Raw genomic sequence first — 214,796 nt, 5'->3', positions numbered from 1 at the left:
TTTTAACTCATATTTTTCATGTCTTTTACAAGGCACAGAAAAATAAGGTGTGTTCATCTTTGAGTAAATAGTAGTAAACAGTTTCAAATGCTGTTTTTGATGTTAATTAAGGCACACACTTAGACTAGTCCATTTGATTTGAAAATTGGATTTTATTTGTGCTTTTTGTTAATTAGTGGCTTTTAAAAGATCAGTAATAGGGGCAGAAACTAGTGGGTTGAAAGGTGAACAGAAGATAAGTAGTACTTACTTTTTCAAGGAGCTTGACTGAAAAGGAGACAGTGGTAGTCGAAGATACTGCTGTTTTTAAAAAGATAAAAATGATTTCAGCACTTTGAAAATAAAAAGTTAAGAATGATCAATGAATCAAGGATCATCAACAAAGAGGCAAGAGGAGGTAAAATTAAGCACAAAAGTATTAACTGATACGTGGCATTTTGAGGAACTTCAGGTGTTGAATATAACTAAAGCACCAAATGCGTGTGGACAGCAGTGATGATAAAGCTGGAAACATGCTGGCAGGCCAATATGTGATGAACCCTTTAGGTGGTGGACAAAGACTATGAGCAAGCCACTTAGGCAAACATCTGAATAATTTAAAAATCAAAGGCAAACACATAGGACTGTTTCATTAAGATCACTCGCATTCTGGCAGGTTATGGTGACTGGAAACCTGATGGTTCCTGGTTGGAAAAAAGATAATTTTGAATTAGGACATGTCACATTTGAGATGCAGTTGACACACCCAAGATACATAATATATTGTCTTTCAAAATTCAGAAACCCAGTAAACCGTGCTCTTTCTACCCCGCCACTCTATCTCCTACTGGTTTTGGCAGGGGGCAGGGTACTTTATTTGGCTCAGTTTAATGATCTATTGCAGGGGCTATTTTAGAGTTGTAATTATCTATATATTCTCCAGTTATATTTGTATACTTTTTATTTTGCAAATTCAAATACCAACACTATTTTGAATCTGGCTTAGCTAGATATAAGAAGTGTACATTTCTATTATGTTAATATTGTATGAGTTTTAGTGGTTAGTGTTTGTGATTCACCTCTCATACAGTGGTATATTAATTACTTCCAAACTTAACCAACATTAGCATAAGAATTTTAATTCTAATTTGAGAATTTCAGTTCTACTTTGATGCTGTATTTTATTTTTATTTTTGAGACACGGACTTGCTCTGTTGCCCAGGCTGGAGTGCAGTGGCACAATCACAGCTCACTATGGCCATGACCTCCTAGGCCAAAAAATCCTCCCGCCTTAACCTCCCTGGTACTTGGACAGCAGGCATTCACCACCATGCCTGGCTTTTTTTTTTTTTTTTTTTCAGAGCTGGTGTCTCACTTTGTTGCCCAGGCTAGTCTTCAGCTGGGCTCAAGTAATCCTCATACTTCAGTCTCCGAGAGTGCTGGGATCACAGGTGTGGCCCAGCCTTGCCCAGCCCCTGACACTATATTTTTATAACACCATTCCAATCAATTAAACATTGAATTTTCAAATCAGGAGTATATTAGGAAAAAATGTTTTTATTCAGAGACATAACATTTTTCCCTATAAAGGCTTTCATGAATATGAAGTGTACTGAGAAGTGTACTGAGTTTTTTTTTATTTTTATTTTTTATTTTTTATTTTTTTTTATTTTTATTTTTTTTTTTTTGAGACGGAGTTTCACTCTTGTTACCCAGGCCGGAGTGCAATGGCGCGATCTCGGCTCACCACAACCTCCGCCTCCTGGGTTCAGGCAATTCTCCTGCCTCAGCCTCCTGAGTAGCTGGTATTACAGGCACGCACCACCATGCCCAGCTAATTTTTTGTATTTTTAGTAGAGACGGGGTTTCACCATGTTGGCCAGGATGGTCTTGATCTCTTGACCTTGTGATCCACCCGCCTCGGCCTCCCAAAGTGCTGGTATTACAGGCTTGAGCCACCGCGCCCGGCCTTTTTTTTATTTTTGAGACAAATTTCGCTCTGTCACCAGGCTGGAGTGCAGTGGTATGATCTTGACTCACTTCAATCTCCGCCTCAGGTTCAAGTGATTCCCCTGCCTCAGCCTCCCGCCTAGCTGGGACTACAGGTGCACACCACCATGCCCCGCTAATTTTTTATTATTTTTTTAATTTTTGTATTTTAGTAGAGACAGGGTTTCACCATGTTGGCCAAGATAGTCTCAATCTCCTGACCTTGTGATCCGGCTGCCTTGGCCAGGTTTACCTCTTTTCTTTCAATTCCATGCTCAATTTTAGCCTGGCAAATGAGCTCAATGAAAAAAAAATTGTAACCAAAATATATCTGCATTTAAACAAGTACATGCTTAGGAAAGAAAATGTCTAATACTCTTACAAAATTGTTCTTTTGCATCCATGCACCTCTCAAATACATATAATCTAGTCAACTGGGGAGGCAAAATATATATATACATATGTGTGTGTATATATACATGTGCAGTCTACTTTGTTAAATTAATCAGGAGGCCATTGGCCTGAGGTTATCTCCATAATTTGAATTTCTATTTAAATAACTGCAACTTAGTATATAACAAACTGAATATTAATTTAAGAGTATAATAAACAACTGAGTCTCAGCCAATCATAAACAGCTGAGTTTCTGCTAATCACAGGCTACCAACTGATCAGACCATGTCCAAATAAGGCAAACTCAGAGCTGTAACCAATCAATTTATTTCTGTACAATAGTACCTTGGTATTTCCAGGGGATTGATTCCAGAACCCCTACAGTTACCAAAATCTTCGGATGTTCAAGGTCTTTATATAAAATGGTGTATCGCTGGGTGTGGTAGCTCATGCCTGTAATCCTGGCACTTTGGAAGGCTAAAGCAAGCAGATCACTTGAGGTCAGTAGCTGAGACGAGTGAAAGGGGAGAGTTGCCTGATTCCCCTTGCTGGAGGCAGGATGTGAGACTGGGATGCGACTCCCTTGAGTAAGGGGGAACATGCAGATGGGCAGGTGCAGAGGCCGGGGCCAGTGCTTTGGCTCCAGCTCCAGGATAGTGTCTAGAGGTGGGTGACTGCAACCCCAGTGTTATGAAGCTCTTTCAGCTTTGCCATCCACAGACGGCTTGAGGAGTGTTAATCAGCTCAGTGGACCCTCTGCCTTATCCAAAGGGCAGAGGGCCAGTGTGACAGCTTTCTGTATCCTGGGAGCTTGCCCAGCGTCCTGGAAGAAACGGATCACATGCGGGCTTGAAGGATGGGTGCAAAGTTTTGTTGAGTGGTAGAGGCTGCTCTCAGCAAGATGGATGCAGAGCCAGAAAGGGGGATGGGGTGGGAAGATGCTCTTTCCCTGGAGTCGGGCTCCTCCAGCCACCCCCATCCAAATTCCCGTTGCGTCCAGAAGTCCCTCCTCTTCTCTCTTTCTTTTCCACATTGTTCCACTGTCGGTCTCTTTGTCTCCCCGCCTGCTAATCTTCTCTGGAGCTTGAGGTTCCAGAGGTTATATGGGGACAAGATAGGAGGCGTGATGGGCCAACAGGCAACTTTTTGGTGGCGAAAACAGAAATGCCTGTTCTTATTTAGGGCTGCGTGGGTATGGGCTTAAAGGAGGGATTTTTGCCGGGGAACCACCCTCTTCTGCCCAGTATTCCCATCTCCTGCTCCTATCACCAGCCTGGCCAACAAGGAAAAACCCCATTTCTATTAAAAATACACACACACACACACACACACACACACACACACACACAAATAGCTGGGTGTGGTGGCAGGTGCCTATTGTCCCAGCTACTAGAGAGGCTGAAGCAGGAGAATCACTTGAACCTGGGAGGCAGAGGTTTCAGTGAGCCGAGATCCCGCCACTGCACTCCGGCCTGGGCAACACAGCAAGACCCCATTTCAAAAAAAAAAAAAAAAAATGACCAGGTACCATAGCTTGCACCTGTAATCCCAGCTCTTTGGGAGGCTGAGGGAGGGGGAACACCGGAGGTCAGGAGTTTGAAACCAACCTGGCCAACATGGTGAAATCCTGTCTCTATGAAAAATACAAAAATTAGCCGGGCATGGTGGCCTGTGCCTGTAATCCCAGCTACTCAGGAGGCTGAGGCAGGAAAATTGCTTGAGCCCAGCAGGCAGAGGTTGCAGTGAGCTGAGATTGCGCCACTGCACTCTAGCTTGGGCAGCAGAGTGAGCCTCCATCCCCCGCCCCTCCTAAAAAAATGTAACCAAGGAGGTAAAAGATATGTACACTGGAAACTATAAAACATTGGTGAACTGAAGATAAGTAAACAAAAGATATTCTGTGCTTATGGATCTGAAGAATTAATATTGTTAAAATGTCCATACTATCCAAAGCAATTAATAGACGCAATGTAATCTCTATGAAAGTACCAATTATATTTTTCACAGATATAGAAAAAAATTCTAAAAATTTTTAATAAAATATATATTTTTTCTTTCGAGACAGAGCCTCCCTCTGTCGCCCAGGCTGGAGTACAGTGGTGCGATCTTGACTCACTGCAACTTCTGCCTCCCGGGTTCATGTGATGATGCCTCAAGCTCCCGAGTAGCTGGGATTACTGGCATGCGCCACTATGCCCGGCTAATTTTATGTTTTTAGTAGAGACAGGGTTTTGCCTTGTTGCCCAGGCTGGTTTCAAACTCCCAAACTCAGGGAATCCAACCGCCTCGACCTCCCAAAGTACTGAGATTTCAGGCGTGAGCCACCGCGCCTGGCCAATTATATTTTTTAATAAATACAAATTTTATTTTTATTTTAAAAACTAAAAAGTAAAATAAAAAATAAAATGGTGTAGTATTTGCATAACACCTATGCACAATCCTCCTACTTTAAATCATCTCTAGATTACTTATAATACCTAATACAATGTATGTGCTATATAAATAGTTGTTAGACTGTATTTTTTATTTGTATAATCTTATTTATTGGTTTTTTTTTGTTGTTGTTGTTTTTTTGAGACTAAGTCTCACTCTGTCACCCAGGCTGGAGTGCAGTGGCGCGATCTTGGGTCACCGCAACCTCTGCCTCCCGGGTAGCCAGGACTACAGGCACCCACTACCACGCCAGGCTAATTTTTTGTATTTTTAGTAGAGGTGGGGTTTCAAGATGTTAGCCAGGATGGTCTCAATCTCCTGACCTCATGATCCTCCCGCTTCAGCCTCCCAAAGTGTTGGGATTACAGGCGTGAGCCACCGTGTCTGGCCTCTTTATTGATATACTTGTTGGGTTTTTTTTTTTTAAAAATATTTTTTGGCTGGGCATGGTGGCTCACAGCTGTAATCCCAGCACTTTGGGAGGCCGAGGGGGCGGATCACTTGAGGTTGGGAGTTTGAGACCAGCCTGGTCAACATTGTGAAACTCCATCTCTACTAAAAATATAAAACTTAGGCGGGCGTGGTGGTGCGTGCCTGTAATCCCAGCTGCCCAGGAAGCTGAGGCAGGATAATCTCTTGAACCCAGGAGACAGAGTGAGCCGAGAATGTGCCACTGCACTCCAGCCTGGGTGACAGAGTGAGATATCGCAAAAAAAAAAATTATACATATATATATATATACTTTAATCCATAGTTAGTTGAATCTCCGGATGCAGAAGCCACAAATATAGAGGGCCAACTGTACTTCCCATTTCTGTCTATAAATATTCACTGCCCAGTTGCAGATTGGAGCTCTCTGAACCATTTTGGCTTCTGAGTACTGCCCAATTCATGAATCATTCTTTGTTCAAATAAGCTGTGCTAAATTTAAATTGTCCAAAATTGTTCTTTTGACAACTTTTAAGTTAAGAAAGTAAATACAATATCTTTCTAAGTTTTCTTAGAGTAAGTTATGGAGAACAACACTTAAATTCAAGAAATCAGAAAATAACAAATTGGATCAAATAGAAGAAACGAATTACTGTAGGATTTAGTGGAACTTAATTAGAAATCAGAAAAAGTAGAACAGATAAATGTAAGAGCTGGTTCTTTTTTTTTCTTTTTCTTGTGGAGACAGAGGTCTCACTATGTTGACCAGGCTGCTCTCAAGTTCCTGGCCTCCTGCCTTGGCCTCTCAGAGTGCTGGGATTACAGGGGTGAGCCATTTGCACCCAGCCTAAGAGCTGATTTTTTTTTTTTTTTTTTTTTTTTTGAGACGGAGTCTTGCTCTGTTGCCCAAACTGAATTGCAGTGACTCACTGCAACCTCTGCCTCTTGAGTTCAAGTGATTCTCCTGCTTCAGCCTCCTAGGAAGCTGAGATTACAGGCATGCACCACCACGCCTGGCTAATTTTTGTATTTTTAGTAGAGATGAGGGTTCACCATGTTGGTCAGGCTGGTCTCAAACTCCTGACCTCATGATCTGCCCACCTTGGCCTCCCGAAGTGTTGGGATTACAGGCGTGAGCCACCGTGCCTGGCCAAGAACTGATTATTAAAACAATTCATACACTAGCTTAATGGAGAGAAAAACCTAAGTACACAGTATTAGAGATGACATTATAGAAATTAAGAAAGTAAGTATTTGCTATAACTACATACAAATATAGTTGAAAACGTGGATGAAATGGATGACTTCTAGGGAAATATGAATTATCAAAATGGAGTAAAGAGAAAATCTATACAGACTATTAACTTTGGAAGAAACTGAGAAAGTGTTCAAGACGTAACCCTCGGAATAATGCTAACTGGTGTAACTAAGTTATTTTAGAGTATGGAGATGGAAGAAAAGCCTACAGATGCAATTTAATATGAGCAACACAATCTGACTAAAGATGGCATAAAAGAGAAATTTATAGAATGACATCACTTATGTTAACAAATGCAAAATTCCTAAAAGATGAAGCAATATATTAAAATAACAATACATGGCCGGGCGCGGTGGCTCAAGCCTGTAATCCCAGCACTTTGGGAGGCCGAGGCGGGTGGATCATGAGGTCGAGAGATCGAGACCAACCTGGTCAACATGGTGAAACCCCGTCTCTACTAAAAATACAAAAAATTAGCTGGGCATGGTGGTGCGTACCTGTAATCCCAGCTACTCAGGAGGCTGAGGCAGGAGAATTGCCTGAACCCAGGAGGCGGAGGTTGCAGTGAGCCGAGATCGCGCCATTGCACTCCAGCCTGGGTAACAAGAGCGAAACTCCGTCTCAAAAAACAAACAAACAAAAAAAAAAAAAACCAAAAAACAATACATGACAGTTTAAGAAATGCTAAGTGATTTTATGGGAAAACTAGTCATATAGTACACCCATATTAATAGATAAAATAAGAAAAATATCTCAATAGATGACAAAATTTAACTTAACAAAATTAAAAGAGTACTATAAGAAAATACGAGTGATATTTTCATATAATCTTTCAGTGAGAAAGCACATAAAACCCAGAAAAACACATGGAACTCAAATCGTAAAACAGAAGTTTGAAATTTGGCTATTTAAAATTTAGAACTAAGATATGCCTAAAATATCATAAACAGAATGAAAAGACAAAAGATAAATTGAGAAATTTTGCTCTATAACAAAAATTAAAATGCATGCAGTCAGAAAAAAAGAAAAGATTTTAAACCGGACTCATAATTAAAGAAGCATTAGAAAAAGAGCCATACAAGAAAAACTTTTGGGCCAGGCACAGTGGCTCACACCTGTAATCCAAGCACTTTGAGAGGCCAAGGCGGCAAATTTTTTGAGCCCAGGAATTCAAGGTCAGCCTGGGCAACATGGCAAAACCCCGTATCTATTAGAGAAAAAAGAAAAACCTTTTTGAAAATAAAAATAGATTAAATAAATGATAAATTTGATAAGTGGGGATATTATAAGTAAATAAGTAAATATATACTAGCTGATTTTTTTTCCTTAGGAATTACAAATGAAAACAAGTTGGATGCTTTGCTGACAATATAAGAAATTATTTGAGATAATCACAGACTCACCACCAATTGAAATGAAGTAGAAAAACAATTCCAAGTACTATTATACTATACAAGTTTAAATTATTGGTCAAGTCAGGTAACTTGCTTAGAATTCAGTTTCACTTCTAATTTTCAATCTCAAGCTAAAATTCTGTGCAGATTACATTAAAATTCAATCCAAGAACTGTGTGTGGGATGATTGTGCTTTTCATAGTAAATGAGATAACATCTAAAAATTACCAAAAAGGAAAGGAAAACACGTTGGGGTGTCATATGTGGCACAAATGACTGAGTCCATTTAAATTACCACAAGGATTTATTTGCAGCACATCAGCGTCATGCAGCTATTACTGCCATCACAGATTTCACACCCTTATCTGCTGCTTTTTAATTTCCTTAGAAGTAGGAAAGAAATCATAAGATCATTGTTTATTCTCCCAAAAGTTTTTTCTTTAAAAAATTATTATTCATCTTAAAATTCAAACGTAATATTGACATCTTCTAGGCCTGACACGGTGGCTCACACCTGTAATTCCAGCACTTTGGGAGGCCAAGACAGAAGGATCACTTAAGGCCAGGAGTTCAAGACTAGCCTGGGTGACATGGTAAAACTCAGTCTCCACTAAAAATACAAAAGTTAGCCAGCTGTGGTTGCACATGCCTGTAATTCCAGCTACTCGGTAGGCTGAGGCACAAGAATCACTTGAACATGGGAGGCAGAGGTTGTGGTGAGCCAAGATTGTACCATTGCACTCCAGCCTGGGCAACAGAGTGAGACTCTGTCTCAAAACAAAACAAAACAAAACAAAAACAAAAAAACAAAAAAACCTTTCCTTAGAAATGACAATTCAATCAATAGATTCTAAAGTTAGTAATACTTCTAAGTGAAGAAAATATTACATATATAAGAATTTTTAGAAGAAAAAAGGAGTTTTCCTAAGTACTTTTTTTGGAAAGATATAACTGGTTACCTGAGTCATCCATGGGAGTGATGTTTCATTTATCTGTGAAAATAATTTCATTTTCATAGAGATTTCATGTTTCAGTTCCCTTTATTTTTGTTAGCAATAATATAATTACATTTTCATTAATTTTGATTGCCATAGTGAAAAGTTGAAGTGTGTATCGTTTCTTTGAGTAATTTACATACTAAAAACCTTATAAGAAAAAAGGCTGGGATTGGTGGCTCATGCCTGTAATTCCAGCACTTTTGGAGGCCAAGCAGGCAGATGACTTGTGGTCAGGAGTTCAAGACCAGCTTGGGCAAAATGGTGAAACCCAGTCTCTACTAAAAATACAAAAATTAGCCAGGTGTGGTGGCACACTCCTGTAGTCCCAGCTACTCTGAAAACTGAGGCAGGAGAATCATTTGAACCTGGAAGGTGGAGGTTGCAGTGAGCCAAGATCGCACCACTGCACTCCAGCCTGGGCAGCAGAATGAGACTCTGTCTCAAAAAAATAAAAATTAAACAAAAAAGTAGGAAAGCAAATTAGAAATATTTTCAAAAAAAGAGAAAGACTTATATTCTTAATATATAAGTATCTCATATATCAATCAGAAGAATGCCAACAGCCTAATGGAAAAACTAGGCAAAAAATAAAGACAAAGTTAACAAAAGAGGAAATAGAGATGGCCAGTAAAAATACAACAAATGATAAAATAGTTTATATACTAGTTAAAAAGAAGTACAAAACAAAATATGTTCATCTATTTAATTAATAAGAAACAAAATTATAAAACCTAATGTTGGATGGAGTGCAGTAAGACTGGCATTGAATTCATATATTATTAATGTAATAAATACATTGTAAATTGGTACAAACTTTCAGGAAAGCACTTTGGCAATAGGAATAAGAGCTTTAAAAATAAATCATGATTGTTAACTCGGTAATCTCATTTTTAGAAATTTAATGAATGATCTGAAATTGTTAAGATTTATACATATATATATATAAAACATTCTAAAGGTTATGAATATGGAAATTATTAAATATTACTTTATTTTGATATGCTAGTATATTAAGCTACTTTGATAAATATTATGTTTAATAAGAATATTTGATGGTATGGAAATGCTTACAATCAAGTGAAGAAGTTTGATACTAATGTATATATGTAGTATAATCTATGATGAAGACTGCTGTTATAGTCTTATGTTTCAACTTGGCTAAGCTAAAATACCCAAAGATTTAATCAAACACTAATCTAGGTGTTGCTGTGAAGGAATTTTGTAGATGTGTTCAACCTAGACAGTCATTTGACTTTCAGTAGAGATTACCCTCAAAATAAATAAATAAATAAATAAATAAAATTTAAAAAAAAGATTACCCTCAAGGATATAGGTGGGCCTCATCCAATCAGTTGAAGGCCTTAAGAGCAAAAACTTAGGTTTCCTGGATATGAAGAAAATCTGCCTGACTTTACAGCCTGCTGGCCTGCTCTACAAACTTCAGAATTGCCAGCACTCACAACTGTGGTAGACAATTCATTAAACTTTTTTTTTTTTTTTTTTTTTTTGAGACTAGGTCTCACTCTGTTGCCCAGGATGGAGTGCAATGGCGTGATCATGGGTCACTGCGGACTTGACCACTCTGGGCTCAAGTGATCTCCTACCTCAGCCTCCTGAGTAGCTGAGACTACAGGCCCACATCACCACATCTGGCTAATTTTTGTATTTTTTTGTAGAGACCAGATTTCACCATGTTGCCCAGGCTGGTCTCAAACTCCTGGGCTCAAGTGATCTTCCCACCTCAGCCTCCCAAAGTTCTGGGATTACAGGCATGAGCCACTAAGCCTGGCCTAAATTACTTTCTTTCCCTTTCTTTCTTCTTTCTCCCTTTCTTTTTCTTCTCTCTCTCTCTTTCTCTCTTTCTTTCTTTTTGAGACAGGGTCTTGCTCTGTCCTTCAGGCTGGAGTACAGTGGTGCAATCTTGGCTCACTGCAATGTCTGTCTCCTGCATTCAAGTGATCTCTTGCCTCAGCCTCCAGAGAAGGTGGGATTACAGGTGTATACCACCATGCCCAGTTAATTTTTGTATTGTTAGTAGCAATAGAGTCTCACCATCTGGGCCAGGCTTGTCTCAAATTCCTGCCCTCAAGTGATGTGGCTGCCTCAGCCTCCGAAAGTGCATGAGCCACTGTGCCTTGCCCTGGCCTAAATATCTTAGTATGTATGAGGAGAAGTGTTGAGTAAAATTTCATTAAAGACATCTTTCCTCTATCGAGCTGCCTGGAGCACAGACATGATAGCTGGAGCTCTCTCAGTGTTCATGAGGGTGATGGCCAGACCCCAGGAATGGCAGAGTGGAAAGCTGGCAGGAGCCTACGTCCCTGTATACCTCATGGAACTACTATACTAACTCTAGATACCCATGTCTGGACTTCTATTACATGAGAGAATAGAACTTTGTGTGTTTAAACTATTGTAGATTTGGGTTTTCTCTTACATGTAGCCAAACCTTGTCCTATTTGATAAAGTATATATGAATATATTACTATCAAGAGTTAGTTCTGGGTTTGGGGAGTTTATCTTGTTATGCTATTCTTTATAAGATTTTTTTTAGCAATAAACATGTAGTAATTACTCATAATAAAAACAATAAAAATTACTTAAAACAGTGGGGATTATTTCTCCTAACAACTTTTATTGTAATTGTAAATATTGTAACTGAAACATAAAGGGTGGATCTCTTTGTGTCTTCAAAAGGCACATAACTTTTACAATTAACATTACATTTTGTAGCACACCAAGCAAGTTAAGTGGATTTATTATTATTATTATTTATAGACAGAGTCTTTCTCTGTTGCCCAGGCTGGAATGTAGTGGTGCTACCATAGTTCACTGCAGCCTCCACCTCCTGGGCTCAAGCCATCACCCTGCCTCAGCTTCACAAGTAGCTAGGACTACAGGCATGTGTCTCTGCATGTGGCTAAAAATGGGTTTAGACTAAAGAATTAGCTAGAAAAAAGACCCATTAGTTTTAGTTTTTATTTTCATCGAAGTTATATATAAATATAGTTTAGAGAATCAGGTCATGCTCAGTGGCTTACACCTGCAATCCCAGCACTTTTGGAGGCTCAGGCAGGGGATCACTTGAGGTCAGGACTTCAAGACCAGCCTGGGCAACATGGTGAAATCCCATCTCTGCAAAAATACAAAAATTAGCTGGGTGCGGTAGTACATATCTGTAATCCGTGCTACTCAGGAGGCTGATGTATGAGAATCACTTGAAACTGGGAGGCAGAGGTTGCAGTGAACCAAGATTGCACCACCGTACTCCAGCCTGGGTGACAGAGCAAGACTCTGTCTCAAAAAATTAATTAATTAATTAATTAAAAGAATCAAACCATTCTGCAAGTGTTGGTGAAAAAGCAGACAAAAATCAGTCTCCTGTCTGGCTCCATCCATCCCCAAATCCAACTTTCTGCAACAACCACTTTCAAGCCTCCCAGCTATTTCTTCTTTGTTGCCATTTCTCTAAATAACACGAACTTCCTATGACAGAATCTGTCACAACTTGCTTTTCAGTTTCGGGCTTTATGTATTGATTGTCATCTCACTTTGGAAGATGAAAATTTGGTTTTCATTTCCTCACCTCCATAACCCAGCATACTTGTATCATAATTTTAGTTATTCCAGAATTCAGAATTTACATTACTATAATTATGAAAACTGCTAAGCCAATAAATAACAATGATTACTTTTTCTTCCTTTCCTCTCTATGGAGTTAATAACTGTTCTTTTTGCTTGTCTTCTTAGCTTTCTATGTAACCATGATTTATTCACACCTAAACTCTTCCTCAGTTATCTAAATATTGTTCCAGTATGTTCATACCAGGTATGCATTTCGATTTCTCTTACTGGAATTCTCTCTTCTGGAGCCTCCTAACCTGTTCCAATCTGAATAGTTTATTCTTCAGGAGTACTGCGATGCTGTCTTCCTGGATCTCCCTCACTTTCAACATGACCTTCTTCCTAAGTAAGCTCCCTGTTTCCTGTCTCACATCTTTCTCTTCGCTTTTTATCTTATTTGATGAAGTACTTCCTGCAAATGCATTCTGAGGAGTGTATGGGTGGTACAATTCTTGAGAACTTTGGGGCGGTATAATTCTTGAGAACTTGAAACTCAAAAAAGGCTGAGTATGCTGGCTTATGCCTATAATCCCGGCACCTTGGGAGTCCACAACAGGAGGATCACTTGAGCCCAGGAGTTCAACACCAGCCTGGGCAATACAGTAAGACCTTTCTCTACAAAAAAAAAAAAAAAAAAAAAAAAAAAAAATTAAAAAGAGAAATTCAGAAAACCTATTTAATCCATACACATATAGGATGGCTTAACCATGTATAAAATTCTTGTCTTTGTAAGTAGTCTGGAAAATGTTAGCATTTTCTCTTTGTCCTTAATGTTGTAAGGTAGTATAATCATGTGCCTTAATGTGGGTATATTTTCATCCATTGTGCTAAGCACATGATGGGCCTTGTTAGTCTGGAAATTCACGTCCTTCAGTTCTAGAAAATTTTCTTAAATTATTCTTTTGAGGATTTCTTCCCCCTCTATTTCTTCTGATCTGTCTTTTTGAAACTCCTGTTATTTAGGTACAGGACCGCTAATACCTGTTATCTCCTTTTAGTCTCTTTGTACCTTACTCCTTGGGACATTTCCTCAAATTTACCTCTCAGCCCTTCTATTCAGGTTCTCATTTTCATTATTGCTATTGTATTTTTAATTTTAAGAATTGTTGCTTTCATTCCTTGAAAATTTCCTTCTTGAGAGTATCTTGTTCTTATTCCTTGGATGCAATATTTTACTTAGCTATCTGAAGACAGAGTTTTGTTTTGTTTTGTTTTTAAGTTTTAAACTTTATGCACAGTTTTCCCTCCAACTTTCTTTTTTCTATATGTTTATTTCAATCTATTTTAAATTAGAGGCATTCCTTGGCTGTTTGCTCATATTTGAGGGACTCAGTCTATTAAAATTCAGCTTGGATTAAGTTCTCAGTCACATCTGCCTAAACTGCAGCTATTTCAAGCTGAAGGGAAAATGTATGACCGTAATCAAGATGAGAAGTCTATCAACCATGGTTCCTCAGTTTCACCTCGCCAAAGAATCCTTCTAGTGTTAAAACTCAAATTTCTGAAACTATGGGACAGATTTTTTCTATTCTCTATTACTCACACCAGAGCAGAACACACATTAGGGCAAAATGAAACTTTACAATTACAATGAGTTTTTAAAAAATATATTCACATCTTTTGATTCAGAGAAATCATATTGAAGAAAAACCTTACAAATGTAATGGGTGTAGCAAAGCCTTAAGTTTGTGTTCAAGCCTTCTAGTCATCACAGAATTCATATTTAAGAGAAACCTTATAGATGCAGTAAGTGTGGCAAATCCTTCATCAAGAGTTAAAGCCTTAGTTGACATCAGAAAGACCATTCTAAAGGGAAATCATATAACTGTAACTTATGTGGGAGAGGCTTTTTCCAGGCCTGAGAACTACCAGACATCAGACTAACCAGGCATCGAAATACACATCTTTGATTAAACCACACAAATGTAAAGTACATGCTAAAGCTTTGACACAGGGATCAAAACTATGGATTATGAGAGGATTTATACTGGAGATAAACCTCACAATTGTAATGAATGTATAAGGCTTTGGGTCAAACATTTATGATTTTGGCATCATGAGAGGATTTATATTGGAGAGAAATCACAAATACGGTACAGGCAGAAAAATCTGTACTGAAAGGTATCTTCTCAGGATTTACGAAAAATTCACACTGGAAAGAACACTTACAAATGTAATTACACGATAAAGCAATTCTCACAATGTACTCTATATCAGAACTAAGTCTCCAGCTCTCCAAGCTTAACCTTAGATTTTACATACTGCAGAATAACTTACAAGTGAAAAATAAGTTAAAACATGTAACATGATAGATATCAAAGGCGGAAAGATGTTTAAAATTGGCCAATTACCTTCAAGTTATAAAATGTCTTATTCATTTCTTTGAGGTTTCTTGAAAAGGCTACTTTACTATCTATAGTTTTCCATCTGAACTTTGAAATCTGTTGATATTATGCCTTCCTTATAGGCCTTTCATGGTATCTCTGGGAAATAATCAATAGGATAAGAGGTGATGTCATTCGGTAATGTTTATTTCAATCCATGTTCCAGGAAGAGCAGGGAAACTGCCTTTTGAAATTAAATATTGTTTGAATTTGTATTTGTGAGCAGCAGAGAATAATGTAAAGCTGTGTTAGTCATCATGCTGATTGCGTTCTGGGATGCTTCTCCAGACAGAGGTCCACTGTGGGATATGGAGTGCTTTACCAACTAACTGTGAAATAGAGCAGGCCAGGACCTTAGGAGGCTGGGATTCTTATGGGAGGAGACTAATAGATTACTATGGATTGATTATGGCAGAAATAATGCAGGGGAAATGGTGACCCTTTCTCCATTGAATGATGATAGCTGTTGTATAGTAAAGATTGACCAAAAAAAAAAACTCTTGAAATTGAAGACAGAACAGTTATCAGAAAGGAGGCTTTAATCAAAAGAATCAGCACTTTGGGAGGCTGAGGCGGGTGGATCACAAGATCAAGAGATCGAGACCATCCTGGTCAACAAGGTGAAACCCCGTCTCTACTAAAAATACAAAAAATTAGCTGGGCATGGTGGCACGTGCCTGTAATCCCAGCTACTCAGGAGGCTGAGGCAGGATAATTGCCTGAACTCAGGAGGCGGAGGTTGCGGTGAGCCGAGATCGCGCCATTGCACTCCAGGCTGGGTAACAAGAACGAAACTCCGTCTCAAAAAAAAAAAAAAAAAAAAAAAAAAAAAAGAATTAAAATAGCATGTCTTGAATAGGAATCACATTTAACTGCTGGTGTTACGTTTTGCTTCTGTTTTATTCAGAATGTATCATAGTTCTCATGTTTTAATTAATAAAATTGATCTTTTTTCATAACTATGAATGAATTATATTCCTTTTACTAACAAAATTTTATCTGACCCCAGTAGGATACTTCATAATAGACACTAACAATGCACTATTAGGCTCTTAAGAGTGAAGAATCTATTTACCAGAACAATTTTTTTTCTATTGTAGAATCAAACAACATACAATTTTGGGAACACATAATCATACTTTGCCCGGGAGTTGTTCTCTCTTCACTTTGCCTTAATAGGTATGATGAAAATCCCATAGACGTGAACTTTCAGACTGACACCCTAAAACATGTATCACAGTTGATGAATAGGTACTATATTATTATATTTCTACATACCTTTTTCTTTTATGCTGTATGAGACCCATGGTGTGCACCTTGATTTACAAAAAGAATCTAGGGCCTCCATAGATCCCACTGGACCACTATAGTTCCCACTGGCAAAAATGATGGAGCCATGCCAAAGGCTCATGCTTTAACACCCACTTAGAAAGGCTGAGCCAGAGCTAGCTGGTGGTGTCAGGATTCAAAATAACAATTGAGGCAGGAATTATGATTGCAGGAATGGCATGAGCCTTTGACAGGGCTACTTAGGCTGGGAAGCAGAGCAAGTGCTTAGGCCAAGGGGACGGGGGATCAAAAGGATATGAAGAGGTGCATAAATAAGTGCAGTATACTTGAACTTAGCTTTGTGGCCCTGTTTATACTTTAGGTTTTTGTCTTCAATTAATTCATTTTAGTGGTCACTGCCAGTTCTTTCTTTCTCTTAGTTACAGAAAAACCGCTTTGAATAATTATCTCCTGTAGTTTAGTGTGGTGGCACAGAAGTCCAAGACTGACGGGATGTTTTAGTTCTTTCTAGGTAACATATTTTATTTCCTTCTTGGATGTTTGTAAGTCATCCTCCATAGCCTTGTAATTTAAAAACATTGTCAGGCCATGTCTAGATGTAGGCCTTTGTCATTTATTTTGCCAGAAACATGGTTATTCCTTTCTACTGCATCTATGGGCTTTTTTTGCTCATCAAGAAAGTGTTCTTCCCATCATATATTTAATTTTCTTTCGTTTGTTTTGGTTTCTTCTTCATGAGCACCAATTATCTTTTTTCTCTCTTTTTTTTTAATCTTAATCTCAACCATCTACCTCTGATCTTTCTCACATTGTTCTGGAATGCCCAAATAGTCCTCATTACTGATTCAGTATTCTCCTAGAATCAAGTTTTTATTGCCAATATAGATTTCAATTCTATAGTTGCATTCTTGTATTATTTCAATTCTTCCTTATTTCATTGATAACATTGTATCAGCTTTCCATTTTAACCTTTCTTCTTGCACTTTATAGATGCATGTTTGTAGAACATGCATAGCTTTTTGAGCTCTACTGCAGATGCACATAGTCTCTTGAAATTTTTTTTGGTTTTGCAGTAGATGATTTTTATACTTTTCCTTTGGTCCTTTATGTGGTTATTTCCCTTCCCTTGTTCTGAGAATTTTTTTTCACAGGCTCTGTGTTGGTTTTTGCCGTTGGTGTTCTTTTACTTACCTTTCCAGAAATAAGAGTCTTCAAACTTAGTATTTATCAAGAGATAAAATATGTATATTTCTCTGGGTCCTGCTACCTATCCACTTGCATATATGCCAGTTCTCATTTCAATTTTCATGCCTACTAGGCATTTATCTATTGTGGTTTCCCTCTACTGGTTTTTCCCACCCCACTGTCTGATTATTTGTTACTCTAAAATGATGGAACACACAAAAAACTACAGTTCCCCTGTTGCACTGTTCTTAGGTTAATCCTCTCTCTGCCCCTAACTATGGTGCTATATGCTGGGGCACTACATTTCTCAGTGTGTAGTCTGCTCTTTACTTCCTGCTCAGCTGTTTTCTTGGAGCTCTTCTCTCTATGGCTGTAGAACAATAGAGAGGGATCATGGAGGTAGAGGGAAGAAGAGAAGAGGTGATTTGCACATCTCTGGCTGACTCAAAACCTCAGTGCAAGCCAGGTAAAGTAATAACCACGAAGTTCCTAGCTTGTATAGACTCCTGATCTGAGGCAGGTGGCAAATAGGTAATTATGTACCTTTATCCTTTATCTCAGCTCATTGCAACCTCTGCCTCCTGGGTTCAAGCAGTTCTCGTGCTCAGCCTGTTACGTAGCTAGGACTACAGGCATGAACTCCCAGCTAATTTTTTAATATTTTTAGTAGAGACAGGGTTTCACCATGTTGACTAGGCTGGTCTCGAACTCCTGACCTCAGGTGATCCACCCACCTTTTCCTCCCAAAGTGCTGGGATTACAGGCATATGCCACTGCACCTGGCCTATTTTATTTGTATTATTATTATTATTATTTTGAGACAGAGTCTTGCTCTGTCATCAAGGCTGGAGTGCAGTGGTACAATCTTGACTCACTGCAACTTCTGCCTCCTGGGTTCAAGTGATTCTCCTGCCTCAGCCACCCAAATATCTGGGATTACAGGCACGTACCACCACACCCAGCTAATTTTCATATTTTTAGTAGAGATAGGGTTTTACCATGCTGGTCAGGCTGGTGTCAAACTCCTGTTCTCAAGTGATCCACTCACCTTGGCCTTCCAAAAAGCTGGGACAGGTACTAGGCACCATGCCTGGCCAAACCAGCTACTTAAAAAATAACTTATGGTTTAATTGAACTGAGACTGTTGTTTTCAAAATAATACATTGTTTAAATCCAACCATTTAAAAATAAGAGTTTATACATATAGTCAGGATCTAAGGATATAGTATTTGTCCATTTCCCATATCAAAGAAAACTGGTGAAGGGCTAGATTTGAAAAACAGTCACTTCTCTTTCACCAGATTTCCTCTACAATTCCGTTAGTCTCTCTGTCTCTGTCTGTCTGTCTGTCTGTCTCTCCCTCTCTCTCTTTCTTTCTCTCTCTCTCTCTGTGTGTGTGTTTCCTTTTGACAGGTTACAACATGAAGGTCAAAACCATCAAGGATGAAGCAGAAAACAAAAAGAATATGTAGTGGAGTTTCGAAAGAAAATTCTTGTCAATGTTTGCAATTGACTAAAAGGAAAAAACATTGAAGTTCATTCATTATCACAGATCCAAGCATTCAAACTAGTTAGATTAGAGGGCTTATTGCTGCTTGTGAAACAGAGCCATCTCACATAGAAAACTGAGCTATTCTTTGCACAGTCTTGTAACAGCTTGTCATTTTGCAACTAATGTGGAAATATGGTATTGCAAGGTTTATGAAATATATATATTTTTCATTGATTCTGTGCTTTCAAGTTGAGGTATACATTTTCAATCCAAGAATCAATAATTTATGGAATTAATTTTTCTTTTTTTTTTTTTTTTTAGAAAGAGAAAAAGAATAATAAGAAAAAGAATAAAGAAGAGGAAGAAAGAGAAAGAGGAAGAGGGAGAGAGAATGGGGGTATTGCTTTGTTGCCCGGGCTAGAATGCAGTCTAACTATGGGTATGCCTATAATTGTCCTTAATAATGGAGACATGAAAGAAAATGAGGGAAGGGAGTAACAAACAAGGAGCCAACCAACATTTCGTTTAAACTTCTAAGTTGATATGATGTGGTACTGATAAGAGTGTACATTTTGTGTAAAGTGGAGAGCTCTATAAATGTTAATTACGTTTACTTGTTCCAGATCTGAGTTCAAGTCCTGGATATCGTTGTTAATTTTCTGTCTCATTGATCTGTCTAATATTAATGTTGAAGTCTCCCACTATTATTGTGTGGGAGTCTAAGTCTCTTTATAAGTCTTGTATGTCTGGGTATTCCTGTATTGGGTGCGTATATATTTAGGACCTTTAACTCTTCTTGTTGTTGCATTGATTCTTTTATCATTATATAATGTCCTTCTTTGCTTCTTTTGATCTTTGTTGCTTTAAATACTATTTTATCAGAGGCAAAAATTGTAACTTCTGCTTTTTATTTATTTATTTTTGCTCTCTGGTTGGTTGGTAAGTCTCTCTCCATCCTTTGTTTTGAGTCTTTGTGTATCCTTGAATGTGAGATGGGTCTGGATGCTGCATACAGTTTTAGTTTTTTGTCCAAATTGGCTGTCTGTCTTTGAATTGGGGAATTTAGTCAATTTCAATTTAGAATTAATAATGATATATGTGAGTCTAATACTGCCATTTGCCCATTAGTTGATGTAAATTCTTCATTATATTGATGTTCTTTACTTTTTGGTATTTTTTAGAAAGGCTGATACTGTTTGTTCCTTTCTATGTGTAGTGGTTCTTTCAGAAGCTCTTGTAAAGCGGGCCTGGTGGTGATGAATTCTCTGAGTGCTTGCTTGTTCACAAAAAACTTTATTTTTCCTTCACTTATGAAGCGTAGTTTGGCTGGATGTGAAATTCTTGGTTGCAAGTTCTTTTCTTTAAGGATGTTGAATATTGGTCCCCACTCTCTTCTGGCTTGTAGGGTTTCTGCTGAGAGATCTGCTGGGAGTCTGATAGGCTTCCCTTGGTGGGTAACCTGACCTTTCTCTCTGGCTGCCCTTAGTATTTTCTCCTTCATTTCAACCCTGGTGAATCTGACGATTACGTGCCTTGGAGTTGCTATTCTTGAGGAATATCTTTGTGGTGTTCTCTGTATTACCTGGAGTTGAATATTATCCTGCCTTACTAAGTTGGGAAAATTTTCCTGAATAATATCCTGAAGCATATTTTCCAGCTTGGATTCATTCTCTTCGTCACATTCAGGTACACCTATCAAGCGTAGATTAGGTCTTTTCACATAGTCCCATATTTCTTGGAGACTTTGCTCATTCCTTTTTATCCTTTTTTCTCTAATCTTGTCTTCTAGTTTTATTTCATTGAGTTGGTCTTCGACCTCTGATATCCTTTCTTCTGCTTGATCAATTCGGCTGTTAAAACTTGTGCATACTTCACGTAGTTCTCGTATTGTGTTTTTCAGCTCCATCAATTCACTTATTTTCCTCTCTAAATTTTGTATTCTTGTTGACATTTCGTCAAACCTTTTTTCAAAGTTCTTAGTTTCTTTAGATTGTGTTAGAACAAGTTCTTTTAATTCACAGAAGTTTCTCATTATCCACGTTTTGAAGCCTGCTTCTGTAATTGGAACACACTCGTTCTCCATCAAGCCTTGTTTCGTTGCTGATGAGGAACTGGGATCCCCTGCTGAGGGAGAGGCGTTCTGATCTTGGGTATTCTCAGCCTTTTTTGACTGTTTTCTTCCCTTCGTTGTAGATTTATCCATCTGTGGTCTTTATAATTACCGTCTTTGTAATTGGGTTTCTGAGTGGACGTCCAACTTATTGATTCTCAGCGCCGAAATCTGAGCAACCCACTGCACCGACCAAATCAGCGGCGTTAAGATTGATGGTGCTTTTCTGACTCTGCACCAAGAACCGACGCTCTGAGGCGCCGGCAAAACCGCCTCGCCGGTCACAAGAGTCGCGCTGGCGACCCGTTGGGCTCCTCCACTGGGAATCTCCTGTGCGTGAGCAACAAGAATTTATGTGAAGGTGTGGCGTCCTCTCGTTCTTTGTGTTTTCACTGGGAGCTACAATCCCGAGCTGCTAGTGATCAGCCATCTTGGATCTCTCTCCTAATTTTTCATTATAACTTTCTTGCAGCTGTTGAATTAGGAATGTTCTGACTCTTAGCAGGAATGTAAATAGAACATATTTCTGTTTAGGAATTCTAGGGAGTAGTGAATCAGGGAGTTGGGCTGTTACAGAGTTGCCAAATACATTTGTATCTGGGCCTGAATCACATAGGCACCTTTAAAAGCACAACTCAAACACTCTTATTTGTTCTAGTAACAAATGAATGGTAGTAATAATACATGAGCTACCAAATGAAAACTTCTTAGCAAACTTAGCTGTTAAACTTTCATTTCTAGCAAATGCTTCTCAGACAAACTAATTAATTTGGATCCAGAAGACCAAAGCTTGAAATGAATTAGTTCAAGCCTAAAAGTGTAAGGTTAAGAATTTTAACCAAAATAGAAGCCCCCATTGGTACTATGTATCTTATGGCTGATAATGTTCAATGAAGTCTGATATGTTATTACTAAGACATAAGCCTGAAGGGGCTTTATATATGAGAGCGAATGACATTTCAATGTTTGTCTATATTTATTAGTGCTTAATAGGTACTAGACACTGTTGTGTAATAGGTGTTAGAGATTTATTAATGAACTAAACAGACAAAAATCTCTGCTCTTGTGGACTTCACATTGTAGTGAGAAGAGAAAGGCCAGGAACAATAGAAAACAAATACATAAATTAGATAGTACATTAGAAGGTGAGAAACACTATGAAAAAAGAATGGAAGAGGCTACGCAACATTGTGAGACCTCATCTCTACAAAAGATACAAAAATCAGCATGCACCTATAGTCTCGGCTACTCAGGAGACTGAGGTAGAAGGATCATCTGAACATGAGTGGCTCAAGGACACTACTGCACTTCAGCCTGGGTGACAGAGTGAGACCCTGTCTCAAAAACAAAAAGCATAGAGGAGACTAGGAGGAATAAAGAGTGGTTCCAATTTTATTTTTTAATTAATTTTATTATTTCATTTTATTTACTCATTTATTTTTGAGACAGAGTTTCACTCTGTTGCCTAGGCTGGAGTGCAGTGGCATGATCTCAGCTCACTGTAACCTTTGCCTCCTGAGTTCAATCAATTCTCCTGTCTCAGCCTCCCAAGTAGCTGGGATTACACGTATGGACCACCATGCTTGACTAATTTTTGCATTTTTAGTAGAGATGGGGTTTCACCATGTTGAGCAGGCTGGTCTTGAACTCCTGGCCTCAAGTGATCCACTCTCCTCAGCCTCCTAAAATGCTGGGATTACAGGCATGAACCACTGTGCCCGGCATTAGGAATGGTTCCAATTTTAAATCAGAAAATCAGGGTGGGCTTTAATTGAAAGATGATAGTTGAGCTAAGATTTGAAGGAGGATAGTTACCAAAATCTTGGGGAGACAGCAAGTCAAACAGAAAAGCTGGTGCAAAAGCCCTGAGGCAGGTGCATGCCTGACAGGTAAGAGAAGCAGGGAGGGGGCCAGTGGGCCTGGAACAGAGGATGCAAGTGGGAGAGACAGCAGTAGATGAGGCCAGATGGGTAATGGGTTGATATGGTTTGGCTGTGTTCCCACCCAAATCTCATCTTGAATTGTAATTAAGGGCCGAACAGGTGGAGATATTTGAATCACGGGGGTGGTTTCTCCCATGCTGTTCTCGTGATAGTGAGTTCTCACGAGATGTAATGATTTTATAAGGGGCTTCCCCCTTGGCACTCACTCCTTCCTGCCGCTGTGTGAAGAAGGTGTCTGCTTCTCTTTTGGCTTCTACCATGACTGTAAGTTTTCTGAAGCCTCCCAAGCCATGTGGAACTGTGAGTCAATTAAACCTTTTTCCTTTATAAGTCACTTTGTCTTGGGTATTGCTTCACAGCAGTGTGAGAATGGACCAATACATGGGGGAACTGGATATCATGTAGGCTATCAGAAGGATTTTAGTTTTAATTCTGAGAGATTTGAGAGCCATTAGATGGTTTTTGTTTGTTTGTTTTATTATTTCTTTTTGAGAGCCTTTATACAGTTTTAAGCAAAGGAAAGACAATCTGACTTCTTTTTCAGAGGATTACCCTGGTTGCTATGTTGAAAAAGGACTCTAGGGGCAAGGTGAAAACAGGGAAACCTGTTAGTCTAGTGCAATAATCCAGGTGAAAGTTGATGGTGGCTCAAACCAGAAAGGTGGTCAGACGCTCTGGATGTATTTTTATAGTGCAGCCAACAAGACTTCCTGATGGATGAAAAGGGTATGTAAGAGAGTCAAACTATTTAAATAAAATGTTTGTAATCCTTAATTGAGATAGGAAAGACTATAGATGGTACAGCCTTGGAAGGGGAAATTAGAAGTTCAGTTTTGGACATGTGAAATTTGAGATGTCTATTACTGGAAATATTAAACAGCAATTGGTTATGCCAATTTGGAGTTCAGGGGAAAGGTCAGGGCTGTAGATAGATATTTGGAATTGGTCAGCATATGGAAGATACCTAACACTGTGAGTTAAGAAGGACACCAAGGTAATAAATATACCCAGAGAAGAAAAGAGGTCCAAAAACAGAGCTTGTGGTACTCCAAGATTAAAAGGTTGGGTTTTGAGGAAGAAACACTAAGCATGCTGATAAGTGACCAGTGAGGTTAGAGGGAAACCATGGAAAGTTTTTCCAGGAGGAGGAAATGATCAACTGTAACAAATACTGCTGATTGGCCAAGTAAAATTAATATTGACGAATGTTTGCTGGATTTAGCAATGACTTTGACATGAGCAATTTCTGTGGTATGGTGGAAATAAAAAGTCTGATTGTAATAAATGTGATAAAGAATGGGGGGAAAAGGCATTAGTAACAGAAATTATACACAATCCTTTTGAGTTTTTCTGTAAAGAGAGCAGAGAAATGGATTGTTAGCTGTAGTGGAAGGGGAGATCAAGAGATTTTAAGATGGGAGAAATAATGGCATATTTATTTGCTATTGAGAATATCCAGTGGGGAGGAGAAAAATTGAAGATTTTAAGAATTGGTGGAACTATAGTCTTTTTTTTTTTTTTTTTTAGACAGAGCCTTGCTCTGTCACCCAGGCTGGAGTGCAGTGGTGCGATCCCGGCTCACTGCAACCTCTGCCTCCTGGGTTCAAGCAATGCTGCCTCAGCCTCCCGAGTAGCTAGTACTATAGGTGCACACCACCATGCTCGGCTAATTTTTTTGTATTTTTAGTAGAGTCACCCACCTCGGCCTCCCAAAGTGCTGGGATTACAGGTATGTGCCAATGTGCCTGGCCACTGGGGCTATATTCTTAGGTAAGCAAGAAAAGTTGGACTCTAGTGTCCATTTGAGGGCTGGCCTTACATAGTATCATACATAGTTCACCTACTATAGCTAGAAGGAAAGCAGAATCTGTGCATATAGATGCTGGTAGATGGGTAGGTGGACATCTGTGAAACTTCTGGATGCTTTTATTTATCTCACTTAAAAAGTATTTAATATTAAATACTGTTAAAATTAAATCATATTTATGAAATATTAGTAAGTAATTTCAGCTGAAAGTGAAGATAAGGAATAAATGCCAGAGATTTGAAGAGAGAAGAAATTGTCTTAGTCCATTACAGCCACTATAACAAAATTATTTAGACTGGGTAATTTATAAATAGTAGAGGCCAGGCGAGGTGGCTTATACCTGTAATCCCAGCACTTTGGGAGGCAGAGGTGGGTAGATCATGAGGTCAGGAGTTTAAAACCAGCCCGGCCAATATGGTGAAACCCCATCTTTACTAAAAATACAAAAATTAGTCGGGTGTTGTATTAAGATAGTGTTAACTTTTTAATACTATCACTTAATACTGCATAAGGGTTAAGTTTCAACATACGAATTTGGAGGGACACAAACAAACCATGGCAGAATATATTCAGCAGTGGTCGGATTGTGGAAGAATGAATGGACTGGGCACATACAGTTCAATTGCCAGGTAACATTAGAGCCTGTAGTCCCAGCTACTTGGGAGGTTGAGGCAGAAAAATCGCTTGAACCCAGGAGGTGGAGGTTGCAGTGAGCCAAGATCATGCCACTGCACTCCAGCCTGGGCAACAGAATGAGACTCTGTCTCAAAAAAAAAAAAAAAAAAAAAAAAAAAAAAAAGAAAGAAATGTGTTGCTCACAGCTTTGGAGACAGGGGAGTTCAAGATCAAGGAGCATCTAGTGAGAGTCCATTCCTCATAGATGGCACCTTCTAGTTGTGTCCTCACATAGTGGAAGAAGGAACAAGCTTCCTCAGGCTTCTTTTATTAAGGGCACTAATCCCATTAATGAGGATGGAGCCCTCATGAGTTAATCAGTGCACAAAGGCTTTACTTCTTAATACTATTCACTTAATACTATATATAAGGGTTAAGTTTCAACATAGGGATTTTGGAGGGACACAAACAAATCACAGCAAAAGGTATTAAACTGTGGTCTAGGAGAGTGGAAGAATGAATGGACTGGGCAGATACAGTTCAATTGCTAGGTAACAGTAGAGCCCATTTCAATAATAATAACAGCAGGTAAACATATTAAGTTCTTATGTCCTAAGCAGTATTCTAAAATATATCAACTTATGAGCTGGCAGTTACTCTTAGGATGAGAAAACTGAGATGTTGTCACTTGCTTGCATCCACATAGGTAAGTAAGTGGTGGAGGCAGGTTATGAAGCCAGGCTGCTTGATTACAGAGGGTAGGCTCTTTCTGCCACACTACCAAGTATTTGTGAGTGAATGAATGAATGAAGGATAAATTAAAGGAAGGAAGAGCAAACAATCAATGATATCTCTGTAGTCTGTGGCTAAGTCATTTTTGCCACTCATATGTCCTAAATGGTGTGTCCCAGATCTTATAAAGGGGTCCGTGTGTGGAAGAGGAGCTATAGAGGTACAATGTTGCCTAAACATCCAGTAAATTTAGGCTGGAATTTTGGCTGTTTTCTCACAAGGTATGTTACCCTAGCTAAGTAACTCAATCTTTCTGGGCCACAGTTTCCTTATCTTTAAAATGAGAAAAACATATGCCTCATAGCATTTGTAAAGAAAATTAATAGAATCATGAGCCAGGCACAGCAGCCCATACCTGTAATCTTAGCACTTTGGGAGGCTGAGGCAGAAGGATCACTTGAGCCCAGGAGTTCAAGGCTGCAGTGAGCTGTGATTGCACCACTGTACTCAAGCCTGGGCAACAGAGGGAGACCTTCTGTAAAAAAGCAAAAACAAAAACAAAAATCATATATGTAAACATGTAAACTGCCTGGCACACAGTAAGATCTCAAGAAAATTAGTTTTCCTCTTCCTCCAGTGAGTTGCCCAGGACTTCAGTCCCCTCCCCAGAACAGGCCCTACTTTGCACTTGCTAGTTTCACTCCCAGCACTGGTGTATCTGCTCTCAACCCAGTAAAGTCTTCTAGTTGTATCACAGGAGGAGAGGGAACCGTCTCTTGTATCGTACCCTTTGAAACCCTGTGTCACTTAATCTTGGCTGTCTACCCTAACCCTTTGTTGTTAGACTTCCCTTAGATGTGAGGACCTTCCAGAAAGGGTCCTACGGCAACACCAAACCTCCCCTGCCCACATCAGCGCTAAACAATTCCTGGAATTCCCTAACCCAGGTATGGCTGCTGCTGAGTCTTGTCTCTTCTCATCTGTCCTGTCCTGCCATAACAAACTGTCCAAATGAGGCAGCAAGAGTGCACCTAATTTTAATATCAGTTATACAAAATGCCAAACATACAATATGCTTATCTCAGGGAAAAACTAACAGCACATCACAAGTGTGCTCCGAAGGATTTTTCCTGGAGCACCTTTTTTTTTCCAGGAATACCTGTTTTACAAAGTAAGGCTTACCGTTTTGTATCCTAACCATTAGGCTTGAGACAAGTAGTGGTCTTCATTGTCTTTTTACGTTTTTATGATTGTGACACTTAATAAATCGCTGAGCTTCAATTTGGTCTGAGAACAATCGAGGCCTAAAAAGCAAGTACACAGGCCCCTTACGTCCTTTTGATGGCTGCTCATAAAATCTACCTTTTTCATAATTTGGATAAACTGAAGGCTGCTTTGATTTTATGTTGCAAATAACAGTAACTCAGGAATCAAGCCTGAATTTTAGGAAACTGTGAAAAAATCAACTCCGGACAACACCCAAAAAAAAAAAAAAAAAAAAAAAAAATCTTGCCTTTTCTTAACCACTTCCGGTTTCCTGCAAACCCGGCTCTAAGGAACCAAAGGCTCCGAAAAGGTTCACGGGGTCTGCGGCTGCGCAGTGGCCCAGCAGCGGCTGCGCAGTGGCCCAGCAGCGGCTGCGCAGTGGCCCAGCAGCGGCTGCGCAGTGGCCCAGCAGCGGCTGCGCAGTGGCCCAGCAGCGGCTGCGCAGTGGCCCAGCAGCTGTAGATCCCGCCACAAGCAGCCTGGGCCGCGCGCTGGTCAGGTGGCGTCTTTGACTGCTGCAGAACGTTCTGGAAGTTTGGGAAACCCTGAGCCGTCTCTGAGGACTTGGTGAGCAGCTGGGTTTGCAGCGCTGGCGATGAGGCCGCCGCAGACCTGTTTCTTCACGTTTTTTCTTCGTTCTTCCGCGGGCGTGGTGCTCCCTGAGACTTGCTGAGCTGAGCTTTTTACCTCAGGGCTTTGGCGGGCGAGGGGAGATCCCGCCCACCCTGCTTTCCGCTTGAGAATCCGGCATGGAAATGGCTCCTTGGGGTTTCCCCTGTCCGAGGCCCTGTCACCCAGCAGCAAGTGTAAATTTTATGTGCTTTAGGCTTTGTTGGTCACTCCAAAAAGTGAAGAATGGAAGAGACCTTGGAGATGCCTGTAGGCCGCGCCTCACTGGACGCGTGAGGAGACTGAGCAGGGAAGGTGACTTGCTGGAGATGGTCGGGCCGCGTGAAATGGACTGAAATTCACACACACTCTGGGGTTTGGAAAAAACAAACAAAATCGTAGCAACAGAAGCCCAGGGTACCAGGGCCTTGGAACTGGTTAAGAGGCCGATGGGTCCAAGCTTTTTGTTTTTATTTTTTATTTAACTCTTATTTTCGGCTCAGGGGTCTGTGTGCAGGTGTGTTACGTAGGTAAACTCGTGTCAGGGTGTGTGTGGTCCAGATTCTGCCGCCCTCCAGGTGCCCATTAGTGATTGTTCCTGCCCCACTCTCCAGCCTCCTGGGGACCCCACGCCTGCCGCTCCCCTCTGTCCTTGTGCGCTCAGCTTTCAGCTCCCACTTAGAAGCTTTTTGTTTTCAGGTGATGACGCAGCCCAACCAGAGGTGACGTGATTTGCCCGAAGTCACACAGTCCCAGCTTGGCAGCCAGTCCAGGAGCTTTCCCCCAGAAATCCTGAGACACTGCCCCTGCCCCAAGTTTCTGATTGATTTCTCACCTTTAACTGGGACTTGGGACACTACCGACCCCAACTCCTTTCTCACCTATTTATGTACGTGATTACTTCTCTTACCTTTAGTTTAAATTGTTTTTAAAACCTATGTATAAAGGTGAGAAGATTTAAACGAATATTTACATTTTGCTAGATTTAAATGAAGATTTACATATTAGATTTAAATGAATATGGATTACTGATAGACTCACACATACATAGCCACATGGTAACCATTAACTATTCCAAAAAGTTCTTGTAACCCTTCCATATATGTATTAATAGCTATGCGGGTGTATTAGCAAGTAAACTGTCATAAGCTAGACAGGCAATTGTGTGTCTGTAGAGAGAGGTTATAGAAGTTGAAGCCTGGCCGGGCGCGGTGGCTCAAGCCTGTAATCCCAGCACTTTGGGAGGCCGAGGCGGGTGGATCACAAGGTCAAGAGATCGAGACCATCTTGGTCAACATGGTGAAACCCCGTCTCTACTAAAAATACAAAAAAAATAGCTGGGCATGGTGGCGCGTGCCTGTAATCCCAGCTACTCAGGAGGCTGAGGCAGGAGAATTGCCTGAACCCAGGAGGCGGAGGTTGCGGTGAGCCGAGATCGCGCCATTGCACTCCAGCCTGGGTAACAAGAGCGAAACTCCGTCTCAAAAAAAAAAAAAAAAAAAAAAAAAAAAAGTTGAAGCCTTTCCCCCAGTCAACTCACCATTTACTCATACACAGATGTTTTTTGAGTGACTGCTTATTCAGGTGCTGAATAAGGTAAAACAGAATGTGTCCTGGCTCTCATGGAGCTAGTTAACTTGTCATTCATTCATTCATGCACTAAATGACGAAATTATAGAGCAGCTGGTTTCAAATCAGCAAGAAGAATTTTCTGATTACTAAAGTTGTTGAAAAGAAGGAAATCACCTTGGGAGATACTAACTTATCACTGAAAGTGATTTTCTTTTTTTATTATACTTTAAGTTCTGGGGCACATGTGCAGAACATGCAGGTTTGTTACATAGGTATACACGTGCCATGGTGGTTTGCTGCATCCATCACCCCATCATCTACATTGAGTATTTCTCCTAATGCTATTCCACCCGTATACCCCTACACCCCAACAGGTCCTGTTGCGTGATGTTCCCCTCCCTGTGTCCATGTGTTCTCATTGCTCAACACCCACTTATGAGTGAGTGGTGTTTGATTTTCTGTTCTTGTGTCAGTTTGCTGAGAATGATGGCTTCCAGCTTTATCCATATCCCTGAAAAGGACATGAACTTGTCCTTTTTTATGGCTGCATACTATTCCATGGTGTATATGTGCCACATTTTCTTTATCCAGTCTATCATTGATGGGCATTTGGGTTGGTTCCAAGTCTTTGCTGTTGTGAACGGTGCCACAGTAAACATATGTGTGCATGTTTGTCTAATAACAGAATGATTTATAATCCTTTGGGTATATACCCAGCAATCAAATGGTGTTTCTATGTCTAGATCCTTGAGGAATCAACACACTGTCTTTGGCAATGGTTGAACTAATTTACACTCCAACAGTGTAAAAGCATTCCTATTTCTCCACATCCTCTCCAGGATCTGTTGTCTCCTGATTTTTTAATGATTGCCATTCTAACTGGTGTATCTCAATGTGGCTTTGATTTGCATTTCTCTAATGACAAGTAGTGATGAGCTTTTTTTCATGTTCGTTGGCTGCATAAACGTCTTCTTTTAAGAAGTGTCTGTTCATATCCTTCACCCACTGTTTGATGGGGTTTTACTGTGCTGGCCAGGCTCATCTCAAATTCCTGGCCTCAAGTGATCTACCTGCCTCAGCCTCCCAAAGTGCTGGGATTATGAGTGTGAGCCAATGCACCTATCCTGAAAGTGACTTTCATTTGGATTAGTTGGTTTCTCAATTTTGCTTTGAACTGCTTGTGTATTAGTAACATGGAGAATATAAACTTGGTTGACATCAAGAAATTTATGATTTAGTAAGGAAAATGAAATGCATTTATAAACAATTATATTGGACAAAATATGGTTAAGTGATAAATAAAGGTATAAGGCAGATTCTGAATAAGGAAAAGTCTTATTTAGTTTGAGGAGATCAGGGATGGTTTCTGGAGGAGGCAGAATTCTAATGGGCCTTTAAGAAGTAGGACTTTTAAAATAGACTTCAATTTTTAGAACCATTTTAGATTTACAGAACAATTGAGAAAATAGTGCAGAGTATTCCCACATACCCTAATCCAATTTCCCCCATTGTTAACATCTTACACCCATTGCCCCCATTATTAACATCTTAGTATGGTACATTTGTTACAATTAATGAAACAGTGTTGCTACATTAGAATTAGCTGAAGTCTGCAGTTTATTCAGATTCGCTTAGTTTTTACCTTAGTCTTTCTTTCTGTTCCAGGATCCTGGTGAAGATACTACATTATGTTAAGTTGTAATGTTTGCTTAGGTTCCTCTTGGCTGTAACAGTCCTTGAGACTTACTTAATCTTGGTGATCTTGAGGGCTTTGAGGATTACGGGTCTGATAATTTGTCGATGCCATATTAATGGAATTTGATGTTTTTCTCATGATAGGACTGGGCTATAGGTTATTGAAAGGAAGACTACATCATATCAAAAGTATATACTATCAACAGGATTTGTTACTATTGATGTAGACTTTGACCACTTAGCTGAAGTAGTGTTTGTCAGGCTTCTCTATGTGGATACTTCCCCCTCCACTTTCCATACTGTATGTACTCTTTGGAAGGAAGTCATATGTGCAGCCACACCTAAGGAAGGGAGAGTTATATTCCCTGCCCCCACTTATTATTATTTTTAGAGAAGGGCCTTGTTGTGTTGCCCAGGCTAGAGTGCAGTGGGTATTCACAGGTGCAAAGATAATGCACTACAGCCTCAAACTCTTGGTCTTACGCAATCTCCTGCTTCAGCCTCCTGAGTAGCTGGGATTACACGTGCATGCCACTGTGCCCAGGTCTATGCTTCTGTTCTTGAGGTTGGAGTATATATACATAAATTATTTGGAATTATTCTGCACAGATTTGTCTCTTCTCCATTTATTGGTTTGTTCAAACATTTATTTATATCCGTAGAGACTCATGAATATTCATTTTATACTTTGGATTATAATGCTATTTTATTTATTTTGTTGTTCAAAAATTGTTCCAGCTTTAGCCATTGGGAGCTCTTTCAGTTGGTTCCTCTGCTTTTATGACATACGCCTATCAATGCCATCTGTGTGGGGTTTTTTTGTTTTTGTTTTTAAGTACTTTCTTACTTTTTGGCACTATAAAATTATCTTGGTCATCTTGTATGTTTCCTGTCCCAGTCCTAGAATTAGCCATTTCTCCAAGGAGCCCTGGTTTCTTTTTTGGAGAATGCTATTTAGAAACCAAAATCTGGGTGCTAGGTTTACTTGTTGCTAGCACCCAGGTGCTAGGGTGTCATTTGTTTCAGGCCCTTCCAGCTAAGAGTAATCACAGAGTGTAATTACACAAACTGAGATAGTGTAGCCTACTACTCATCTAGGCTATGTGGTATTGCCTGTTGCTCCTGGGCTACAAACCTGTGTAGCATGTTACTGTACTGAATACAACCTGTGTATCTAAACATATCTAAATGTAAAAAAAGTAAAGATACAGTATTATAATTTTGTGGCACCACCAGTCATATATGAAGTCCATTGTTGACTGAACCGTCAATATGCAGCATATGACTATATCTATAAGATATTTCTATGTATATTCATCTGTATATATCGTAAGTTAACAATGAGTTCATACTGTGACCTCCAAATCTAGTCTATGAACTATTCTAGTCTTGAGAGGCAGGATTAAAAAGAAAAAAGTATGAAGAGTAAAATTTTTTTTTCCTAGACAGAGTCTCTCACTGTTGCCTAGGCTGTAGTGCAGTGGCACGATCTCGGCTCACTGCAATTTCTGCCTCCTGGTTTCAAGCAATTCTCCTGCCTCAGCCTCCCTGGTAGCTGGGACTACAGGCATGCGCCACCACACCCAGCTAATTTTTTTGTATTTTGAGTAGAGATGGAATTTCACCAAATTGGCCAGGATGGTCTTGATCTTCTGACCTTGTGATCTGCCCACCTGGGCCTCGGATTACAAGTGTGAGCCACTGCACCCAGCTCCAAAGAATAAAGTTTTTAAAAATGCTGTCATAAGCATTCTTGTATAAGTCTCTTAGTAGAGATCCCATGCATTTCTGTTGAGTATACATTTAGGAGTTACAGGTTATGAATATCTTCAACTTTAGCAGATAATGTCTATCAAGAACTGTGAAAAGTCTGAGATTTTTTGTCTTACTTGAAAGCTAACAAGCTAGTTTGTTACTGTTTTATAGATGCTGGCAGAATATATAAGATGCCTCAGACAGAGACAAGGGATATTTTTAATTCATGACAAAAGCATGAATTAATTAAATCATGGCTTGGATTTTAAAAATGTGGTACATACACATCATGGAATGCTATGCAGTCATAAAAAGAAAGAAATCGTGTCCTTTACAGCAACATGGATGCAGCTGGAGGCCATTATCCTAAGTGAATTAGTGCATGAACAGAAAACCAAATACCACATGTTCTCACTTAGAAGTAAGAGGTAACCATTCAGTACATATGGACTTAACAATAGACAATGAGAATTACTAGCAGGGAGAGAGAGGAAGGAGGATAAGGGCTGAAAAACTACCTGTTGGGTACTGTGCTCATTACCTGGTGACTAGATCATTTATACCCCAAATCTCAACATCACACAATATATCTATGAAACAAACCTGCACGTGTATCCCCTGAAGCTAAAATAAAAGTCAAAAAATTTTACCACTGAAACAAGATGCTGTAAGAGCAAAGGTGGTTTTTTTTTTTTTTTTTTTTTTTTTTTTGAGACGGAGTTTCGCTCTTGTTACCCAGGCTGGAGTGCAATGGCGCGATCTCGGCTCACCGCAACCTCCGCCTCCTGGGTTCAGGCAATTCTCCTGCCTCAGCCTCCTGAGTAGCTGGGATTACAGGCACGTGCCACCACGCCCAACTAGTTTTTTATATTTTTAGTAGAGACGGGGTTTCACCATGTTGACCAGGATGGTCTCGATCTCTTGACCTCGTGATCCACCCGCCTCGGCCTCCCAAAGTGCTGGGATTACAGGCTTGAGCCACCGCGCCCGGCAAGGTGGTATTTTTTAAGCTTTATATTAGTGCAGATTATTTTATCTAAAACTTGAAGATATTTTTCCTTTCGAAATTGGAATGTGGTAACTTCTGGGACCTTTTTAAGTGAATATCAAAGTGTTTCAAAAAGATTATTTTTCATTCTGCATAGCAAGGGATTAGTTTTGCTTTCTTTGCTTGATTTCAACTGCCTACCCTGGCATTACTTTTAGTTTCCATAGCAGCAATAGTAAGCAATTGGCATTGGAGTAGCTAGATTTACTGCAGATACCAGAATCCCATCATAGGAAATATTTTAAGTAGCCCTGGTGTTGGACTCCTGTACTTCTCTTCTGACACAACAGAATTTGCTAATTTTAAAATGACACACTCATCATTATTAAATATTTTCAGAGCTATTTAAAAACCTGTAAGACGGGGCCGGGCGCGGTGGCTCAAGCCTGTAATCCCAGCACTTTGGGAGGCCGAGGTGGGTGGATCACGAGGTCGAGAGATCGAGACCAACCTGGTCAACATGGTGAAACCCCATCTCTACTAAAAATACAAAAAATTAGCTGGGCATGGTGGCGCATGCCTGTAATCCCAGCTACTCAGGAGGCTGAGGCAGGAGAATTGCCTGAACCCAGGAGGCGGAGGTTGCGGTGAGCCGAGATCGCGCCATTGCACTCCAGCCTGGGTAACAAGAGCGAAACTCCATCTCAAAAAAAAAAAAAAAAAAAAAAAAACCTGTAAGACGGCTTGGTGTTGTGGCTCACACTTATAATCCCAGCAGTTTGGGAGTCTGAGGCAGGCAGATCACCTCAGGTAAGGAGTGACCATCCTGACCCACATGGTAAAACCATATCTCTACTAAAAAAAAAAAAAAAATCAGCCAGGTGTGGTGGTGCATGCCTGTGGTCCCAGCTACTGGGAGGCTGAGGCACAAGAATTGCTTGAACCTGGGAGGTAGAGGCTGCAGTGAGCCAAGATCATGCCATCGTACTCCAGCCATAGTAACAGAGTAAGACTCTTGTCTCAAAAAATAAATAAAAATAAAACCTGTATGAGTCAGGCGTGTATGTGTGTCTATATTGTATAATTTATATGCAATAAATTACACTGTATGCTGTGATGTTTTGACACATGTATACACCTGTAAAACCATTACTACAATCAATATAATGAATATACCCATCCCAAAAGTTTCCTCTTGCCCTTTTTGTAATCCCACTTTTTTTCCCCCCATTATCCCTTGTTCTGGTTTTTTTTTTTTTTGGTCACTATAATTAGTTTGTACTTTTTATATAAAAGAAACTATACAATACGTACAGTGCTTTTGGGGGTGGCAGTTGGCATCTTCAACATAATTCTTTTTAGGTTGGCTCAGGTTGTTACATGTATCAGTAGTTCATTCCTTTTTGTTGCTGAGTAATATGCCATTGTATGGATATATTACAATGTCCATTCACCTGTTGAGGACCATTTAGATTGTTTGTAGTTTTTGGCTACCACAAATACATCATTCATGTGTAAATCCTTATATAGATGTATGCTGTTTTCTTTGGTAAATTAAGAGTAAAATGGCTGGATCTCATGGTAAGTGTATGATTAACTTTTTCAGAAAATGTCACACTATTTTCCAAGTGATCGTACTGTATACTTTCCAATTAGTAGTGTACGAGAGTTCTAGTTCCTCACATCCTTACCAACACTTGATATTGTTAAGTTTGTTAAATTTTAGCCATTATGATAGGTATGTAATGGTATCTTGTAGTTTTAATTTGTATTTTCCTAATAAATAATAATGTTGAATATCTTTTTATGCCCTTATTTGCCACTTACGTATTTTCTTTGATGAAGTATCTGCTTAAATCTTTTGCCTATTTTTTAATTGGGTTGTTTGGCTTTTTTACTATTGAGCCTTGAGTGTCTGTCACCCAGACTGAAGTGCAGTGGCGTGATCTCAGCTCACTGCAACCTCTGCCTTTGGGCTCAAGTGATTCCCTGGCCTCAGCCTCCTGACCCGAGTAGCTGTGACTACAGGTGCGTGCCACCAAACCCGCCTAATTTTTGTATTTTTAGTAGAGATGGGGTTTCACCATGTTGGCCAGGCTGGTCTCAAACTCTTAGCCTCAAGTATTCCACCCACCTGAGCCTCCCAAAGTGCCTAGATTACAGGCATGAGCCACCATGACCAGCCTAAGCCTTGAGAGTCTTTAAAAATATATTTGAGATACAAGTCATTTACCATATATTTGCTTTGCAAATACTTTCTTTCAGTCTCTAGCTTGTCTTTTTATTCCCCTTAAGAGTGTCTTTTTAAACATATTAATAAATTTAGGTGGTACATGTGCAGTTTTGATACAAAAGCATCTTTGGAAAGAGAGAAGTTTTAACTTAGATGAAGTCCAACTTATCAATTTGTTTTCTTTTATGGATTATGTTTTTGGTGTCATACTAAAAATTATTTAACTCAAGGTCACAATTATTTTGTTCTGTTTTTTTTTCTAGAAGATTCATAGTTTTATGTTTTACATGTAGGTCTGTGATTCATTGAGTTAAAATTTGGATATGGTATATGGGATGGATCCAAGTTCATTTTTTAAAACATATTGATATCAAATCATTCCAACATTGTCTGTTATAAAGACTTAGTCTAGCTCAATGTTTATCAATGTTGTTGATCTTTTCAAAGAACCGACTGTAGGCCGAGCACAGTGGCTTATGCCTGTAATGCCACCACTTTGGAAGGCCGAAGGGGGTGGATCACCTGAGGTCAGGAGTTTGAGACCAGCTTGGCCAACATGGAGAAACCCCGTCTCTACTAAAAATACAAAAAAATTAGATGGGCATTGTGGCAGTCACCTGTAATCTTAGCTACTGGGGAGGCTGAGGCAAGAGAATTGCCTGAACCCGGGGAATCGGAGGTTGCAGTGAGCCGATATTGCACCATTGCACTCCAGCCTGGGTGACAAAGTGGGACTCTGTCTCAAAAAAAAACCTGTTTATTAATTTTCTTTATTATATTCTTATTCCATTGATTTCTGCTTTAATCTCTTTACTTCCTCTTTTCCCATTGCTTTGAGTTTAATTTGTTCCGTTTTTTTTGAGGTGGAGTCTCACTCTGTCACCAGGCTGGAGTGCGGTGGCACAGTCTCGACTCACTGCAACCTCTGCCTCCCAGGTTCAAGCGGTTCTCCTTCCTCAGCCTCCGGAGTAGCTGGGCTGACAGGTGTGCACCACCATGCCCAGCTAATTTTTGTATTTTTAGTAGAGACGGGGTTTCACCATGTTGGCCAGGATAGTCTGGATTTGTTGACCTCGTGAGCTACCCGCCTCGGCCTCCCAAAGTGCAGGGATTACAGGTGTGAGCCACCGCGCCTGGTCTGTTCTTCTTTTAATATAAGATGGAATAAAGTATTAATTTGATGTCTGTCTTCTTTTCTAGTTTAGTTTTTTGTTTTTTTGTTTTTTTCTTTTTTTTTGAGACGGAGTTTCGCTCTTGCTATCCAGGCTGGAGTGCAATGGCGCGATCTCGGCTCACCGCAACCTCCGCCTCCTGGGTTCAGGCAATTCTCCTGCCTCAGCCTCCTGAGTAGCTGGGATTACAGACACCTCCCACCATGCCCAGCTAATGTTTTGTATTTTTAGTAGAGACGGGGTTTCACCATGTTGACCAGGATGGTCTCGATCTCTTGACCTTGTGATCCACCCGCCTCGGCCTCCCAAAGTGCTGGGATTACAGGCTTGAGCCACCGTGCCCGGCTTTTTTTTTTTTTTTTAAGACAAGGTCTCACTCTGTCACCCAGGCTGGCTGGCTAGTATGCAGTGGAACAATCAACTCAACCTCCCCAGGCTCAAGTGATCCTCCCTCCTCAGCCTTCCGAGTAGCTAGGACTAGAGTTGTGTGCCATCATACCAAGCTAATTTGTGTATTTTTTGTGGAGATGGGGTTTTGCCCTGTTGCCCAGGCAAACTCCTGGGCTCCAGCAATCCACTGGCCTTGGCCTCCCAAAGTGTTGGGATTATAGGGGTAAGCCACTGAACCCAGCCTAATTTTGCTTTTTAAAGCTATATGTTTCCCTCTAACTACATTTAGCTCCTCCTTTAATTTTAGCTACATTTCATATATTTGTATATGTTGTTTGTTTTCACTCACTTCAAAATATTGCCTAACATCTATTATGATTTATTCTTTGATCTATGGGTTACTTAGAAGTGTGTGTTTGATTTCCAAGTATTTGTGGCTTTCCCAAAATTTTTTTCTTTATTTATATTAATTTCTATTGTGGTTTGTATGACCTTTTTTTCATGTATTTTGGAGTTCTGTTAGATGAATACACATTTATAATATATAAGCAATGTATATATCAGGAATATACCTTTTCATCATTATAATATATCCCTTTGTCTCAATTGATATTTATCCTAAAGTCTATTTTTGTTTTATCAATATGGCCACTCCACCAGTTCTCTTATGGTTACTGTTGCCATAATTTATCTTTTTCCATTCTATTACTTTCAACCTGTTTGCATCCTTGAATCTAATGACAACATATAGTTGAATTTTCCTTTGATTGTAACATCTTATTCGTTCACATTTTAATGTAGTTAGTCAGTATGACTGCTATTTAAAAAATTTAAAAATTGCCGGGCGTGGTGGCTCAAGCCTGTAATCCCAGCACTTTGGGAGGCCGAGGCGGGTGGATCACGAGGTCAAGAGATCGAGACCATCCTGGTCAACATGGTGAAACCCCGTCTCTACTAAAAATACAAAAAACTAGCTGGGTGTGGTGGCGCGTGCCTGTAATCCCAGCTACTCAGGAGGCTGAGGCAGGAGAATTGCCTGAACCCAGGAGGCGGAGGTTGCAGTGAGCCGAGATCGTGCCATTGCACTCCAGCCTGGGTAACAAGAGCGAAACTCCGTCTCAAACAAAACAAAACAAAACAAAAATTTAAAAATTGAGATATAAATCGCATGACATTAAATACATTTTAAAATGTACAAGTCAGTGATTTTTAGTACATCCACTATAAGGTACAATCATCACTACTATTAAGTTTGTGACTTTGGTATTTAGTTTCTAGATGTCTTGTGTCTTTTTTGTTCTTCTGTTCCTTCTTTACTACCTTTTTTGTGTTATATGAATATTTTGTAGTATACCACTTTAATTCCTCTGACTTAAAAAATTTTTTTGTTATTTTCTTAGTGCTTTCTCTGGATACTATAATATGCATCTTAATTTATTATTTCAGATTAACACTAACTTAATTCTGGAAAAACAGAGAAACTGCACCAGTGTAGCTCCATTTCCTCCAGATAACATACTCACATGCACACACACACACACACACACACACTGTACACACACACTGTACACACACACTTGACCCAATAATATAGTTATAATTACTGCGTTATGTATTCATCTTTCAGAGAAATTAAGAGGAGAACTGAGGAAGATATTCAGTCTTACATTTGCACATCTATTTACCACTTACAGTGCTCTTCATTCTTAACGTGGATGCAAGTTAACGTATGGTAGCAACTTTCTTTTGGTTAATGGTTGTGTGGTATATCTTTTCCCATCCTTTTACTTTCACCCTTTTTATATCCTAGTAGTTAGAGTGTTTTTTATTGTAAGCAGCATATGGTTTTTCCCTTGTCATTTGGGGAAATCTTTTCTTTTAGAATTTCGTCTTATATGTAGATACTGATGTATTTGGGTTTAATATGCTATGTCACTATGCTTTCTATTTACCCCTTAAGGTAGATATATGTTCTTTTTTCTCTCTTGTCTGCTTTGGACTTCTGAAGTGTTTTTGTTTGTTTGCTTGCTTTAAATCTGTTTTTCTCTATTGCCTTGTTGAGTTTTTTAAACCATAATTTGGTGATTAACTCAGAAATTACAAAATACATGACTGACGTATTGAGATCCAGTATAAGTGAGTACTTCTACCACTTCAAGGACCTGCACCTTAGGTACAGTTACCATCATTTCTCCTTTTTTTGCTATTGTTGTTGTATATTTTAATCATTATCTGTTTTAAACTTCGTTATATATTATTGTTCTTTTTTATAGTCATTCTTGATTTAGAGTTACCCACATATTTACATTTTTCCTTTCTATTAGTCTTCATTTATTCTGGCATCTTTGTGCTTCCATGTGGGATTATTTGCTTTGTGCCTGAAGAACTTCTCTTGGTATCTCCTTTAAGTGTGGGTCTACTGACAATGAATTATCTGCTTTTATTTTTGTCATAAAATTTTTTTTTATTTTTCCCTCATTTTCAAAACATAATCATCCCATCTATGAAATGCCATGTTGGCAATTTTCTTTCGGTACTTAAAAGTTGTTATTCAGTTGCCTCCTAGCTACAGTGTTTCTGTTGAGAAGTCAGTTTTCAGTTTATTGTTGCCCTTTAAAAATATTACACATTTTTTCACTGGCTCCTTTGAAGATTTTTTTCTTCTGGTCTTTCGTTTTACTTTGTTAATCTGTTGTTTAATCTGTTCAGAATTTATTATTGTTCTTGAACCTATGACTTGATGTCTTCGGTCAATTTTGGAAAATTGACATGGCCACTCTATTTTTATATATTGGTCCTGCTCCATTCTCTTTTCTCTTTCTTGGATTTCAGTTATCTCTGTGTTAGACTATTTCACAAGCCTCATAATGCCTTGTATGTGTATTAGGCTTTTCTCAGTGTTCCTTTTCCTTAACCTACCTCAGTCTGGATATTTTCCTCTGACCTACATTCCACACTTGTGTTTAATCTGCTCTTTAACCTCTCCATTGAGTTGTTTCCAATTTTGAAATTTTTTCATTTCTAGAATTTCCATTTTATTTACTTTTATGGTTTTAAATTTTCTACTAAAATTCTCTAATTGTCATATACTGCTTTGAACAAATTAATCAGTTGTAGTCTGGGTATGACAATGCCAATATTTCAGTCTCCCCTTGGTCTCTTCATTACAGTCAGCCTTTTCCCTTGGTTTTCAATCATTCTTAACTCTTTGTATGCCTGAGTGTTTTTTTTTTTAATTGTGTGCTGCATGTTATGATTGCAAAATTATAAAGCTAATTTGTAATCTGAGGCCCTGGATAGTATTTTCCTCCATAGGGGATTTAGCATTGCTTCTGGCAGACAGTTTTTCTAGATACAGTTGTGACTCTCCAGAAGTGTTGATTGAAAAGACAGAAACAACTGGTTCAGAAGCCCTTACCGGCCTCTAGAGAAATCTCAGAACACTCAGCCCTGACACATTAATACCCTGCACCAATCAGAGACTGCTGGCCACACAGACTCACCAAGCCACAGACTTGTCTTCCACAAGCACATTCTTACCTCAACTACAAAGTGACCAAGCCACATATACTAAGGGTTGAAATCAAATGTATGTACAGGGTATTAAACAAATACCAAGGGGAACAGTTAACTTGAATACAAGGTCAAAATCAGCAACGAGTTTATCATCCAGTGCTGATATCAGTTACAAGCTTCAAGGACAATTTCTTTTTGAAAGTTTATTCCAGTTTTGTGAGACAAGCATGAGCTGTATGCATTTGCCAAGGGCAAATTTACTCTTCTGAATTAACCCATGCGGCAAATGCTATGCATCTGCTCAAAGTCCATTTAGAAGCATTTGCCATGAATGATGGAGGGCCTGACTGGTCGTACTTCTGCTTGCTAATCCACATCTGCTGGAAGGTGGACAGTGACATGATGGAGCCGCCAATCCATACCAAGTACTTTTGCTCTGGAGGTGCAATGATCTTGATCTTTATAGTGCTATGTACCAGGATGGTGATCTCCTTCTGCAGCCTGTTGGCGATGCCTGAGTACATAGTGGTGCTGCTGGACAGCACCGTGTTGGAATACAGGTCTTTGCAGATGTCCATGTCACACTTCATGATGGAGTTAAGTGTGGTCTTGTGGGTGCCACAAGATTCCATGCCCAGGAAGGAAGGCTAGCAAAGCACCTCTGGACACTGGAACCACTCGTTGCCAATGGTGATGACCTGGCTATTGTACAGCTTGTAGCTTTTCTCCAGCTTTCTGTCATCAGCTGTAGCTGTTCTATGTACCATCTTATTTCTGTAAGCTATACCCTTGCCCTCTTTCTGGACCTGATCCGGAAGTTTGGCTAACTTTTCTTGATTTGTGCTGGTGGTTAATCTGAAGCAGGGAAAGTCCTCCAACTGCAGCCCGCAGCAAAGGCAAGATGGCTGCCCAGGAAGATGTCTTTTTTTTTTTTTTTTTAAATTATTAGTGCCTTGCGTTGGAGGAAGATTTCTTAAATAAGAAACAAAACCCACTAACAATAAATGAAAAGATTGATTAGTTTGACTACATTGGAAATAATAATTTGTGTGTATCAAGAATTACCCTAAAGAAGGAGGAAAAAAAGACAAGTCACAAACGGGAAAGTACATGTAGCCGACAAAGGACTGATATCTGTCATATATAAAGAAATTCTACAAATGAATAAGAAAAAGAAAAAGCTAATAGGAAAATTGGCAAAAGACGTAAGTGGAAACATGGCTTTAGGGTTTTCAGTCTAAATGAAATTAGAAAAGTAGCAAATTTAGAGCACAGTGAGATTCCATTTTATGCTACTAAGTTTATGGTAATTTTCTTTTGTCTCACCTCAAATACGCATACTATGTATGTTTAACACACTGAAATTAAATGCAGTTTTATTTTACTATATACCTGGTTGCCATTGTATGGTACATTGTTGTTCTTCAGAATATTCTTCCTTCTGTTAGTGCAGTGGTTCTTAAAGTGTGGTCCCAAGACCAGCATCATCAGTATCACCTGTGTACTTCGTAGAACTGCATACATTGGCCAGGTGCAGTGGCTCACACTTGCAATCCTAACAATTTGGGAGGTTGAGGTGAGAGGGTCACTTGAAGCCAGGAGTTCAAGACTGTTGGCCAACATAGGGAGACCCCCATCTCCACAACAAGTTAAAAAAAAAAAAAATAGCCAGGCAAGGTAGTATGTACCTGAGTCCTAGCTGCTTGAGAAGCTCAGGCAGGAGGATTGCTTGAGCCTAGGAGTTTAAGGCTAGGATCACACCACAATACTCCAGCCTGTAGATGAAAGAGTGAGACCCTGTCTTAAAAGAAAAAGATGCCAATATTCAGGTCTCACCTCACATATTACTTATGTGAGATAAAGTATTTCCCTCCATAGTAGAAGGCAGATTTGCTTACAAAAGACTGAAGTTTCCAAAGCTCTGGGTTTCTTTCCTATAATGCAACCCACTGTGTGTGCAGATGTCATCTGGCCTTTGTCCCATCACCCTGTGGGAATTGGGCTTGAGGAACTGGTGCAAGAAAATGATAATACTGTGGTTATACTGCTGTTGCTCTGAGTAAAAACTGTCCTTTATCTATGAGTCTGTCTTTTGTTTGTATATGTGAAACCCTGGCAGTTTAACTTTTTAGCCTGCAGGAAGGATAAAAACCTCAGACCTTGCATGTTCTTGATGCAAGTCCTCTTTCTTTAAAGTTTGTCTGATGAAATGGGAATTATTGCTTTTAACACTTGTTAATAGGAAGCATAGTACTGAATAAGCTAAACGTATAACAAGACAGATACTTTTTCTGTTGTCAAATTTTGATGTTCAGATAATCTTTAAAATGTCTCCAATACCCTGGTTTTATTTCCATCTTTAATTTACTCATTGATCAGACATTTCTTTTTATTCTTTTTGTTCTTGTTTTTCTCAGATTGTTGTACCATTAGAAGCTAGGTTGATCCACAGACAGACAGATGGCTGAAAGTGGAAAAGAAAAAATAAAATGGACAACCACCATTATTGTTAGCTCATCTCTTAAGGTAAAGGGGCATTTGTGCCACTGATCTTTAACTTCAAAAATTAAAAGCAGCTTTCATGTAGAACAATATTTTAAAAGAGCCTTAGCTTGATTATCTACAGTTAGTCGTGGGGAGCAGAAAGTGCATAAACTAAACGTATTTTAAAAATAAATTAATAGACTTTTTGCATTCATTTTCAACATCCTACTTCCCTAATTCTTTGAAGGTTGGAGATTTTCTAAAGTTCTTTTTTTTTCTTTCTGTAAGCACTCTAATGGAGATACTAAGGAATTCCAGAAACAGTAAAGATATGCAAATATATATTAGTTAAGGTTTTTTGAGAGCTAAACAACCAGAAACTGATATCCTAGCCTTGGCAGCATTGAAAGGAGACCGTCTTCTTAACAGTTTGGAGAGGAAAAGATGGAAAGTTGAATGCCTGAGGGTAGGTGGTCAGCTCACAAGACTTCTCCATTGCCCTGATACTTATGGACAGCAGCTAATATCTGGAATGAAGGGGCAAGAAAAGATTGTTCCATAGTAAGGTGTAGGGAGGCAAGAATAAGACTTAAAGTAAGATGTTTCTGTCAAACCTGTCGTCTCACTGCTGCCTGAAGCTGCACTTTGCCCGGTTGGCTTCAGTCATTTAAATCCATAACATACTAGTATGTTGTTAGGTTTCTGGAATTCATGTTTCTCTTTTGTTTCTATAACTTTTCCAGGCTGATTTTGAGAGAAGGAGCCAGTAACCCATCCTGATTTACCCAAAGCAACTACTTCTAGTTCATTTATTCATTATGTTTAATTGTCTTGCTTTGTGGTTTCTATTTGTCCCACCTTTTTTATGTTGCTTTTTTTTCTCCTTTCTTGCCTCTTTTTGTGTTGATTGATTATTTATTTACTTATTTACTTGAGAGTGTCTTGCTCTGTCACCCTGGCTTCAGGGCCATGATATGATTATAGCTCATTGTAACCTCAACATCCTGAGCTCAAGCATCCACTCACACCAGCCTATTGAGCAGCTGAGACTACAAGTCCATGTTACCAGGCCTGGCTAATTTTTCTTTTTTTCTTTTCTTTTCTTTTTTTTTTTTTTTTTTTTTTTTTTTTTTGTAGAGACAGGGTCTTGTTATGCTGCCCAGACTGGTCTTGAATTTCTGGCCTCAAGTGACCCTCCTCCTTTGGCCTCCTAAAGTGCTGGGATTACAAGCATGAGCCATCATGCCCAGCAGATTGGTTATTTTTTGTCTCATTTCTTTGTGTTTCTCTACTAGCGTTGGAAGTTATATGCTCTATTTCTACCTTTTAGTAGTTATCCTAGAAATTTTAACATATATCCTTGGCCCTTAAACAACATGGATTTGAACTGCACAGGTTCACTTATATGTGGGTGTTTTTCCAACCAAAGCTGATAGAAAATACAGTATTCATCAGATGTGAAAACTGTTATGAGGAGGGCCAATGTTTTCTGTATATGAGCTCTATGGGGTTATTTTGGGACTTGAATATGCACAAGTTTGGATATACACAGGGGTAGAGGGCTTCTGGAACCAATCCCAGCTGTGTATACTGAGTAACAACTGCACTATACATTTAGTGCCACAAAGCCAAAGTAAGTAATCATCTTTAGCTTGCTCTTAAACAACAAAAGAATCTTTGAACACTTTAATTCCAAGCTGTCAGATATTTCAATTTTGTGGGGGTTTTTATTTTTTATTTTTTAAATTTCTTTTATTTTTTTTTTGTTTTTTGTTTTGTCTTTTTCATTTCAATTTTGTGTTTTTAATTCCACATAACATCTGACCAGGCGCAGTGGCTCATCCCTGTAATCCTAGCACTTTGAGAGGCCAAGGCAGGCAGATCACCTGAGGTCAGGAGTTCCAGACCAGTCTGGCCAACATGGCAAAACCCCATCTCTACTAAAAATACAAAAATTAGCCAGGCATTGTGGCATACACGTGTAATCCCAGCTACTTGGGAGGCTGGGCATGAGAATTGTTTGAACCCAGGAGGCGGAGATTGTGAGCAGAGATCATACCACTGCACTCCAACCTAGGCAACAGAGCGAGACTCTGTCTCAAAAAAAAAAAAAAAAAAAAAAAAATTAACAATCTGTTTGGATTTACTTATGTCTTTGTTATTTTCTATGTTCTTCTTTCTTTCCTAAGGCTCAGACATTCCATTTTGGATCACTTTCTTTTTATCTGAAGAATACAACAGTCTCACAAATGGGTATCTGCATGAATGAAAATAAATAATTATATTAAAAAGATATTTGTGGCTGGGCGCAGTGGCTCATGCCTGTAATCCCAGCACTTTGGGAAGCTAAGGCAGTGGATCATGAGGTCAGAAGTTCAAGACCAGCCTGGCCAAGATGGTGAAACCCATCTCTACTAAAAAAAAAAATAAAAATAAAAAAATTAGCTAGGTGCAGTGGTGGGTATGGTGGCAGGTGCCTGTAATCCCAGCTACTTGGAAGGCTGAGGCAGGAGCATCACTTCAATCAGGGGGCAGAGGTTGCAGTGAGCAGAGATTGTGCCACTGCACTCCAGCCTGGGCAACAGAGTAAGCCTCTATTGCAAAAAAAAAAAAAAAAAGATACTTGTATTATTTGTATGTTTATTGCAGCACTATTCACAATAGCAAAGTTATGGAATCAACCTCTATAAATGGATGATTGGATAAAGAAAATATGGTATATATCCACAGTGGAATACTATTTAACCATAAAAAATAAAATCATGTCTTTTGCAGCAACATGGATGGAACTGGAAGTCATTATGTTAAGTAAAATAATTCAGAAACAGACAAAGACCACATATTTTCACTTATAAGTGGGAACTAAATAATATGTATACATGGTCAGAGTATGAATTGATAGACGTTGGCGACTTGGAATGGTGAGTCAGGTGGTGGGCAGGGGTGAATAATGAGAAATTACTTAATGGGTACAATGTATGTTATTTGGGTGATGGATACTCTAAAAGCCCAGACTTCACCACTATTCAATATATCCATGTATCAAAATTGCACTTGTATCCCTTAAATTTATACAAATTAAAAAAAAAATTTAGAGATTACTTCAGTGAGGATCTGCCAGAAGCAAATCTAAGTTTTAATAGTATCAAATTCTAAATTTTCCCTTCGATCTTAAAAAATGATTGAAAAGTCAATTTAATTGAGGTGTAACTTGCATACAATAAAATGCACACATTTAAAATAAACATTTTGGTGCATTTTGACAAACGTGTATACCTGTGTAACCATTACTGCAGTCAAAATATAGCACAATTTTATTGCCTCCAAAACTTCCTTCATCTCCTTTTGTAGTTAGCACCTCAGGCAATCAGTGAGCTGAATTTTAATCACTGTAGATTAATTTTACCTGTTCAGGAATGGTGTAAATGGAATTACACAATTTGTACTCTTTTGGGCCTGGCTTCTTTCACTGAGCACAGTGCTTTTGTGATTCATCCATATTGCTACATGTAACAATAATTGTACCATTTTATAGTTAATTATAGTAGTAGTTTGTTTTATGAATATATGCCAATTTATCCATTCATTGGTAGATGGATATTTGGGTTGTTTACAGTTTTTGGCTATTATGAATTAAGCTGCTCTGACCATTCATGTATAAGCCTCTGTGCAGACATGTTTTTATTTCTCTTCTGATAACCTAGGAATGTAATTGCTGGGTTATATGGTGATCCTATGCGTATCTTTATAGGAAACTGCCAAACTGTGTTCTAAAGTTCACTGGAAGTGAACACTGAATTCACTTAGCTGTGTAACTAAAATTAAAATAAATGTAGAGATTATGGCTTTATATTTCCATCAACAATATATGAGAGTTCTCGTTGCTCCAAATTGAAAGTTGGTCTTCATTGGATTTATAGCTGTTTTCTCCCAACATATTGAAAATCTCATTTAACTAAATTCTAACCCATTATTGCTCATTTTTGCTGTTGTTAAGAGACAGTCACTTTGTCAGTATTTACATATAACCTACAAACATCCTCCTTTATACTTTAATAATCTTAGATTGCTTATAATATCTAATACAATGTAAATGCTATGTAAATAGTTATACTGTATTGTTTTTATTTGTATATTTTGTATTGTTTGTTTTCTAATGTTTTTGACATGCAGTTGGTTGAATCCACAGATGCAGAATCCAGATTACAGAGGGCTGACTATACACAGACACAAATAGATAAGCCTAACACAGTTGAATATATTGTTGCTATTATTATTTTGCATTAAGAATAAGAAAAATAAAAGGTTTTGTTTGACTTTCACTTATTCCGTCTTTGATGCTCTTCCTTTTTTTATGTAGATCCAAGTTTCTGACTTTCATTCTTTTTCTGAAGACTTTTCAAAATTTCTTGCAAGGCAGGTCTACTCAGTTTTTGCAAGGCAGTACCCCACAATTTTTGTTTATGTGAGAAAGTCTTTCTCCTTTACATTGGAAGGCTAACTTCTTGGGATACAGAATTCTAGGCTGTTGGTTTTCCTCCTCAACTACTTAAATATTTCACTCCACTTTCTTCTTGGTTGCATGGTTTCTGAGAAAGATGTAATGTTCATCTTTGCTTCTCTTACAGGCAAGGTGATTCCCTTCTCTGCCCGCCCCGCCTCCTCCCCTCTCCCCACCCCCTGCAACTTTGGCTTCTTTCAAAATATTTTCTTGATCTTGTATTTTTTGCAGTTTTAGTATGATATGCCTAGGTATCATTTTTTGTTTGTTTGTTTGGTTTTTGGCATTTATTATGCTTGTTCTCTTAGCTTCCTCCATCTATGGTTATTGTCTGACAACTTGGGGGAAATTCTCAGTCACTATTGCCTTGAATATTTCTTCTGTTTCTCTCTTCTCTTTCTGGTATTCCAAATATGCATATGTTACACCTTTTGTGGTTGTCTTACAGTTCTTAGATATTCAGTTCTGTTTTAGCTTTTGTTGTTATTTTTTCAGTCTTTGTTCTCTTTGCTTTTCAGTTGTGGAGGTTTCTATTGATATATCTTCAAGCTCAGATTATTTCCTCAGCTGTGTCTAGTCTACTACTGAGCCCATCAAAGGCATTATTTCTGTTAGTGTGTTTTTCCAAATTGTTTGGATCTCTTTTGTTTGTTTGTTTGTTTGTTTGTTTTAATCAGTAAGACATCAAGTCATGTTTCTTTTTCTTTTGTAATTTTAAAAAATATTTTCTCATACCCAGAAACATTTTCTGTTTCTTATTAATTACCTAGATCGTTGACGTTTTTGCTGCTAATGTGAAATATGAGCCCTCAAATTTTCAATTGCTGTAAAATAATATTTATTATGTTAATATTTATCTAAGCTTAATTGATAGCTTTTTTCACTTAAACAGAAATAAGTGTATAGGTTTTCAAATGCATTTTTTTTTGTTATTTGATAAGAAGAACCTAAATTACCAATCCTTGCATTTCTTCATATATAATGACTTAACTAGTTGTTCAGTGTAGATTTTTTAATTTATAAATTTATTTATTTATTTATTTATTTATTTATTTTGAGACGGAGTTTCATTCACACCCAGGCTGGAGTGCAATGGCGCGATCTCGGCTCACCGCAACCTCCGCCTCCTGGGCTCAGGCAATTCTCCTGCCTCAGCCTCCTGAGTGGCTGGGATTACAGGCACGTGCCACCATGCCCAGCTAATTTTTTTGTATTTTTAGTAGAGACGGGGTTTCACCATGTTGACCAGGATGGTCTCGATCTCTCGACCTTGTGATCCACCCGCCTCGGCCTCCCAAAGTGCTGGGATTACAGGCTTGAGCCACCACGCCCGGCCCAATTTATAAATTTATTTTTAAAAAATCTGGTTTGCTGGCCAGGTGTCTCAGTGGTTCAATCCTGTACTCCTAGCACTGTGGGAGGCCCAGGAGTTCAAGTTCTGGGCAACATGGCAAAACCCCGTCTCTACAAAAAAATACAAAAATTAGCTGGGCATGATGGCATGCACTGTAGTCCTAGGCTGAAGTGGGAGGATCACTTTAGTTCAAGAAGTAGAGGCTGCAGTGAGCTGTAATTACGCCACTACACTCCAGTGTGGGCAAGAGAGTGAGACCCTGTCTCAAAAAAAAAAAAAAAAAGGTTTGATATTTTATTATTGCATCATTATTTACTAAATACTGGTTTGTGATTTTTTCTTTTTATTCTATGGTTTTCTTTTACATTCTTTTTTTCCTTCAGTTTTTGTGCCTATGTACTTTATATAGTTTGGAAATTATTTGCACTTTACACGGTATAAAGGAGCTTTTCAAGTTGTGTGTTCTGGTCATCTTTTAAGAAATGTAGAAAAACAGTGGTTTTATTGGTTTTTACTGTGTTTCATTTTATACTTTGTTGTGAGTCTATTTTCATAAATGCTGTATTTCGCTTTATACTTTGTTGTGAGTCTGTTTTCATAAATTGTATTTATAGAGATTATATATATAAATTAAATTTATTTCATAAATTATATTTACCTATTTTAACAGAGGCTTTTAAATGTATTAAATTGATCTTTATGAAATTGACATTTCTGTGCTGAAAAGTTTCATATTGTCATTCTTTAAATTTTCTGATAAATTATCAGTTGTTAAGTGCCTTTTTTCATTTCTGTTTTTGCTACATTTCTTTCTTATGAGTGATGTCCTAGACATAATACTAGTTTTTGATTTTTTTTTTTTTTTTTTTTTTTTGAGATGGGATTTTGCTCTGTCACCTAGGCTGGAGTGCAGTGGCACAATCTCTGCTCACTGCAACCTCCACATCCCTGGTTCAAGCAATTCTCCTGCCTCAGCCTCCCAAGTAGATGGGATTAGAGGTGTCTGCCACCATGCCCAGTTAATTTTTGTGTTTTTAGTAGAGATGGGGTTTCACCATGTTCACCAGGCTGGTCTCAAACTCCGACCTCAGGTGATCTGTCCCCTGCAACAGCTTCCCAAAGTCCTGGAATTACAGACATGAGCCACCGCACCTGCCCTTTGTAATACTAGTTTTAAAAATTATTAATAGATATTATATATGTAGGAAGGAGTATTACATAGATTTTATTTGGGATGTTGGTATAAACAAAGTTAAACAAGTGGTTTTTTGTTTTTGTTTGGTTTTCTTTTTACTGCACTATTATTCAGAGACTTCAATATACTCAAATACATTGTGAAACCCTCAATGAGATATGAAAGAGATGAAATAATATTCAGCATTTTCCAATCTTATTTCAGGAGCATCTTTTAATATCTCATAGGACTAATATTCTATGAAATGTATTTTGAAAAATCTATACTTAGCTTTCTGGTCATTTTGATGAATCAACTCTTCAACTTACCTATTGTTTTCTTAATTCAATACTTTCTAATTTTACTTTCATTATTTTTTATTAGCATTCCATTCTTTCAGTTAGCTCCTACTGATAGGATATTATTGAAATTTATTAGCACGTTATACATGGGTGCTCATAATCTACCAGCAATTATTCCTAACATTGTACCCAAATTAACTGACTTTTGTATACCTTACACACCCACCATATAAGAACCGTACTTTTAGGTTTGAGTGACTTTACCTATGTTTTTTGTTTTTTGGGCTTTTGTAGTTTTTAATGTATACTGAAATTATCAGAAGCATAGAAAAGTTTGAAAGAGTATGCTACAAACTGTCTAAAACCTATGACAGGATTATGAAGGACTTTGGTTTTCTAAATTGTACATTTTTGTTCTACTTGCATTTTTAAAATTATTATACTTTAAGTTCTGGGCTCCATGTGCAGAATATGCAGGTTTGTTACATAGGTATATATGTGCCATGGTGGTTTGCTGCATCCATCACCTCGTTATATACATTAGGTATTTATCCTTATACTATCCCTCCGCTAGTTCCCCATCCCCTAATAGGTCCCACTGTGTGATGTTCCCCTGCGTTCTCATTGCTCAACACCCACTTAAGAATGAGAACTTGTGGTGGTTGGTTGTCTGTTCTTGTGCCAATTTGCTGAGAATGATGATTACCAGCTTCATGTCCCTGCAAAGAACTCATCCTTTGGACAGGAACTCATCCTTTTTTGTGGCTGCATAGTATTCTATGGTGTATATATGCCACATTTTCTTTATCCAGTCTGTTATTGATGAGTATTTGGGTTGGTTCAAAGTCTTTGCTATTGTGAACAGTGTCACAATAAACGTAGGTGGGCATTTGTCTTTATAATAGAATAATTTATAACCCTTTGGATATATACCCATTAATGGAATTGCTGGGTCAACTGGTATTTCTATTTCTAGATCCTTGAGGAATTGCTACACTGTCTTCCACAATGGTTGAAATTTATACTCCCACCAACAGTGTAAAAGCATTCCTGTTTCTCCACATCCTCTCCAACATCTATTATCTCCTGATTTTTTAATGATTGCCATTCTAACTGGTATGAGATGGTATCTCACTGTGGTTTTGATTTGCATTTCTCTAATGACAAGTGATGACGAGCTTTTTTTCATATGTTTGTTGGCTGCATACATGTCTTTTTTGGAGAAATGTCTGTTCAAATTCTTTGCCCACTTTTTGATGAGGTTTTTTTTTTCTTGTACATTTAAGTTATTTGTAGAGTCTGGATATTAGCCCTTTGTCGGTTGGATAGATTACAACAATTTTTTCCAATTCTGTTGGTTGCTGGTTCACTCTAATTATAGTTTATTTTGCTGTGCAGAAGCTCTTTACTATACTTAGATCCTATTTGTCAATTTTGGCTTTTGTTGCCAGTGCTTTTGGTGTTTTAGTCATGAAGTACTTGCCCGTGCCTATGTCCTGAATGGTATTGCCTAGTTTTCTTCTAGGATTTTTATGGTGTTAGCTCTTACGTTTAAATCTTTAATCCATCTGGAGTTAATTTTCGTATAAGGTGTAAGGAAGGGATCCAGTTTCAGCTTTCTGCCTATAGCTAGCCAGTTTTCCTAACATTGTTTATTAAATAGGGAATCCTTTCCCCATGGCTTGTTTTTGTCAGGTTTGTCAAAGATCAGATGGTTGTAGGTGTGTGGCATTATTTCTGAGGCCTCTGTTCCATTGGTCTGTATCTCTATGGAGGGGAGTTAGGGAGGATTCCCTCTTTTTCTGTTGTTTGGAATAGTTTCAGAAGGAATGGTACCAGATCCTCTTTGTACCTCTGATAGAATTCGCCTGTGAACCCGTCTTGTAGTGGTTTGAAGTCATGTAGTGTGATGCCTCCAGCTTTGTTTTGGTTGTTGCTTTTTGCTTAGGATTGTCTTGGCTCTGTGGGCTCTCTTTTGATTCCATTTGAAATTTAAGGTGTTTTTTTCCAATTTTGTGAAGAAGGTCAGTGGTAGCTTAATGAGGATAGCAGTGAATCTATAAATTATTTTGGGTAGTATGGCCATTTTCACAATATTGATTCTTCCTAACCATGAGCACGGAATGTTTTTCCATCTGTTTGTGTCCTCTCTTATTTCCTGAGCAGTGGTTTGTAGTACTCCTTGAAGAGGTCCTTCACATCTCTTGTTAGTTGTATTCCTAGGTATTTTATTCTCTTTGCAGCAGTTGTGAATGGGAGTTCCTTCATGATGTGGCTCTCTGTTTGTCTGGTATTGGTGTATAGGAATGCTTGTGATTTTTGCCCATTGATTTTGTATCCTGAGACTTTCCTGAAGTTGTTTATCAGCTTAAGGAGATTTTGGGCTGAGATGATGGGGTTTTCTAAATACACAATCATGTCATCTGCAAATAGAGACTATTTGACTTCCTCTTTTCCTAACTGAATACCCATTATTTCTTTTCCTTGCCTGATTGCCCTGGCCAGAACTTCCAATACTATATTGAATAGTAGTGGTGAGAGAGGGCATCCTTGTCTTGTGCCGGTTCTCAAAGGGTGTGCTTCCAGGTTTTGCCCATTCAGTATGATACTGGCTGTGGTTTTGTCATAAATCGCTCTTATTATTTTGACATACGTTCCATCAGTATCTAGTTTACTGAGAGTTTTTTTTTTCTTTTTAGCATAAAGTGCTGTTGAATTTTGTCGAAGGCCTTCTCTGTATCTGTTGAGATAATCATGTGGTTTTTGTCTTTGGTTCTGTTTATGTAATGGATTACGTTTATAGATTTGCATATGTTGAACCAGCCTTGCATCGCAGGGATAAAGCCAACTTGATCATAATGGATAAGCTTTTTGATGTGCTGTTGGATTCTGTTTGTCAGAATTTTATTGAGGATTTTCACATCAGTGTTCATCATGGATATTTGCTTGAAATTTTCTTTTTTAGTTGTGTCTCTGCCAAGTTTTGGTATCAGGATGATGATGGTCTCATAAAATGAGTTAGGGAGGATTCCCTCTTTTTTTATTGTTTGGAATAGTTTCAGAAGGAATGGTACCAGCTCCTCTTTATACCTCTGGTAGAATTTGGCTGTGAACCCATCTGGTCCTGAACTTTTTGGTTGGTAGGCTATTAAATGCTACCTCAATTTCAGACCTTTTTATTGGTCTGTTCAGCAATTTGACTTCTTCCTGATTTAGTCTTGGGAGAGTGTAAGTGTCCAGGAATTTACCCATTTCTTCTAGATTTACTGGTTTATTTGCATAGAGGTGTTTATAGTATTCTCTGATGGTAGTTTGTATTTCTATGGGATCAGTGGTGATATCCCCCTTATCATTTTTATTGTATCTATTTGATTCTTCTCTTATCTTCTTTATTAGTCTGGCTAGCAGTTTATCTATTTTGTTGATCTTTTCAAAAAACCAGCTCCTGGATTCATTGATTTATTTTTTTGAAGGGTTTTTTGTGTCCCTATCTCCTTCAGTTCTGCTCTGATCTTAGTCTATTTCTTGTCTTCTGCTAGCTTTTGAATTTGTTTTTTCTTGCTCCTCTAGGTCTTTTAATCGTGGTGTTAGGGTCTCAATTTTAGATCCTTCCTCATTTCTCTTTTGGGCATATAGTACTATAAATTTCCCTCTACTCACTGCTTTAAATGTGTCCCAGAGATTCTGGTACATAGTGTCTTCACTGGTTTCAAATAACATCTTTATTTCTGCCTTCGTTTCATTATTTATCCAGTAGTCATTTAGGAGCAGGTTGTTCAGTTTCCATGTAGTTGTGCGGTTTTCAGTGTGTTTTTTAATCTAAGTTATAATTTTTATTGCACCATGGTCTGAGAGGCTGTTATGATTTCTGTTCTTTTGTATTTGCTGAGGAGTGTTTTACTTCCAATTATGTGGTCAATTTTAGAATAAATGCAATGTGCTAAGAAGAATGTATATTCTGTGGGGTAGAGAGTTCTGTAGATGTCTAGTAGGTCTGGTTGGTCCAGATCTGAGTTCAAGTCCTGAATATCCTTGTTTATTTTCTGTCTCATTGATCTAATATTGACAGTGGATGTTAAAGTCTCCTATTATTGTGTGGGAGTCTAAGTCTCTTTGTAGGTCTTTAAGAACTTGCTTCATGTATCTGGGTGCTCCTGTATTGCATGCATATATATTTAGGATAGTTAGCTCTTCTTGTTACATTGATCTCTTTACCATTATGTAATGCCCTTCTTTGTCTCATTTGATCTTTGTTGGTTTAAAACCGGTTTCATCAGTGACTAGGATCGCAATTTCTGCTTTTTTTTTTTTTTTTTTTTTTTTTTTTTTTTTTTGCTTTCCATTTGCTTGGTAAATCTTCCTCCATCCCTTTATTTTGAGCCTATGTGTGTCTTTGCATGTGAGATGGGTCTTCTCAATACACGCTGATGGATCTTGACCCTTTATCCAGTTTGCCAGTCTGTGTCTTTTAATGGAGGCATTTAACCCATTTACATTTAAGGTTAATATTGTTATGTGTGAATTTGATCTTGTTATTATGATGCTAGCTGGGTTGTTTTGCCTGTTAGTTGATGCAGTTTCTTCATAGTATCAATAGTCATTACAATTTGGTATGTTTTTGCCATGACTGGTACTGAGTGTTCCTTTCTGTGTTTCCATGCTTCCTTCAGTAGCTCTCGTAATGCAGGCCTGGTGGTGACAAAATTTCTCAGCATTTGCTTGTTTGTGAATGACTTTTATTTCTTCTTTGCTTATGAACCTTAGTTTGGCTGGATATGAAATTCTGGGTTGAAAATTCCTTTCCTTGAAGGATGTTGAATGTTTGTCCCCACTCTCTTCTGGCTTGTAGGATTTTTGCTGAGAGATCTGCTGTGAGTCTGATGGGCTTCCCTTTGTGGGTAACCCAACCTTTCTCTCTGGCTGCCCTTAGCATTTTCCCCTTCATTTCAACCCTGGTGAATCTGACGATTATGTATCTTGGGGTTGCTCCTCTTGAGGAGTATCTTTGTGATGTTCCCTGTATTTCCTGAATTTGAATGTTGACCTGTGTTGCTAGGTTGGAGATATTCTCCTGGATAATGTCCTGAAGAATGTTTTCCAGCTTGATTTCATTCTCCCCATCACTTTCAGGTATACCGATCAAACAGATTTGGTCTTTTCACATAATCCCATATTTCTTTGAGGATTTGTTCATTGCTTTTCACTCTTTTTTTTTCTAATCTTGCCTTCTTGCTTTATTTCATTGAGTTGATTTTCAATCTCTGATATCCTTTCTTCCGCTCGGTCAATTTGGCTTTGAAACTTATTTATGCTTCACAACGTTCTCATTCTGTGTTTTTCAGTTCCATCAGGCCGTTTATGTTCTTCTCCATGCTGGTTATTCTAGTTAGCATTTTGTCTAACCTTTTTGAAGATTCTTAGCTTCCTTGCATTGGGCTAGAACATGCTTCTTTAGCTTAGAGAAGTTTGTTATTACCTACCTTCTGAAGCCTGCTTCTGTCAATTCATCAAACTCATTCTCCATCCTGTTTTGTTCCCTTACTGGTGAGGAGCTGTAATCCCTTGGAGGAGAAGAGGCATTCTGGTTTTTGGAATTTTCAGCCTTTTTGCCCTGGCTTCTTCCCATCTTTGGGGGTTTGTTTACCTTTGGTCTTTGAAGTTGGGGACCTTTGGATGAGGTCTCTGAGTGCACATCCTTTCTGTTGATGTTGAAACTCTTTCTTTCTGTTTGTTAGTTTTCCTTCTAACAGTCAGGCCCCTCTGCTACAGGTCTGTTGGAGTTTGCTGGAGGTTCACTCCAGACTCTGCTTGCTTGGGAACCAGTGGGGGCTGCAGAGGAACCAAGATTGCTCCTGTTCCTTCCTCTGGTGGCTTTGACCCAGAAGGGTACCCACCAGATCCCAGCCACAAGCTCTCCTGTATGAGATGTCTGTCAACCCTGGGAGATGTCTCCCAGACATGATATGTGGTGGTCAGGGAGCTAATAGTGGATACAGTTTGTTCATTGTCAGAGCTCAAATGCTGTGCTGGGAAATCTGCTGCTCTCTTCAGAGATGCTAGGCTGGGACATTTTAGTCTGCTGAAGCTGTACCCACAACTGCCCCTTTTCCCAGGTGCTCTGTTCCAGGAAGTTTGGGCCCTTGTTTAGAAGTCCCTGATGGGCTGCTGCTTTTTTCAGAGATGGCCTGCCCATTGAGGAGTGATTCTAGTGACACAGTCTGCCTGCAGTTGCCTTGCTGAGCTGCCGTGGACTCCACCCTGTTCAGATTTCCTGGTGACTTTGTTTACAGAGGTGAGGTTAAAACTGCCTACTCGAGCCTCAGCAATGGCAGACACCCCTTCCTCCATCAAGCTTGAACTTCCCAGGTTGAGTTCGGACTGCTATGGTGAATGTGAGAATTTCAAGCCAGTGGATCTTAGCTTGCTGGTCTTCATGGTGGTGGGAACTGCCGAGCCTGATCACTTGGTTCTCTGGCTTTAGCCCCCTTTTTCAGGCAAGTGAATGGTTCTGTCTTGCTGGTGTTCCAGGTGCCACTTGGGGTATGAAAAAAAAAAGTGCTGTGGCTAGCTGGGTGTCTTCTCAAATGGCCGCCCAGTTTTGTGCTGGACCCTGGGTTTTTGGTGTTGCAGGCACCAGAGGGAATCTCCTGGTCTGTGGGTTATGAAGACCATGGGAAAAGCACAATATCTGGCCTAGACCTCTGGGAACAGTCCCTAATGGCTTTCCTTGGCTAGGAGATGGAGTTTACCACCCTCTTGTAATTCCCAAGTGAAGAGACATCCTACCCTGCTTTGGCTCGCCCTCCTTGGGCTGTACCCACTGTCCAACCAGTCCCAGTGAGATGAACCAGGTACTTCAGTTGGAAATGCGAAGATCACTCGCCTTCTGTGTTGCTCTTGCTGGGAGCTGTGCACCAGAGCTGTTCCTATTTGGCCATCTTGTCAACAATCTATGTTATTCTTTCTGTCCATGCTCTTCTCACATTTGTCTTCTTCGTTCACTTGTCTGCTTAATACACTGCTTTTTATTTTAAAGATTTGACTCAATTTTTTAATTGTATTATTGGTTTTTTATATAGACAAGGTCTCACTATGTTGCCCAGGCCAGTCTTGAACTCCTGAGCTCAAGTGATCCATTACCTTGGCCTTCCAAAGTGCTGGGATTATAGGCATGAGCCACTGCGCCTGGCCCTGTTTCAATCAAATTTTAGGGATCTTTTTTAACTCATGTTTTTCCATTTTTAAATGTATCTTCTTGTTCTTTGCTAGAGTTCTCAAGCTAGCTTTTATCTCCTTGATCACAGTAAACAGACTGTTTTAAGGTGTGTATTTGATAGCTTCACTACATGAATCCCCTGTGGGCCTGTTTCTGTTCTCTATTGTTTCTGATAGTTTTCTTTCATGGAATTGTGTCCCTTTGTATGTCTGATTATTTTTTATTGTATGTTGGAATTTGTATTTGAAAAGTTGTAGAAATAATTTGAAGCCTAGAATAGTGCTATATTCCCCTTGAGAGATTTTAATTCTATAAGAAAATTAAATTCCCAATGCCCTAAGTAAGTACCCTAAGTAAGATGCCCTACGTAAGTGGTTGCCAGATAAAATACAGTACAGTCAAGTTTGAATTTCAGGCTGGGTGCGGTGGCTTACACCTATAATCCCAGCACTCTGGGAGGCGGAAGTGGGTGGATCACTTGAGGTCAGGAGTTTGAGACCGGCCTGGCCAACATGGTGAAACTCTGTCTCTACTAAAAGTACAAAAATTAGGTGGGCGTGGTGGTGCATGCCTGTAATCCCAGCTACTTGGGAGGCTGATGCAGGAGAATCACTTGAACCCAGGAGACAGAGGTTGCAGTGGGCCAAGATCATGCCATTGTACTCCAGCCTGGGTGACAGAGTGAGATGCTGTCTCAAAAAAAAAAAAAAAGTTTGAATTTCAGATAAACAGTGACTTTACTATAATTATGTCCCAAATATTGCATGGGACACACTTAAATTGAAAATTGCATTGTTTGTCATTCATTCGCATTTAACTGAGTGTTCTGTATTTTTATTTGTTAAATCTGACAACCCAACTCCTAAGGCGTCTCTTGTATATAATGAATTGAGTTGTATCCTGTACATCTAGAATGTTGAATTAAATTGTCTCATGTACATCTAGATGTGAGAATATAGTCACTCAGATTGTTTTCTTTGTTCCATAATTCAGATGAGGAGACCTGATTGAGAAAAGTTGCTCTAGGGAGTGCTTCTGCAAGGTGCTTCGGTTATCACCTTAATACAATTTCAAGGATTGAAATGGTTTGAAGCTGGCCTATAGTCCCTCTGAGAGCTGTTCTATTTTTGTCAAAAGATCTGTTCAGCCTTTCTTCTGCCTCTTTCTGAACTGGCAGATGCCCTCAGGGAAAAGAATGGCCTAAATGCTGCCTCATATATTTGAATTTCTGTATAGATCTTGGCCTTATAATTTTTTACTATCCTGTTATCTCTCTGTTGTATTCAACCAGATTTTAAAAGATTGTCCAGCTTTTTTAGTTGCCTTCAGCAGGTGGGTTGGCTTAAATTAATCTTCCATTGCTAGAAGCATTATATAATTTTAAAACAGCAGAAGCAAAGAGCCATAAACTGTAGGTCAGGATCTGTCTAAGTGACACAAAATACTCTTTAGAAAAGAAAGGAAGCATGTATTTAATACATAATTTCAGCCTGTGTGCTTAAAAAATATATATATTCTGAGGCAAATAGAAAATAAAAGTAATCTACCTAAGGAATTATTATTATCTATCTAGAAACTAGTAAGTTTAAGTTTTATTTATTTTTAATTTTTAGTAGAAACAAGGTCTTGCTATGTTGTCTTGCTACGTGGCAACGACTTACTTAGGGCACCAGGAATGTAGTAGAAACGGTCTCACTACCTCGGCTTGGTCTCATACTTCTGGGCTCAAGCCGATTCTCTCACCTCATCCTCCCACAGTGCTAGGATTATAGATATGACCCACTGTGCCTGGCCAAGTTTAAGTGTTAATGTATCAGGAAAAACCTAGATTTTAGTATTGTGGGTAATATGATTTAATTGCTTGGCTGGAATAGGAAATGAGGTGATATTTGAAATGGTTAGTGTTAAAGCTAAGAGTCCTATAGCTGTTTTCTTACATGTTTTCTGACTCACCTCAGGCTTAAAACATATTAAAAGTATGCTAAAGTAACTAATGTAAACTGATGAACTGTCGAATTGGTTGCCTTCTGTATAATATTGTATATGTCTGGCATACATGGTTCTGTCAACTGTTTAAGAAATAAACAATCACCTATTTTCCATAGTTATACATTAATGCATGTCAGAATCCATCTCTAAGTTGTTTATTATTATTATTATTATTACTATTATTATTTGAGACAGAGTCTCACTCTGTCACCCAGGCTGGAGTGCAGTGGTACAGTCATGGCTCACTGTAGCCTCAACCTTCCAGTCTCAGGTGATTCTCCCACCTCAACCTATGAGTAGCTGGGGCTATGGCACGTGCCACCACACCCAGCTAACTGTATTTTTTGTAGAGAAGGGTTTTGCCATGTTGCCCAGGCTGGTCTTGAACTTCTAGACCGAAGTGATCCACCAGCCTTGGCCTCCAAGGTCTCCTTGGCCACTGTGCCCAGCCTCCAAGTTGAATATTTGTTTTTTGAAGTGGAGTCTTGCTCTGTCCCTCGGGCTGGAGTGCAGTGGCAGAATCTCGGCTTACTGCAACCTCCGTCTCCCAAGTTCAAGTGATTCTCCTGCCTCAGCCTCCTGAGTAGCTGGGACTATAGTCATGCACCACCATGTCCATCTAATTTTGGGGTTTAACCATGTTAGTCAGGCTGGTCTTAAACTCCTGAGCTCAAATGATCCACCTACCTCAGCCTCCCACAGTGTGGGATTACAGGCATGGGCCACCGTACCTCGCCCAAGTTGTTTTTTTTTTAATTGAAGTTTACAGCTGGGTGTGGTGGCCTGCACCTATAGTCCCAGCTACTTTGGGAGGATTTCATGAGCTCAAGTGTCTGAAGTCAGCCTGGGCAATAAAGTGAGACCACAACTCTCTCTATTTATTTAAAATTTTTTTTTTCTTTTTTTCCACTAGCATTTTGGTCACAGAGATGAGCAGACCCCAGCTATCTCTAAAAAAGAAAAAGAAGTTTGTGTTTGTTCTGGTTCATACAGTTTTTTAATGCTGTCCTTAATTTCTGTTCCTAAGTAACATAACTAGAGTACATAACTCACTCCCAAACTTATATGTGTCTTAGTAGAACTAAATGTTTTTGCTATTCTAAGTTTTTTTCTCCATAGAAAGAAAACTTAAAAGTTTTTCTCCATAGAGATCATCATCTGTTTTGATGATCATGTCCTTAAATGGTAATTATAAAATAAGCTATTAAACGTCTTTTAATTTTTTCTTTAGCTTTAATTAAATTATAAGCATGTCCTAAGTTTGTACTTCTGAATTTTTTTAAAGAGTTATGAAATTGCAACTGCCCTAGAAAATCGAAGCCACAAGGTTAGATATTCAGATTCAGTGGAAAATGGATCAATTATATTTTCTCTTTCTGGTATGGTATATTTGCTTACTCCCTTGTTTCTTATGAAATATGTTGGCATAATTCTAATGATTTCATGCTTCAGTAACCATGTAATAAGCTTAAGGTGTTATCTTTTGGGAAGGATAAATGTTTAAAACTTTGTTACTACAAATGCAGAGCATATGGCCAATTCCAATATATTCCTTTCTAGATTACAATTGTTAAAAAAAAAAAATGCTGAACTAGTGGTGTCTGTTAGAGGATGGGGGAAAAACTGCTTGCTTTGAAACTGAGATGAAAATAGAAAAAGCCACTTTCACAACAATCTATACTTACATTAAAGTACATAGGAGTAGGTTTTTCATTAATTTGTATAAGTTTGCTGGATATAATATAAATATTGACTCAAAGAATCATACAGGGACAAATAAATGTTCCTGAAATGATAACTGATACAACTGTGAGTCATGGACAAAAGTCCAGTAAGGAATTAGATTAGGGTAAGAGAAGGCTTGGAGAATGGTAGGGGGAAGCTCCACCTGTGCTTGAGAAATGACAGAAGTGATTTTTAAAAAGGTGGAGATAAAGGATTTTATCTGGAGGGTTGCAAATAGACTTCCCTTCTAGCAGTTTTAGAAGACAAGCACTTTCAAAATGGTTCTAGAATAGATCTAAACTCATTGTTCTGTTTAAATACAGAACCCTCCAGGGAGAAATAAAATATTTGGTGAATATTTGCCTTGGATACTTTACAGTATTTACATGATCTAATTTAATCCTTCTGACAAATCTAACAAAAAATATACTCCCATGATACAGATAAGGAAACATATGTTCAGAGAGGTTATATAAGTTGCCCAAGTTCACTCAATTAGTATCTAATCAGTCACTTCCCTCAGACTGTCTCCCACATCGTTTCAAGAGCTGTAATCAAGTTTCCCGTTTCCCTTTCAAAACATTTTTTTTTTTTTTTTTTTTGGACACAGAGTTTCGCTCTTGTTACCCAGGCTGGAGTGCAATGGCGTGATCTCGGCTCACCACAACCTCCGCCTCCTGGGTTCAGGCAATTCTCCTGCCTCAGCCTCCTGAGTAGCTGGGATTACAGGCACACGCCACCATGCCCAGCTAATTTTTTGTGTTTTTAGTAGAGACGGGGTTCACCATGTTGACCAGGATGGTCTCAATTTCTTGACCTTGTGATCCACCCGCCTCGGCCTCCCAAAGTGCTGGGATTCAGGCGTGAGCCACCGCGCCCGGCTCAAACCATTCTTAATGGGCTTGATGCTGTTTCAGAGATTACAAATATCTGCTCACTGAGTGTATTCATTTACATAATTCTTTATGTTCTCATAGAAAGGTTTCTCCAACAAGAAATCATTGAAGCCTTGCTTTTTTTTTTTTTTTTTTTTTTTTTTAGATGGAGTCTTGCTCTGTCACCCAGGCTAGAGTGCAGTGGTGAGATCTTGGCTCACTGCAACCTCTGTCTCCTGGGTCCAAGCAGTTCTCCTTCCTCAGCCTCTTGAGTAGCTGGAATTATAGGTACACCACCACGCCTGGCTAATTTTTGTGTTTTTAGTAGAGATGGGGTTTCACCATGTTGCTCAGGCTGGTCTACAACTCTTGACCTCTTGATCTGCCAGCCTTAGGCTCCCAAAGTGCTGGGATTACAGACATGAGCCACCACACCCAGCTGAAGGCTTGCTTAAGACTACCTTTCTTTAGCTGATTTCCAGCTTTTAAAAATCATTATAGGAGCTTCTTGGTTGCTGAACACATGGAGGTGTATGAGGGTGGCAGGCCCAGAGAAGGCATTGAAGCTTTATGTCCCTTCCAACATACCTAGCCTTCATCTGTATCTTTTGTAATATCCTTTATAATAAACTAGTACGTATTTTAAAAGTAAAACACAAAACATTAACATTTTAAATGGAATTCCTCTTTTAATTAAAAACTAGCCAGTATCTTCATGTGAACAATGCCTTCATCTAGGGAAAAAAGCAGTTACTGATTCAAAAAAGTTTTTCTCTTATTTAGCACAAGTCATTCTTTTATACAGAGCACTTCAAAGAACTACCTAAATCATTTTGTTGTGTGGGAATTTCTTTTTTTTTTTTTGAGACGGAGTTTCGCTCTTGTTACCCAGACTGGAGTGCAATGGCGCGATCTCAGCTCACCGCAACCTCCGCCTCCTGGGTTCAGGCAATTCTCCTGCCTCAGCCTCCTGAGTAGCTGGGATTACAGGCACGTGCCACCATGCCCAGCTAATTTTTTGTATCTTTAGTAGAGACGTGGTTTCACCATGTTGACCAGGATGGTCTCGATCTCTTGACCTTGTGATCCACCCGCCTCGGCCTCCCAAAGTGCTGGGATTACAGGCTTGAGCCACCGCGCCCGGCAGGAATTTCATTATAATAATTTATACTCCTTATGAGTTTAGGGCTTGGACACATATGGTATACTTATAGCTATTATGGTTGATTTTGAGTTTATAACTAAATTTGATCTGTATGACAAAGTGACATTTTATATTCAATTCACCTTTCCTAGGAATTGCATTTTTATTAATGGATACTAAGGAATGTCTTATGTCAACTGAAGAAATATTTCTAGCCAAAATTGAGAAATTTATTAACATTCACCAAAATAGTTTTTTGGTTCTATCTGCTGCCCTCCATGGACCTGAAGAAAGGAAACTGATGTTCAGAATTCAGCAGAGGTATGGAAGAATAGCATTATAGACTTATTTTTTTATATTGCATTTATTTCAGTTCTAAATTCCTTTAGGTGAGTTTTGTTTTGCTAGATGATAAACACTGATGTTAACCTATCAAATTTAATGAAATATGGGCCAAATAGCTATTCTATGAATCAAGGTGACAGGGTTCATGTTGTTTCATGGCCTTCTGCAAGACCAAGCCAAAAGTGAACACTTTTTAGTCAGTGAAGTTCTGGCTATAAAGCTACTTCACATCCCCTGTGGAGTAAGACAGGGCATAAATGCATAGACAAATAACAATAGAGCTTTGTCTCTTCTTTCTACTTTCTTAAGTGAACAGATGACAGTGAGTTTTATGATCTGTATAACATGAACTGTTTTTCAGATTCCTGGGTTGTAACTTACGAATACTTCCAGTACACAACACAGTAAATGCTATTAATCTTATGTGCACTATAGCGAAGGTGAGTCATCTGGGGAAAATGACACATACACACATACATTTTAAGGTTTTTAACTTCAAAATGCCACCCTTTTGAGCAAGACTGGCAAATACCTTGCTTCTGTTCCCCTCAGGGAATTGTTGTTCAGCATGGGAAAAACTTCTTTTTCCCAAGCCTGAACTAAGCCTTTCAAGTCTTCTCAATTTACTTTCAGTAGCCAGTACCATTTAATAAGACTCATCCGGTGCCAAAGAGCATTTGGCTGGCCCTATTGTTTACATATCTTCTTTCAAATTCTAAAGTACAAGGCTTGGTCAGATTGCAGTCACGATTTGTCAGAGTGCAAACATCCTATCTTATGGAAAGTTCTTCACCAGTTGTCCACTTTCTTTTCATGCTCTTTATCATCTGCAAAGTGTGCCCAGACACCTTCAGCCCCCTAGGCAGACTTAGGTTTTCCTTACCTTTATACTTGGAACATATCCATTAAAGCAGTGTTTATAGTGTTCTGCTTTTTGGCTTGCATGTCTGAAATTCCTTGGATAGAAACCAAGTATTTTCCTGTTGATTAGTAACTCATATATAGTATTTAGCACAAAGGTGATCAAGAGATTTGCTGAAAGAATGAAAGCTAGGTATTTTTAAATGTGACCTTGTAATAATACCTTATTTCTATAAATAATGCTGCATCTTTGTCTTCTTCCAGACTACTTCCAAACCATACATAGATAGCATCTGCTACAGAATGATAACAGCTAAAGCTTACATCATTGAGCAAAGTCCTGTTTGGAAAACACTTCAGAAGATAAAGCTGAGTAGTGATTCAGTTAACCCAAACTAGAATACCAACCTAATGTTCTTCTCAAAGAATTAGACCTGTGAAATTATAATTTTCAAATATCTATATTAAAGAGATTTATATTAATTTAAAATAATAACTTATACAATTAAAAGTGATTTTAGGAGTTTTGCTTTTTTTTTTTTTTTTTTTTTTTAATATACTTTAAGTTCTGGGGCACAGGTGTAGGATGTGCAGGTTTGTTACATAGGTATACACGTGCCATGGTGGTTTGCTGCATCCATCACCCCATCATCTACATTGAGTATTTCTCCTAATGCTATTCCACCCGTATACCCCTACACCCCAACAGGTCCTGTTGCGTGATGTTCCCCTCCCTGTGTCCGTGTGTTCTCATTGCTCAACACCCACTTATGAGTGAGTGGTGTTTGGTTTTCTGTTCTTGTGTCAGTTTGCTGAGAATGATGGCTTCCAGCTTTATCCATATCCCTGAAAAGGACATGAACTTGTCCTTTTTTATGGCTGCATACTATTCCATGGTGTATATGTGCCACATTTTCTTTATCCAGTCTATCATTGATAGGCATTTGGGTTGGTTCCAAGTCTTTGCTATTGTGAAGGGTGCCACAGTAAACATATGTGTGCATGTTTGTCTAATAACAGAATGATTTATAATCCTTTGGGTATATACCCAGCAATAGGATTGCTGGATCAAATGGTATTTCTATGTCTAGATCCTTGAGGAATCAACACACTGTCTTCGTCAATGGTTGAACTAATTTACACTCCCACCAACAGTGTAAAAGCATTCCTATTTTTCCACATCCTCTCCAGGATCTGTTGTCTCCTGATTTTTTAATGATTGCCATTCTTACTGGTGTATCTCAGTGTGGCTTTGATTTGCATTTCTCTAATGACAAGTGATGATGAGCTTTTTTTCATGTTCGTTGGCTGCATAAACGTCTTCTTTTAAGAAGTGTCTGTTCATATCCTTCACCCACTGTTTGATGGGGTTGTTTTTTCTTGTAAATTTGTTTAAGTTCTTTGTAGATTCTGGATATTAGCCCTTTGTCAGATAGGTAGATTGCAAAAAGTTTTTTCCCAATCTGCTGGATGCCTGATGAGTCTGATGATAGTTTATTTTGCTGTGCAGAAGCTCTTTACTATACTTAGACCCCATTTGTCAATTTCGGCTTTGTTGCCATTGCTTTTGGTGTGTTAGTCATGAAGTACTTGCCCATGCCTATGTCCTTATGGTATTGTCTAAGTTTTCTTCTAGGGTTTTTATGGTATTAGGTCTTATGTTTAAATCTTTAATCCATCTGGAGTTAATTTTTGTATAAGATGTAAGGAAGGGATCCAGTTTCAGCTTTCTGCCTATGGCTAGCCAGTTTTCCCAACACCATTTATTAAACAGGGAATCCTTTCCCCATGGCTTGTTTTTGTCAGGTTTATTGAAGATCAGATGATTATAGATGTGTAGCATTATTTCTGAGGCCTTTGTTCTGTTCCGTTGGTCTATATCTCTGTTTTGGTATTAGCATCAAGCTGTTTTGGTGACTGTAGCCTTGTAGTATAGTCTGAAGTCAGGTAGCATGATGCCTTCAGGTTTTTTTGTTTGAGTTTTTTTTTTTTTTTTTTTTTTTTGCTTGGTTAAGTGGGCTCCTTTTTGGTTCCATATGAAGTTTAAGATGGGTTTTTCCAATTCTGTGAAGAAAGTCAATGGTAGCTTGATGGGGATAGCATTGACTCTATAAATTACTTTGGGAAGTATAGATTTGTGTATGTTGAACCAGCCTTGCATCCTGGGGAATGAAGCTGACTTGATTATGATGGATAAGCTTTTTGATATGCTGTTGTATTCAGTCTGCCAGTATTTTATTGAGGATTTTCACATCAATGTTCATCATGAATATTGGCTTGAAATTTTCTTTTTTAGTTGTGTCTCTGCCAGGTTTTGGTATCAGGATGATGGTCTCATAAAATGAGTTAGGGAGGAGTCCCTCTTTTTCTATTGTTTATAATAGTTTCTGAAGGAATGGTACCAACTCCTCTTTGTAACTCTGGTAGAATTTGGCTGTGAACCCATCTGGTCCTGGACTTTTTTTGGTTGGTAGACTGTTAATTGCTGTCTCAATTTCAGACCTTGTTATTGGTCTATTTAGGGATTTGACTTCTTTCTGCTTTAGTCTTAAAAGGGTGTAAGTGTTCAGGAATTTATCCATGTCTTCTAGATTTACTGGTTTATTTGCATAGAGGTGTTTATAGTATTCTCTGATGGTAGTTTGTATTTCTGTGGGATTGGTGATATCTGCTTTATCATTTTTTATTGCATCTATTTGATTCTTGTTTTTTTCTTTATTAGTCCGGCTAGTGGTCTATTTTGTTGATCTTTTCAAAAAACCAGCTCCTGGATGCATTTTTTTTTTTTGAAGGGTTTTTCTTTGTCCCTGTCTCCTTCAGTTCTGCTCTGATCTTAGTTATTTCTTGTCTTCTACTAGCTTTTGAATTTGTTCTTGCTCCTCTAGTTTTTAATTGTGATGTTGGGGCGTTGATTTTAGATCTTTCCTCACTTCTCTTGTGGGCACTTAGTGTTATAAATTTCCATCTACACACTGCTTTAAATGTGTCCAAGAGATTCTGGTTCGTTGTGTCTTCGTTCTCACTGGTTTCAAATAACATCTTTATTTCTGCCTTCATTATTTATCCAGTAGTCATTCAGGAGCAGCTTGTCCAATTTCCATGTAGTTGTGTGGTTTTGAGCGAGTTTCCTAATCCTGAGTTCTAATTTTATTGCACTGTGGCCTGAGAGACTGCTGGTTATGACTTTTGTTCTTTTGCATTTGCTGAGGAATGTTTTCCTTCCAATTATATGGTCAATTTTAGTATAAATGCAATGTGGTACTGAGAATCTATATTCTGTTGATTTGGAGTGGAGAGTTCTGTAGATGTCTATTAGGTTCACTTGGTCCAGAACTGAGTTCGAGTCCTGAATATCTTTGTTAATTTTCTGTCTTGTTAATCTAATATTGGCAGTGGGGTGTTAAAGTCTCCCACTCTTAATGTGTGGGAGTCTAAGTCTCTTTGTGTCATTAAGAACTTGCTTTATAAATCTGGGTGCTCCTGTATTGGCTACATATGTATTTAGGTTAGCTCTTGTTGCATAGATCCCTTTACCATTATATAATGCCCTTGTATCTTTTGATCTTTGTTGGTTTAGTCTGTTTTATCAGAGACTAGGATTGCAACCCCCCATCTTTTTTTTTTTTTCCTCATTTGCTTGTTAAATCTTCCTCTATCCCTTTATTTTGAGCTTACGTGTCTTTGGACATGAGATGGGTCTCCTGAATACAGCACACCAATGGGTCTTGACTATTTATCGAATTTGCCAGTCTAACACTGTTTAGCAAAGGATTGGTACATATATATATATATATAAAATAAAACTAAGGTGTAGCTTCTTACTGAGTTGGACACATCTTTAGTAGGAAATTAAAATAGAGAACTTTCTAATCAGCTTCTTAAAGTCATACATATTTTTTAGGTTTTTCCATAAGGTAGCAAGTATTTCTAAAATTCATCTTTGTAAATGTTTTCCTATTATAACTTCTGCTGGAGAGGTGGTGATGGGACTGTGCTCCCAAAGACTCCACCTGAGCCGGAAAAGAGAGTAAAGCTAAGAAGTCAACTGGACTGAATTCTAAACTTCTTTCCACTCATTTACACTGGTGTGATATCCAGGTTGACACTAAGAGTTCCAAATTGTTACACAGGATATAAATGCAGCAGAAAAGTATCAGTATTTTTATAAGCTTGTTAAAACTGTAGTAATGAATATAGACGATTCAACTACATTTTATGAAGGTATAAAGTTAGTTTGTATTGGATTTTCAAAAGTAGTATTTAGGACATATGTGGGTATTATTTACCATTAGATAACTTTAAAACCAAAAAATACTATTATTCTATAATGTATCATTATAGAAACTGATAAATGAGAAAAACATTTATTTTTTGAGCAGATTTTTACAGAAAAAAATTTTAAATGGTATTAAATCATAATGGAAAATTATATTTTATTACTTTTTAATTAGGAAATGGAACTTTCACTTTATCTCAATATTTTCTTCAGAGGTAGACTTTGTTTTCATTTCAATGAGTTCTTCCACTCGAGCTAGAACACTTTCAATCAAATCAAATGTGAAAAGAGCTGAATGTAGGACCTGCAAAGCCAAGAAAAAGTGTTATTAATGCTGCCTTCAAAAGAAAACATAGAAAATATTACAGCTGGAAGTAGCTTAGGAAAGCTAGGTGCAGTGATTCACACCTGTAATTCCTGTGCTTTGGGAGGCCAAGGTGAGAGGATTACTAGAGGCCAGGAGTTTGAGATCAGCCTGAGCAACGTAGTGAGACCCTATCTCTACTAAAAATTAGCCAGGTGGCCAGGCACGGTGGCTCACGCCCGTCATCGCAGCACTTTGGGAGGCCAAGGTGGACGGATCACAAGGTCAAGAAATCGAGACCATCCTGGCCAACATGGCGAAACCCCGTTTCTACTAAAAATACAAAAATTAGTCAGGTGTGGTCACATGTGTCTGTAGTCCCAGCTACTCAGGAGGCCGAGACACCCAGGAGGCAGAGGCTGCAGTGAGCCGAGACTGCGCCACTGCGCTCCAGCCTGGCAACAGAGCAAGACTTGGCCTCAAAAAAAGAAAAAACCAAACCAAACCAAACCAGGCATGGTGGTGTGCACCTGCAGTCCTGCCTAATTGAGAGTCTGAAGTGGGGGAATCACTTGAGCCCAGGGAATTGAGGCTGCAGTGAGCCACAGTCATGCCACTGCACTCCAGCTTGGGCAAGACAGCAAGATCCTGTCTCTAAAGAATAAAAAGGAAAGAAAAGAAAATTTCAGATCACCTTAAGCTGCATTTCAGGAGGCATATTAGGGATCTCTTCTCCACCTACAGTTATAGAACAAAGATCTTTAGATTTCTGGGCCTCTGTAAGAGGAAAAAAAAAAAAAAATCATGTGTCACACTTATAACAACTCTCAGATTTCAGTAACAAATTATAAGCTATTTTCATCATTCACTAACTTAAAATGTGACAGTTATTTTGTATAAATTATTCAGTCCATTGTTTAACAGTTCACGGTATACTGAGGCTGTAAGCAAATAGAATGAAATATCAAAATTCTGCAACATGTGAATTAATGCCTCTTTAGATAAATAGTATTATTTTCATGTATAGGATTCATGAAACTATGTTCTTCAGTATATAATCAGGATTATACTAACAGAATTATACTAAAAGAATTTCTGGCAATGCCTATAAAAGCACCACCACAGATATATGGAAGAGATCACATGATTATTACGGAATTGTTGACTTAAATAATTCTGGATCTAAGATTCTTTTCATAATTTGTATGGATTTACTTGAGAGTGAGATGGAGAGTGGACCCAGCAATACCAAAGGAATGGTACCCAAACAGAAATAGTTGTAATACAGATTCTTAATCAGAACTTGAAGCTTTAAAGTGGAATATGCTTCAATTTGGTTGGTCATCAATAACCCAATTTTAGGTAAATTAGCTTACAGATTTGCTAAGAATTTTAACTATAAATAAAATGGCTTAGCTTTTATGATCTCCAACCAAATAAAAGATTTTTAAAAAGTTTTAAATTTGGATGACAGTTCCAAAATTAGACTACTTTTTAGACCTAACTGAAAAGAAAATTGTACATTACCAACCTTGGCTATTTTTAATTTCCACTTCATAATGTGCTTTTGACATATTAAGTCCTATATGTAGTGGCTTTAAGAAATTATTTTCAATATTTCCAAGTTCTGTCCATAATCCAGTCTGTTAAGAATAAAAGAATGAGTTATTTAGTTAACACTGGTTGATTGCCTACTACTACTACTAAATGTGTTAAAAGCTGGAAAAACAAAAATGAATGAAACATGGCACATGCTTTTCACAATGGACTTTACTATTAATACATTTATTACCACATTTAGGTTATCTGAATACCAATTAAAAGAAAAACGTACTTGGGGCACTACGCTTATTACTGCACCATTTGGATAGCTCTTGGTTTTTAGATCTGTTAACTTGTTAAGTTTTATTTATGAGAAAATCATTTGAGGATAAATTCACAGTCAGACATCTCTTCCTCTATAAGCCATCCCCACAATGACTCTACCTTATTTATGCCTTCATCCCAGGCATGACCTTTCAATTGACATCCTTGCCATGGATCTAGTTCTAGAGGATGCTTTCCTTTTCCTATACCCAGCTAATTTGAATCTCCTTGGTGATCAATGTAGATGAAGATTTTATCTGTTAAGGACAGCTTAGGGTTATTTTTGTCATGTATGCTAGAGGTTTTTATTCCAAGAGCATTTTCTCTTATAGTACTAAAGGCGAGAAATCATGAAATCTTAACTTTATTTTTAAAAATAGAGAAAAGAAAATCCATTGGTACTAAGTTTCCAGGTGCTCTTTAAAAAGGAAAATATTTTAGGTTAAAAAGGGAAACTTAGGGACCCAAGTATCCTTAACTAGAATAATGAACTACTTGATAACCTATTCTGTAATGGGCTTCTTTTGATCCAAGTAGTATATATTGTGTTACTTTTATCCCTCCAGATACAGTCTACACATATCTATGTTGAATAATTGATGATGATAATGTCTCACACATACCCTTTTCATTTCAGTCGTCTTTTCTTATTTCTCCTATACTAAGTAGGAAAAATAAAATTCTCGGGAGGGTCTAAAACCTTAAAAAATATGCAAACCTTTTTACTTGAACTTATCTTGGGGAAATAAAGATGTATGTTATAATGATTCTATTGCAGATGTTTTTAAAATAAAGATGTATGTTATAATGATTCTACTGCAGATGTTTTTAAAATGTCTAAGTGAAACAGAATTAAAATAATTGACAACAGGAGATTCATAGTAAATTATGACACATTAATGTAATGGAAAAACTATACAGCTATTAAAATACTGTTTTTCAGTACATATTGATGAATGGGGAAAAAAGGTTACAAAACGGTGTGATTCTTTTCGTATGATCTCATTTTTTTTTTTTTTTTTTAAAGAAAAGTACAGATATATTAGCACAGAAGCTAGAAGGGAATATAGTGTATCAACAATGGTGTAATTTTAATTATTATTATTTTTTTCCCTCTTTATCCTGATTTTGAAATAATAGATGTTTTAGCTATATAACTTTAATATGGAAAGTTTTCTTAACCTCTCATGGTAAATTTGGGTTATATGCAGCAGGAATTTCCTTAACCAGTGTAGTCACACAGAATAACAAGCATATTACTCTTTTGTGCACTGATGGCTCTTATTTCTATTTCACCTCTCTCTATCCAGCCTTTTTTTTTTTTAACTGATACATGACATTTTGCCTATTTATGGGGTACATGTATTTGTTACATGCATAAAATGTATAATAATCAAGTCAGAGTTTTTAGGGTATCCATCACCTTGAGTACTCATCATTTCTATGGGTTGGTAACATTTCATATCCTCTCTTCTAGCTACATTGAAATATACAATATATTGCTGCTAATTATAGTTACTCTGTGCTATCAAGCAATACAGCTTGTCTTTTATTTAACTCTATGTTTGTGCCCATTTACCAGCTTCTCTATATTTCCCCCTCCCATGCTCACAGGCCTCCGGTATCAGTCATTCTGTGTTCTGTCTCCATGAGATCAAGTTTGTCAGCTCACACCTGTAAGTGGCAATATGTGATACTGTCTTTCTGGGCCTGGCATATTTCAACATAATGACATATAGGTCCATCCCATCTATTTCGGTGTAAATAACAGGCTTTTATTCCTTTTTTAATATCCAGCCTTTTCTTTACCATTCTCTATTTCCTGCTCCCCAACTTTTTTATTTTTTACTTTTTTATTTTTATTTTTCTCCTGCCCACAGGAGAAAGCGGGAAAGATCTAAAATTGACACCCTAACGTAACAAAAGAACTAGAGAAGCAAGCGCAAACAAATTCAAAAGCTAGCAGAAGACAAGAAATAGTTAACTAAGATCAGAGCAGAACTCAAGGAGATTGAGACACAAAAAAACCCTTCAAAAAAATAAATCAATGAATCCTGGAGCTGCTTTTTGAAAAGATTAACACAATAGACTGCTAGCCAGAGTAATAAAGAAGAAAACAGAGAAGAATCAAATAGACACAATAAAAAATAACAGGGATATCACCACTGATCCCACAGAAACACAAACCACAATCAGAGAATACTATAAACACCTCTACGCAGATAAACTAAAAAAATCTAGAAGAAATGGGTAAATTCCTGGATACATACACCCTCCCAAGACTAAACCAAGAAGTCAAATTCCTGTGACTAATAGCAAGTTCTGAAATTGAGGTAGTAAATAATAGCCTACTAACCAAAAAAAGCCCAGGACCAGACGGATTCACAGCCAAATTCTACCAGAGGTACAAAGAGGAGCTAGTACCATTCCTTGTGAAACAACTCCAAATAATAGAAAAGAGGTACTCCTCCCTAACTCATTTTATGAAGCCAGCATCATCCTGATACCAAAACCTGGCAGAGACACAACTAAAGAAGAAAATTTCAGGCCAATATCCCTAATGAACATCAATGTGAAAATCCTCAATAAAATCCTGGCAAACTGAATCCAGCAGCACATCAAAAAGCTTATCTATCACGATCAAGTTGGCTTCATCCTTGGGATGCAAGGCTGGTTAAACATAAGGAAATCAATAAACATAATCGACCACATAAACAGAACCAATGACAAAAACCACATAATTATCTCAACAGATGCAGAAAAGGCTTTTCATAAAATTCAGCAGTCCTTCATGCTAAAAACTCTCAATAAACTAGTTGTTAATGGTACATGGAACGTATCTCAAAATAATAAGAGCGATTTATGACAAACCTACTGCCAATATCTCACTAAATAGGCAAAAATGAAGCATTCCCTTTGAAAACCAGCACAAGACAATGATGCCCTCCCTCACACTGCTCCTATTCAACATAGTATTGGAAGTTCTGGCCAGGGCAATCAGGCAAGAAAAAGAAATAAAGAGTATTCAAATAGGAAGAGAGGAATTCAAATTGTCTCTATTTGCAGATGACATGACTGTATATTTAGAAAACCCCATCACCTCAGTCCAAAATCTCCTTAAGCCGATAAGCAACTTCAGCAAAGTCTCAGGATACAAAATCAATGGGCAAAAATCACAAGCATTCCTATACACCGATAATAGACAAACAGCCAAATCATGAGTGAACTCCCATTCACAATTGCTACAAAGAGAATGAAATACCTAGGAATACAACTTAAAAGAGACATGAAGGACCTCTTCAAGGAGAACTACAAACCACTACTCAAGGAAGTAAGAGAGGATACAAACAAATGGAAAAAGAGTCCATGCTCATAGATAAGAAGAATTAATATTGTGAAAATGGCCATAGTGCCCAAAGTAATTTATAGATTCAATGCTATCCCTATCAAGCTACCATTTACTTTCTTCACAGAATTAGAAAAAACTACTTTAAGTTTCGTATGAAACCAAAAAAAGAGCCCACGTAGCCACAAAATCCTAAGCAAAAAAGAACAAAGCTGGAAGCATCACACTACCTGACTTCAAACTATACTACAAGGCTACAGTCACCAAAACAGCATGGTACTGGCACCAAAACAGATATATAGACCAATGGAACAGAACAAAGGCCTCAGAAATAATGCCACACATCCACAACCATCTGATCTTTCACAAACCTGACAAAAACAAGCCATGGGGAAAGGATTTCTATTCAATAAATGGTGTTGGGAAAACTGACTAGCCATATGCAGAAAACTGAAACTGGACCCCTTCCTTATACCTCATACAAAAATTAACTCTGATGGATTAAAGACTTAAATGTAAAACCATAAAAACTCTAAAAGAAAACCCAGTCAATGCCATTCAGGACATAGGCATATGCAAAGACGAAAACACCAAAAGCAATGACAACAAAAGCCAAAATTGACAAACGGGATCTAATTAAACTAAAGAGCTTCTGTACAGTAAAAGAAATTATCATCAGAGTGAACAGGCAACCTACAGAATGGGAGAAAATTCTTGCAATCTATCCATCTGACAAAGGGCTAATATCCAGAATCTACAAAGAACTTAAACAAATTTACAGTAAAAAAAAAAACCCCATCAAAAAGTGAGCGAAGGATATGAACAGACACTTCTCAAAAGAAAACATTTATGTGGCCAAAAAACACATGCAAAAAAGCTCATCATCGCTGACCGTTAGAGAAAAGCAAGTCAAGACCACACTGAGATACCACCTCATTTGAGTTAGAATGGTGATCATTAAAAAGTCCGGAAACAACAGATGCTGGAGAGGATGTGGAAAATAGCAACACTTTTACACTGTTGGGAGTATAAATTAGTTCAACCATTGTGAAAAATAGTTTGGTGATTCCTCAAGGATCTAGAACCAGAAAAACCATTTGACCCAGCAATCCCATTACTGGGTATACACCCAAAGGATTATAAATCATTCTTCTATAAAGACACATGTGCATGTGTGTTTACTTCAGCACTATTCACAATAGCAAAGACTTGGAACTAACCCAAATGCCTATCAATAATAGATTGGATAAAGAAAATGTGGCACATATACACTATGGAACAGTATGCAGCCATAAAAAAGGATGAGTTCATGTCTTCTGCAGGGACATGGATGATGCTGGAAATCATCATTCTCAGCAAACTAGCACAGGAACAGAGAACCAAACACCCCATGTTCTCATTCATAAGTGGGAGTTGAACAATTAGAACACACGGACACAGGGAGGGGAACATCACACACCAGGGCCTGTCGGAGGGTAGGGGGCTAGGGGAGGGATAGCATTAGAAGAAATACCTAATGTAGATGATGGGTTGATGGATGCAGCAAACCACCATGGCACATGTATACCTATGTGACAAACATGCACGTTCTGCACATGTACCCCAGAACTTGAAGTATTACAAAAAAAAAAAACAAAACTTACATGATCGCCCAAAATATGGATTATATAGACTCTTATGTATATTTACTACACAAGATAGTTTTTTTCCTAAATGAAAAGCATATAGACACATATATTAAACAATCCAATTTTGAAATCCCCGATATGTGTGGCCTTTGCCATCTCATTGTTTTCCGTGTCCCTGCTTTCATTTTACATAAGTTTTTTTAGAAAAAAGAATGAGTAAATGGATGGAAAAAGATAGGAGTACACAGGATGGAAGGTAAGGGATAACATAATTATGGGATATGTACTAGAATAAATTATAATTCAAAACAACTAATAATTATTTAAAGATACCCCCCAAATAGAGAATATTTGGTATAAAACTAGGTTGGTTTTACCAGTAAAGATGGGAGCTTGTTTGTAGTATAATATTTTAAAAAGTTATGTGAAACCAAAGAGTAGGAGAAGGTGCCTGAAACTTAAGCAAGAAGATACAAGAGGAACCTGCTGTAGGGTGAGGAAGGATGGCTTATGAAAGAATACATCAGGTGACAGTAACCCAAATTAGCAAAAAAAAAAAGCAATGGATTATTCGATTATGAATCACTGTTATCTTTGTATTTGAATATGATTCTGTTCTTATTTAATCTTCCTGTTCACATTTCTGACTGTGTTTCAGCTTTTCATCTGACTAATTACCTTCTTAGCACACTTAAATGCTCAAAAATAGTAGTGGCAGGAGTCCTTTTGAATAAAATGCCCCATATTTCAGCGTCACCAGAGCATCATTTTGTTCTTTAACCAAAGCTTCCAAAAACTCAAACTATAATTCATTTTTGATTAACCACAGTGGTCATATTTGCCTCTCAATTATACACAAGACCTATTGTCACTGTACTTGCAAGAAATGTTTCCAAGATGGACAGGCTCTCAAGCATCTAAAAGAGGTCAGTTTGCCAGCGTGGACTGAGTTTTTGCTAGTTTCCCTGGTATAATTCTTATGGTAACTTATAAAGCAATAATTTGGAATATCTGATCCCTTAGAAAAATTGTTAAAAACCATTAAATAAGAAATGCCTGTCAGCTGGGCACAGTGGCTAACACCTGTGGGAGTTAACACTCTGGGAGGCTGAGGCGGGAGGATCACTTGAGGTCAGAAGTTTGAGACCAGCTGGGCAACAGGATGAAACCCCATCTCTACTAAAAATATAAAAAGTAGCTGATGTGGTAGTGCCTGCTTGTAGTCCCAGCTACTCAGGAGGCTGAGGCAGGAGAATTGCTTGAAGCGGGGAAGTGAACACTGCAGTGAGCTGAGACCGTGCCATTGCACTCCATGCTGGGTGACAGAGTGAGACTCTGTTTTCAAAAAAAAAAAATGCATATGTAATCGCAGCACTTTGGGAGACTGACATGGGAGGATTATTTAAATTGGGGAGTTTGAGGCTGCAGTGAGCCATGACTGTGTCACTGCACCCCAGCTTGGGCGATACAGTGAGACACTCTTTGGGGGGAAAAAAAAAGTCCTATGTGCTGACTGTATCCTTTTTTACACCATACAATGTACATGCCAAACAAAAGTGAGGAATTATCTGTGGATAGTATAGTGGACACTACACAATGGTAAACTGCTCTTAAGTCTTCCCTCTCTAGGCAGAGACCAATCTGCTGCATTTGTATTACTCTATGTTCCATATCTAACATATCTATCAATCCCAATCAACAAGATGCCTTTTCTTTTTGTCAGGCAAGTCAGATAATCTCTCAAGTAGGTATAGCCTTTCTTGATTACTAAAAAAGTAAAAACTCATACCCTACCCTAAGGCTACCTTCCTGAAGTCTCAGGGCCTCAATTGCTTAATTTTATATTATAGCTTTTGTATTTTTATCACAAGTTCCTTCAGGAATCAGAATTTAGTTTGTGATTTAGAAACTTCTGGCCACTGCCTGGGGTCATAGCTGTTTCTACCACTTTCTAGATGTTTGCTCTTGTGCAAGTTAATGATCTTTTTTCCACCTACATTATCTAAGAAAAGTGAAAAATAAGGAGTACTTTTCTTGGCTGGCCATGGTGGCTCATGCCTGGAAGTTACCCCAGCACTTTAAAGTCTGAAGTAGGAGGATCTCTTGAGCCCAGAGGTCAAGGATGCAGTAAGCCATTGACTGTACCACTGTAATCCAGCCTGGGCAAGAGAATGAGACTCTCTCTGAAGAATAAACGATATACAGCACTTGGGAAGAACAATGGTTGTCCCTGGCAGGGGTAAGTGGAGCAATGAGGTCAGAATTAACTGAGAAGGGGCAAGAGGAATGCCTTGTGATGATGGAAATGTTCTATGTTCATATGGGTTTAGATAATATAGATCTATGCATTAGTTAAAATTCAGTGAATATACACTTAAAATCTCAACATTTCATTATGTAAAGTTTACTTCAGAAAAACTACAGACAAATATTTATCAATTCAATGAAATACATGCTGAAATATTTAGGAGAAAGTATGCTGATGTGTGCAGTTTACTTTGAAATACATTTAGAAAAAAAGGCTGATAAGAGTGATGGATAGAGGGTGGAGTAATAGATACATGATGGAGTAAGTACAGTAGAATCATAGACTCTAGGTGGTGGGTAAACCAATGATCACTATAAATTCTTTCAACTTTGCTGTACATTTGAAAATTTTCACAATAAAGTGTTAAAAAAATAGTACCTGATACAGAGTAAGCACTAGTCAATGATGTCAAATTAACTATTTTCAGCTGAAGAGGGATGAACAGGGGGTTCAAATCACTGAATCTACTATGGATCTGTCAGGAAGAAAAGAAACTGCTACTTTTCCCATAAACTTTCATCCCAAATCATGATTTACCTAATTTAAAAAATTTCTTTGGCATCTTTATATAAAAATCAATTACTTTTACTACCATCCTAAAAAAAAAACACCCAATGAACAACACACGATTCAGGTAGTTCTAGCTAATAGAGGTGATACATATAGGGAAAGCAATTATCAGAAAAGGGTAGAAAAGAGAAAAAGCAAATATAATTTTACTGTATGACAAATCTTCCTCAAATAGTTTTCTATATATTGAATAATTCCAATGATGTGTTATTTTTTTTAAAAAAATCTAACTTCCTAAACATTATTTAAAAGGTGCTATTAACAAATTCTGTTTTAGTGCTGAAAATGTTTCAATTTGTTGTGTCTGATGAGGCAATATTGAAATCAGATGATTTTATATAGCTCATGAGCTACAGGTGGAGGAAACTGAACAAGACACTCGTATGTACATTGAGCTCCACAAGGTTAGTTGACTTAGAACCTGTGACTTACCTACCCGACAGTACTACGTGCTTTTGGCAAGAAAGCAGAGGTACAACCGGAAATGGAAAGGGAAAGGAAAATGGATGTGGGGTGGTAAGTGTACCTGGAAATTAACTTCAGGTTTCAGAATAATCGCCAGCAGCTCTTCCCAGCCTTTATAGCTAGGGAAGATTAAATATTGGCTTTAGGTAATGATCAAGAATATCTGAAACATTCCTTATGCCTTTTGAATATACTCACAGTTTCTTTTCAAATACTTCACTTACTTGATTGTCATTTTCATTATCTTTGATAACCAAATACCTCAATAAATTTAATGAAGCCATAATCCTGTTAATTAAAAATATATATTACTTTACAGTATGGTTTTATATAGTCAACAGCAATCTCAATAAGCTAAAACTTTGGGCATATTTTTATAATTAGGTGCCATTAGAAACTATTTCCATTAATATATCTTTTTATATAGTAATTTATCACTCTTATTTTCTATTTAAGTTCAAATCATACAATTGTGAAAATTATTATCCTTGTTTAAAGAAACCCTTGTTATTGTTAGTATTTGAGAGCATGATATCACCTCTTGCTTTCTGAATTTTAATATTTTTACATGATTATAACCATTTCTCAATATCCATTCCAATATACTGAAACTGAAATTATATGTTCTATATGAAAAAAATGACCTGGAAAACAATAAAACAACAAAACCTAAGCACATAAATTATGTACACAGATTTTTAGTTTTAAGCACAAATGCTGTCCTTACAAATTTCTATGGAATGCTGGGTACATAAAAACTATCAAATCATAGTGTTGGTCATTCATCTAGAAAGAGGAGCTTTTAATTTGTTTCTACGCATTAACAAATCACTTAAATAAGAAAAATCTTTATGTAATTTAATGAATTAGCCATGGATCAAAAAATCACAGGAAAATACATTTTATTACTTTAGGTTCCCTAAGCAGGTATTTCACATTTTATTCTGAATTTCCTATGTGGATTTTAGTAATGGTCACCTCACCTATCTGAGTTTTGCAGTAAATCTGTTTCCGCACCCTCTGGGAGAAAGAGTACCAAATCAAGAAGGGAAATCAACTGTGGTCCTGTAAACCATTTTTTGTTATGTGTTCTCTGAAAAGCAAACGAAAAATGAGAAAGGCTTTAAATAACAGCTTGATAATTCATGTGCTTTTCTAATACTATGACACTACAAAATTAAACAATTACACATTTAAAATACATTTCTTTTTTTTTTTTTTGAGATGGTGTTTTGCTCTTGTCGCCCAGGCTGGAGTGCAATGGCGTGATCTTGACTCACTGCAACCTCTGCCTCCTGGGTTCAAGTGATTCTCCTGCCTCAGTAGCTGGGATTACAGGCAAGGCACGCACCACCACGCCCAGCTAATTTTTGTATTCTTAATAGAGACGGGTTTTGCCGTGTAGGCCAGGCTGGTCTCAAACTCCTGACCTCGTGATCCACCTGCCTTGGCCTCCCAAAGTAGTGGGATTACAGGTGAAAGCCACCACGCCCAGCCACATTTTTAAACTCTAATTTCCATACTTTCATTCACTTTCTAGATACAGGAACAAACCCTGCCAGCTTGAGAACACTGGTGCACTGTTTTCCATTTAGAATTACTGAGCACTCACAAATAGAAGAGACTTAAGTTTTCATTCATGTTTCAACAGCATATAACAAAACAAAAAGAAACTATAATATCAGCTCAAAGAGGCCCAGTGTGGTGACTCACACCTATAATCCCAGCATATTAGGAGGCCAAGGTGGATGGGTCACTTGAGATCAGGAATTTGAGACAAGCCTGGGCAACATGGTGAAACCCCATGTCTACAAAAACAAAATTTAGCTGGACGCAGTGGTGGGTGCCTGTAGTCCCAGTTACTTGGGAGGCTGAGGTGGGAGGATTGCTTGAGCCCAGGAGGTGGGAGGCTGCAGTCAGCCAAGACTGTGACACTGCACTCCAACCTGGGTGACAGGAGGAAAACCTTGTCTCAAAAAGAAAAAAGAAAAAGATCAAAGAATATAATTTAGCCGGGCGCGGTGGCTCAAGCCTGTAATCCCAGCACTTTGGGAGGCCGAGGCGGGTGGATCACGAGGTCGAGAGATCGAGACCATCCCGGTCAACATGGTGAAACCCCGTCTCTACTAAAAATACGAAAAATTAGCTGGGCATGGTGGCACGTGCCTGTAATCCCAGCTACTCAGGAGGCTGAGGCAGGAGAATTGCCTGAACCCAGGAGGCGGAGGTTGCAGTGAGCCGAGATCGTGCCATTGCACTCCAGCCTGGGTAACAAGAGTGAAACTCCGTCTCAAAAAAAAAAAAAAAAAAGAATATAATTTAAACTTATAATTAACAAAATTTCCAAATTCAGAGTTTTTAAAACATAGTAGAAATAGGGAAAAAAAAGTCTTATTAGTATTTAAGTAATAGTAATACTAGAGATAGAGCAAAAACTCACATTAACATATTCTACATATGAATAAAATATACACTATGAAATAAAATAATAATTGACACTTTGGCTATGTTCTTACCTTTAATGCCAAGTCAATTTGATTTTTGATATTTTGAATAATAAAAGCCTCCACACCTGAGTGATGACTAGTATTCAATAAGCACCTTGAAAGTAAATTTACAATAGATGTGAAATTATCCTGGACAGCATTAGAATTAAATGGTGATAAAAGTCTTACAAATTCAAAGAGGCCATGTGTTACTTCTAGGAATAAAAACCCCAAAGTAGTGGTAATTAGCAAGGTGATCAACCAATTACAAAGTTACCTGTAATAGTTTCTACTCTCACTAACTGGTAAATTCTTATTTACAACTGGATCTTCCAACAAGCCATTTCTATCAAACCAATGAATATTTTTATACACATAGTTAAAATAATTAAACATGGCAAGAAAGGGCACTAACATAATAGTCTAAAAAAAAAAACCTCAAATTATTTCCTGTGTAGTAGTCTAGTGCTAGTGCTCAACTGCAAAAAAACTAAATATGACTAGCTTAAGAAAAAAAGGGGATTTATTGGTAGATACAGATAGAACAGAATAGGAAAGCTGGTATAATACCTAAGAATTGAGATTTCATAAACTTGCTCTTACTAGCAATAGAAAAGAAGAAAAGATAGGATCAAGAGTGTTGGCTGGGCACTGTGGCTCATGCGTGTCATCTCAACACTTTGGGAGGCTGAGGTGAGTAAACTGCTTGAGCCCAGGAGCGTGAGACCAGCCTGGGCAACATGACACAACCCTGTCTCCACAAAAAAATTAGCTGGGCATGATGGCATGCATCTGGGAAGCTGAGGTGGGAAGATCACCTGAACATGGGAGGTCAAGGGTCAAGGCTGCAGTGAGCCATGATCACACTGCTGCACCCCCCAAAAAAGAAAAGTGCTAATACTGGCCATTCTCAAATGAGACGTTTTAGCAAATCCAGCCTGCTGCCCAATATTATCAATAAAGTTTTATTGGCACACAACCATCCCCAATAGAAAGACAAAGTTGAGCAGCTGCAACAAAGACTGTATAGCCCATAAACCCTATATTTACTATTTGGCTCTTCATAGAGACTTAAAAAGTTTACCAATTTTTTTTTTTTTTTTTTTTTTTTTTTTTGAGACAGAGTTTCGCTCTTGTTACCCAGGCTGGAGTGCAATGGCACGATCTCCGCTCACCGCAACCTCCACTTCCTGGATTCAAGCAATTCTCCTGCCTCAGCCTCCTGAGTAGCTGGGATTACAGGCACGTGCCACCATGCCCAGCTAATTTTTTGTATTTTTAGTAGAGACGGGGTTTCACCATGTTGACCAGGATGGTCTCGATCTCTCGACCTCATGATCCACCCGCCTCAGCCTCCCAAAGTGCTGGGATTACAGACTTGAGCCACCGCGCCCGGCAAAAGTTTACCAATTTTTAACTTAGAGAATTGCTAGAATCTTTTCAACCTCAAAGAGCACTATTAGTAAGCTCTACTATTAACACAGTGCATAGCCTATCAAAGTTGTAATTCCAGAGCCATCAATTTCAACTATGAGTAATGGAGATTAGTGACATATGTAAAGTTCTACTAAACACATTATCATTATCAATCTTAGTTTAATTATTGTTGTCTATTTCAAATTTACAGTATTCCAATTAATTGATCTGAAATATATACTATTATTCATATAAAATATAAACATATATATGGTATATATCTGAAATATTTGATTAACCCTTTCTCTAGCTATCACTAAGAATGTATAATATGGCTTCCAGCCAGAGTTGAATTACATGTAAAATATAGCGACATACTACACCCTAGAATAATTATATAGCATGAATTTGATTTTTAATCTCCTACACACTAAGCAATTAACCATGCTTGATACATACCTAAATAATGTATATTTGCCTTGTGAATCCAACTTGTTAATATATAGCTGAAGCATAGCTAAACTCTTTTTCCTCTAAAATGGAACAAACAATATTATTATGTAAAATGAATAAAGACTGCCCAGACTTCATCAATATCCATTTTATGCATGTAAAAAATCCACACTTGTACCTCCTAAATATATAAACATTTTACAAATTACTGGTACAAGACAAGGAAGCCCTCTCTTACCACTCCTATTCAACACAGTATTGGAAGTTCTGGCCAGGGCAATCTGGCAAGAAAAAGAAATAAAATGTATTCAATTAGGAAAGGAGGAAGTCAAATTGTCTCTATTTGCAGACAACATGACTGTATATTTAGAAGACCCCATCGTCTCAGCCAAAAGTCTCCTTAAGCTGATAAACAACTTCAGCAAAGTCTCAGAATACAAAATCAATGTGCAAAAATCACAAGCATTCCTATACACCAATAACAAACAGAGAGCCAAATCATGAGTGAACTCCCATTCACAATTGCTACAAAGAGAATAAAATACCTAGGAATACAACTAACAAGGGATGTGAGGGACCTCTTCAAAGAGAACTACATACCACTGCTCAAGGAAATAAGAGACGACACAAACAGATGGAAAAACATTCCATGCTCACAGACAGGAAGAATCAGTATCATGAAAATGGCCATAGTACCCAAAGTAATTTACAAATTCAATGCAATCCCCGTCAAGCTACCATTGACTTTCTTCACAGAATTGGGGAAAAAACCACCTTAAACTTCATATGGAACCAAAAGAGAGCCCACATAGCCAAGACAATCCTAAGCAAAAAAAAAAAAAAACAACAACAAAGCTGGAGGCATCATGCTACCTGACTTCAAACTATACTACAAGGCCAGTCATCAAAACAGCATGGTACTGGTACCAAAACAGAGATACAGACCAATGGAACAAAACAGAGGCCTCAGAAACAATGCCACATATCTACAACCATCTGATCTTTCACAAACCTGACAAAAACAAGCCATGGGAAAAGGATTCCCTATTTAATAAATGTTGTTGGGAAAACTGGCTAGCCATAAGCAGAAAGCTGAAACTGGATCCCTTCCTTACACTGCATACAAAAATTAACTCCAGATGGATTAAAGATTTAAACATAAGACCTAACACCATAAAAATCCTAGAAGAAAACCTGGGCAACACCATTCAGGACATAGGAATAGGCAACAACTTCATGACTAAAACGCCAAAAGCAATGGCAACGAAAGCCAAAATAGACAAATGGGATCTAATTAAACTAAAGAGCTTCTGCACAGCAAAAGAAACTATCATTAGAGTGAAATGGCAACCAACATAATGGGGAAAAAATTTTGCAGTCTACCCATCTGACAAAAGGCTAATATCCAGAATCTACAAAGAACTTAAACAAATTTACAAGAAAAAACAACCCACCCCATCAAAAAGTGGGCGAAGGATATGAAGAGAGACTTTCCAAAAGAAGACATTTATGCAGCCAACAAACACATGAAAAAAAGCTGATCATCACTGGTCATTAGAGAAATGCAAATCAAAACCACATTGAGATACCACTTCATGCCAGTTAGAATGGCGATCATTAAAAAATCAGGAGACAACAGATGCTGGAGAGGATGTGGAGAAATAGGAACCCTTTTACATTGTTGGTGGGAGCACATATACAACATGGAATAGTATGCAGCCATAAAAAAGGATGAGTTCTCATTCTCAGCAAACTGACACAGAAAACCAAGCACCACATCTTCTCACTCATAGGTGGGTGTTGAACAATGAGAACACATGGGCACAGAGAGGGGAACATCACACACTAGGGTCTGTTGTGGGGTGGGGAGCTAGGGAAAGGACAGTAGGGTGTGGGGAGGTTGGGGAGGGATAACATTGGGAGAAATGCCTGATGTAGGTGACAGGGGGATGCATGCAGCAAACCACCATGGCATGTGTGTACCTATGCAACAATCCTGCAAGATCTGCACATGTACCCCAGAACTTAAAGTAGAATTAAAAAAAAAAAAAAAAAGATGAGTTCATGTCCTTTGCAGGGACATGGATGAAGCTGGAAACCATCATTCTCAGCAGACTGACAGAGGAACAGAAAACCAAACACCACATGTTCTCACGCATAAGTTGGTGTTGAACAATGAAATTACATGGTCACAGGGAGGGGAACATCACACACTGGGGCCTGTCATGGGGTTGAGGGGCCTAGGGGAGAGATAGCAGAGGATGAGGGGACTGGGGATGGATAACATTAGGAGAAATACCTAATGTAGATGATGGGGTGATGGATGCAGCAAACCACCGAGGCACATGGATACCTATGTAACAAACCTGCATGTTCTGCACATGTACCCCAAAACTTAAAAGTATAATTAAAAAATAAAGAAAAAATATTTCACAAATAGAAATTTTTAAAAAGAAGACTAAATTATTTGTCAAAATTTCTCACTGTAACTCATTTTCCTTTAGCCACCAAACATTTACATACCAGTGTCTCAATCGGGCAAAGTGTCATTACTTTCACTAAGCCCTGGAAAATAAAAAAATATAAAATTCAGATGTAAACAGATTATACTGACTGCAAATAAACAACTATGACATATCAAAAGGATACTAAAAATTCAGAGAAGTGAGGGTAGGAGATTTAAAAGTGAAGTAAATTAATTTTTCCCTAAGCCTTCCATTCCAGAAAGCTAACTACAATTGATTTTTTAAATGATAGTGAATAGGAGCGTCACAAAGTGTACTTTTGAAAGCAAATAGTAATTTTCAATTACATCTATAGTGGCAAGAAAATGAAATTAAATGTGCAGAAACATAATTTATTAATTAAAAACAATATATTTTAAAAAACCATGTTTTTCTACTTAAATATTAGGAAAACCAGTTCTCACACTGAAATCTAAGGATTTCCTTGGATATCATAACTAACAAAAAGTACTAGGCAAAATAAATCATAGAAAGGGAAAACAAAATGTTTATTAGTCTTTCTGGTAATGAGTCAGTGAATGCCTTAGATGGAGTCCTGAGAACTTGAGTTATGAGAAACATAAACGAACTTCATTCCCTACAGAAATAAAGTATTAAAAGAAGAAAGTTATGCTTTTCCACTGGATGCTGTGCTATCAATAGTGGTGGCCTCTAATTGCTACTTATGTTTAAATAAATTAAAATTTAAATGTAAAACTTAGTTCCTTAGTCACATTAGCCATATTTTAAGGGTTCAGTTTGGCTAATAGTGGCTTTCATACTGTCAGAGTTCTATTGGAGAGCATTACACCAGAGTTTTCAAAGGTTGCAGAGAAGGGAGTGGGAAAGGAATCAGAAAAGACCTTATTTTAAGTTCAGAACAGGCAAAGCGCTATTTTCAATATTAGAATACATATTTTATTTACCTGAGGTACTGTAAGAAAACTCTTGATTTCTAAGTACTGGTAAAGTAGACTGTTGTCTTCTATTCTCAATAAACTATTCTCCAGCAGCTCCTACAGATTAAAATATATGCAGATACACATATAGTGATGTCAAAAGCTGTTATTTGTTGACATAACTATGTATTTAAGTTATAATGGGAACAAACATCTTACCAATCCTTTGGAGATAACAGACTCTTCTGTTCTGAAAAATATATTAAAATTTATCATGAATTTGTAAACTATTTTAGAATGATACTTCATCTTAAGAAAAATATAGCAAAAATTGAAATTTTAACATTTTAAAAATGCATTATCATTAAGGAGAAATTCTGTTGATGAACTTGATCAAAAGTTTTAATCCATCTTTGATCTGTCTTTCGGTTTAGCTAAGACCTCTAAATCTGACTAAAATAAACCCACTCAGGGATTATTTCCTGACTTTAGAACAACAGCTCTTCAACAGCAAGTGCTAACAAATTAACTACACCTGATATAACCAATGCTATGTATTCCAGTTGACTGTTCCGTAAAATCTTTCCAATTATTTTTATTCAAAAAATAATTATATGCCGTCTACTTGTGATTATACTTTTTTTAAAAAAAGGATTATAATCACTATTAATTAACATGTAATTACTATTAACTAAATACTTAAGATCTGTGGCAAAAAAATATCTTGGGCTCCAGGGAATTATTCTAACCAGGCAAAGAGTTTAAAACTATTGTCTTTGGCTCAATGACTATGCAGTTTGGAAATACCAAGAATATAGAACTTAAATTCAAAACAATACATATTATCACTGTATGAATAACAGAAATGAAATGTAACAAATATAAAATCATTAAAACATACATAATACAGCAAATTTACAGAGTTAATAACTACTTGTGCCAGGAGACCCTTGGAAATTCCTGCCTTGTATGCTGAGGCTTTGGACATTGCCATGTTACAAATATTCCTTCACCTGGGAAGAGATGGGATTTATAAGCTGTCACTAGTGTTCCTAGGGGGTAACTGCAAAGTCCTAACAGATCTCAGGGGATAATATAAACATGTTATAGTGTAAGAAAACAAAGCATAAAGAGTTTTGCAAAATTCTTTAATTTCTGTCTAGAAATTATACCTGTTACTCTGTAATTTCTGTTTTTGTTTTTTCGGTTTTTTTTTTTTTTTGAGACAGTTTTACTCTGCTGTCCAGGCTGGACTGCAGTGGTTCGATCTCTGCTCACTACAGCCTAAACCTCCTCCCAGGCCCAGGTGATTCTTTCAACTCAGCCTCCCAAGTAGCTGGGACAACGGGCATGTACCACCATGCCTGGCTGGTATTTTTTGTAGAGAGACTGGTCTCAAACTCCTGGGCTCAAGCAATCCTTTTGCCTTGGTCTCCCAAAGTGCTAGGATTACAGGTGTGAGCTACCGCCCCTGGCTTTTTTTTTTGTTTTTTATTTTTTAAAATAAAGTCCTGCTGCTTAGCACCTCAAATGAGAAAAGTTGGAATGGTATCACTGCCAATAATCTAAAATATAAAAGCTGGGAGTCAAGACACCTCCTTACTTTTGATGCAATTCACAGATTGTGTCCATGAAGGAAAAATATGGATGTACTTCTTTTATTGACTGCCCTTCTTTAAGTTGGAGGAGGATACAGTTGGGTACAAGTGTTTTAACTTACCAACTTTTGGAATAAGGGAAGAAACCTTAGACACAGATGACTGGAAAAGGCCTTAAGACAAAATTTTAATTCTGTCTTAGGTTTAAAATAAGAGACTTTGGTGTAAAACCTCTTTGACTCATTTCTCTCTCTCTTGTGAATTATTTGCCTCAATGTTTTATAAAATAACCAATTAATTAATTAGGGCCTAGCAAAGAGCAGGCAGTCTCCTCTGATCGTAACAAGACTATTTTAACACTACTATTTCATTTTGAGTAGTGTGATAGCACAAGACCATCTAAATGATCTTACCTTTGCAAAAATACTTCAATATGCCCCATATTAAGCTGCAAAAGGTACAATGGGCTAAAATAGAAACAAAACAAACATTTATGTTATATACACACACAGAGATATATGTACACGCACACATTCTGTTATGGGTTGAATTGTATCTCCTCCAAAAAAGATATGTTAGAATCCTAACCTCTAACACCTCAGAATATGACCTTATTTGGAGATAGGGGTTTTTATAGAGATAATCAATTTAAAAGTGAGATCATTAGGGTGGGCCCTAATCCAAGATGACCGGTGTCCTTATATAAGGAAATCTGGAGATAGACACAAGCACACAGTGAGAACAGCATATGAACGTGAAGGCAGAGAACAGGTAATGCATCTGTAAGCCGAAGACCATCAAAGATTGCAAGCAAATCAATAGAAGCCAGGGGAGAGGCATGGAAAAGATTCTCCTTCACAACCCTCAGAATAAGCCTTCAGAACTATGAGACAATCTATTTCTGTTATTTTAACCATCCAGTTAATAGCACATTTTACGGAAGCCTTAGCAAACTAATATATATATGCTGTTTAAGTTATTTTGGTGATAGAATGTGATGCTTAAGAGTATAGCCTTTTTTTTGCGGGTGGTGGCAGGCGGAGAGAACGTCATGAAGGCTTCGGGCACACTACAAGAGTACAAGGTGGTGGGTCGCTGCCTGCCCACCCCCAAATGCCACACACTGCCCCTCTACCACATGCGAATCTTTGCGCCTAATCACGTCGTCGCCAAGTCCCGCTTCTGGTATTTCGTGTCTCAGTTGAAGAAGATGAAGAAGTCTTCAGGGGAGATTGTCTACTGTGGGCAGGTGTTCGACAAGTCCCCTCTTCGGGTGAAGAACTTCGGTATCTGGCTGCGCTATGACTCCCGGAGCGGCACCCACAACATGTACCGACCGGGAATACCGGGACCTGACCACCGCGGGCACTGTCATCCAGTGCTACCGAGACATGGGCGCCCGGCACCGGGCCCGGGCCCACTCCATCCAGATCATGAAAGTGGAGGAGATCGCAGCCAGCAAGTGCCGCCGGCCGGCGGTCAAGCAGTTCCATGACTCCAAGATCAAGTTCCCGCTGTCCCACCGCGTCCTGCGCCATCAGCACAAGCCACGCTTCACCACCAAGAGGCCCAACACCTTCTTCTAGGCGTGGGACCCTCGTCTGGGTGTGCCCCAAATAAACTCAGGAACGCCCCGGTAAAAAAAAAAAAAAAAAAAAAATACAGGCTCTGAGGTCAGACAGCTGTCTGAATTCCATCTATGCCACAAAGTAGTTAGATCTACAGAGGTATATTAACTTGTCTAAGTTTGTTATTTTCATGTGTAAAACGAGAGAATGCTCTACTTCACAGGCTTATGATAAGGAAGAGATAATGCATATAAAGTTATTAGCATAATGTTTCATACATGGCAAACATGCAAATGGTAGCCATTATTGCAACATTTACATATAACTACACTCCTAGGTATATCAATATATATTTATAAAATACACACATTTACATAATACATAAATATGTATATGTATATTTATAATTTATAGATTTATAATATACTATAATCTACATATAATCTATATTTAATATAGATTATGAATCTATAAAGTATAAATATAAATACATGCATTTATATCTTTATATAAATATATATTTATATCTTTATGTAAATATATAAATCTATAATATATTCCAGGTATATTAATATATAAAACATTTACATACAAATATACTCCTAAGTATATTAATATGTATTAACATAGTTGTATATTAATATCTATTAGTTGTATATTAATATAGTTGTGTATTAATATACAGTCTCATACAAAGACACAAATACCCAATGCCTATAAGACAAAAATACAATTCTTCTTATCAGAACTCAAGTCAAGAAGGTACTACATTATAAAATTATATATTTAAAAAATAATTTTAATAAATATTATGCAAAAAGAAGACAAGGTCAAGGTAATTATAATGGAAGGATTCAACCTAAATTCGGTGGTGAGTGAAGGCTTTCTTCATAAAGTGCCATTTAAGGATAATTTTAAGCATATACAAAGGCCGAATAGCAGGAAAATTCATAACATATTTAAACAAGAAGCTAAAGAAGGTCTGTGTTACTGGAGCATAGCAAACAAGAGGAAAGGTGGTGGGAGATGAATCAGGTCAATCAAGCAGGGACGAGACCAGGCGTAAGTTTGTCTCAGAAATTATGTAAAGGAACTAAGACTATTCTGAGAGCGATAAAAAGCCACTGAGGGTTTTCAGTAAGGGACTTCTTTCAAGGCTTCACTTTCTGGTGTGTTCAGAAAGTGTTAAATTAAAACGGAGTAAAAGTAGACATATAAATATCCACTCAGGATTTTACAGCAGTAATCCAGTGAAAAGATGACGATACCTCTGGGTACCTGGCTAGTTCCAGGGTGGGCTCAAAGGCTTCAAAACCAAGCTCAGTTTATCATCTTCCAATTCTTGTCCCCACCATTCCCTTACACCTATGTCAACACCCCCCATTTTCATTACTTGTCTACTGCTATCTTTAACAGATTACAGCTGGGATCATTCTTAATAAAAATAGCCTTTATTTATTTAAAATATATTAGTTTGTTAATATGCATATACTGGGCATTAGATAACTGAGAATTGTATGAAATTACTTTCAGAATACATGAATAAACCAAACACTAACTCTTACCTTAAGACCATTGGAAGCTGATCAATACAGATGCCCTGTACAAATATTAGATATGCCAGAGAAGCCATTGAATCTGCTAACTGTTTATCTTCCTCTTCTTCAAATTCAAGGTAATTCCAAGTTCTCTTTTTTCTTCCATGATTAAAAATCATTTTGGGGAAAGGGTGTTCAATTGCTGATAAAAAACCCTATGAAACAGATATAAAAGGTAACTATAGCACACAGACTCTAAGATGTCCCTAAGCCCGTGTTCAGACCTCACATTCTCACGAAGGGGAGTGTAATCACTCCCTCTGAGTGTGACTGGGACCTATGAGACTTGCTTTTAACCAACAGAATATGCCAAGATATCACTCCCATGATTAGATTATATGACAAAAGTGAAGGGGTTTCTGCAGATGTAAATAAGGTCTGCAGGAACACTGGGCAGGGCAGCAGAGCCTGAGGGAACACTGCTGATCTTTCAGGTCATCTGGGTTTCTCATGTCATAAGAGAAAGAGAAGCATCCTTGCATGAGTGAGTGGGACCACAGGGCTAAACAAAGCTTTATGCTCAGAAAACAGGATCACCCCTATAGCTTTGACACTGGTACTAATCCTAGCATATCAGAAAGCATCTGGCCTTCAGAATGCACTGGAACTGATTTTGAGTTTTGGCTCTACCACTTACTAGCTGTGTGACACTGGATGAGCTACAAAATGGTATTAACACCTATGTCAAATATTTATTGAGCAGCTCCACAAAAAAAGCGTAAGAAAGTTAAGGTCACAACAAACTACCATATAGGAGTTAAAACGGAATGAATGACAAAAATAGCTAAAGCAGAATGAACACTGACCTTCCATATAACTCACTCTTTTATTCAATAAGCACTTAAGTGCAAGGCACTGGGCCTGACATTGTGGGGAATTATAAAGCGAAGTAAGTCTTTTCCAGCCTTCAGGGAGTTAAAATCTGCTGTTCCCAGATGGTTCCATTAGTCATTTCAGAATACAAAAAGGAACCATGGAAAATCATCCTCAGTCACAAGAAACTGCTATTCACATGAAATATATACTGCTGCAGTGATTTTCAAGGCCATGCATTCTTGTTCTTGTTATAGCTACAAGACAAAAAGTGTATTGCGCTCTGATTCCAAATGTTCTTAATCATGAAGCTCCATTTCTTTATTCAGCCAATGCTACATGTGTTTTTTCCAGAGAAAGGTAGCCTTTTTTTTTTTTTCTTTTTTTTTCTGTTGTTGTTGTTTTTGAGATAGGGTCTTGCTCTGTCACTCAGGCTGGAGTGCAGTGGCATGATCATGGCTCACTGCAGCCTTGACTTACCCAAGCTCAAGCAATCCACCCACTTCAATCTCCTGAGTAGCTGGGAATACAGGCCCATGCCACCAGGTATTTTTTTTATTATTTTTTATAGAGATAGGGTTTCACCATGTAGCCCAGGCTGGTCTCAAACTCCTGGGCTTAAGAGATCTGCTCACATGGACCTCCCAAAGGCCTGGACCTACAAGTGTAAGCTACCACATCCATCCTTAGATAGCCTTTTTGAAACATCATTACATGCAACCAGATTCTACAGTGCTGCTCTGGATATCTGAGGTCCAATCTGTTCCCAAATCTGGTCCTTCACTACCTAACCACATACCACCCAGCAGTCTTGTTCAGACCCAGGCTGTACTGCCACCATACCATTTCATAATTCATGGCAGCCTCTGTCCTTTCAGAAATGTTCCTACTCCACAACCTTTGGGACATTCTAGTAGTTCTGTACCAAAATAAAGATGGCTGAGGCCAGTGAATCCCAACCACATCATACTTACCAGTACTTCTCCAGCACAGAAGACATCTCCTCACTTCATCTCCTAGCTGATGTCACCTCTACTTCTAGACTGCTATGTGCATCCTTATGCTGGCTCTTTCCACTTGTAATGTCCCTTCTACCGAGATCTTAGGACCAGTTGCTTACATCCTCAGTCTCTTCATAGGATGCTTGTTCTACCTCACTACTTTAACTAAACCTGTCTGATTTTTGGTGGAAGATGCTCATTCTCACAGCTTTTACATCCTAGGGCCCAGAAGGCAGCTGTTGGGTAGGCCAGTTACAGGCAGGAGCTAAGCATAGTATTATAGTATTGGCTCTTTCTGTACTTTTTAACAAAAGCACATTTTCCTTTGATGCAGATAACATACTGTCCTTTTCTCTGTCATATGCTGACGTAGTAATTTCCTGACATTCACTGAAGACTCTGGCACCTGCTCACAATCTTTTTCTCTACCCAACTCTTGCTGTGATCCTGGAAAAGTTGGATGTTCATGCAGATAACCCCTATAACAGGATAGTCTCATGGTCCTTTATTATTTATTTTTCAATCAAGCAGCAAGTCACTGCATCCACTCTCATGATTCTCAATTTCTAAATTCTAGTGACCTTTAGTTCTAATCCATTTCAGTACCTGATCCCATGCCGGATCTCTGAACATCTGGAACTATTCTGTATTTGATACTTTAAACTCCAATATCCCGTTTTCTGACCAAAATCTCTCATCCTCTCTCACCTAGCAATCTGCTTTTCTACTTCTGACTTCTCCAGGCCTGTGATTCCTTCATTTTGAACTACATAAGCATTCCCTCCTAAACCCCATTCTTTCCCTATCCAACCTGAATCATGGAGTATTGACTAGTTGAACTATCTGCACCCTGTATTTCCTTCAGCAGCATTTACCCAGTTTAAAATGCCAGTCTTGAAAAAATAACTACAATCCACCTTCTCTACTTCTACACACAGGGAGCTGAGTACTGCTGGAGAAAAAAATACAGACTGTTACCACTACAGTTGTGGTCTCCAACCACAGCTGAGTGCCCAGGACTACTGACTAATGTTGCCATGGTCTTCCACCACCTCTTTCCATTCCCCTCAGTACTTCAAACCTTTACCAGTTTCCTCAAGCCCTTTTACTCAACGCCCATTTCTACCTCCTCATTAAGAGATCATCTCTCCTTCACCTAGAAATCTGAGGCCAATGGGTTTGATACCCCTCAATTGTAATATCTCATTCCTGCTACAAATTTCTAAACATGTATTCTTACCTTGATACCCATTATTTCTTCCTTTCTAGGACCCTCCTTATGTCTTTGATCCTATGTCTAGCCATCTGCTCATAAGCCACATTGTTCCCTCAATAGTTTGTACCCTAACAGCTATAAACACGCTCAAGCTCTCCCATCTCCATTACCTTCCTACCCTTACCTCATGTCTTCTAGCTATTACCTCTCCTTCCTTACTCATCTAAATTCTTTTAAAGAATAGCTTACACTAGTCCTCTCCTTTTTCTCATCGGTCATCCATTCTTTTATCTACTCCACTCTGATTTATCTCCAACACTATACTTAAAGTAAGATTACTAATGCCATGTTACTTCCTAAATCCAGTGGATGCTTTTCAATGTACCTCTATGTTGTGTTTAAGAGTCCTGATTACCTCTATCCTTCTGAAACCCTACTACACCAGTTTCTGTGTATTTCTACCACTTCTGACTTCTTTCTTGGGCTCCTTTTAAGTGCCAGTACTCTCTAGAGTTCACTCCTGAGCCCTTTTCTCTTCTCACCTCGTTAGGTAATCTCACCCACTCTTATTCAAAAATATCTCCTGGTCAGGTACAGTGGTTCACACCTGTAATTCCAGCACCTTGAGAAGCCAAGGTGGGAGGATCACTTGAGACAAAGAGTTCAAGACCAGCCTGTACAACATATTGAGACTTCACCTCTATAAGAGTAAAAAATTTAGCCGGGCGCGGTGGCTCACGCCTGTAATCCCAGCACTTTGGGAGGCCAAGGTGGGTGGATCACGAGGTCAGGAGATCGAGACCATCCTGGTCAACATGGTGAAACCCTGTCTCTACTAAAAATACAAAAAATTAGCTGGGCATGGTGGTGCATGCCCGTAATCCCAGCTACTCAGGAGGCTGAGGCAGGAGAATTGCCTGAACCCAGGAGGCGGAGGTTGCTGTGAGCCGAAATCGCGCCATTGCACTCCAGCTTGGGTAACAATGGCGAAACTCCGTCTCAAAAAAAAAAAAAAAAAAAAAAAGTAAAAAATTTAATTAGCCAGAAATGCTGGGGCATGCCTGCAAGTCCAGCTACTCAGGAGGCTGTGGTGGAAGGATCACTTGAGCCTAAGAGGCTGAGGCTACAACAAGCCGTGATTGTGCCACTGCACTCCAGCCTGGGCTGCAAAATGAGACCCTGTCTTAAAAAAAAAAAAAAAAAAAAAAAAAAATATATATATATATATATATATATATATATATATAAAATTATATGTTAAATATACATGTATTTTACATATTAAAATATATTTTAAATTCCTTAAAAATCTGCTCTCTCTCCAGTTATTAGATATATATTAAAACATTATTATTAATCTTTTTAGGTGTTAGGCCAGGAATGGTGGCTCCTGCCTGTAATCCCAGCACTTCGGGAGGCTAAGTCAGCCAGACTGCTTGAGCCCAGGAGTCTGAGACCAGCCTGGGTAACGTGAAACCCCGTCTCAACCAAAAATACAAAAATTGGCCAGGTGGGGAGATGTGTGCCTGCAGCCCCAGCTGCTTGGGAGGCTGAGGCAGGAGAACTGCTTGAGCCCGGGAGGCAGAGGTTTCAGTGAGCCAAGATCACATTACGACACTCCAGTTTGGGCAACGGGAGTGAAACCCCATCTCAAAAAAATTTTTTAAAAAGGTAATAAAATCTTGTTAGATGTCATAACAGCATTGTGGTTATTTGTTTCTTTAAAAAGCTCTTATTATTTGGGAAGCATCCTAAAAGATTTACAGATGAATTAAGTGTAGGACTTGCTATAACATCCTACAACAAGAAAAGGAGGAGGATAGATAGAACAAAATTGGCAAAATGTTGATAATTACTGAAGCTCAGTGATGGGCACATGGACACGTAGTGTATAGTTTTTAGTACTTTTCGGAACGTTTTAAAATTTCTATGTTTCTTTAAAAGCACAAGACCCCCAAATCCTTGCTCTATATTCTCTATCAGACCCCCAAATCCTTGCTCTATATTCTCTATCTCAAGTATTGGCACCTTCATCTGCCCAGTTATCTAAGCAAAAACCCTCATCCATGTTTTATTCTAAATCCAAGCAATGACCAAATTTTGCCAAGTTTACCTACTATAAAGTTTTCAAATCTGCCCTTTCTTCATCTTTAAAACTATATCCCTACCACCAGAATGTGTCACAAATTTAGTCAATAAAAGAAAGGAAACAAACAAACAAACAAAAACTATATCCATACATCCATACTTACTCTCCCATCATTTCTCACTTAACTCCCAAGGCTTCCCTACTTCCAATTTTATCCCAGTTAGTCATCTTCCTTTAAAGTGACGAATCCTAAACAGTTTGATTTACATCACTGCCAGATTTAACATCTGTGATACTGTGAAATATATATTTGCTCGTTGTTCCCACTTCCTGGGATACAACTCCTAAAATCCTTGGAATCTCCAAGGTGATGTATCTTTATGCTATTGAGTTACTACTCATGGCTAGGTCTCCTGGATAGGCTCAGGATGGGAGCTGGTTGCCAAGGGAACCAACCCTGTGATGAGAGGGTTGGACCTTTCAATCCTACAGCCCCACCCCCATTCGACCCCGGTAAGGCAGAGGGGCTGAAGATTAAGTTGATTACCAATGGTCAATGATGTAATCAGTCATTCCTATATAATGAAGCCTCCATAAAAACCCAAAATGCCTGGATTCAGAAGGCTTCTGGAAGCTGGACACACAAAGTTTCCAGGAGGGTGGTGCACTCAGGCAAGGTATGGAAACTCAGTGCCCCTTCCCCTGTACCTAGCCCTATGCATCTCTTCATCTGTATCCTTTGTAATATTCTTTATAGTAAACCACTAAATATAAGTAAGCAGTTCCCTGAGTTCTGGAAGCCAATCTAGCAAATTAATCAAACCCCAGGAGGGAGTCCTGGGAACCCTGACTCAGAGCACAGGTAAAACATCCTGGGGCTTGAGACAGGCATTGGAAATGGGGGCAGTCTTGAGGGATTCAGCCCTCAACTTGTGAGATCTGACACTATCTCCAGGTAGGTCATGTTGGAATTGAATTAGAGGACACCCAATCAGTGTCCACTGTAGAACTGTTTGCTTGCTTGCTATGAAGGGCAGGGGGCAGGGTAGGGAACTCCATACATCTGGTGTCAGAAGCTTCTTATGACTATAGTAGGAGAAACTGAGTTTGGTTTTTCCTAGATCACCAGATTTCCTTTAATAGTTTCCAACTTTCATAGTCATCTTCTCAAAATACATATCATATGTGATGGTGCTTATACTATATCCAGGAGATGATATAGTACTCTAGCACTGGCAACAATGAAAAGGCCCCAGACTTTTGTGTGCTCCAGAGAAAAACCTTCACCTCCCCTTCTTCATCCTTCACAGCCTCTTCACTATTATTGCAGCCATCAGCATTAACCTTATTAAATTGTGGATTCCTAATTGTATCAGTCACCAAGTCATCTCTCATCTTCAGAATTTATTCCCATAAACTTCTAGCATCCCTTCATCTGACCCCTTTTTCCATCTCTCCTAAATGAAAATTGGCTCTCACCTGAAAACAACTGCTTTCTCTGCTACTTTCTCAAAAGACTGCCATATTATTCATCTATACACATTGTGCCACTGAGTCTGGGAGTACACCTGTTCTCCTTGCTGATTCCATACCATTCTCTTCCCATCCTCTTTAAAAATCCCTCAACTCTGAAACACTTTTTTTAATGACTTCACCATTTCTACCCCCTCTTTTTGCAGTTAGTAGACCTCAAGGTCATCCCATTACATGGCTTTCCAACATTATAATTCTGTGTGATTTAAATGTACAATCAAAGATCTTTTAATACTCTGAAATCTCAGGTACTTCATTTTCTCTAGTCCAATGATCTTGGCCTCCACCCTCTCCTTTAGAACACCCTCTCATGTTCATACCCCAGACATCATTACTAGCAACTATAATCTTTCCATAATACTATTTTCAAGCAACTTATTCTTTATACCTCCTATTTTTTCAGCTCACCACTCTTAGTAACCTAACTCCAAAAATTTGTCACCCACACCAGGTCCTACAACTTAACGATACAATCACTTTTTAACTGTCTCTTGCATTTGGTATGTCCTAACTTCACCCCTTACCCAGCTTAAATTTTATGTCCATCATTAAAGTTACTTTATACATTAAAATCACCTTGTGGCCAGGCGTGGTGGCTCACTCCTGTAACTCCAGCACTTTGGGAGGCTGAGGCGGGTGGATCACCTGAGGTAAGGAGATCGAGACCAGCCTGGTCAACATGGCAAAACCCCATCTCTACTAAAAATACAAAAAATTAGCCAGGTATGGAGGCAGTGCCTGTAATCCCAGCTACTTGGGAGGCTGAGGCAGAAGAATTGCTTGAACCCAAGAAGTGGAGGTAGTGAGCCAAGATCACACCACTGCACTCCAGCCTGAGAGACAGAGCAAGACTCTGTCTCAAAAAAAAAAAAAATCACCTTGCATACATGCTCAATCCCTTGCCCCTCTCTTGCTTTCTACAACTTACCCAGTTCTCAAAATCACAACCTAATTAAACCAAATTTTACTCCTATGCTGCACCTGCACTCATGCAGCTGAACATGGCTACATGTTCACACAGACTGCTCTCTTTTGAAATTCATAAACATCAACTTCAAATACATTTTTAAGATTTCAGATTATTTCCCTGATAAAGAATGAGCACATTTAAAAATACGATTGATGCATAAAGTCGAATTGCTTTTAAAATAAAATTTACTTATTTATGGAGCTATTTTGAAACTATGTATCACGGGGCATGGAACTTCCACTGTAGGAATTTTAAGAAAATAATTTGAAAAGTATGCGAAGATTTAGTTACAAGGTTACTTATCGTAGACTTAACAGTTAAAAAGGAAAGTTGGGTATTTCCACCAAGACGACCAAACAGAAACAGCTCGGGTGTGCAGCTCCCAGTGAGTGACACAGAAGCGGGTGATCTCCACATTTCCAACTGAGGTACCTGGTTCATCTCACTGGGACTGGTTAGACAGTAGGTGCAGCACAAGGAGGGCGAGCCAAAGCAGGGTGGGGTACTGCCTCACTGGCGAAGCACAAGGGGCTGGTGAATTCTCTTTCCTAGCCAAGGAAAGCCCTTAGGGACTGTTCCCAGCACTCTGGCACTCTGGCTCAGATACGCTTTTCCCATGGTCTTCACAACTCTCAAACCAGGAGATTTCCTCCAGTGCCTACAACACTAGCAACCTGGGCTTCCAGCACAAAACTGGGCAGCCATTTAAAAAGACACTGAGCTAGCTGCAGCAGTTTTTGTTTTTGTTTTCATACCCCAGTGGCACCTGGAACACCAGTGAAACAGAACTGCTCATTCCCCTGAAAAAGGGGGCTGAAGCCAGGAAGCCAAGTCTAGCTCATGGGTCCCATCCCCACAAAGACCAGCAAGATAAGATCCACTGGCTTAAAATTCTGGCAGCCAGCACAGCAGTCTGAGCTCAACCAGGGACGTCTGAGCTCGGTGGGGGGAGGGACATCTGCCATTGCAGAGGTTTGGATAGGTGGTTTTAACCTCTCCTGTGTAAACGAAGTTGCTGGGAAGTTTACATAGTAACTGTCACTAGACTCCTTTCTTGCTGGGTAGGGCATCTCTGAAAAAAGGCAGCAGCCCATCAGGAACTTATAAACAAAGTTCCCAACTTCATGGGACAGAGCACCAGGGAAAAGCAGCGATTGTGGGTACAGCATCAGCAGAATAAAACATCCCTGCCCCACAGCTTTGAAGGGAGCAATGGATCTCCCAGCACAGCACTCGAGCTCTGATAAGAGACAGACTGCCTCTTCAAGTGGCTCCCTGACCTCCATGTATCCTGACTGAGAGACAACTCCCAGCAGGAGCTGACAGACACCTTGTACAGGAGAACTCTGGCTGGCATCTGGCAGGTACCCTTCTGGGACGAAGCTACCACAGGAAGAAAGAGGCAGCAATCTTTGCTGTTCTGTAGTCCCGGCTGGTGATTCACAGGCAAGCAGGGTCTGGAGTGAACTTCTAGCAAACTCCAGCACACCTGCAGCAAAGGCACCTGACCGTTAGAAGTTAAACTAACAAATAAATAGTTTCAACATCAACAGACATCCACTCAGAGACCCCATCCAAAGGTTACCAACTTCAAAGATCAAAGGTAGATAAATCCATGAAGAAGGTCAGAAACCAGGACAAAAAGGTTGAAATCTCCAAAAATCAGAACATCTTTTCTCCTCCAAGGGATCACAGCTCCTCTCCAGCAAGGGAACAAAACTGGATGGAGAATGGGTTTGATGAATTGACAGAAGCAGACTTCAGAAGGTGGGTAGTAACAGTAACAATAACAATAGCAATAACAGACTTCAGAAGGTGAGTAATAACTTCTCCAAGCTAAAGGAGCATGCAAGGAAGCTGAGAATCTTGAAAAAAGGCTAGAGGAACTACTGTCTAGAATAACCAGGAATTGTGATCCTAGTCTCTGATAAAACAGACTTTAAACCAACAAAGATCAAAAGAGACAAGGGCATTATATAATGGTAAAGGGATCAATGAAACAAGAAGAGCTAATTATCCTAAATATAAATGCACCCAATACAGGAGCATCCAGATCCATAAAGAAAGTTCCTAAGGACATACAAAGAGACTTAGACTCCCACACAATAATAGTGGGAGACTGTAACACCCCACTGTCAATATTAGATGGATCAATGAGACAGAAAATTAATAAAGATATTAAGGACTTGAAATCAGATCTGGACCAACCAGACCTAATAGACATCTACAGAACTCTCCACCCCAAATCCACAGAATATACATTCTTCTCAGTACCACATTGCACTTATTCTAAAATTGACCACATAATTGGAAGTAAAACACTCCTCAGCAAATGCAAAAGAATGGAGGTCATAACAGTCTCTCAGACCACAGTGCAATAAAATTAGAACTCAGGATTAAGAAACTCACTCAAAACTGCACAACTACGTGGAAACTGAACAATCTGCTCCTGAATGACTACTGGATAAATAATGAAATGAAGGCAGAAATAAAGATGTTATTTGAAACTAATGAGAACAAAGACAACGTACCAGAATCTCTTGGACACATTTAAAGCAGTATGTAGATGGAAATGTATAGCACTGAGTGCCCACAAGAGAAATGAGGAAAGATCTAAAATCGAAACCCCAACATCATGATTAAAAGAACCAGAGGAGCAAGAACAAACAAATTCAAAAGCTAGTGGAAGATAAGAAATAACTAAGATCAGAGCAGAACTGAAGGAGACAGGGACAAAGAAAAACCCTTCAAAAAAAATCAATGAATCCAGGAGCTGATTTTTAAAAAAGATCAACAAAATAGACCACTAGCCAGATTAACAAAGAAAAAAAGAGACAAGAATCAAATAGATGCAATAAAAAATGATAAAGGGGATATCACCACTGGTCCCCCAGAAATACAAACTACCATCAGAGAATACTATAAACAACTCTATGCAAATAAACCAGTAAATCTAGAAGAAATGGATAAATTCCTGAACACTTACACGTTTCCAAGACTAAACCAGGAAGAAGTCAAATCCTAAATAGACCAATAACAAGGTCTGAAATTGAGGCAGCAATCAATAGCCTACCAACCAAAAAAGTCCAGGACTAGACGGGTTCACAGCTGAATTCTACCAGAGTTACAAAGAGGAACTGGTACCATTTCTTCTGAAACTATTCCAAACAATAGAAAAAGCGGGAATCCTCCCTAACTCATGAGACCAACATCATCCTGATACCAACACCTGGCAGAGACACAATTAAAAAGGAAAATTTCAGGCCAATATCCATGATGAACATAAATGTGAAACTCCTCAATAAAATACTGGCAAACTGAATCCAATAGCGCATGAAAAAGTTTATCCATCATGATCAACTCACCTTAATCCCCAGGATGCAAGGCTGGTTCAACATACAAAAATCTATAAATGTAATCCATCAGATAAACAGAACCAAAGACAAAAACCACATGATTATCTCAATAGATGCAGAGAAGGCCTTCGACAAAATTCAACAGCCATTATGCTAAAAACCCTCAATAAACTAGGTATTGATGGAATGTATCTCAAAATAATAAGAGCTATTTATGATAAACCTACAACCAATATCATACTGACTAGGGAAAAACTGGAAGCATTCTCTTTGAAAACTCGCATAAGACAAGGATGCCCTCTCTCACCTCTCCTATTCAACATAATATTGGAAGTTCTGGCCAGGGTAATCAGGCAAGAAAAATCAGGTATTCAATTAGGAAAGGAGGAAGTCAAATGGTCTCTATTGGCAGATGACATGATTATATATTTAGAAGACCCCATCATCTCAGCCCCAAATCTCCTTAAGCTGATGAGCAACTTCCGCAAAGTCTCAGAATACAAAATCAATGTGCAAAAATCGCAAGCATTCCTATACACCAATAACAGACTTAAAGAGAACCAAATCATGAGTGAACTCCCATTCACAATCGCTACTAAGAAAATAAAATCCCAGCCAGGCATGGTGGCTCATGCCTGTAATCCAACCACTTTGAAGGCCAAGGCGGGCAGATCACCTGAGGTCAGGAGTTCAAGACCAGCCTGACCAACACATATATATTTGTATTTTTTTTTTTAATAAAAATGAAAGAAAATAAAATCCCTAGGAATCCAACTAACAAGAGATGTAAGGGCCCTCTTCGAGGAGAACTACAAACCACTGCTCAAGGAAATAAGGACACAAACAGATGGAAAAATATTACATGCTCATGGTTAGGAAGAATCAATATTGTGAAAATGGCCATACTGCCCAAAGTAATTTATAGAGTCAGTGCTATCCCCATCAAGCTACCATTGACTTTCTTCACAGAATTGGAAAGAAGCCACCTTAAACTTCATATAGAACCAAAAGAGAGCCTACATAGCAAAGACAATTCTAAGCAAAAAAAAAAAAAAATTTAAAAATTTTAAAAAGCTGCAGGCATCATGCTACCTGACTTCAAACTGTACTACAAGGCCACAGTCATCAAAACAGCATGGTACTGGTACCAAAACAGAGATATAGACCAATGGAATAAAACAGAGGCCTCAGAAACAATGCCACATATCTACAACCATCTGATCTTTCACAAACCTGACAAAAACAAGCCATGGGAAAAGGATTCCCTATTTAATAAATGTTGTTGGGAAAACTGGCTAGCCATAAGCAGAAAGCTGAAACTGGATCCCTTCCTTACACTGCATACAAAAATTAACTCCAGATGGATTAAAGATTTAAACATAAGACCTAACACCATAAAAATCCTAGAAGAAAACCTGGGCAACACCATTCAGGACATAGGAATAGGCAAGGACTTCATGACTAAAACACCAAAAGCAATGACAACAAAAGCCAAAATAGACAAATGGGACCTAATTAAACTAAAGAACTTCTGCATAGCAAATAAACTATCATTACAGTGAACCGGCAACCAACAGAATCAGAAAAAAATTTTGCAATCTACCCATCTGACAAAGGACTAATATCCAGAATCTACAAAGAACTTAAACAAAATTTACAAGAAAAAAAGAAGCAACCCATCAAAAAGTGGCAAAGGATATGAACAGACACTTCTCAAAAGAAGACATTTAGGCAGTTAACAAACATATGAAAAGAAGCTCATCATCACTCATTAGAGAAATGCAAATTAAAATCACATTGAGATACCATTTCATGCCCGTTATAATGGCAATCATTAAAAAATCAGGAGACAACAGATGCTGGAGAGGATATTGAGAAATAGGAACACTTTTACACTGTTGGTGGGAGAGTAAATTAGTGCAACCATTGTGGAACACAGTGTGGCAATTCCTCAAGGATCTAGAACCAGAAATACTATTTGATCTGGCAATCCCATTAAAGGGTACATACCCAAAAGATTATTAATCATTCTATTATAAAGACACATGCACACGTAGGTTTATTGCAGCACTGTTCACAACAGCAAAGACTTGGAACCAACCCAAATGCTCATCAATGAAAAACTGGATAAAGAAAATGTAGCATATATACACCATACTCTGCAGCCATAAAAAAGGATGAGTTCATGTTGCAGGCACATGGATAAAGCTGGAAACCATCATTCTTAGCAAACTGACACAAGAACGGAAAACCAAACACTGCACGTTCTCACTCATAAGTGGGTGTTGAGCAATGAGAACACATGGACACAAGGAGGGGAACATCACACACCGGGGACTGTTGGGGGGTCAGGGGGCTGCGGAGGAATAGAAGGGGGTAGGGGGAGAGGGGAGGAATAACATTAGGAGAAATACCTAATGTAGATGACAGGGTGATGGATGCAGGAAACCACCATGGCATGTGTATACCTATGTAACAAACCTGCACGTCCTGCACATGTATGCCAGAACTTAAAGTATAATTAAAAAAGAAAGAAAGTTGGAGTTGTCCTATAATAATGAAAAGTTGGAAACAATCTAAACATTAAACTATATGGCACAGGTTAAATACATTATACTAAGTCCATACCATGGAACACTATTAAGCCCATGGAAAAATATTCATAATACACTGTTGAAGAGGAAAAAGGTAGATTACAAGAGTATATACATATAAAATCTTTAAAAATTTATATAGGTGTATTCTTGTAAGTATATAAGAAAAAAGCATGAAGGATGTTAATATTTATCTTTGGATAATAAAATTATTGCTGTTTTATTTTCCATCTTTTGTTTATGTGTTCTCTACAAAAAATACATGTTTATTTATTAATCAATGTATCAATTTACATGGGCAGTACTGAGAATACAGTGGGATAACATTTGAGATAATAGCAAATTAAATTAGCTGTACTTACTATTATTTCTGATGCAAAATATCTGAAAGGATCATTTCCACCTTCTTCAGACTGTTCAAGGAATTGTGCTGTCAGCAAAGGGCATTTCAAGCTTTTGAAACAACTAAGGCATAAGAAATAGGTAACTATGAAATCAACATTTCCAAATATAAAATCCCTAGTTCTTCACTTCTAATTTAATTTTACTTGAAAAAATAACATAAGCACGGTTATGGTTTGAATGCTCTCCAAAAGTCATGTTGAAATTTAACTGCCATAAAGAGGTTGGAATTAGCCCACAGGAGCTCCACTCTCATTTATAATGCTGTTATAAAAGGGTAAATTCAGCCCACTTTTGCCTTTTGCCCTTTTACCTTCAGCCAAATTATGACACAGCTGGAAGGTCCTTGCCAGATGCCAGTGCCTTAATTGTAGACTTCCCAGCCTCCAGAACTGGGAACCATGAATTTCTATTCATTATAAATCACCCAGTCTTAGGTATTCTGTTTTATCAGCACAAATGGACTAAGACAAGCAACAATAACTCAATGGTCTATAAAACTTGGTGATGTAACATCCTTCCTAAGAGTAATGGGGAGAACATGAAAAAACATGTTGAGTCTAGTCTTGCTAGACTCAACATGGTAAGACTGACTTCTACATCTGAACTATTCCATTGAACTCTAAATGTCTGAGGGCCAGTGATAGTCTATGATGTAGTTTTCATTAGTTCAAGGAAAAAAATCATGAAATATGGTTATGTTTTCATAAAGCTCTGTATGCTTTATTTAGAAAATCAAACTTTATTCTGTGATTAAGCCTTTCCTATTTATTTAGCTAAAATACCTTTTCTTTTATGAAATAATGAGTCTTATCAATGGTAAAAAACCTCTTTTTTGAGAGAGCGTCCCTGTCACCCAGGCTAGTGTGCAATGGCACAAAAACAGCATACTGTAACCTCAAACTCCTTGGCTCAAGGGATCCTCCTCCCTCAGGCTCCCAAGTAGCTGGGACTGTAGGCACACACCACTGTGTTCAGCTAATTTTTTTTATTTTTTATAGAGACAGGGTCTCACTATGTTGCCCAGACTGGTCTCAAACTCCTGAGCTCAAGCAATCCCCCTACCTTGGCCTCCCAAAGTGTTAGGATTACAGGCATGAGCCACCATGTATGGCTGTAAATTTTTTCTAAATGTCCTAACCTGACAAGTAGAAAGCTAAAAACAGTTTTGGTCTCCAAAATTAAAACATTATTTTATATTTTATCTTTCAAGGTCTTGCTATGTTGCCCAGGCTGTTCTTGAACTCCTAGCCTCAAGTGATCCTCCCGCATCAGCCTCCCAAGTAGGCAAAATTTAAAAATTACTGGTCCACGTAATTCAATAATTTAGTCCAGCATTGTCCAATAGAAATACAACATAAGCCCCATATATAATTTAAGATCCTTTAGTGGACACATGAAAAAAGTAGTAAGAATGGGAGAGATGATTTTAGTAATTTATCTTAACTCAATGTATCTGAAATATTGTCATTTCAACATGTTATCAATATAAAAATTATTGTTTTTTTGTTTTTTTAAATAACAAGTCTCCAAAATCCAGGGGACATTTTATACTTAAAGTACATCTGAATTTGGACCAGCCGTATGTCGAGTGCTACAGCCATATTGAACAGTAGATAGTCTATAGTACCCATGGAGGGAATGCTGTTGGGTGGATATGCTACTACTATTTTTGTCGTCAAGTTGGATGTTCCATCTGGGGGTCCTTCTGCTGCTTTCTTTGAAAGAGTAAAACACACTTTCTCCACAGAGCTACATATATGTACTTCCCACACTTACCTTGAGCTATATGTGTCTATTTCCTCCACTTTCATTATTCACTTACTATAATGAATAAAGGCAATACATAGAAGAATATAAAGTAAATGAATGGATTTTGGTTTTATAACTATTTTATTAATTAATGTTTTAGAGATAGGATCTTACTCTGTTGCCCAGGCTGGAGTGCAGTGGCACGATCATCATTCATTGCAGCGTCATCTCCTGGACTCATCCTCTAGCCTCAGCTTCCCACGTAGTAGGACTACAGCCATATGCCACTACATCTAGCTAATTTTTAAAATTATTTTTGTAGAGATGGGGGTTTCACTATGTTGCCAAGGCTGGTCTCAAATTCCTGGTCCCAAGCAATCCTCTCACCTCAGTCTCCCAAATTGATGGGATTACATGTGTGAGCCACTACACCCGGCCTATAATTTTTTATAACATAAATGTCTCAAGTTCCCATGCTGTATCAGTTGAACCCCATATGCTTCTAAAATTCAAAATCTGAAACTCGATTTCTATTTATACGTCAAACAAGGTGAAGAAACATAAAATAACTGAACTATCAATTATTTAAGTCCATTGTGAGATGTTCTTAAAAATATACTTACAATTTCAGTAATTCATCCTTTAACTTTTCATTTTCCAGTGAGTTTTCTTTGTTATCAATGACTTCTTTTACAAAAGGCTTAGTAAACTCTATTAAGGCCTTGCAACACTGACAAAGGCCATAGTCATCCATTTGTATTTGTTCTTTTGAGTACGGAACAGGAAGAAGAGATAGCTGATTCCAAAGGGTAGACAATGCTAATCCAATTGAATATGCTTTGTTATGAAGTTTCCGAATCACTAAAACAGAGATCAAGTTGTCACTCTTCAAGTATGCTAAACATGAGACAAGAAATTCAGCAAATGTGGAATTACAAGACACTTCCTCTTCCCACATTTGAACAACTCTTGAAATCAAGATGGCACATCACAGTTTAATTGGCAGTGTTTTTTTCTTCTTAGTTGTGCATAAAATAATAGAGCATCTTGCCACGAAATGTTGTTTAGGTTATGTTCATAACAGACTACTTAAAACAGAAACATCTTCTTACCATGTTTTTTGGTTGCTGTAAACACAAGATATGAGTGTACTATAAACTATAGAGCACTATACAAATAAGAGGTGGTGTTATTCAATTTTTTTTCCCTAGAAGACTGAATATTACAGGTGGTATGAAGCTGGTAGGCATTCATATTTAAAACAAATTTAATTTCTGATTCACAATCTGAGAGGTCCCTCTATCAGATTGTGAGATACATATATTTCCTGAAAAATAACGTTTTCCCATGGATACTGTCTGCCTTGGTTGCCAAGATCCATTACTTACCAATATTATTATTATACTCAGCCATGGAGTCTTATCATCCTATATCTTCTTATTTCATTCTTCAGCATTACCTTTGCTATGTCCAATCCAACCTCCCAGTGCAGAGGCTGAGCAATGCCCTGCCTGATACTCTTCTGTACTACCATAAGGCTATCAGATTTAGTACTGTAGACACCACAGAGGTAATCCTTTAAATATGTTTAAGGAGAAAATTCCAGATTTAAGCAGCAGATAGGAAGGTTAGGCAAAAAGGTATAGGTTTCAACGTACCACGTGAAAAATACAATGACATTCCACAGAGTATTTACAGGGTACCCACTCTGGTCAGATACTATAATTTTTCTATGAGCAGCAGGATTCACATTGGCCTTGCTATTATTGGTTTAAGCACAGTACTAATTCGCTGTAAACTTTACTTTGGTGTAGTATTGATATTTTGGTGTAACCATCAAGGCACTTAGAGATACAACAACAAGTACTCTGATATCAAAATTCTCATTACCTGTCTGTAATGGCTGAAGCAAAAGAAGAATACTTCGGGATATCTGTTTTCCAGAGGGCTCTTCAATCAGTTCAAGCAAACCCAACAATAATTCCTTTGGACTGCATAACTATAAAAATATTCACAATTGAACCTGTTTAATACAAGTTGTATTTAAAGCCACATTATTACTATTTTTAAGGCACATATTGACAAAATGTTATACAATTATTTTTTTGCTTAACAGTAAAATTATTTATACAATTGTTTAAAAATATGCACTAACAAAACACAGAATCTATGATGGTCAAAACTGTAAAACTAAAAAGCAAGAAGTCAACGATCTTTAAGCTCATGTTTCCTTTGAGCTTCACCTGTCTACTCTGGAAGTTGCCTTAATAGATTCCCAGGGACTCCACCAGGTGGTACCTTTCAATCCCATGCTGTAAGTCCTTTGCGCTTCATCTGTCTACTCTAGAAGTTGCCTTAATAGATTCCCAGGGACTCCACCAGGTGAGACCTTCCAAACCCATGCTGTAAGCATAGACTAGTCCAGAATCTCTTTTGTATTTCTTGAACAGATAAAACTCTGCATTGCTTTCTAACTGGCCATATCTTATCACCTCACTTACCTAGTTTTTTAAAAGCTCCCAGCTCCCGTAGTCAATAACTCATACAAATGGAGCTCTCTTTCCAAATATATATTTGGGTATATTTGCACTGATCACTAAGCAGTTTCTTATAATATCCTTTTTCTCAGAATTTCTCTTTCTTAGCCATCAATATTGACTTTAAACTCTACTAGACTTTTACCAAGGGTCTTTAAGGTTGTTAGTCACAACTGCTCTGTGTGCTACCCCCATTCCTACTTCCATTTTAATCATTTGCATTCTAGGCTTTCCATTTTCTTTTCGGGAACATACCACAAAGACAAGAGGACTGAGATTTTCTTCTAGATCCAATGTTGCCAAAAGATAAATGTGACCTTGAACTACCTCTCTAAACCTTGTATTCCACAACCATACAATAAGGTTACTTGTTAAAATATAGCTTCCCAGGTCTCTCGCTGGAGATGCTGAATCAATGGGTCTGATATGAGGTTAATATGAGGTTAGACAATTCATATATCCAGAAAATTTGGGAAATCTTGAAATGGAATTACCTATCCAATCAATAAGACAGTCTTTTCTCCAATGAGTTCCTTTCTGCATGTACTTCCATAAACCAAAAGCTTTTTTTTACCAAACAATAAACATTAAAGGGAATTATAAAACATTGCCCCGTGTTATGACAAAGAGAACCTGATTTTGTTAACTTACCTTTACCAATAAATCAAGGATCAAAAAATAAACTTTTCTTTTATCATCATCCTCTCTCTCTTTCCACAAAAGGCATCGAACGACAGGCCCAACAAGATTCCAGCCCATATTCTTGATGATGACCTGTAAAAACATTTTCAAAATAAAGCAAACACTGCCATCTATAGGACTCTCGCAGTGTGCTTTTCTATCTTGGAAGAGCTCAGAATAGTCTCTTAAATAGGAAGATGAGACAAGTGAGACCTATGACATTTTACCACAGACTTTCCAGGGTTGACTGCTAACAGATATCAACATTTTAAAATAGTTTTTAATATGTTCACTGAAGAAAGGCAAAAGGGTCTTTACTTTTTATTAGGCAAGTTAGTGTTTCCAAAATTTAAATAGTTCTTCTATTTCCAACAACAGAGTTAATCTGCTTAAGGCAAGTACTTAACATCCACAGAGAATTCTGCTCCCCTTATTCATAAAGAAATCCAGCCAATGCTCATGTACTTTTTAAAGTTCCTTGGAGTCTCTAAATATAATCATTGCAATTTATATAAAAAGAAGGGATGAAACTTCATTAATTTTCTCTTCTCCATACAAGTGGCTTCTATGTTCAAAGATATTTCAGAATGCCTACTACACAAGTAAAAGTTTATCTTTTTTTTTTTTTTTTTTTTTTTGAGACGGAGTTTCGCCCTTGTTACCCAGGCTGGAGTGCAATGACGCGATCTCGGCTCACCGCAACCTCCGCCTCCTGGGCTCAGGCAATTCTCCTGCCTCAGCCTCCTGAGTAGCTGGGATTACAGGCACGTGCCACCATGCCCAGCTAATTTTTTGCACTTTTAGTAGAGACGGGGTTTTACCATGTTGACCAGGATGGTCTCGATCTCTCGACCTCGTGATCCACCCGCCTCGGCCTCCCAAAGTGCTGGGATTACAGGCTTGAGCCACCGCGCCCGGCAAGTTTATCTTTTAATTAGTAATTCACATTCATTATCAAAATCACTGATTTTCAAAAGTATCAACAATGCCACTTTTCTGGCCTGCTTTGTACTTTTACTCATCAGTACTTACCAAGCAAACAATGTAATATTCTAGGTGTTAGAAAAAAAGTGAGGAACATGCTGGATAAGATCACTATCCTCCTAGAATTTACATTCTAAAGTCCTTCTCTAAAAGCATGGTGGCTGGCTGGGCAAAGTGGCTTATGCCTCTAATCCCAGTACTCTGGGAGGCTGAGGCAGGAGAATCACTGGAGACCAGCCTGGGTAACCCAATGAGACCCTGTCTCCATTTTTTAAAGTTAAATAAATGTGATTTTTTTTTTAAAGCATGGTGGCTCATTCCTGTAATCGTAACACTTTGGGAGGCTGAGGTGGGTGGATCACTTGAGCTCAGGAGTTTGAGACCAGCCTGGACATGGCCAAACCCTGTGTCTACAAAATACAAAAATGAGCTGGGCGTGGTGGCACATGCTTGTAGTCTGAGCTACTTGTAAGGCTGATTGGGAGGATGGCTTGAGCCTGGGAGGCAGAGGTGGCAGTGAGTCATGATCACACTGCTGCAAACCAGCCTAAGTGACAGAGACAGACCCTATCTCAAAAATATATATATAAATAAAGAAAAAGCAGATCTAACCCATCTGACAAAGGAATAATAACCAGAATAGAAAAAGAAGCTCAAACAACACTAAAGAAAAAAAATAATCTGATCAAGAAATTGGCAAAAGATTTGAATAGACATTTCCCAAAAGAAGAAATACAAATGGCAAACAAGCTTATGAAAAGGTGTGCATTACTGACCATCAGAGAAATACAAATCAAAACTACAATGGGGGTCGGGTGTGGCGGCTCACGTCTGTAATCCCAGCACTTTGGAAGGCTGAGGGTGGATCATGAGGTCAGAAGTACGAGACCAGCCTGCCCAACATGGTGAAACCTTGTCTCTATTAAAAATACAAAAATTAGCCAGGCATGGTGGCACGTGCCTGTAATCCCAGCTACTCGGGAGGCTGAGGCAGAACCACTTGAACCCAGGAGGTAGAAGCTGCCGTGAGCCAAGATCACACAACTGAACTCCAGCCTGGGCGACTGAGTGAGACTCCGTCTCAAAACAAACAAAATAAAATAAAACAAAACAAAAACAAAAACTACAACGGGATATCATCTCACCCTAGTTAAAATGGCTCATATCCAAAAGACAGGCAGTAACAAATGCTGGCAAGGATGCGGAGAAAAGGAAACCTTCACACATTGTTGGTAGGAATGTAAATAAGTACAACCATTATAGAGAACAGTTTGGCAGTTCCTCAAAAAAAAACAAAAATAGAGCTACCATATGACCCAGCAAAAGAAAGGAAATCAGTATACTGAAGAGATATTTGCACTCCCATGTTCACTTGCAGCACTGTCAACAATACCTCAGATTTGGAAGCAACCTAAGTGTCCATCAACAGATGAATGGATAAAGAAAATGTGGTACATATAAACAATGGAGTACTATTTGACCATAAAAAAGAATGACATCGCGTCATTTGCAATAACATGAATGAAACTGTAGACCATGATGTTAATTGAAATAAGTCAGGCACAGAAAAACATTGAATGCTCTCACTTATTTGTGGGATCTGAAAATCAAAACAACTGAACTCATGGACATAGCAGAAGGATGGTTACCAGATGCTGGGAATAGTAGTGGGCAGCAGAGGAGATGGCCAATGGGTACCAAAAAAAAAAAAAAAAAAAGAAAAAAAAAAGTTACAAGTAACGAGTAAGACCTACTATTTGATAGTACAACGGGGTGACTATAATCAATAACTAATTGTACATTTAAAAATAACTAAATAAGATTAATTGGATTGTTTGTAACACAAAGGATAAATGCCTGAGGGGACAGATATCCCATTCTCCATGATATTATTATTACACATCGCATGTCTGTATCAAAACATCTCACATACCCATCAATATAAACGTCTACAATGTAACCACTAAAATTTGAATTTTTTTTTTTAAGCTGATCTAGCAAGAAGATAAAATGATACCTCTAATACCTCATCTTGACTCCAGTCTTATAAGACAATAGTGTATAGGATATTGTAGTCTCCCCACTTATCTGCAGGGGGTACATTCCAAGACCCCTAGTGGATGCCTGAAACCATGAATAGTATCAAAGGCTATATATAAATCCTATACAGGTATTGATCGACTTAAGACCTATGCAACTTACGATCATTTGACTTTACGACCACAATCGCTAGCCACAACTGCTCCGCATCTGGCAGTGCAAACGTTGCCCAGCTGGGCATACGACAGTGTGGACCAGCTTCCAGCAGCACTACCATCTCCGCGTGCACCATTTCAACTGTTATCCCAGACTCGGTACAGCAATTTGTGTTTTGTGTCTTGGATATTTTTCATCAAACCCCTCCCAAGATGTCTACCAAGAGGAATTGTCAATAAAATGTTTCGTACATGTTTACATATTTTGATATGTTTTGCAATTGAGAAAATGTTTCCTATGGTATTTTTTATACCTGTATTTTGTATTTTTGTATGCACCTGTATTTTGTAATTTTATATGTTTTGCAAATATTAAACCAGTTGTATTGGTAATGCAGTGTTTTACTTAAACCTGACAAATGTAAAAATAAGAAACAAAATGGTATAGAGATGATACAAATGGCATAAAATGAACAAAGAAAATTATGATATATAACAATTAAAGAAAATTATGATAAAATATGACTTAAAGATTTTTATATCATTTCACAGTATTGTACATATAGCCTACTCAACTTACGACCAAATCACGGTACGACTGGTCTTTTGGAACCAATCATGGTCGTAAGTCGAGCACTAGCTGTACATGCTCATCTGTGACAAAGTTTAACTTATAAATTAAGAGATTAGCAGTAACTACAACAAGTATAATAATATACTGTAACAAAAGGTATGTGAATGGTCTCTCGCAAAGCAGTTAATAGTAAATCTTTTTATCACTTTTAATTCGCTCTTACAGCTGAAGATAATAGTAAGTCTTGGTCATCTTGATAGTGTCATCTGGCAAGAAAATTAAATTGTAGTCAGCTTTTTGTTGTCGTTGTTATTGAGCTGAGGTCTCACTCTGTCTCCCAGGCTGGAGTGCAGTGTTGCAATCTTGCCTAACTGCAGCCTCTGCCTCCCAGGTTCAAGCAATTCTCCCATCTCGGTCTCCTGAGTAGCTGGGATTACAGGGATGTGCCATCACGCCCGGCTAATTGTGGCATTTCACCGTGTTGGCTAGGCTGGTATAGAATTCCTGACCTCAGGTGATCCACCCTCCTTGGCCTCCCAATGTGCTGGGATTATAGGCATGAACCACTGTGCCTGGCCTGTAGTCAGTTTTGAACACTGTCTTATCAATATCTAAACCTCTGCAATGTCACCTCAGACATTACAGAGGTGATTCTCAAACTATTAAGACTAGGCCTCACAATGTTTAAATCTATCCTGTTAGCCATTCAAAAGCATGCTAAAGATAAAACACTGAGGCATGCAATGCCTGAAAAATAATTTGTTTATACTTCCCTTTTCCTTCTGCCTCACTGATGTGGTGCTGATCCTCGTCTCCTTGCCAGGCCTCTTCACTCTACCTCTTTCTTAAATTCCTCAAGGTGGGCTCTTGGGGCTCTTCTCTTATGCCCCTTTTCTGTGAACTTGGGTAAATTGTTTTCTTCCCCCTCAATTACCTAATCTTTAGGTAATTAAAGTCTCACAGATACGTGTCTCAGAGATCTACATCTTAATTCCTGTATCTCTGCTGAGCTCAAAACCTTATTTTCCAATTGCCTGCTGCACTTAAACTGAAAATTTCTAAAAGTCGACTCACTTGTGTTCCTTCAGGAAACTTTTCCCTCCACTTAAGTTGCCTTTTTCTATTCACATTATCATATATTATACTTTCAGAGGTTAGAAACCCAGTCATTTTTGATCCCTTATACTCTCAATCAACCAATTCCCTGTATTCTAGCCTCAAACCATATGCTGTACAGCACCAACCAGAGGTAGAACAGAGTGGTTAGGAGCTCCAAAACCATGCTACACAAGTCTGAATCTTGGATGTCACAGAAAAGCTGACTTACTTTTGGGAAAGTCATTTAACCTTTCAGTCAAAATGAACACCTACCTTCTGAGATTTTGGAGAGACCAAGTTAATAAATGTAAGAGACTAAAGAGAGCATTTGGTACATGTAACTACTCAATAAATATTAGTAGTTACTAATTTTTTTTTATTATTAGCTAAAAGCTAATTACTTTCAAAGGTTATCCTCTAAGAGTGAAAAAAAAAATCAAGAAGATTTTAAAAAACATAAAATGTATTATATGAGGGGGTTACAAAGTTATCATAAACATATATCAAAAACAAAATTAAATATCCTAGTTATTTTAATAAAAAATAAAAAGGGGATAAGCCATTTGAACTACTAAGAGATTATATAACAATGTATGATTAAAAAGTTTTAGGAATCCCCCAAATCCAATCAAGATCCCCTGGACAGAAACAAGAAACACAGATCAACATGACTACACTGTGATATCAAGAAAGAAAACTTTCAATGAATAAATAGCACTGCAAATGAAGAAAGAGTATGTATCTAGAACGAAGATGGTCTTTGTATTGGTCTGCTCTCATGCTATGTAGAAATACCCAGAGAGAGATCCAAGATGGCTGATCACTAGCAGCTCGGGATTGTAGCTCCCAGTGAAAACGCAAAGAACGAAAGGATGCCACACCTTCACATGAATTCTTGTTGCTCGCGCACCAGGAGATTCCCAGTGGAGGAGTGCGACTCTTGTGACCCGAGAGGCGGTTTTGCCGGCGCCTCAGAGCATCGGTTCTTGGTGCAGAGTCAGAAAAGCACCATCAATCTTAACGCCGCTGATTTGGTCGGTGCAGTGGGTTGCTCAGATTTTGGCACTGAGAATCAATAAGTTGGACGTCCACTCAGAAACCCAATTACAAAGACGGTAATTATAAAGACCACAGATGGATAAATCTATAACGAAGGGAAGAAAACAGTCAAAAAAGGCTGAGAATACCCAAGATCAAAACGCCTCTTCCTCAGCAGGGGATCCCAGTTCCTCATCAGCAACAAAACAAGGCTTGATGGAGAACGAGTGTGTTCCAATTACAGAAGCAGGCTTCAAAACGTGGATAATAAGAAACTTCTGTGAATTAAAAGAACTTGTTCTAACACAATCTAAAGAAACTAAGAACTTTGAAAAAAGGTTTGACGAAATGTCAACAAGAATACAAAATTTAGAGAGGAAAATAAGTGAATTGATGGAGCTGAAAAACACAATACGAGAACTACGTGAAGTATGCACAAGTTTTAACAGCCGAATTGATCAAGCAGAAGAAAGGATATCAGAGGTCGAAGACCAACTCAATGAAATAAAACTAGAAGACAAGATTAGAGAAAAAAGGATAAAAAGGAATGAGCAAAGTCTCCAAGAAATATGGGACTATGTGAAAAGACCTAATCTACGCTTGATAGGTGTACCTGAATGTGACGAAGAGAATGAATCCAAGCTGGAAAATATGCTTCAGGACATTATTCAGGAAAATTTTCCCAACTTAGTAAGGCAGGATAATATTCAACTCCAGGTAATACAGAGAACACCACAAAGATATTCCTCAAGAAGAGCAACTCCAAGGCACATAATCGTCAGATTCACCAGGGTTGAAATGAAGGAGAAAATACTAAGGGCAGCCAGAGAGAAAGGTCAGGTTACCCACAAAGGGAAGCCTATCAGACTTACAGCAGATCTCTCAGCAGAAACCCTACAAGTCAGAAGAGAGTGGGGACCAATATTCAACATCCTTAAAGAAAAGAACTTTCAACCAAGAATTTCACATCCAGCCAAACTAAGCTTCGTAAGTGAAGGAAAAATAAAGTTTTTTGTGAACAAGCAAGCACTCAGAGAATTCATCACCACCAGGCCTGCTTTACAATAGCTTCTGAAAGAACCACTACACATAGAAAGGAAGAAACAGTATCAGCCTTTCTAAAAAATACCAAAAAGTAAAGAACATCAATATAATGAAGAATTTACATCAACTAATGGGCAAAATAGCCAGCTAATATTAAATGGCAGTATTAAACTCACATATATCATTATTAATTCTAAATTTAAATTGACTAAATTCCCCAATTCAAAGACAGACAGCCAATTTGGACAAAAAACTAAAACTGTATGCTGCATCCAGACCCATCTCACATTCAAGGATACACAAAGACTCAAAACAAGGGATGGAGAGAGACTTACCAACCAACCAGAGAGCAAAAATAAATAAATAAAAAGCAGAAGTTACAATTTTTGCCTCTGATAAAATAGTCTTTAAAGCAACAAAGATCAAAAGAAGCAAAGAAGGACATTATATAATGATAAAAGAATCAATGCAACAACAACAAGAGTTAAAGGTCCTAAATATATATGCACCCAATACAGGAATACCCAGACATACAAGACTTATAAAGAGACTTAGACTCCCACACAATAATAGTGGGAGACTTCAACATTAATATTAGACAGATCAATGAGACAGAAAATTAACAACGATATCCAGGACTTGAACTCAGATCTGGAACAAGTAAACGTAATTAACATTTATAGAACTCTCCACTTTACACAAAATATACACTCTTATCAGTACCACATCATATCAACTTAGAAGTTTAAACGAAATGTTGGTTGGCTCCTTGTTTGTTACTCTCTTCCCTCATTTTCTTTCATGTCCTTCATTTCATTAAGGACAATTATAGGCATACCCATATTTATACTGCATTCTAGCCCGGGCAACAAAGCAATACCCCCATTCTCTCTCCCTCTTCCTCTTTCTCTTTCTTCTTCTTCTTTATTCTTTTTCTTATTATTCTTAAAAAAAAAAAAAAAATACCCAAGACTGGGTAACTTTTAAAGAGGTTTAACTGATGTGCAGTTCCACATGGCTAGGGAGGCCTCAGGAAGGAAACTTAGAATCATGGTGGAAGGCACCTCTTCTTCACAGGGCAGCAGGAGTGAGTGTTGGCAGGGGAAATGCCAGATGCTTCAGAACTTGTGAGAACTCACTCACTATCATGAGACGCATGGGGGAAACCACCCCCATGATTCAACTACCACCACCTGGTCCTACCCTTGACACAAAAGGATTATTACAATTCAAGATGACATTTAGGTGAGGACACAGAGCCAAACAATAGCAGTCTTCCTTATAATGAGTGTCCAAAGACACAAAATTTGGCAGGGTGTTGCCAACATAGTGTCCCAGGAAAAAGTTATTCCTGATGCACAAACAAGATCCTTTTCTATACATAGTGGAGAATGACTTCTCTAACTATTGTAACTGGATGATACTGGCTAGTATGACATACAGTTCTTCTCCTGTTCCAATTCTATGCACACAAAATACTATTTTAATTAAAATTTGGTTTTCCATACACTTTTGGCTGGAGAAGAATGGGCTGATCACCCAAAATGAATATTTAGCCTGCTTGATATGTATATGTCTCAATGTAAATTAATGACTCAAACACCAGTTTTGGACTCCATAAACCAGAAGTAATTCTATTCCTTCTAAAATCTCTTTACTTCAACTACAGCACTTTTTTATTTTGCCTCATTATTTTTTTTTATTGCATTTTACGTTTTGGGGTACATGCGAAGAACATGCAAGACTGTTGCACAGGTACACACGTGGCGCCTCATTATTGTTAGTTGTTTACACGTTTATCTGTTTGATCAGACTATAAGCACCTTCAAGTATATGAATATTTCTTCTTTTTTTTTTTTTTCCCCCTGAAACAGAGTCTTACTCTGCTGTCCAAGCTGGTCTCAAACTCCTGGGCTCAAGTGATCTGCCTGCCTTGGCCTCCCACAGTGCTGGGATTACAACCATGAGCCACTGTGCCCAACCTAAATATTTCTAATTCTTTTTTTGTTTTCAGTTCCCTATTGTGAAAACATAAGCAGATTCTTAAATGTTTGATGAATAAATGACTGGATGAATAGCATCATGTAATTATTCTCTTCCCAAGACTGAAAAGTAAACACCAAGATTGTACGTACCTTATTCTTTTCATTTTGAATAATTTCTAATAGCTGGTCTATGTGCCCTTCTTCTATACATTTTTGCCCAGCTAACTGAAATAGGCCAAAATCCTCTTCTTTAAAGTCTTGCTCTTCTAGGATTTGCTAGCAAAAACAAAAGAAACAAACAAAAAAATGTGTATGCAAGTAAAAATTAAACACAGTGACTTCTTATCTATTAAAAAAACAGTTTAAAATCTAGATAAATGTAACATAAATAACATGTTATCAAAATTAGGATTACCCAAATAAATACTTTAACCAATGACCTTGAAATCTACTGTACCAATAAAATCTGTGGATCAGGATTAAAACGTAAAAGGTTATTTAAATAAGTATGTCACCTGGAGAAATAATCCAATCTGCCTCCCCCACTCATGCTCTTTACAGGAAGCAAGGATTAAAGAAGATAAGCAATTTGAGTGACCACAAATATAATTAAAAACAATCTGTGCCCTTCCCATATTTTGAAAGGTATTTAATTTTACAAAATTAAAAAACATACTTACACATCTCTTTATTATGGACTGAAGTTCCTCTACAGCCATTCCTATTTTTCCTAGCTTCGATGCTAAAATCTACAAATACAAAACACAGCTATCTGTGATATTAAAGTATTCAAAAGTTATGTTTCAGTGTGATAAATTATTACTAAATACAATAAAGAAAATATAAAGATTTTGTTGTTCTGTTTTTTTGGTCTGATAGCATGGTAGGAGAAAATGTAAACTTTTAAAGTTGAAATGTTATTACTGAATCTTAGTATCTTAGCCTAAGAAAATAAAGTGTTTTTTCAGAAGCCTTTATTGCATCTTTCAAGTTTTCTAGGAGCATAGTTTTGAAAGCTACTTGGAAGGAAAAAAAAAAACCTTCTCAAGCACTCCCAAGAGGCGAGGCAAATACGGACTAAAGGGCTTTTAAAAAGCAAAGTATTTATTTTCTGAAAAAAAATTTTCCAAAAGGTGGACCTGAAAACAAAATTCTAATCATTAAGGGATTTTTTATTTTTTAATGTCTCACCTTACAAAAATTGGGGTGCAACACAAGCTACCCACGGGGGTAAGGGTTCAGATGCCCTCCATCCCGTTTCTCTCTAGGAATTGTAGTCCCCAAAGTAATGAATTCATCTAGTGAAATCACTGTATCTATCACACGGAGACAAGGTAACCAGCGGCCTTTAGGAAGAGACCATCGCTTCTCCCGGCAGAAGTCCTCACCAGGGGAGCGGGTCAGCCCGGTCCTCAGGGCCACGCGCGTGCGGGCGGCAGCAGAGGAAGCCATGTCTCCCGATTCCTGCTCGCCTAGACAGGCAGGCTCCACCACCTCACTCGGCCTAGTCGGCCCGCGGCGCCAAGTCCGCCGCGGTTCACGGCCAACCGCCAGCCCTGGCCGCCGTGAATCCTTCCAAGACTCCACTTACCGGCCAAGTCCCCGGCCTCTCCCAGCCGCCGCCACCTCCTCCGGCCGCCGGGGCTGCTCTCCCGGCTCCGCCCCACGCCAGCCGGGTCCGCCCCGCGCTTTGCGTAGGGAGGCGGGGCCTCGGGGCGAGACGCCGGATCCGAGCCCGGTCCCGCAGGCTACTCTCAAGTATGGCGGACTGGGCAGGGTGGCGCTCCGCCGGCCGAAAGGCCGGGACTCGCCGCCGCTCTCGAAACGCCGCAGGTAGGAGCAAGGATCTCTTCCCACTTTTGAACCCTGAAAGCTAGGCCCCTGTCAAGTTTCGAACCGGCGCGCCGGAGCTTCTGAAAGGCTGCTTCAGTGGAGGGCTTCTCCCGGGCAGAGAAGGCCGAAAGCTTCCCACCGCCGTGCTCGCACCTCCTGGAAAAGATCTCCCGGCCGGCCCTCACCCCTTTACACCAGTGTTCTAAGATTTCCCTCACGAGGGCTGTGGCCCCAGCTTCTGAGAGAAAGGACAGTGGAGGTGCCGGGAACCCAGGCCTGAGGTCCCTGCGGTTCCGGGCAAGTGACTAGGGCAGCTTGCCTTAGTTGAGAGCTGGCCTTGAACCTAGGACCGGTCCTCCTTTCCAGACTGCTTGGGTTCCGGGTTCTTTGAGGTGTCGGACTCCCCTTTTACCCGAGAGAGGATGTTTGGCGGACAGAGAGAAGTTCCTCCTTAAAAGTACCCAGATCTCAGATTTTTCAGGAGTGGTTAATTAAGCAATTATGATACAGGAGAAAATTAAATCCCCAAAGAGAAACATTTTAACCAAGAAAAATTAGACAGTTATCAATTTGCAAAAACAAATTGCATTCCCATCCTATTTCATTTTGATTTACACACGATTGGACATAAAATAAGTGGAAAAGAAAAAAAGTTTGTCTATAGTTTGTTATTTAGGTAGGAATCTATCTTGCACCTAATGTGTTTGTGTACACTTGACCTACTGCCACCATGTGTGGCTTAACTGCAGGGATGCATTTTGAGAAATGCGCTGTTAGGCGATTTCGTCCCTATGTGACAATCATAGAGTGCACTTACACAAACCTGGATGGTATAGCCTACTACACGCTAGGTTATGTGGTACAGCCTATTGCTTCCAGGCTACAATGCACAGGATGTTACTGTTGTAAGCAATTGTAACACAATAGTATTTGTATATCTAAACAGAAAAGGCACAGTAAAAATACAGTATTATTGGCTTAGACCACTGTCTGTATGCACAGTCCATCATTTATGGCAATGTCATTATGTGGCACATGACTGTATTTTTATTGTAGGTACTAAACAGACAAGTACTTTGAAACAAGAAGATGCTTCTAAAAGGTATGGCAGCTACATGGACAACTACATTGACATAGGCACTTATCTCATATTACTTGAACCAGTTTTAAAACAATAATGGTTACTATTTTTAGAGAGAGAAAATTGTGAGAAGGAAGAGAAAGATCTGGGAAGGCCTATAAATTCTCATATAGACTGTTACATACATCTACTCTAGGCTTTAAGAAAACCAGACTGAGCACTCAGACTGCTAGTGAAGGCATGAGTGTCTGTAGAAAGTGTCTGTGACTGGGCGCTGTGGCTCACACCTGTAATCCTAGCACTTCGGGAGGTGGAGGCTGGTGGATTGCCTGAGCTCAGAAGTTCAAGACAGCCTGGGTAACACGGTGAAACACCCTCTCTACTAATCTACGAAAGAAATTAGCTGGGCATGGCAGCGGGTGCCTGTAGTCCCAGCTCCTTGGGAGGCTGAGGCAGGAGAATTGTTTGAACCCTGAAAGCGGAGGTTGCAGTGAGCCAAGATTGGGCCACTGCACTCCACCTTGGGCAACACAGCAAGACTCTGTCTCTGAAAAAAAAAAGAAGGTGTGTGTTTGTTTTTCACATCTTCAGGTATACTCTCCTTTTATTGCTTTATATGTCAGAGACTCACTCTACAAGTTTCTCTATCACTCCAAGAAATCTTTTCTGTTCTTTGTTAGATCAAGTCCCGATTTTCATCAAAAAGTTGTTGTGTACTATTTCCAGTTCTAAAAAGGCAAGACATTACCACTTATCACACAAAGTTTTCCAGAAGAGTAGAAGAATCTGAAGGGGATTAGTATATAGCTATGATTTATTTTCATTTTGTGGAGACTCACTAATCTTATATTGGCTTTTGTCTAATTTACTCATTTCAAAAATTATTTACTGAGTATAAGATATGCCAGACCTGTGTTAGGCCCTGAAGATATGGTGAACAGAATAGACACAGTTCTCATCTAGTGGAACAGAGGAATAAATAGTAATAAATTAATTAGTTAATTAAGATAAACAAATACATAATTACAAATTGTGATAAGCACTATGAAGGAAAAGACTGTGATGTTATGAGAAGGAATAATAAAAGTCTAATTTAGATGGAGATGGGTGGCAGGGAGGTTGGCTGTGAGTTTTTAGGGAAAGCCTTAAGCTGAGCCCTGCATGCCAAGCAGACATTAACCAGACAACCAGTAGTGAGGAGAGACCTCCAGCCAGAGGTGACCTTGTGTATAAAGACTTCTGTATGTGCAGGGCAAAAAGTAACCTATTTCCTTTTTGAAAAAGTATTGGATCAAAAGTAACAGCATTAGAAACTAGAAAATTGGCTGGATATGGTGGCTCATGCCTGTAATCCCAGTGCTTTGGGAGGCTGAGGTGAGAGTATCGCTTGAGGCCCGGAGCTTGAGATCAGTCTGGGCAACATAGTGAGACCTCATCTCTACAATTAAAAAGAAGTAAATATTTTTATTCAAAAAATTTTTTTTAATATATATAAATTTAACTGGCAAAATAGGTTAGTGTTGTACTTTAAAACATGGAATACTGGACATGATGAAGCTTATAAGTAGATTAACTTTCTCTTTCAAATTTTAGGAAAGGAGAACTAGAAGCAGCTGTGAGAAAGAAGATTGAATTTGAGAGAAAAGCTCTACATATTGTTGAACAGCTTTTAGAAGAGAATATTACAGAAGAATTCCTAATGGAGTGTGTATGTGTTAAGTTGACAAATTATTAGTTTGGTAGTATAACAACTTTAAATCTGTGCAACATAAAACTTCTTTGCATTATTAAAATCTTTGAATTTGTTCTTAGTCATTAGATGCAGATAACAATCTATATAATTCATGCATTTTAAAATAAACAGCTATCATGCATGCCTTCTATAATGACTTTAAAATACACTAATGAAAAATAACAAGTACGTAATAAGGTAATGATAGGTAATGTATATTTCAAAATTAATAAGTGGATTTTAAATGTTCTCACCACAAAGAAATGACAAAGATATGAGGTGGATATGTTAATTAGCCTGATATGCTCAACATATACATGTGTTAAAACATCACATACTACCCTACAAATATAAAGAATTAAATATAAATACAATTAAAAAGAAAAAAGAGGCCGGGCACAGTGGCTCATGTCTGTAATCCTAGCACTTTGGGAGGCCAAGATGGGTGGATCACTTGAGGTCAGGAGTTTGAGACCAGCCTGGCCAACATGGTGAGACTCCAGTCTCTACTAAAAGTACAAAATTAGCCAGGTGGAGTGGCTCACATCTATAATCTCAGCTACTCAGGAGGCTAGGCATGAGAATTGCTTGAACTCAGGAGGCAAGAGGTACAATGAGCTGAGATCACACCACTGCACTCCAGCCTGGGCAACAAGAATAAGACTCTGATAAACAGAAAAAAAGAAAAATGAGGATGGGGAGGGAAAAAAAAAGAAAAAGCAAGTATATTTTACTCTTGTTGTGGTTCTTTTAACCAGTCTGCTAATATCACTTGATTTTCTTCAGTTCTGTGATTGCAATGCCAGTTTTCTATATTCTGTGTTGCACTGTTTTAAGTAACAGAGGAATATTATTCTTGTCAATATAATTTCATCAATTTTGATATTTTAAAAACCTGAAATACAGATTATTTATGATTTAACATAAAATGGGAGAATTATAATCTGCATTAAATTTTTTTAGGCTGGGTATAGTGGCTCATGCCTATAATCCCAGCACTGTGGGAAGCCAAGGTGGTAGGATTGCTTGAGCCCAGGAGTTTGAGACCAGCCTGGACAACATAGCAAGACCCTGTCTAAAAATTTGAGAATAAAAAAAATTTTAAACAGCTTTACTACATTAAAATTTTGAATGGAGAATTTCTTTTATATTCTTATAATCCTTAAGAGGACAAATAAAAACTCAGAGCTTCTATTTCAAAAACACTTCTAGTGTGGTTCATAGATCTTTTTCTAAATAGAAATATGAACATGACAATTCTTTTTTTTTTTTTCCCTAGATGGAGTCTCCTTCTGTTGTCAGGCTGGAGTGCAGTGGTGCAATCGTGGCTCACTGCAATCTCCAGCTCCCTGATTTAAGAGATTCTCCTGCCTCAGCCTCCTGAGTAGATGGGATTACAGGCACATGCCACTACACCCAGCCAATTTTTATATTTTTAGCAGAGACAGTTTCACCATGTTGGCCAAGCTGGTCTTTTTTTTTTTTTTTTCTTTTGAGACGGAGTTTTGCTCTTGTTACCCAGGCTAGAGTGCAATGGCGTGATCTCGGCTCGCTGCAACCTGTGCCTCCTGGGTTCAAGCAATTCTCCTGCCTCAGCCTCTCGAGTAGCTGGGACTACAGGCGTGCGTCACCACGCCCAGCTAATTTTTTTTTGTATTTTTAGTAGAGACAGGTTTCACCATATTGACCAGGATGGTCTCGATCTCTTGACCTCGTGATCCACCCACCTCGGCCTCCCAAAGTGCTGGGATTACAGGCTTGAGCCACCACGCCCGGCCGGCCAGGTTGGTCTTAATCTCCTGACCTCGTGATTCACCTGCCTCGGCCCCCCAAAGTGCTGGGATTACAGGCATGAGCTACCACACCTGGCTGACAGTTCATATTTTAATTGACCCAGCCAACTGCATCAGAATCTATGATGACATCAAAAAAGACAAAGGCAAATATGCTTCATTTGAAACATAAAACTTACATCACTCTCAAAAAGTATTTTAGTCCCTGTGAAAACATAAAAACTTGTTAAAAGATCTCAAAGTTATGAAACAAGAATTGAGATTATTTGATCATGAAGATGTAAAAGGAAAATATTTGATGTTAGCTTATAACCATCATCGCACCACTCTGTACATATTTTTCAGAGTAGGAAGATTTTGCACAAAATGTGTTCAGGAGTCACAATGACACCTTTAAAATACTTTCTTTTTAAAGATTATGCTTTAAAAAATGGTAACATTTTATTACTTTGTGATTTATTTTTTAAAAAGAAAAGATAACTGTTGTCATTTAGCTTTAGTATAGCTATAGCACCATTTCTTCCTCCTGCCTCAGAATTATTTAACTATATAACCTACAAAGATGCAGACTACCATGGTAGAAATTTTTAAAATAATAACATTTTTTGAATGCTTACTATATGTTGAGCACTTCTCTAAGTGATTTTGCTTTATTTTCTCCTCTAATTCTAACCTCTAACTTATGAGGAGGGTACTATTGTGATTCCTGTGTTTTCAGATAAGATGGCTGAGGCCTAGAGAGCTGATAAATGAACTTTTCTATTAATCCAGGAAGAAATAACCCTCTCATTTCATTATAGGGGAAGTTTATTACACCTGCTCACTACAGGGATGTCGTTGATGAACGTTCTATTGTCAAACTCTGTGGTTATCCTTTATGTCAGAAGAAGCTGGGAATTGTAAGTAACTCATTTTCTTTTTAAATATAGGCTTTTATTATTTTCATTTAGCAAAGTACTTTGTTGTAAGAACAAGAAATGAAACCTAAAGTCACGAACTAATGGCACGGATTAGCCAATGATACGATATGTAGATGACTTAATCTTGTAACATAAGGTTCGTGTGTATTACTTGGATTCTTTTGTAAGTTGTACTTTCTTTTCTTTAGGTACCAAAACAGAAATATAAAATTTCTACCAAAACCAATAAAGTCTATGATATTACTGAAAGAAAGGTGAGTTTAAAGGCTTTCATTACGGCAATTCATTTTTTCTTTACTAACAAGGAATGGCAATTAATTTTTAATGAAACTAAACAGGATTCTAAAAGTAATTGTTTAAAATCTGACTGGTTAGAAAATAATGATGTTAAAAGTTTGGTTTTAGACCGGGCGCGGTGGCTCAAGCCTGTAATCCCAGCACTTTGGGAGGCCGAGGCGGGTGGATCACGAGGTCGAGAGATCGAGACCATCCTGGTCAACACGGTGAAACCCGTCTCTACTAAGAATACAAAAAATTAGCTGGGCATGGTGGTGCGTGCCTGTAATCCCAGCTACTCAGGAGGCTGAGGCAGGAGAATTGCCTGAACCCAGGAGGCGGAGGTTGCAGTGAGCCGAGATCGCGCCATTGCACTCCAGCCTGGGTAACAAGAGCAAAACTCCGTCTCAAAAAAAAAAAAAAAAAAAAGTTTGGTTTTATTTGTAAAAATTTCAGTCAAGGTATTAAAAAATTTTTTTGCTTAAGCTTTCAATAAGACTGAACATTTAAAAGTTAAAAGTGCATATTGGTACAAATCTAAGCAAATAAATCATGGAACAGAACAGAGAGTCAGTAACAGACTAAACACATATGTAGACAGTTGATATTTGTCAGTGGGAGTATATATCAGTAAGGAAAGGATGGATTTTTCAATAAATTTTATTGGCACAATTAGTTGTACAAATGGAAAAAATGAAAATTGATGCCTATCCTAGGCTATATGCACAGATCACTTTCAGGTGGATTAAAGACATAAATGTAAAAGATTCTTTTAGACAGTATGGGAGAGGCTGAGCGCAGTGGCTCATCCCTGTAATCCTAGCATTTGGAAGGCGAAGGTGGGCAGATTATCTGAGCTCAAGGAGTTCGAGGCCAGTCTAGGCAATAGCGAAACCCTGTTTCTACAAAAAGTACAAAAGTCAGCCGGATGTGGTAATATGCACCTGTAGTCCCAGCTCAGGAGACTGAGGCACGTGAATCACTTGAATCTGGGCAGCCGAGGTTGCAGTGAGCCAAGATCATGCCACTGTTTGTCAGCTTCAGCCTGGGCCTCAGAGTGGGACATTGTCTCCAGAAAAAAAAAAATACGGGAAGATATAAACTTGGGGTACAGAGACTTTATAAAATAAGAGGGAAAATTATAGACCAAATAGGAGAAACTGATAAATATTTCTATATTAAAATGTAAAACATTTGTTCATCAGAAGTTTCAAAAAAAAGGATGAAAAGAGAAGCCACAAATCAGAATGTTATTATTTCCCACATATAACTGACCATAGAATCATATCTAGAATATATAATCTATAAGAAAAAGACCGACAAACTAATAGAAAAATTTACACAAGGAACTTGAATGGCTAATAAACATATGAAAAGATGCTCAATCTTATCAGTAATCAGAGAAATAGCAGAAATGCATTGAGTTATGTTTTCACAGCCCCCACAAGATTGCAATATTAGGAAATCTTTTTGCGACTAGTGGGAATGAAAATTGGTACAGCTTTTTTGAGAAACGGTTTGCATTTGTCTGGCAAAGTCAACTTTGCACATTCTCTATAATTAAACCTTTCTATTCCTTGGTATATACCCTAAAGAAATTCTTATACATATACACCAGTATATATGTATAAAAATGTTCATAGCTGGATAAACAGTGTGATATATACACACAATGGAATATTTGCCTTAAAAAAGGAAGGAAATTCTGACACATGCTAACAGGTGGATTAACCTTGAAAATAATATGCTAAGTGAAATAAGCCAGCACAAAAGGACAAATACTGTATACTTTCACTTACGAGGTACCTACAGATGTCAAATTAATAGAGGCAGAAAGTAGAAAGATCATCAGCAAAGGTGGGAATGGGAAGTTAGTGTATAGGATTTCAGTTCTGTAAGATAAAAAGAGTTCTAGGCCAGGCACGGTGGCTCACATCCGTAATCCCAGCACTTTGGGAGACCAAGGCGCATGGATCACGAGGTCAAGAGATCGAGAGCATCCTGGCCAACATGGTGAAACCCCGTCTCTACTAAAAATACAAAAATTAGCTGGGCGTGGTTGTGCAAGTCTGTAGTCCCACCTACTCGGGAGGCTAAGGCAAGAGAATTGCTTGAACCTGGGAGGCGGAGGTTGCAGTGAGCCAAGATCACACCACTGCACTTCAGCCTAGCTCCTGGTGACACTATGCTATACACTTAAAAATGGTTACGATGATAATTTTCATATTATGTATATTTTACCACAATTTTAAAAATATTTTAATTGTAAAAAGAGTTTATAACATTGTAGTGATAGCAAAAAAATTAGAAACAACTCAGTTTTAAATGGTAAAGTGTAATATACTAACACAATGGAATGTAATACACAGTGAAAATCAGTAAGATATGTCTACCTGAATGAATCTTAAAAACATAATTTTAAACAAAAGAAGTGGCTGGGTATGGTGGCTCACACCTATTAATTCCAGCACTTTGGAAGCCCAGGGAGGGAAGATCACTTGAGGCCAGGAATTCAACACCAGCCTGGACAACAGATCGAGACCCCCCATCTCTACAAAAAATAAAATAGCCAGGTGTGGTGGCACACCTATAGTCCAGCTACTCAGGAAGCTGAGGCCAGAGGATTGCTTGAGCGCAGGAGATAGAGGCTACGGTGAGCTATGATTGTGTCACTGCACTGAAGCCTGGACAACAGAGTGAGACCCTGTCTCTAAAACAATAAAATTTAATAAATGAATGAAAGAAGATAAAAATGTTTAACAATATTATTCCATTAAAAAAAGTTTAAAAATAGGCAAAACTGAATATTTTTTAATAGGGATATGTACACAGGTGCTAAAACTGAAGGGAAATGAGGGAATGATTAACACCAAATGTATGATAGTGGTTACTTCTGGGGAATGTGGAGGGTGGTGCAGTTGGGAAGAGGCACATGGAAGCCTTCAAAGGTTCTGTACCTTATTTCTTACCTCAGGTGGCAGACTTGTAGGTTTCCATTTTATTCTTTCAACTATACATTTTTGTTTTATACTGTCAATAGTATGTAGGTAATGTTTCACAATAAGAAAAAGAATGAAATTTATAATGTTCTTTTCAGTCTTTTTGCAGCAATTTTTGTTATCAAGCATCTAAGTTTTTTGAAGCACAAATTCCCAAAACTCCAGTGTGGGTTCGAGAAGAAGAGAGGTAATTTAAGTCATTGTGTATACTTATTTGTTCATATATTCTATTCTAATAATTTGTTTATGCTTTTTGAGATTAGCTGAGAGTAGCTCTAGTTTTCTGTAAAAAGTTACCGTTTTATACAATTAAATTATGGGGAAATGTTATATTTTAAGCTAGCTATTAAGTATTTTACACTTAAAATTAGAAAATGCATACATACGAATGTTATTTGTTTGTTGTTTTAGCTTTAATTGCAAAATCAGAACTTTAACTCCAGTGCCCTGTGATGCTAGTTATGTCTGTGAATCCTGTTAAAAAATCCTAGAGGAAGAATGTTAAATTTTTTCAGAAGTTGCTGGGTCTCGGGATCTAAGTGAACTCTGCTGTGAGGAAGGTTAGAAAGTTCAGGTTACTAATTCATTTAATCTTTATTAAAATTAGTACAGTATTTTATCAATTTAAAGACAGGCAATTAAAAATTAACCTTTTCTTGGTAAAAAGTTTATGGGCAATGCTGGAGTTTAGCCTCTTGGGAAATGATTTAAATATTTGCAGTGATTTACTAGATGCTAAAGTCAACAAAATTTTATTATTGAGGGTGAAATAGATTAATAATATAAAGATAAAAATTATTGTTGTGGTAATTAAACTGTATTGCCTGGAAATTCCAATAAAAGGCTTAATGAGATAATTCCCAAAATAAATTCATGTTTGAAAGAATACATTATAACAACACAAGGCGGTGTTAACTTGTGGTAAGATAGGAACTATGCTAAATAAACTAATGACCTAAGCATAATGAGATGCAAGTTAACTAAGAAGCTCTGCCTCAAAAAAAAAAAGAGCCAAAAACCTTCAAGTCTTTCCTGATGCATGAGGCAATGATACCACTTTCAATTCAAATAACACCAATAATACTGACGACAGCACCTGTGATGGCAGACGCCTCTGCCTGCCAATCCAATCCTGTGTGGTTTAGGATATTGAAAACATAACACTGTGTGGCCTTTGATAATTGTGTTAAACATAACAAAGACTAAATTGTTCATTATTTCACCACCAGCCTGTCAGCTTTCTTGTTGAGAAAATAGAAGACTATGGCATTGTTCAACATGACTGGGAATCTAAGAGTACTTTTTGAGTTACTCTCCTTCTCCTTTCTTAACATTTCTGTCATTAGAGCTGCCCATTACTTTCCCAGTCCTCTGAGAGAAACATTTTATTCCCCACTGAAACCAGTGTTTCCTCAAGTTATCCTTAACTTTGCTTCAAAAGATATATTCTCTACATCTTTAATTTAACCCTCTGTGCCATCCTCATGTCTACCTCAACTGCTTCAAAACCATTTATCAAACCACCTTTCCTGCCATCTCTGTTTTCTTCAAGCATAGGTATTGGTACTTCCTTCAGCTAATTTAAAACAAGTCTTCCAGTCTGGTGCAATGGCTCATGCCGTTAATCCCCACACTTTGGGAGGCCAAGGTGGGTGGATCACTTGATCTTAGGAGTTTGAGACCATCCTGGCCAATATGGTGTTACCCTGTCTCTACTAAAAATATAAAAATTAGTTGGGTGTGGTAGCGGGCACCTGTACTCTAGCTACTCAGGAGGCTGAGGCAGGAGAATCACTTGAATCTGGGATATGGAGGTTGCAGTGAGCCAAAATCGTGCTGCTGAACTCCAGCCTGTGCCACAGAGTGAGACTCTGTCTCAAAAATGAAATAAATAAATAAAATGAAGTAAAACAGGTCTTCCTCTTTTTCCTGAAATCTTAACCATCCTGTATTCAGAACACTCTCTTTTTCCCAAAACTTGAGCCCTTTTACTTTATATTTGCAGTTCTTGAAATTCTACCTTAGCTATATACCCTTCCCTACCTCACTTTAAAAAAATAATGAAAATGGCCTTTGTGCCAGACGCAGTGGCTAACACCTGTAATCCCAGTACTTTGGGAGGCTGAGGTGGGCAGATCACAAGGTCCAGAAATTGAGAACATCCTGGCCAACATGGTGAAACCCCATCTCTACTAAAAACACAAAAATTAGCTGGGTGTGGTGGCACCCACCTCTAGTCCCAGCTACTTGCGGAGCTGAGGAGGACAATCGCTTGAACCTGGGAGTCAGAGGTGGCAGTGAGCCAAGGTCATACCACTCACTACACTCCAGCCTAGTGACACAGTGAGACTCATCTCAAAATAAAAAAGGGCCTTTATTTCTCTAATCTAAATGAATCGACTTAATTTACATTCAAATTGAACAGTAAGTGCTTAGTACCTGGCAGGCTACACACATACACATATACAAGTATAAAATCCAACATGTGAATTTAACAGTCACTGGATGGTAGAGCATGAATTAAACAAGTTTGCTTTGATTTTTATAGGAATTAGCAAGGTTAGGATATTGCATAATGAGAAACTGCAAGCAAAAGTGAGAAAATAATCTTGTTGGAATGGGTTGGGATATTGAACATTGGCCCACCTGAAATAAGGGTATATTTTGGGAAACAATAGAAGATAACAGTAGATAACAAAGGGCCAGGCTGAGTGTGGTAAACCCTCAAGTACTGGGGAGCCATCAAATGTTTTTGAGCAGAATTTGATATTGGCATACAAAATGAATTAAAGAGGAAAGGATTATAATTAAAAGGTAAAGAGGTCCTTGATTTAATCCAACCCCTTCATTAAGTGTATTTCTTAAACTAGTGATAGGTCTGTATGAAACTAGGATTCTATTCATTATATTCCTCTTGATTAGAAGAAACCAGTGAATATATATATGCATTTGCCTCATTGTGTAGCTTAACCATAGCCTTTAATTATATATAACACTTGTCAGTTTATAACCATATCAGTATCTTTTATATCTGGATGCATTTGTGTTACCTTAATTTCCAAATTCTTAGGGGCAGGGATTATGTCCGTGCTACTTAATAAATCCACTAGAGGTCACTGTTTTTCCAGAGACATCTTTTTACCTGTGCTCAGGATCAGAATTCTAGAATTTGATATTTTAAAAAGCTTGTCTAGCTATTGCACATTTAAATGCTACAGAAATGTGGTAGTTTAGAGAAAGTCTGTTCACATGTGGTATGGGATGCAGTGTCCTGAGCCAGTCTTCTTTTAGGTAGGAAAAAATTGCTGCTTCTAAATAGTGGCATGTAGTATTTAATGCAGAGAGATATTATTAGCTTACAATGAGTCATGATAAATAAATTGTATCATAATAGTAATTTTAATTATCATAATTTTAAAATGAGAATAAATTTTTATGGCCAGGCATGGTGGCTCACACCTGTAATCCCAGCACTTTGGGAGGCTAAGGCTGGTGGATCACCTGAGGTCAGGAGTTCAAGATCAGCCTGGCCAACATGCCGAAACCCCATCTCTACTAAAAATACAAAAATTAGCCAGGCATGGTGGTACACACCTGTAACCCCAGATACTTCGGAGGCTAAATCAGAACAATCACTTGAACCCGGGAGGCGGAGGTTGCAGTGAGCTGAGATCACACCACTGCACTCCAGCCTGGGCAACAGAGTGAGACTAAGAATAAATTGTTAAATCCACTCAAAATATTAGATATTTTATTGCAATGACTTCTAAACTTCTGACCACTATAATAACTGCATTTTACATTACGATCTCATATATGCATATAACTAAAAAGTTCTGTGAAACAGTATCCTTTCTACATGAAATGCCTCTGATACTTTCTACTCTGCTGCTTTTTTAAAATGCTGATAGCAGCCTACTTAATTGATTGGTCCTGATCTGCAGTTTGAAGAGCACTGTTTTGTTTGATTTAGCTCAGGTTTTTGGTTGTTTTACTGTAGGAAAGCCACTTCTCAACACTAAAGTCTCAGTTTCCTCATTTGTAAAAGGAAAAAGTTGCATTTAACTTCTGAGTTCCCTTTGGTTCTAATGACATGCAGTTCTAAGCCAATTGTGTCTTTAGTCATTGCTACCATAGAGAAAGTTTTCTATACAAGGAAATATTTATTAAAATTATGAAAATTAAAGTCATCAGCTTAAGACTAGAAAACTTTATACTACCTTGTAGAAAGGTCTGTTTCAAGAATTTTGAATAAATTTCCTAACTTTAATAATTTGATCTCTTTAGTCTGTAAAAATGAAGGCTGATAAAGGATAGATCAAAGCTTTTAAATTACGAAGAAAAACAGGGATGCTTTAGAGCATGTCCTGAACAATTTGAATGTGGCATCATTCAGGATATCATGACCTTACACATGATTTGGAAACAGAATATTGAATTTTACCTAATTTGGTCTTTCTTACATTATTGTGAAAGCCAGTAAGTACTTGGAGATACTGCAGGTTTGGTTCCAGACCACCACTATACTAAAACAATTGTGGATTTTTTGTTTGTTTCCCAGTGTATGCAAAAGTTATGTTTCCACTATACTGTAGTCTTTTAAATGTGCAGTAGCATTATATCTGTAAAAAATAATGTACATACCTTAATTGTAAAATATTGCTTAAAAATGCTACCGATCATCTGAGCCTTCAGCCAAAATTTATCTTTTTGCTGGTGAAGGGTTCTGTTTTGATGTCGATGGCTGCTAATTTATCAGGGTGGTGGTGTCCTAAGGTTGGTGTGGCTGTGGCAATTTATTGAAATAAGACAACAATGAAATTTGCTGCACTGATCGACTTCCTTTCACTAAAGATTTCTCTGTAGCATTAGATGCTGTTCGATAGCGTTTTACCCACAGTAGAACATCTTTCAAAATTGGAGTCAGGCCAGGAGCGGTGACTCATGCCTGTAATCCCAACATTGTTTGAGGGGGCGAGGCAGGAGGATCACTTGAAGCAAGACATATGAGACCAAGCCTGGGCAATAGAGCAAGACCCATCTCTACAAAAAGTTTAAATAATAGAAAATTAGCCAGGTGTAGTGGCACACAACTATAGTCCTTGCAGCTGCTTGGGATGCTGAGACCAGGAGATAACTCGAGCATAGGAGTTCATGGTTGCAGTGAGTTAGATCACACAACTGCACTCCAGCTTTGGCAACAGAGCAAGACCCTGCCTGTCTCAAAAAAAAAAAAAAAAGAAATTGAAGTCAGTCTTCTCAACTAAGTTTATGGAATATTCTAAATCTTGTATTACCATTTCAATGATGTTGACAGCATCTTCATCAGGAGTAGATTCTATCTTAAGAAACCACTTTCTTTTCCTATCCATAAGAATCAACCTCATATCTATTCAAGTTGGATTATGAGATTAACGCAATTCAGTTACATCTTCAGGCTCCACCTCTAATTCTTATCTTGCTATTTCCACCATATCCATAGTGACTACCTCTACTGAAGTCTTGAACCCCTCAAAGTCATCCATTGGAGTTAGAATCAACTTCTTCAGTATTCTGCTAATGTTGATATTTTGACTTCCTCCCATGAATCCCAAATGCTCTTTTTACTTTTTATTTTTTCAGAGTCTCACTCTGTCACCCAGGCAGGAGTGCAGTGGCGCATCTCGGCTCACTGCACCCTCCGCCTCCCCAGTTCAGTGGCTTGATCTCAACTCACTGCAGCCTCTACCTCCCAGGTTCAAGCGATTCTTGTGTCACAGCCTTCCGAGTAGCTGGGACCACAGGCACATGCAACCACACCCAGCTAATTTTTGTATTTTTAGTAGAGATGGGGTTTCACTATGTTGTCCAGGCTGGTCTCAAACTCCTGACCTCAAGTAATCTGCCAACCTCGGCCTCCCAAAGTGCTGGGATTACCAGCATAAAGCTCTGCGCCTGGCTGTGATCTGATATTCTTATAAGATCCATTTCAGTTGCACAGATGTTAAATGCAAAAAAAAAAAAACCAAAAACAGCAACAAGAAAACCCTTACAATGGCCTCTGAGTGTTCAAGTAAAAGAACAGTCACACATCTCTCACTTTAAATCAAAAGCTAGAAATGATTAAGCTCAATGAGGAAGGCTTGTCAAAAGCTGAGATTGGCCAAAAAATAGGCCTATTTTGCCAGTTAGCAAGTCGTGAATGCAAAAGAAAAGTTCTTAAAGGAAATTTAAAATGCTAGTCCAGTGAATACACAAGAAAAAGCAAAACAGCCTTATTGGTGGTATAGAGAAAGTTTCAGTGGTCTGGATAGGTTAAACCAGCTATTACATTCCCTTAAGCAAAAGCCTAATCCAGAGCAAGGTCCTAACTCTTGGCACATGCCTGTAATCCCAACTACTTAGGAGGCTGAGCCAGGAGAATCACTTAAACTCAGGAGGCTAAGGCAGAGAATCACTTGAATTCAGGAGCCAAGATGGGGCCACTGCACTCCAGTCTGGGCAACAGAGTGAGACTCCATCTCAATAAATTAAAAAAAAAAAAAAAAAAAAGCCAGGTGCGGTGGCTTACACCTATAATCCCAGCATTTTGGAAGGCCAAGGTGAGTGGATCATCTGAGGTCAGGGGTTTAAGACCAGCTTGGCCAGCATGGTAAAACCCCATCTCTACTAAAAATTAAAAAATTAGCCAGGCATGATTGTTCACGCCTGTAATCGCAGCTACTTGGAAGGTTGGGGTGTGAGAATTGCTTGAATCTGGGAGGCAAAGGTTGCAGTGAATCGAGATCATGCCACTGCACTCCAGCCTGGGTGAAGTGACAGAGCAAGACTCTATAAAAAAAAATAAAAAAAAGAAATTTAGCTTTTCAGAGAGAGAGAGGTCTTGTCATGTTGCAGTCTCAAATAATAATAATAATAATAATAAAGGAAAAGCAGTATTCAATTTCAGAGTCTTCCACTGTAAAGTTACTAATTGGCCTAATTTCAATAGTGTTGTGTCTCAGGGAATAGGGAGGCCTAGAAGAGGGAGAGAGATGGGTGAATAGCTGGTTGGTGGATCAGTCAGAACACACACATTTATCAGTTAAGTTTGACTTTTTTTTTTTTTTTTTTTTTTTTTGAGACGGAGTTTCGCTCTTGTTACCCAGGCTGGAATACAATGGCGCGATCTCGGCTCACCGCAACCTCCGCCTCCTGGGTTCAGGCAATTCTCCTGCCTCAGCCTCCTGAGTAGCTGGGATTACAGGCACGCACCACCATGCCCAGCTAATTTTTTGTATTTTTAGTAGAGACGGGGTTTCACCGTGTTGGCCAGGATGGTCTCGATCTCTTGACCTCGTGATCCACCCGCCTCAGCCTCCCAAAGTGCTGGGATTACAGGCTTGAGCCACCGCGCCCGGCTAAGTTTGACATCTTATGTGGGCTTGGTTCATGATATCCCAAAACAATTACACCAGTAATATAAAAAATTACCACATAGTACTACAACAGATAATAATAATGAAGAAGTTTGAAAGAGAAGAATTACCAAACTGTAACACAGAGAACACATTTTGTTGGAAAAATCATGCTGATAGACTGGCAGACACAGTTACTGCAAACATTCAGTTTGTAAAAAAATGTAGTATCTGCAGAGCACAATACAGGAAAGCAAAGTTAAACAAGGTATGCTTATATAAATTTATTTACCAGATTTTATAATATCAAAACCTAGTAGTATCCCTTAAAATTTATAAGAGTAATATCTTTATCACAGTGAGCTCACTACCTCATTGGTACAGATGTTTCAATAAATTTAAGATTGAGACAAATTCGTAAATTCCACCTCCATACTTTTATCAAGGTTTTGGAGTCAGAAAGGGCCTTGTAGGTTTTCTAGTTCCTGATGTTTAGGTATGAAAAAATATCTGGAGTATATCTGTAATGTCATGAAGAGTAACAGTCGTTCTCACAAAATGTCTCCTGATACCCTGTTTGAGACATTGACCTAGAATGGTCTGGGTCGTGACGCACTATGATGCTTCTCATCTTGTGAGTTACAAATTTTTCACCCACTTGGTGGCCAGAAACAGACCACATAGAGTTTTGATGCTCTTAGACAGTGTGGTCATATAGGTAATTGTATAGTTGCAGTTATAAATCCTATTTGGCTAAACGTAGGCTCTGACAAATCTTTGAAGGTGGGAAGTCTCTTGAATTGTAACCTAAAATCTTTAAGAAAGAAGGACAAATGTTGAAAATCAAATTATTATTTTAAAAATAAAATTGGGGTGAATGGTTAATGCTGACAGAGCTAAAAGCGCCATCATCTGGTCCAGAGTAGGGGATTTCACACATTGCTTCTTGGCAGTAAACAGTAGAATCTCAGAGGTGCGGAAGCCAAAAACCTCTGCAGAACAACTATAACCTCTTCCTGAACAGCCACTTCTGTTGCTTGGTATACAGAATAAAAACTTTTTAAAACAGGGTTTAACATGTCTCAAAATATATTTGAAAAGTTCTCACCATAGGGGAGTTGTAGCCTGCTGCTTCATTTGTTGTATATATAACATATATATTCCAAGTGATACATATGCACATCCGTATAAATATGTACGCATATCCACTAAATTCTTTGGCATAAGTTATTTCTAGTTTTAGATTTATTTTGCTAAAATGAAAACCAGCCATCTAATTTATACCTTAGTGAAAATAAAATGAAAATGTTTATGAAGAAACAGCTTAAAAGCATTCTTTAACTAGGATGGTTACATATTTTTGTTTTTTAAATTGAGCTTTCAGAACTATCTCTAGGACAACAAAAATTGTGGGAAGAGAATAGAAAATACTTAACTGGAAGAGAAATGGCACTTTTCAAACAAGAAGAATTTGAATTTCATCTAAGAAAGGATAGAAAATAACGAGCAATGTAACTTGGTGCTTCATTCTTTCTGAAACAGCACAAAGCAAAAACAAAGTGGAATTTCATATTGAATTTTTCATCTAGTGCCTCAGTAAACTCCAGGCTAGTTTATTTCAGTGTCAGGTGCCATTCTTTATACATTGGGGATCAGGGAAGGTAGGTAATGTTTCTTTAAAATAGTTAACATTGGCCAGGTGTGGTGGCTCATGCCTGTAATCCCAGCTCTTTGGGAAGGCGGGTGGATCAGGAGGTCAGGAGTTCAAGACCAGCCTGACTAACATGGTGAAACCCCATCTTTACTAAAATTACAAAAATTAGCTAGGCATGGTGGTGCATGCCTAAAATCCCAGCTACTCGGGCGGCTAAGGCAGGGGAATTGCTTGAACCCGGGAGGCTCAAGCTGTAATGAGCCTAGATCGTATCACTGCATTCCAGCCTGGGTGACACAGCAAGACTCCATCTCAAAAAAAAAAAAAAAAAAAGATAGTAAAATCTAGAAACAATGTTGAGTCTAGTTCTCAGAAAAATTACACAAAGGAGAGGAAAATTGTTTTTATAGTAATTGAGTTCCTGTGAAAAGGATTAAGCAAAGGTGGTGTCCTTACAACATTTTTGGGTCTTTTTCTAACACTAATTAGAGGCAACAGGATATGAAAAGAGCTTGGCCTAATTTGAATCCTAGATTTACTACCTGTTAACTATGTGATCTTAGGAAGTCATTTAACCTCTCAAAACTTTGGTTTCCTCATCTATAAAAATAGAGTTGTAAATTGTGTGAGGATTAAATGAAATAAAGTGTAGAACCAAAACCACCTAGCAGACAGTTTGGGAAGATGAAATAGTGCTGCAAATGCCTGGTGGTGATAGTTGCACAACAGTGTAAATGTACTTCATGCTACTGAACTACATACTTAAAAATGTATTAAATGGTAAATTTTATGTTGTGTATATTTTACCACAATTTTAACAATCCACCTAGCATATGGTAGTTAATACTGATTTTTCCCTTGCTTTCTTGAAAGATAGAATTTTCTTTTAATTCTCAAAAAATAACAAGTTGTATAGCAGGAGATGTTTCATAAAGCTGTTTTAAATTGCATTCATAATTCACAGTAATGTTTATATATTTTGATTACTATTTGATTCAGCCATTCTTGTTTGGAACTATTCTGTCTCCAAGATCTTGAAGTAAGAGCTTCCCGTCTCTGACCACAACCTCTATCTCAATCTGCAGCTATCACTCCTGAGTCTGCTTTGTGACCTCATTTTGACCTATTTCTAGCCTAGCTCTATTCTTCTGAGTTGGCACACCCTGTTACATTTGTTTTCTTGAGCTCTACAGTCAGCAATTACAGTGTCCTATGAAACCATTGTAGATTGTTTCTCCTTTAACCTTCTGCCATGTTCACCGTCCCAAGCTCCAGTCATACTTTTTTCCTGTGTTTAGCTTGCTGAACGTTTTGGAGAAAGTTCTCAAATAAGCCCATTAGCACTTTAGATAAGCTATCTCATTTAATTCAGTCCCCATAGCATCCCTGGGGAAATATTATGTTACTCACTTTATGGATGATGGAACTGAGGCTTAGAGTGGTATAGTGACTCACCCATGGACACTTAGTTTTATATATAGTTTTGGGATCTGAAACCAGGTTTGTCTGATATCCAAGCCTACATTCTTCATATTCCTTTGGCCCCATTCTCTACTATGTTTTCCCCACCTTTTTTTCTTTTTTTAGTAACTATAGGATAGACCTTTTCTACTCTTAGACTTTAAACCAACCACCAATCATAGTAGATAGCTTAACCCACTTTACTGAAACAATTGAGGGCATCCAGCAGAATCTCCTTCAACATTATTTTCTTCATATAGGCATTCATTTCTCTGCCTCATTGCTGATAAAGTATCTTCCTTTGTCTTACTGATTCCACTTTCTCGCCTGGGCCTTGCTTTATGATTTATTTGTATTCTGCCTCCTTTGAGATATCCTTTCATGTTGATTATTTTCCCTCTACCTTAAAAAAAAAAAAAAAAACTAAAAAATATCAATTAACAGTCTTATAGTAATTGGTGATCTCAGCGAGAGCCATTTCAGGGGAGTAATGAGTACAGATTCCAGAAGACAGAGAGTTGATAAATGAATAGGAGACAGGGAAGTTGAAAATGATGAGGGCAGACTTCTTTAATGAAGGCTTATGATGAAATGGGGAGGGGCTGTATGATCAAAGGACTGTTTTGTTTTGTTTTTTTCCCTAAGAAATTGAGTAGATTTAAACATGATTACATACTTTAAAAAAAGAAAGGGAAAAAAAAAGGGAGAGGTTTGTAGAGTAACACCCCAGACTGAGATTCATGAGATTAGCCTCAAATGCCTTTATATACAGACTATATCCATCTTTATAAGCCCAGCTGAAATGACACGTCTCTGCAACTCTTTTTGATTGGTTCAGGAGGAAGTTTTTCTTTCTTCTCTCATTTCCTGTAGCAGCTTATACATCTCTCATGGTATTTAACACACATTGTCTTGAATGACACTGTAGTTATTATGAGCATTACTGTCTGGGTTGGATTCCTGGCTCCACCACTTACTAGCTGTGCGATTTTGGGCAAATTGCTTATTCTCTCTGTACTCAGTTTCCTTATCTATAACATAGGGATAATATTAGTAGCTACATCACTGTTACGAGGATCAATACCTGTAAAGCTCTTAGAACATGCATTTTTCTTCTATTAAATTGTAAGGGTTGGCTGGGCACGGTGGTAATCTCAGCACTGTGGTAGGCTGAGGTGGAGGCAGTGGGGAGCAGGGGGTTGCTACTACTCCAATGTAATTGCTTTCTCAGAAATTAAGGCAAAAAATCTTAATGACCATGTAAAGGAAATCCAACAGAATTATACACAATCTCTGTCTTTAAGAAGCTTATAGTCTGGTTAAGGAACCAGACTAAAACATATGAAAAGTTAAACATTTAGTTAATGGTTCTAGTAGTAGGCCATAAAGGAGTACATGATTAAATATGTTACATTGTACAGACAATGATGATTCTGGAATTTAGAGAAGGGATTTACTTTAGTCCAAGTTAGTCAAGGAAGCCTTTATAGGGCTGGTGGAATTTGAACTTAGCCCTGAAAAGTGAGTGAACTTCAAATCAGAGTGAGACTAATCCAGATTTCTTGTTGATGAGTTTTACAGTACTTTGTTGTCCTTTAATTTTTTTCTTAAAATAAAATTTTAATGAATTTTAATTATTTTTTATTTTTAATTACTTTTTAATTATTTTTAATTTATTTTTAATTACTTTTAATTATATTTTCTACTATACATATTGAAGTTTAATAAAAACTTGAAAATATTTGACATGTCACTTGCCTTCAGTTTTCTATTTCTGTATTGTTACAGGCATCCCAATTTTCAACTGCTAAAGGAAGGACAAAGGTATGGATGAATTAGTATCATTTACCATCTATTTATTTATGTTAATAGAAACATTAGGAGTGAACCAGGTGGTATGAGCTGTTGGACTTCCTGTGCTGATGCATTATGTAAGTGTCCCATTCTAGCCCACACAAAGAAATATTTGACCTGTTCAGCTTTTTCTTTTGTGATGGTAAGATGATGTGTTTGACCTGTATGATTTATTGTACAGCTGTTCCTACTGAGGAAATCTAATTTAACCTGTTGAAATATGACACAAATACAGCCTCCATCTCAGATACTGTGCTGCTTTGTCAACTAGATTGTGCCATTACATTTGTTGAAAGGTGTTTATAGTCCTATAGGATTTCAAAACCAGTAATGTATCAGTTACTTAATAATTTAAAGAGCATCTAAAGCATTAATATAAATTCCAAGTTGTGATTTTTTTTTCTCAACTTTCCTCATGGTATTGTTTGCCTGACCATGGCCATCTCTCAAAACACATCCCTTAACTCTCAGAATAAATGTTCCTAGTTAGTAGTCACTACCTTAGTCAGGTCATTGGGCACAAATAAGATATATCTATTTATTGGTGTATATCTTTTAACTTATACCTTCAGATTAGTATAAAAACATATAATTGCCTTAAAATTCCAAGAGGAAGTATGAAATACATGAAAGTTAAATTGTTCTAATTTTGTTGAAGTTACACCTGTTTTTACTTTTCTTCTGATGTAAGAGACAGCACCATGGCTGTATGGGCTAGATTCTAACTAGAAGATGGTATCTAATTCTGAACTAAGTTTTCATCTTTTTTCTTCATTCCCGTCCACAACCTTGCTTTCACCTTTTTTTAAATCTATTTTTTTCCTTTACATTTCCCCACAGCATACTTCTTGACCTAGAGTGTTTTTCATCCTGATCTTTTAAAGTTTTGATATGTGTCTATGCTTGAGGGCATCCTTGTTTGTTTCAAGTTTGTATAAAATAAGCATATATTATATATATATTTTATATATACGTATTGTATCTATATAAATATATATATATAATATGTATATATTATAAAGATTAAAATATATACTTCATATATATTGATACATATATTTTTGCAACAACAGGCAAATCCAACTACTGCAGTAGGATAGCATTATCAAGTTTTTAAAAAATTTTTTGTTATACTCTTTTAACAATTTTTAAATAATTGGGGGAAAAAGACGAAGGAAGAAGAACTATATCAAAAAATATATTATTAATAGATATAGCGAAATTATAGGCTTCTTCTGAAATTTATGTATCAGAAGCTATAAACAAGGTTTTATCTAGGGAATTACAATTTTTAACTTGAAAGTTATAGTGTATAAATACTATGGAGTACTTCACTTTCCTATTGTTTTGGGTTTTATTTGCTATTTATTATTTAATTATTTTATTTCTCTTTCATTTTACAGTTGCCATTCTGGAGTAGAAGTAGAGTTATGCAGTAAAGCCATTAAAACATCAGATATACACTGTCCTAGCCACTTTGAAAAGCAATATGAATCTAGTTCTTCCAGCACTCATAGTGATAGTAGCAGTGATAATGAGCAAGACTTTGTTTCCTCCATTCTACCAGGAAACAGACCAAATTCAACAAGTATTAGACCACAGCTGCACCAGAAAAGCATAATGAAAAAGAAGGCTGGCCCCAAAGCTAACTCCATACACAAAGACAAAGAACAGACAGTAGTAGATGTCACTGAGCAGTTAGGCAATTGCAAATTAGATAGTCAGGAGAAAGCTGCTACAGGTGAACTTCCTTTACAGAAGGTAAATACTGAGAATTCTTCAAATAGTACTTTGCCTGAAAGATTAAAAGCTTCAGGTAATTCTGAAAGTAAATACAGTAGGTCAGAAATAACTCTAGTAGGCATAAGTAAGAAAAGTGCGGAGCATTTTAAGAGAAAATTTGCCAAATCAAACCAAGTGTCTAGGTCAGTATCTGGTTCAGTGCAGGTGTGTCTTGAAGTTGGAAAGAGAAATTTACTTAAAATTTTGAGGGAGACTTTGATTGAGTGGAAGACAGAAGAAACTTTGAGGTTTTTGTATGGCCAGAATTATGCTTCTGTGTGCCTGAAACCCGAAGCCTCTCTGGTTAAAGAAGAACTTGATGAAGATGACATAATCTCAGATCCAGATAGTCATTCCCTTGCTTGGAGGGAATCTCAGAACAGCTTGGATGAGTCTTTACCTTTTATGGGCTCAGATACAGCCAGTAAACCACTGCCCAGTTACGAGAACTTGAAAAAAGAAACTGAAAAGTTAAATCTGAGGATCAGGGAGTTTTATAGAGGACGATATGTTTTGGATGAAGAAACCACCAAATCACAAGACTCAGAAGAGGTATGTCTTACAGGCATTGAGTTTTTCCAGGTCATTAACATTTGGAAAACTCACCACAGCAAATCTTGGAGCAGGAGGGATATTGAAGAGATAATTGTTAAATTTTCAAATCGTTTCTTTAGTCATTCTGCCTTTTGGTTTACAGTGCCATCTCCATTGTTGGCATTGCTATTTTACAGATAACGTGCAATTTTTTTCTAATGTAAAAATATCCTAAAATGGTGGGACAAAGCTTTCCCTAATTCTACAAATAAGAAATGAAGCCTCTGAAGAGGCTTGTTTTTTCTTCTTCAGTATGTATTCTTTCAGATTTATACATGGGTATGTGTGTGTGTATGTTTAATGGAAGTATATGCTATGGAATAGACTTGCTAGTTACATTGGAAAATATTTAGCAAGCATGCCCATTTAAAATATTATAGATGAAAATAATTTGTAAAAGAGACTTACTGGGAAAGAATGGACAAAGAGAATGGAAACCACATTCAGATAGACCTAGATTTGAACATCTGTTTTGTCATTTACTAGCTGTATGAAAAATGAGTTTCTTGCTCTGTTTGCTCATCTGTAAATGGGACTATTAATAGCTTCTCTTGCTCAACTGTTATTCATTTTAAAGATAATGTTTGTAAACGGTTTATTACAGTACATGACATATAATTGGCACTCAATAAATAGTACCCATATGTAGAGATTGAAAATGTGCCACTGAGATTTAGTATTTCAACTACCCATTTTTGATTGATGTGTACTCCCTGGAAAATAAAGTCATTTAACATGAAGAGGAATGGGTAGTAACCTTGTTTTTACCACAAAACTTTATTCTCAAAAATTGCTAAGTAATTGTGGCTCTAAATTTAAAAGCACATTGGAGATTTGGAAAGAGGGTAGAAGTAGAAACATAGCAAAAGATTTAAAAATGTCTTGTATTTCTATGGAGTGTTGCCTGGCCCAGCGCCTTACTTCAAATCATTTCAAGTATGTTATTAGACATCATCTAAAACTTATATTAAGCTGGGAAAAGCATTGATCTCTGTCACTGAGGTGCATAAACCTACCGTAGAAGATCACTTATTTTATCATTTTGTGCATTTTAGCCTTAAAAGGGAAAAAATAATCCCTGAAATTTGATTTTTTGTAAATTTATAACATTTTCCAAAAATATTACATAACATTTTAAAACGTTTTCACTGAGGTATAACACAAATAGTAAGTATATGATTTCTTGAATTTTCACATATGAATATACTGATGTAATCACTACCCAAGCCAAGAAATAGATCATTACAAGTAAACTAGAATCCCCATATATATCCTCTCCTAATCAGTACCTCTTTTCAAAATTAATATTATATTAGCACAGATTAGTTCTGTCAGTTTTTTTGACAGTATATATTCTTGGCATCCAATTTATTTCATGCAGTATTATACCTTTGAGTCATATGTGTTGTTGCATAGAGCTGTACCTCATTCTCTTATTGCTGCATAGTATTCCATTATATAAATACACCATTTATGCTAATGGACATTTAGATTATTTTGAATTTGGGGCTATTATGAACAATATTCTTACGAACTTTCTTGTATTTATCTCTCTGCTATTATGCATATGTATTTCTGAAGTATCTAGGACTGGGAATGCTAGGTTATTACATTTGCATGTCTGCAACTATACTAGATAATGCCAGTTTTCCAAAGTGGTTGTACCAGTTTACAGTTCTACTACTACTATATGGGAATTTCCTTGACTCCATGTCCTCCCTAGTACTTGATATTGTTAGTTTTAGCCATCCCAGTAGTATTGCTTTGTGATTATAATACATTTCTGTGATGATTAATGAATTCAGCACTATTTTATTTGCTTATTGACTACTTGGGTAGTCTCTTTTTTGAAGTACCTATTCAAGTTTTTTTTATTATTTATCTGTTGGAATATCTGGAGCAGGCGTCCCCAAACTACGGCCCCCTGAGGCCATTTATCCGGCTCCCCACCGCACTTTAGGAAGGGGCACCTCTTTCATTGGTGGTCAGTGAGAGGAGCACAGTATGTGGCGGCCCTCCAACGGTTTGAGGGACAGTGAACTGGCCCCCTCTGTAAAAAGTTTGGGGACGCCTGATTCTGGAGGGTTTAAAAAAATGATTTGTAGGGATTCTTTATGTATTCAGGATTCAAGTCCTTTGTCAGTTATATGATGTGTTGCAAATATTATCTTCTACTCTAAGACTTGACCTTTTGATCTTTTTAATAGTGTCGTGAGTCCAGTTTATTAATTGTTCTTTTCAGTACTTCTGTAGTAAATCTTTACTTAGTCCAGATTATTTTATCTTCTAAAAGCTTTGTTGTTTTTCCCTTCACATTTAGATCTGTAACTCATCTGGGATTGATTTTTGATTATGGCAAGGAGTATGGGTCAGATTTCATGTTTTCCCATATAGATAATCCAATTTACCCAGCACCATGTATTAAAAAGTTTCTCTTATCCCTGTTCTGTAGTGTGGCCCTTGTGATAAATCATATTTTTATAAATGTGTGGGTTAATTTGTCTATGTATCTATCTCTGGGCTAGTATCATGCTGTCTAATTATAGTAGCTATATATAGTCACATACTGCATAACAACATTTCAGTCAACAACGGGCCATATATACAATGATGGTCCCATAAGACTGTAATGATACATTTTTACTATGCCTTTTCTATGTTTAGATACAAATAATTGCCATTGTGTTACAGTTGCCTACAGTATTCAATACAGCAACATACTGCCCAGGTTTGTACTTAACAGCAGTGGGCTATACCATATAGCCTAGGTGTGTAGTACCATCTCAGTTTGTGTAAGTACACTCTATGATATTTGCACAATGACAAAATCACCTAACAACACATTTCTTAGAATGCATCCTTGTTGTTAAGTGACAAATGACTATAAAATTTTAATATCTGGCCGGGCGCAGTGGCTCACGCCTGTAATCCCAGCACTTTGGGAGGCCTAGGCGGGTGGATCATGAGGTCAAGAGATCGAGACCGTCCTGGTCAACATGGTGAAACCCCGTCTCTACTAAAAATACAAAAAATTAGCTGGGCATGGTGGCGCGTGCCTGTAATCCCAGCCACTCAGGAGGCTGAGGCAGGAGAATGGCCTAAACCCAGGAGGCGGAGGTTGCGGTGAGCCGAGATCGCACCATTGCACTCCAGCCTGGGTAACAAGAGCGAAACTCCATCTCAAAAAAAAAAAAAAAAAAATTTAATATCTGATAGAAATAGCTATCTTTAAAGTCTGCTCAGTAACATTTCATAGTTCTCTGTGTAGAGGTCTTAAACATATTTCATTGCATTTATTCCTAGGTATTTGGGTTTTCATATGCTTTTGAAAGTGATGTCATTTAAAAAATTTTTTTCTAACTGATGTTTATCTAGAAAATCAATTCATTTTTGTCTGCATTAACCTTGTAGCCAGTAACATTGCTAAACTTACCTAGATTATGAAGTATAATAATTTATAATAATTATCAATTCTAATAATGTGTAGATTCATTTGGATATTTTACATATGTGGCCATGTCTTATGTGAATCACAGTTTTGGTTTTTTTACATTCCAGTTGTTATTCCCAGTATTTCTTTTCCTTGTCTTGTTCCACTGCTTTGAACCTTCAGGACAATGGGCTTCATTGTCTCATTCCCTATCTGAGAAGAAATGCTTTAAATCCCACTAAGTATGATGTTTGTTGTGGAGGTTTTTTGTATAGCCCCTTTATCTGATTATAAAAGTTTTTCTAATTGACTAATTATCATTATCCTGAATGCATATTGAGTTTTATTATTTTTCATGGGTATAAAGATTATTATATATGTTTTATTTTAACATTTAGTTTTTAAGTTTATTTTTTACACAAATAAATTCATGCCTCCGCCTCGTGACCATCTAGGATTACAGTGTGCACCAACATGCCTAGCTAATTTTTTTTGTAATTTTTGGTAGATATGGGGTTTCAACATGTTGGCCAGACTGGTCTCAAACTACTAGCCTCAAGTGATTCACCCACCTTGACCTCCCAAAGTGCTGGGATTACAGGCATGAGCCACCACACCCGGCTCCCAATGTGTAGTGTTTTATCCGTCACCCCCGCCCCCCGCTTTCTCCCTTGTCCCTAAAGTCCACACATAGGAATTGTTTGGACCTGGGAGATGGAGGTAGCAGTGGACTGAGATCACACCACTGCACTCCAGCGTGGGCAACAGAGCAAGATTCCATCTCAAAAAAAAAAAGAAAAAGAAAAGAAGATTACACACTGGGTACAGTGTACAGCGCTTGGGTGATGGGTGGCACCAGAATCTCAAAAATCACCACTAAAGAACTTACACTTAGCAGGGGAGTGAAGTGGACTTTGTGAGGGTCCTTGGTTGTATTTTTTTTAAGTGCACTGATTTTGTATTGGTTGGCCTCCAGCCAGGAGGTGGTGCTTTCAAGAGTGCCTCAGCTGCAGAAATACTACTGCAGGGATACAAGCTTGCCCTTGGGTCAGGCAGTGGGCGGGGCCATAAAGCTCCCAAGAGATTAAGTCCTTTGTCTGCAGCTACCAGGGCCAGTAAAGAAAGACTATCAGGTGGGGGCATCATTTGGTGAGTCTGAGCTCAGAATCTCCTTGGGCAGGGCTTGCTGCGGCTACTGTGAGGGATGAAGTTATGTTCCCAGGGGGATTATGGCTGACTCTGGTGTGTCAAACAGGTCACTAGGGAAGTGGGGGAAAGCCTGTAGCCACAGGCCTCACCTAGCTCCCACACAACCTGCAGCCCAAAGGGCCAGTCTCATTCCCACTGTGCCCCCACAACAGCACCAAGTTTATTTCCAGGCAGCTGATGAGCAGGGCTGAGAACTTGCCCCAGGCTACAGGCCTCCCAGCTGAGAAAGCAAGCTGACTCAACATTTCCTCGGCTTTTTAATGTTTCTGCAATAGTTCTTGGAGCAAAAATTCATGATGTGAGTCTCCACATACTCCACACCCAGTGGGAGCTGCAAATTAGTCTTGCCTCCTATCTGCCATTTTTCCCCAGACCAAACATTAATTTTTAATATTAAACCAGCTTTGCATTCTTGTAATAAACTCAATTTGATTGAGCTATAATAGCCTTTTAATATAATACTGGATTTGGTCTCCTAATATTTGCCTTAGAATTTTTGCACATATTTTCAGATTGAGTGAGATTAGCGTATGAATTGGCCATGGTCTCATCATAAATCATATGATGCAAATTAAGTAATTTGAGGAAAGTTTAATTACAAGATTGTTTGCCAAAGTGTGAAAATGGGGTCAGAGTGAAGAAAACCAAAGGAATAATACGCTAATCATAGTTTGACAGCCCTCACCACCCCTAGACCTCAAGGAAAAAGAGAAGTGGACCATGGGGTCTTCCAAGGAAGTGCTGCAGGTAGTGGACCAAGCAGGAATTGACTCTTCTGCACCATCCAGTTTGTTATTCTTCATTGGCAAAACTCAGATAAAAGCCAGAGAGCAAGGAAGCCCAATGATGCGGCCCATGCAGATCGGCCTTCTGAAGTACAAAGACAGGTAGAGAAGGGTGAAATTTTTTCAGAATGAAGATACCTGGCACTGCCTATAATTTTCCTTTCTGATAATATCTTTATTAGGTTTTGGTTGTAATCATTTGGTAAAACAAGTTGGGAAATGTTCTCTCCTTTTCTGGAAGAATGTGTCTAAAATTAATGTTGTTTATTTAAATGTTTAGAATATCACCCATTGAACTATATTTTCCTCTGATTTTCTTTGGGGGTTTTCAATTTTTTAATTTTTTATTTTTTTGAGATGGAGTTTCACTCTGTCACCCAGTCTGGAGTGCAATGGCACCATCTTGGCTCGCTGCAATCTTCACCTCTTAGGTTCAAGCAATTCTTCTGCCTCAGCCTCCCAAGTAGCTGGGATTACAGGTGCCCACTGCCATGTCTGGCTAATTTTTGTATTTTTAGTAGAAACAGGGTTTCACCATGTTGGCCAGGCCAGGTTGGTCTTGAACTCTTGACCTCAAGTGATCCGCCCACCTCAGCCTCCCAAAGTGCTGGGTTTATAGCTGTTAGCCACCACCCTCATCGGTGGGTAGTCAAATTTTTTTAACTTTTTGTTACGGAAATTTTCAGACATACACAAAGATAGACTAATACAATGCCTTACTATACAATGTGTGGTCCATGGAACCACTAGCATCAGCATCACCTAGAAGCTTGTTAGAAATGCAGACTCTCATCCCCACCCCAGATCTACTGAATGAGAATTACTTTTTAATGAGATCCCCAGAAAATGTGCATGCCCATTAACGTTTGAGAAGCACTGTTGGGGTGTGGTGGTTTGGGTTTTGGTTTTGGTCTGCTCATTCCATCAGTCACTGAGAAAGATGAGTTAAAATCTCTCACCTTAATTGTGGATTGATTTTTCCTCCTTTTAGTTCTGCAAATTTTACTTTTTGAGACCATGTTATTGGCTATAAATGTAAAATTGTTATGTTTTCCTGGTAAATTGAAACCCATATCACTATGGAGTAGCCTTTCTATTCATTTTCTTTCTTTACAGTTTACTTTGCTGACATTAATATTCTTGTATTAATGTTGTCAAGGACAATCTGTCTAGATTGATAACCTTTGTTCTTTATGTGGAGAATTTAATCCATTTGCATTTCATGTCATAATTCGTATACAGTATTTGGGTTTAAATCTACCATTTCACTCCTCTTTCTATGTGTCCCACTGATTATGTCTTCCGTTTTTTCTCTTGCTTTTTTTTGTATTGGATCATTATTCCATTTTTTAGCCTCCGTTAACTTGCTTTTGTATACTGTTTTGCTGATCATTAAATGGTTACCCTAAAGGTTAAAACCCGAATCTGTATCTTATTAAAGTCTAATATAAGTTAATACTTTTATTGCTTCCTGGACAATTAGTACCTTAGAATGATTTAACCCCATCTATCCCTTCTTGATTTCTATTATTCGATATTTTTATTTTCTGTATATTTCAAATACTACAAGATTATTTATAGCCAATACTCAGCTGGATTATCAAATTAATTACTCTCTCATTGTTTCTCATTGCTTCTATCCCCATTCTTCCATCTGGGATCATTTGCCTTGTGCCTGAAGAATATCCTTTACTTCTTTTAGTGCCAGTTGATAATGAATTTTCTCAGTTTTTCTTTGTCAGCAAATTCTTTATTTTACTTTCACTTTTGAAAGATAGTTTTCCTTTTTTTTTTTTTTTTAAGACAGGGTTTCACCAAGTTGGTCAGGCTGGTCTTGAACTCCCGACTTCAGGTGATCCACCCTCCTTGGCCTCCAAAATGCTCGGATTACAGGCATGAGCCACCACGCCCAGCCGAAAGATATTTTTCTATATTGAATTTTAGATTTCTTTCAGCCTATTTTCTTTCAGCCTATTGAAAATATCATTCCCTTGTCATTCCATTTGTATCTCTTATTGCTACTCTTTTGAAAGTATTGTGTTTTCTTCCTCTAGCTTCATTTAAGATTTTTAAATAAGTTTTGGAATGTTCTCAGTTATCTCTTAGATATTGCTTCTATTCCATTCTCCCTCTTCTCTTTAGTCTTTTTTACTGTATCTTGTAGGTCTCTTAATCTCCTTTTGTGCTTTATGTGTTTGGGGAGTGGTGATTGCTTCATTCTGGATATTTTCCTATTCGGCATTCTCTCTTCAGTCACTTCCACTGTGCTCTAAAGTCTACCCATTAGTTCTTTCTTTTAAATACTGTATTTTTCTGTTCTAGGATTTTCATTTTGTTATTTTATATAATTTCCAGTTCTATGTCAAAACTTTTCAACCTTGTCATTTTTCTTCAAATATATTAAACATTTTAAATAATGCTGATAACTTCATTATCTAGATTCCCTGAGGATTGATCTCTGTAGGCTGTTTCAGATTTTGATCATATTGTCTTATTACATTCCAAACATTGTATGTTTGCTTCCATAAGCAAATATAAATGATTTGTAGCAGTTCCATATCACTGTAATCTAATTAGAGATTAAGATGATTTCAAGGTGGGATTCACTCCCTGAAAGTGAAGTCTTTCCAAGTCCTGGTCCATATTTGCGGAGGGTCTTTCCAAGTCCTGGTCTCATATTTGGGGAGGGTTGCCCATACTCCTCCCTTCTTGAAGGATACCCTGAACACTTTTTATTAGAAGAACTGCTCAGTTTCTCAGAATCTAAATTGAAAATTAATACCCTATCTGGAATTGCCTTCTCCAGGATCTCAGCCTGTAATTCTTTACAGCCTCATTAGCTCTCTGATACTAACAAATGTGTTTCAAACAAATGTGGGTTTTTCTCCCCAACTTTTTTCAGTTCGCAGAGAGAGAGTTGGTTTGAATTGCCTTGTCTGCCATTTCTAGAATGGTTAGAGGTCAAATGACATGATGACAGAACTCCTCATATTTATAGCATTTGCTAATTTTAATATTTTAATCCCCTACATTTATATAGCATTTAGCAGTTTACAAAATCTTTTTTTCTTTTCTTTTTTTTTTTTTTCGAGACGGAGTTTCGCTCTTGTTACCAGGCTGGAGTGCAATGGCGCGATCTCGGCTCACCACAACCTCCGCCTCCTGGGTTCAGGCAATTTTCCAGCCTCAGCCTCCTGAGTAGCTGGGATTACAGGCATGCGCCACCATGCCCAGCTAATTTTTTGTATTTTTGGTAGAGACGGGGTTTCACCATGTTGACCAGGATGGTCTCGATCTCTTGACCTTGTGATCCACCCGCCTCGGCCTCCCAAAGTGCTGGGATTACAGGCGTGAGGCACCGCGCCCGGCCCTACAAAATCTTTTTTTATACATTTTATGATTTAATAAAGGAGGTATTAATATCCCAGTTACACAGATGAGAAAACTAACTCTCCAAAGAGGGCAAATGACTCAAACAAGTTTACAACAGCCTAAGGACTGAGATGATACTCAAATTTAAATCTAATTCTCAAGTCTAGTTATTTGACTACTCTGCCACAGATATAAACTTTTGTGTTTTAACGTTTATTGTTCTACTTATCAAAGAAAGATTGTAAACTTATGATTGTTTTGCTTTGTTTGAAAATATGATTCAGCATGATTCTACCTTTCCACTGATAGACTCAAGTTCCCAGAACCAGATTAGAAAACGCATCGTACTTGAAAAGTTGAGTAAAGTGTAAGTATGTAATTGCCATTCCAGCTTTTTAGCATTTTTAACTTAACATTTATAAGCTCATAATGTATAAGTATTATCCTAAAATTTTGAACATTTTGAAAAATAATGTGAAAATTTTATGTGGATTTCTTCACTTGAGAAATTTGAATTTTTAAGATATCCCATGTAACAAATAAAAATTTTCGTGTAGGAGACAGAGGTGTATCAAAAAGAGGAAGGTTGAGATTGCGGGTATGGAAGACCAAACTACCTTACTCCCACTTAATCAGTGAAGTCAGGGGGAAAATATCAAAGCTAGACCCATTTAAATGCTGATTTGCAGTACATGTGTCAGAGCAGTTTCACATATGAATGTTATTACAGAGTTTTCAGGGTGTTTTACATCACTCTGCATGTATATTCTTGAAACAATTTCATACTCAGCAACTTGAGTTTTTGTTCAACTCAACGTTGCACTTTAGCTTTGAACTTCACGTGCTGGAAATTATTGTTCTTGTAATTAGCCCAGTCCTAAATGACATTTAAAAATGGCTATCTTGGTTTTTCTTTCAAAAGGAAATTGAAGATTTTTTTTTCCAGAGGTATAAGGGCTGTATTGAATTTTTCAATCTGCATTTTCTTATTTTAGGAGAAAACATGGAAAAGTGTATCAGTCGTTGTTTAAGGGTTGTGAATATGAAGTTTTATTTTGTAGCAGTTTGAAAATAAGGAAAACATTTCACATTAACCAAGGCACAAAGAAGAGTCAAGACAAAACTAATTATGGTATAGGAGTTTTTTGTTGTTTATGAAAGGTGTTGGGTTTTTTTCTCATTATCAGAGTTAGACCTTTTTGGTTTTTATATTTGAACCAACCAGTTGTAAAAAGTCTTTATTTTAGAGTATTAGAGGAAATTAAATCTGTACTGGATATTAGATGGCATTAAGGAATTGTTAATTTGGTTGGGTATGATCATTTTATTGTGATTATATAAGAAAGTACCTTTGTATTTAGAGATAAAAATGGAAATGGTTAATGGTCAAATGACATGCTGACAGAAATTTACTTTAAAATATTACTATAAAATAAAACAAACAAAAAAAAAGGCCAGGTGTGGTGGCTCATACCTGTTATCCGAGAACTTTGGGCAGCTGAGGCAGGGGGATCACTTGAAGCCAGAAGTTTGAGACCAGCCTAGGCAACACAGTATGACCCCATCTCTAAAAAAAAATAAATAAAAATTAATCAGGTGTTGTGGGGCTACTACTCAGGAGGCTGAGATGGAGGATCGCTTGAGCCCAAGAGTTTGAGTCTGCAGTAGGCTATGATTATGCTTATGATTAAACTATTCGCCATAGTGGCTTTTCTAATTTATGTTCCTACCAACACTGTATTAGGGCTCCCTTGTCTCCACATTTCTCACCAACATTTATTATTGCCTGACATTTGGATTATGCCACTGCACTCCAGCCTGGGTGCTGGAGGGAATAAAAATGAAGCAAATATAGCAAAAATTAATAAATTGAACCTAGAAATATATGTGGGATTATTACTATTCTTTCTATTTTGGAACATGTGTGAAACTTCCATAATAAGAAGCTTTTTGTACTGTCACACTGATCTTAAAAAGAAGCTTAAAAAAAAAAAACACATACTTTAGAAGATGAGGCAGTACAAAATGGTTTAAAGAAGGAAGTAAAATTTACCTGTAATCCCACCACTCAACAATGACTATTAATATTTTGATGTATATCTCTGACATATATATGGCATATGTATATTCATTCTATTTGGTTCTCTCTGTGGATAAACCTAGAAGGAATGAAATATGTTTGATATGTAATGTATATGAAGTACAATAGTATTATATAATACATGTTTTTAGAAAAATAGGACAATACTATGTACACATTTTTCACTTCACATCTATCATGAATATCTTTTTATATTAAAAACATAGATTCATATTATTTTAAATGTCTTATTCTATTATGTGGGTATATCATAATTTATCTAACCAATCACCTATTGATATATATTTGTTTCCAGTTTTTCACTCTAAAACTTTCTGCAACAAGTGTATTTTTTATGTTTCTCTGACTATTTCCTTAGATTAAATTTTTTTCATAGTAAAACTATTGAGTCAAACACACTTAAACTGTTAACATATATTGTCAAATTGCTCCCTAAAAAGGTACTAATTTTCACTCCCACCATGAGAATTTAGTAAGGAAAAATAAACTCTCAGATTAGACCATTTTAGGGACAGTTGTGTTTTTTCCATCTTGGTCTAATATTTGAAAATAAACAGATAAGTAAAACTAGGGACAGGAATTTAAATAGCTGCCAAAATGATTTTGCATTTCAGTGCTTCACACTCAATAACAGACTACAAAGTGGAATGTGGGGTTACTATGAATGTTTCCTTATGAGTTCTCACCAGTCATAACCTAGGTTAACTTTTAAATATGACTGCTTCCACATAAATCCCATTATTACCTATGGAAAATCCAGATCTAGGCATAACCCAAAAAATGTTTCCATATAATTGTTTTAAAATAAACGTAATTTTTTTATTTTCAGATTGCCTGGACTTCTGGGTCCTCTTCAGATTACGTTGGGAGATATTTACACACAACTTAAAAATCTTGTTCGAACTTTCAGGTTAGTGTTAATATTATAGTTTTCCTTCTTAATTATTTTGACTTTATTTATTGCCTTGCAGAATCCATAGGTAGACTAAGGTACAAAGAACATAAGTGACTTACTTTCAGTGTCACAGATCTAAATACAGTATTCTGTTTTCTCCTCCACTAAACAACATTATTTCTCTCTTCTATTGAATACAACCTTTACTTACTCAACCCATTATGTATTTCACTTTGGATAGTTTATTTATGAAATAGCCTAAAATTGAGAAGGAAACTTACATCTGTGACACAAAGCCAGTAATACTATGGGGTTTAAGTGAAATAGTAAATATATATTGGATGACCCACACTGTGTTAGGCACTATGGGCAATGTAAAAGAAGCATAATGCCACCCTAAAGGAAGAACTCTCCTGTGTGAAGATCACATGAGTACAGTGAACAGTACAAGACAGTGGGTAATTTAATACTGAATTACACAGAACAGACTTAAAGTGCTAAGAACTATAAAGGAAGGGAGAATAGAGTATTGATATCAATTGTGAGTGAAACTGTTGTGATTTTTCCTAAAACTATCAAGATAAAAATACTGAATCAGGCTAAGACTAGGTTCTCTCTACCAAGACGTATAGCAATAAGCCTTTAAATGCCTTATTAGTAGAGGTGTACCAAATATACATTTTGGGCAAATGCCAGTGACCGAATATTAAAATCAACATTTGCCTGTGGCTAATGTTGCACTGACACAGAATAAACTTATAGGGTAGATTAATTATCTCATCCAAGAAATTTATCATATATATTTATTATTATAGTTTATTGCTGTCAACAGTAGCAGTCAGATTTTAAAAGTGTAAAAACTACAGTACAGGAACAGTTTCTTGGCACTGTCAGCTGTGAGATTTCTCTTACAGTCACATACTGTACATTGGTAACACCTAATAGACAATCATTTTAAACTGGCACATTTAAAAACATTACTAAGCTTTCTGTACACCAAAAGTAATTCAGGAAAAAGTTTTTCAATAAGGTTTTTACTAGAAAGAGGTTTGTATATAAAATTCATAGTTTAAGGCAAACCTCAAAAATTCTGTCTTGAAAGAACTGTCTTTATTTGCTAAAAAGGATTATTTGTAATAATTTACATTGATTTTCTTTTAATATTATTATTATTATTATACTTTAAGTTTTGGGGTACATGTGCAGAAGGTACAGGTTACATAGGATACACTTGCCTTGGTGGTTTGCTGCATCCCTCCCCCTGTCATCTACATTAGGTATTTCTCCTAATGTTTTACCTCCCCAATCCACCCATCCCCTGCTATCCCTCTCTTAGCCCCACCCCCGACCCCCAGACAGGCTCCAGTGTGTGATGTTCCCCTCCCTGTGTCCATGTATACTCATTGTTCAACACCCACTTATGGGTGAGAACATGTGGTGTTGGTCAACTTCCTGCAGACAACACTTAATCACCATTCTGAGCAAACTGATAAAGTTACTCTGTACATATCAGAAAAGATTAGAATAAGCCCTCTGGTCTTCAGCTACACTTTTTTTTACCTAGCTTATGTAGAATAGATCAACTAGCAATTTAGTTTACTTTGTCTGTATTTTGTAGAAGAATTTTTTTCTATAGATCTAATTTGATGTCTTTTTAAAAAACGATTCTAGGTTCTCAAAACTTACTAGAAACTTTAGGAAAAAAATGTTCAGCTACCCCAGATACTTCTGATTAGTGAGATTTGCTCAAATTTAGAGGCTGACTGGAATCACCTGGGGAGCCTTAAAAATTGCCACCTTGGTCCTACTCTCCCCACCTTCCCATCCCCCAAGGGTTCTGATTTAATTGGTCTGGCATATGGCATTCAAGGGACAAGATTTTAATGCTCTCCAAGTGATTTTCATGGGTAGTCAAAGCTGAAAATATTCTGCTCTAGGGCATAATGCAAAATGATAATAATAATAATTTAGGGACTAATACCTCACTGACCTTCCCAGTCCTTTGGTTTTCCTGCTTGCTCCCTTCTGGCAGCCAGTCAGTAATTTTAGAACTTTTACTGAATGGAGACAGATAATTGTGACATTTTTCTATTGTAGTGATTCTTCACGGTTGGTTTTTTTCTCCTACATCTAAGGACCTCTTTATTTTTTCACCATAGAATTGTTAAGCAGTGGCTGAGTACGGTGGCTCATGCCTGTAATCCCAGCACTTTAGAAGGCCAAGGCAGGCAGATCATGAGGTCAAGAGATCGAGACCATCCTAGCTAACATGATGAAACCCCATCTCTACTAAAAAATACAAAAAATTAGCCAGGTGTGGTGGCACACACCTGTAGTGCCAGCTACTCAGGAGGCTGAGGCAGGAGAATGGCTTGAACCTGGGAGGCAGAGGTTGCAGTGAGCTGAGATCACACCACTGCACTCCAGCCTGGGCAACAGAGTGAGGCTCTGTCAAAAAAAAAAAAAAAAAAAAAAAGAATTGTTAAGTAGTGACTAATTTGTATTTCTTAAAATATTATTATTATTAATGAAAAATACAGCCAGGCACATTGGCTCACACCTGTAATCCCAGCACTGCAGATATAAGGAGACAATTCAAATGTCCTTTTCCTCTTATATTTATAAACTATTATCACTTTTTTCTGTCATTCCTGTGTTGTGACTTTAAGTTCCTTCCAGTTACTTTGTGCATTATTTAAAGACTTGATTATATGACATCTGAGATTTGCTTCAAAATTATCTAGATTAGCAGTGGTGTTGAATATGGGGTTGTACAGATGAAACATGGCTAACCGTGAGTTGGTAATTGTCAAAGTTGTGATGTGTACATAGGAATTTATTTTATATTCTCTCTACTTTTATATGTTTGAAATTTAATAAAAAGTTTTGGGAAAATAAGCCCAAAAAGTATGCATTATTTTGGTAGGAGGTGTTATAAAATTCTCTTCTAAAAACCTTGATGTTAATTATTTTTGAAAATCTATATTAAGTCAAAGTTTATAGCTTTGACAAATATTGCTTAAATTGGCTTCACTGTCCTTTGGAAAAACGTCAGTTGCTTAGAATACAGAATGTCTCTGATAAGATAGCTGATTTGGATGAAGTCTTCAGATTCCAGATTCTGGACAATGTTGGCAGGTCTGTGACAGTTTGTAGGGTAGGGCTGCCAGGTGAAGCCTCTGGAAAAATGCCATATTGATGACAGTAACTATTGCTGAGAAATCTTTTCAGTGAATACTGATAGTGGGAAAGAGTTGACATAAATAACCCTATCCTTCTCTCTGAAATGACAGTCAATAATAAGAACTTGTAGAACAGTGATTCTCAAGCCAGTTGTGCATCAGAATTACCTGGGGAGCTTTTAACAACTATAGATGTCTGGCTCCACCCTAGAGATTGAGTTTCATTCGGCTAGGGTTGGGCTCAGATATTAGTATTTTCTAAAAGCCCCCTAGATGATTCTAATGTGTAGCCAGAGTTGAGAGCCTATTTTGGGGCCTAAACATAAAGCAGCTTTTTCGGCTCTTTGTAGAATTTCCCCAGTGAATAGAGCTGTCCTTTCCACTGAATTGCATTACAAATCTGCTACCTAGAATGTTACATTTGTTTACCCGTCATAGTGTAAAGCAGGTTTCATCAGAATCTGCTTGATAATGATTTACTGTTGAATCAACATATTTTTCTAAATTAGATTTTAATTAAAATATATTTTGACAGAAAAATCAATTTTAAATTTCATCAGTGATGAATCAAGGTATTTCAATCTGTATGAATTTCAAACTATGTTTTGAAAATATCTGCTTTTTATTTATGTTTATTTTTGAGACAGAGTCTTACTCTGTCACCCAGGCTGGACTGCAACTCACTGAAACCTCTGCCTCCCAGGCTCAAGGAGTCCTCCCACCTTAGCCTCCTGAGTAGCTGGGACTACAGGTGCATGCCCAGCCTATTTTTGTATTTTTTGTAGAGATGAGGTTTCACCATGTTGCCCAGGCTGGTCTCAAATTCCTGAGCTCAAGCGATCCACCTCCTTCAGCCTCCCAAAGTGCTGGGATTACAGGCATGAGCCACCATGACTGGTCTGAAAATTCTCTGCTTTTTAAATGTTTTCTATCAAATATTACTGTTTCCCTTTTGAATTGTCACTCAAACAATAGTAAATATATTCATTTAGCATCTGCGCTGGAAATTATTTTGGCTCAGCAATAGGAAAAATATGAAAACAGGTAAAATTTTGCTAGTCTGCTACTAGAAGTACTTCGAAGTGAAAGCAAAACATTACTTGTGTTCTCTCCAGTGCCTGGAACAGTGATGATACAGCAGACACTCTAAATAACATTTTTGGTGAATATATAAGTGAATTATGAAATCTTAAATCTGTCTTAACTCTAAGAGATTTGAGTGTAATAAAAAGGAAATACTTTTTTTTTCTTTTTTTTTGAGATGGAGTCTTGCTCTGTCACCCAGGCGGGAGTGCAGTGGCGCGATCTCACCTTACTGCAACCTCCACCTCCCGGGTTCCAACGATTCTCCTGCCTCAGGCTCCTGAGTAGCTGGGATTACAGGCATGTGCAACCACACCCAGCTAATTTTTTGTATTTTTAGTAGAGACGGGATTTCACCATTTTGACCAAGCTGGTCTTGAACTCCTGACCTTGTGATCCGCCCACCTCGCCTCCCAAAGTGCTGGGATTACAGATGTGAGCCACTATGCCCGGCCAGAAAAGGAAATTCTATACTTTTGACATTTTATATTATATGCTTATCCTTCTTTGAGCTAGCTCCTTTGGCTATATGCTAGATACTGTTTTATTTGCTAGAGGTACATCAGTGAACAAAACGAGACAGATCCCTACACTCATAGAACTTACATTCTGATAGAGGGAATACATAAATATGCCCTTTTCCTTTTCTCTGTCTATTCTTCTTTTTCTCACCCCAGAAGCAGGGAAATTGGATGGTACTGAGGAAGAAGGCTGCACTTTTAAATATACTGGTTAGGGAAGACCTCATTGAGAAGACACCATTTGTGTAAAAACCTAAAAGGAGGTGAGGGAGCAAGCTGTGTTGCTGTCCATGAAACTATAGCAGACAGAGAATAGCACGTTCAAAGACTCTAAAGCAGGAGCAGCCCTGGTATATTTGCAGAATTTTAGGTTGCTGGTGAGACTAGAGAAATGAATGAGCAGAAGCAAAAGTGGAAAGAGATGTGGTCAGAAAAGGATGGGATTGGGGTTGGGTGTAGTACAGACTGTATGGGCCTTATATCTGTGATCATTCATTGACCTTTACTCTGAGTGAGACGGAGGTCAATTGGTAGATTCTGAACAGAGAAATGACATGGTCTAACACACATTTTTAACAGCATCATTTTGGCTGCCCAGTTGATAATTACAACAGATGGGCAGATGCAGAGAGACCAATACAGCTATTAATAGCCAGGACTATTTTCATAATCTAGGTAAGAAATGGTATGGCTGAAGAGAAAGTAGTGGAGGTAATAAGAAGTGATCAGATCCTATTTCAAAGGTAGAATCATTAGATTTGGTGACTGGCTGGACATGGGATGTGAGAGAGTCAAGTTTAATCACAAGATTTGTGACCTGAGCAAATGGATTCTGGAAGGATAAGGTAAGCCATTTACCGAGATGGGAATGTCCACAGGTCCTACCTAGTTTTTGGGGAAAGATGAAGAGCCCAATTTTGCCTCTACCAAATTTTGAGATGCCTGTTAAACATCCAAATAGGAGTGTCAAGTGGACCAACAGATATAGAAATCTGGAATTCAAGGAGGAGGTCCAGGCTAGAGGTAATAAATTTGAAGTTGTCAGCACATAGTTTCTAATATTTAGTCATAAGATTGGATAAGAGTGTTTGCTTATACAGGAGAGAAGAGACCTAAGGCCAGAGGCCTTAATATTAAAAGGTCTAAGGAGAGTGCTCATGAAAGATTCAGGAACCATGCAAGTGAAAACCAGGTGAAGAAAATGTTTCCTGGAGAAGGGAATGATTGTCAAATGATGGACAGATTAAGATGAGGGTTGAGAAATGGCATTGTCTGTTGGATTTGGCAGTATGGCTGTCTTTTGTGCAGTTAATCCTCACAATAATTTTATGAGGTGATATTATTGTCCTTATTTTACAAAATTAAGTTCCACAGTCATCAAATACCATGTCTTATTACTACTGATAACAGATCTGGGTATTAAACCCCTATCTCTCAGACTGTAACCATTACACATTGTACTTCATTTTAATTTTAATTTTTATTTTATTTTATTTTTTTGAGACGGAGTTTCGCTCTTGTTACCCAGGCTGGAGGGCAATGGCACGATCTCGGCTTACCGCAACCTCTGCTTCCTGGGTTTAGGCAATTCTCCTGTCTCAGCCTCCCGAGTAGCTGGGATTACAGGTATGCGCCACCATGCCCAGCTAATTTTTTGTATTTTTGGTAGAGACGGGGTTTCACCATGTTGATCAGGATGGTCTCGCTCTCTTAACCTCGTGATCCACCTGCCTCGGCCTCCCAAAGTGCTGGGATTATAGGCTTGAGCCACTGCGCCCGGCCTGTACTTCATTTTTATATCATCTAGGCTTTTTTAAATTTTGGAGAACAGGAAAAGTTCAGATTAATATAACAATATACATTCTCCACTCAATTAATAGACTTTAATATTTTCTAAAATTTGATTCAGATATATATTTTTAAATAAAATAAAACATTATAGATTAATTTATTCAAAAAATATTATTATGCCTACTGACTGCCAGCCACTTGTTCTGCGAACTTGGAATAAATAGTTAAGTACACAAAGACTCTTGGCCTCTGACAAGAGAAAACAGAAAATAAACAGTAATTATATATTAGAAGGCAATAAGTGGTATGAAAAGAAAAAAACATATAGCCGAATAAGGAGGTCACAAGTATTGGGTTTGGGAGGTAGAGGGCAAGTTGCACTTTTTAATACTGTGGTCCAGACAGGCCTTATTGCAAAGATGACATAAGGAAACTTACCTGGCAGAAGATTGTTTCAGATGGACAGAATAGCTGATGCAAAGGAGAAGGAGGAGGGCGTGAAGTCAGTCCCGTTTGTTCCCTTTCCCGGTCCGTTCTCCGTTCCTCCCAGAAGCATTGGTACTGTGAAGTAGATGTATATCCTTCTAGTCTTTGTTTTTATACATTTACTGCCATAAACAATATTTAGTATTTAGTCGTTCTTGATTTATATAAATAATGCCATACTGGCTGGGCATGGTGGCTCATGCCTATAATCCCAGCACTTTGAGAGGTCGAGGAGGGTGGATTACTTAAGGCCAGGAATTAGAGACTGGTGTGGGCAACACAGTAAAACCCCATCTCTACAAAAATACAAAAATTAGGCGTGGTGGCATGTACCTGTAATCCCAGCTACTTGGGATTACAAGGGAGGCTGAGGCAGAATTGCTTGAACCTGGGAGGTGGAGGTTGCAGTGAGCCAAGAGTACGCCACTGCACTCCAGCGTGGGTGACAGAGCAAGACTCTATAAAAAAAAAAAATGCCATACCATGTTTGCTTTCATTCAAAATTATAAGCAAAATGTGTACATCTAGTTTATTCATTTTAACAGCTATTTAATATCTTATAAATATGCCAGTTTCTTTTTCTATTACAGAGTTGCATTAACAACCTTCATACACATTTAGGTATAAGTGAAAGTATTTTTAGGCTTTGTATCTAGAAGCATATAAATAGCTAGGCTGTTTATATGCATTTTCAACTTTATTAGATATTGCCAAATTATCATTAAATTGCTCACATCAACAGTGTGTTAAAGGTACTATTTCTTCCTGTCCTCACCAACCCTTGGTATTGTCAGTCTTTCATTTTTCCAGGTGGATGGAGTGAATTATTGTCTTTATATTAATTTCTCAAATTATTAGTGAGAATCAGCTCCTTTTCAAATGTTTATTGGCCATTTCAAATTTCCTCCCATATAAATTCCCTGTTCATATCTTCCACCCCATTTATTTATTTAGCTGACGTTTTCTTATTGATTTACATCATTTTTTAATTTAGAGTGATCTTTCTAAATGCTTTCTGAGAAACCAAGATGACTGTAGGGTTTTTTGTTGCCATTTATGGCTAAGTGATAAAATTTATTTTTAAACTTTTCTTTAATAAAGACCTATTCTTAAGCCAACTCTAATTTCTGTAAATTAGGGATTATAGCATCCCTTAAATGCCTGCTACCAACCTAGCACCAGATGGAAGGGTACAGAAGATGAAGTAAAATTAAAATCAGAAATTGCTTACCTTAAGCCAAACGCAACAGCATGTATCTGTAATCCCAGCTATTCAAGAGACTGAGTCTGGATCTCTTGAGCCCAGGAGTTCAAGGCTATAGTGCACTGATTGTGCCTGTGAAGAGCCACTGCACCCCAGCCCAGGCAACATAACAAGACCCTGTTTCTAAAAAAAGAGAGAGAGAGAGAGAAGAAAAAGAAAAAAAATGAAAAGAAAAGAGAAGAGAAATTGCTTGGTTAGGGAAAAGCATAGAGAATATGATGAGTATATGTGTTGGGGGTGTATGTGTTTTAAGCAAGATAGTTTCCCATGTTGTTCCTATATTCTCATCTTGTCTAGTAGTAATATTATTAAAAACGTATCAGAGTGGGGCTGGAACACTTTCTTTTGAGATGGCCATTATCAGATAGTGACTACTGAGCCACATTATTATACTATTGACCCTTTCCTGTCAAATATAACAAGTATTTTTTAAAAAATAGTGCTTCTTTGGCACATTATTATAAATCTGATGTTATCTAGAAAGAAACAGAACGTTTATTTATTTAAAGGTAACACTCCTTGGATAAATTTTATCTATATTTCAGGTTAACAAATAGAAATATTATACACAAACCTGCGGAATGGACTTTAATTGCTATGGTGTTGCTGTCATTGTAAGTACTCTCTCAGATTTTAACTCTAAATACTGACTGTGAAGAATACTGATTAGGGAAAAACAAAATGATCCACTGATCTTTGTAAACTGCCTTGGAAAACATTATTTCTCTATTTTGTGCCTTATTTTCCTTTCATATGTAATAAAACAATTTTTATATAAAGTGATACGTAATTATTCTCTTCATATTTTTTACCATCTTTTTTTCTGAATACCTTATTCTTTACAAATACTATTTGTTTTCATCTTTTTTTTTTTTTTTTTTTTTTTTGAGGCAGGGTCTCACTCTGTTGCCCAGGCTGGAGTGGAGTGGCATGATCTTGGCTCACTGCAACTTCTGCATCCCAGGCTCAAGCTCTTCTCCCACCTCAGTCTCTCAAGTGGCTGGGACTCCAGGCACACGCCCCCAAGGCCTGGCTTATTTTTGCTTTTTTTTTTTTGTAGACGCAGTGACTCGCTATATTGCCCAGGCTTGTCTCCAACTTCTGGACTCAGAGATCCACCTACCTCTACCTCCCAAAGTGCTAGGATTATAAGCGTGAGCCACCACACCCTGCCTGTTATCATCTTTGAAAGAGACAAACATCCCCATTTGGGGTATGTACAGAATAGTCTTTTAGTTTCATTTTTAGTAGTCCATTTTATTAACATTGAATGAGCTTCCTTATTTTACATCTGTATTTTTACAAATCTAATACTATATTGTTTTTCAACATATACTTTATTAGCATCAAAAAGTTTTTCAAATTAATGTACATTTTTAAAATCTGACAGATTTAAAGGAACTAAACTAGATGCTTGCTACAAAAGCATACATAAAACATTTAATACTCATTCAGCTTTTAGGAAACCATTAGTGGTTTCTAAGGCTATTTATTAATAAGGTTAAAACTATTTAGTAAGTGTAGTGTTTTTCAGCTTGAATTATGAAATAATTCTTTTGAGGATCATTCATTATTGCATTACTCTTGCTGCTTGGTGCCTGTTAGAGGTCATTGAAGCCCATAGGACATTGAAAACTTACCAGACACTCACAAGTCAAAAAGTGTTATGAATCAATCTCATAGCCTCTCCAGCCCTGCTTTATCTTTCTTTGATATTACTTCAGCCTGACATGTTATTCTGGCTTTACTGTCCCAAGGAAGGCTGTGCTGAGAAGCATTAGAGTAGGCTTCAGTGAGCCAGAATCTGTGTCACCCAACCAGATACAACTCACATGATTCATTAAATCAGAACACAGAAAATAACTTTACTTGAATGCCCTAATATAAATTTTTTATCAACCATAAGAACAAATCTTTTGTCATTTCTACTATTCAGTGTTCCAGCTGAATTGGTAATTTGTGAAACAGATCTTATTAATTTTTTAGAAAGTTCTTTCCATTTTATGAAATTTGTAAATATTTTGGTCATTGGCAAAGAAAATATCAGTATCTCTGCTTACCCACCATATCATATGCCTGCTAATAAATCCTTATAAACAACTTGCTGTACTTCTGCAATTCATTATACTAAAGAAAGAAGTAACTTTTTTGGATTGACAATTCAGAGGCCTAGGCCCGGCAGTAATCTCAGAATCTTGCTTTCTAAGCCACTTACTGAAGATACTATCATCATGAGCACTGCTTACTGAGGGGACACATTAAGTCTTACTGTTTTTGGATTAAATTTTTGCCACATCTTATCTAAAATATATAGCAAAGAACTGAAAAGTGTGGAAAATGAAATAATAAAGTCTACCATTAAAATTTCATATGATTATTCCATACAAAAATAAACCTCTCCAGTGTTTGATTTTAATAGAGGCATCCATGTGGCACAAAATACTGAAGCTTTGCTAGTTCTTTTATGCAGTCTGACTTCTTTAACTTTGGATATGATGTAGGGAATCTCTTATTTCAACTCAGTGACCCATAAAAATAGTGCTTTAATTGAATTCATGAAACAAATTGCACACATTTTAGTGTAGTGTGTCGCATGTTCCATATTGAACAATCAATCTGGAAGTTGTAGCAGTAAACGCTATTTGCTTTTGTCATTCACCTTGCATCACTCCTCTCTTTTATTATGCCCTATTCCCTACCACTAGATATAACCTTCCTACTAGTCATTGGTCAACTGGACAACTAAAATCTTCCTCAGTTAGGGCCCTTTTGGCTTCTTTAAAAATCTTTGGTCACTATAGACACCAAGACAAGTGGTATTTCCTAGGTTTTTGCCTTTGAAATCTTGTGTTCTCATAATTCTAACTTCTGCTCTAGGCCCTTCTTGCAGATCCTTTTCATTCTGCATTTGCACATTCTGTATCTTCACTAGCTGAATCTCCCTATTCTTTTGATCATCAGCTTCTAAGACTTCTGTCTTCTGCGCTGTATTATTTTCCTGTTTCCTCTTTTTTCAGAAATTCCCCTTTAGCTTTTCATATTTCTGCTCCCACTGGAAATCTGTGGCTCAACTGATAGACTTTTTTTTATCTCCAGCTTTGTCTATTTGTCACCTTTTTACAGCAAATACTACTATACAAGTTAGGGATAAAATTAAAATACATATTCATCATGCTAAAACTCCATTGACTTCTACAAAGTATAATTATACTCTGTGTATTTCCACCCCTTTCTCCCCCTTACAGTTTCACAATTACTTTTTAGAGAAGGCATTTTGTCATTGGGAAAAGAAAAAGCAGGCATAAGGACCAGCGTTGGCTAAAGAGCCTTACAGTGAAAAATATAAACATTTTAGACACCCAGAGACATGCACATATAAAGAGAAAGGAGGAGATACATACACGTATTTGTGGAGAAGTAACCTCACCTTTCAGCCTTTTAGCGTGTTGCCACTAACAATGACTATAGGCATACATGGGAATATGTCTTTTTTAAAAAAATAAGTATCCTATAATTCAGAAAACCTTCACATCTACTCTCAAATTTCCAATGGAAATTTTAAGTAACAACTTGTAGAAATTTCTGGAATTCATGTTTAAAAACAAACTGCTTATAAGTTCTATAGCTAGGCAAAAGATTCTAAATGGCAGTTGTCACTGAAGATGAATATAAGATAATACGTTCAGTATTAGTATTCTTTATGTATATTGCTAAGTTTTTTTTTTGTTTTTTTTTTTTTGAGACAGAGTTTCACTCTTGTTACCCAGGCTGGAGTGCAATGGCGCGATCTCGGCTCACCGCAACCTCCGCCTCCTGGGTTCAGGCAATTCTCCTGCCTCAGCCTCCTGAGTAGCTGGGATTACAGGCACACGCCACCATGCCCAGACAATTTTTTGTATTTTTAGTAGAGACGGGATTTCACCCTGTTGACCAGGATGGTCTCGATCTCTTGACCTCCTGATCCACCCGCCTCGGCCTCCCAAAGTGCTGGGATTACAGGCTTGAGCCACCGCACCCGGCCCTAATTTTCTTATTACTATAATAGCATTTGTTTAATCCATGAAAGCTGTTTTCAGAATTTCTCATGTGAATTCTTAGAAGAGGATATATACATATACCCATATATTATATGTTAGTATGTTGCTAAACTGCCTCAAGTCTTAATTGTTGTTAAAGGGGGAAAAAAATCAACATTTTGACCAAAACATGATAGTCCAAAACAAAATAAATAAAACTGAGTCTTGAATTTTCACACCAAAAGTAAATAAGCTGTTTTGGTAGCAAGTCATCTTCTCCTGGAGGCTTTCATTGTACTTTCACAGATGTATTAACATTTTCTACATCTGTGCCAGGTGCAGTGGCTCATGCCTATAATCCTGGCATTTTGGGAGGCCAAGGCAGGAGGATTGCTTAAGCCCATGTGTTCAAGACCAGCCTGAACAACATAGTGAGACCCTGTCTCTACAAAAAATAAAAACATGAGGTAGGCATGATGGCACGTATCTGTAGTCCTAGCTACCAGGGAGGCTGAGGTGGAAGGATTGCTTGAGCTGAGGAGATCAAGGCTGCAGTGAGCCATAATCGTGCCACTACACTCAAGCCTGGGTGACAAAGCAACACCCTGTCTCAAATAATAATAATTTGGACCATAACATGTAATTTATCCATGTATACTGATGGAAATTGTATTTGCATATTTCAGAAAAAAATCTGATCAAATAGAGTTGGTACAGTTGATCATTGCACACTCAGTGAAATGCATCCCATGTGAAAATACATCATGACCCATTTCCACTTTATTTACATTTCTCACTGATTCCATGGGACTTGAATTACTATTGTGATTGCAACATTTATTGATACTTATACTATGAATTCAGACCCTAAGTGGTTACCCAAGAGCACATGGAAGAAAGACCTTTTTTTTTTTGAGATGGAGTGTCACTCTGTCGCCCAGGCTGGAGTGCAGTGGTGCAATCTTAGCTCACTGCAGCCTCTGCCTCCCAGGTTCAAGCAATGCTCCTGCCTTAACCTCCCGAGTAGCTGAGACTATAGGCACGCACCACCATGCCCGGCTAATTTTTTGTATTTTTAGTAGATACGGGGTTTCACCATGTTGGCCAGGATGGTCTTGATCTCCTGACCTCGTAATCCACCCACCTCACCCTCCCAAAGTGCTGGGATTATGGGCATGAGCCACCGTGCCCTGCTGAAAAGACCTTTTAAAGCAGAGCTAAAGCTCTATACATTTATGAAGAAATTAATGTACCTTTAATTCCTTTTAAAATGTCCTCTCATTCTTATTTAATAAATGTTATAATTAAACTCTCAAGCACTCTACATATAGAAGAGCATTTATAATGGTGATAACTGATCTTTTTTTTTTCAAAGAACTCATCAGAAATGCAACAAAACAACCTGATAATTGCTCAGATTTATTGCTTCAGTACTTGGTTGTAATTTTGCATCTTAGCTGAAGTTTACCAGACTTTACTCTTGTATCTGATTTTTTTTCCTGGAAAAGGTACCATATAGTGAAATAGTATAGAGTTGAACCTGATTTTCTCAACTAAATATGCCGTAGTGAGATACTAGACTCTCTCCACAATCTTTGATGCATGACTTTACTAAAAACGTGTATATATATATATATATACATATATATATATGTATATATATATAAGTCTTCTATAGGCCAGGTATAGTGGCTCATGCCTGTAATCCCAACACTTTGAGAGGCTGAGGCAGGTAGATGAGGTCACAAGTTCATGACCAGCCTAGCCAACATGATGAAACCTCATCTCTACTAAAAATACAAAAGTTAGCCGGGCATGGGGCACATGCCTGTAGTTCCAGCTACTCTGGAGGCTGAGGCAGGAGAATCACTTGAACCTAGGAGGCGAAGGTTGCAGTGAGCTGAGATGGTGCCACTGCACTCCAGCCTGGGCGACAGAGTGAGACTGTGTCTCAAAATAAAAGAGTCTTCTATAAATATTTTAGTACCTATGTGCTCTACTGTGTAAAGCTTATTAATGTATTTATATATTTTGAAGTTAGAAAGGACAGAAGTCTGGGCACAGTGGCTCATGTGTGTAATCTCAGCACTTTGGGAGGCCAAGGTAGGTATATCACAAGGTCAGGAGATTGAGATCATCCTGGCCAGCATGGTAAAACCCTGTCTCTACTAAAAATACAAAAATTATCTGGGCGTGGTGTTGCCTGCCCATAATCCCAGCTACTTGGAAGGCTGGGACGGGAGAACCAGGGAGTCAGAAGTTGCAGTGAGCCGAGATCGCGCCACTGCACCCCAGCCTGGAGACAGAGCGAGACTCTGTCTCCAAAAAAAAAAAAAAAAATGGGGGGGAGGCCATAATGAATTGCATAAAATTAGATTTCATGATGTGGTATCAAACTATATCATATTTGTTTTTATATTCCTCATAATTCCATGTTATCCACAATATAGGAAACCACCTTTCATCATGGTCACAGTATTCAGAATAGCTTGGTTGAAAAGATTTAACTGGTATTTTGAGATTTTCTAGCCATAGAACACACTGCTCAGCTTCTGTCCCATTTACTCCTTCCCTCTTCCCTTTGCTCTTAGTCTTCCCCAGTCTTCTGTGACCTCTGTCAGTATATTTGAGTCTGTAACACAAGAGCGGACTGTGCCAATGGTAACTTAAAACTGGGAAATATATAGGGAAACGTCCAGACCAAAACTGGCAGCCAAAGGGAAGACATATAGAAGGCTATAGAGAAGCAGCTTAACTGGCCTAATTTCCTTCATGTGCAGCCCATATGCCAGTAATGGGAATCAAGTTTCCTCAAGAGTGCTTATATAGTTGAATATAAAAGCTTTGTAAATAGGCCACTACTTTGTATTCTGATGGTCTACAGGTCATTGTAGCATAGGAGTCAGATGTCTCTTGGTGGCCAGGGAGAGAGGTATGTGTTGTGTTCTGTGTGAATTATTTGGTCATCCAATGAAGGAGATAAATACTTTGTCTTACTCAGAAAGGATAAAGGATAAAGTGACTTGTAGTAGTCTAACATGGATATATGCTATTCCTAGTTCTTTGCCCTTGATGTTCTTTAATGGAAAGCTTTCAAGACCATCTCCAAAAATGTCTGCTTTCATTTTATTTATCGGAACTGGCTGTTTCCAGTGAACTGTGGCCTCCTTCCTAGGCAGAGACCATGCAATAGTTTATTCCCTCTAAAAGCTTTGAGTATTTCTGTCGTTCAGGGAGTAGCATGTAAGTCCTAGGAAATGGTATTTAAACAAGCTCAACTTGACCATGATCACTAAACAAAAGCCATCACTGGACATGGGCAGCCACTTTAGGTAACCATCATACAGATAGATACTCTAGAGAATCACTTCCCTAGGGCTACCAGACCTGAATGGAAAGATGTGGCTAAGGCTTTTTGCCTCAGCAGGCTGTTTTTTTAAAGGCTGCCTATCACTAATTTCCTCAGAAAAAATTGTGAACACACCATGAAAAACAAAGAGATGGTTCCTTAGAAATTTATTGGTTACAAGTATTCCCAACTCTTTCCCTTAACAGTCCCAATTTAATTTTAGGTATCTGAGACCATAATAGAAGATCATTGAAATTGCTTTTTTATATTTCCTTATAATTATGGAATTTTTATTTTTAATTGAACTGTTTAAAGTTTAGATAAAATTCATATACAATTCACCATTTTAAAATACACAAAATATATAATTCACTGGTTTTTAGTATATTCAGTATGTTATACAACCATCACCACTATCTAACTCCAGAACATTTCTGTTACCCCAAAAAGAAACCTCCTATCTATTAGTTCAGTCCCAATCTCTGTCTTGACAGATTTATCTATTTCTGAACTTTTCATATAAATGGAATCATATATGGCCTTTTGTATCTGGCTTCTTTCATTTAACATGTTTTCAAGATTGATCCATTTTGTAGCATGTCACAGTACTTCATTCCTTTTTATGACCAAATAATATTCCATTGTATGGATATACCACATTTGTTTGTTCATCAGTTGACAAACATCTGGGTTATTTCCAGTTTTTGGTATTTAATGGATAACAGTTCTATAAACATTAATGTACAGATTTTTGGTGTGGGCATATGTTTTATGTTCTCTTAGGTATATACCTAGGAGTAGAATTTCTGGGTCATATAATAACTCTGTTTAACTTTTTAAAGAACTGCCACAGTGTTTTCCACAGTGGTTGTATCATTTTACATTTCCGCTAGCAACGTATGAGGGCTCCAAAGATTGAACTTTACAAGTTATCTCATCTTGCTTCACACTCAGTCATTTTAAAGGCTTATATATGCAGTTTTCCCAAAACTTAAATATGCCTATTCTAATTGATTTTAGACTTTCATGGACTTGTAGCATCCATTTCTTATGTTTTAGGAATTTCTGCTACACACGCAAAATGAGTACTTATGAGCTAAAAACAAAGGTCATGGTGTTCATAGTGTTCAATTTGAAAACTGTGAAATGTCTGAACAGTAGCTAGTGGTATTCTTTTGGATTCCTCAGTATCCATAAAATTCATTTTTTGTTTCTTGCTTATGTAAGTCTTGAATTTGTTTATCTTATGATATTTACTATCCTATCACCTTTGTTATTGTGAAGCTTAAGTATTTACCTGTTTACTGAGGATTAAACAATAATTAGATTATTTCTATACATTCCCATACTTACTGCTGGGAGTTTATATAAGAAAAACATATTCTTACATTGAAATAACTTTACTCAGCCAACAGAGCTATATGGGAATCTAGATACCTTTCTAAAGAAATAATACTTGTTTAAATTTTTAATCAAAGCCGAATATCTACAATAATTTTCCCCACAGAATTTCCTATATCTTTGGCAGTTTTATAATCCTACTCTTTTTTTATTCATAAGTAGTTGAGTGTCCCCACCTTCAGGCCATACTCCACATTAAAAGTCACCAAGGATCCTGAACAAAAAGATATGCACTCCAGCTTCCCCATCCCAAGCAGCAGCAGCGGTGGTGATGACAGCAGTTAGCAGCAGTTGGTCCTTGGCCACTCACAGCCCTGATTTTAGGAGCCAGTCCCTAAATATGCCAGTGCCATCATCACATCCTGACTGAGCTCTCTGAGAGCTAGGAAGCATGAAGCTTAAGGGCACTGTTACTCCAGCATCAGGGTTCTGCACTACAAGGGTGTGATAAACATTGTGTGTGGACATAGTTGATTATATTTCAATCTTAAGAATATTGAAAAAAAGCTGGAGACACCATTTTGACAGAATTGTTACATAGCAACAATGAAGAAGAAAAACTTTTCCAACATTCATCTGCTAAGCAGTTCTATAGATCTGTCACAAACAGGAATTAGATATAAAGTTGTAAAGTCTCTATAGCCCAGCCCTTTAAGCAAATCTATGTGTAATATATCACCACAAAGTGAATTACAAAGAACTTTTTTCTTTTGAATTAGAAATATCAGTGGAAAGCATCTCTGCTTCCTTATTAATGGGTAAACCTAAAGCACTAAATGCAAACATTAACAGGACATAAACCATCTGTTATAAGAAAAACATTTTATTTTATTTGGCTGTCATAGTCTCTTATAATCAAAGTTTTTATCTCAGTTTTCTAGTTAGTAGTTCTGAAATGGAAAGTTAATAATGACATTCTTCTTAATAGTATATTCTTCTTGTCTACTTTTTTTGTTTCTCTTAGAAGTACTTTAATAGACTAGCCTCACATGCCTCTTGGTTTTTCAAATTTGGGGACATTCACTTTGTGCCTAAGATAAAATTAAATGCAATTTTAATTTATGTAACTTTTTTTTTTTTTTAAGACAGGTTATCTGTCACCCAGGCTGGAGTGCAGAGGCACAGTCTCAGCTCACTGCAACCTCTACTTCCCAGGCTCAAGCAATCCTCCCACCTCAACCTCCCAAGTAGCTAGGACTATAGGCGTGTGCCACATGCTTAGCTAATTTTTGTTTTTTTGTTTTGTTTTGTTTTGTTTGTAGAGATAGATAGGGTTTCACCATGTTGCCCAGGCTGGTCTTGAACTCCTGAGCTCAAGTAATCCTCCCACCTTGTCCTTATATAAGGACACCCAACCCATTTTCCTATTTTCTATTTTTTTTCCTCTCATTAAAAATGATACTGGCACAGTGGCTCATGCCTGTAATCTCAGCACTTTGGGAGGCTGAGGCAGGCAGATCACCTGAGGTCAGGAGTTTAAGACCAACCTGGCCAACATGGTGAAACCCCATCTCTACTAAAAATACACAAATTAGCCAGTTGTGGTGGTGTGCACCTGTAATCCCAGCTATTCGGGAAGCTGAGCACGAGAATTGCTTGAACCTGGGAGGCGGAGGTTGCAGTGAGCCAAGATCGCACCACTCCACTCCAGCCTGGGTGACAGAGTGAGACTGTGTCTCAAAAAAAGAAAAGAAAAGAAAGCAAGATAACTAGAAGGAAAGGTTGAGTCTATTGTAGAGAGAGATTGTTTGTCGTGAGACAGTCATACTCTGTTGCCCAGGCTGGAGAGCAGTCGCATGATCTTGGCTCACTGCAACCTCTGCCTCCCATGTTCAAGCAATTCTTGTGCCTCAGCCTCACAAGTAGCTGGGACTACAGGTGTGCACTACCACATCCAGCTAATTTTTGTATTTTTAGTAGAGGCAGGGTTTCACCATGTTGGCCAGGCTGGTCTACATACCCCTGTGGTCTATCCCTTCTTTCTTCTCCTGCCTCATTTCATACCATCCTACCTTGTTCTCTGCATTCCTGTCACTCTGACCTTCTTTCATATCTTTCTCACCATAATCTTTACCACCATGGGACACAGGTCTAGAATGTTAGCTTCTCTCTTCACTTGGTTAATTCCTCTTCATCTTTCAGAACTTGAGGAAGTGTTTCCTCCTTAAGAAACTTTCCCTGACCTCCCTGACTAGATCAAGTATCTCTATATATAGGCCCTCACAACACTATATACTTTTCTTTCTTAGCACTTATCCTGTTTCAGTTTTATATTTAACTGTATGATTACTTGATTAATGTATGCCTGTCTCACTATACTTAAAATTTTTAGGGACTGGCTCATCTTAATTTTTTTTTTTTCCTTTTGAGACAGGGTCTCACTCTGTCACCCAGGCTAAAGTGCAGTGGCACAGTCACAGCTCACTGCAGCCTTAACCTCCTGAGTTCAAGTGGTCCTCCTGCCTCAGCCTCCTGTATAGCTGGGACCATAGGTGTGCACCACCATGCTCAGCTTTTAAAAAAAAAATTTGTATAGAGATGGGGGGGGGTCTCACTTTGTTGCCCAGGCTGGTCTCGAACTCCTGAACTCAAGCAATTCTCCCACCTTGGCCTCCCAAAGTGCTGGGATTATTGGCATAAGCCACCATGCCCAGCCTATTCATCTTTAAATTTTAAAAATACAAAACAGTCAGCAACGGAAGAAATAGACTCTGAAAAGACATGAACTTGGCCCAAAGTCAGAGCTGGGATTCAGACTTAGACCCTATCAGACTTCAAAACATGCACTATGCACTGCAGTATGCCTCAGACAGTTATGTAATCAACCAGAATACTGTTAAAGAATCCAAAGTAAGTTTAAGTTTCAAGAAAAAGGTTAGTTAACTACCTTTCTGAATATGAAGTAGTTGCCCTCCGCTGAACAAGAATGAGAATAGGGACTAAGGGCTGTGGTTCTGGCAATTAGGTGGTGTGTGTAACCTTCAAGAAAGCAGTTTCCATAGAATGACAGGAGTAGAAACCAGATTGCAAAAGCTGCTATAGTAGATGGTGTTGGGGCACTAGACGGAGCAAATGCCGACTATTTTCATATGGTTGGCAAAAGCAGAAAGGAGAAGGGGTTTATAATCCAATATGATATGAAAAATTGTCAGAAGATTCTCAGGATAGTGGAAGTTTGAGCATTTTTGTAGCAGAGGGGAAGGAGACATTAGACAGGCAAGGCTGGAAGAACTAGAGGGTAACTGGTGAAATGTCGCCCATGAAGAGACTGGGAATGACATTTTCCTAACTCCATTTACCCACTTGCCTTTCCTATGTATCTGCCACATATTTCTCTTTCCTTGCCTTAAACATCAGTGTTATTTGGTAACATTTTACCTCCTGCTCTTAATTTCAAAAGTGAACAAACCAAAGCTTGTGTATTTCAGCTCCCAAAAACCCATATTATTAATTTTCATTACTGTTACATTCATTAATTACTGTATTATGTTTGATTCTAGCTCTGATTGATTCTTACCCCTCTTTCTCCACAGACCAATGATTCCTCTAGAAGAATTAATTTAGGCATTTCTGAGCTTGAGTTATACAGCCCCTATGCTTAATTATGGTGACTAACCTTTATTTTCTCGTATTCATGATTTTTACCTTCCCCTGCCTTCTCACCTTCCATGACCCACATACCAGTTTTAGGAATATAAACGTAATTTACCAAAAATAAAATGTATGTATGTGTGTGTGTGTGTGTGTATGCACACACTTGTAAGATTCTACTGAGAATAAGAGAATTTCTATTTATCCAATATTGTGTTTGGACAATATATAAACAGTGCTAAACCAGGAAAGATGTCTATAGTAGGTGAGGTGAATCTGAAGTGGTTTTCTTACCAAAACATAATCTCCATGCAGTCAAAGGCATTGTCTGGATTCCTTTGTTCTTCCTAGTGCCAAGCACTTAGTCTAGCACTTAGTAATCATTCAATGAATATTTGTTGAGTACATCAAAATGATGAATGAATGAGAAAAACTTGGATAAATTACTGTTGATATTATGAACTTCGGCACAGATTTGGTAACACTGGTAAAAATGCATTGCACATTTAAAAAAAAAACAAAAATAGGGGCTGGGCAGGGTGGCTTACACCTGTAATCCTAGCACTTTGGGAGGCCGAGGCAGATCACGAGGTGAAGAGATCGAGACCATCCTGGCCAACACGGTGAAACCCTGTCTCTACCAAAAATACAAAAATTAGCTGGGCATGGTGGCGCGTGCCTGTAGTCCCAGCTACTCGGGAGGCTTAGGCAGGAGAATTGCTTGAACCTGGGAGGCAGAGGTTGTACGTGAGCCTAGATCGCACCACTGCACTCCAGCCTGGTGCCTGGCGATGGAGCGAGACTGTGTCTCTAAGAAAAAACAAAAAACAAAAATAGTTGCTTGCTATTGTGACTGAAGAAAAGACTTTCATTATAGAGACGTAATTTCTATAATGATTCACATTTTCCAGTGTGGGTACAGTCTGATAAAGATGTGACTATTTAGCCTTAAAAGAATTGCTACCTTTTTTTTTTTAAAAGAGGGGGTTTCTCCGTGTTGGTCAGGTTGGTCTTGAACTCCTGACCTCAGCTGATCTGACCACCTCAGCCTCCCAAAGTGCTGGGATTACAGGCGTGAGCCACCACGCCCGGCTAAGAATTGCTACTTTTTACCAAATCCAGCATTGCCTTTTTTCAAATAAATTTTTATAAAATCTTTAATAAAATTAACAAAAAAAATTATATATTTAGATGTAAATATGAGATTATCTTTTAATTCATAAGTTATAAAATTAGTGAACACTTTAACTTTTTAAATGTTTCTTTAATTCAAAACTTTATTTCAAAAACTGATTTTATCTTCGATGGACTTAACTCTTTTCTCTTCTGTGGCCTGATAAAATAAAAGATTGGGTATAGAGCAGTTAATCACCAGACAGATATCATCTCATAAGAGGTGGCACTAAGTCTTTTAGTTATTTATCTGATACATCACAGACACAATTCTGAACAATTCTTTAAATGTTTTACATGTTGATACTTGTTCATTGAATTGGAAGCATTTATCAAATATTAATGGGTCCTAATGGAAATTTTTTACTCAAAAGGCAAACTCTTCCTTTAACTAGTTTTACTGAATGTACTTTAAAAAATAGCCTTGCAAACTTGAATGAAAGAAAGTTATGAGGAGAAAAAAATTATTCCCAGGTGTATTAAGAGTGCTTGTTAAATTCAAGATCCTGATCACCGACTATGCTTTTTTTCTCTGTTGTCTTTAAACATTTCCAATCAGATTGTATATTACAGAGACTCAACAGCTTTTAAATATTCTTCTTGCCTCTGGCTTTTCTCATTCTGATAATTCCAGTTAACAAATTAAGTCATGTGGTTTTTGAAAGCAAAATTCAAATGCTTCCATTTTATTCCTTAACTATTTTTACAAAGTTTTAAAGCAAATTATAAAAGCCAAAATGGTGAAAAAGAGCCTGGAATTTTCTGGTTCTCACTATTGGCTATGTTGTCCCACCATTCACTTTGAATGAGTTTGGGATTTGACTGTCATTTTAATACAGCTCAAGTATACTCTCCTTTAAAAGACAGGGGAACGTATCAAAATACACAAGGCTTAATATTGAAAATTCCACGTGCAGCAAAAGCACTTCAGAAACTGCTCCAAACTGCTTGAATACCTGCAATTTCTGTGGTGGTGAAAAGACATTACAGTAATTGAATCTCCTGGACTATTTCAATTTTACTTATTTACTGATTTTCTTTTCAGTGAGTTTTGAGGCCCCACGCTATTTATAGGTTTCTTTTCACCTAGAGGTTTTTCATTGCAATGAGTGACAAATCAGCTGAATGTTCCATGAGAATAAAGCAACTGCCAGGTTATAATTAGTATTATTCTGGTTTCAGTGCAGAGAAAAATGTTGCTTTACAACACTGAGACACTCACAACTTTTACATGCTCCAAAATCAAGTTCCCAAACATATAAAATTAAGTGCCACTAGCTAATTCTTTGCAGCCAAGGTTATACATTGAGATATAAGGTTATACGCTGAAAGTAGGAATAAAATCTATACTCCTTCCCCAGGAAAAGAAAAAAAAATGCACATTTCAAAAAACAGAAGCCCTTTTTGTAATCTGAAGGAGTATATGAACCCCTGCATCCCAAGTTAAGATAAGGAAGTGGAGTTCGTAAATGTAGGCTTCTCTTTTGAGGAACCTGATGATAATGGTAGGAAAGAGATTGAACAGTAACCATTTGTTTTGGATAGAAGCAGACTTAAGCATAGGGCATGGAGAAGGAGCTAATCAAGAAAAATAATTTGAAGCTGTATGCAAGGTAGATATACATGATGGAACAGGGCAGGTCTCAGACGAAGCACAATTAAATGTGATCATGGCACAGGCAGATGGAACAGTGTGAATGGGAGAGAAATGTTATCTCTTCTGAAACAGGAAGAAGATAAATGAAGAAAAACATGGCTGCAGATATGTTCATAGGTAGAAGGGAGAGATTTTTACATCATGCCTAATGACTTCATTTTTTATTGAAGTAGGGTATGAGGTTCTCTTCTAAGAGTAAAAAAGTTATGGTTGTATAAAGAGTGAAAACAATTGACCCTTGAACAACATGGGTTTATGGGTTTGAAGTGTGCAAGTCCACCTATATGTGGATATTTTTCCACCTCTGCCACATTTAAGACAGCAAGACTAACCCCACTTCTCTTCCTCCTCCTTCTCAGCTTACTCAGTGTGAAGACAAGGATAAAGACCTTTATCATGATCCACTTCCACTTAATGTGGAGTAAATATATTTTCTTTATTATGATTTTCTTAATATTTTCTTTCCTATAGCTTACTTTATTGTAAAGATCTAACACATATCCTTACATATGTATTATGTAATATGATAAGCATAAAACATATAAAATATGTGTTAATCGGCTGTTTATGTTGTCTGTAAGGCTTCTGGTCAACAGTAGGCTATTTGTAGACGTTTCGAGGGTTAAAAGTTATACACAGATTTTCAACTGCATGGGGGAGGGGGCCAGTGTCCCTAATGCGTGTGTTGCTCAGGGGTCAACTGTAATGATAATGGAGTAGTCATTGAGAGAATCCAGAAAAGGAGCTAATTCAGGGTGAGAGAAATTTGACAGGTGACATTAAGTAGTGGTATCGACCTTCAGGGTTCCCTTCTTCCCCATGTCCCCATACCATCAGTAGTTTTCGGCTGTCTATTGTAAGTGTGGAGAAAGCAGATTGCAACATTTATCTCAGGATGTACATTGTGCTAGGCAGAAAAGCCAAGGCAAAGATGCAAGAGGTTTGGAAGAATACTCATATTATTTCCAAAAATCAATACAAATAAGGAAAAAAGTAGAGTTACCTTAGAAAGAAAATTGGTCATCCTAATAATTTTTGTGTTTCTCCCCACAAAATGGTATCTTCAGCTCTGACATCTCTGCTAAGTTGTAGACCGAAATTTTATTAATTTTTTGCTGTGCACCTTCTTTTTTTTTTTTTTTTTTTTTGAGACGGAGTTTCGCTCTTGCTACTCAGGCTGGAGTGCAATGGCGCGATCTCGGCTCACCGCAACCTCCGCCTCCTGGGTTCAGGCAATTCTCCTGTCTCAGCCTCCTGAGAATCTGGGATTACAGGCACACACCACCATGCCCAGCTAACTTTTTGTATTTGTAGTAGAGACGGGGTTTCACCTTGTTGACCAGGATGGTCTTGATCTCTTGACTTCGTGATCCACCCACCTCAGCCTCCCAAAGTGCTGGGATTACAGGCTTGAGCCACCGCGCCCGGACTATGCACCTTCATTTCTATATGCCTTAAATATTTCAAACTCTCAAATTTGAAATTAAGTCATTTTGCCTTTCCTATTTTTAAAATTATACTTTAAGTTCTGAAGTACATGTGCAGAACGTGCAGGTTTGTTACATCGGTATACAGGTACCAAAGTGATTTGCTGCACCTATCAACCCATCATCTACATTAGGTATTTCTCCTAATGCTATCCCTCCCCTATTCCCCCACCCCCGACAGGCCCTAATGTATGATGTTCCCCTCCCTGTGTCCATGTGTTCTCATTGTTCAATGCCAACTTATGAGTGAGATCATTCAGTGCTTGGTTTTCTGTTCCTGTGTCAGTTTCCTGAGAATGATGGTTTCCAGCTTCATCCATGTCCCTGCAAAGGACATGAACTCATCCTTTTTCATGGCTGCTAGTATTTCATGGTGTATATGAACCACCTTTTCTTTATCCAGTCTATCATTGATGGGCATTTGGGTTGGTTCCAAGTCTTTGCTATTGTGAACAGTGCTACAGTAAACATACATGTACATGTGTCTTAAAAAGAATGATTTATATTCCTTTGGGTAAATACCCAGTAATGGGATAGCTGGGTCAAATGATATCTCTAGTTCTAGATCCATGAGGAATTGCCACACTGTATTCCATGATGGTTGAATTAATTTACACTCCCACAAACAGTGTAAAAGCATTTCTGTTTCTCCACATCCTCTCCAGCATCTGTTTCCTGACTTTTTAATGATTGCCATTCTAACTGGCATGAGATGGTATCTCCTTGTAGTTTTGATTTGCATTTCTCTAATGACCAGTGATGATGAGCTTTTTTTCCTGTTTCTTGGCTACATAAATGTCTTCTTTTGAGAAGGGTCTGTTCATATCTTTTGCCCAATTTTTGATGGTTTTTTCTTGTAAATTTGTTTAAGTTCTTTGTAGATTCTGGATATTAGCACTTTGTCAGCTGGATAGATTGCAAAAATTTTCTTCCATTCTATAGGTTGCCTGTTCACTCTGATGATAGCTTCTTTTGCTGTGCAGAAGCTCTTTAGTTTAATTAGATTCCATTTGTCAATTTTGTCTTTTGTTGCCATTGCTTTTGGTGTTTTAGTCATGAAGTCTTTGCCAATGCCTGTGTCCTGAGCGGTATTGCCTAGGTTTTCTTCTAGGGTTTTTATGGTTTTAGGTCTTACATTTAAGTCTAATCCATTCTGAGTTAATTTTTGTATAAGGTGTAAGGAAGGGAGCCAGTTTTCCCAACACCATTTATTAAATAGGGAATCCTTTCCCCATTGTTTGTGCTTTCAAAAACCACATGACTTAATTTGTTAACTGGAATTATCAGAATGAGAAAAGCCAGAGGCAAGAATAATATTAAAAAGCTGTTGAGTCTCTGTAATATACAATCTGATTGGAAATGTTTGTTTTTGTCAGGTTTCTCAAAGATCAGATGGTTGCAAATGTGTGGTGTTATTTCTGAGGCCTCTGTTCTGTTCCATTGCTCTATATATCTGTTTTGGTACCAGTACATCTGTTTTTGTTGCTGTAGTCTTATAGTAGAGTTTGAAGTCAGGTAGCATGATGCCTCCAGCTTTGTTCTTTTTGCTAGGATTGTCTTGGCTATGTGGCTTTTTGTTGTTGTTGTTGTTGTTGTTCCATATGAAATTTTAACTAGCTTTTTCCAATTCTGTAAAGAAAGTCAGTGGTAGCTTGACGGGGATAGCACTGAATCTATAAATTATTTTGGGCACTATGGCCATTTTCATGATATTGATTCTTCCTATCCATGAGCATGGAATGTTTTTCCATCTGTTTGTGTCCTCTCTTATTTCCTTAAGCAGTAATTTGTAGTTCTCCTTGAAGAGGTCATTCACATCCCTTGTTTGTTGTATTCCTAGGTATTTTATTTTCTTAGTAGCAATTGTGAATGGGAGTTCACTCCTGATTTGGCTGTTTATCTGTTATTGGTGTATAGGAATGCTCGTGATATCTGCACATTGATTTTGTACCCTGAGACTTTGCTGAAGTTGCTTATCAGCTTAAGGAGATTTTAGGCTAAGAAGATTTGGTCTTCTAAATACACAATCATGTCATCTGCAAACAGAGACAATTTGACTTCCTCTTTTCCTGATTGAATACCCCTTCTTTCTTTTTCTTGCTAGGTTGGGGAACTTCCCCTGGATAATATCCTCAAGAGTGTTTTCGAACTTGGTTCCATTCTCCCTGTCGCTTTTAGGTACACCAGTCAAACACAGATTTGGTCTTTTCACATAGTCCCATATTTCCTGGAGGCTTGGTTCATTCCTTTTCATTCTTTTTTCTCTAATCTTGTCTTCACATTTTATTTCATTAAATTGATCTGTCTCCGATATCCTTTCTTCTGCTTGATCTCTTCGGCCATTGATACTTGTGTATGCTTCATGAAATTCTCGTGCTGTGTTTTTCAGCTCCATCAGGTCATTTATGTTCTTCTCTAAACTGGTTATTCTAGTTAGCAATTCATCTAATCTTTTTTCAAGGTTCTTGGCTTCCCTGCATTGGGTTGGAACATACTCCTTTAGCTAGGAGGGGTTTATTACCCATCTTCTGAAGCCTACTTCTGTCATTTCATCAAACTCATGCTCCACCAGTTTTGTTCCCTTGCTGGCAAGGAGTTGTGACCCTTTGGAAGAGGTGTTCTGGTTTTTGGAATTTTTAGCCTTTTTGCGCTGGTTTCTCACCATCTTTGTGGATTCATCTATGTTTGGTCTTTGGTGTTAGTGACCTTCCAGCGGGGTCTCTGAGTGGACATCATTTTTGTTGATGTTGATACCATTCTTTTCTGTTTGTTAGTTTTCCTCCTAATAGGCCCCTCTGCTGCAGGTCTGCTGGAGTTTGCTGGAGGGCCACTCCAGACCCTATTTGCCTGGGTATCACCAGCAGAGGCTGCAGAACAGCCACGATTGCTGCCTATTCCTTCCTCTGGAAGCTTCGTCCCAGAGGGGCACCTGTCAGATGCCAGCCAGAGCTCTCCTGTATGAGGTGTTGTTGGCCTCTCCTGGGATGTGTCTTCCAGTCAGGCCACACGGGTGTCAGGGACCCATTTGAGGAGGCAGTATGTCCCTTATCAGAGCTCAAACACTGTGCTGGGAGATCTGCTACTCTCTTCAGAGTTGTCAGGCAAGGACTTTTCAGTCTGCTGAAGCTGCACCCACAGCCTCCCCTTCCCCCAGGTGCTCTGTCCCAGGGAGATGGGGGTTTTATCTATAAGTCCCTGAATGGGGTTGCTGCCTTTTTTTCAGAGATACCCTGCCCAGAGAGGAGGAATCTTGAGAGGCTGTCTGGCTGCAGCAGCCTTGCTGAGCTGCAGTGGGGGCTCCACCCAGTTCGAACTTCCCGGTGGCTTTGTTTATAGCGAGTGTAAAACTGCCTACTCATGCCCCAGCAATGGTGGACGCCCTTCCCTCCAACAAGCTCAAGCATCCCAGGTCAACTTAAGACTGCCATACTGGCAGTGAGAGTTTCAAGCCATTGGATCTTAGCTTGCTTGGCTCCATGGGGGTGGGACCTGCTGAGCCAGATGGCGTGGCTCCCTGGCTTCAGCCCCGTTTCCTGGGGAGCGAACAATTCTGTCTCTCTTGTGTTCCAGGCACCCCTGGAGTATGAAAAATAAAAACCTCCTGCAGCTAGCTTCGTGTCTGCCCAAATGGCCACCCAGTTTTGTGCTTGAAACCCAGGGCCCTGGTGGCATAGGAACTGGAGGGAATCTCCTGGTCTGCAGGTTGCAAAGACAATGGGAAAAGTGCAGTATCTGGGCCAGAGTGCACCATTCCTCAGGATACAGTCCCAAATGGCTTCCCTTGACTAGGAAAGGGAGTTCCCTGACCCCTTGCACTTCCCAGGTGAGGCGATGCCCCACCCTGCTTTGGCTTGCCCTCTGTGGACTGCACCCACTGTCCAGCTAGTCCCAATGAGGCAAACCCGTATTCTGCATGGATCTCACTGGGAACCGCAGACCAGAGTTGTTCCTATTCGACCATCTTGCCAGCCAATTACCCATTTTGCCTTTCAAATGCCTTTCTTTTGGCATTTGTATTCTCCTAATTACCCAGATTTTGCTTCTCTTTAATCTCTCATATCTAATCAATTGCATAGTCCTTTTAGTTGTCTTTCTCCAATCCCACTGCTACTAACCCACATCAGACTTTCATTACTTGCCCAGACTGCTGCAGTTATATCCCTCCCAAGTAGGTCTCCTTGCCATGTCCGTCCTTCCTCTAGCTTTAAAAATTATCTCACTGAAGCTTAACTTTGATCAAGACAGACATTTGTTCAGAAACCTAGTGACTTCCCAGCTCCTACCACATAATTTTGCATGAAATTCAAGGCCCTTCTAAAGTGGCCCCAACTTAACTATTCCCCTTATTTCTCATTTATGTCTTTACATTATGTCCACTGACTGTTTCCACCTATAAGCATCTTTAATAGCACTTGACCTATGCTTGAAATTTTCTTCTTCTCATATCTGCCTATGGTAGCCTTCAAGGTCCAGTTCAAATGTTACCACCTCCTTAGAAGCCTTCCTTAACACCCCACAAGTAGAAATAATGATACCTTTCTTGTATAAGCTCCCTTAAGTAAGACCTCTCATTGGGACCTTCTGCTTTGCTACACATTCATATAAAAATCTTTTTATTATCCAATTTCTTCCAAAAGTGTAGTTAACATATAGAACTGCACAAATTTATTCAACAGAGCTCCACATCAGTTGTCTTCAACACTGGCTATATCATTGGGACCTTCTGCTTTGTTCCACATTCATATAAAAATCTCATTTTATTATCCAGTTTCTTCCAAACTAACAAATATAACAAACAGAACTGTACAAATTTATTCAATTCAGAAATTTAACAGAGCTTCACATCAGTTGTTTTCAACACTGGCTATACATTAGAAATACATGGGGAGATTTTTTTTTTAAATACTAATGGCTGAATCAAAGATTTTGATTCATTGGTCTTGGGTGGGGCATTGGCATAAGTATTTTTTTAAGTTCCCTGAGTGATTCTAATTTGTGCAGGCAGAATTGAGAACCACTGTCTTAATTCTAGCGCTCACTGGTGTACTAAGTAGAGAAGTGCTAAATCAGTTGACTTGGCTGTATATAACAGGATTTGCATGGTTAGAGGTACTTAGTTTTAGCTTTCTTCTAAAATTGTTAGTTAATAGTGTTGAAAAGTTCCTCTTGACTGTCACAAAGGAAGGATGAATTAGAAACAGAAGAATTGCTGGTTTTCATTTGTATTTGGTTATGGCAGATTTCAAAAATTATTTGAAGAGCATATCCAAGTGGGTCTTTTAAAATTGTAAGATCTACTCAGTTCTTAAAATGAATCAGACATGTGAACTTGTGTGGTCTAGCGGTTAGAAGTGTAGACTAGTGGGAGTACTTCTGGGGTTATTTGTTCATCTTTTACTGACTTACATGACCTTAAGAAAGTCACTTGAGCCTCAGCATTTCCTGCAATTTCACAGAAAGGCTGAAGACCAACCAGTTGGTCTCATAAAAAAATTTCTTAACAAACTTGGAAATCACTGTAGCTTCTTGGGTTAGACTGAGTTGTTGAGATCCTTCTTGCTACAAAGGAAACAACTAGGAAAGAACTGGCATTCAGGAAAAAACAACTCTTCTGCTCCAATTTAGAAAGTTTCCCACTATCCATTTTAAAGTATCTGAATTTTTTAGCTGGATGTGGTGGTGCTTGCCTGTAGTTCCAGCTATTTGGGAGGAGGCTGAGGCAGGAAGATTGCTTGAGCCCAGGAGTTTAAGCCTGCAGTGAGCTGTGATCGCACCACTGCACCTCAGCATGGATGACAGAGCCAGACTATGTCTCTCAAAAAAAAAAAAAAAGGTGTCTGAATTTTAAATTTAGCTCTGACCTCTTGGCATTTGTTTTCTTTTCAGTTATAAAACCATGTTTACTGAAAAACAGTATCAATAACCACAGTTTAGGAAAGTACCACAAAGTAGTTACCTAAGCATGTGGCCCAGTCCATGTTATTTTATGGAAAAAGAAAAACTCTTTGACAGGGTGACAAGTTCTTTCTCTATGCCCAGGTGGCTATTGTGTTACTTTGGGGAGGAAGCCAAGGGCGACAGATCAGACAGATGTTTTCAGAGTCTCACTGATGGAGTTAAATCTTGTTTTTCCTCAATAAGAAACAAGAAAGGTAGAGAATATTAAACATGAAATTGTAATTACTTGCATGCTAAGGAACGTGCAGTATATATTGTATATTTTATCTAACATACAGATAAAATTCCTTTTGAAATTATATGTCGGAATTTTTTATTAATATCTGAGTAAGGCATTTTGCAAAATGTCTTGCGTTTGTATGGAGCCCTGCAATTTCTGAAAACAGATGACATTTTGACCCTTGTGTTACTGGTCACAGTTCTTCTTTGTTTCAGTTTTGATTGTATGGGTGTGCAAACAGAGGTATTTTGGTTTAATTATCATTTAGCACTTATTTAGAAAAGGGAAAAATCTCAACTCAAGTTTTAGAAGAAGATAAATTACGGGTGACAGTTGTTACTACCGTGCAGGAAGAAAGTATTGGGGCTTTATAGATAAGCAAATAAATAAGATACCTTTGTGATAAAGGTTTCCACTTTTAGCACTGTTCTTAGCCAGTATGACCGTGGATAAATCTTTTACCCTCTGCAAAGCCTCAGATACTTCAGCTCTCAAAAGGAAACTGACTGGATAGGTTGCAACTAAATCACATTTGGGGAAATTAGGTGTGATTTCCTTAAATATAACCACATAGCCTGCTAAAATAAGACTATGCTGCTAAACCTCATGTTTTAGACTCTTCACTTACCCAAGCCATCATTAATTAGTGCCTCATCTATCCCCAAAGACTTTTGCTTTTGTCTGATTGTAAGCCTTCAAAGTGTCAGGTTTAATATCCATTTGTTTTAATTGGTAAAGTGATAAACACAATGCCTGTGCATGTAAACATTGTAAGTATGCTTGTTTGACAGAAATAGTCTTCTACCTTCTCCTTCCTAGTCCTAACTTCTGAAGGGTGAGAGGGTGTTAAAAAAAAAAATTTCTTTTAAGTCCAATGTTATCTTTTAGCAGTCTTTGCATCTTCATCACTTTTATGCATGGTAATCAGCAGAACAGGTTTCCCTGCTGCAGAACTCTGCATGAACCCAGCAATTTCTCAAATCTGACGGGTACAGAAAAGAGTGTGGCCTTTCACTTCCTGTCCCTTCCTCCAACCCCAAACCATAGAGAACCATGCTTTCTGGTGACATTTTGTTTCATAGACATTCTCACAACTCCTTATTCCGTAAGATTATGTTGAGTATGAGGAGTGTTCCATGTCATTTTACAACAGTCTACTCATTTGATTTTGCAAATTTGGAAATAAATTATAAACACTCAGAAAAATCTATGAGAGAATTATTGCTTCTGCTCAGTTTCGAAGGTCAGGTTTGAGAATATCTGTGCTATATTATTTTAGGCAGGTGCCTGATGTGATCTTCGTACATATCACCTAGGATTATTCAGGAAAGTATAATTCAGACTGTGGAGTTACAGTAGGGAGTTTCCAATGGTTCAGTATGAGTGCAGTGAGCAAGACAATAGGGACCAGAATTAATTTAAGGGGAAGGCCACTTAAAAATCCAAGTTCATTACTGACTTTTATTGTACTACAGGAGATAAATAACAGAATTATCAGTTTAGCTCCACTTGCTTAATTAACCACAACTTTAACTCTTTAAATATCTTTTTCTGTTGATAGTATACAAAGTGGTGACTTCCAAAATTATAGGTAACTTACTTCTGAGGCTTAGTTAAGAGTTTGTACAGCTCTAAATCTTTAGATAGAAGGTTTTAATAAAAATGCCAACTTTTAATTTAAAAATCTCTCTCTTGATTCAGTTATCTCACCCAAACTTTGAAACTCTTCTTACTACTGTATATACTAATTCCTGTTAACCAGATGTTGTTTGATAGCTCAGCTAGAACAAATGGAAGGTACTTGTCCTAACCTGACTTACGTTCTCTCCTTTTGATGTGTAGCATATGTGGAGCAGTCAGCTAAATAAAAGTCTTATCAATAAGATGCAGTTTCACACTTGGCTTTTTGTTTTTGTTATTGCGCCACTTAACATATGGTAAAGAATTAGTTATAGAAGGATATCTGTCTTTTCAGAATCGAGGTTTGATTCAGTGGAGGATGAATGAGCAGTTTCCTCTTATTTGTGATTTATACATTGCAAGTTTTTATTATGTAGGTTGCTTTCAAATTATATTCACCAGCAGATAGCCTGTGTTAAGCCATCTTAAGTGTCACCTTTTGAGGTTTTATTCATACTTAAAAGCACTTGAAAGAAGTAACTTTAAACAGAAATCTTTTGTTTTTACTTATAGCCAATCACATTCTCTGCTGGTTATTTTTAAAGTATTTCCTGCATAAAACACATTAAATATCACCTGTAGTATAAATTACTGTTTTTTTATTTAAATAGAAGTTATTTGGACCCACCAAGTTATTATGGGGTTATAGGCTTTTGTTTGTTTTGTTTTAGACAAGGTCTGTCTTGCTGTGTCACCCAGGTTGTTGTACAGTGACATAATCATAGCTCACTGTAAACTTGAACTCGTGGGGTCAAGTTTACAAGTTGGGGGAAGTGATTCTCCCGCCTCAGCCTCCTGAGTAGCTGGGTCTACAGGGGTATACCTCCACATTCATCTACATTTTTTATTTTTAGTAGAGATTGGATCTTGCTGTGTTGCCTAGATTGGTCTCACGTTCCAGGATTCAAAGTCTTCCCACCTCAGCCTACCAAAGCACTGGGATTACAGGTATAAGCCACCACTCCCATCCTGGTTTTATTTATATTCTCTATTAGAAGTTGCAAGATTGGAATAGAGGCTTGAATACTTTTCAGTGAATGGGGTAGGAGTCGTTTATTAATGGAAAAAAATTAAACAGGTAAGTAATTAGAATATCATAATTTATATTGCACAGATAAAGGATTAAGGAGAAAAGAAGAGCCTGGGGAGTCAGTTTAACTTTAAAAAAGAGTAGAAGTGGGTATTTGGTAAGCTCTTGCAATTTGTACTTCAAAGATAACCTGAAAGTGAGCATTTTTATTTTATGATATATTTCTCTTTTTGTGAGACAGAGTCTCACTCTGTTGCTCAGGCTGGAGTGCAGTGGTGGGATCTCGGCTCACTGCAACCTCCACCTCCAGGGTTCAAGTGATTTCTTGTGCCTCCGTCTCCTGAGTAGCTGGGACTACAGGCACACACCACCATGCCCAGCTAATTTTTGTATTTTTAGTAGAGACAGAGTTTTGCCATGTTGGCCAGGCTTGTCTTGAACTCCTGGCCGCAAGTGATCTGCCTGCCTCGGCCTCCCAAAGTGCTGGGATTACAGGCATGAGCCACTGCACCCAGCCTATTTTATATTTCTATGGGGTTGGGCATGTTTTGTTTTATATTTTGAAGTACCGAATTTGGACAATATTTATATTATGGGCAGTACATTTTAGGAAAATGATAAGCTAGAAATGAGTATAGGAAAGACCACCACTGCAAACACCAATCCCAATAAGGAGTAGTCAGATGACATCTATAAGGAAAGATTACAAGGACTTGGAATTAACCGAGAGCTATTTTCAAGAATATGAAGGAATAACTTTAAGAGCTTGTGCACCACCCCCACAAAAATTCCATGAAGAAGAAAATAAAATTCTGCAAGAGACATTTAGATTATACATGAGGAACAATGTCTAGAATTTAAGGTTTATTAACCGTTGCAGCATGCTACACATAGAAGTGTAGAATCTCCATCTTTCGAGATCATGAAGGTAGTTAGTTTATTAGCAGATTTGTAAGAAGAGACTATTCACTATATTAAGAAAGGGTCTATTCTGCTTACTTCGGCAAGACTTTAAAAAAAAATATGGGGGGGGGTGCGCAGGGGCTTTGAGTCTCATTTAATTCTTAATAGAAGGAGACTGAAAGGGAGTATAAATCCCCAAAACAGTTGAGTCTTCATTTGGCAAATACTTTCTGCTACTATCATTTACCTAAAAATAATAAAAATATACCCCATGCAAGAAGAGTGATAGCCAGAATTACACAGAAATAAAGACTTATAGATAACAAGCACTGATGAAGATATCTGGAAAAGGGAACCTTTGCACATTGTCAGTGGGAATGTAACTTAGTACAGCCATTATGGAGAACAATGTGGAGGTTCCTCAAGAAATTAGTCCGGGCGTATGGCTCACGCCTGTAATCCCAACACATTGGGAGGCTGAGGCGGGTGGATCACAAGGTCAGGAGTTTGAGACCAGCCTGGCCAGCCTGTTGAAACCCCCTCTCTACTAAAAATAGAAAAATTAGCCAGGTATGGTAGTGCACATCTGTAATCCCAGCTACTTGGAAGGCTGAAGCAGGAGAATCACTTGAACCTAGGAGGCAGAGGTTGCAGTGAGACGAGATTGTGCCATTGCACTCTAGCCTGGGTAATAGAGTGAGACTGTCTCAAAAAGAAAAAACAGACCTACGATATAATCTAGCAGTCCCACTAAAGAGTGGGTGGGTGGATAGATAGGTAGATAAATAAAATAGTTGGATAGATAGATAAGATAGATCCACAGGAAATGAAAACAGTATGTCAAAGAGACATCTGCACTCCCATTTTCATTGCAGCATTATTCACAACAGCCAAGATACAGATTCAGCCTAAGATTCCATCAACAGATAAATGAATAAAGAAAATATAGTGTGTGTGTGTGTGTGTGTTTATATGTAACATGGATACACACACACACACACACTCACAGACAATGGAGTATATTCAGCTTTAAAAAGGAGGAAATCATGTTATCTGTGACAACATGGCTGAATCTGCCGTTAGGTTAAGTGAAATAAGCCAGGCACAAATACAATCTGTATTGTGCAAACTGTATTCCACAACACTGCACAATCTCGTTTACATGTGGAATCTAAAAAAAACTTGGGCCAGGTGCAATGTCTAATGCCTATAATCCCAGCACTTTGGGAGGCTGAGATAGGAGGATCATTTGAGGCCAGGAGATTGAGGCTGCAGTGAGCTCTGATTGCACCACTGCACTCCAGCCTGGGTGACAGATTGAGACCCTGTCAAAAAACAAAAACAAAAACAAAACCAGAAAACAAAAAGAAGTATCTGACACCTAGAACATTGTATGCTAACATTATGGCTGGTATAAAGAAAAAAAAAAAAAAGCAATAAATATTAGCTATTATTATCATCATCATCAAAACAGTAGATTTAAGTGTTCTTACCATATAAAAATAAGTATGTGAGGTAATGCATATGTTAATTAGCTTGATGTAGTCATTCCACGGTGTACACATATTTCAAAACATCATGTTGTACACCATAAATATATGCAATTTTTATTTGTCAATTAAAAAAATAACTTTATTAGTTGGATTGTAGATATCCTAAATTGCTTCTTCCCATGGCCAAATAAATACATCATTTAGAATGAAAAGAATTTTCTCTCCTTTCATATTTCACCTATAAGGCTTAATTAAGTACCTTTGTTCCTAAGGAAGGGATTAAGCAACCATTCCAGGCCCAGCCTCTTGCTCCACAGTTTCCTTTGCCGTTCTACAAGTGAATTAAAGCTAATGCCTAAGCCTGCTCAGTGATTAGCCAGTCTGAATGCTTCCCAGACAACACTGAATTCCAAGACAAATGGAAGTGAGGAAGAAAATTTCAGTAGCAAGTGGGAGGTCATGATTTAATGCCTGATGAATTTAAAGCTCATCTCACAACTCACTGGTTGATGTTCTGAAATATTCTGGCAGGAAAATGCTGAACGTGACCAGGGGTAGGGCGGGGGTCAAGAAAATATTTCATCCATTCTTTCTTCTAAAAATAAAAGGAGGGGAGCCCAGCACAGTGGCTTATACCTGTAATCCCAGTCACTCAGGAGGATGAGGCAGGAGGATTGCTTGAGGCCAGGAATTCAAGGCTGCAGTGAGCTATGATCATACCACTGCACTACAGCCTGAGTGACAAACAAGGTCTCATCTCAATCAATCAAATGAGAGGAGGAAAATTTTATGAAGGAGAAAAACATTTCAGTAATCAAAAGAAATAAGTGTCCTCGTAAACTAGCGATTATTGATGATCTACAGTATAACAAGCATGAAGGATACAGTGAACAAGATAGATGAAGTCATTGCCCTCATGACATTTACATTCTTTTGGATGGAGATAAATAAGCAAACAAATAATAGATGATTATTAAGGATAATGGAGAAAAATAAAGCAAAGAAAGGAAGTACAGAGATGAGATTGAGGATGGATTTCAGAGGGAAAGGTGACATTAAACAAAACGGAAACATGAAGGATCCTACCATGCAGAGAACTAGGGCAAGGGAATATCCCCAAGCAGGCCTCTAAAGTGGGGACAAATTTAACCTCAGCACAAAGTTGAGACATGGTTGGCCAGTATGGTTGGAATGGAGTGAGCCAGGGAAAATACTCTCTCCAGCTAGAAACTTATATGAGATAGTTTTGGTTTCTAAGCATCCTCCATCCATAAGTGGTCCAATATTCAAGAAATCATTCCTAGACTAGCCCCTGAATATCCTAGAGCTAAATGGTTCCTTTAGATTTCTCATCTCCTGTTGTAATTGCTCTAATAATCAGAGCTATAGTATGTAAAGCATTTTATTAATAACTGAGTTACTCATTTTAAATTAAAACTGTACATAATTAGTACAGGGGTTGGCAAACTTTTATAGAGGACTAGATTGTACATGTTTGTCTTTGCTGGCACTACAGTTGCAGTTACTTGATTCTGCGGTTGTAGCATGAAAGCAACTATGGAATGTGTAAATAAATGGGTATGGCTGTATTTGAAATAAAGGGCAAGCCCAATTTGGCCTGTGGACCATAGGTTGTCCATGGACCTGTTCTAGTACATTGAGAAGCCAACAAGAGAGATTAAAGAATCAGGGGTAGGAGGAGAGCCATGACTAAGAGGAGAATTCTAGGAAGGGAGGAAGTGATCAGGGACATCCAATACTGCAATCAATTAGGAGGAGAACACAGAAGAGTCTTTCAGAAGGGGATGTTAGGCGGCCACTATCGCTCATGAAAAGAACAGTTCCCATATTAAGTCTGTTCATTTTTCTTTGGGTCTGGTTCTGTGCACATATAGGGACTGCATTGCTTGGTGCTTTGTAGTTTACAAAGTCCTCTTCCATAGTCACTACTAATAAAAGCACACTCTGAATAAAACCTCATCTCCAAGCTCAGTGGTTGGACCTCTACATCAGATAGGTCTTCCAACTCCACTTAGTCCAATGATACCTATCATTAGGGCAGTATGTGTCCTAAAAAGAATCCCAATAGTAGCATCTTTGGCAATAGCTACAGGCAACACGTATAGTTGATCAAAACCATAGTAGGCAGATAAAATGTTACGATGTTGCTTCTGATTCATCTGTGCAAAGAGACACAGAGCCTCTTGCTACAGAGAGAACATGGAATTCAGAAAATGCCCAGTAAGCAGCCAGGACTGGAAAAGTGTGCAGGTAGTTAATTGCTATTAAGTAATAAAACATATTAAAGTTGATGGGTGAGAGGGGGTGAGGGACAAAAAACTACACATTGGATACAGTGTGTACTGCTTGGGTTACAGGTACACTAGAATCTCAGAAATTACCTCTAAGGATCTTACCTATGTAACCAAAAACCACCTGCTCTCCCCCAAAAATATGAAATAAAATTTAACAAATAAATAAAAGTGGCCAGGCGTGGTGGCTCACACCTGTAATCTCAGCACTTTGGGAGACCGAGGCGGGTGGATCACGAGGTCAGGAGTTTGAGACTAGCCTGGCTAATATGGTGAAACCCTGTCTCTACTAAAAATACAAAAATTAGCTGGGCATGGTGGCAGGTGGCAAGTGCCTGTAGTCCCAGCTACTCGGGAGGCTAAGGTAGGAGAATCGCTTGAACCTGGAAGGTGGAGATTGCAGTGCGTTGAGATCGTGCCACTGCACTCCAGCCTGGGTGACAGAGTGAGACAGAGTCAAATATTTATTTATTAATTTATTTATCAAAATAAATTAAATAAATAAAAAGTAGATGGGTCAAGGAATCTGTGCTATTAAGTAATAAAACATGTTAAAGTAGATGGGGCAAGGAATCTGGAAAACAAACATTACGTATAGACCTTACTCAATTTTGAATGTGAATTACTTTGGAAATAAAAGCAAATCAGTACTCTTGAATGAATCATTATAAAATTACACATCAGATTTTTAGGGTTGAGCATCTTAATACAAGTTTTACATGACTCCAAAAGTAATCCACTGGATTAATATTTAGAGATGCACAGAAACAGTTACAGTATTTATTCATTTATACATCACCTAATTCCAAAAAGAATTTGTCAACGTATAACTCTCAGAAAGCTAATACAGTTGGTTCTTTGTATATATGGATTCTGCAACTGTGGGTTCAACAAACAACAGATCAAAAATATTCAGGGAAAGGGCCGGGTGCAGTGGCTCATGCCTATAATCCTAGCACTTTGGGAGACTGAGGCAGGCAGACTGCGTGAGCTTAGGAGTTCAAGACTAGCCTGGCAACATGGTGAAACCCTGTCTCTACCAAAAATATTTTTTAAATTGGCTGAGCACCGTGGCTTATGCCTGTAATCCCAGCACTTTGGGAGGCCAAGGCAGGCAGATCACCTGAGTGAGTTCGAGACTAGCCTGGCCAACATGGTGAAACCCTGTCTCTACTAATAATACAAAAATTAGCCAGGCGTCGTGACAGCTGCCTGAAATCCCAGCTACTCTTGAGGCTGAGGCAGCAGAGTCACTTGAACCCAGGAGGTGGAGGCTGCAGTGAGCCGAGATCAAGCCACTGCACTCCAGCCTGGGTGACAGAGTGAGACTTTGTGTCAAAAAAAAAAAAAAAAAAAAAAAAAATTAGGCCGGGCGCAGTGGCTCACGCCTGTAATCCCAGCACTTTGGGAGGCTGAGGCGGGTGGATCATGAGGTCAAGAGATCGAGACCATCCTGGTCAACATGGTGAAACCCTGTCTCTACTAAAAATACAAGAAATTAGCTGGGCATGGTGGCGCATGCCTGTAATCCCAGCTACTCAGGAGGCTGAGGCAGGAGAATTGCCTGAACCCAGGAGGCGGAGGTTGTGGTGAGCTGAGATTGTGCCATTGCACTCCAGCCTGGGTAACAAGAGCAAAACTCTGTCTCAAAAAAAAAAAAAAAAAAAAAAAAACAAATTAAGGGAAAGAAAAAATTGTGTCCACTTTGAACACTTAATGGACTTGTCATTTTTCCCTTAAAAATACAGTATAACAACTGTTTACATAACACATTTTAGATGTTATAAATAATATAGAGATGATTTAAAGTATACAAGAGGATATCCATAATTTATATGCAAATACTATGCCATTTATATCAAGGACCTGAACATCCTCAGAATTTGATTTCTGTGGGAGATTCTGGAGCCAATCCCCCACAGATAGTGAGAGACAACTATATTATACAGATCTATAATCATTTATATTCTGTTATGGACTGGTGGGAGAGTTTTTTCAGTTAAAGACTAGACGGGAAATACAAGGGAACAAATAAGATTAAAGGAAACCTTATTTTCTTATTGGCTGAACTTTCCAAGAGTATAATTATGCAGCAACAGTTAGGCTCACATGTTAAGAACAGTCAGGAAGGCTGGGCCTGGTGGCTCACACCCGTAATCCCAGTACCTTTGGAGGCTGAGGCAGGCAGCTCACCTGAGATCAGGAGCTCAAGACCAGCCTGACCAACATGGAGAAATCCCATCTCTACTAAAAATACAAAATTAGCTGGGTGTGGTGGCACATGCCTGTAATCCCATCTACTCGAGAGGCTGAGGCAGGAGAATTGCTTGAACCCAGGAGGCAGAGATTGTGATGAGCCAAGATTGCTCATTGCACTCCAGCCTGGGCAACAAGAGTGAAACTCCATCTCAAAAAAAAAAAAAAAAAAAAAAAAAAAAAAATATATATATATATATATATATATATATATATATATATATATGATATCCTGGCTCCAGATGCCTGAAGATTGCTATCTGTTTGATGACTTACTATAGAAATCTCTAGGCCCCAAGCTGATATTCTTGTCTCCACCAGACACCAGACTGTGTGATTTCTCTATCAGCACTTCCTTCTGCCTCACACCTACTTGCATTTTTATATTTGTAGTCTTCTAGTTCTCTAAATCAACTTTAAATCATTCTGTTCCTTCTGCATGTTCATTGAGGGCTTAGTACGCATAAGTCAGGCAAGTAAAGATTAAATTTATAGTGCTCTATAGCCTACAAAGAATGAAAGCTAGCATATTAGCTAAGAGTTTGGGCTTTTTCAGGTAAATTGTTTAGGTTCAAAGCCCCAATCTGCTCTATCTTTGTGACCCTGGGGAATATACTTCTGTTTTTAAGACTTTATTTCCCTGTCTGTTAAATGGAGGTGATAACTATATCCCTTAGGACCTCTGTAGAGTTAAAGGAGATAATTTATGTTTAGAACATAGTACATGGTAAATACTCATAGGTAACACATGGTAAATGTTAGTTAAATATAACTAATATTATAATAGAAGATAAAAAGAGCTCTTCCTCTACAGTATCCCATTTGAATTTTATAATAATCTTTTAAGCTACTATAGTATTATTAGCCCCATTTTATAGATAGACCCTAAGGCTTTGAGGTGCAACTTGCCCCAAGTCATCCAAGCATTCCTGGCAGGGCTAGTATTAGAATTTGGTTGTGTACATAGTTCCTCTAGGGCTTGTGGTTACACTGGGGAGGGGGAATAGGTTTTATCTCAAGAGCCAGCTCTACACAGTTGAAATGGTTGTTCAGAGTCCTGTTTTGAGAACTGTCAACGCAGATCCAAGCTCATTAAGAAAGGAATGCCTGATTGATGAGCAGTATTTGCCATAAGCTCAGGAACATGCAGTGGGATTATGTCGTTGCTTTCCTTTTTTGTTTGTTTACTCCTAAAGTTTCTCGTTAATCCAGGGTTTTCTTTATAAACAAAAATTGTAATAACTTTTGGTTTTATTAATTTATGGAATCATTTTAGCCTTATAAGTTGTCTAGAGAAGTGTTATTATTCCTAAAATAATTTGTAACTAAGGCAGCTGATAGAGGGGCAGCTCTTACAAGCTATTTCTCTTTAATAACTCCTCACATAATTTCTATTCTCATATGGGCACACAGATTGAGAAATCTGGTAGTCACCATTTATTTCTAATTTTACGTTTAAGTTTTGACATTTGGGTTAAGTACTAATGTTGAGAAGGAATTGAGAAAATCTTATTTTCACATATGAGCCAAATACTAATTTCCTTGAAAGTCAGAGAAGTTTTTTTGGATTTGTCAAATAAGTATCACTGTATTTATTTATCTATGAGACAGAGTCTCATTCTGTCTCCCAGGCTGGAGTGCAGCGGCATGATTTCTGCCCACTGTAGCCTCCACTCCTGGGTTCAAGCAGTTCTCCTGCCTCAGCCTCCCAAGTAGCTGGGATTACAGGTGTCCACCTCCATGCTGGGCTAATTTTATTTTATTTTTTTATTTTTAGTAGAGATGAGGTTTCACCATGTTGGCCAGGCTAGTTTTTAACTCCTTACCTCAAATAATCTGCCCTCCTCAGCCTCCCAAAGTGCTAGGATTACAGGCATGAGCCATCCTGCCTGGCCAGTACCACTTTAAATATACACAAAAGCTAGCTTTCTATGGAGTTGGCATATTTGATCTACCTGACTTGGACTTCTTGGTTTTATTTTAGCCAGTGTTATCCCATCCCTTATTCTTGGTGTTATTATGGGGAAGTAGCAACTTATATTTTAAATATTGACATCACTTAAGTATGGGAAAAGCTAGAGTTAGCTTCTGGGTTCCACCTTCTCCGCAAGAAAATGCCTTAGAAAAAAGCTGGCCACAACTCTAAGTTTACCTGTATACCTAGCTTGGGCTTGTCATTGTAATAAAGGGTAGCCCTGTTTCCTGGTATGAACTACCTTTTGGGAATATGTGCAGACAGAGCTCATGAAGTCTGAGAACTTGGTACTCCATCCCCTACCTGTAAAGAAATACAGGAGAGATGAAAAAAAAAAAGCACAATAGCAGCTTTCCCCATTAGAATTCTATGGATTTCATTGGACTATTGGAGTCATCTCATCTCCAGTTCTTGCTAATATACTTTAGGGATATAGAGAATTTCCCACCTCCTCTGGAAGTCCTGGCCATCTTTGGACAATTCTGACAAATTTTCCCTTTTACTTCTAATTTCCGTATAGGATGGCTAAGCAAGGAAGAAAATCTGCCTCTCAGAAAACACCTATAATTCCACACTGACTACTGTAGAACTGATCTGCTCTGATTTCTTGAGCTTTATTGATTTAAATTGGAGAGTTATTTTATTTTGATTTAATATGTCCAGGCAAATAACCAAAATTAAATAAATATCTGAAAGAGTGTCGTGAGAAGTGCAAAACTACTTGGGGAGAAAATAACTTTCTCCCAAAAAGCTTTCTAGGAATGTAACTTGTAAGAACTCTGAAACGCATACTCTAGAGAAAAAAAGTATTTATGAGATGTCAGGGTCTTTAATCTTTGTAATTAGAGTAGATATTGCTCAGTTTTTTAAAATCATGTACTGATTACATTTCAGTGTAAATGACTTTTTAAACTCCATTATGCAGTCAATCTTTAGGATTATTTACTACAAATGGTTAGAGAAAAAAAGCATATTGTTTCTTTCTTTTTTTTCTTAAAGATGGGGTTTCACCATGTTGGTCAGGATGGTCTCAATCTCTTGACTTTATGATCTGCCCGCCTCAGCCTCCCAAAGTGCTGGGATTAACAGGCGTGAGCCACTGCTCCTGTCTATTGTTTCTTACAAAATTGGTATATAGTGCCTTATGAGATGTAGTTCATTATTTAGTGTTTTAAAAAGAAAAATGTTGGCCAGGCTTGGTGGCTCACACCTGTAATCCCAGCACTTTGGGAGGCCAAGACAGATACATTGCTTGAGGTCAGGAGTTCAAGACCAGCCTGGCCAACATGGTAAAACCCTGTCTCTACTAAAAATACAAAAAATTAGCCAGGCATGGTGGCACGCACTTGTAGTCCCAGCTACTCAGACTCAGAAGGCTGAGGCAGGAGAATTGCTTGAACCTAGGAGGTTGCAATGAGCCGAGATTGCATAACTGCATTCCAGCGTGGGAGACAGAGCAAGACTCCATCTCTAATAAATAAATAAATAATAAACATAAATAATTTTAAAATACAAAAAAAAAAAAAAGTTAGCTGGTCATAGTGGCTCACACCTGTAATCCTAGCACTTTGAAAGGCTGAGCAGGTGGATCACTTGAGGCCAGGAGTTCGAGACCAGCCTGGCCAACATGGTGAAACCCCATCTCTACCAAAAAAACAAAAATTAGCTGGGCGTGGTGGTAAGCACCTGTAATCCCAACTACTCAGAAGGTTGAGGCAGGAGAATTGCTTGAACCTAAGAGGCAGAAGTTGCAGTGAGCCAAGATTGTGTCACCGCACTCCAGCATGGACAACAGAATCGAGACTCTGCCTCAAAAAAAAAAAAAAAAAAAAAGATTCAATTCAAAAGGTAATCTTGTTTAGTATCTTTTTAGGTGATGTAATCCAAACATCTAATATAAGTGTGTTTTTAAAGCAGTTCTCAACTCTAAACTCCTCTCCATAACCTTCCTTTCCCAAATGGAAAGAGTTCGTTTTCTCAGCAGAATTTTAGTTGTTTTTGTTCACATGAAGAAAAACAAACATGTTACAGATTTAGGCTTTTATACTTCTTTCATACTTAATATTTGATCTTTCAGTCTTTTCCCAAGACTTCTCTTCTGCCTTTGTTAGTAAAGCCTTCTCTCTGGGAGTTTTGTTAAATCAGAGGGACCTTATTATCCTCATAAAATCTTCTCTGCCATGTTGAAGATAGGAGTCCCTTTGCCTTTATTATTTCATGGATATGCATTTAGTATTTTTGATTATTTCAGACTGACCCCAATTCTTGGCATTCAGAAACATTCTCAGGAAGGTATAGTGTTTACACGGTTTCTAGACACCCTGCTTGAAGAGTTACAGCTAAAGAATGAAGACCTTGAAAGTTTAACCATCATATTTAGAACCAGCTGTTTACCAAAGTGGTAAGTTGGATTTTGTTTTACTTTGATTTTTAGTCTTCATTTGTTGCCTATGTGGATTTTTCTTTTAATTGGAAATTGTAAAAACCAACTACAGGCCTCAAGATGCCCTCAGTTTGCTAAGGAAACACATGATATTCCTTAGTTTTCAGCTGCCTCAGTCACTTCCTATTCTTATTTTGTGTCCCATATTTGTTGCTATTCGTCTCTTGTAGGCTACTGTTTTTTGCAGTTGAGGAAACACCACATTATCAGTTTCATACTCAAGCATAGGCCATCCCACATGTCCCATCTGATAAGTTTCTTCCCAGGAAGTAGCAGTTTACCTCAACCCAGCTACTGCAGCAATCCATTGTGAACATCCTCATCTTACTGCCCCTTTCAGTGAAATCACCCCCTACCCAGCGAATACCTTGGTCATTTCATGTACAGATAAGCAGGTGAATTTACAAGTCTGACTTTGTTGAATCCTAACCCTGTTCCCAGATACACAGCCCTCTCCGGCTATCCCAAGCCTTTTCCTCTTTCAGAACTGCCCATCAAAATATTCCCTTCCTCATCCTGCCTTAATCACAACTTTCCATCTATTCCTTCCTTCCTTCTCATTTCACACAGTCCCAAAATGCTCAGATAGATACTGATTTAATGTTATAATTGAAGAAATTCATCCTAAACTACAAATGAGATTCTCTCAGGGAGCATTTTTTTAACCTTTTTTAAATGATAAAAAACAATACAAAATGTTGTAAAATAAAAATTAAGCAATACATACTGCATAATTAATATAATGTAAAAGGAAAATTCTCCCTTCACCTCTACCTCTAATCCCATCTCTTTCCTTAGAAGCATACTTGATGTCTGTCATCTAATGTTTATTTTTATTATTTGAATTTTTATAAAACAATCTTTAATCAAATCTCTAAATATACAGGAAGGATATTTGAAAGGGGTGATTTTGGTGATTAAGAAAGAATACAGGGCCGGGCGCACAGTGGCTGACGCCTGTAATCCCAGCACTTTGGGAGGCTGAGGTGGGCGGATCTGTTGAGGTCAGGATTTCAAGACCAGCCTGGCCAACATGGTGAAACTTTGTCTCTACTAAAAATACAAAAATAAGCTGGGCATGGTGGCAGGCGCCTGGAATCCCAGCTACTTGGGAGGCTGAGGCAGGAGAATCACTTGAACTCAGGAGGTAGAGGTTACAGTGATCCAAGATTGTGCCACTGCACTCCAGCCTGGGTGACAGAGCAAAACTCAGTCTCAAAAAAAAAAAAAAAGAAAGAAAGAAATTAGCAGTGTAACTGCCCCCCCAATTTATACCCAATGGTCTTTTCAAATGATCCTGCTACTCTGAGAACACTGTATATCAGAGACTTTTACTGAAAGAGTGAGCTTAGGTTGGTTTGTATATAAGCATAGCATTCAAAGGCCCTTAAAGAATATGGCTTCCACATAAAGAACCAAGTAAAAAAGAAAAAAAATGAAAAAGAATATGACGAGGTTGGAGTGTAAACCAATCATACTCCTCAGTTCATAACATCCTGTGTACATGGGTTGAAAGGTTTCTTGCTTACATAAATTTAATGAAAACAATAAATAAATAAATAAATAAATAAATAAATAAATAAAACGTCTCTTGGCCAGGTACAGTAGCACACATCTGAAATTCCAGCACTTTGGGAGGCCAAGGTAGGAGGATCACTTGAGCCCAAGAGTTCAAGACTAGTCTGGGCAATAAAGTTGCCCTGTTTTGTAGAGAGACCCTGTTTCTACAAAAAATAAAAAAACTAGTCAGATACGGTTGTCTACACAGGTGGTGCCTGCCTGTAGTCCCAGCTACTTGGAAGACTGAGGCAAGAGGATTGCTTTAACCCAGGAGGTCAAGGCTTCAGTGAGCCATGATCACACCACTTCATTCCAACCTGGGCACTGGAGCAAGACCCTGTCTCAAAAAAAAAAAAAAAAAAGAGGTTTGTCTTTCAGATTGAGAGCAAACAGTGTCTAGCCAGAAGTTTTTCTAAACCTGCTGTAATAAATAGATACCAATTAAAAATCATTTTAACTAGCATATTTTAAACTTGTACATAAACAGATGATGTTAAAGTAGTTTTAAGGACTTTCAACAGTAGATGTTTTAAGTGGACTTCACAGTTCCCCTAAGAGCATTATTTATTTACATTGTTCATTTGCTTAAGTAATTAAAGGTAAATCTTGGCCCAGATTACCTAGTATTATAAAGGATTATGAATGAATAGCCTTTATGACATCATTTTTCGTATGAGAAATGAAGATGGTTGTAAGAAGGATAGAGGGTTTTTCTGTTTGCATGATTTTGGTATGCCATGGTAAATTTCTTTGGCTCTAAAGATTTTAATATCTAGTAACCTTTTCAAGATTACTACCTAGTATATTAATATGCTTTCAGTTGTGAATAACAAAAAAATCCATTTCCAACTACCTTTTGTTATTGTGGCATATTAGTTATATTTTGCTACTAGAAAATTTACAAAACAAACAAAAAGATATTTGTGGCTTAAAGACAAACATTTTTTATGTCACAGTTTCTTTGAGTCAGGAATCTAGGTGCAGTTGAACTGGGAGCCTCTGGCTGAAGGTCTCTCCTGATGTTACAGTTAAGCTATCTGCCAGTGCTATGATGTCACCTGAAGGCTAGAATGGAAGATCTCCTTTCAAGCTCACTCATGTGGTTGTTGGCAGGATCGAGCTTCTTATTAACTGTTGAACTCAGGGTCTGTTTCTCACTGTTGTCTAGAGACCTCCCCTAATCCCTTGCCCATAGGCCTCTCTAGAGTGTGTCTCACAACATGGCACGTGGCTTCCCTCAGAGTGAGCCAGCAAGAGAGGATATCCATGATGGAAGCCACAGTCTTTTTGTATTAACAACTAATCTCAGAAGTGACATCCCATCACTTTTGCTATATTCCATTAGTTAGAAACTAGTCACTAGATCCAGCCCATACTCAAGGTGAGAGGATTATACAAGGGCATGAATACAGGAAACAACAGCCATTGGAGGTTATCTTAGAGGCTGTCTACCAGAGGGGCAAAATTGTTCAGTAGGCTCCAGTTTTATATATAGCAGACCATACTGTCTTGGTGAGACTCTTGAAATCCATGTTGATTGAGGACACCCCTGAACCAATTCATGTGGCCATGGGAATGCTGTGAGCTAAGGAAATCATTCTGGTAAAGGATGAGGGAAAGAGAAGAGCTTTTCCAGTTGACCTCGATCAGTCAAAACTTAGCCCTCAAGTTGAATATGAAGCTGGGTCTATTCCACCCAAACTACTTTGGGTAGAATATACATAATGGGGAAGAAACTGAATGAATATTGACAACACACACAGTGTCTCCAATAGCTAGTAAAATACTTTACATGTTTTTTGGTTTTGTTTTTTTGAGACAGAGTCTTGCTCTGTCGCCCAGGCTGGAGTCCAGTGGTACAATTTTGGCTCACTGCAACCTCCACCTCCCAGGTTCAAGCAAGTCTCCTGCCTCAGTCTCCCAAGTAGCTGGGACTACAGGCATGTGCCACCATGCCTGCCTAATTTTGTGTGTATTTTTAGTAGAGACGGGGTTTTACCATGCTGGCCAGGTTGGTCTTCAACTCCTGACCTCTTGAACCACCTGCCTCAGCCTCCCAATACATGTTTTATTAAAAGTATCCTTTTTTGCTTTACAGATACATTTGAAGATGAAATAGAAGATGAACTTCTATTCACCATTTCTGGAATTCTAGCCACCATGATAGTCTGGTGATGACTGATAACTAGCTTTATTCCAAGTCAGACCTTTACGTCTCTAAGTTTCAACCTCCCATCTCCCAGTCCCTCAGTCTCCAACTGCAGAGGATGACCTCCCCAGATAGAGGAGAATCATTACTCCAACAGGGATAACCAAGTCTTTGCATCCCTAGCTGTAAGACATAGTATTTTTATTTGAAAATGAATGTTTAAGTATTAAATTGAAACTTCAATTAATATTCAAGGAAATATAATGATCTCTAATTTTTGTGGATGATTCCTGCCATCATAACAATTTTACCAAAAAAATGAGAAAAATTACCATTTTGGCCTCCCCATCTAAACTCTAAATTCTAAAGATCAGCAAACAGTGAGGTCAATAAATGCAATTTAAGATGAAGCCCTTTGGAAGTCTAGTCTAAAACGGGAGAATCTCAGAACTTTCTGGACTCAGGGAAATGTTTTAAATGGAATCTGTAGTTTGTTTTCAGGAGAGACAATTTCTAGAATTTAGACTGCTTTTCAAAATGTGTATCAAGTAGGCAGTTTCTTTAAAAGAAAGTTAGGCAAGTTAGCAGTTGAGGGGAACCTCAGACAACTTAGGGAACATTACTGAAAGGCCAAGAAAATACTCTTGGACACTGGAAGAAATGACAGCTGCTGATGCCCAATCACAGAAAAGGACTAGAAAGCAGCCTTCTGCAATGGGGAGCTTAGTGGGCAAGGAGATATGGATATGATTTTTCTTGGCTCCACCAATTACTCTGTGGCCCAGTCACCTAAACTTTCTGGACTTCAGTTCAGGTTGTATGGGAGTAGGCCACAGAATTGGCTACTGCCATATAATCTCTATGGGAAAGAACTGCAAAAACTAAACTTTGTCTCTGTATGGACAAAGGCTACTGTCACCCTGTTGTTGGTCTGGGGCCATTTTGACTTTTTTTTTTTTTTTTTAAACCTTGTTTGACTGTAACAGTCTAATCACAACAAAAAATCATAGTGTACCGGAATTAAGTTCAGCAAGGTAAATTGTGTTTTTCAATGCTGAAAACTCCAAAATGAAATTAAGAAAATTTTATCACAGTAGCACCAAAGAGAATTAAATACTTTGGAATAAAATTTAACAAAAGTAGTACAAGACTTATATAATGAAAACTATAAAACATTCGAGAGGACTGGCCATGGTGGCTCTTGCCTGTGGTTCCAGCACTTTGGGAGGCTGAGGCAGGAGGATTGCTTGAGCCCAGGAGTTAAAGACCAGCCTAGGCAACAAAGTAAAACCCTGTCTCCACAAAAAATAAAAATAATTAGCCAGACATGGTGCTATATGCCTATAGTCCCAGCTACTTGAGAGGCTAAGTTGAGAGGACTGCTTGCAGACTGGGCAACAGAGCAAGACCCTGTCTCAAAAAAAAAATAAAAATTCAGAGAGCTTAAAGATGGTATCAAGAAATGTAGACACAATCCATGTTCATGAATTGGAAGATTAAATGTTGTTGAGGTAGCAGTTCTCCCCAAATTAATCTATAATGCAGTCCCTATCAAAATCACAGCAGGCTTTTTTGAAAAACTGACAAGCCAATCCTAAAATCTGTATGAAAACATAAAAGATTCAGAATAGCCAAAGTAATTCTGAAAATGAAATAATTCTGATCCAGAACTTACTACGAAAGCTACATTAATCAAGACAGTGTGGTACTCATATAAAGATAGGCATACAGATCAGTGGAACAGAGTCCAGGAATAAACTTTCGCATTTATGATCAATTGAGTTTGACAAAAATGCCAAAGGAATTCAATGGAGAAAAGATGGTCTTTTCAACAAATGGTACTAAGACATTTGTATATCAAATACAAAAGAGATTAATTTATATTCTTACCTCCTACCATATGCAAAAATAAATTCAAAACTGATTGCAGACCTACATGTGAGCTAAAACTATAAGACATGTAGACAAAAACATGGGAGAAAAGCTAGATGACCTTGATTTAGGAGCAGTTCTTAAGACCCTAACAGCACAATTGATAAAAGAAAACATCAGTAAATTGAACTTCATCAAAATATAAAACTTTTGTTTTAAAAAATGCTATTAAGAAAATTAATTGGCCCGGGGAGTTGGTTCACATCTGTAATCCCCGCACTTTGGGAGGCCAAGGCAGGTGGACCAATTGAGCTCAGGAGTTTGAGACCAGCATGGACATAGCAAAATCCCATCTTCACAAAAAAATACAAAAATTAACCAGGCATGGTGGCATGCTCCTGTAGTCCTGGTTACTCAGAAGGCTGAGGTGGGAGGATCTGGGAGGCAGAGGTTGCAGTGAGCTGAGATCACACCACTACACTCCAGCCTGTGTGACAGAGTGAGACCGTCTCAAAACAAAAAAAGAAAAGAAAAGAAAAAACTGAAAACCACATACTGGGAGAAAATCTTTTCAAATCATATACAGTATCCGATAAAGGACTTGTATCTAGACTATGTAAAGAATTTTTAAAACTCAAATATAAGGCAGACAACTTTAAAATGGACAAAATGAATAGATATTTCAGCAAAGAAGATATACAAATGGCTTAGCATATGAAGAGATGTGTACTATCACTTTAGACCCACTAAAAGGACTGTAATAAAAAAGACAAAGATAAGTGTTGGTGAGGATGTGGAAAAGCTGGAACCCTAATGCATTGCTGGTGGGAATGTAAAATGGTGTTTCCACCTTGAAAAACAGTTTGGCAGTTTCTTTCAAACTCCTGGGCTCAAACAATCCTCCTGCTTCAGCTTCCTCAGTAACTGGGACTGCAGACGGGCACCAACACACTCAGCTTTTTTAATTTTTTTTAATTTCAATATTTTATTTTTTATTAAAAAATAATTTTACATATTCGTGGGGTACATATTTTGATATGTACAAAGCACAGTGATCAGATAAGGGTAGATAGCATGTCCATTATCTCAAACATTTAGTTCATGTCCTTTGCAGGGACATGTATAAAACTGGAAACCATCATTCTCAGCTTTTCTTTTTTTTTAAACTGGTGGATTTCTTTAAATGATATATCTATACAATGGAGTAGTGATATATGCTACAATATGGATGCATCTCAAAAATGTTATGCTTAGTGAAGGAAGTCTGATGCAATACTCCACATATGGTGTGATCCCATTTACAGTCCAGAAGAGGCATATGTCTAAAGCAGATGCTAAATTAACGATTGCATGGGTCTGATGTAAAAACATAGATTGCCTGAAGATGGGCACAAGGGATCTTTTTGGGGTGACAAAAATGTACAAAAATTACAACTTAGTTTTGGAAAAACTTTTTTTTTTTTTTTGACTCAGTTTCGCTCTTTATGCCCAGGCTGGAGTGCAATGGAGTGATCTCGGCTCACCGTAACCTCTGCCTTCTAGGTGGTTCAAGCAATTCTCCTGCCTCAGCCTCCCAAGTTATCTTGCAGGCATGCACCACCATGCCTGGCTAATTTTGTATTTTTAGTAGAGATGGGGTTTCTCCATATTGGTCAGGCTGGGCTTGAACTCCCGACTTCAGATGATCCGCCCGCCTCAGCTTCCCAAAGTGCTGGGATTATAGCTGTGAGCCACTGAGCCCGGCCATTTTTGCACAACTTTATAAACTTTAAAAAAAACTGACTTGTGCACTTAAAACAGGTGAAGTTTGTGTGTATAAACTATACTTAAACTATTAAAAATCATAGATGATGACAGGGCCTCTCTCTCTGACCTAGTGACACCCACCAGGATAAACAGAAAGAGAAGCTGGCCAGGCACAGAGGCTTACACCTGTAATCCCAACACTTTGAGAGGCCAAGATGGGCTGATTGCTTGAGTCCAGGAGTTTGAGACCAACCTGGGCAACATAGCAAAACCCTGTCTCTACCAAAAATTTAAAAATTAGGCAGGTATGGTGGCATTTGCCTGTAGTCCCAGCTACTCAGGTCAGAGGTGGGAAGATCACTTGAGCCCAGGAGGGAGAGCGTGCAGGGAGCCAAGACTGCACCACTATACTCCAGCCTGGGTGAAAGAGCAAGACCCTGTCTCAAAAATTAAAAAATCAGAGAAGCTGCTGTATCTCCACTTTTTCCCTCTCTGTGCCCAGAGATACCTCTTCAGTTATCTCCCATACCCTACAGGTCTAGAGGCCTCAGGTGAGGAGCCAGTAACTCAGTATAAAAAGTAGGGATCCAAGTGGACCACTGCCACCAGGTCACCTCAGGGCCAGCTTCTTTGGGAGGTTACTGCATCTGCCTACCACATATTCCTGCCAAGTTTATGTTTTGGGAGGACTGAAGCAGAATTTAGTTCAAAGTACTTTGTGAGATTTTGGTTTCTAAATATTGTCCAATGAAAAAGAACCCAGGCTCCTTGGGGAAATGGCTAGGTTCTAAGGCTAGAGCCAAGACACTTCAAGATAAGCCTGGACCATCTTTTAGTACCAGAAAGTAAGCAAGTGCTCAAAAACAAGAGGATAGAAGCATGTCAGACACAGGAGCCAATCTGAAAGAGCTCCCTGGCCAGGCACAGTGGCTCACCCTTGTAATCCACAAAATAACATAGTATTGAATTATAATGTTATACGTAAAGTATAAAATATATATGAATCCATACTGATACAACAATTGAATAAATACATGAGAGACAAGAGACATATCTGTACAGAATAATTCCCAATATATGAAGAGCCTTTCTGCACTACCCAGAAAGGTGTCCAAAGTATGGTTCTGGGCTCCTGTCATAACATAAAGGGAAACTTTCACAATGTCTAGAGCCCTTGATGTCCTACAGATAAAGGAGGAGGAGATCCTCAAATTCGTTGTAGCAGAAGCTCAGGTAGCATCAACCTTGACTTCCAAATGGAATAGTACACCTACCAAAAGGCAGAGTGATGTTATCTAAATCATAAATCTGAAAAGGACCTGGGAGAAATTTCTGCTAACAGTTCATACCTTTGTTGTCACTGAAAACCCATCTGATGATGGGTATAAAAAAATAGTAAGAAAAAAGAATAAGACCTAGTACTTGCTAGCACAACTAGCAAGTATAATTGCAGTGACTGCAATTAAAATGATTATAAATTTTAATGCTGGGCATGGTGGCTCACGCCTGTAATCCTACTACTTTGGGAGACTGAAATGGGAGGATCACTTGAATTCAGGAGTTAGAGACCAGCCTGGGCAACACCGACCCCATCTCTACAAAAAAAGTAAACAATTAGTTGGGCATGGTGGCACACATCTATAGTCCAAGCTACTTAGGAGGCTGAGGATTGCTTCAGCCCAGGAGGTTGAGGCTTCTGTGGCACTGCACTCCAGCCTAGACAACAGAGTGAGACTGTCTCAAAAAAAAAAAAAAAAAAAAAAGAATAAAATTTTAAAGTAACTGAAGAGTATAACAGGATTGTTTGTAACACAAAGGATAAATGCTTGAGGTGATGGAAACCCCATTTACCCTGATGTGATTATTATACAGTGCATGCCTGCACCAAAATATTTCATGTAACCCATAAATATATACATCTACTATGTACCCACAAAAATTAAAAAAAAAAAAATTAAAAAGAAAACCCCACTGATGTCAGTGCCATATTCTCCAGGAATACTGGCCTGCAGAAGGCTATACTGAAATTTGCTGCTGCACTGGAGCCATTCTTATTGCTGGACACTTCACTCCCGGACCTTCACTAACTAGATCCAGACAGCCTGCTGGGAGCTCCATCTTCTGGAGGTTACTGATACCAGGGCTGATCTCCAGCCTCTCAGAGGTATCTTATGTTAACATACCTAATAGTAACAGATTATACTCTGTGCTATGTGATCACTGCCATCCATGCAGCAATAAGGGAGCTCACTCAGTGAGTCTGATATGGATGCTGGCTCAAGAAGTTCTACATAGTCTATGATCACCTATGGGAAGTCTTGCCTCATCTCTACTTCTATAGAGATCCTGAGGAGACTGAAAAGGAAGAGTAGGCTGATGCTGAAATGGCTGTGACCAAGGAGCACTTGTAGGGTGAATAGTCTACTCTGGCTCCTGAGTTGACTCATTTTCAACCCAAGGTTGCAGGCTGGTCTAAAACAACCAGTCTGCTGTTCACTCTTGGATTCTGCTGACTCAGCCTGCACTGTCTCCTCTCCAGAATACTACTCCCTAATCCCCATGTGGCATTCTTCATCATCGAAGTAAAGTGTTGCCTTCAATAAAGCACAGCCCTGGGGTTTTCTCATGAACTCTCAAGTTTCAAAGAATAGGAAGAAATGTTTTATGAAAACGCTGTTGCTCTTTCAGGGAAGAAGCCTTACATTCTAAATAGCTTTTACCATGGAAAGTAGATGGTGTGATAGTTTCACTTTCCACTTAAATACTTGAGGAACAAGTACATATCCTGTTATAACTAAGAGGATGATGACTTAAAAACTTGTCCTTGGGATATTTCCGTTCCCATGAGATTCTCAAACACTTAAAACTCCCACTAGATGGCCCGGTGCGGTGGCTCATGCCTGTGATCCCTGCACTTTGGGAGGTCGAGGTGGGTAGATCACTTGAGGTCAGGAGTTCGAGACCAGCCTAGCCAACATGAAACCCCATCTCTACTAAAAATACAAAAAATTAGCTGGGCATGGTGATGTGTGCCTATAATCCCAGCTATTCAGGAGGCTGAGGCAGAATTGCTTGCACGTGGGCGGCAGAAGTTATAGTGAGCTGAGATTGCCCCACTGCACTCCAGCCTGGGCAGCAAGAGCAAAACTCCCTCTCAAACAAACAAACAAAAACACACTAGACTTACCATACTTAGTGGAGTCTTGTTTTATTCTTTTTTCTTTTTTCTTTTTGTTTTTTGAGACAGAGTGTCATTCCTATTGCCCAGGCTGGTATGCGGTGGCACAGTCTCCACTCACTGCAACCTCCACCTCCTGGGTTCAAGCAATTCTCCTGCCTCAGCCTCTCAAATAGCTGGGATTACAGGCATGCACCCCCATACCTGGCTCATTTTTTTATATTTTTAGTAGAGATGGGGTTTCACTATGTTGGCCAGGCTGGTCTCAAACTCCTGACCTCAGGTGATCCACCCTCCATGGCCTCCCAAAGTGCTGGGATTACAGGCGTGAACCACTGCGTCTGGCCAATGGAGTCTTTTTAAGGTGTTATTTAGCATCTTCTGCTTATAATCGTGTCAAAAAAACAATTGATCTTCCTACTCATTAGGGGACAAGATCAATTCACTAAAAAATTTACCTAGCCCAAGGTAAGGGGTACTATTCTGAAATTTGAAAATCTTTAATAGCTTCACATTATAAGCCCTGGTAGAAAAAGAAAAGTATGCATTTCTAGAAGCCCATTTTTGCTGGACTGAGGATAGGGCAAAGAGCAGGGGTGACATTCATCTGAAATGTACCTAGAGAGGCCAGAGTCTGAGATTGGGACTTCACCACCCAGGCCAAGAAGCACACTCCAGTGTGCATGCACGATCAGCAAAGCCCTTGTTGGAAATCCCAACCGCTCCTCTTCTGTGCAGCACAAGCTGGAGGATAAGTATGGGGCAGTGACTGCATGGGGCTGCCTGTGTGATTCCTGATGAAGAAATGCCTTGATGAAATTTATCGTTCCCCAATAAAGCTTATTTTCTGTGAGAATTCATTTGTCCTTTTCCAAATTAAACTAGCAAAATATGAACTTGTAAAATGTCCTCGGCCAGCCAGTTTTCTACTCTCTAAATTTTCAAGCTGCTGCCTATCAGCAAAAATACTGTGTTTTGGAAGAAATTAACTGGGGAGGTGGAATTGGATCAAAATACCTTTAAATGAAAGCAGCAGCACAAGCCATTCCCTCTAAATGAGCTAGCTTTACCTCTGGGGCCTATGGAGGAAAACCTGCTCCAAGGTGATAGTTTTTGTTGTTTCCCAGCACCTCTGCAGTCATAACCAAAGTGAAGAAAAATATTGCATGACTTCAGAAGAAAGCCAGCCAGCCGCCTTGCAACATGTTCAGGAAATTCTGCACTCCCCTTGGGGCTTGCAAAACTCCCTATGTTTTGCAGGCCAAAAGCAAGTTCTCAGTCACCTATCTCTAGTTTGCATAAAGAAATTAGAAGCTTGTTGTTTTCTGGGTGACCCTTGACTCCAACCAAGCTCATAAGGACTTGTGACAGAAATAGGATAGCAATAAAATGAAGTGTTAACAGCAGTGAAAAATTTTTTAATCATTTAGATGAGCAAGAAAGGCCAGCCCTCTAGATACCCACCTTGACCCCTACCTACTAGGCTCATACATCCAAGGCAGTGT

General features: G+C 38.2%; 3 protein-coding genes and 1 pseudogene across 10 annotated transcripts; 3 read left to right on the top strand and 1 right to left on the bottom strand.

The window, feature by feature from the left end:
* Nucleotides 1-27,778: 27,778 nt before the first annotated feature.
* C11H1orf146 (chromosome 11 C1orf146 homolog) lies at nt 27,779-72,711 on the top strand. 3 transcript variants are annotated; one of them, XM_074381434.1, is made up of 6 exons: nt 27,779-27,888; nt 43,669-46,656; nt 61,557-61,650; nt 64,168-64,336; nt 64,722-64,800; nt 65,486-72,711. In XM_074381434.1, the coding sequence occupies exons 2-6, from the start codon at nt 46,654-46,656 to the stop codon at nt 65,618-65,620; spliced, it is 480 nt and encodes a 159-aa protein (XP_074237535.1). In that variant the 5' UTR covers nt 27,779-27,888; nt 43,669-46,653; the 3' UTR covers nt 65,621-72,711. The 3 variants fall into 3 exon arrangements, with proteins under 3 accessions (XP_074237535.1, XP_074237536.1, XP_074237534.1); XM_074381435.1 differs by lacking the exon at nt 27,779-27,888 and having other exon boundaries at nt 37,682-43,777; nt 46,511-46,656; XM_074381433.1 differs by lacking the exon at nt 27,779-27,888 and having other exon boundaries at nt 37,682-46,656.
* GLMN (glomulin, FKBP associated protein) lies at nt 69,570-122,039 on the bottom strand. 2 transcript variants are annotated; one of them, XM_003933303.3, is made up of 19 exons: nt 121,960-122,020; nt 121,049-121,117; nt 120,519-120,644; nt 111,421-111,543; nt 110,123-110,231; nt 108,856-109,093; nt 106,441-106,543; nt 92,474-92,661; nt 89,754-89,807; nt 87,962-87,992; nt 87,770-87,859; nt 86,863-86,904; nt 84,346-84,419; nt 82,501-82,585; nt 80,968-81,077; nt 80,209-80,272; nt 71,333-71,444; nt 70,496-70,578; nt 69,570-69,801 (listed from the first exon to the last, which is right to left on the bottom strand). In XM_003933303.3, exons 2-19 carry the CDS (start codon nt 121,085-121,087, stop codon nt 69,685-69,687), a joined length of 1,788 nt encoding a protein of 595 aa, XP_003933352.1. In that variant the 5' UTR covers nt 121,088-121,117; nt 121,960-122,020; the 3' UTR covers nt 69,570-69,684. The 2 variants fall into 2 exon arrangements, with proteins under 2 accessions (XP_003933352.1, XP_074237533.1); XM_074381432.1 differs by lacking the exons at nt 80,209-80,272; nt 80,968-81,077; nt 82,501-82,585; nt 84,346-84,419 and having other exon boundaries at nt 121,960-122,039.
* Nucleotides 89,689-91,261, top strand: LOC101039300 (large ribosomal subunit protein eL20 pseudogene; annotated as a pseudogene).
* A 42-nt stretch (nt 122,040-122,081) lies between the features above and the next one.
* On the top strand, nt 122,082-211,891 carry RPAP2 (RNA polymerase II associated protein 2). 5 transcript variants are annotated; one of them, XM_074381430.1, is made up of 14 exons: nt 122,082-122,201; nt 123,258-123,303; nt 124,876-124,990; nt 127,608-127,706; nt 127,916-127,981; nt 131,101-131,189; nt 143,282-143,317; nt 144,751-145,681; nt 154,804-154,886; nt 157,450-157,530; nt 166,388-166,456; nt 166,903-167,055; nt 202,595-202,744; nt 206,445-211,891. In XM_074381430.1, coding segments are annotated over exons 1-14 (1,992 nt in total). In that variant the 5' UTR covers nt 122,082-122,128; the 3' UTR covers nt 206,446-211,891. The 5 variants fall into 5 exon arrangements, with proteins under 5 accessions (XP_074237531.1, XP_003933354.1, XP_010342158.1 ...); XM_003933305.3 differs by lacking the exon at nt 166,903-167,055; XM_010343856.2 differs by lacking the exons at nt 166,388-166,456; nt 166,903-167,055.
* Nucleotides 211,892-214,796: the final 2,905 nt, after the last annotated feature.

Source organism: Saimiri boliviensis, chromosome 11 (assembly GCF_048565385.1).
Source record: "Saimiri boliviensis isolate mSaiBol1 chromosome 11, mSaiBol1.pri, whole genome shotgun sequence".
Taxonomy (NCBI): domain Eukaryota; kingdom Metazoa; phylum Chordata; class Mammalia; order Primates; family Cebidae; genus Saimiri; species Saimiri boliviensis.
Note: the sequence above shows the minus strand (reverse complement) of the source record. Positions and strands in the feature narration are given on the sequence as shown.

What these genes read in the sequence shown, in the direction of transcription:
- C11H1orf146 (XM_074381434.1), top strand. An exon ending in ATGTTCAGAATTCAGCAGAG is followed by an intron (nt 64,337 to 64,721) that starts GTATGGAAGAAT and finishes ACTGTTTTTCAG; the next exon opens with ATTCCTGGGTTGTAACTTAC. An exon ending in TTATGTGCACTATAGCGAAG is followed by an intron (nt 64,801 to 65,485) that starts GTGAGTCATCTG and finishes GTCTTCTTCCAG; the next exon opens with ACTACTTCCAAACCATACAT.
- RPAP2 (XM_074381430.1), top strand. Translation starts at nt 122,129, where the DNA reads ATGGCGGACTGGGCAGGGTGGCGCTCCGCCGGCCGAAAGGCCGGGACT. An exon ending in CCGCTCTCGAAACGCCGCAG is followed by an intron (nt 122,202 to 123,257) that starts GTAGGAGCAAGG and finishes TTTTTATTGTAG; the next exon opens with GTACTAAACAGACAAGTACT. An exon ending in AATCACAAGACTCAGAAGAG is followed by an intron (nt 145,682 to 154,803) that starts GTATGTCTTACA and finishes AATATGATTCAG; the next exon opens with CATGATTCTACCTTTCCACT.
- GLMN (XM_003933303.3), bottom strand. Translation starts at nt 121,087, where the DNA reads ATGGCTGTAGAGGAACTTCAGTCCATAATAAAGAGATGT. An exon ending in ATTGAAGTATTTTTGCAAAG is followed by an intron (nt 87,993 to 89,753) that starts GTAAGATCATTT and finishes TATATTTTTCAG; the next exon opens with AACAGAAGAGTCTGTTATCT. An exon ending in TTTGCCCGATTGAGACACTG is followed by an intron (nt 84,420 to 86,862) that starts GTATGTAAATGT and finishes GTTCCATTTTAG; the next exon opens with AGGAAAAAGAGTTTAGCTAT.